The sequence below is a fragment of the Channa argus genome, chromosome 13 (genome assembly GCF_033026475.1).
Source record: "Channa argus isolate prfri chromosome 13, Channa argus male v1.0, whole genome shotgun sequence".
Taxonomy (NCBI): Eukaryota; Metazoa; Chordata; class Actinopteri; order Anabantiformes; family Channidae; genus Channa; species Channa argus.
This window is the reverse complement of record NC_090209.1, coordinates 12579022-12845218: the sequence shown is the minus strand read 5'-3', so window position 1 is coordinate 12845218 and position 266197 is coordinate 12579022. Positions and strand designations below refer to the sequence as shown.

General features: G+C 40.0%; 18 protein-coding genes and 3 non-coding genes across 49 annotated transcripts; 10 read left to right on the top strand and 11 right to left on the bottom strand.

Annotated features, from left to right (window-relative positions):
* Positions 1–9424: 9424 nt before the first annotated feature.
* Positions 9425–24696, bottom strand: LOC137140075 (protein Wnt-2b). Of its 3 annotated transcripts, XM_067528161.1 has the most exons (7): positions 24634–24696; positions 21135–21224; positions 19611–19823; positions 16572–16792; positions 14463–14740; positions 13661–13925; positions 9425–12211 (listed from the first exon to the last, which is right to left on the bottom strand). In XM_067528161.1, the coding sequence occupies exons 3-7, from the start codon at positions 19787–19789 to the stop codon at positions 11982–11984; spliced, it is 1173 nt and encodes a 390-aa protein (XP_067384262.1). In that variant the 5' UTR covers positions 19790–19823; positions 21135–21224; positions 24634–24696; the 3' UTR covers positions 9425–11981. The 3 variants fall into 3 exon arrangements, with proteins under 3 accessions (XP_067384262.1, XP_067384264.1, XP_067384263.1); XM_067528163.1 differs by lacking the exon at positions 19611–19823; XM_067528162.1 differs by lacking the exons at positions 21135–21224; positions 24634–24696 and having other exon boundaries at positions 19611–20519.
* A 16378-nt stretch (positions 24697–41074) lies between these two features.
* Positions 41075–44236, top strand: fkbpl (FKBP prolyl isomerase like). The gene is made up of 4 exons (XM_067528422.1): positions 41075–41193; positions 42291–42458; positions 42569–42846; positions 43091–44236. Exons 2-4 carry the CDS (start codon positions 42293–42295, stop codon positions 43739–43741), a joined length of 1095 nt encoding a protein of 364 aa, XP_067384523.1. The 5' UTR covers positions 41075–41193; positions 42291–42292; the 3' UTR covers positions 43742–44236.
* Positions 44237–45261: 1025 nt separating this feature from the next.
* On the bottom strand, positions 45262–45334 carry trnaf-gaa (transfer RNA phenylalanine (anticodon GAA)). The gene has a single exon. It is a non-coding gene; the product is annotated as a tRNA-Phe (tRNA).
* A 287-nt stretch (positions 45335–45621) lies between these two features.
* Positions 45622–47638, bottom strand: ebp (EBP cholestenol delta-isomerase). Its single transcript, XM_067526961.1, has 5 exons — positions 47480–47638; positions 46955–47267; positions 46803–46839; positions 46572–46702; positions 45622–46381 (listed from the first exon to the last, which is right to left on the bottom strand). Exons 2-5 carry the CDS (start codon positions 47262–47264, stop codon positions 46170–46172), a joined length of 690 nt encoding a protein of 229 aa, XP_067383062.1. The 5' UTR covers positions 47265–47267; positions 47480–47638; the 3' UTR covers positions 45622–46169.
* Positions 47639–48319: 681 nt separating this feature from the next.
* trnah-gug (transfer RNA histidin (anticodon GUG)) lies at positions 48320–48391 on the bottom strand. Its single transcript has one exon. It is a non-coding gene; the product is annotated as a tRNA-His (tRNA).
* Positions 48392–48750: 359 nt separating this feature from the next.
* trnae-uuc (transfer RNA glutamic acid (anticodon UUC)) lies at positions 48751–48822 on the top strand. Its single transcript has one exon. It is a non-coding gene; the product is annotated as a tRNA-Glu (tRNA).
* Positions 48823–49169: 347 nt separating this feature from the next.
* On the top strand, positions 49170–51687 carry ccdc115 (coiled-coil domain containing 115). The gene is made up of 5 exons (XM_067526962.1): positions 49170–49427; positions 49969–50072; positions 50176–50282; positions 50365–50556; positions 51248–51687. The coding sequence occupies exons 1-5, from the start codon at positions 49308–49310 to the stop codon at positions 51385–51387; spliced, it is 663 nt and encodes a 220-aa protein (XP_067383063.1). The 5' UTR covers positions 49170–49307; the 3' UTR covers positions 51388–51687.
* Positions 51688–52200: 513 nt separating this feature from the next.
* Positions 52201–58160, top strand: si:dkey-109j17.5 (zinc finger BED domain-containing protein 4). 3 transcript variants are annotated; one of them, XM_067526958.1, is made up of 6 exons: positions 52202–52500; positions 52635–52729; positions 53017–53244; positions 53394–53653; positions 54467–55055; positions 55161–58160. In XM_067526958.1, exons 3-6 carry the CDS (start codon positions 53032–53034, stop codon positions 56001–56003), a joined length of 1905 nt encoding a protein of 634 aa, XP_067383059.1. In that variant the 5' UTR covers positions 52202–52500; positions 52635–52729; positions 53017–53031; the 3' UTR covers positions 56004–58160. The 3 variants fall into 3 exon arrangements, with proteins under 3 accessions (XP_067383058.1, XP_067383059.1, XP_067383060.1); XM_067526959.1 differs by having other exon boundaries at positions 52203–52500; positions 53100–53244; XM_067526957.1 differs by having other exon boundaries at positions 52201–52729.
* A 136-nt stretch (positions 58161–58296) lies between these two features.
* Positions 58297–60969, top strand: apobec2b (apolipoprotein B mRNA editing enzyme, catalytic polypeptide-like 2b). The gene is made up of 4 exons (XM_067526960.1): positions 58297–58721; positions 59928–60108; positions 60227–60570; positions 60690–60969. Exons 1-3 carry the CDS (start codon positions 58438–58440, stop codon positions 60566–60568), a joined length of 807 nt encoding a protein of 268 aa, XP_067383061.1. The 5' UTR covers positions 58297–58437; the 3' UTR covers positions 60569–60570; positions 60690–60969.
* Positions 60822–71120, bottom strand: LOC137139550 (basement membrane-specific heparan sulfate proteoglycan core protein-like). Of its 3 annotated transcripts, XM_067526953.1 has the most exons (19): positions 70999–71120; positions 70848–70886; positions 69091–69363; positions 68640–68909; positions 67676–67939; positions 66971–67246; positions 66070–66333; positions 65175–65465; positions 64766–65038; positions 64338–64604; positions 63909–64202; positions 63152–63424; positions 62949–63063; positions 62693–62847; positions 62500–62601; positions 62205–62273; positions 61982–62041; positions 61611–61679; positions 60822–61459 (listed from the first exon to the last, which is right to left on the bottom strand). In XM_067526953.1, the coding sequence occupies exons 1-19, from the start codon at positions 71027–71029 to the stop codon at positions 61395–61397; spliced, it is 3450 nt and encodes a 1149-aa protein (XP_067383054.1). In that variant the 5' UTR covers positions 71030–71120; the 3' UTR covers positions 60822–61394. The 3 variants fall into 3 exon arrangements, with proteins under 3 accessions (XP_067383054.1, XP_067383055.1, XP_067383056.1); XM_067526954.1 differs by lacking the exon at positions 63152–63424; XM_067526955.1 differs by lacking the exons at positions 66070–66333; positions 66971–67246.
* A 1140-nt stretch (positions 71121–72260) lies between these two features.
* Positions 72261–86824, bottom strand: mybpha (myosin binding protein Ha). 3 transcript variants are annotated; one of them, XM_067525979.1, is made up of 12 exons: positions 86526–86823; positions 85387–85452; positions 84875–85009; positions 84304–84471; positions 81953–82041; positions 81654–81849; positions 81346–81485; positions 80737–80896; positions 79810–79946; positions 76446–76632; positions 75748–75804; positions 72261–73514 (listed from the first exon to the last, which is right to left on the bottom strand). In XM_067525979.1, exons 1-11 carry the CDS (start codon positions 86734–86736, stop codon positions 75770–75772), a joined length of 1524 nt encoding a protein of 507 aa, XP_067382080.1. In that variant the 5' UTR covers positions 86737–86823; the 3' UTR covers positions 72261–73514; positions 75748–75769. The 3 variants fall into 3 exon arrangements, with proteins under 3 accessions (XP_067382080.1, XP_067382081.1, XP_067382079.1); XM_067525978.1 differs by having other exon boundaries at positions 72265–73557; positions 86526–86822; XM_067525980.1 differs by lacking the exon at positions 85387–85452 and having other exon boundaries at positions 72264–73557; positions 86526–86824.
* A 268-nt stretch (positions 86825–87092) lies between these two features.
* LOC137139143 (neuron navigator 1-like) lies at positions 87093–162418 on the bottom strand. Of its 13 annotated transcripts, none has more exons than XM_067525970.1 (33): positions 160574–160720; positions 159334–159517; positions 155039–155935; positions 154312–154403; positions 145674–146486; positions 134999–135101; positions 133104–133433; positions 107829–107967; positions 105236–105539; positions 100445–101273; positions 99812–100333; positions 98979–99020; positions 98368–98516; positions 98068–98247; positions 97871–97950; positions 97627–97650; positions 97346–97423; positions 95404–95487; positions 94246–94354; positions 94034–94155; positions 92856–93040; positions 92606–92768; positions 92326–92509; positions 92117–92205; positions 91924–92022; positions 91642–91813; positions 91134–91399; positions 90898–91049; positions 90734–90805; positions 90416–90621; positions 90208–90326; positions 89920–90108; positions 87093–89730 (listed from the first exon to the last, which is right to left on the bottom strand). In XM_067525970.1, the coding sequence occupies exons 3-33, from the start codon at positions 155926–155928 to the stop codon at positions 89635–89637; spliced, it is 6882 nt and encodes a 2293-aa protein (XP_067382071.1). In that variant the 5' UTR covers positions 155929–155935; positions 159334–159517; positions 160574–160720; the 3' UTR covers positions 87093–89634. The 13 variants fall into 13 exon arrangements, with proteins under 13 accessions (XP_067382071.1, XP_067382072.1, XP_067382066.1 ...); XM_067525971.1 differs by having other exon boundaries at positions 97898–97950; XM_067525965.1 differs by lacking the exon at positions 160574–160720 and adding an exon at positions 162299–162418 and having other exon boundaries at positions 94034–94354.
* Positions 162419–164029: 1611 nt separating this feature from the next.
* Positions 164030–170030, top strand: csrp1a (cysteine and glycine-rich protein 1a). Of its 2 annotated transcripts, none has more exons than XM_067526132.1 (6): positions 164030–164291; positions 166718–166827; positions 167482–167650; positions 167730–167859; positions 167947–168043; positions 169577–170030. In XM_067526132.1, the coding sequence occupies exons 2-6, from the start codon at positions 166719–166721 to the stop codon at positions 169651–169653; spliced, it is 582 nt and encodes a 193-aa protein (XP_067382233.1). In that variant the 5' UTR covers positions 164030–164291; position 166718; the 3' UTR covers positions 169654–170030. The 2 variants fall into 2 exon arrangements, with proteins under 2 accessions (XP_067382233.1, XP_067382231.1); XM_067526130.1 differs by having other exon boundaries at positions 164033–164291; positions 166710–166827.
* A 1001-nt stretch (positions 170031–171031) lies between these two features.
* On the top strand, positions 171032–173286 carry phlda3 (pleckstrin homology-like domain, family A, member 3). The gene is made up of 2 exons (XM_067526133.1): positions 171032–171752; positions 172667–173286. Exon 1 carries the CDS (start codon positions 171317–171319, stop codon positions 171740–171742), a length of 426 nt encoding a protein of 141 aa, XP_067382234.1. The 5' UTR covers positions 171032–171316; the 3' UTR covers positions 171743–171752; positions 172667–173286.
* A 4536-nt stretch (positions 173287–177822) lies between these two features.
* Positions 177823–180523, top strand: tnni1a (troponin I type 1a (skeletal, slow)). Its single transcript, XM_067526129.1, has 5 exons — positions 177823–177894; positions 178059–178190; positions 178342–178431; positions 178561–178737; positions 179301–180523. The coding sequence occupies exons 1-5, from the start codon at positions 177838–177840 to the stop codon at positions 179403–179405; spliced, it is 561 nt and encodes a 186-aa protein (XP_067382230.1). The 5' UTR covers positions 177823–177837; the 3' UTR covers positions 179406–180523.
* Positions 180524–181806: 1283 nt separating this feature from the next.
* On the top strand, positions 181807–188824 carry lad1 (ladinin). The gene is made up of 14 exons (XM_067526125.1): positions 181807–181968; positions 182772–182939; positions 183420–183702; positions 184838–184911; positions 185510–185681; positions 185970–186062; positions 186403–186446; positions 186528–186570; positions 186816–186859; positions 186981–187047; positions 187170–187304; positions 187523–187612; positions 188104–188200; positions 188299–188824. Exons 1-13 carry the CDS (start codon positions 181931–181933, stop codon positions 188185–188187), a joined length of 1335 nt encoding a protein of 444 aa, XP_067382226.1. The 5' UTR covers positions 181807–181930; the 3' UTR covers positions 188188–188200; positions 188299–188824.
* Positions 188825–189459: 635 nt separating this feature from the next.
* On the top strand, positions 189460–196790 carry tnnt2a (troponin T type 2a (cardiac)). Of its 3 annotated transcripts, XM_067526128.1 has the most exons (14): positions 189460–189527; positions 189723–189733; positions 190442–190495; positions 191229–191285; positions 192449–192478; positions 192745–192772; positions 194620–194683; positions 194916–195032; positions 195119–195196; positions 195272–195382; positions 195484–195593; positions 195723–195813; positions 195916–195956; positions 196520–196790. In XM_067526128.1, exons 1-14 carry the CDS (start codon positions 189490–189492, stop codon positions 196551–196553), a joined length of 864 nt encoding a protein of 287 aa, XP_067382229.1. In that variant the 5' UTR covers positions 189460–189489; the 3' UTR covers positions 196554–196790. The 3 variants fall into 3 exon arrangements, with proteins under 3 accessions (XP_067382229.1, XP_067382228.1, XP_067382227.1); XM_067526127.1 differs by lacking the exons at positions 189460–189527; positions 190442–190495 and having other exon boundaries at positions 189682–189733; positions 192748–192772; XM_067526126.1 differs by lacking the exons at positions 189460–189527; positions 190442–190495 and having other exon boundaries at positions 189682–189733.
* A 1503-nt stretch (positions 196791–198293) lies between these two features.
* Positions 198294–211681, bottom strand: LOC137139196 (plakophilin-1). The gene is made up of 15 exons (XM_067526124.1): positions 211383–211681; positions 209015–209127; positions 205699–205884; positions 205376–205572; positions 205114–205252; positions 204646–204853; positions 203845–204013; positions 203321–203438; positions 202350–202517; positions 202072–202248; positions 201666–201819; positions 201378–201564; positions 200858–200942; positions 200150–200264; positions 198294–200004 (listed from the first exon to the last, which is right to left on the bottom strand). Exons 1-14 carry the CDS (start codon positions 211564–211566, stop codon positions 200190–200192), a joined length of 2160 nt encoding a protein of 719 aa, XP_067382225.1. The 5' UTR covers positions 211567–211681; the 3' UTR covers positions 198294–200004; positions 200150–200189.
* A 4969-nt stretch (positions 211682–216650) lies between these two features.
* tead3a (TEA domain family member 3 a) lies at positions 216651–229450 on the bottom strand. Of its 6 annotated transcripts, XM_067527406.1 has the most exons (14): positions 229430–229450; positions 229038–229278; positions 223827–223891; positions 223571–223633; positions 223411–223473; positions 222067–222078; positions 221566–221676; positions 221416–221459; positions 221247–221305; positions 221032–221165; positions 220726–220896; positions 218927–219067; positions 218692–218844; positions 216651–218310 (listed from the first exon to the last, which is right to left on the bottom strand). In XM_067527406.1, the coding sequence occupies exons 1-14, from the start codon at positions 229433–229435 to the stop codon at positions 218197–218199; spliced, it is 1377 nt and encodes a 458-aa protein (XP_067383507.1). In that variant the 5' UTR covers positions 229436–229450; the 3' UTR covers positions 216651–218196. The 6 variants fall into 6 exon arrangements, with proteins under 6 accessions (XP_067383507.1, XP_067383508.1, XP_067383509.1 ...); XM_067527407.1 differs by lacking the exon at positions 222067–222078; XM_067527408.1 differs by lacking the exon at positions 223411–223473.
* A 17632-nt stretch (positions 229451–247082) lies between these two features.
* On the bottom strand, positions 247083–248563 carry LOC137139799 (adenosine receptor A3-like). Its single transcript, XM_067527553.1, has 3 exons — positions 248226–248563; positions 247655–248118; positions 247083–247504 (listed from the first exon to the last, which is right to left on the bottom strand). Exons 1-3 carry the CDS (start codon positions 248561–248563, stop codon positions 247263–247265), a joined length of 1044 nt encoding a protein of 347 aa, XP_067383654.1. The 3' UTR covers positions 247083–247262.
* Positions 248564–249521: 958 nt separating this feature from the next.
* Positions 249522–252454, bottom strand: LOC137139800 (transcription factor Spi-B). Its single transcript, XM_067527554.1, has 6 exons — positions 252252–252454; positions 252023–252057; positions 251011–251224; positions 250785–250903; positions 250519–250675; positions 249522–250282 (listed from the first exon to the last, which is right to left on the bottom strand). Exons 2-6 carry the CDS (start codon positions 252041–252043, stop codon positions 249984–249986), a joined length of 810 nt encoding a protein of 269 aa, XP_067383655.1. The 5' UTR covers positions 252044–252057; positions 252252–252454; the 3' UTR covers positions 249522–249983.
* Positions 252455–266197: the final 13743 nt, after the last annotated feature.

The window sequence follows — 266197 nt, the reverse complement described above, 5'->3', positions numbered from 1 at the left end:
GACAAATGATCCGCTGTGGCGACCCTGAACTCACGGGATAAGCTGAAAGGACAAAATAAATAAATAAATTGCTTGAGATAGAATACATGTACTTATTTTAATATTAATACTGAACTGAAATCACTATTATAATGAATCATTTAAAAGAACACCATTTGCCTGAAATTTCACCACTTGGGGGCAACATAAACTAATTTTTGCTTAATCCGTTTAAACGGACATGGATATCCTGGATGTCATATTTCTGATAAAGTTTGAGTCAGTCAGTTCTGATAAAGTCAGTTAGTCTACAATTCTTCAAAGTTGTACAATATATAGAAGTAGATTGTTTTTACTGCACCTTTTAATACTGCAAAGTTTAATTTGTTTTGTTTTCATTTGATATGTTTACTTCTAATCGAATTGTTATAACATAAAAACTTACAGTGAATAGGTTTTATGTTGTGAAATTAAACAATAAGTAAATGAGGAATTAGATAAGGAAGGATTATTATTATTATAGATGTTATGTTGTTATATTTGGCAACATATTAATATTAGAGCTGCTGTGCTTGGTAATTGATGAATGTATCAACAGCAAAACAATTGGCTTGTTTTATTAATCATTTAGGATGTTTTTCAATCAAAACTAGGGAAAGAAATTTTTGTTTACTACTACTGATAAATCTAAAACAAGTTTGGAAGTGGCCAAATGACGATTAGAGGGACAGGGGGTCAGGATTGTTTGACACAAAATCTTCAGAGCAGCCAGAGGTGTTTGTTTATCCTGATCAGTATTTGTTTGTACTGTATGTGCGTATGTGTGTATCTTTACATGTTAGAGTTCGAAGTTGTATTGTGTCAACCACATGATGACTTAGGTGTCCAGATTGTTTTACTGTACCACCTGTCATCTCTGCATCAACAGCAACTCACTGATTATTCCACTGTTCTGGCGGCCATGACCCCCCATCAGCCACAGTCGCAGGTAGACAGTAATGTCTGTATGTTTCTTCCTGTGTGTATGTGATGAAAACTGTGTGCATGTGTAACTGTTTATCAGACACGTCAATTCAGTGTGTGTGTGTGTGTGTGCTCGCACCCATAGAGACAGCAGAGCCAAGAAATGTCTTAAATGGCCGCAGCTGCATTTCCATGGCTACAGGGCGTTTTAATGGAGGGACATTATGGGCTAGAGAGCAGGGTAATGACCGCTCTGGCTGTCGGAATGCCTTGATCTTATCACCATGGCAAGAGGGGATGCTCCCACTTTCTGATGGTCTAATAACCCCCTACTCTAAAAGACAGGCAGCCTGGGCCACGGAGGTCAACCGGAAACGCAGAACCACCCTTTTCACACACACACACACGAACACACACACACACACATACATGGAAACTCAACTGTCTCCAGTTTTCTGCTGATGTTCTGTATTTCTGCTTCTGATCTATTATAACACTGCCTTGCTGACAAATAGATTGTGTATAGCAAGGGGGATTTGCAATGAAAATGTAATGAAAGAACATTTCTTTTAGTAGAGGAAGAAACAAGGGAATAGGTGAGGAGAGAGTAGAAGAGAGATAAGAGCTTCTTGAAAACCTGCTTGTGGAGGAATGGCCTGTCACTGTTTTGGCACCCTCACACAGTACTCGTATACCCTCCTGAATTTCACACAGCACTGCAGAGTGTATACATGGACAAATCCTGTAAGTCCATTTGAATACCACAACAGTCCTCCTCTAATCTGTTTGTTTGAAATTCTTGATGAATCGGCAATTTTCAACAGGACCTAACGCAGGCTTTATCCATGCCTATTTGTCGATGTTAAGAGTTGAGTTATTTCTCAACATGATTGGTTGGATGCAAGTGGAGGAGTGTGTGTGTCTGTATGCATATGTGTGTCAGTGTTCCTCTTTATCTTGCTCAATGAGTGAGTGCAGGGTGACTGTAATGCTATCTGTTCCTCTCGGACACCCAATCTGTCTCTGTCACTATGCTTACTGCATTCATACACACACACACACACACACACACACACACACACACACACACACACACACACACACAAAGACAGACCAGGCCCGGACCAACATTGGTAACATAGTGGGCACTGCACCAAAAATTACTGCATATCTCTCTGATCTAAGCACCAGCAGTCTGTGCTGGTAGACACAGTAATGTCTCTCTTTGAATCAGAAATTAGTTGCCACCCACTCAACTCTGATCTTGTGTCACAGAGATGTTTTTTGTCAGAAGTAAAAGCTTATTCTGTATTCAAAATACAATATTATGATTTCGTACAACAGGGGCATGTCGGCTAGTATGAATAGATCCAGTTAAACAGGTGCTAATAAAAATACTGATGAGACAGAAAGGGAGATCAGGGAGCAGTTAACAGACACTATGAGCAGAGAAAAACAAATGGGGACCAGCATAATCATGCTACAGTGATGTTAGCATTACTTTTATTGGAATGTGTAAATAACTGCTAAGTGTGTTGGGATAGGCAGTTATTTTAATGACTGTGGCTTTAGGTTTATATGTGCACTAGTATTAGATCAGTTACAACATTAAGTACACCTGTACAATTTAATGCAATCCAATACAGTGGCTCTGCCATGAATTCTACTATTACAAGGTTATACTTTTTCAGTTTTTAGGTTGGTTATTGGATTGCATTAAATTGCACAGGTGTACTTTATGTTGTGGCTGGTCAGTGTATGTACATCATGTGCATTCACTTGTTGTTGCTTAAGTAGCATTGGGAGTTGCCTGAATGTAAATTAGCCATGTGGTCTTGTTGCTTCATGTTAATTAAGGAGCAATGTGCAGCTGGTTTGATGCAGCTGCAACTGTGTAGCCTGTGGTTAAATTAGAGAAGAGAGGAGATGAAATAGCAATTATTTTGTTGACTAAGGGAAAAAAAGGCAAAAAGTGATAAACATATTGAAAAGTATTGGGATTTGACCTATGTCGTTTTCAACCTCCTGTGTACGCTATAGGCTACTGCTGTATGAATTATTTGATCTTTACGTTGTTTACAGCTGACTTGGCTTTTACAGGCCTTTATAAAGTTTAGGCAGGTAGACACTTGATTGGGAACAAATCTAGGGTCTCTGCATAAACATTTGTTGCTTTTTTATCACTTTAGCTCTAGGTTTTAGCTCTAACATTCTTGACGTCATTGTCATTGCTGCAACTGAAAATAGATTTTGTAAAGTAAAATCTGGACCTGATAAGGAGACAGTCCTGTAAAGTTCTACTGGCTCTCAGGCTAAATCTTTTCTAGATCTGTCACTTTCCCACCGTCAGCAGCTGCTTTAAGTCAAAATATAGTCTGTGAAATAACATTCTTGTTCACAATTTCCATGTTTCTCAAATGTTTCATCCCAGATGTGGACCTCTTTACTGCTTTAAACAAGTCAAAAGCTTTGATGGTACAAAATGAACATGTTATGTTAAAGCACTTAAAATAAATTTGTGCCCACAGTTAATATACATTTCTGCACTAAAATATACAGAGCCCATCAATAGAATTTCTCCAAAGCCATGGAACAAGCAACAAATGTTTGAATACATAAAACTATAAAGACAAAAATTAAAATGTATGAACGGAACCTTACCCCCCCTTACCTTCACCCCCAAGCAAGACAGGCTAGATCCAGCCCCGACACACACAAACACACACACACACACACACACACACACACACATTTAAACTTACATATACGTACATCAATGAACTGGTGAGAGAACTCATGGTGAGAGCTGCACATGCACTGAAGTGTCCCACTGAGATAGCTGGAGTGGACTTACCATCCCGTCTCCCATCTCACCCTCTTTTACTTCTAGATTGTACTGAACGGCACACTTGCCCTGATGTCTTAGCACCAGAGAGGCCTCTCTTCCAGGCTACATCCCACAATCAGGCCCCTTCAACCACACATCTTCTTTCAGTTGGAGTGCTGGCTGATGTTCAAGGTAATCATCTTTTGAGTGATGATGGATGTCTACAAAGTTAACAGTAAGGACGCAAATATAGGAAGCAATATAGATCCTGAATGTGTGTTACTACTGTGTAGCAACTAATCTTTGCATACTGCACACATTTAGGTCACCAGACAGAGAATAAATAGTTTGACTTTAAAAAAGACTAAACAAAAACATTGATGATACCAGGGTAACTTATGTAGTCTTGTGTTAAAAATTATTATGTTAGTGTAATATGATGGATAATTTAGTATCACAATGCAGTTGCTATGTGAGCATTGGTAACAACTTGTGTGGTGTTGATTAACAGGTATTTTAACTTGTCTGATAGGGCTGTAGGTGTACATGAGACAAAAAAGTTTAGTAAGAAATGTCTTTAGTTATTAATGTTGTAAAATGTTAGAGGTGCAACATAAAGAGTGGAAAATTGGACTTATTTACCATTTGGCATTCACAAATTTCACATTCCTGAGAGCAAGCAACACTTGGGCAGCTGTGGCATAGGAGTGGTTCAATCCCCAGCTTCTCCTGTGGGGTACTTGATTTTGAGTATTTTGAGTTAGTTAAATATATTGGGTTGTGTCACTAGGCAGTATATATAATATATACCCAATATATTATGACTCAATATATTGGGCACTAGGTTTGTGATGTATTCACATAGTTTGTCAAAAAGCAAAGATGCATATTATCCAAAAAAAGTTGTAATTTTTCTATAAATCTCTTAATTATTTTTAGAGATTGTGAAGGACAAGGATACATGAATTAAAAATTAATGTCTGTCATTGACAATTTAGATATATACATGTATATTTGACATGACACACAAGACACAACACACAAAAACAGGGTTGACAGAGAATATGTACCAAACAAAATAGTTCATGTTAGAGTCATCAGCATACTGCGTCAGAATACAATTGGTGATGCAAGTTGCAGTAAACAATTGTATCCTTTCATGTAGAATTATGATAGTTCTTTGTTTTTATAGCTTTTTCAGCATGTATAGTCCAGTATGTACTATAACTGTAATTTTGTAAGGTGTCGTATACTGTTATAAAGTGGAATCTTGTTTATTGATATGTTTATCAGGAGTGTGAGCCTTTTCAAGCATATACACTTTTTTCTTTCTTTTTCTCTCCCTCTCCCTCACTCTTGCCTTCTTAATCTAAACTATAGGGTTAGAGATATGTTGCACCAGGATATCCCAGAGTCAGGGTTATAATGTAATCAGATCTCCACAACACACCAAGACACACACCCCATTCAACATCACTTTCCCTTACACCCTGCAACTCCATCAGATTACATGTTCATTGTACTGTTGTTGGTGAATGTGGCTCAGGCCTCTGTGTGGTAAAGAGCTGTTGGTGTGTGCGTGATAAACAGATTAGACTGTTGTTTACTTTCCCCTAAACTATCCCAGTTCATGCACTTGATAGAGATGGAGCTCCAAGCCAATGATGAAGATAAGACTAGAGAATCATGCTGCGCATTCATATTTGTATACATCATCACATGTATAAATACATTTTTAAGTTTGGTACTTATTTGACATTTATATGTAGACAGTAAAGTTCTAGGTGTTTTATATAGTTTCACCTCTTAGAAACAAGATCTCTTGAGTTAGTTTTAGCGTTTGTATGTGTGGTAATAGTGATTTCATTAACTTTGAATTGACTTTTCCCTGGCCCTGCAAAATACAGTATCAGAGTTATTTATGTGTTCACAATATATATATATGATGACACATATTATGTACGTGCTTGTTTGTATCTTATCAAATATTTATACATAATGCACACCTAGAATAGTGAAATTTGTGCTGCTGTGTGTTCCTACACTCTGTATGAGACAAGGCAGTAGTTGGCTTTAATTACTAGAGGAGGATATAGACCCAGTAGCACATTGTCAAAACAAGGTGTTGTGCGTCCCTGTGTTTCTAGCTGACAGTGTGTATATTTAAAATGCTCTAGTGTTTTTAGGCATTGGGTCACTATTGTAATATGACTGCTTTCCTTCTCTTCTGAGCCTTAGGCTCCAAGGCCTGGATCCTGTAGAGGGTTAAACCTGTGTGAAAGCTCTATTATACGTGATTGAATTATCTTCTTATACAGAGGTGCAGGCAAAAGCATAAACAAAACACACTGCTGGTCAGCGTGTCTTGTTTATGCTGTCTTGTTTATGATGGGGGACAGATGCATTTCCTTCTGTTGTCTTTCTTACACCAGCACGTTATTGTAAAGCTGAAATGACATTGGTCACGTGGCAGCTCTGTGTAAATGTTTTGTATGCGGTATTCCTCCATTTCATGCCAAGCGCTTGCTCTGTTTACCGTTGTTTACTAAGTGACTGAGGCTACTGTACTGTGTCCTTGGTCCCGATGAGCTGTCTCAGCACTGGCAGATGTTGATGCCAAGTCAGAGAAAGAGTGGAGGCTGGTAAACTGCTGCACTTGGTTGCAGGCATCAGCATAATTATTATAAAGAAGATGCAGTGACAAGACAGTCACAGGTTTTCTATTATCTATATAAGTGCCAATGAAAATACAGATTTTAGCAAGATGAGCAATGATAACTGGAGAAAGCTGCACCTCAAAGCACAAACAAAACATTCTCCAACATTCCACATGGAGAGTGTTTGTTTGTGTGGTTTGGGATTTGTTGTATGAGGGAATTTGTGTGTATCTTTAGTGGTTTGTATTTTTAAAGGTGAGGAGTCTAGGAGACTGGGAGTAGGACATTGGTTACAGTAATTTGGTAAACACATCTACTCCACTTCAGGGAACAATAAACATACAGTTGTGAACATGTTTGCCTACAGGTACACACTCCACTTGATGATTTTACCTTTCACCCTCTGAGATTTGATGGCCTTAATATATATATTTTAAGTGGTGAGACCGTTTAAAATTGGATGTGATAAGCTGATGTCCAGTACATTTCTTTTGCTAATAGAAAATCATAGGGATGAGCAGAGTTTTGGTTTGTGTGTGCGTGCTTATGGCTATTTATCAGTGTCACTCAGGTAGCCATGATATCGCTGTGTGTGTCAGCTGGTATCACTCACTGGTATCTATGTCTGTGAGGTCTACACATTTTGACCCTGACCCTGTATCTATCCTGTTTCCCACATCTCTCTTTGTCTTTGTGTATCAATGTATATTGTCAGCCCAAACCCCAGATTCCCTGGTATGTTTTCGGAATTTCGACTATTTTTCCAGGTCACTGTTGTTTGTGCCTTACGAGGTATGTCTGTAAATTCGCACACAAGGAGGGAGATAAACACACTCACGCTGCAACATGCATATACAAACCTCATCACATTGCAGATTCCTCAGCTCTACATTAAACGTCCAACTCAGGCACAGCACCGACACATTTTGTGGCTGTCTATTAGCTGAACGTGCGGAATCTCTGCCAGTAAACACTAAGTTCCAGGTTGCACAAACCTTTTACTCATGAAAAATTATATGAGGTCAACATACATGTGGTTGTATGTGTCGGTAGTTTGAGCAATTACAAAAGTGCTGGTTTATGTGCAACAGTGAGTGATTGTTGAAATGCTGCACTGTAAGTGGAATTGTTAGGTTTTGTTTGTCAGCGACTTGCAGTACCAAATAATTAATTTGGCAAACAGTTCCCAGTGAGTGATCGTTGAAATGCTCCTCTCTCAACGGAATTGCTAGGTTCCTTTTGTCAGCGACTTGCCAGATCAAAGGATTCATTTGGCAAATAGTTGCCTGTAGGACCAATATTTTGAGAAAAGAGACTTGGACTTGTTGCTCCTGGTGGTACGATGGTTATTGAAATGTGTTGTCATTTAGTATTGTAGGACATTACATAGCAAAGGGACCAGATAGTGAAGTTGGACAGACTGGGGAAAATTAATTGGAATTGTGAACGGTGGACATTTCATGCTAAAGGTCTAAGCCCCTTAACCCAAACCTGTTCCCAAAAAGATGCACCACCTAATTCGAAGTGACTGACACATACCATGAAAATAGTGAGAGAGTAAAAGCGTGAAAGATGAATATAAGATGTGACCCTGTTGGCAGCTACAGAGTTGGACAGTTTTAGTCTGGCAGCACAGTTTTTCTTCTCAATAAGTCGGTCTTTTTTTCTAGGAAGCTAAATATGAGCTTAGCTACATGAGTAAGCTGTTAATGTTTAGAAGGTGTCAGCATTCGATGGATCAGGGGTGGTTGTTCATGACACTGAGGGTTTATGACCCTTGACCTCAATAGACTCCCCCTCCAACCCATGGGAAAAAAATGACCAGGCCCTGAGGCCTAAAGACATCCTACCATACACACACATACACATTCACTCTGGTCCCAAACAGTGAGTGACAGAGTATAAAGGGTCACTAACATACTAAGAGTTTTACCAGACAGGTGATGGGTGAACTCAGGAGATACTAAGGGGGTCCTGGCCTGGCCTGCAGGTATGTACATGTGAATATATGTGTGAAAAAGATCGCATGGCTGACACCTGGACCACCCCAAGGTAAATGATGTTGGGGGGTCTCTGGCTTGATTCCCAAGAAAGAAGCCTGTATCAAAGGATAGAAGCATGAGAGGGAGGGGGAGGTGGGCGGTTAGTGCGATGTGGCAGGTGGGGCAAGTAATGATGATGAATTGTGGGGAGTGCGGTTCTTTCTGCTCAGATTAAGATCTGCTGATAAACATGCCCGCCAGGTCTCTGAGTAATCCTATACGTTTCTCTCTCGCCATCATCCATCCGTTTGACTTGTTGTCTTCATTCTCTGTCTCCCACCTCTTCTCTTTTTTCTGCCTGTCAGTAGAATCTGGATTTCAGTTGATAAATCTTGCAGTCAACTCTCAGGGGTCTAGGTGGTGAGGCCTGTCCTTTCTCTCTCTCTCTCTGTTTTGGGTACATGCATGTGTATGTTTGTAACTGTAGTCAAGTTTATCCTCTGTTCCCAGGGGGGGTTTCATTTGGCAGCCAGAGCTCAGACTGATGTGTATCACAGCCTGGACATAAGGTTGATAAATCTATGTAACTGTCAATACTGAGACACAGGGGAGAAACAGAGAGAGATAATATAGAACACGTATTTAAAAACTAGGATGACACAGTTTAGAATAACTGTGAAGATGTTGAATAAATGATTGGGAGCATGTCTCCTGTCTGTATGTCTAATGACACAGCAGTGTGTGTCTGTGTACCAGTTTGTACACAGCTAGTCTTTACTTTACATCGGAAAATACTTACAACCCAGCTGGACAACGGTGAGCTACTTCTGCCTGTGATTTGGCCACCAGTCAGATTACAAGAATTAAAGGATCATTCTGGATTATTACAGTTTTGTAACTTGGCTGTTGTTTCTATTGGTTAGGATAACATTGAATTATTTATTTTAAATCTAACAACAGGATTCGTATAACTACAATTTGGCAACGAAAGTCAAGAAGGTCAGACATGTCATGAGCAATACAAAATTTCTCCCAGATTACCTAAACCATTTTATTTGGATGTAAAAACTTAAATTGAGGGTCCCCACACTGTCTGTAATTAACCTCAATACAAAGAAAAAGTGTGAGCACGCACAACTACGTCAATTACAGCAGGTCAAAGATGAACCAAAAAGCAAAATGTATTGGATGATTACAATGGTTGGTTTTGAAATATTTTTAGCTGACCTGAATTGTCACCTAACTGCTTGTGATTCTTGCCTGTTCTAACATCTATTATAAGTATTGCAGCATTACTGGACCTCAGCAGTTAATGTGGTGAGTTACCAAAACCAATAGAACTCATAGCCAAAGATACGAAAATGAGTTTCAACATTCTTGCCTGTCAACTATGAAGAATTATAGTTTGCTTATGATACTGTGCAACAGGAATGCTCTCAGCCTGGCATCCAGGACACAGATAGACGCTGCCACAGGACAGTGGCACTGGAATAGACTTGAATGATAATATTACCATGAGGGACAATAAAGCTTATCTTATCTTATGGTATGGGTCCCCTGTGGCTGTTAAAAGACCACCCCCTATGATGCTTAGAGCTCTTTTGGGGGCAGATAAGGTTGGAAGACTAAAACATGAATCATGAATGGCCTAATATTAGTCCACTAAAACAGTATCACAAGCATGTGCTAGCACTGATTGAGGAAACTCTGAAAAAGCAATTTCCTGTGTCATGGAAGCAATGCATCCAATCAAGTCTAAACATGGTTGCATTCTGTCCCGAGCCTGAGCAAGGAGAGGTGATCTTAGCACCGGTGAACACAGCATGGAGGGTTAGAGAGCCTTACAGTGTATTGCAGATTTGTTATAAGATAGCACTGGTTTGTTCAGTAAAAGTCTAGGAAACAAACACTGAATAATGCTATGTTCATTTACTTGCAAACTAATTTTGTCTTGATTTTATTCTTGTGTGCAATATCCTTTTGATTTCATGTTATCAGGAGTCTCTTGGCTCCAATATAACAGAGCCTGAACTGGACTGAGAGTCTGGGGAGCAAAGAAGATTGCTGGAAAGTATTCCCTTTGATAAGCCGGCCAAGAAGCCTTTGATTAAATGTGGTCCCAGCAGGAGCCCACACTAGGTCCTCTGTGGCACGACCATGCCCAATCACCAGCTATCAACAGCCCTGGGTAATTACAGTCATCTAGTCATTAGGCTGGGACCCACCTGGAATTCCATATAGCGAGGGGTGGGATAAAGCCAGCAGGGGTTGGGACTTAGGTTGGGCCTTTAATCAAACACTTCCCTCCCCCTGACTGATATAACACACCCCACCTCGATCCACATAGAATCAGCCTTTGTTACTGACACAGATTGTATTATTACTGCCCCAGTGTCTCTCAGCTCACACTGGTGAGGGGCACTGGGATAGTGTGTGTGGTGGGAATATCATGGTAGGTTATGACAGCAGTACAACAGAACTTAGTAGCCTGCTCATTCATGCTGATTAGTTTTGTGCTGTTGGCTCTATCTAGTCCATTGCGTCCAAGCTCCGTGTTTGTCCGGCTGAACAAAAAAAATACAAAGATTCCAGTGTCATACTAATGTACCATATATTTCATATGAACATCTGTTTAGATAAGGCAATATACACAATGTTACACGAGCAAGCTGGAGAGCAGAGAAGTGAAATGTGTCTAATGTCGTTGTTACACTGACTGAATGACTATCCAGGACCACTTCTCAGTGGCAGGCTAAAGTATGCTGTGTAGGGGTGCTCTTCTCTCTTCTCTTGTCAGCCGATGTAGTGCAGTCTCAATTTACAATTTAAATAAAGCACTTTTAAACAGCTTAATTTTTTTTTTTTTTTACTTTAAAGTTTCATTCAATGTTCCTAAAATGTATCCATTCATTTACTCATCTCCCTGTACTCTGGTAGTCCTGTACTGTCCTGGTACTCATTTAGGCCATCGAGAGACAGAGTTGGGTTAAGATATCCACTTCTCAAAGTGCACTTGTCAAGGTTCTTCCCAAAGTCCAACGAAGTAATTTTTTTTGGTAGATAAGTGTATTTACCCCCCCACCACCCAAAAAAAAACAAAACAATAAGGTTATGTAAGTACTGTATATGACGATGTCAAATAATACTGGATGAAGACTAAGTTAATGTAAAAAGGGGTCTTTAAAGCATCATGAAAGCAGCAAACCATTTAACCCAGAACCACACTCTGTAAAATACCCTGTCTGGACTGAATCTTTGATAAAGCCCAATCCATCCGAGTCTCAAAGTGTTCACTGGTTTCACTGTTCATCATCTGAATTCAGCGGTTCAGGTACAGGGCGATTCACAAACTGGAGCTAATTGCTAATAATTCATATTGATGGGTACTGAATTCTAGTGCTTTCACATAAACAGGTAGAAAAGCCATGCAATGATGAACTGAGATGGGGGCAGGGGAGGGCGGAGGCACAGAGCACTTTCGGACAAACTTTCCCAGAATGCCTTGTTGCACAGGAAGTCCTGCAAAGGGGAAAGGGGTGGGGTTGCGTTGCAGGGGCCAGAGGGGGTGTTTCCTCAGGTCTGGTCCAACCATTCGGCTCGTTTGGGGGCCTTGCATGTGTGTATGTCCACAGCCTCTTCACAGTCCTTACACTCCACAGCACAACACCATTTGAATTTGCACTCGCACTTGGTGATTTGTTTGACTCTTGTGGTGTCATAGCCTCGTCCACAGCACATGACCTCGCAGCCATCGGTGCCGCGTGAAGTCTTATTGCAGACGCGCCCAGCTGTGCCCAGGGAACCTACACAGAGTAGAAATGTGTTAAGAGCTAATTGTTTGAGCTGCTTTCTCAAACCTGCTTTTTTGAACTTCACAACAAAGCCACCTCTTTAGATGACCAAAATCCTAAAAAGAGCTGAAAAATAATTAAAAAAAAATAAGTACAAAAAAACCATAGTGCCTTAATTAGCACATCTAATGCAGATGAAGGTGGGAAATGGAGGGAATGAGAGAGAGAGAGAGAAAGAGAGGTATATGAGATTTTATTCAGATGTCATTACCAGTAATTGTGTATTGTCCAAAATTCTCAATATCTTAGTGTTGGGTTTTTACTTTGAGTACTTGTTGAAAAAAATTCGAATTATTAAATATTTGCAATCTCTGCATAGAGAAATGTAGTAAACCTCGGGATATGCTTTAAAATTGTTTATGTGGGCTGTAACTGTGTATTTTAGTATATGTTTTCAGTGAGGATTTCTTTATTCTGGAACATAACTGTGAAATTAGTTTGACTATACACTTGTTTAGCATATGATCTGCAATAACCTATACTAGTTGCTGGAGTTGACTGTACATACAACTTTTTAATGTTTATGTGAATGTCATCCCCACAGAGATTAGTGCTGGTGTTGGGTTTGAGAAGATCCCTGTTTGAACTGCTACCTATCACAACAAGCTGCCCATAGAACAACAGACCCACACACACAACTATGCAATGTTGGTAGAGTGGCCTATAGTTACACTGCTTTTCCCAAGCCACTGCTCCCTTTGAAGCCACTATGTGTGTGTGTGTGTTTCTGAGGGTTAAATGGACAGTGGAGCGTGACAGACAGACAGGCTCTCACACTCTGACGGTCCCTTTGCCCTTCAGCTATGCTTAGTTCAGACAGACAGAGAGTGAGAGAGACTGTGACAGACAGAAGTGATTCTTTTTCTTTTCTTTTCTTTTCTTTTCTTTTTTTTTTTTAATTAGCTGCTTGTGTCCCTAGGCTGTGGATTCCAATGGGAAGGTGAGAAAGAGGGCGAGGATAGATGAAGGGATGAAGGGTGAGATGGACAAAAGGAATTAGGAAGAGGGAGAAATTGAGTTTCTGAATGATGGAAATATTGACAAATATCCCAAATGATCATTTAAAAGTGTTACATCCGTCAACGCGCCCAACAGAAATAGCCATAACTGTTTGTGTAAAGGTTCATCAACCAATTCTCTGACCACACTATTGTGTATGTGTGTGTGTATATATGTCTATGTGTTGACAGAGACTGACAGAGGTCAGGTTGTCACAGAGTGAATATGTCCCCAGGCTAGAAGGATATTAGCTTCCACAGACATCACACGGAAGCACTGCTGTGTTATCTGACTACCATTGCACACACAAACACAGTAGTCATGCATGAACATACACACAACACATCTTTAAGAAGTTGTCTCTCTTCCCTTGAGTCCAATCGACCTTCTCTGCTGTCTTACCTGCTGCTTTGTCCTGCAGGCAATAATCCGGAGAGTTCTCAAAATAGACCAGGTCGTTCTTAGTAGCCTTCCTGAAAGCTCTGTTTGCTACGGCAAAACCTGTCCCATCCTGAGTCATTGTCACCTCGATGGCCCCGTTGTATTTCCTCCTCAGGTAGTCACCAGTCTTTCTGAAGTCTGACATGGCCATCCAACATGTCCGCAGTGTGCAAGAACCACTCACTCCATGACATTTACACTCCAGTTTCATGGACCGTTTCACTGCCTGAATATGAGGAGAGAAATTGTTTTAGTTATCATGATATGATATTAGGTTTTATGTTTTGTTTTTTAATGTTATGTTCTAAAAATGCAGGATTAAAGCACTGTTATATCTCAAGGGTTATCTAGTGATAAATATATGTTTTGTGTTTATTTGCCCAGGTTTTGACACGATCACTTTGTCTATGTGATGTGTAATTTTGGGTTGCACTTAAAATCTACAATTTGTATTCAAATATAATCTGTATATAAAAAACCTATCTGCTAAAATATCATCTTGCTATCATCTTTCAATTTGCTTCTTTGCATAGTATTTGATCAGATTGAACTCTGACATAAAAAATAAACACATATTTCTCCAATGTCCAGACCAAGCTCACAGCAACAGCACTAGGCTGTAGAGCTTTTTTTTTTTTCTTTGTGCAGTGGCCCAACTATTCCAGTTAACCTCTGGTGCCTTTGCTGCCTCATGATTGACAAGACAAGGTTTTAAGCAGTTGTGTTGTTGGAGTACGAGAAACTGCTGTAATCACACACTCACTGTTCTCCCACAGCGGTTGTTGTGTATGTTCATGAGTGCCCGTGCATCTCGGACAGTCCTTTCTGTGGCATCTATGAAGGCTTTTGCAAATTTGATCCCGTAGTTAATATTATCACTGCATCCGCCCCAATCGAACTCGCCTCTCTCATCACTAGATCGTCCACGCTTCTGTGGGTCACAGTTACATGTCTTCAGCTCTCCCTGGCTGCAGGCACGAGTAAGCGCATACACAACTCCCGCTGAGGAGATAGCGTAGACAAATGCTGCTTCACGACTGCCTGAGAAAGAGAAGGCACAAAATAAAAAAGGTTATACTTATCATGCAGGACAGGCAATTCTCAGCGACTTCAAGTTTTTCACCTTACATATTAACATGAATACATGTTACATGCATTGTGCCATGACCAGGCCTGGGTATGAGCCATCAGGACATGAAGGTGCAGCTGACGGGGGCATATCAGGACTGATGTGGAGTATAGGACAGCTCTGTTTAAATATTATCATGGAAATAATCCTAGCTGCGGGGCTCTCTTCTACTCACATAAATTGTTTAAATTCAGACACAGTGATACTCCATTTATCAATAGCAGGGTGATGTCATGACATTGCTGTGCTCATCTGTTCTTTCCTGATCTCTTTCCTCATCTGTGGTGTGGCCAAAGACACATAGAGAATTAGATGTAGTGTTTAGTCACAGTTGCTTTTGTAGGGCATGTAAGTGTGACTGCTCCAAAAAGCAACATGGTAGCAACAAGAATAAGATACACGAATGCAAAGAAACATTTGGTTTTCACTTGGTTTCTCTGTAATCAAACTTTTTGCATGAAACAAATTTTTTTAAAGAACATTACACAAGTGTAACAAAGTCTTCATCTGAAATGCTGATCAGAAAAATAAAGGTTTATGCAATCACAAAATGGCACATTTATGCCTGATCATACACTCAGTTCATGCTTGCTTTGCAAACCTGTATGAGCTAGTTATGGGCCAGATGAGTTTATGCTATTCAACCTGCTTGCATGTGTGGGCTGAGGAGAAGGAGGGAATGGGTGCTGAGGGGGTGTGTGGGGGAGGACAGAAGAGGGCATCATTCAAACCTGTGCTGTTGGTCTGACAGTGAGAATATCTCTCTAAATATTTACATCTGCATTACTGTTTATTCCTTTTCACCACACACACACAGTCATAGCTTGTATCTCCATATCTGCTACTTTTTTTTCGTGCACTGTCAGCCCCCACACATGCTTAGGAGGGCTGGAAGAGGGACAGTAACGAATATAGGGGAGGTGGTAACTTCAGACACCAGCTTTGTAGGGAAAAAAACACCTTGATTTGTGCACTGTATTGACATACAATATCATAAATTGCTGAGAATGAAGTGTTTCATGCTTTTGCTTTCCTTAAATGCAACAAAAGTATATTCCAAGACTATAACCCTAATGATGTACTAGCACAGAATACCTGTTTTTAGGAGCTGCACTGCCAAAGTGAATTGCAAGTTCATTACATCATCCAGGCTCTACATTAATGCAACAAGAAGCTACTGCAGATCATTGCAAATATAATCGCATCAAAGGTATTTTTTTAGTCTTTTGTGGTAAATTTTTCCAGCTTCAGTTCAACTTCAATGTCAAGTTTATTAACTGAAGACATCCTGTATCTGGCATATTTAATTATTGACCCGAGCTATTTACAAAAACTATTTTAACAGGGAGATATTTTACATCAACTGGCCACAAAGACAGGTATGAAATATATATTGCCATGCATTTGTGCCTGTGTGCATATGTGTGTAAGCATGAATCTGTTACAAAGCCAAGAGGTCTTGCTGGAGTGGAAAAACAAAATGACGACAAACCCACGTCTCGAAGCCTGCGTGTTTATTGACGAGGCGTAAGGCATTACAACAGTCCATTAGCAACTATAAACATGGAGCACCAGCATACGTGGGTGCAAGAAGGAAGGATCAGAGAAAGAACAGAGCAAGGGGAAAAGGGAGTGATAAGGTGGTAAAAGTGTAGGAGAGGGGTGATGATTCAATTACTCTTTGGCCACTCAGTCAGTTAGCAGACAGACATGTTGTAGATATAAACACACACATGGACTTACTCCGTAGCAGGACTCGACCAAAGACAGTATGGTCACGGTCCAGCGTGCTGCAGTTCCAGCGATGGTGTCTGAACTGGTGCTGACACTCTCTGATCCACTCCTTTGTGCCCTCGCCAATGGCCTGCATGATGTCTGGATGGCGCTGACACAGTTGCCGTTGCTTGTTCACCAAGCCTGGGATGTTGTCACAGATCACACGAGCCCCCAGTGCACCAATGTACCTGACAGTACCAAGAACAAGCTAGTTTTGAATTAATTCAACCATAAATTGGGCATAAGTATTCATAAGTATTTTTTTAATTGGACTGGAATATAGTGTGTTCCAGTGATTTATGGCATAGTGCAATTTATAAATACACATAGGTGTGGAAGTATACCTTTGTGGACACACACTGAAAGATGGTGAGTGCAATGAAGGAGTGTTGCAGTAACAGCCCTTTGTGAGTCAGAGTTCACTACACTTAACGGTTTAAGGTTTGTGAGTAGGAGGAGAGTGGAAACCATTTACTCCGCTCTCCAAATAAATAAGCACTTAACCTCTCCCCACAAGACCTACGTGTGTATGTGTGTTTAAATGTTTCCCAATGGGATAGTTGAAATCATGTTGTCACAAATCAGAGCAAGAAGTCTGGGGCCTCCCATAACCCTGTCAGACTAAAACCCCATTTACTCACTTTACTCCTCTCTGTCCTCTGCCCCATTGCTCATCTTACTCACAGTTTTCCTGCATGCTTCTTCCAATCTTTCTGCCTGAGCCAATAAAATAGACTTTTACAGCATCCTGTCAAGATAAATGCACTATCGAACTTGCCTAAAATAAACTCTAAGCCTAATCACAGCATCTTTCTATGTTTGCATGTACAGTAGGAGACTCTCTTGCAACTCAGTGGCTGTGGGGCTTTGGTGGGTCAGTGAGGTTAGGTCAGGGGACCGCGTAGCTGTGTGGTCGTTTTTACAAGGTCAGGTGAGAGAATTGAGACTGGAAGCTCTCTAGAGTGGGATTAAAGTAGGAATAAGAACAGAGTGCACATCAAAAGGAAGAGAAATTCACACTTGATTATCTCTTTCTATCTTTCTCTCTGAAAGTCAGGAGGTTTTGTGGATTTTATGGGATAATAAATCACTAATAACATGCTGTCGAAGCCTGCGATTGTACTGTGCAACATAGGAAAAACACACCATGAAGACAAATAAGGTCACTGTAGACTTCACTTGACTTCTGCTAATGCATAGCCACAACTCCTAAATACTACACGTGCCTTTCATCTTTCCAAGCCCTTTTGAATCCTACAAAAAATCACTCCTAAAAAACCGACCATAGTAATGAACATTTGCTTCGTCATTATCTGTAGGGAAATTTATTTTATACATTTCCTGCCAAATAACTCACTTTATGGACAACAACATCAAATCAGTACTGTGATGGTATGGATGAAGCCAAAAAAAAAAAAAAACAGTTGGCCACAACAAACATAGGGTTCTGCTATGAACACTCAAGATTATTACTGTCAGCATTTTTCCCCTGTTCAGACTTTGTATTATGCATTTATATTAAATTAGATGTTCTTTCTCACATTTCTCCAGTGACTGTACTATCCCGCAATCACTTTTGGGACCTCCTTGGTTGTTAAAGCCCAGATCTGCACATTTCATCACTTAGCTACTGTACACCCACAGATAAACAGTTAAATACTGGATCCTTCGACACTAAATTCCCCTCAATGCCAATAATGCCCAGCCAGAGCCTTTACACAGACTCACCCCTTTTACACCCCCTACTCCCCATTACTGCATGTAATCTACACAAACTAATATGCATTCCCTGACAGCCATGCACACACACACACACACACACACACACACACACACACACACACACACACACACACACACACACACACACACACACACACACAAATACCATTCTACTATAAACACACTCACACACATCAACAATTTTATGTATTATACCTACAGGCAATGAGATATTTTTCCCCTCACCTATGCGCTATATATGGTTTTGGGGTATTTTAGCGAAGTTTTGTGTGTGTGTATGTGTGCGTTTGTGCACGCGCGCGCGTGTGGTACGTGTTGAATTAATGACTGCTCTGCCTTGTCTAATGCAGGCTCCAGCTGAGCTGAACACTCACTCAGCCAACAGCGCCAACATAAATTACATTTATCGCTCTATTATTGCTCAATATGGCAGGCCAACAAAGTGACAACAAGAAAAAGCATTTTAGAAACCAAGTTCTAAAGAAGTCTGAATCAACTTTAAGAAGTCATAATTTAGTTAATTTCCACTATCCTGTTTTTTAACCTACCCTTTTCTCAGGTGCAAGTCGATTATGATTAAATTAAATTATGACAGAAAAAACACATTCAGAATTTGTTTTTGCTGTCATTACCTCATAAAAACGACAAGGCACTGCACTCATTCGTGAAAAATTATTTTTAACTAATAGCACGAAGAAGCACGAGAATAACGCTAATGTTTAAAATGCTGCAGCAGTGAGGAGAAAAGCACTTTATTGACTAAGACAGGAGACTTTCTCCGGGTTAGTAAACTGATAAAATCCTTCAACCTTAATGACGGCTTTGTCAGACTGCTGCTGGAAAAATTGCGGCTCTGAATTAATTGAAATCCAAATTTGTATTTGCGTTTGGAAAATTGTTATTTAAATAGTTAAATTCGTTGCCAGTTTGAATCCACAACTAACGAAATCCCCAAAGCCAGGCAACAGTCCCAGCCTCGTTTCAAATGTTTAAATGTTTATTCATAAATGTTCAAGTCGTGAGACATGTTCTTACCTTCTTTTACAGTTAAACATAATATGTAGGTAATATTAATATTTTTATTAAGAACAACAACAATAGTTATTATTATCATTATTATTTATAATTTTGTTGTTATTATATTCATATTACTATGCATTGATAACAACCGTTAATCGGCTACGTTTTCTAATCCAAAATCCTGCTCGTGTAAATCGTCAAAACACGCTGCCAGGCCTGTATGTGTGACACATGTGGACTCACCACCATGAGGAGTCCACTCGAGGCGTTACCAGCAACAGCAACAGACAGGCACAGTAAATCCTCGAACTGGCACCAGGGTTTTGGCACGCTGAAGATCTGGATGAGTGTCTGACTCCCGGCGAACCGCAAGTCCGAATCCGCTCTGCCCGCAGGCTCCCAATCCTGTTAAAACCCAGCATACCTCTGCGCTTTTTTAACCACCAAACGTCCAACCTTGCAAAACCAACCAGATAACAGTAGAAGATGCTAAACTTGAATGGATTATACTTGGTGTGATGTTCTCTATGTTAGGCACTCATTCAGCAGGCAGGCCTCATTATCCTGTGTGTGGCTCCATGTTGCGCGGCTGTCAGGAGTGAGAGTGCTGCGTTTTCGGTGCCATGTGCGCACCAGACGCATGTGAACCCTTCTGGTTCCAGTCAGTAGGTTTACCTGACGAGGCTAGCGACAAGTGTGGACAGTTTCACCTTTCTCCGCATGTATTTAAACACTTATCCTTGGTGTTTGCTAAGTTCATAAACAGAGAAAGGTCCAAATTAAAGCTGGAACCAAAGGTTACACGCGAAATTGATTGCGGTTCTTTCTGATGAGTGACTCTATGCCGGGTCGGATACTCGCGATGGACCTCTCCTTTATCAGTGCGCCGCGGACAGAGGGAGAGCCGAGAGAGAAGGAGAGAGAGAGAAATGAGGGAGGGTTTGCTGCTGGCAGTTCCTCTCGCTCATTGGGCAGATATAGGGGTTACAGAGTTTGACAAAGAAGGAGATATTAAAGAGGGAAGGATGGTGTGATGATGATGCGGTTGAAATGGTCCTTGTATGTGGAGTACATCTGTAACCACTGACAGAATTTCTTAGAATTAATAATGTTGCCTTAATTTTACAAACCAGCAAATAATTAAATGACAAGGAATGAATTTCATCTAAATCATGATGCATTTATTCATCTGTTGTGCAACTGTTAATAACATTATACACTAGTATATACTATAATAGGTGTGGTATATACTAATGTTTTATCTCAAATCTATTGTTACTAATGATTATTATTACTTACAGGATATGATTGCACTACTCCTCAAGCTGCTCTTCAGACTCACACACATCTTTTAAATATTTATTGGGTAACATAGACCTTGTGTAACATCAATCTGCCCAGGCACTATGGATCAAACAATTTGCCTTTTGGCTAACTTTGACACACTGAGTGTGTCCTGTTAAAGATATAAATGAAATTTAGTAAGTAAATCTCTGACAAAATTTATGTTGTTTTTAGTAACGCATTTTTATTTAAATATTTCTTATTTCTGTAGCCATGAACCATCTAAAGCGCAGCAGAAGTGAAAGTCAAAGAAAAAAGCAGGGAATGTGGGACTGGGAGAACTGAGCCAAATCGTCCAGTGGAACAGCACCATGGCTTAAATATGAACCACATGTGTAAGAAAGAGAGTGTTAAGACAGCGCTGGGATAAAACACACACACACACACACAGAGTAAATTGTCTTTTAGACTGACCGTCCCTACCTTTGTTCCCAAGCATTTGTTTGTGTGTCCTCATGTTGTCTTCATGCATGGCAGTGTGCTATCATCTGTTATCTGATATTTCCCTTCGTCCTTCAATTGGTCCGGAGAAAAAGAAAAAAAAAATCTTAGGAATAAAGACCTTTCACAAACTTATTTACAGGTACCAATTCATAGAAGTTCTCTCAGGACAGACTCCTCTAGAGAGGTTCTATGGACAGGTTGTAATATTGCCTCAGTTGATTCAGCTGATCCAATAATACTAATGAGCAAGTAAACAAATCAGGAAAATCCTTCTCGGAATTGAAACTATTAGAATTAGCTATTGATGTTGCAAACTGCTATTACATCAAAAGCTTAAGAAAACAGTTCTAGTGTTTATGCCAAAGCTGCTGTTAAAGCTAAGCTCCTTTTAGACACATTTTTTATTTCAGCTTGGAGCTCAGCAGGCAAGCTGCAGTTGGTGAGGCACACTTCTCAACATTTCCAGAGACATGCACAAACACACAGTAGAGTGTGTACAGGTTTGTGAAAGGCGGCGAGGTGAAGCAAAGAAGCTAAGCTCTGGTGAATATTTGTATGCCGCAGCTCAGCTCACAATTTTCTGCTAAATCAAAAGGAATTAGAGACGGACAAACATGGCTGAGTTATGCTCTCTTGTGGTACAGGAGCTGACACAGACTTTGTGTCTTGCTGTCTTTTTCTCGTTTCTCAGCCTGTGAACTTGACCCCAGCTTTCTCTTCATATGCAATAACAGAGTCAAGTGCCTTCTTGTCAGCTGGAGAAAAATTTTGCCCTGATGTGCAGGATTCAATGTGGCAACAATCTTGCTAGAGGAAAAGTACTGACATAGTTTATTATGTTTAAATGCTACATGGACCACAGAAGGGATAAAGGTGAGATTTACAGAGGCAAGGGTTTTGCACTAATCCAATTGATTTCTGTGTTGATACATTATAAGCACTCAGGATTATTTCTAAAAGGACAATTGCAGATAGAAAAGGAACAGGTTGAATGAGCCAAGGGCAAGCCGGAGGCATGCACTCTAGGTGGAAGAGTTGGACTAATGGCCCAGTAATGTGTCCCCTGTGGGGATTATGCTGGGGACTGTCACAAGCCAGACAGTCCAGGGATGAGCTCAGTGTTTATTCCTATCCCCTGGCAGCCTGACGCAGGGGGACAGCCTGTTGTCTGGCCTGGCCAAGTTCCCATACTAATGGTACACAATGGTGGGAAGTAAGTTAGTGAAGAATGTGTTAACATGTGAAAATGTATCATATCATCAAAACAACAAAAAGCTCATTTGTGACAAGTTGAGAATGACTTATGAGAAAAAGGCTATTACAAGACTACATGTTACAAGAGATCTGAACCTCAGCCCAGACCACACATGTGCCCCACTCAACCTCTGAAGCACGGCCGTGCCAAGGGTTCACCTTTACCCAACTGCGTCCATGGTGCAATTCACACTGATAAAAACAGAAGTGTCACCCTTGAAGTTTACAGGAAACACCTACACAGAAATCTGTATTCAATCTTTGGCTCTAACCTCTGGCGCAAAAACTGGGAGTGATCAGAATCCTACATCACCAGGCTGAGAATGTTCCTACAAGTGCAAAGGGAAGGGATAGGGAACACTAGCATATCAAGGAAGCAGTCAAAGCCTTTGTCCATCCAAATTTACAAACGGTATAGTGGAAACATTTACACAACAGACAGATAGAAATGCAAAACAAAGAGAATGACATATGTCTATAAGTCTGTGTTTTTGAGAAACTTGGAACAATCTTCCGCAAATACCACACCCCTGTAGATTTCTAACCCAGCAGCACACTCAGCCAAAAGCTTGTCCTCTCCGAGGATAAACATGCAGAGCAATGTTGTACGTGTAGTGCAATGCAGCAAGGAATGTGTATTAGACAAACAAAAGTACCACATCACAAACGCATAGCACAGACTCAGAAGTCTATCTGCAGCTAAAAGACAAGGGACACTCCTTTGAAGAAAGTCCAGTTACCACTGAACACCATCTTCTGGATCAACCTGACCTGGGTGACTGGAAATCTCCACACACACATTCATCTTCAAGAATAAAATTTTGTTTTTTATTCCCTCTATGACGATGGATAGAAACATTTTATGATCAGCTAGACAAAATAATTTTTCGGTGCCTTCCAAGATGGTTAACAATGATGCACATTTTAGGATGTTTGTTTCCTTATATGTTTGGAGTCTATGAATTATTTTGAATCATGCTATTTACTGCGTAGCTTGTGAATTCCACACCAGCGCCAATATGCTGTTTTTGAAATACTAAGTTCTGAAAAGTAACGAGTAACCAAATAAATGTAGATCGGTTAAAGTACAATTTAATTTATTTTATGTTTTTTTTTTTTTTTTGCATGTTTGTTTTTTCAGGGACAATACAACTCAGTAACTGATGGAGTGTATATGAGGCTTATAGAAAAAGGCAATTTGAAGCCCCACTAGGCTTTTCAGATGAAAACAGACAAATAAGCAATTAGGCTTCTTAAATATATTGAAGTCAAAGTAGTGTAAGTACCTGAAAGTATGCCTCATACTATAAAATAAGCATTTATTACTTATTTTCCACCACATTCCATTAGCATAAAAGGACCAGGTCTGGGTGGGTGTTTAGATCATAATCAACTGAAAATCCAGTGGCATTATTCATAAATCTAATGAAAGGTCAATTTAAAAATACACCACCTTCATGGGACAGACGAGCTCCAATGTGCATGTGAGCCAGCGAAACAGATCTATGATAATTTATTGTCTTGTAAATTTAGATTTGCCGACAGAGATGAACCGCTTTGAACAAACACAGCGGCACTGGAACTCCAGAAGCTTCTGAAAGTTTTGGCAAGCTCTTAGAGAAGGTGTTGGCGCCTGTTGTCAACCACTTTTCTTCTAGTGCAAAGAGTGCCATAAAAAACATGAATATTGAGAGAAGGTTTGCTGCTGCACAGATGCAAAAAATCAGTTCATACAGCATAATTGCTGCTACATTTCATACACATTTTATGATACATCATGTTTGGCTGTGCCCTTCATAATTGTGACCCTTTCCTTCTTCCAGGATAGCCCGGGGTTAACAGATTTTATAGCTCCCGTGACAGGATAAGTGTTCATAATGTTACGGTGATAATTCTATAGACTGTTTACTAAGTTGAAGACGATGCTGTCATGCGGGACAAATTTGGCGCATGCATACAGACTAGCGTGCGCACACAGTCATGGACACACAGTCATACTAGAGCAGGAGATACAGATGACATCAAAGGGATATCCATGGCAGCAAGTCCCATTGGTAATACATAAGCTGGGACAATGATACACAGACAAACCGTCTGGACAGAAACAATCAGAACATAAGTTTAAATGGCATAAACATAAAGCTGGCCATTTTTTATTCACACTTTAAATTAAAAGATTGCAGTTTTGCTAAAATGTTTTAAAATAATCTAAATTTAAACTTACCTTTATGGATGCTGGTCATATTTACTGCACAGTGTCTCCTTGCTTCCTCTGAGTGGAACTGACTTTGTGCTGAGTAGTTTCCTGTTTTAGTAGGGAACTGTCTGTGTGACATACACTGCAGGTCATAGGGGACTCGTCACATGGGGACCAGCTGAGGTGGCATAGTAAACTGTGATTCAGTGAATTGAACCTAAAACAGTAAAACTTCTATTTTTCCTTTTTATACAGGACAGGAAAGACACTATATGTCCTCGTCTGTAAAACAAAAAGAGAATCAGAAGAGCCACCCATGTTATTAAGGGTGAGAGGTTGTGTTAATATTGTTAAATGTAGAAAATTGTATCCTCAGTTTTGGAACATTACAGCAGTTTTTATCAATAATTCCATATTAACAATGATAATAAATTTAGAAATTTATGACCTCATTATTTTAATTTTTTGGCTTTAACATTATTGTTTTGGCTTAGTCCTAGTGTAGGCAACTGTTCTGAATAACAAAACCTCCAACAACCCTCCTCCCTAGTACCCAATGCAGACATACTGTGTGTTATCATCAGTTTAAAATGTGGTAAATTTGATCTGCTAAAGACCTAGAAATTAACATAAAGACCAAAAACAAAGGGACTATTGGAGTTATGTAATATTGCCCATATATTACCATTGTGGTTATTGGTCTCCTTTGTCCCACAGCCCAAAGTTGTCAAAATGTCAATTAGTGTAGGTTTGACCTAAAGTAATGGTATTATTAGGGTTAGGATCAGTACACACATGTACATTTTAAACAACATAATTTCAGGTATATTTTTGAATCAAGACAATGAGTAAAACCTAAATAGAAACAGAATCCAATGATTTGCAAATATCATCAACCCATATTTTATTCACAACAGAAGATAAACAACCTATCAGATGTTGAAATTGAGAAATATTAACATTTTGAATTTGATGTCAGCAACACATGTCAAAAATGTTGGAACAGGGGCAACAAAGGGTTGAAAAGTAATTGCCGCAAATCAAAAACAAATAGAGGAGGATTTGACAACTAATTAGGTTAATGAGCAACAGGTCAGTAACATGACCATTTCAGAGAGGCAGAGCCTCTCAAATGTAAAGATGGGCAGAGGTTCACGAATCTGCAACAAACTGTAGCTAGAAAATGTGAAACAATTTCAGAAAAATGTTCCTCAATGTAAAATTGCGAAGACTTTGAAGATCCCACCATCTACAGTATATTACATAATCAAAAGATTCAGAGACTCAGGAGGAATCTCTGTGCGCAAGGGACAAGGCCAAAGGTCAAAGCTGGATGTGTGTGATCTTTGGGCCCTCAGGTGGCACTGCGTTAAAAACAGGTATGATTCTGTACTGGAAATCACTGCATGGGCTGAGTAACACTTCCAGAAATCAATGTCTGTGAACACAGTTCAGTGTGTAATCCACAAATGTAAGTTAAATCTGTGTTAAATCATGCAAAGAATAAGCCATATTTGAACATGATGAATAAACGCTGTCATGTTCCTTGGGCCAAAGCTCATTTAAAACGGTCTGAGGAAAAATGGAGAACTATTCTGTGGTCAGATGAACAAAATTTATTATTATTTTTTTTTTTTACGCCATGTCCTGCGGACTAAAGGGGAGAGGGACCATCCAGCTTGTTATCAGCGGACGGTTCAAAAGTCTGCCTCTCTGATGGTGTGGGGTCGCATTAGTGCCTATGGTGTGGGCAGCTTACACAAAAGTACATGGAGGTTTTAGAGCAACATATTCTCCCGTTCAGACAATGTCTCTTTCAGGGAAGGCCTTTCATATATAAACCCAATGCTAAACCACTTGCTGCATCCATCACAACAGAATGGCTTCACAGGAGAAGAGTCCAGGTCTTCCTAGACATTTACCGACAGAAGAGGGGACACAAAGGTAAACATTGCCCTGTTACAACTTGTAACAGTGCAGAGTTTAATAGCTCATTCCACAGATGTGGGAACACTGAGCTAAAGAGATCTTTGGGATCTTTTACTGTGTGATGAAGGGACCACCAGATGCTGTTCATGGCAGAGTGCAGTGCGAGGGACAAAGGTTATACCAATTTTTGGAAAGAATACAGGCAGATTGATATTGAATAATTAATTTGGGGCGACTGTGGCACAGGAGTGGATCGTCCACCAATCCCCCCAGTTGCAGGTTCGATCCCCAGCTCCTCTGGTCACATTTTGAAGTGTCCTTAAGCAAGACACTGAACCTCCATCGGTGTGTGAGTGTGTGTGGAATTGTGAGGGCGAATGGGTGAATGAGAAGCAGTGAAGAGCACTTTGAATACCAATAGATAGAAAGGTGCTATATAAATGCAGACCATTTACCATTTACAAGCCCTACTGGCCACCCCCTAGAATGCAGACACAGTCTCTCTCTCTCTCTCTCTCTCTCTCTCTCTCTCTGTCTCTCTCTAAATTTGGGAGTAAATGTTCTACCTATAAGTGTCCTTGTCACATACTGTATTTATAATTTTAGAAATTAAAATTTAAACATTGGAACAGGACAGAATAGGGAACAAAATTCTTTCCTCTGAATAAATGTTATATATATTGGTCCATTAAATCTTAAAGTAAAGATCATATTGTTATACTGTGGGCAGTGAGAGTTTGTAACCCTGTACAATTTTCTCTGTTTCTGCAGAAATATGTTCTAAATCATGATTATATTTGTATTTAAGTCCCATAACTAGATTAAGCGAACACACAGAAGATTAGGCTACATTTTCAATTTGGCTTATCCATGTGGCCTGAATGGTGAGGTCTTCTTTCTTGCAACTCTGCCATGCCCACCATTTTTGTTCCATAAACACAGTTATTAGCATTTTGTTTCTTAGACTTTACCCTCAGGTTCCCTGTGACCTCCTGAACTTAACTAGCCTTGTTCTGGATGTGACCTTTGTTAGTGGACTAGTCCTGGGGAAGGTAACAGTGCAAACTTTTCAAGAACCTTTTCTGAGGTCTTTGGAAATCTCCTTAGTTTGAATCATAAACAATAATCTTCTGCAAACCTGTGTGTAAAGATCAGACTCTTCTTTAAATAAGGCAGGGCCCTCCCATACTCCTACCTGATTATCATTACACTGATTGAACATGACTCTAATAATTGATAATGCCAGGGGTACTTATGCTACACACAGTTATGTAAGAGTTGATCACTTTCCTTAGTAAATAAACAAATGTTTATTTTCAGTGTATTTATTTTATCTTGGTTTCATTTTATTAAGTTTTATAGCTTCTGTGACTCAAGTCATGTTTAAACACTCAATGCACTACGATGGAAGTGGCCGGAACTTTGTGGTTGAGGCTGAAAGAACCCTTAGTTCTGTAGCGAAAGTTGTATGGGCAACCTGTTGTTTTAGATTGAATTCTTGAGTGCAGGCCTTGGCAAAAGTTGCGTGGTGAGGGCTCTAGGAGAGGTCCCTCCACGCCCTGAGTGATGATAGCAGGGTTTAACCGGGTGCAGGTGCGCTTGAGACAGTCAGGCAGGGCCTTTGAAGTCAAAGCCAACTGGGACCCTGGCCCATCTTTAACCAGCAGCCAGCACAGACACATTCGCTTTCAGTTAACAGGCTATTTTCCTTCTCGATTGCTGTTCTTTTGCTTTTGTGAACTCTTTCAGTATTTGTCTTTGTATATCTGCAAAAGTGAACTATTCAGCCTGAAATCTGTAGTGCGATAACGTAAATATCCTATCTGCCATTGTAAGTGTAGTCATGAAGCAATTATTACTTTTCTGAAGGTTTTTGACCATTTTCCTTTGCGTGTGTTTATTGTTCCACCTCACACTCAATGAATCTTCTTGTGTTTCACTGTCATGTTAAGCATCCAGGGGATTGAGTCCTCAGGCAATCTGATCTACTGTTTTTCATTTAGCTTTATGTGATGAAATCGTGGATTTCCTCATTCTGCCATTCCATCATCTGGACAGGACACGTCCTTGTTTGGCACTGCTCAATAAGCAAGCAAAGTCCTTCCAGTTTAGTTCTCATAGACCATGTTTACTTTAACATACAGTGAATATTCCCATACAGGTATGTATGTATGTATGTATTTATGTATGCATGTAAGCTCACATCTCATTAAAGAGAGTGAAAAAGAGAAATAAATGGCTGTTTCGATAGAAAGCTCTATATAGGCAGCTACATCTGGCTCCTGTTAACCACAAGCGTATAAAAGTCCAATGCGGTTTAGTCCCAGGCATTCTGTAAAACAGGCATACATACACATACTGGGAGGTAGCACTCCAGCCCGGTGGTCACCCTCGCCAGTCCAAGTCTCTCCACGACTAACTCTAAGTTAACTCAGCAGATATCAAAGTGGAGACAGGGATTGATTTTCCTGGCACAAACAATATGCACTTTTGGGCAACTTTGCGGTAGATCCTCTAACTATGGCTGAAAGTTCCCCTTTTTGTGTGTGTCTAGACTGCAGGAATTATTAACCATTAAAAGTTCTTAGAAAACTGTTTGACGCAACATTTTTAGTTCCTGCTTCAGAGTAGCTGAATGTTCACACTGTATGCTGATCTCTCGAACAATGAGCCAAAGCAGCGCAGAGAAGAGCTTTAAAGCTGTTGTAATTGTTGTCCTAGGAATGCTGCTTTGTTAAATTGATATTTTTTCATGCTAGAATGTACTGTTTAGATTTAGAAGATGTGTTCATGAGTTTGTCCCAATTTATAAATTTGATCCAGATGTCATAATGTGGATTTCAGCAGTGATATCCCCTGTGCCACTCTAGACAGTGCTGATCTCAGCAGCCGATGTCCCACCTCCTAAGGTCAACTGACTGGTGTCTGCCTTCATTCCTGGGAAGTCAAACAGCCGTATTTCAACAAACCCTGTGTTAATTTACTGCTGGTTGGTGTTCATAGTTGATTTGAAGATAAAACCTGGTGTCAGAGTTAAATTATGCCATATATTACTGTCATTTATCTTATGGGATGGTAAAAAAAAACATTTTACAGGTTTTATTAAAGTCATCGAATAATATGAAACTGTCATAAAACTAAACCCATCCACTAATTAAACCAAAGTATCAAATAAATTAAAGATTAGGCCACATGTACTCACTAAAGTGATTACAATTTATCTTGAGAGCATCAGTGTATGAAATTTCACAGCAATCCCTCCAATTATGACATTTTTCCTAAAACCAAGAGTGTTGGCCTCATGGTGACATTGGAGGAAGGGTCTGGGTCAGTTAGGATCAATGTGGTGGACTTGCCAAAAGATCTGACCAACATGATGAAAAATGTACAAAGCTTTGTTTCATTTCAACACTGTAAGAAACTGATGCTTTTCATTGTCATATATGAACCTGAATTTGTAACCCATTTCTCTGTCAAAACTAACAATAATTATATTTAAATAATTTATTGTGTCAATGAGTCATTTCCATTTTATCCAAAACATCAACAATGACTTCTATACCCACTGATCAACAGCCACCTCAGACTATTCTGTTTGTAGTGTATTGTTGGATCAGGCATGAGTCTACGACAAAAATTAAAAACTGATGAAAGCCGTCACTGTACAAAACAAGTATGCTAGGATGAGTTAACCAACAGGATGTAAGGCATAGTTTATCCAATATAAACAAGCATTCACAGACATGCAAGTGACCAGATATCTCAGATGTCCAAACTAATCTGTGTATACTCGGTGACACATGGCTGTGCAATGCTTCAATAAAATAATGACTCATTGATACAACAGTCATCATTATTGTTTTATAATAGTGAAATTTTTGACTTGCATGCATGTGCCCCAGTGCGTCTGGTGAGTGTAACTGGTGTGTTTCAATTGCAGTGGTTGACAGCATCATTAGCAAAGGCTTTTTAGAAATTAATCTCAAGCAATAAACAAGCTAACCACATTTGTGATTAAGCCTGTGAAGATTCATTTGGATTCAACTGGAAGTTGAGTCATGGCAACTGGATTCTGAACCATTTTACTGCTCATCCAAATGCTTCCTTAGTCTGGGGAAAGTTTGGAGAAGCTTAGGAAGCCCCTCATTTATCATCCAGGGTGGCTTCTCAAGGTGGACAATAAAAAAAGGCTGTAAGTAGCAAACAGTCCTTAGGACAACCCTTAACACCCCTAAATGGTTGGCCTCTCTGGTGAATATACATACATGAACTCAGAGTATTAACTTAGTGGTGCTGAAGGCTGCACAATGTCTTTTAATTTGCCAGTTAGTGAACGTGATTGATTACAGCTGGTGGCTTGTTTGAGCATTTGACAGCACTCATTTTATTGACTAACACATAGCAGAGTAGTAAAGCTCAGGTCAGATCAAAGAATAGTGATGGTAAATTTACTCAAGTCAGGAATGTATCTTTGGGCCGTTTCTACACAACTGCAGATTCCAAGATTATTAGTTTGAACAGTTGTAGATGTGAACAAGGTATTGGGAAGTGTTGATAATTTCCAAAGTCTAAAGGAATACCCAACCTTTCTTCTTCAGATGAAAGGAAACTGGTTGAGATGGAAAAGAACAACCCATGAACCATCATAGCACAGACCTGCCATAAACTTGAAGCTGCTGGAACATCAGAGTCACTGTCTAAAGTCAAGTTTACATCACCATGGACTGAAAGGCTGCCGCCCTAGAAAGGACACCCTGCTCCAAATCAGTCAGCCTAAAACTTTGCAAAAGTTTTTGGCTGACCTCATGGATAAGGAAAAAGCTTTCAGGAGGAAGGTTTTTTTGGTTATATGAGACCAGTATTAAGTTGCTTGGCCACAGTGACATGAGGTATTATCGGAGAAAATCCCTGTGCAATAAATTCTTATGGTTTTCTCTATTAAAGATGTACTGTACGTTGTACATACAATTCTGCCTCAGCACAAAAACACTTCAAAGAAATAATTGAAATAATAATTTCAAGATGGGCATGACATGTCTGTGTTATGTCCATAATAAGAATATGTAAACTTCTGTAAACTGTATGTAAACTTATAAAGCATGTCTTTCCCACAGGTACCCCACAGGATCATTGTTATGCATGTTGCAAGGCTTTTACAATGTTCTCAGTTGCAAGGTAAATAAAAAGGGATTGGTTGAATTCATTTTCAGATAATGGATTAGTCGTGAAAAGTTTCTAACTAACAAGAAAGAACTCGAGCTGACACAACTCAACTTCCAGACTCATGCATGTTTTGATCTGATGAAAGTTTAACACCACTCCTAACCCTTATTGTTTTCTGGTTGTGTCTTGATGTCACTGAGGTCAAAGGCAGCTGATCCTGTGTGTGCTACTAAGCCCAGAAGGTATATCTGATACATTTTGAAACCATGTCAGCCTGCCTCTCAAAGCCTGCCTCTCAAAGCTAAAACCATGGACAAAGCAACTATCTTGATTTTGGCTTCAGTGTAATGCACATCATTTTAATAATTTTTGTATTACAACTTTTTGCATGTAATTATTGAGCAATATCACCAGTATGCAAACATTATATTTTAGAACATACAGCTTGTACTCAGTCACCCAAAAGTCTATGTATTTTTATTCTGAATGTGTGAGTACTGGCTTTTTCATCCACTTTAAAGCCTTTGTTTTACACCAGTTCCATATATGAGCCTTTGTATCTGCCAGGCTGATGTCAGAAAACTGCAAGAGACTGTCGGTATCAGAATGAAATCATTTTCTTGGTGAAGAACATCAGATTTCATGCCATATTTAAACAATAGTTTTGTTGTGGCCGGCTAAAGCAGTCCAGTAAAAGCTGGCATAAATTTAGCAGCTGGCTGGCACTTGTCCTGGACTGTCAGAGTGAAATGTTGCCCTTATGTCAGCTCTCAGTAAACTCTGCTATCTCTGACTGTGATGGACGGGCCTTCTCATGGTCTCTTGAGATCTAACACACAGCGAGATACACCAAGGCTTAGACCAGCTTTTGGACTGCTTCAAGGGCCTGGAAACATCTCCCGGTTTGTTGCTGCCAGCTTTCAGTTGATGGTGAGGATCAGAGAGCTTGATCACTGTTGCAGTGCATGGCTGGCAGCGATGGAAATATTCACATCATGTACATGATACAAAGTGGTAATACAACAACGCCTTCACTGAAGTCACTGGATATATCTGAAGGGTTTTAAGATGATTATTGGGACACGGGAAAAGAAAAGCGTTGCTATTTTCAAATCTGTTTTCTTTTTTGTGGACTTGTCTTTTTGGTGAAAACTTGAGAATCGTTCGATACTGGACTTGGAACACTTACTCAAGTAAAACCATCTGAGATATTTAGAGGAGAAATCTTTGATGGAACTGCTGACAGCTCATTGACATGTGAAATGTGTTAACTTTAGTACTCAAGTTAATGTAGTCACAAGCCAGAAAATGTTGTGAACCATTTGTTTAGCGTGTAACCATGCAGTAAAAGCTTATTGTTTGCTTTATATGTCAAATGTGGCAGAGTTCTTATATTTCACCCTTAAATGTACTTTAAAAAAATCCAGTTAACTGTATATCCAAGGTACCTCTGTTGGTGTATTTGTACCTGACTTGCTCAAATTGTGAAATTGGCCCTTTCCATGTCATTTCAGCAGATGCTGTACAGAAGCTTAACGTCCCCTGAGAGAGTCCCCTAATGTACAATAAGTCTACATGTGTGTTCAACAAACCCACTGAAATGGTAAATAACCGAAATTTCTCACCACATGCTGCTAAACCAACTCCAAGTCCTCTTTGGTGGTCTTCTGTCTGTCTCTTCTCCTATACTGAGCACTTTCACATTCCGTGTGCTGTGATACAAAGCTAACAACTTGATTTCCAACTCACTGTCCAAGAGTAAACTGAGATAAAAGAATTCTTGATTTCAAATTGAAGCATACAAAATATGCAGATGAGTAATTGTTGGAATGTATTTAAATTAGCACTTAACTACCTAAAGTTAATCTTATTTTTTAAAGTTATGTCAATCAGATTAAACATGAGGAGAAGAGATTCTGCGCTACAAGTGACAGACTGAAACTGAGTTTACATGGCGTTGCATGAGCGACACTTTAAAAGTCTTGTAAATCCTGCAGACTGTCTTATCAGCCTGCTCTCTGTGTGATTTGAAACAGATGCTCCTTTCCTCGATCGGTGTGCATGTATGCCCTGTAGCAGACTGTTAGCAGGGGAAACACATGTCCACATTAAGTGGTTTAACTGATCAGGTTGATATGACCGAAGATGAAAGAGCAGAACGGGAACTCGTCTCGCCCCCAGTGCTGCTGCTGTGAGCTGTCAGCAACAATACCCACAGAATCTGCTCGGATATTCCCTAAAACAATATATCAATTTAACACTGATGCTTATAAGTCAGAATAAAATACCAGATCAAAATGATCAGAGTAGATATCATTAAATTGTACACTGTTGTTTGTGAAGCAAAATATTATATTTTTTTTTTCAGAAGGAACTGCACAAACATTTGAAATGTAAGTAGAATGAGAGCAATGAATGAGAAAGGAAGGGAAGGAGAAGAGCAGAGGAGTGACAGATTAAAGGACATTGGACCAAATGGGAACCAGAGACTGTGAGATGTCATAACTGCTATAGATTTATACTTTACCTGTTCCCCTGAGATCTGCCACACATACACCCACTGTGAGAGGAACAAAAGCAGGGTGAGAACTGTGAAAAACTATGGGCACCAAGTTATAGGTCAAACAGTGCACAAGGATTAGTAAAAGACGTCTACAAAGGTGAGTGAGAGATGGAAGACCAGAGAGCAAGAGGGTTTGGTCTCAAAAGAACACAGCAACATCAGCCGGGTCTTATTTAGATCAACCTTTTGTAAGCTCGCCTATACATCTGCCCTCCGCATGTTCATGTTCATGCAATGGGTGGGCTGCCCTTTCCTGCCTTTGCCCCTCTTTTAAACTGCCTTATAGCTTTCCCTAGGGTACTAGGCTTGTCAGACCATTTTGAAAAGGGATTAACTCTTTCAGGCAAGATAATCATTCTGATGCTTCCTTTTCTTTAGTTAATGATAGTTTCCATCAAAATATTATTAGTTAACACCAACAGTGAAGGCCCTTCTAATGGAAATATTAAAAAAGATTCATTTTCCCAACTCAGAAGAGGGGCTGCAGCATCCTCCATATTTTCTCAAATGGATATTCTCCCCACACATATGAAGCAGAGATTAGACAACCTATGGGAGGCACATCAGATCTCTGTAATACTATCCAAGAGATTTCTGAAAAAAAAAGGGCAAAACAATATACTTTGAATGCCATCCCATCCTCAACAGACTTCATGATCTTTGACACTACATGCAAGACAGTCCCGTGTTGGTTTGCTATTTCCTCAAGCCAACAGCTTGCTATCACCCTCCAGGAAGAAGACACTGACCCTGTCCAACTCACTGGGGTGTCCCACTACAGACAGCTTGTTCCGAGCACTATGTAAAACCACCTAGTGTAACTGAAAGACATGACAGGACATGCTGCAGTCTGCCAGCTAACAAACCCCAGATCTGCTAACTGTTACTTTGAAGGCTGGTCTGAATTAGAGCCCCTTACCCCCCTTGCAGATTTGAGACCCTAATCCAAACCTAACTCCTATATAAATCACAGTTGGCCAGGTGATTTCTGACTCCTGACATGTGTTTCTTTTAAATGGCCATCTTTGCTTATCGCTGGCTCTCTAGCTCTATCTCTTCTGCTCACTCTCAACCTACGATGGTTACGCTGAGCAGCTGATACAGTGCTAATTTAATCCTCCAGCACTCAGACAAGGGGGCGGCTGTAGCTCAGTTGGTAAGACATTGAACCCCAAGTTGCTCCCAGTGAGTCAGAGAGCACCTTGCATGGCAGCCACTGCCATTAGCATGTGAGTGTGTGTGTGTGTGTGTGTGTGTGTGTGTGTGTGTGTGTGTGTGTGTGTGTGTGTGTGTGTGTGTGTGTGTGTGTGTGTGTGTGTGTGTGTGTGAATGGGTAATTGAGAAGCAACATTGTAAAGCACTTTGGATAAAAGCGCTTTATAAGTGACCATTTACCATTTTAACCTTTACAAGGTCTCACCTCAAAACACATCTCTATTTTAGATCATCATCATAGATATTGTTTCTACTGATTACTATGTCTAATATACCAGCTGTACAAAGATGAAGAATGAAGAACCATCTGCAGATGTCTGACATGAGTGAGCACATCAATATATCATATACAAGAACATAGTAGTTTGCACACATTTTGATATGATATGAGCAGGTGGCAGGTGTCTAACTGTGTAGTTATAGTGATCGTAATTTGTACCCAGCTACAAAGTCTAACCGGTATTATCAGAAAGTTCTTAGATAAAATTAGAAGGTCACATGGACTGCCAGGCTGTATGTAGGTATGACTGTTTGAGGAGAAGCATATCCAGATGTCTGCTAGTGTGCATGCGTGCAGAGGTCTAATGGCCCACAGGGATTTTCTCTAATCACACAACAAAGACAATACACACATCACAAAAAAACAATAAAAAAATAAAAAAACACATAAAAGCCCTGTCTAAAAGACTTCTTAGGCCCCTCACAGGAAGACCCCATTACAGCTTGTGCATCGATAGAAACGGTCCCCCCATCTGCCCTGTGGCTCCTGATAGCCATCTCTTCCCATCAGTGGGTTCCCACTCAGGCTGTGCAGGTCCAACTGTATAACTTGCCCCCAGAGAAACAACATAATGGAGTTAAGGACCCTGTTTATGCTCCAGATAAAACAAATGTACCCTTACTTAATGCCAGATCCACCATATTGCTGGTGGTTCTGGCGCACACACATATTAGCATGCAATTTTTAAATGTGTTCCGTATTTCCAAAATAGTGGCACACTTGGTGCTTACGTGTGGTTGTGTGTATGTGGGAGGTACCAGATTTAATCCCTTCACTTGGTCACAAGAACAGTAGAATATACAGCCAAGTCTGATTTGTATGTCTTAAGCATGACATGTGAAGTTACTATTCTCTGTTAATCTATCCTATGAAAGACACATTGATATGATGTCTTGTGATTGGATCTGATTCTTCACAACGGAACACACATATGTAAGGACCGCACATCTTTCGTGTATGCAAGGTCTGCTTTTGCATTCAATATGTATGCAAAGATGTGAATGTTTTTCATCACAATAACAATAGTAGTTCCCAAAATGACATAATGATGTCCAGCATTAGTACAATAAATATTTATGGTACATAATAAAAATCAAATCCATATACAGCTCATACATTCTGCATACAGAATTAAAAGAGGTTCAAACTGCATATAAAAAGTGTGACATATAGAGTTTATCCATCAGAAAATAATGAAAAATGTCTTTATTTCCTTTGTAAGTCTACTTATTTATTGATAGAATAAAGGGTTTAGGGGGATATAGTGTATGTGCAGCACTAAAATATCATTAACATTCCCTCTTTATTGAAAAGGCAGAAAAAAGGCATGAATCATATAATTTTAATGCCATTTGGTTTATATTTTGCAGTCACCAGTAGACTTAATATTTTACTTTACTATAAACTTATACATTATGTGCATGTAACCCGGCATCTGCTATATAAGGAGGCAGTGTTATGATGTCTTGTTACCCTAGGAATTGACCGGCAAGCCTGTTTTTCCTTTGCAGTTGCATCAATCTCATCATGACATTATAATATAGATAAATAGCCCTGATTTGGCAGGTGCTGCTCCATCGTTCCTAATGGAAAATTCATATTTCACTTCTTGTGCAATTCTGTTGGAAATCTTTCTAAATTACAAGGCTGTGCATTGCGTGCACACAGGGTTTGTTTTATACTGATCAGTTTAAAAGCAATACTTACAGGACAGTAAAAGAAACTGTATGCCATATCAACTATATCAGCTGGCAGTATATTTGGTACACTTAGTTAAAACTAATGTAGAGTAATACAACAGTAAAGATATAAATGCTTAATGAGGGTCATAATATTAAATCTCTGAAGGAAGTTTTATAGAGGCAGTGAAGATTTTGGAAGATGTACTTTGTCATGCTGATAAATTGTATTACATTTTATTAACAGGTGTTTCTATTATTTTGTGCACCATTCTTGCATCAGTAAGCCTATGTTAAGAAAAGAAACACCTTCCTTTGTAATGCAGTTCAACTGCAGCACAAACTACAGCTTCCAGAATGATCATCCAGTTGATTTATTGCTAGACTGTTGTATCAGACTGTAGTAGTTTTATGTAGGTATATCTAATAAACTGCCAAGATGTGGTAGAGTAATAATACATTATGCAGTCCATATGTTTCTCTTGATGCTCAAATCAGTCTCATTGGTCTCAGATCAGCTTCGGGATCTGGCTTGATCCCCACTTGACCCAGAAACCCCTGTAAATTAAACTCCTTTTGACTGGCAGCACACGGAAACAGTATGGAATTCTCCCCAAACACTTCGCAATTCAAGAAGAAATGCTGATGTAATGTCTGTGAATCCAATGTCCATTTTTTCTCAAAATTGCGATTAGGCTGTTTAAAAGATTGGCTTGATCTTCTTTGGCTCACATTTTGGTGTCTAATTTTGTCTTTACTTGGTATAAAGATCTTTTAGTTTATCTAGTTTTCTAACCTACTAATGCTGAGTGTGGGAACCACTTGGAATAAAGCTTCTCCCTAAACGCTGAGTTTACATAGTGTAGTCTGAGCCTTTTGTTAGTGTCTCTCACTATAAACAACAAACAGCCCTGAGGGAGTAAAACTAGCTGCAGTTAAAGTGCTCAACACACTCACTCATACAGTACATGCAGTAACAACATAATGTGCGGGCCTCCCTCTCACTCTGAGGGATAAACACCCTGTCGTGTGGCCCGATCTGTTTACGAATTAGCCTTTGGCCAGCCAAGGTCGTGGAGGCTGAGTGTGTGTATGTGTGTGTTAGTGTCTGAGAGTGTTAGGGAATGCGTGATAGCGGGATTACAGGCAAATTGGCCACAAGTTTCATGAGGAAAAAACAAACACAAATGTTAGACATGCTCAATGTTTAGAGTTTTTGGTAGAGGTAGTAAGTTTTTCTTCAAAGTATCCTGCTGTCTATCTATCTGCCTGTCCATCAGTCTAAAAAGAATACAGCATTTCCTTTGTTCTCATTTATCCCTTTTATCCCCTCTTCTTCTATCTGGCTCTTTTCTCTTTTTTGTTCACCTGTCATCTTCCACCTTTTCCCAGAATGACGCATGTTGAACTCCTCAGAGCGGCTATCAGAGGCCGTACCAACCCTCCTAGTAGTGCAAAACCCTGGCTACTGAGGTTGCAGCTGTTCCCTGGACCCAACTACTGGCAGGTTGCAACGCCATTCTGGCGAACGTAGTCCATGAGCCCTGGGATACATGCTTCTGAACTTGCCCACTGGGATGTTTCACAAGAAGCCATCTGGGAAGTCGGTGGAAGCCATGAGGAAGGTGAGGAGGTTAACGTAAAGAGTAGATAGGAGAAGAAGAAGAGGAGACAGAGGTAAATGTTAAAAAAGTTCAAAGTTATATTTTTTTTCAGTGCTGGCTTATAATTAATCTTTAAAGCATTAGACAATTAAACCACCAAATACAGCACAGAAAACTTTGATTTACCAGACAGTGGTAACAGAAGTTTTGATTTAGTTCAGAGTTGGTACTTACACTGTTCAGTTCTCACTAAATGAAATAAAAGCAAAGTTCTGTATTTACTGACTGGAATTGAAGCTCCATGAACCTTTTTGCAAATGCCTGGAAATGTGAAACCTTCCAAAATGTGCATGTGATCCAGTGGTGCAATGTCATTCGTGTAACAAGTTTATTACCTCAACTCATTCTCATCAAGGGTCAGAACGGCCCCTTATAAGAGGATAGATTGCATCTAAGATGACCTTCTTCCTCTCAGTCTCTCTCCCTGTCATACAGGAACATGTTGGTTGGTTGATGAGGCGTTCCTCTGTTAGACCTAATGGCTTCTAGTGTTCAAAAGATAGAACCCTAACTCACAGGGGTGACAGGACAGGGTAACAAACAGGACTTAAACATGAGTGGTAAAAGTCAAAGGTCAATACACAGAGACATAAACAACTTGTTTGAGTGTGTCAGTGTCTTAAAGAGTCAAATACCTACCAATGTTCATAAATCTTATGTTTCTGTCCAACATAAAGTAAAATACTGTAAAAGAAGCAAAGCCAAAGCACCAATTACTTGTAATACTGTAGTACTGTATTTTGCAAACCCCGATCTAATCCACCAGACTCACACACACTGCATTCACATGATGTATTATAAAAATAAACCCATTTTTTTACATTTGTGAGTAGACAGAATATGTGCCACAGAAAATGTATTCTGTATCACCTTTACTTGATATAAGATCATTAAGTTAAACACCCTACTTCCATATTTCTGATCCCACTCTGACCTTTTTTTGTGTATGTTCTGTAGGCTGGTTTTTCATTTTGTGTTGTCACCTTGGTCTTTTGTCTCCACCTGCTGTAAGATAAAACAAAACGTAACAGCTGTATTTTGCGTGTGTGTGTGTGTGTGTGTGTGTGTGTGTGTGTGTGTGTGTGTGTGTATGTGTGTTCCTGAGGAGACAGATGACAAGTGAAAACATTTAATATGAATACCGAGCTTCTATTCACACAATTTGTAGCACATTGTGTATTTGATGACTATGCAACCCTGGACATATTTTGTTCAGTTTTTAAACAATACCTGGGGCAACCAGATATTGAATATTGGTCTTTATTCAACTTTTTCATGAACTTAAAAATAAAAAAAAAGTTTTGTCATCCGTGTGGCATGTGTAGTTTTTGGCAACTACTAAGTCAGCACTTGATATCAAATATCACTAAGTGGTTCTGTTCTTGACTTAGGATTTTTCACCCACTGAAAATTATGAAATATTTCTAGGCTCCCTTTTATACACACCGTGTTTAAGATACCCACACATTTGTAATGTCAGGGGCTGTGAAGGAAATACAAAAACTTCCTCCTGTGTTTCTTGACATAGTTTATGGTGGATTTAGAGGTTTAGCTTTGAATCATCGTCCTGTTGTAGAAGCCATGCACCTTTGATTTACTTCACTTATTGTATCAAATTTGCATCAAGAATGTTTAATTTTTGGTGCATGTGTTGTATGTACTTCTGACTTAATATATCAACTCCGTGTCTTCTTTGCCCAGAGGTGCATATAACATTTAACTTTTTGCATATAACTGTACACAAGACTGGTCAAATTAAATGTGAAGTTGCTTTATGGATGCAGATTTAACATGTAACTTGTAACATGTAAAATCATTAACCAGCTGTCAGTAGTTTGTGGTTTGAAATCAGGTCTGTATTTACCAGCTCCTGCTTTTGTTCCAGACAAAGACGCTATACTAATATCCTGTGCAAAAAAGACCTGCTTACATTCCGGTTCGGTAGGTGGCAGTACAGCATTTTTAAACAACCAATATAGCAAGAAAAAGCTACATCAGCAGCAGCAGAAAAAGAAGAAGCGGATAAAGTGGATAACGTGCCTACAGTTTAAAAGTGTGATCGGAGAACTGTTGCTTAATGTTACTTGTAATCAGGTAAAATAGGTTCCTTAATTGAAGCTTCCGCTCGAAAGTAGAATAATGTCATTCCGGTGTTTCGCGATGAGATTCTATTTATCTAAAGCTATATTCGGCTAACGTCAGTGTTTCTGTTTAACTCTTAATTGTCCAGCTATTGTACGAATATTAATGCACCTGGTAAAATAATTTTCTATTACGGTTTTTTTTGGTACATGCAGTTCCACCCAAAAGCAGTCAGACACCTTCACGTTATGCTCACTTTCACGCTAATTCAAAATGCACCTACCAAGCAGTCATACACAAAGTGAAACATTGTTTTAATTGTTGTCGAGGTAACATTTGTTGCTAGGGTGCAATCAACTATTATTATTATTGTTGTTGTTGTTATTATTATTATTATCATCGAATAGGCTGGTAATTTAACTTGGCTTATAACGGTAAATGAAACACAGTAGTAAAAACGCCTCATACATTTTTGCTACCATCAAAATGTTGCTACAATCAGGACGATAGACTGTGGCAAACCAACACTGAATGCTAACCCACTGTGCTTATTGCCTATTTTTACCTTTAGTTGTTTAACAGTGAACATTATGTCTCACTAAGTTATTGGAGCCAAACTTGATATTAAAAGCTTTTTATTGTTGTATACGTGTTATTCAAATTATTACTTCCTCCAAGGTAACACTGTTTAGTGTCTGTTGAGGTTGTTACGCTGCTGCTCTTTGCTGGATGGTCATTCAGTGGGTTTGGTTTGCGGCTGCTGTTGAACTACATCATTTTGCAGAAAGATATTTGTGTTCTTTAGCTTAAACTCACTAACATATATAAAAGAAAAGAGACAAAACACGCAGAGTGCTGAGAGGAAAAGATACTAAACGTATTCTCACTTTTAGTGTTTCTGTTTGCTTCTGTCTTTTTTGACTTTTATTAGGCCAATGAACATGACAAGGTTTCCACTCTCGACATAGGACTATTATACTTTAGGTTGGGCAACCGGTTGGTTTGCAGCATCGTTGTATTATTACATGCACATTTCTTGGTGTGGATTAAAGTTGATGTCTGAAGTAAAGATGTAATTATCTTTATGTACTAATTTCTTTTGCACTCAGTGATGGATCCAGTTCACCCTTTGGAAACACTGCGTGGTACTGGTGATCACGATAGCATTGATGTCATCTCCTGGGTGTCAGTATGTCCCAGAGGACTCTACAGTGTCCAGCAAAAGAAGACCTACAGTGCAAGTCAACATACTGTTAGAAATTCTGGAGTTGTTACATGTATGGTTATCAACATTACTATATTTTTAAATACTCAATTTTCAGTCTACAATTTAAAACAGAAATGTAGAAAGCATCTTCAAATCCATCTCATATTTTCTGTTTTACAGCATGTTCATCTGGTTGCCGTCCGAAGTTAGGTTCACTATGTCAAGTACGTGTGCAGATCAACTCTAACATGGATGAAACAGAGAGTTTAGTATCTAGCGAAAATGAGAAGCCGTCAGTCACTGAAGTCGCAGAAGCAGTGGAAACGGCCTTTCCAAGGTGTCAGCACTCTGTGCTGCAGGTCCCATTAGGTGACTGGACAACACTGAGACTAGGGGTAGGACAGTGCGACATTACAGAAGCCTGTTTGGAGCGAATGAGAGCTGGAGAGAAATGTGTGGTAAGAGTAAAAAAATAACTTCACAGCAGTACATGAATCTTAAGTCAACTTCTTTTTTTATATTATCATATTATAGTATGTGATATTTGTACAATGTCACTTGTATTTAAAAGCCTTCTCATTGATATCCAGTTAAAGATTTAAACCTCAGAGTCCATTCATAGAAATAAGTGAAGAACTTTGAAACATCTATAAAGGAGATGGTTAAAGTGAATTTGTCCAACTAGTCTCTTTTGCTATTTAGGTATTTCTTTCTCCAGTGGTAGATGAAACAGATCAACCTGCAGAGGAAGACCTGCCTTTATGTGCCACTGTTGAACTGCAAGCTTTCACACCAGGCAAAGACTCATGGGAAATGTCTCCTGATGAAAAATGGGAGTGGGTGAGGTCACACAAACAGAGGGGTGGTGAAAGATTCAGGAATATGGATTTGTTTGGAGCTTTGGACAGCTACAGCCGAGCCCTCAAACTTCTCATTCCTCTCCATTGTTATGTCCGAGAGCTGGAGAAAAAAGAGCAGGAAGTAGATGAGGAGCAGCGAGATGATTGTTATAAAACACAGCACCTTCCAACAGCTAATGAATTCAGAACCATTAAAGCAGAGCTACACTCAAACCTGTCGTTATGCCAGCTCAAACTGAACCAACCAGAGCGGGCTAAAGCCAATGCAGCTAAAGCTGCAGAGCTGGAACCCGGTGGGACTAAAGCTTGGTACAGACTAGGACAGGCCTGCCAGATGGTGAATGAGCTTGAGGAGGCCAAGCAGGCGTTTAGGAAACTGCTGGAGTTGCAACCAGACTCACCTGTTGCTATTAAGGCACTAAGGGACATAACAAGTAGACAGAAAGCATCAAATGCACAATTGGGACTAAGACTCAGCAAAATGTTTAGCTAAAGGATAAACTTTATCATCACCTGTTATCAATAGAGCGGTATAATTTTTCTCACCATTTAACCTTAACTGGAAGTGAATAAGCAGCTTCAGCCTTAGACTAAAGATTAGAGTAAAATTCATAAATGCCACATTTCAACAATATTTTTGAGTAATTTGTAAACTCATCTGGACTGTGTGCACTTCATGGGATGCATTTTACTTCTTACTGAAGATGTAAATGTAACATTTATACAGTTTTCCCCCTTTTAACCGGTTTGATTTAGTAAATAGAATTTGTGTCTGTGGACCTTTTCGTCTTTTGCAGATAACTCTCCTTCTTGAATATTGCTGTACAAATCAGGATTTTACACTACAGAATAAAATCTGAAAAATAATCACTTATCAGAAACTCAAATTGAACCTCTTGTATAGAAGGACTTTACTGATTGCTTCTGGTTTGTCTAATGTATGTATGTATGTATGTTAAGAGTATTAAACTTCCCTCCCCTGAATATAGTTTTTCTCAATAGCTTTGGCTTTATTCTTAAAACACCACTAATATTCTCAAAGCTTTTTATTCATTTGTCAGTTTCCACATACAGCACAACATCATAGTTTATCAACTATAGCACATATGTTTGAAAAGTAAATCAATCAATATATCAGTAACCTCAAAAGAAAATGTTCCATTAGCTTTGTGTAAGTCAAGGATCTAGAAGTGTTTAGCTGTTTTCTGAGCAGGACATTGGAGCATTAACCCGGTATATGGAAAATATAGAACACTACCACAGCACAGTAAATTTAGAGTAATTTTTCTCAAAACTCAAATCTTCTAATTAGAGACAGAGAGAGATTTTAATTTAGGGAAGGAAAAGAGAAGTTTGGGACCACACGTCCTCCACAAACTATCCAGAGCGAATTGAACTCGCTGAAGTTTAAAAGCTGCACCTTCTCAAATTTGATGATTTGGTTCCTTTTCCTAAGGATTATTTTTATAATTTTAAATTATAAAAATGACTGCGATATACCTCTCTTAGCATTTTCAAAAATTATTAGTTATTTAGCAACATTAATTTTAGAGCATGAAAATGCATCAGTACACGAGCAAAAAAATAAAAATTCCGACAGTACATAAGGATATAACAGTACTTTTAATTCTAGAACTTGTACTTTAGTATGTTAGCGAAAGTTCTTCAAGGACCAGTTGTAAGTACCTTAAAGTTGGGTCATGCCAAATGCACTTATTTCGTCCAAGTTTGAAACGTTTCTCTACTCATCTAAACAGCTTCTCCTTATACTTCACTGAAAGTCTCGGTGTGTAACGGGCCGTTTTCCTCAGTAGTCAAACTTATTTGTACATCCTCCATGAGTGCTAGCGGTTCCTGTGTGTGTGTGTGTGTGTGTGCGTGCATAAAATAAGTAAAGACAGATTCACACTAGGGAGTTGTCGCTGTCGGCCACTAGGTGTCAGTCTTTAACCAGTCACTTAGCCAGTCAGGTGGTCTTTCAACACAAACACATTCTGCTGTGCTGAAGCAAAATGCCGAAACCCGGGATCGAACCAGGGACCTTTAGATCTTCAGTCTAACGCTCTCCCAACTGAGCTATTTCGGCTGGATGTTCAAAACTCCATCACAGTCACTCTTAACTGTAATTGTTGGTTTCTTGAACTCGTAAAAAACGATTGCATCCCAATGATGGAGTTACATTGTCTTTCTATAGCTTCCGTTTCATGGCCACCATAAATGTATTAGAAAATGTTAAACTTTTATTACTTACTTACTTTTATTAGTGGTGTAGACTGAAATGGTTGACACCATGCTGAAGTACACTTTGGTACTTTGGAAACAGCAAGACATTAGTGTATGTTTATCTAAAAAAATAATCCCAAAACACAAACATGTGTTATTGAATTTAATCAGCAAGTAAACCCTCCACAACTTCAAAGATTACCTTTTACAAAACAACTACCATTTTCTATTAAATTGGGGTTACACTTGAAGGCTTGCAAGAGTTTGCTGTGTGTTCTTCCTGAAATTCAATTACAGATGCTCTTATATCAGGGTACAAGGAACAAAAACTAATAGTTCAAGACAACTATTTAAATAGGCAATCAATAAAACCCAGAGGCAATTTTCAGCTTAATCGTGAAATTGTGAAATAAACAAACTAAAGATGCTTTTTAAAAAAAAAGGAAAAGTGGATTGTGTCTCCCTGAGATTCCACCAAAACAGAAAAAAAATTTCAAGTAAGAACTTGACTTGCAATTCTTCTGAATTCTGATTATTACTAGGATTAAAATCAAAAGACACACAAGACATATTAAAACAAGTATTCATTTCCCTCAACATATTTTTTAGCAATACAATGTGTGTGTGTAATTCCCCAGTCTTCTCTTTTATATTTCCTGTAGCCAGTGTCCTTCAGTCCATCAGTCAGCTATTGGTCCTCAGTTCCTCTTAGACTTTGTGTTGTCTGTGTGTTTCTGGGCTGCTAACAGCTGACTCCAAGCATCCAGGATCAGCACCAGTGGTATGACAATCCACAGTACATTCATGAACACAAAGTAGAACCAGAAGTAGACTGGGTGGCCAAACTCACTGTGAGCATAGCCATCTCTGTGCTCTGTGAAGAAGTAAAGCACCGCTCCATACAGCTGACCTGGAATCACATGGTTTATATCACACAGATATACAGCAATAGGAAATAATACTTTGCACACTGACATTCATTTTCATCTGTTTAAATATGGTTTAACAAACAAACAAATTTGGTTTGTAACTCTCTTACACAAGAGTAATTATCTGTATATTACATTTGACGAAACTCATTAGTACTTGCACCTTCTCACCTAATGAAATGATGAGTTGTAGAACAAATCTGTAGGGTTTATTTGTTAAGAAAGCAAACACAGCCCAAAAGCTGAATGGTCCCCATAACCAAGCAGTCACTGTCTCCATACAGACAGTGAAGTTATCTGCTCTATATAGAAAGGAAATATGCAAGGTACAGTTAGTTACAGCTTTTTTTATATTTATTGTTATCAGTGGTTAAAGACAATTTAGAATAAAGACAAACTCACATTACATATCGACTGTCTCCTTTGGAATACTCTTTCCCTGTCAACAAGAAATACAAATCATACTGTACTGACCAAAAAAACACTTCGTACATGCAGCACAATATATGGTGGTTATTCCTTTTTATTTTAAATGTGTTTTTGTTTGTACTCACACAGCTGTGACAGAAAGCTCTGGTCTCCTGGAATAATGTCATAATACAGTGAAAACCAGCCCTCAATGATGCCATGGATGAAACCACAGACAGCAAACCAGCAAACAGTCAGACGCCTCCATGCTCCTAAACTGCCCGGAGCCCCCTTTCGACCAGTGAGCAGCCAGGTCACAAACAGAAACACCCCGGACACAGAAAACAGAAACACCAGAATCTCTGACATTGATCGGTCATTGGCAACGTAGGTGGGAATCAAAAGGTCCCTTGGCCAGTATGGATGAAGAACTCCAGCTGCTGAAGGGGAATACATAGTCTGTTGAAAGAAAGAATGATCAGCACTTTTCAAAGACATCCACAATTTGCTTAAAAGTGTTCAGTTTCAACAATGTAATATTATAAAATAATATGCATAAGTCATTTATATTGATGACAAATATTATTTGTTAGAAACTAAGGTAGGAGAAGCAAGGATTTGTTCAAGAAGCTGAATAGCATACAAAAGCAAGAATAGTTTTTTTTTCTTACCAACAATGTCCAGCTGCACAGTCTTTGACCTGTGTCCTGAACGTGGTAATACTTTAAAGAAGGAAATGGACCACTGCTGTCTATAATAAACTTAAACACGGAACTCACTAGAGTAGTCAGCGGTTATTTGTTAATCAAAGACCAATCAGACAACAGTATCCGAGGAGCTGGTGGCACATGCGATCTGCTGGCGCTTTGATTGGCTCCTTAACTCGGAACATTGACGTTGTCGTCAGCAGCCACCAATAAACTATGGTTCTCACTCCAAAGCACCACCCCTTTCCTCGTGGGCAAAAGTAAAAGAAAAAAAGCATTTATCGATATATGAGTCACTTTATTTTTGTAGTTTTTAGAAGTAAGATGCCAAAATGTACAAGAATGGAGTCATTAAAAATGAGAGGAACTACATAATACCATCACAATACCATTAATAATAATCAGACGAGAAAACATTTACCCCCACAATTGTTAGTCTGTGTCACGGCTCTTGTGCAAGCGGTGGTCGTGCAAAGTACCCGGGAATATGTGACAGGGAAGAAGCGAAAGCAGAAGAAGGGCCAGGGGCAATGCAAGGGTAATCCATGAACTGAAAATTAGTGTCACTAGTGAAAATCCATATTATCCTACGATAACATGGCAGGAATAGCCTGAAAACACACTCTACAAACCAGCGAAGTTTAAAATGAAAGGACGACAAACTGTTGGCTAAAACGACACAGATGAAACCGGCAATAATCCGGTGTAAAAAGTATGTTTGGAAAAAATGGGACATTTAAAAAAAAAACATAGACATAGGAAAAAAAAAAAACATGCTCCCAAGCCGTGTCAGGGATTTATCCCTGCCGTGACCCGGATTCGAACCGGGGTTGCTGCGGCCACAACGCAGAGTACTAACCACTATACGATCACGGCGAGCTACTGGGAGTGATGATGCAAAGAGCTTCGAATGGCTTTATGAAATTTACATCTCGCGGAATTGGTTGCTTTTGTTTGGAGATATTGTGATGTAGTACTATCGTACAAAAGTAATGATACTCTTTCCTCAAAACACATCACTTGACACTTTTCTCCACCGTGTCCAACCTGCTTGCGACTCCAGACTCCAGACTACCCGAGCTCCTCTCTCTGCACCCTGTCATAGGCTCTAAATCTATGAAAGCACAATACAACATATATAGTATATATAGAGTATATATACACCGTATACACATACTATATACCGTGTATATGCATGGATATATTGATATATGTTGGACGTAATACGTAATTGTTCCCATATGGTCTAGCGGTTAGGATTCCTGGTTTTCACCCAGGCGGCCCGGGTTCGACTCCCGGTATGGGAACTAATCCTTTATGTTTTTCTTAGGTATTTCTATTTTCTATACTATATTATTTTATATAATTGTCTTGAAAATGCAAGAATTGTCTTATCGTCTAGAAAATACTAACAACAAAAAGCTTGCAGCATAGACTGAACGCTTAACTTATAGGTTATATTTACAGAGAGCATCTGGCTTTGTTAGTTTTTGTTGTTGGTTTTTTACACTTAGAAATGACTTTAGATCATGTAACCTTACACTGACAAAACTGTAGCCTAATATTCAACAATATTGTTGTCTTTAATTCACTGTATTTGGCATTGAATGCGCATGGTATGTAAGTCATGTGACGAAATGTGTCACATCACATGATGTTACACGGAAGTGAGGTTGCCCTCTATTCTCCCTGTGCGGGTTATTCTAGCGTTTAATGACTGATTTATTGTAGAAACAAACGACGGAAAAGACTATATTGGAGAGACGCTCTGAGTAACTCCAGTTAGTACAACATGGGTGCGGCAGACTTGGAGGAATTTTCTCTATTATTGGATGAAAAGCTGCTCAGGTTCATGGACCAGCTGGAGTTACTGGAAGAGAAACGAGCCACTCTCAACTCTCTCATAGAGCAGGTAAGGTTAGCAATCTATGTGATTTAATATCACCAAGCTCACCGCCCCCACCCCCCTCAGACGTTTATTTTTTATTTTTTCATTAGTGTTTGTGAATATATAGCATACTTGCAATATAATTTGAAGTTGTAGTCCTTTTGAAAAGGAGCTTAACTCGGTTGGTTGAACAAATTTCAAAATCCATTGGTTCCAGCTCTCAGATGTGAAGATTTGAGCTATTGGCATTTGTCAGGTTGGAATCAAGGGAATTGTATTTTTTTTCTATTACTTTTCTTGGTAATTGGCAAAAGCATCTTGAGTCAGTTCTGTTGTGAATTACGCGGTCTCAATTTTATTTGCTTCTTCATGCAAACCCAGTCTGACTGCAGCTTTTTTCTGACTTGTAACAATAAACTTCAACATGTCTTCTCTTTTAGCAATATACTCTTCCTTATCTATCATTTTTTTTAAAAGATCGAATTGGTTGTGTTTTATGTATGTATGTATGTCTGTATGTTCTTAACCCACTTTAATCCATGCTTACTCTTTGTTTTCTACACAGGGATGGTTTTCCATGTCCAAGGCACGGTATTCCATGGGAAACAAACAAGTCTCTCCACTTCAGTATGCAAGCGATATTGAGCCACTAATCTGTGTTCATGCTAGGTAGGGAATCAGACACGTTTTATGGAAATGTTGCTCCGCTGTGAATCAGTAAGCCTGTCAGTTTTAAAAGGTTTTTTATTACTTTTTTGTTTGTGTGTTACAGAACACTGGACAATGGTAAGGAGGAATTCTGCACAGAAAGAGTCAAACAGATTAACGAGTCTAGTAAAGATGTGACATCCATTGAGGATGTTGGACCTCAAGAAGAAGGTGAGTCTACAATGGTCCAAGAGCCATTAACATTTGCATGGTTTCCTTTATATCCAATAATTGTATTTATTTAAATTTACAGGCATTAGGAGAAGAAACAAACCAAAAAAGAATATGGCAGAAAAAGAGAAAGACGATAAAGCAAATAATAAGAAAGGTCCCAAAGAAACTTTAGTAGTAAAATGTGACCAGAATCCTCAACAAGACCCACTGAAATGGTTTGGGATTCTGGTGCCACAGTCTCTTAAACAAGCGCAGACATCATTCAAGCAAGGTATGACATTTATTATGTATTTACTAGAAATGTCTCATCATAGACACAGTGTTCTTTCACAAATGTATAACTGTACCAAAATGTACCAAAACAACATTTCAGCAGTTGTAGACATTACACTTCCGAATTACCTCAGCTTATTTTTTACTGAAGCAGTATGTTACAGAATAAGAAAACACATGCAAATACACAAATAAAATGAAGTGGGACAACACATATCTGTATTTAGTAATTATTTTTTATTTTTGCCTATTTTAATCTGAAAGTGCATGTTTTTTGTATGTTTGCATCATATTTTGTCCTATGTTGTGTTCTATTTACAGTTTTCTTTAGATAGCAAATTAAGATAGATAGGCCCATATTTGCTAGTTGTGTGTATACTGTCATCCATTAACTTATTCTAACTTATATTTAATAGATTTATTAAATATTACAAATATGTGAAAGATATTACTGTCTGCAGACACCAATAATGAAGTCAATTCAAAGTCTAAATTGGACTACTTGACGGGATCCAAAAAGACACTACTATGGTGCAAAAATAAATATCTAACATGGATATTTATCAGTTATATAAGAACACTGTACTATTACCCAGAATAATAGTATTTTTATTTATGTGTGCAACATGAAATCTCTGACACAGTTCGTGCTGTACAGTTAGTAAATCATTTCCTCTGTCACATTGCAGTTATAGAGCTGTCTGCTGAGATTGCAACACTACAGGCTGCAGTTTTGAACACCAGACAGGAGCTAAAGAACAGCATGAAATACAAACTCATTCTCCAGGAGAAAGCCTCAGCACCTCAGACCGATAATGCTTCGGACTAAATAACACTACTGAGTGTTATTAACACAAGAAGACAATTTCGTTGGTTATCCTTCGAGGCCCAGGGAACTTATTATTGATCTACTGTTGGATTTGAAGTTACGAGTGCAGTTGCAGCCGCACAGCTGCTTATTTTCTTGGTAATTCACTGTTTGATCTTGTGACTTCTTGTCTCTCTGACCGAAATAATGTTTCTATTTTACATGGATGTGTTGTAATTTTGTCAGATTCAGTTAAGTCTATGTGTCTGTAAAAACGATTACTTAATAAAAACAGAACTGCTTGAACATGCTCAAAAATGACTAGCTCTAGTTCAAGGCACCAAAAGGTTTATATTTTGCAATGGCTTTGTTATTATTAATACATATTTCACTGAAGCTTAATGAAACACGTCATTATTATCTTGTGTTTACGTTATTTTGTTTTTAATTATTTATGCAATTAACTCATGAAGAGCCATTTGTGGTAATGTTTCGAATGAAGATGTTTATACTCATTATATGGTCAGTGAGGATCTTTTTACGCGATTTTCTTTCTACGATTACTAGCTGTTACTAATAACTTCTGAACTCTTCACAAAGGCTTACTTCTATACCCATTAACTTTATTCATATTTTGTTCTTGTAATGTCTTGTGGTATATGAAAGAAAAACTGTCTCCTCTCATTATGGCCGCACGAGCATAATTAAAAACAGTGGACCGAGCGCCACCACCCTCAGACCCAAGCAGCTTGACTGGTGTCGGCCGAACGCTACCGGGAACTGTCGAAATGAAGACGAAACTCCCGTTTATTGTGGGTACTTCCTGGTCCAATTATAACACTGGCTACATGGATCCGTGAAACACGCCGCTCTGTCTCCCTTGCACTTGCGTCCGATCGACAGATGGGAACGTAGAAACAACGGATGTAGCCTCACTATTATATTATTGATGTTTCCAGACATCCGCCGCAGCGTGTGCATCCTCATTGTGGCCGAATTTGGACGTGCAATCGACGCTACTACTGCTTGAAATTCAATTTTCTTTTGTCTGCGGGACTCGCAGTAACATTTGTTGATGTGTGATCAGGCATTGGGAAGTAAACACGTTGGCCTGCGCTCATGATTAGAGGCGAGGTGAGATTGATCCATCAGACTCAGATTGCCCTTGATAATAAGTTGATTTTACTCCCGAGCACGGGAACTGCTGGCTCCAATGGCGTCAGTTTCGAAGGTGTCTATTCTGGATTACTTTAATATTGTGTTTGAAGGTGAAAATGGCAAAATCGAGTCCAACTGCAAAGCTTGTGGCACCAGAATCCAGGCGAAGCGGAGTGTCACGTCCAACTTCGTAACGCATCTCAAGGTAATGATTTCAAAATAAAACCCTTAGGGCTGCTGGTAATAAAGGGACACATCTTTTACCTTTTCTGTGTTACATAGTCTGTCGCCAGCAGCTGGCCTGATGTATGCTACACACTGTCAGCAATATAAACCTACTAACCTGGGGACTGTTGCTTCTCGTCAAGGGAGGATTTACTTACTAGTCTAAGTCACTTCTACAGACATTCAAACAAAATGGCATGTTGTAGATACATATACCATTAAACAGGTGAATGACATTGTCGCCCCCTCTCTGTCTCTTTCAATCAGAGGAAGCACCAAGCTATGTATGATGACTTTGTGAAAAGGAAGGATATGAAGAGAGAGGGTTACTCCTCTGGTTCCCTCCACAGTTTCTCCACCAATGGAGGGAATAGCCGCTACACCCTTCCCATCAGTACTGGAGTGGGGGGAAGAGGAGGTGCCGGAGGAATGGGAACTCCAGAGGGAGGAGTAGGAGGAGGGGTGACCAAGTTTGACAGACATGACCCACGTCAGGTGTGCATTGTACTCCATCACCACTTGAGATGCAAATAACTGCCCTGCTTTTTTTGCGTTCCTACAAGTGTTACATCTTTGGTTGTGGCTCTGCCAAAAGAATAATCTGTTATAACCAGGAGAATTTACATTTGTTTTTGTCATGATAGGTTTTGATCTCTGAGGCTATAGCCAAGATGATTGTGAGAGATCTACAGCCAGTGTCCATGGTGGAAAATCAAGGTTTCAGAGAGCTGCTTCAGCTCCTGGAGCCGCGTTACACTCCAGAGCCCCAGCACTACATCCACAGCCAGCTCCTCCCAGCCTATGCCTATCAGGCTCAGTTGGCTACCCGTCAGGCCCTGGCCTCAGCTCACGCCCTCAGTCTCAGCTTGGATCTCTGGAGGGGTATGTCTGGAGCCACTTCTGGGTAAGGAGGTAAACTCGATAGTGGCCCTGAGACCTCAGTGCACCGTAACTTATGAAAACACACACAAATAGACAAAACGCTAGCAAATTAAGAAAATAACATAGGTGACAACATTCAGAAAACGCTGCAGATAGAGAAAGCACGACAATACCAGGATTGTCCTGCACATATACAAACACAACCATACACTGCTAATATTACACATGACAATGGAAATGTTTCTGGGAAGCAACACTAGGAAAGAAACTCAGAATTATGCCATTAGAACCTTATAACAAGCAATTAAAAATCTTCAATTGTAGCTCCTTTCTCATCTTTCACACTTTGCAGTTATCTGCAGTTTACACAAGTTATGGTTTTTCCAGTGAGACAGTGAACACTGTCACACACATCTGGCACATGTTTGTTGTTGATACGGTGATTCATTTGACTGGTGTTGGAAAAGGAACTAAGATGAAAGTTTTCTAATAGTTTTTAACACCTTTAGTTATGCTTTCTGTATTTGCTTCTCAGAGACATTTTCAGCACAGGCCCAGGTGACACCTGTGCTGTTAGCTGAGTTTTTGTATTTGTTGGTCTACGTGCAGGGAACTCACTCACTATGTATTTGGCTGTGTTTTCCCTATTTCGTGCCTGTATTGTCAAATTTGTGGAGTAGTTTTCTTCATTTGCTGGTCTTTTGTCCAGTTACATATGTGTTCTTGGGTGCTGAGCCTCCAGGACCTCTGTAAAGATCAGCTAAAAACTCCATGATTCCCATTTATTTTGGTTCCCTCACTGATTCCATTTTGCACTCGCTCTCTCTCTCTGCAGGTACCTTGGTGTCACTTGTCATTTTCTTACATCTGACTGGCAAATGCGTTCAGCTCTCCTCGCATGCCTTCCTCTGACCGCTGGCAGCTCTGGGAATCGTGTGCTGTCAGATTTTGATGAAGTATGTCAGTCTCACAGCATATCAGGGAGAGCATTTTGTGTTGTTGCTGACCCTTTCCTGGCAACAACTGTAAAGCCATGCTGCCTACCTGGTTTCCTGGTGTCAAATCCTCTCACTAAAATGCAAGAAGAAGAAGAGGTGGGAAATGGTAACACTGTGGAGGGAGGAATTAGGAATGGCCTTAGTGATGGTGGAGATGAAGGAGAATGGGAGGACTCGTGGGAACAAGGTCTGGGTGTTTGTCGGGTGGACTGTTTCTCTCGGTCTCTTGAACAGTGTGTCAGAGAGGGGCTAAGCTCCTGTCCACAGCTCTCCTCCACGCTGGCCAAGGCTGCATGTTTCTACAACTACATTACCTCTGCTGTTCCACCTGAGAAACTCAACCAGGTGTTTGATGGCCCTGGGTTGATGACGGGGGCAGCAGGAAATACCCCTTCAGCAGCAAGAGACTGGGCTGCTCAGCTTAAGGTATGCGACATTACAAATTCCCTCACTTTAGATAGAAACTAAAAAACTTTGTTAAATTAATTGAACCAAATTTAAAAAAAATAAAATAATTTCGTTCTGATGCAGGTGCTTCGGCGGCTCCTGGACTCAGTGGAGTTCTTAGAGGAGATGAGTGGTCCAGGGGAGTTGGCGCTGGGTGGTTCAGAGAGAGCTCTGCTGAGGGAGCTCACTGATGCATTAGAGCCCTTCACTGAGGCCTGGGACATGGTGCACGGGGATAGACAGGGCGACGCACAGACAGACAGACATGTATCCATCAGCCTGGCTCTACCTTGTGTTTTGGGCCTTCGCAAGCATCTCTCTGAGATGTCCACCCCTCACTGTCCCTCTCTCCTTGTGGGGCTCAGCCAGGCAGTAGAGCGTCAGCTGGCCCCTATCCTGGAGGACCCACTCTACATAACTGCCACCACCCTGGACCCCCAGTTCAAGCTCACTTGGAGCAGCAACCCTGACTGGCACAGACAAGTTCTCATGGAGGAATTATCCAAACATTCCACATTTTCCGGCCCCACAGACCCCAACACAGATCTACATCCTCAATCGCAGACTCCTTCTGCTGCAGCTCCATCACCTGTCTCTTCATTTCCTCGGCCCTGTAAGTTGTTCTCTTTCATCAAGCAGAGACCTACAACACAGGCCAAAAGTCTGGAACAGGAGTTGGCCGTTTACCTACGAGAGGAACCCACAGATGAGGAAGCTTTGCATTACTGGCAGCGTAAAGCAATTGACTTTCCTCTGCTTGCCCAAGTGGCCAAGAGGGCATTCACCATACCTGCTTGTGGCACTGTGGTGGCGAGTATTTTTACTAATGCTGGGCGTTACCTGTGGCCAGAGAGAGGCTACACCTTACCAAAGAATCTGGAGACGCTCATCTACCTCAAAGCCAACTACACATTATTATGGACTTAGTGCTAAGATTTAGACATTTCTTTTAGGCTTTGTACCTGCAGTAATGGTATTTCTTGGATACTCACATCTTTTCCTCTTGAGCTAGCAGAATAAAATAGACTTCCCAATGCAGGTTATTTGATATGAATGAATTACCCAGTATAGGCTCAGTTTGCAGGTTATTTTATTTTTACCATGTAGCCTGCATTCAGATTCTCACACCACATGCTGTGGACCAAGGGGACCAAAAGCAGATCAATACTAAAGCATTTACGTTGATTTTGTTTGCCCGATCAAGGTCTCTTGACAACCACAGGACCACAAAGCTCCCGCTGTCTTGTGTCTGTACAAGCCAGAAGTGATATACCAACAATAACCAAATGATTAATAACTGCATACTGTAGCATATGACTTATTTTCACTGCTATACAATAGAGGTTGTGACTAAGTCATTTGATGTTGTTTTGAAGGAAGACATCAGCTGCTATACAATATGGCATCCACGTACACGTATTCTGTTTTCTCTCTGTATGTATCCCTCGTCATTGGGACATTAAAATAAATGAGTGTCACTTCTTAACACGGGTTATACACCAGTTTTTGACAAAAGATTCCAAAATTTTGTTCATTTTTAACTTTAATTTACATTTCCCCTTCCCAGTCTTTAATAAGTCTATGTGTGCTGTGGCACAGTGGAGGTCAATTCCATTTAATTTTCATTACCTGCACAGTTGTATTTTTTCAATTTTATGTCTAATTCTATGTCTAAATGTTGAATGGAATAGGAATGGGTTTGACCCTGCATCTGCCCCATGAGACCAGAAGAGGATGAGTGTGCATGGCATAACGGAGCCTTTTACTTTGTCTGACCTCAAGGAAACATTTTAAAAACATTTTGCAAGGCATCACTTTGAGGAAAAATGGTGACTGTTGTAGTGTGTTCTTTATTCAGGGACTCTGTTAGCCCAGGCTATGCCAGTGGGGATGCAGGATAATTGCATGTAATTCCATTAAAGTTAAATTTGAGTCAGCAGGTAGGCAGAACTCAAAATCATTTTGCGAGCAGACAGCTAGTGCTGTGGAATAAATAGCAGAAACATTTATTTCACTGTACTCTGGTTCTCGATTGTTAGGCAACGTGATTAATAAAAATGTTAAGATGACAACTACTGTCAATTTTGTGTGTGAGGGTAAAGGAATTGCACAGCCTGTTTTGCCACAGCTTCATTCTAGTGTTGCTGTTTTTTGTTGCTGAAAACCCTTTTAGAGAAAGAGTGTGTGTCTGTGTAAGATTTTCCTCTTAGATCATAATAATCAAAGATTGCTCTCATCTTAATCATTACCACCACATGATGTCTCTGCAGATTTAGATGTGTTGTTAGATATCTGTGTAGGTGTGTCACTTTGTTTGTCTTTGAAAAGTGTATAATTTTTCTGCACTTCGTTGGGCGTGTTTTGTCGTTTAGTGTATGTGGAGCAGCTTGAAGCATCACCCTCCTCCCCCTGTATGACAGCTCATCCATTTGAGTTAGATGAGCAGGCCGGGCTGCAGTCCTATTGGTAATTGACTCTGAAATGAATTACTTGGCAGAGAGTGAGACCAAGGGAGAGGAGGAAATTGTAATTGAACTGCCCCCTCCCTCCCACCGTCTGCCTTATGCCTCAAGTTATTACATCTGCAGTGCAGAAAGCCATTTTTTGTTCACACATAGACACGTGCATATAAAAACACACACGCTTACAAAACTCATTTTCCCCTCCTCAATGCAGTGGCCTCAGTAGAGGGCCATATTGATGAAATATAATTTCATAGATTGATTCATCACGGGCACATGCACACTTGGCCACACCACACCCCTGCCTTCTTATTTGTATCATAGAGACAAATGCAATGTGTTTGTATTTGTTTGTGCTGCCCAGCTTCCAAAACCCCATTTGGGGTGTCCTTTAACTGGCCTTGGTGCTTAGCTAAGGCCTAATGCGCTGCACAGTATTAGAGTTGGCACAAACAAAAGTGGTGTTCAGTATCAAGAGAACCCTGGTCACCCCATACACACAGACACACACAGCCAAGTTATTAATAACCTGCCTGTTGCTGGTGTGTTGACAGTTAAAGCTTGAAGAATTCAATAGCTGGTTTGGGGTTGTTCTTTTTTTTTACAGAGAATATGGTATTTTCTTAATTTGGCATGAAGTGCGGTTGAAAGAAATATCAGTCCAGTCTGCTTTACTCCTCACACGGAAACTATAACTTGTGTTGTCCTCTGGCCTTTTAATAGCCGAGGTATGGAAAGTAGGGGAGTGAGTTAACTGAGCCACTTACCCCTGCCCCAGCCAGACATGCACATGTTGTGACTCCGACCACAGCACACAATAGGATCTATTTCTGTAAAAGCACTAGGGTTATCACTGCACTTATACTAACTCTCTCTTGCTCAGCCACTTGGACGAAATCATGGCGGACAGAAACAGCCAGTTCAGTGTTAAGAGGAAAGAGAAGAAGGTGGAAAATAAAACAAATGATGAGAAGAACAAAGAAAAGGAAAAAGTGAAGGAGAAAGTTGTGAAAAAGCCGGACAAAGTCGTGAAGAAGCCAGAGAAGACCCCCGAGCAGCCAAAACAGGATGAAGAGAAGAGGAATGGGGAAAGTGGAGGCGCAACAGGAGCAGAGGCAGTGAACAGTGAAGAAAATGGAGAGTTTCAGCCAGTGGAGCTTCCACCATTTGAAATCGTCACAGGGTGGGTAAGATTTATTACATACTTCACAAAAGTCAGCAACACAACTTACACATCTTTTTTTTTTTTGCTCTTTGACACACCCACCTTTTGGTTATTTGGTACTGTTGGGTTCAAACAACCACAACAGCGCTGATTACACCTGGAGAAACAGTTCAACAGCAGTGAAATAACATACAAGAGTCGGCTTTGCAGTTTTACTTGATCAAGGGGGGCCCAGCGGGGTCTTAGTGACTTAACACTTCACCCGAACTCAGCCAACACCACCAGGCTCTTCCTTGTTTACACTATTTATTGGAAACAGAGATCAGAGCAGAAAAAGCACTCCTTATAAGTATAGAACCATATGAAATGCAATTCAACACATAATGATAATATGTGATGGAAACAACAATGTTGCATTGTTTCCTTGACCACTGGTCAACAAACCTAAAGGCAAACTAGCAAAGGCAAACTATCAAAGCTACATGGTGTCACTAATGACATCATCAGTACATAGACACATCACAAATACACATTACATAAACAATTACATTACACACACATGCAAACATTACGCTTAATGTTGGAAACAATTACTAAATTATTTTGAACAAACCCTAACAGGTACATTGTTGGATATAAGTAGCTTTTCCTGCCTTTATCTAAGTAATATTATTCCAATGGATGTCCTGTACTTGGTTTCAGTAATGACTTGCACCTGCCATCCTTACTAACCCGGCAGTAACAATAGCGATGAGTCACACAACCAGCGCCAATGCCGGCCCCTGCTCACTCTGCATAGCATCTGTTCTCTGCAGCTCCCAGTCCTTAGAGTATTAGTTGTTTAATATCAAACTTATAAGATTTCTTTTGTGTAATTCATTTGGCTAATCATGTGTAACATAACACAAGATTAATGAAGAAAGCCAGGATTAGGGTTATGTGAGTTACACAGTGTGTGAATCACGAAGCCAATAATATTAAAGAAAAACCTCCTATCACTCCTACTGTGTGTTTTTTTACTTGGAAAAGTATTTTGGCTACATTGTCATGAATCATAATGATAGTGACAAATAATTTTGAAAGCTGGTGATCATTCATTATACAGATATACACATTTTGTTGCTTTATAGTCATCTAATATTTATGCAAAAATCTAAACAAAAGATACTAGATTTACTAGATCTAAATACTAGACTTACAGTGTATAAACTTTCACTTTCACAGGGAACAGATGAGCCCCTTCTACTTCAAGTTTCAGTTCAGGAATGTTGAGTACTCGTCTGGGAGGAACAAAACGCTACTGTGCTTCAGAGTGGATACAGCAGGAGGCAGCACAGAGCCTCTTAAGGGTTATATGGAAGATGAACATGCTACAGCTCATGCTGAGCAGGCATTCTTTCAGCAGGTAATGCTCTTACTCTGCTGTTTTTACTGTAGCAATATGTTACACATTTAAACCCTGTGGGGGTTTAGGGTTCCCTGTGGGGGTTCCTTACTCAAAATTCTGGCTCTTTCCTTTTCAGGTGCTCCCTAGCTCTTCCCAAGAGTATGATATCACATGGTATGTAACATCTAGTCCCTGTCTGGACTGTGCAACCAAACTGACTAGCATCCTCCAGCAGCAGAAAAAGTTCCGTCTTTGCATATTCTGCTCCCGTCTCTTCGAGTGGGAGCAGCCGGAGGTGGCAGACGGGCTCCGGGCCCTAGTGGGCTCCGGCTGCAAACTGCGGATGATGAAGCCATCTGACTTTGTGCATGTTTGGGAGACATATGTGGAAAAGGAAGAGCAGAGCTTTACACCCTGGGAGGATTGTCAGGAGAACTACGAGTATTATGTTGAAAAACTGGCAAATATCCTCAAGTAGATGTAAGTCAATAAGAGTCAATAAGTCCACATGCTTTTACTGCTAATTAAAAGCTTTCAAGATTTAAGCTCTGTCAGGTTAACACTGTTTTTTGTGTGTCTTCTGTCCCATCCTGTTACAGGTGCATGAGATCTACCCACTGAACTGACTGAACCACAAATTGTTCTTCTTGTGAAATTGTCACTGGTTAAATATTTGTTTTCTGCAGTCACATCTGATGGTGTATTTTAATATGAATTTGAACGGTAATGGCAACACTTTGTATTTTTTATTTCATAGGGAGAACAAAATGCTTGAAATACTACATAAATATATCACGCAATATCCAACTTGTCACTGTAGCTCAAGCAATATGAGTCAAAGCAACCATTTTCAACATTAAATAAGCTTCTTCTATGTTATATTTACTGACATCTGTTGTTTTTTCTAACAAAAATACAGAATCGCCTTAGTTACAGTGCAGACAATAAATGAAAGATAACAGTAGTTTTTGATTAAATGTATAATATGTACAATTCCTATAGTTTGATGACAAGATCAGACTCAAATAATGTTTTCTGTTTTTTTTCTATTTCATGAACTCCCATGAAATTTTGTACAGAGTCTGTAGAGGATGGACTTTATCTAGCTCTAAAGACAAAATCAAAATTTCCAACAGTCCACATGGTTTATGACATGGTATCCATAAAAAGATGACCTTTAAAACAATTCTAATGCTTCACTTTAACTCAGAGTATTAGCATTTACAGCTATGACTGACAAACAATGTAAAGCAGAGTCTGTTAATGATCATCTTCTAAAATGATGTGAACACATCTTCAGCGTCTCATTGTTTAAAGGAGACCAGTCCACCGTTGTTTTCTTCTTTGTCATTGTTCTCAGTTTTGACATCTAAAAACACATAAAAAGTGAAATGTAAAGTGAAAAAATGAAAATGAATAAAAAGAATCAGCAATATATTAAGTCACAACTGCAGAGAAACTCTGAACAGTGTAGTGATATTTTCTTAGAAAAATACATTTGTAACATCACTTGATATTACCTTGGTCCTCCTCCCTGGATATGGGTAGCGGTATTGTTTCACTGCAAATTGTGCCATTCTCCTCTTCTTCTGCAGGTCAGAAAAAAAGAGGGAACCTTCAGACAACTTGCTGTATCTAGTATAGCCTGTTATGTGTAACTGTTTGCTTTTTTAGTTCTAACGGTATCTAGGGATGTTGTTCAAACAAAAAAGACATTTGAATGTCACCTTTGGTTTTGCAGAACTGGGATGGAATTTTCACTATGTTCTGATATTTTACAACCCAAACAATTTACATGAGAAAATATTCAGCAGATCAACTATGAAAAAGAATGTTAGTCGCAGCCTGGATAGTATAAATAATCAGTTTTATTCATAGGTGGGCTGTGTACCTTTAGATGGGGCATTCAGTGCTTCCTCAGTGACATAGTCAACCAATGGACAGGGTGCATCTGCAGAAAGGAGGAAGAACTAAAGTAGTCAGACCCAAAGTTGAAAATGTCAACAAGCAGTTTCACAGAAAGTAATTTCAAAATTAGCTCTGAGATCAATCCTGGGTGTAGCATATGAGGAAATGGTGACTAAACCACACCCCATGAGGTGGTGTGAGCATACCAGCACAGTTCTTCAGCTGAGCCATGGTGAGAAACAGGTTGGCCTCATCTGGCTTGTACTCATCATTAGCTATGTGATCAAAAAAATGTGGTAAAGTTAGTAGGTCACTTCATTATGGCTTTCGATTGCTATTTCCTGAATAAATATACAATATGATGCATTCATAATTCTATGAAGGTTGATCACTTCATTTTCATTCTTATTTGAGACATTATTGTTAATATCATTGATTACAGCTAGTTTGAAGCGGATTTCTACAGTACATGCACTCAAAATGTTCAAACTGAAATAAGACCTGGTTTGCGCATGACTCTGAGGGCAATACACCCAAGGAAGACAGCGATGATGCCAAAGAAGATACAGCCAGAGATGGATAGAAGCACCCTCCTCTTCAAAACTGCAGATTAAGAGTAAATCGGACAATGAGCGAGTAAAGAGGATGTTTGCAGGGAAAAAACTCAAAATCTCCAGACTTCATTTGTACTCACGAAGGTTCTTGGTTTTGAAAGAATTACTGGGTTTTGAGTAAGATGGTCTTCCAGTACGAATGCCTTGGCAGGTGTACAGACTCTGTTCTGGGTCATTCTGGGGTGTGACAGCATGTTTCGCAGAGAGCAGACTGATTGGAGTTCCCGCTTTGAACCTGTTTAATTTAGGTATGTTTGAATTTTCAGATAAAAGACAACCCACATATCACGCATTCAAATACAGACAACATAACCTGGTGTCTTTGATGTGTATTACCATGTGTAGTTCCACACGTCATTATTGTTCTCCACCTCACATTTGAGAAGCAAGGTATCCGTGGAAAAGACTTCTGACCAGCCAGTTAACAGGGTTACTTTAGCCTGTGGGCGCTCTGCAGGAAACACAATCAAAACTGAGACACAGACATTCGACGTGTGAAAATAAAAGAAATGTAAAGGGGAAGTAAAGAAAAAATTAACCTTCAACTTTGAGTTTTAAAGCGTTACTCGACTCTGAGTGGAAGACTGTATTCTTTCCTCTTTTAACTTGACATTTATAGGATCCCCTGCTTGATATCGCAACAGAACTTATGGAAAAATTGTTTCCAGATCTTGTAAATTGGACATCATCTTTGTACCATACGTATTCCCATCCAGTAGAGACATTATTGTGACAATTAAAGTAGACTGAATCTCCTGTGTGCATCATCTCATGCTCAGGAGTCTGTGTCAGTCGGACATTGGGTTTTTTATCTGAGGATGGATAAAAAATATCACTTCTCTCAGTAGGACAGCATATTATTGTACATCACACTGCATAGTCCAACAAAAGACAAGCCGACCATTAAATGGATGCTTTGAACTAACATTTTGATTCACTCTAAAATTATACAGAATAAAACATTTTGACAAAAATCTCTTAACAGCATGTTTAAGGCTCACTAATTAACTTTATTTTTGCATAACAATTTCATCTTTGACCATGCAACCGGTAGTTAGCTGTTTGTCTCATTGCCCAGATTATGTGGAAAGCTAACCTAGTCTATCTCAGGCCCAACACAGAGAGACATACAGACACATTCACACCTACGGCCAATTTTGAGCCAGCAATTAAGGGAATGCAAAGTTGTGCCATGGCAGCACTAACCACTCCACTACCGTGCTGCCCAAGACACATAAAAATAATTTTACAATAACCTCTAAAGGGTTATTTTAAAATAAAGACACTAAACCTCACCATAAACATGCAGCTGTACTTTCGGACTGAGCCTGGTTAAGACAGGCCTGCTTTTGAATTTTCCTGAGCACTTGTAATCCCCACGGTGTGAAGCTGAAGCAGAATTGATGGTAAGAGTAGTTTTATCTGAGTCAAAAGTCACAGTATCATCAGCCTGGACTTCCTCTCCATCTCTGTACCATGTGTAGGTCCAGTCAGTTCTCTCAGATGATGTGGCGCAGGACAGCTTCACAGTCTCCGTGGGAAACACATCCAAATATTGAGAGCTTTGCTTCAAAATCGGAACAGGGATTTCTAAAAATGAACACATGCATCGGTCACTTTTAATATTCTAAGAACTATCTTGAGATATATGTTGATTGCAGTGAATGAAGACAGCAAAATTACACATACATCACAAAACATTAATTTAAAGTTTTTTTAACTCACCAGATATGTTTAATGTATTATTACCACTGAACTGAGTTTTGTACGTTTTATTTTGTCTTGTGGCCATACACTTGTAGTTTCCACCTGATATTGCACTGACGTTGAGGATTTTTAAATGACTGCTGTGACTGTGGATTTTATTATCTTTGTACCACTGATAATCCCAACCAGATGAGATTTCAACTTTGCATTCGTAGGACATCGACTCTCCGGTGTACAACCTGTCAGTGTCTGGCTGTCGCGTGATTGAGGGCTCAGGCTGTTCCGCTAAATACACAGAAGAAACAGAAGAAATGTATTTGTGTATAGTATGGGCAGTTTTTAACTGTCCATAAAACCACACACAGGTCTGACAACAGCATCAAAATTAACCACTGCACTGCAAAAACATATTCATGCTACAAATAGTTATTAAAGTGAACACTTACCCTTAATATCCAGGTCTTTTATTTCACTAAAATCAGTGAAGAAGGGTTGATCACTGCCTCTCTTTCCTCTGCATTTATACGATCCCGCATTTGATGTTTGAACAGGATTTATTTTATACATGTTTAGAGACACGTTGAGTGGCTTGTCATCCTTGTACCACAGGTATTCCCATCCAGAGAAGACTTTAATGTCACATTTAAAGGTAACTGACTCCCCCCGGAACATTGTTTGGTACTCTGGATCCTGTGTCAGTTTGACGTTGGGTTTATTATCTGAGAGCGTATTAGAAATAATTTAATTGTAGTTGCATTTTTTTTTTGTGCTCATAATTAAGAACCTATAACAAATTTTTGACTCAAAGTGTTTTTATTTTTCTGTAAGTATTATTTTAAAAAATAAAGAACTCACCATACACACTGATCTGAAGTCCAGAACTAAAGTTGGTAATGACAGACCTGTCCTGGATGTGTCCCCTACATATATACTGCCCTTTATGATCAGCCGAAGCAGAAGCGATTAAAAGAGTAGATCCATTCGATTCAAATGACAAAGTTTTATCAGCCTGAACCTTCTGTCCATCTTTTTGCCATGTATATGTCCAGTTAGAAACCTCCCCCAACCCACAGGTCAACTTTACACTCTCAGTTGGAAACACATCCAACCACTGGGTGATTTTCTTCAAAGATGGAGCAGGAATTTCTAAAGAAATAGAGAAGTGCCACTTTAAATATACTTATTGATATTGTCTTGATAACCAGAAATGACTGTATATCCATTATCAGTAAATCTTCAGATTAGTTTCTCTGTACATTTGTCATTAGTGCATTGATTGGTCGAATTATTAGTTGGACTAATTGGTCTAAACCATAGTTAAGTCTTCTTAAATTTGAACACAAATAAAGCAGGAATGAGTTTATCAACAAAGAAATTTTAAAAATACATTATTCTGTAAGCTGAGCTCATTGAGAGTAGGTCAGAGTGTGCTCTAAACACCGAGAACAAGTTTAAAATATCAAGTTTCACTAACATTCCACTGCTATATACAGACGCATGTACACTTGTGATCTATCCCTCCCTGCATTGTGCTAAACCACAACATCCTGTTTTAGCAGAAAATGAATAAAACCCCCGAAGCAAAATGATCTTAGAATGCTGTTTCATTCAATTCAAAGGGGCTTGGAGGGTTTTTAGGGTGTTAATGGCAACAGAAATAAATTATAAAATGACCTCATGAGCTTCATTTGACATAACTGATTGTCAGCAAAACATTTATGACTAATATTTCCTTAAACATAATACCTACCAAGAACATGTTGTACTATTTCTTTGCTGGAGTCTGTTAAAGTTTTTCCACCTCTGATAGCAGCACACGAGTATTTCCCCGCATTAGAGGTACCAAGAGTAATGCTGATGTTGCTGCCCTTGTCAGGTAACGGATTTTTATCTTTGAACCATTTATATTGCCAGTCAGACGCGACATCAACTGTGCAGGTGAAGTTCACCATCTCTCCAACATACATCAAGTCAAATCCATAATTCCTCGTCAGAGATGGTGTTGGTCTCTTCTCTAAAACAGAGAGACAGTTTATACAATGCTACTATGCACATCATATACACTTTGTGGCTTATAAAACCTAATGTAGTCCAATAGTTGTTTCAGTAAGTCAACATTTAGGATGCCTATAGTGTTCTTTCTCAACTCTGTCATTGTTCTAAATTTAATTATAGTTTTAAAGGTCACAGTTAGTAGTGGCATTGGACTGCAATGTTTTCAGATGTTTTTGTATAGATTTGTGTTGCTTTTGTGTGTCTAAATTATAAACAGTTTGTAAAGGTAAAAGTCAGAGCTGTTTGATGTTAAACTGTTATAGATTGTACATATCTCAACCTAGAAAGGCTCCTTGAAAAGTTCATTTGACCAGGATTATAAACAAGCAGTGCAGAAAGATGAGTGAGCCTCACTCTTCTAACCAATCAGAGAAAGCCAGTGTCAGGGTGAGCCCTCACAGCTGTCAGTCAACCCTCCCCTCACAGCAAACATAGTCCTCAACTTGATACAACTTGATTTCGAAAAGCCACCTCTTTCACATTGTTTCGTTGATTTATGTTATTTGATACATTTGTTATTTATACAGATTATACCTACTCAAAGATAGCTGAATTATTGAAGCATTTATGCAATGTTAAGATGCATGGAAGCTTACTATAAACTTTGACTTCAGCACTGTTGCTCATTCCAGAGGTGATGCTCCTGTATTTGTGATGAGCCTTGCAGGTATAGGTTCCTTCATCGGTTAGCATGACTGAATCTATCCTGTATGATGACTTATCTTTATCCCTGCCTTTCAAAAGTTCTTGATTGTTTCTGTACCAGGTAAATTTCCAATCAGAGCTGTCAAGACTACAGTTGAACTCCACAGTTTCATTTTCAAACACGTCCGACCAGGAAGACAGCCACTTCAGAGAAGGTGTAGGAGGGTCTGATGATAGACACCACAGAGAAAGATAAAACTTAATTAAAATGACTTATACCAACAGACAATTGTCAAACCGTCGGCTTAAAAAATCAATACTATTGTTAGCCAGCACATATACTCTCACAAAAATATAATTCTTTCTCTCCCTTCACTAACATTCCACGGCTACATGCAGACACATGCAAACTTGTGATCTATCCCTCCCTGCATTGTGCTAAACCACAACATCCTGTTTTAACAGAAAATGAATAAAACAGCCGAAGCAAAATGATCTTAGAATGCTGTTTCACTCAATTTAAAGGGGCTTGGAGGGTTTTTAGGGTGTTAATGGCAACAGAAATAAATTATAAAATGACCTCACGAGCTTCATTTGACATAACTGATTGTGAGCAAAACATTTACGACTAACATTTCCTTAAACATAATACCTACCAAGAACATGTTGTACTATTTCTTTGCTGGAGTCTGTTAATGTTTTTCCACCTCTGATAGCAGCACACGAGTATTTCCCCGCATTAGAGGTACCAAGAGTAATGCTGATGTTGCTGCCCTTGTCAGGTAACGGATTTTTATCTTTGAACCATTTATATTGCCAGTCAGACGCGACATCAACTGTGCAGGTGAAGTTCACCATCTCTCCAACATACATCAAGTCAAATCCATAATTCCTCGTCAGAGATGGTGTTGGTCTCTTCTCTAAAACAGAGAGACAGTTTATACAATGCTACTATGCACATCATATACACTTTGTGGCTTATAAAACCTAATGTAGTCCAATAGTTGTTTCAGTAAGTCAACATTTAGGATGCCTATAGTGTTCTTTCTCAACTCTGTCATTGTTCTAAATTTAATTATAGTTTTAAAGGTCACAGTTAGTAGTGGCATTGGACTGCAATGTTTTCAGATGCTTTGTATAGATTTGTGTTGCTTTTGTGTGTCTAAATTATAAACAGTTTGTAAAGGTAAAAGTCAGAGCTGTTTGATGTTAAACTGTTATAGATTGTAGAGATGTACCTCATAGTCTGATTATGTCTTAAAGTTTTTTTCCAAATAATTTAAAAAGAAATACACTCTAAAACATACCTCAACCTTGAAGGCTACTTCAAAAGTTAATTTGACCAGGATTATAAACAAGCAGTGCAGAAAGATGAGTGAGCCTCGAACCAATCAGAGAAAGCCAGTGTCAGGGTGAGCCCTCACAGCTGTCAGTCAACACTCCTCTCACAGCAACTTAGGCCTCAATTTGATACAACTTGATTTCGAAAAGCCACCTCTTTTACATTGTGTCCTTGATTTATGTTATTTGATACATTTGTTATTTATACAGATTATACCTACTCAAAGATAGCTGAATTATTGAAGCATTTATGCAATGTTAAGATGCATGGAAGCTTACTATAAACTTTGACTTCAGCACTGTTGCTCATTCCAGAGGTGATGCTCCTGTATTTGTGATGAGCCTTGCAGGTATAGGTTCCTTCATCGGTTAGCATGACTGAATCTATCCTGTATGATGACCCATCCTTGTCTTCCAGAAGCTTTTCATTGTTTCTGTACCAGGTAAATTTCCAATCAGAGCTGTCAAGACTACAGTTGAACTCCACAGTTTCATTTTCAAACACGTCCGACCAGGAAGACAGCCACTTCAGAGAAGGTGTAGGAGGGTCTGATGATAGACACCACAGAGAAAGATAAAACTTAATTAAAATGACTTATACCAACAGACAATTGTCAAACTGTCTGCTTTAAAATAAAATAAAAATATCATGTCAGATTACATGTCAGATTTAATTGTTCTGTGTAGACATGCAGTAAAAATATGGGTCATGGAACTTAATGAAGCTTACCATAAACTTTGACATAAATTTGGTTACTTCTTGAAGTATTCATTTGATCCGATTCCTTATTACCTATACAGGAATAATTCCCAGAATATTGTTTTTCTGCAGTGAGCGTAAACTCCGCCCAAGTCCCCATTGAACTTGATATCAGTATTAGCTCTTCATCTCTGTACCAGGAGATGTTCCAGTTAGAGTTGCTACTGAAGTTACATGTGAACTGCACCTTCTCAGAAGGGAACACTTCCAACCAGGCTGACTTCACATATAGTAGAGGACGCTCTGAAAGATTATTTAAAAATGTTATTGATCACATTCAAACTGTACAATTTGGAAAATAACACTATACTGAAATACTTTCAAAGACTTTGTTTCACTTCTTAGTGTCTGGATTTCTGGTCTTACAGTACTGATGCCTTCATTTAAAAACTAGAAGTAAAACATTACATAGTATAGTTCCATGTTATTTTGCACATTTTAACATATTTCTTTAAAAAGGGAGAGTGTGAAACAGTAGCGCGGATGTTATCCAGACAGCAACCGACAGATTTCTAACCCCTTTCATGTTGATTTCATTATGACTGTTACCAAAAAGAAGCATAAACCAATATATGATTTCATATATGCTTGTTGAAATACTAAAAATGAAGCTAATTAAACTGCCTGATCACTCTGACACGGTAAGAATCATTTTTACGGCACAAGAACTCAGAATGTCCGCCATTAGACTGGTTGAAGAAATGTGTCTTAACACGCGGGTGAATGAGTGAAGAGTGTGGAGAAGAGATTTTAGATGAGAGCGACCAGGATTTGTGCTCTAGAGGAGATTTAAATGGCAGCTGTTAATTTGAATGATAATCATTGTTAATCATTCTTTAAGCACAAATGCTAAATGCTAAATGCTTTCTGCATCTCAAACATGGAAATGTTTTGCTTTTTGTTGTCTTGCATGTTAGCCGTACTGGGTTTATATGGCTGGTAGAGTATAAAAAAAGCAACTTGAATACATTATAACAGAAATTTTACCACGACTTTTCAACATTTCACACGCCAAAACAATCTATCAGCTAGCTGAGAAAATAACCAACACATTCCATAAACAACTGTTATATGCAGCAAACTGCTGTTTTTATGTTTTTCTGACATTAGGCTCAAAATAGCCATTGCTCTACTGAGGGTGGACAAAACCCCAAGGACACCATAAACAAACAAACAAATAAATAAATAAATAAAATAGTGCAAACCAACTGCACACGGATGTGAAAACTTACTTAAACATACAGGAACCAATTACACAACTACAGAGCACCAACAGATATGACTTCACATGCAACATATAAAACCATTGCTATATAAACAGACAAAGTTTGCACTACACAGCAATGAAATATGAACTTGGCTAGGCTCTGTCAGACCCAGGGCAACAAAGTACTTCTTGTTCCTCATATTAACTTCAACCACATTCTACTTCCTAAACAATAATCTAAGTACAACACAGAAAAATATGTAATATATAAAAACGGATTGTGCATTTTAGTAATCACATAAAGGAAACATGTTATTTAATGATTTAATATGTATTTTAGATCAACAAGAAAATGCAATCATAATTTTTGTCCAACGACTAGCTAAGGTAAAAGCTTTTAATGATTAAAAAAATGCCAAACTACCCTTTATGCTAATGCTTTATGCTACCCTATAATGCTAATCCAAATCAGAACAGTGAGCGTATAAAACATGTTAATGTTCTGTCAAACATGTCTTACCATTTTGAGGATCCTGAGCTGCACAGAATGCAGTGAAACCTGCCAAATTTAGAAAGTGATGAACATTTTGTAAGAATCCCACATGAATGTACCTAACAATATCCATTCTTATACATTTAAAAAAAATTAATTCAGTTGCCTGAAAACTTACATATGGCACCGAAGAATCTGATAAGCAACATTTTCCATTAAGCTGCACATGTAGAAACTGTGCTACTGGGTTGAGTCATATATCTGCTAAGGTTTAACAGAGGAAACTGACAGCAGAATAAATGGGCGTGTGTGAAGTTCATTTCTAAACTCACCTCAGGACAGCAGCTTTCCTGTGTCTTTGACATCTGCTTTTTTTTTTAGTTTTTTTTTTTGAAGCAACAGGAAATGTGTTGGTCAACCACACTCAGATGTTTGAGTTCTCAACACGAATTTGAGGTGCTGATTTGTGCTAAAAATTGGCTGTGGACTGTTTAAGTATTTGAAACAACTTGCAAAAATGTAAATGTTTTCACTTTGCTATTGTGTTGTGCAGGAAAAGGGGGTTGTGTTTGTTGGAAAGCAGTCTTCCCTTTGGCAAGATGTCACCATTTTGAAGACAATAGTTGTGCTTAAAGTTAATAAACTCATTCAGCAGCAGCACAACTAAAAGCAGAACTAAAACTAAAACTCTTTTAAAAAAATTACACTTTTATTTTGTTTCATTTTGACATAGGATCATTTTAAATGAGACATGATTTTGGGAACATGAGAGGAACTAGTTTTTTTTTTCCCCACCCTTTCAAAAAAAATCCCTACTAAACAAAAATGTCAATGACATTCTTCAACCGTCAGCTCAAAGTCACTCCCTAGATATGCAAGAGAAGAGCAGTTTCCCCACTAAAAGTAAATACTTTTTAAAAATTCAAAATTTACCCATTACACTACCACTTAGCTTTTAAGTGTTACTACTGAAGCATAAGGTGTGTTTCCATGTGGCTGTGTGTCAAAATGTAATACATTTCTTTTTCAGTATGAGGGTTATGTCGCATCACACTCACCATGAGATGTCAGTATAGCACACAAAATCATTATCTCCAATCACACCTCAGGCCCTGGGCATTCTGCATACTGCACCTCTAGCAAAGCCCATTAAATTTACAGGTATTGGTGCTTTTGAAATGGATTTCTATAAACTCACGCTGTTGACATTGGCTGACAGACTTCCTCTAGTGTTTCTGAATGGGTCAACCCCTTACACCAAAGGTTTTAGGCTGTCTTTTATAAGCAAAAACATGAATTGACTTTTATGTAGAAAAAAAGAAGAAACGGCCTCACACCCATGAATCCAGTCTGTTTAAAGATAATGTCAGGTGTAGTCGGCCAAAAACAAGTAGCTAACAAAGGACAAAAGAAAAACTGACAAAGAATTCAGTACGCAAAAAAGCTGACAATTATAGTCTTTTGACCATAATGTTCACTTTAATATCAATGTATTCCCTCTGTATGACATTTTGCACATTATATAAATTTACTATTTTTATACTGCTGCACTGTTTAGTTGAGGTGTAAATCTGTATAAGTGAATGTAAAATAAAAGAGCACTAAAGCTCCATGTGACAATAATTTGATGATTTGAGACTGAAGCCCCCCCAAGGCACCTTTAAGACAAAAAAATATTCAGTTTTAACAAGATGTAACTTTATGCTTTATAGTTCAGCATCACATTACATCTTTGTAAGTCACAGTACACAATTATACACATTTTAAACCTCCTGTGAGGTGAAAACAGTCTTCTAGTGTAAAACTTTGCACAGTGAAAATCCAAGCATCCAGATGAAGAATAAGCAAAACACATTTTAGAGTGGAAAAAAGATTCAAAGTTGGCAGCGGTGGACATTTTTCATAATGACAAGCCAGAAACGTTTATCTAACAGTTGGTATGTATTTGATACAAAGAAGTGTTCAATTAAAGCAGGGGTATCCAACCTTTACAAGATAAAAGTGGATGAGCCCTAGAGCTATTCATGTTTTACATTAGTAGTTACAAATATAAACAGCTCACCTCAAAACCTGAATCTTGGCTTATCTAAATTCTAAAACTTTTATATAGCCTAAATCAATTTGTAGCATTTCATAGAAAGCACAGTATGTTGAAGTTTGTGTAGAAATCCACATAAGATACAATAAAATACAATTTTATCAACAACAGTCATTGCAATATCATGCAATGATTCACTTTTTTATTGACCAGTCCCTTCAGGAATTTGTGATGTAACAATTAATTCAACCAATCCCCCATGAATTCTGCTAACTTTATTTATAATACGTCATTTTAGAAATGATTTAAAACATCTAAAACATGGCAACATGCATCACGTTTTTTTATAAACCTGTTGCAAAATTAGGCATTTTAGGTCAAAACAAATGCAAAAAGGTCCACAAAATCCTGGAGGGACTAATACATTTATACGTTATACAGTGTAACAAACAGCTAATGGACACAGGCAGAAAAAAAAACATGGTAAATATAATCTTACCCATGTCATCATCTAAAATAACTTACATTTGGCAAAACTGATAGGTAGGGTGGCTCGGTCTTCCCTGCATACTAGGGAGAGTTGGGGGCGGTGGGTAGAAATAGATATTGAGATGTTGGTATGTAGTTCTGTCCCTTTCTTCATTACGTAGACATCACTGCTCAGCCAGCCACGACTTTTTCTTTCACTTCTCAAACACTCTGGACAAGATAAGAGAGTTGTACAGAGAGGATTAGAGGAATTTATTACATAAGGGTGTGCATGCACACACACTCTCACAAACAAGCATGCACACGCACGCACACACACACACACACACACACACACTCACAAACAAGCATGCACACACACACACACACACACACACACACTCACAAACAAGCATGCACACACACACACACACACACACACACACACACACACACACACACACACACACACACACAAGCTCGCCTTAAAACACAAACTAAACTTCTGCAAGTCCTTTTACAGGCACTGGTGGAAAGATAATTATAGAAAAATTATGCTTAAGTGGGCTCATCCAATCACTTGAGTCATTTGAATGTGTGTGTGTGTGCGTGCAGGGAGAGGCAATGGATTTATCTGAGGTCTTATATGTGTGTGTGAGATCTGCTGTGTATTTTCCATTAAGGATTATCTGGCTCAGTTTCTGACCTCTTAGCCCATCCTTCCTTCCTCTGACAGTACTCCACTGTGCCTGTTGACTCACGGAAATGTGAACAGTTTGGCAATGTGCCAGATCATCTGGAGTCATTTTTAGAAGCTGTTGAGTGCCATGCTGACATCACCCCTAGCCTCCCAACTAAAGGTGCAAACTGTAATCCCTTGTTTTTCCCTTGAGGGGCCTGCCTTTGTAGACTGTGCCTTATGGGAGCACAACCAATTACTCTGTACAGTTTCACAAGCATAATCACTTCATCTATAGGGCGCAGTTTACACTTGGCATGAAAACACTCCTTTGGGAATCTGATTACAAGTAGACATCTGTAAGTACAGGTGTGAATGCATCTAAACACATAGAGGATGCACTAAGATCGGATCACTCAAGCTCCACTGGGGAATGAGCAGGAAGTCATTTGATCCCATTTACAGTCTGGTATGAACACACAAGTCCCTGACGGCACTGAAGGTCAATTTTGTTGTGTGCATGTAGCACAACAATGGCATCCAGTCTGATTGCTAATGTCATGCAATTAAGATGAGGAATTAAGGCCTTTCATTCAAGGTCAGGCACTGCAGCCTATCTTTCACTTGCCTCTTAACCCACATTGAAAAACATTCTAGTGCCAGGTGTGAACTATTTGTGTGTCTGCTATCAGCTTATCTGATCATTTAAAAATAAATTATTCTCCACCTTTTGCAGTGGTCTAATTTCAGGAATGTAAACACCAATGGTTCATTTCATTTTTCAAATACCGGATTTAAGAATAATCAACTGCAATATTCCTTATACATGCTAATGATCATTTGGTTTTGCAAACCAATAAGTGCACGGAAGACAGCATAGTTGTTTTCAGAATAAGTTCATGATATAGAGTTAAATGGAAAGAGACTACAAGGATCTATGACATATAAAATATAAATACATCCTCATGAATAAGAGGACATGGAACATGATAGTGTTTCACAGTGCCATATAAATAACCTGTGGTATGTCCTTTACAGAAGGATAAAACCATTATTCAGTATTCTTTAGCTCTTTAAAACCTTCAGTTACCCTGTGCATCTATTCACAGCTTAATCATCAGCTTCCTCAATCTTCCATGATTAAAAGGTAAATTGTTCATCTCCACCTTCTTAATTTTTTCTTCTCTTGTCTCACCACATCATGCTGTTTTTAACACTTTATTGGGACTTCACTTGCCAGCAGTTAAAATGACACTGTGAGAAAATCCCCCAGACACTTGAAAGGCTACACCACTCACGTATTTCACGGCTTAAATGAAAGCGCCAGCACCAAAACAGAGTCGTAGCTGCCTAAGAGTGAGGGTATAAATAGAAAGTTAAAAGCTGTTAAAACATCAAATTTGGTATTTCTTTGGGAATGACTAATCTTTGCCACATTACCGCTTCCAAAAGCAGAACTCATAGTGCACAAGATGTACTGGGGAGCAAGGTGGAGAGGAGGGAGCAGCCAAAGATGTGGAGGAAAGAGGATATGAGAGCGGAGTTGTTTTTGGTTTTATTTAACTCTATTCGAGTTTATGTGTGAAAGATGGGATGTGCTTTATCATAGTGATGGCATAAGCATATGATTGAAGCATGTTTTCCTTTACAAGGAAATTGATATACAAAGAGATAAAGAAGTGTCAAAGTGTTTGTATCAAAAACACTGGACTACTAAACATTCTCATTCGCAAGTGTTTTACCTTTGGAGGTTTCTAAGTTGGTTTATTTGCGCTTTTCCCCATCTGGAAGTAAAACTTCTGTTGGGAAAGAAAAATAGTAATACATAAAAAAAAAAATAAATAAATAAATACTGATTTATTATTGAAACTGTTTTATGAGGGATCTGAAAAAACATGAATCAAGTTCTCATCAAATTTTTATAATTTGGATGAATTTATATAAAACCTTCTTCTATCTGCAAATGGATCTGCATTGTTCCTGAAATATATAAATGAGTCAGTTTCACACAGAGCGTCCAGTTTATTACAAATGTAGACACAGTGGATTCTTTTTAGTCAATACCACATGCACAATTCAGCTACTAGAAATAATACTGCACCAAATCTGCAGCTGAGAACAGGTACTGATACATACAGTGTTTCAGTATGAGTGATGTTTGCTAAAGCTTACAGTGTCGTAGGAATAAGTTAGCCTTAAAAACTGTATACACAGACACAGACACACAGACACACACACACAGACACACTTGTGTTTAATAGATGCTAAAATCGGAAAAATACCCTTAGGGCAGAGAGCCTCAGGCAGATTGTGGAAGTCAAACTGACACATTGTTGATTTTTGAATTTTCATACAATTAGTCGACAATAACAAAATTACAGAATAAACAGTCACAGCCATTAACCAGTATCTTGCCTGTTGATTGTTGGTGGATACATACGTTTGACCTCGAGCTTGCAGGAGACAGCGGCCTCTCCCTGGGCGTTCTTGGCTCTGCAGGTGTACACCCCGCCATCGAAGCTGCAGGGCTTACGGATCTCGAGGGAGCAAATGCCCTGGTTGGATATCTGACGAAACTTGGGGTCGTCACCAATGACCATCTGGTTTTTCAGCCACTCGATCTTGGGCTAAGAGGGAAAGACAAGACAAACTTACCTATACATTATAGACAAGCATGCTGATGTTTAAGTCAGTCTGGTCCAGACTGAAAAAAGTGCCAGTATGTTCACATCAGTATAGAATAAATATACCATAAACAAAAATAATGCTGAAGTCACCCTTAATCATCATATTCACTATAATCGGGACTATCCTTTGCAGTCAGTGATGGTATGAAGTTGTTTGCCCATAGATATCAGCAGATGGTTGACACCATGTTTGCTTTTTTTTGTGAATCCTTTGACATTATGGCCATGAAGCCATTTTTAAGTATTCTCCTGCTCACTAGCTTTTTTAAAACATTCCCAAATGTTTAGTGTGACAAACAAAGCTTTGATAGCTGTTTTTAGGGGTTTGCTTTTATCTTAACCTCATTATTACCTTCTTTAGCAAACTGATGACCTCTTATATTGACAGACACCTCCACCATCTGTTTAGCACATAAGTATCGGATTATTTATGAAATATGCAATTTGGGCACCATATGTTAGAAGGACTTTGAATACTGACATAAATCTACTGAAATCAAACACTTGACGCTTTAATGAAGTACCCATGAATTTACTTCAAATTGAATGTAGAGAAGCAGAGAGCCTAAAGAAAGAAATGCTTACAGTCTAAACTGTATCTCGTCACCTACTTGATGAAATGCCAATCATACAATGTTTTTATGAAATATTTGAGCCTCTAAAGTTTTAAAATGCAGTTTTGTTGTTTTAGTGAAACACAAAGGTTTCATATATTTCTTTCCACTGGATTTGAGCTGGTGTTTCTAAACTTATATCTATTTACCATTCCCACTGTGATTTGCAGTCTTTCCTATATTGAATTACTCATAACAATTAGTTAATGTGCGTATTTCTTTAATAAAATGATTGCTGGAAACCATCTGATGCGATTTGCTTTCTTTTACAATTTTTCACTTGAATAGACCTTTAATTTGTTGTCATCTTGTCTTCCACTGACCTCAGAAAGTCTGAGCTGAGTGTGACAGGTCAGTTGACCGGGAGGAACATAAACCTTTTCCAAGATATGTAATGCTTAGGGTTTCACTGATAAACCATCTTCCCTCATGCAAGGTGATTCTAGCTACTGAATTACATTAGCACTTCAACACTTCATTACTGATGTGTGAAACATATTTAGCTCTGTTTATTATTTAAGTTTTCTCAATAGATATGTCCTCTATTTCAAAATAGGGAATGTAATAGTTTAGTAAAGATGGACAAGTATTTACTGATTAGGCAGATTGCGTTATTGACTGAAAGATAACTAAAAGGATTTGATAAAATGTTCTAACAAAATTACCAGATTTTACTTGAATAAGGAATTCATTTAAAAGTTTAACTAAGCAAAAGTTTAACAGTAAGCTGGACTAAAAGTAAAAGTAAAGCGGTGCAAACAGCATGAGGTGAAATTTTGTGTCTTGACTAAATCTTCTCTATTTCCATTTCATAACCTTGAGTGATGGCGGATATAGAGGATGATAAAAATGAAGGACATGTTGTTGTCCTAGGCAGCACACCAAGTATATTTGAGCCTTTGGCAGTGGAAGAGCTGCTCCTTTTGATGCTGCTGCTGTTGTAAACAAATACCTTTAACACATGCTATTTCTGTTAGTGTGGTTTTCTTGGCAGACTTGCAGGTTTTATATGTTAGGAAGGGCTCGAAACCTCGTGCCATGAGATCATAGTTGGTTCTATTCGTCAGATGGAATCAAGAATCCATCTGGGTCAAAGATGTAACTTACCAAGGTGTAAACTAAAACTAGATTCTCATGAGCCTCAGCTATAATTCAAATGTAGTGGTAATTAGCATATATTAGTAAATAAACACACAATAAAGTTGTTTACAATATATTACTGACTTTAAGAGTTTTGTTAAACTGACACCAAGCTAAATAAAGAAGAAGTAATTCTAAAGTCCTGTCATGATTCTATGTTTGGGCATCCATGTGTGTGTGGTTGTTACTGGGAGAGTCAATCACACTGATAACAAACATGTGCTACTGGCAAAAAAGGTACCTTCTGCCATACTGCAACGTTTTTACTTAGCACATGAGAGGACAATAAGATACACCCCTTATCACTGTCTCTCCTGTTTTTTATCCTCTCAACATGCTCTCTGCCACTGCAGAAAACAGCTCTTTATCAGAGACAGCCGGACAACTTATCACAATTCATGTCTGTCTGCTGGACCTCCTCGACAGTTCCCGATTTGGTTCTGGACACTGAGGCGAATTAACATATGCTACAGCATGCTACAGCCCTTACTAGTGAGTGTAAACAGAGAGCGCAGTGTAAGATAAAATCAGTGTTTAAGTGAATTTTTATTTGCTGTACAGTAATTAATTTATTCAAATGTAATTGGTAACACTAAGGAATTAACCTATGGCAGCTGGTTCTTATGACTGGTGGTTCAACCATAAGATAAGTGCACATTCGGGATGAGATTCTCCACACCTATCTGGCTTTTGTGATCAAACATCAGGCATGTTTAGAGTAGCCTGATGCTGCACAAGTTCCTGTTTGTTTCTCTATACTACACCACCAAGTGCAGACTGCTCAGCCACTTCTGGACTTGCTAAAAAGCCAGGGACAGCGAAGACGTACCATATAATCAACAGTTTTTGCCGCTACTGCCTGACATCAAAGCAATCTGTGTCGGTCAGGCAACTGTAAACACGTTTAACATGCAAAGAACAGTGGCATACTTAAACTTCACAAAGGCATACCAGGGCAAGCCCTGTCCTATTTCTAAAGAGGATCTTTAGAGCAGTGACTTAATACCTTATCCGAAGCAGTAAACACACTCAAATGATTTACTGTGCATGTCTAGAAAAAGACAAAACAGGTCCAATTTAATACAACACATCTGTGACACAGAATTCAGCTTCGTAAAGTGAAAAATATTCAGGACACAGGCTTCATTTGTCCATATAACGGACACATGTTTCCGTGGGCACTCCTCGCTATGTTAAGTGAGCATGTGCTCCAAACATCCAGTCACAGATAAAAATACTAGCCAACTGGCAGCTGTCACTAGTGCACCAGTAAGCACACTCCTCATCTGCCTTGCTCCACATCTGGCTGCACTGCAAACTCTCTGTCTACAGAAGCTATGTACCAATGTGTACACCACCTGACCTTGGGACATCCACGAACAGAACACAGCAGCTTTGTGGTGTATCCCACTGTGGCAGCACGGTCATTGAGGGGTGTGGTGAACTTTGGTGCCTCGCTGAAATCATGCTCCGGGTACTCAGGAGGCTTGTAGATGATACCTGTGAACACAGAGCAAGGTGGTCATGAAATGACACCAGCCCGCATACAAGTGTTTTTAAAGGGTTGTTTTTAGAGCGTTGTCTTCATTTGACACAATGCTCATGTACAATTTCTTAGTCCAGACACAATCTATTACTTCTTATTTATGAGATAGTCATTACAGACAGAACTCATTTCTGCTACTGCTCTCACACAATTATGTGTATGTAACAATAACTTCGGCCCGAAATACTCTTTCTGTCCTCGCGGCTTTGACCTGCAGGGGACAGCTTAAACTTCATGACTGCATATTATTCAGGCTCACTGTTTAAGGTTCATATTTCCACAGGTTGACAGCTCAGATGAATGGACAGCCAGGTTTACATACAGTAGTTTAGCCAGCAGGAGTAATATGCATTACATTACATACATGTTGTCTCCTCTATTTAGGGTTTAGTCTACTGACCTACATCACTGACAAGTTTCCTTGCAGGAAGGCAGGCATAAGACACACACACGGACATGTGTGCGCGCACACACATTTGTCAGCTGTCTTTATCTTTTCAGAGCCTCTTAAAATTTATTTCAGTAGTAGCTGAACACTGGCCAAAAGAGCTTCCTTCTTATGACTAAAGCAGTGCCAAGGCCATTTCCACCCCTCAAGACTTCACTTTAAACACACACTACCAGACTTACTGCAGGTCATTAAACAGTAAGCACTCACTTGTACTTACAGCTCTTCTACCAAACTGCGATTGATATGAACACAGTGACCTCAGAAGAATTTAAGTATGCATGTAGAAAAGTCACCTGTTTTCTGGATGGTGGCCACCTCCTTGGTAACAGCGCTACTCTCACTGATGCCCACTTGGTTCTCTGCAAACACCCTGAAGGAGTAGGAGTTGCCCATGACGAGGTCAGAGATGGTAGCGCTGAGCCTGTGGTAGTGCTCCAGCACCATGAACCAGTCCTGTAAATTTAGATGCAACCTATGTATTTTAGTACAGCACGCACCTGAAACATGATGTGATCACAGTCAACGTGTTTTACTTCTATCCACTTCACTCTCTTTGCCCTGATTGTGATGTGCTGCCTCAGTGTTCTCCAACATGTTTTCGTTACCAGTTGAAAATGTAAAGGTCCATTGCAAGTTTAAAAAAACACTCAGTTTTCTTTGTTCAATGGGAGGAATCTCACTAATGTGAACCTGGTGGAATTACTTAATAATGTTGAGATAGGAGGCTCCAGCAGGGCCAGTGAGGTTAGTAATTGTAACTTGAACATATTAACATGTTTTAGGAAAGATTTATTAAGTTTTTTCCCCACTTCTGTTAATGCTAAAGTCCGGTAAAGATCTAGCTTGTGTCTGCAACACAAAACGTATTTGTGTGTATATTTGTATGTAAACATCTGCCATACTCCAGTCTTCCTGTCAGCTTTCTGGACGGTATATCCGGTAATGTCTGTGTTGCCGTTATCCTTGGGTGGAGACCACTCCAAAGCAGCGTTGAAGCCCCAGGTGTCCACCAGCTTCACACTGGCAGGAGGACCAGGGCGCTCTGAGGATACACACTACTGTCAGCTATAGAAGATTCAAATTACAACCAATGTTTTCCTCAAAGCATTAAAAGTGACTGCACCTCACCACATGAGTTTAAAACGGGCATGCATGTTTCCATTTAAATGCTTGTTTGCATGAAAATATGCAAACCATGTGTGCAACTCACCCACAATCTGAAGGGTGAGGGTGGTTTTGTCTTCAAAGCTGTCCACTTTTACGGTTATCTCATAAACACCAGAGTCGTCCCGCTGAGCGGTGCGAATGAACAAAATGCTGTCCTTGTCAGTGTTCCTGATGTTGACCCTCTTTGAATCCAAAGGCTGACCGTCCTTAAGCCAGGACACAGCAGGTTTGGGCTTTCCCTGAGGAAGGACACAGGAAGATGCTAGATTAAGGTTTCTTTGTCAAGAGTTTGTGTTTGTCATAAAGTCAGCTATTCAGTAGGTGTCAAGTCTGTTAGCTTACAAGAAAGGGGATGACCAGGTTGATCTGCTCCCCAACCTTCTTGACATAGCGGGATCTGAGGATGCGGGGCACGCGTATCTTGGGACGTTCTGAAAAACAAAAAGTCAAAAGAGTCAAGCATGTTTATTTTCTGCTTCGTCCATGATCTGTTAGACATTTTGGTTAACTGGAGGCATATTTGGAGTAAATAAAATCGCTTGGACAAACTAACCCATCATTTACATGACAGCATTAGCTATTACCAACATTGTATAATGTCAAAACTAAGTGATGAACACTTCCTATTTGTGACTTCAAAGGCAAATGACAGGTCATGAGACTTAAATAGACCAGCCAGGCTAGGCATAACTTTATGACTGTATGAGATAAATTAACTCCACAAGTCAGTAAACTATCCAAACCAAATAATAAAGAATAGTGTATTATTATATTTGGTTATAACCTTTATAATAATAATATAGTGGATTTATATATCTTTGGGTTTTTAATTAAAAAGGTTGTTTTTTTTTGGTTTTTCTTCTGTCACAAAACAATGTTATTGGCATCAACTGTGTGGCTGTGAAAGTCAAAAAAAGTTGATGTCCAAGTCTTATACTTATATATTTATTAATAAATAAATAAATACTGTAGCTGGACAAAATTCTTGAAGTGTCAGTATCAGGGCAGACAGATGCAAAAGCTAAATTAGCTTTGGGGAGTCTCTGATACGTGTTCTGTCATGTTGTGCACAAAGAAACAGCAGATTTAAGTTGTCAGCGCTGTGAACTGACTGTGGTCGTAACATCACAGTATCATCACATCTACAAACACTGAAGTACAACAGTCTGGAAAATGCACCCAGCTCAAATCATAAAGATGAAAGTGCAAGCTGTTACAGCCCAACATGTACCAAGTCACTACGCACTATGGTCAGGCTGGGTGTGAAGTATCAGCAACAGCATCCCTCACATGTTTCTGCATAAGCAGCAAATGTTTGAAAAGCTCCTTGGGCTTAAATGACACATAAAACCACCAGGCTGCTGCACTCCATCACCTCACTAGCCCTGCTGCAGCGTCTGTTTCTCCTCTTTCAGGCTAAATGCCCTCTTATCTCACTTGCCACATGTCTCCTGTCCCATCTTTTTCAAGCCAGATTCTGCTCCACAACCTGGGATCATTTCCCATGAAGATCAGGTCTGATCCCTGCTAATCATCACACTTCCCAGCACTGCACAGATGTATTGCTGGCTTTACAGCATGCAGCTTCAGCTTGTTCATGTAGGTACTATATGTGTCTGATCAGGACAGTGTGTGACATACCTACTAGAATCCATCAATTAGCCTCATGTTTCACTCTCCTTAATTGACAAGCAGTTGGTTATTTGCATGGCTGCATTTCTCTCCTAAAGTTTCATGTTTGTTCACAACACTTTGAACACTGAACAGCAAATATGCTCAGAGAAAGCGAGTAGTCTTTCTGAAAGTAGATAACTGAAGCATGTCAGCTCAGGTCCACACTATGTTAATGTGACACACTGTGCTTACAAATGGAAACTCACCACAAAACCAACTTTGGTTTATTAAAAAAGAGGCAGACGTCAACTGAGTAAGTGGTTGTGTTTTCATGCAAAACATTATACCAGGAACAGGAACTAAGATTTCTAATAATCTTAAAGTTAAATTAGGGAACTGTAAATAGGTGTAAACTGTGTTTTCCTATTTATTTTTTGCTCACTTCAACCTTTCTATTTGGTTTGAATGTGCCCATGTGCACGTCCAGGTTTTTTTATGTTTAGATTTTGCCAGTTCATATTTGTGGATGTTTAACCTTCTCCTTTGTGATGTCAGACTTACCAAAGAGGTGTGTACATACAAATGAAAGATTGATTAGAGCTAATGAAAGCACTTGTCAGCACCTGTGGGATTTACGTGCATCCATCTGTGCTGACTAGCAGTTAATACCACCACTGCCTCCGTTTTTGCAACATGAGTACTTTAAGGATAGGTCATAAGTTACAACTATCAGAGAGCTAAGAGAGGTAATTAGGACGGAGTCATTTTTTGTCTTCACACTGGTGAAAACTTAATTTTTCTTTCAAAAGTATTTTGTTTTGGACTGTAGGGGCCTTTGTAGAGAAAGCCAGAAATTCCCATGATACCATCACGACATGTAGCTCCTCTGATAGTTAATCTCATGAGAAAAAATATATACTGTATAGTTACAAAGGCTATGCAGACAAATTCTGTATGAATTGGAATAAAATTACATATTTTAATGGATGGTTCTAAAACATTAATTAAAGCACCTTATGACCATAATTCAAGGCTATTAATTAATTTCCCTTCGAGAAGAACTACTAGCTGCTACTCACCAAGAATCTCATGGATTGGCACAGGTTGAGCTAGAGTACCAGGTTCACTGCGACCACCAGGGTTTACAGCCACCACGCGCACATGCAACAGGTCACCAGTTGTCAGATTCTTGATGCAGTAGCGGTTGGCTGGGGTCAGCTCCTCATTAGCCACAATCCAGTCTGATGCTGCAGGAAAAAAACGTATTTGTCAGTATGTAGCTTCATGTGTTTCATGTGAAGTTTCACTTCGGTTGTACATTTTTCTTTCTTCTTATATTTTTCTTTTCCATTACTTTAAGTGTAAAACATCCTTTAAGTAGACATCGCAAGGGTTTATCTGCCAAGTTTACAAACAATCTGCCCATAAAAAGTACACTTTGTCCACCATGATGAAATCTCAGAAGGCAAACTGTCATCTGAGCAAACAAGCACTTCTAAAAGTGGAGTGAGGAGATACAGAGACAGCCGGTGACATGCTGCCTGCCGTATACGGCCAGGACGCAGCTATGAGTCTATCTGCCTGCCGACACTCTAGGGACAGGTGCAACTTCGCAGCCTCACATACATACACACACATAAACAGATTTACTTCCATCTTTGCAGTACTCTATGGTGTATCCAGCCAGGCTGGAATCTCCAATGTTCTCTGGCGTCTTCCATTTAACGGTCAGGCTGGAGTCGTTCACATCATCCACAGATACGTCCAGAGGGGCACTGGTGGGGACTGAAGGAGGTTCAAACAGAACACTTTATGTAGTGCTTGTAGTAAATAACAGAAAGATGACATTAAAAGACTATGAAAATACACACGCAATGGAATAATTACCTATATCATGGTTGCGATTATTTGTAAATCTGTCTTAGTTAATAACAATGTAAAAAATAGTGAAACATATCAATAACAATTTTAATAATAATTAATAATACAGTATTTTCCTATTTCCTATTTGTCCTATTAACCAACTAATCCTTTCCGCACATTTTAAATCATCCCATTTTGCAAGAGAACTTTATTCATTTAGTTCCTGTCATACCAGCTTTCATTAACTCTGGGTGTTTAAGGCAGTGCTAAGCTAACGGCAGAGCAAACGCTGGCGTTACCTGCAGGAGGTGGGGGGGTTGGGGCCTTGGGTGGCTCCTCAACTGCAACAGCTTCTGCAGGAGCTGCTATTGTAGCATTAAACAAGCAAAAGGTTAATGTTGATTTAAGGACACCAGCCACAAGGACCAGTTAAATATCCAGAACATCTTTTTCATTGGGTGAGATATTTCAAAACGTTCCCAAATTAGATGTAAAATTTGGATCTATTACACTGGAAAGTACATTATGTCAAGGAGTCCAATACTTTAATAATCCAAGTGTCCTCATAGGTGGGGAAAGGCATAATGGCTGGCACTTGATTGACGGCATTGAAAATAAGGCACCACAAAGTGTATTTGGTAGCTGAGCAGTAATGGTGTTGCTTGTGTGGCGGCAGGAGCATCTGAAGCAGGAGGAGCAGCTACAGCTACTAATTTTATTAAGAAAGCCAATTAGTGAGCTGCAGTATGACCTTACTGATGCTGGGTATCAATCATTGTCAAGATTTACTTCAAGCAAACAGTAGGACAGAGCTGTGTGTGTGTGTGTCTTCTTTATTCACAGTGACAAGAACACGTGGTTTTATAAGGCAAAAATTAAACCCACGTCAGAGACACTCTAAGACAGTTGCAGATAGTATAAGACATGTTTAGGAAAGAAATTAGAGAGAGAGACCCACTGAATTACTTCAGAGGCTGTAGCATCAGCTGAAGTTAGGGGTTATGTTTATGTTGAGCAGGAATGAAAAACCCAATACCACACACCTGCCACTTTGTGTGTTACTACAAGCTGTCGAAGGAAACAGACCCTCTACAGTAGGTGGAGGGGCAGTTTAGGAGGGGCAAATTACCACAATCCAGGTTAGTTTTAGAACTGAAGGCTTCCTGAATAAAAAACCCAATTTCCCAAACCCAATTGATTTCTAGTTTGATGACTCTAACGGATTTTTGTTTTATCTTTTGAATGTTTCATTATTGTAACCATAATTTTGAGGAAAACAGCTATAGAAAAACGGTTTTACCACCCGAAAAAACTGACTGAATATGACTGGATAGGTTAAAGGCATCCCAGCCTCCAAAACAGGTAGGATTGGTAACGTCCAGCTTTCGGGGGAAAATTTTCAAATTTATTACGGTGCCTTCACTTATTTCCCAGATACCTGGAGCAGCGGAGGTGTCCTCAGCTTGTCTCTCGGCAGGAGGAGTTCCCTCGGTCGGTGCCTCGAAGGCAGTAGCTTCCACAGGTGCAGCCTCCGCAGGTGTTTCCGCAAGCGGAGCCTCCGCGGGTTCAGGTTCCGGCACAGGCTCAGGGGTCTTCTCCGCAGCCTTCTTGGCTGGAGACTTCATGACGGGTGCAGGTTTTCCTGGCATCGCGCTAACAGAATGACAGTCTTCTGGATGAAGGAGCCCGTGTCTTGGGTAATATATATAACATGAGGCTTGGTGGGCTTGCAATCCACTCCACCCATTTCCCAACTTTGTTGCCCCCTCCCCTCTTCAGTCATAGCCTCATCACTTTACATCACTCTACACAGGCAGGCAAAACCCAATCTGTGCTTTAATGCAAATAACTTTTTTTTTTAAACTTTTATACGTTTATACCTGAAAGAAGGGTCAAATACAGTTTTAAGTGCATAATTAAAATGACCATACATCCTCATTAATCATCACAAACAGTATTAGCGCCCCTCACTGGACAAGAGGAAGCAAGCAACAAAGACAAGTGGTGATGTGGAGAATGGCATGACTTTATTGAGTCCAGTGCTCAGTGTTAGACATATGGGATTTGATGTGTTTATAGATACATGCCATACAACCATTGTTAGGCCCACGTTTTAAGCCAAGTGCTCCTTCCTGCTGGAGTATGATATTAAACCAATTTGGACATCCATTTTCTGCATAAACAGGCCACGCTGTCTCTTAGATCGCTGCACTTTTAGTGATTGTTGTCGCAGATGCAAGGACTATTTACACTGTTTACAATATTGATGTCATGTACAAAAGAGAAAGAAAACTTTACAAATATTTGCATAAGAAAAACAAACATATGCACTTAAAAATGCAAACAAACAAAAAAAAAGAAGATATCCAGTTATTTAAAATCCCTCCCATGATAAGGTTTAAGTGTGGTAGGTCCAATAAAACAACACTTTGGGAACACAACAGGGCTTTGTATAAACCTTACGTCTCCAGGCTAATATGGGTTCTTACACTGCTTCAAAGTCTCAGGCAAATCTTCAAAGGTCACACACATGCCGCCCAGTCGTGATACACATTCTTATCTGCTGCAAAGTTAACTTACGCACACGTCATCTGAACTATCAGCCAGAGGCCCAAATTGATAACTCACTCTCCACCAAAATCTGGACATCAAGGTGATGAAATCTAAGTGAGACGATATCAGAGTAGGTGAGAGGAAGTGATGACATTTCCTCTAAATCGAGGCGTCCGTGTGGTAGATTTAAGCAGCTAAAAAGCAGCTTTAGGCCAAACTGTGTTTCAGGCACAGATAAATGTAGGCATCATGCCTCTACTTTCCACCAGCAATTGGTTTGGAAAGTAGAAAAACATCTGGACAGAATATGGCAGTTTGAGGTACTTCAGGGTCATGAGGCGGCATAGCTCAGAGGTTTACAAAAATCTCTACTACCTGCACTTTCCTCCTTTCATATGTCAGTTTATGCATTCCACCTTCATCACAAGAACAGTCAAGATGCAAGCAATAAATACTCTGTATTCTAGTACTCTCTAAACCTATAGTATGTGCAAACCAGTGAAGGAAAGAAATGGAAGGAAGCCACTTAATCATGTAATTCAACCATTCATTCACATGGACTTAATCTTACTCTAACTTTTAAAATAACATGTAAATTTAAAAAAAAGTTTAAAAAAAGTTATAAAATATACAAAACGAAGGAGTTTGGGAACGTAAATGTGTTGTACATGTATTATCACTTGATGACAACATTCTTTACTGGGCTTCCTCGTAAACAAATAAAACATTGACAATGAAAGTACACCTGCAGATGCTGCCTGCAACCGTTGATAATGGCATTATTAGTATACATAATAGATGAGTTACTGTTTATTATGATCATTGAAGATGCCCTAGTATAAAATCTTACAAAAATCAAGATCCTCATCTATCACAAGTTTTTAAGTGTTTTAAAACCATTATCTAAATACAGAATATATGCAAGCATAGCCAGAATTGGCAGGCAGACTAGATAAACAAGCAGTTTTTGTTTTTTCTGTGTGTTTACAATACAGGTATGTTGAACATAGGACCATTGTCCATTTCTGTGTTTATACCATTAGCATGTTACTGTAATAAACCACTGGATTCTGAGTCCACAGAGGATGACATTTACTATAGAGCCGGAACCTAAAGCCGATTCATTATTCATTCCATTTTCACCCATGCATTTTTCTCTTACATCTTCACAGTTAAGGTAATTTGATCCACGATGAATATCTCCGAATGACACGAATGGCTGAAGTTAAATGTCATGAAAGACCAACATTCAAGGCTATTTTCATAGTTGTGTTATTGAGTGGGTAATACTACTGAGCACCTTTGATAAACAGAAAGGTCACAAGGAGAACACTGAGGCAGGAGTCAGTTGATGGTGCCATCCAGAGGAATTATCAATGAACTGCATAATCTAGCCAAACTGATGGTTTTCCATTTCATACACAGTCACGGATGCAGCCTCTTTAAATATAATTACCACAAGTAGAAAATAAAGTGCATTTTTGGTTGTTGTTGAGTGATGGTCCTACTTTTGGGATTTCAGACTCTTTTACTTCTTAAGTGATTTTATTTCTGAAAATAAGCAAAGAAAACCAGTAAGCACCAACAGTTGTGAGGGTTCAAACAAAAACAAGAGAAAGTGAGCAGGTGGATCGTGATCAGCAGGATTATAGGTAGTATTCTGCATCGTACTATTCCAGTTACCATGCATTTGCAAACTCAACAACAACCCACATCAGGCAGGGAAGAGACAAATCAGTCTCCTTCCCTGAAATGATCATCACAGCTTCCCATAAAAGCAGTTCATTTTCAATGTTCTAATACTAGGGCTGAACAATCCCTTTGTCCACAATCACTCTCTCTATAGATGCTTTACATTTAGCTTTGTAACTGCTCACTGAGCACACTGTAATATTTATTATCAAGTCTTTAAAGTCTCATTGGGACTGTGATTGCTGTTTCAGCCAAAATAAAGAGTTCAAAGTTCCATAAGCATTATTGAAGGTCACATGTTCTCAGAGTGTGGCCTGCAGAGTGGGATCCAGACAGCCTTCCCGCTCTGGAGACTCTATGTAGTTGGCTGACTCCTGCAGCTTCAGCAGCATTGCCATCTAAAGAAGACACATGTGGTCACATGGCACATTACTATTTTTGTAAAAGACAAAACATTTATTTTGTTAATTACTACGTATGTATCAGAGGTGCAAAAAATATATATCTATATTTCTCCGTATCCCTCTCACTATACATACATATATATTGTATGTGTATGTGTATATACAACACAAACATTTACTTACCAGTGGGTCTGACTCCAGTGTGCTGGGTGGAGGTGTATCTTTGGGGGGCTTCTTTTCCTCACTTAGTGGGCCTATGCTGGGAGGAGGTAGGTGAAAGAGCTTGGACTGATCCGGCTGTGCATTGGGCCACGGGAGAGTGCCTCTCACCCATTCGACTGGATCCTCCCATACTGCCTTCTGTCCATGGACCTGATAGATGCACAACACGAGGAGATAAAAACGCGTACTTATCCATTTTTGTACCTTTCGTATGTTAACCTTTGCAAGAGTGTCTGTGTGTGTATTTACCTTGATGCCATCTTTGGCTCCTTCCTGCAAATAGGGAATGATGGAGTGGTTCCACAGGTCAATGAACCATTGCCTGAACTCTGACACAGATACAGGGCATGACAGGAAGAAACAGGGACCTTGGGGAGGCAAAGATTCCTATTACTCACTTTAACAGATTCAGTGACTTTTCCTCTTTCATACATTAACTATGTAGACTGTGTCCCACCTATAAGGAAGTCCGAAGTACTGTGTTTCTCCAGGAAGGCATGGAGATGATACCAGAGCTGAGGGATCCAATCGAGTACATGAAGGAGAGACTGGCGATGGGCTGAGTCCTGTTGCTCTTCCTGGTAGGCCTCCACAGCTTTACGGTGCAGGTACCTCAGCAGAAACCCATTAGCTGGTTCCACGTTGTTGGAGAACATTATCATCCTGTGACCATAAGCAAGAAATCTTACTTTTACTAGGCACAAATAAATACATTTTTAATTTAATAATATATCAAATTAGGAAGATTGTAGAGATTTTATGGCTTTATGGTTACCTGAAGCTGAGGTGCAGTCCATGATTAGAAGTCATCTTCACCGGCTGATTGGTTGTTCCAATGATGTAAGGACTGAATCATCCACAGATGAAATTATGTTAAAATTTCTAAAAAATTCTGGATTTACTTCAGGCTAAAATAAAGTATTTTTGCAAGTCACTCACCATTTGTGATGTTTGCACGTGAGTGCTCCATTAACAAGCTCAGTGATGGCTGCTGAATCACTAATGTCATCTATGATGACAACCAGTGGCAATTCTCCTCCACTCTCTCTGTCAATCTGATTAGCTAGATTGGACAGATATAACTGCAACTCCTGTGAAATGAATGTGAATGTATAAATCTATTCTCATAATTGTCAATATTTAAAACTTCTAGACACTTGTGAGTTATGCTGCACCTTTGGTGACTGACGATGCATGTTGAAGGTAACAGCAGGGCTGCGACCGCGGAGACAGGGCTCAGGGTCAGCCTCTGATGAGTCTGTGCGGCTGTGTTGCAGGAGGTAGTGGGCCAGATGTTGAGCCAGATAGGTCTTTCCTGTCCCACTGGGCCCGGATAGAACCAGGCGCCTGTGTTTCAGCAGCAGGCTGATGTAGTGCAGCATCATGGGCTTTGGAATCAGAGTCTCAAACACAAGTGAGTCAACACATTTCTCTCTGAGACCTATAAAAGAGGCAGAGACAGGATAGAGAGAAACAGATAAGTTATACAACATTTACTATAGATTTATTATCAATACTGTGTATGGAAAACAGGTAAACGTAGTGTATGGAATCAATCCATCAAAATTAACATTTTGCTGCCGTTATTTCATCATCGCCACAATAGGTGATTGGTGGCAAATTGATCCAAATCACTAATACACATCGTGAATATACTATTATCAATGAAGCACGCTCTCTAACCCTTTAAGGTGACAAATATTCGAGCTGAACCACTGCTGAGACAACGATAGGGTGAGGCCTGAGGTGTTTCCCCTCCTATCACCCTCAGTCCTCCTTGGGTCAGCTGATACGTTTGCAGTGAATCACAGGACAGACCCAGGCTGGCCGTTGGGTCCACCTGAGTTAGGTAATCCTGGTGAAAAAGGAAAAGCATAATGCATAAGGACTTATCTGTAGTAGTAGCTATACTATTTATTCAAATAACTAACTTCTACGCAGTAAAATGGACAAGTTTTAAATTACCTTGAAGGTCTTTGCTATGAGAGAATCAAGACAGGCCCAGTCAGTCCTTGCACTGACCAGAACTGAGCCCACATAATACTCCTGCTGCTGGTTACTGTCCTACAGAAACAGAAAGGAAAGAGAGCTCAATTTCCAAGCTTCTCATCTTGAAGCTGTTAACTTTCAGTACTGTAGTGATTAAAAGTGTTTTTACCTCAGCTTGATCTCCTGTGCGAACAAGTACTTGTGCATTCACTGTATCCCGCTGAGAAGACATACTTAGTGTGTCAACTGGAGAAACATCTGAGAAAGAGTAAGGAAGGAGTGGAAAGAAGTTAAAGAATATAACTGTGAGCAATGATCTTTTTAGTGATACTGACATGTGAGCTGAACATCAGTGAATATTCTTTATAGGTCCCTTACCTGGATCTTTACAATCATTCAGACTGAGGCTGAAGGACTTGGTGAGGGACATGCTCATTGGATGTCTCAGTGACGGCCCCAGGAGAGAGGCCAGGCCTGAAGGCTGGGAGGTGGAAGAAGTGGGCCCAGAGCTTGTTCCTGTTTTCAAATGGTCATTCTCTGCTTTCAAGTTCTCCACCGTTGACTAGAATGCAGGCAGGTGAAAAGTTTAAATTTGTGCAATGTCACGCATCAGTTTGCTTTAAGTTAAATGAACGTGACCATACAGGCAAAAACAAACCTGCATGTTGTTCATGGCTTCTCTGATTTGCTCTAGCTGATGAGCAGAGTTTAAGGCCTCAAGTCGGATATCTGTCAGTTCCCTCTCTTTCTCCCAGAGCTCTGAGCGTAGGTCTGATACAGCTGTTTCCTCACCATATGGCTCCTCTGTAGTCTCCATGATGCTGGAGGGAAAGGGAACAGGGTGGACTCTAAAACCTGGCCTTTTTACTGCTGAGCTAAGAACCAGAGTAAGATGTTTAGGAACCTACACAGAGGAGGTGGCAGATGTCGAGGTTTTGAGAGATGAGGGCTGATTCTCTCCTCCTTCTCCCCCCTCGTGAAGCATCTTTGGGGAATTGGGAGCTGAGGAGTCGGGGGTGGCGATTTCTTCAATGTCTGAGTAGGTTTTGGAGCCTTTCTTAATACTGAATGCCTTGTTGAAAGAGCTCCTCAGCTACACAGAAACAGAGAAGCAGGGACAAGGAAAGAGGTAATGAACTAATATTTAAAAGACTGTATTTATTGCTAAAATTAAAATGAAGAGAGTATTAGGATTGTTAACACATGCTAAACATTACAGAAATAGTTTGTCATTTTTGTACATTACGTAACTTCCTGCAAAACCGCAATCTGTTTTAAAATCTGTTTTAAACAGTCTTTTTTTGTGTGTGAATTTAGCAAACAAGATATGACATCTTAGTTTGCTTTAGATGAGCTGAAATGGATGCCGTAACCTTTGGACAGAGTTCTTTGTCTCTGTTTCCAGTCTTTTTGTTGAGCTAAGCCAAGCTGCTGGTGGTTGGAAATTCATAATTTATAGACAAACTGTAATCTTTTGGCGGTAAAATAATTAATCATATTTTCTAAAATGACAAACTGTTCCTTTAAGCTTTAAGTCATTTTCTGCCAACAAGGCAAAGTTTATGTTGTTGCATGTGTATGCAGATTTAGTACCCAGCTGCTGGGTGAGTAAGGGTTATGTGGAAAAGCTGAATGTTGGTCACGATACTGACTGCAAATATATTTATTTTATAAATACACAATAAAACATGTAGTAAGTGAGGGAAGTTAAAACCACATTGAATAAAGTGATAATTAAGCTAAGAGGTCTGCATTTAATGGAATGTCATGTCTGCTGATTGCCACTCTAACTGAATTACAGCCATCCATTCAAATGAAATATTCACAGAACAGGCAGCCAATCAGAAGTTCAAGAGGTGAATCAGCAGAGATGGAGGGCATTTGAGGATTATCAGTAGTAGTTTCAGATGGTCCATCATGCTGTATGATACATAGGCTTTTTAAGGACACAATGACTTCACTCACCTCAAACACCTAAAACAGCAAAATGACACAACAGAGGAGGGAAACACCGGTCACATTTTACTATCCACACTGCTAGATGTAGACAAACACTGCTGCACAAGCAGAATGCATCCACTCTTACCCAGCTTTTTTTCTTCTTTTTCTTAGCATCTTGGTCCTTCAAGCTACCAACACTTGACATGCTGGTCAAACTGTTCAGACTAGAGATGCTCTCGCATGAGTTCTGACGTCGAATTCGCACGTCTGAAAAACAAGAAAGCTCAACATCAAAAGAGAGATAGACCTGCAGAGAGACATATGTAGAATGAAAGACCAAGTGGTTTGATTTCAAACCTTTCATGTTGTCTGGATTGTTTAGAGCGCCGTGTATAACAGCCTGGGCTTCTTCATTCCTGGCCCTCAAAGCCTCAATGGTCTCCCGCAGTTCGATCAGCTCTGAGTCCTGCACAAACATTTAGTTTTAGTTTTAGAGACTTGGGTCAAAATACCTCAAAGTGCATCTGTGAGCAAAAATCAGACAGATATTATTGTTTTAAATGTGTAATCATGAAAAGGTTATGAATTGTGTTTTTATTCACTGGAATAGTTAATGAGGTCGTTTAGGACAGTTCAGAAAACACTTCTGGTAATAATCAGTAAGAGACAAAACTAGGAAGAAAAATGAATTTACCTGCTGATCATTCCTTATAGTAATGAACAGGTCATCATCTCTTGACTCATGTATGATTATTCAATTTAATCATCATTTAAATATATTTAGTGTCGTTGAAAGTACATTTCTAGAACATACTGCACAGGTATCTGCAACTGGAAACCACAGTATGAGCTCATACACCTGAGGCTGGGCTTCATCAGTAATAAGGGTTGAAAAGGACAGAGCCTAGAGCAACAGAGCTTCTCTGTGCTGTTTATTGTGTGCTAAAGTCAATCCCACTCTGCAGTAAATTGAACTGCCCAGCCCATCTCCTTATGGTTAAAGAGGCGGTGCTTTACACTGAGCTGCACAGGTCAGTGCCCCAGCACAAACAACAAAGACTTCTTCTGGAGTGGTCTAGACGGGGCTTTCAGTGGGAGCACCAAAGCATGAAACACTGAGAGAGACTCCTCACTTTTACACACACACATGCACACACACACACACACACAGAATGCCAACTCAGGCACCGATTAGTTTACTTGCACCAAACAGATACAAAGGCAGAAGAATGCAGAACTGTGATGTCCATTGTGAGTGCATGTGCAATTTGCTTGCACTTTGAGCTTATTGAGCAGCCTTAAGTAAAGTTTCTTATTTTCAGTGTTCCTGTGTCCTCTTCTCACACAAGGTCCTGCTGTGGGACTGTTGCATGGGCCTCTAACGTTTATTTAGCTCCTCACCGCAGTCTGTGATCGAAGTCCCCTCCCTCCATGGCAGCTCTGCCTGCCTTTAGCTCACTTCTCGTAAAAGAGAGTGTGTGTGTTTAAAAGTGTGGATGTGATGGGTGCCGTTACCTTCTGCTCATGGCTTAGTGACAGACTCTGAAGCCGACTTGTCATCAATGCCAAACTTTGCTCAAAGGCGGCCACCAGATTCGCCTGTTTGGAAAAGAAGAAAATAAGTTACAGACCATAAATACAAGCAGCAATTCATTTCCCCTAGATCTTTATATAGTTTTATATTATTTACACCACAGATCTTTAAAATACAGTAACATCAGGAATACAGGAAGACTTTTTTACACTTAAAATTTTCTTTGACTGACAGATTTAACTAATATGCATTTAAGTTATTCACCAATTTTTTTCCTCTTTGATTTTTGCAGAAATGTAAATCAGAAGTGTCCAAGACCCACTGAACGTGTCATAAACAGACAACCTTATCCGGGGTTTATAAATACTCTTGTTTGACTTAACATTGTGGTTTCATCTAAATGAATTTGAGCTAAAACAAATGCATATAAAGTGCTAAACGAGTCATGGTTCGTTTTGCTATGGAAAGATGATTTTAGCATCTTACTGACCATCAGCAGTCCTTATTTTTGTTGCCCTCTACGTCAATGACAGAGGTATCATTATTAGCGGTATCCATAAAATTAACTGTGTTTATGTTTACTGATTTCAGACAGCAGACTAGAAATTTTAATGGCAGTCTTTTATAAAGATTTTAGGGTGGTTGGCTATGCCAATGATTAAATCTCGTGGATGTGCAGATCCCCATGTACATTTGGCACATTAGTCTGGAACAGGCAGACTCATGGAGAAACCATGAAGAAATGACAGGAAAATGAAAAAGGATTTGCATGAGGCCCAATGTCTCCTTTGGCAAATTCACGACTCCCTAATCTCTCTTTCACACGTACCCACTTTTGCTCATAGGCGGAAAAGAACACTTCTTTCTATTCTCACTTATAGCGCCCCATTAATAGAGCAAAATATCGGATACAGCACCGTCATTAATCCAACACATTATCATGCTCTGATTTGTGCATTGGGTTTGCCTATTCACTTCTCTCAAATTATAAGGTTAAATAAGGGAAGACACACACACACACACACACACGACTGATGTGTGCTTCATGATCTTGTGCACAATTCCTGTGCTGTACTGCTATACTGTACCAGTTAAAATGCTGATAGTTTGGTCATGTAGAAACTAACTTGTAGAATGGACCAGAAACAAGTGAGGCTGTGTGTGTCTGTGCGTGTATGCCTGCGTAAAAAAGCATTTCAAAGCTACTGTAAGTGGCTTGATGAGAGGTTCAGGAGGAGGTTAGCAATATTCAAACTGTATGTGTGCTTCAAATGTGCTGAGGCTGCACAGAAATGATCTATGACAGACATACCACAGCCTGGAATCTAAATCTCTCTGTGTGTGTGCAAATTCCTAGCCCTGTGAAGTAGTGCAGTGAGAAAATTGGATGGATGGATATAATCATGAGGGGCAAAGGTCTGAACCCACTGACTTGCAGGCAAAGAAACATGGCAGCAATAGGCTGCTACATAAAGATATGTGAAACATGTATGTGCAATGTACTATAGATGTTTTGTCTGTTTTTATATTGATTGTCAAAGGTTTAATATAATTAGCTAAATGAAGACATTAAAATAGATTTGTGTCTGGCTGCAGAATGATGTTTGCAATATAATTTCCTAACAGATACTTTTTTCTTATCTTGAGAAAATTAACCATTTACTGGCATTCTTCCTTCACTTTTGTATATTTAGTAATCTAAAACACTGCCAAAAGAGGTATTTTCGTCTCTTTTGCTACCAAAATATGAACAATTGATGATTGACTCTAAGGCATTCCTTTTAGAGTTGAAATGCATTTGTCTAGAAATTAGGTAACTGTTTACTTAGTAGAAACCTACTAAGAGAATAAATTCATAAAGGGACTTCAGGCACTTCAGGGCACTATCATATGAATATTTTTAAGTCAACAGACTGTACATACATTTGCTGTCAACTGTGTGGTCAGATTAGACACCTTCTCCTGGGATGATTCCAGCTCTCTCCTTAGCTTGCGGATTTGCTGTGATGAGAAACAGAAGCATGGCATTAGAAAAAACTAAGGCAATAAAGCTGACAATAGTTTAGATTACACAAGTGACTGGAGTGGATGGTTCATGAAATGAATGACTTATTCTCCCCTGAATAACAGTAACAAGAGTGGTAGATGAAAGGAAAGGAGATGACAAGACAAAGAAGAATGAGAGCAGGAAAGAGCACACTTACCTCTCCCTGAATCCTTTCCTCAGCCTTTGGATGCAGGGGGAATAAAAGTCAAGATGTTAGATGAAACATAAGGAAAGAGGAGAGGAGAGGAGAGGAGAGAAGAGGAGACTAATATGGTACAGGATAACAAGGGAAAAATCCTAGTCTTTAGTGTATGCTCATTAAAGTGTGATAGTAGAGGAAAACATCACGGTACGTGCAAACATCCACAGACACCCCACACCACATAATAAAATGTAGCTACCTGAGTCTGCATGCCGCCCACACTCACCGAGGAGTAGCTTGATGAGGCATTGGATGCTAGGGACAGAACAGACCCATGAACTGAAAAGAGAAAATAAAGAGCAACATTATAAGCTGATAAGAATCTGATTGAAAAACACATGGTATAGAATATTTTATATTCAGATATCAAAATAATAAATCATTCAATGAACTCACCTTCATCAGGCTCTTTGTCCCTGAAGGATCCAGAACGAACCATTCCCATGCTGTGAGGGCGTTCAGCTAACAATAGTGTACTGCCTAGCGGAGATGCTCCATACAGCTCCATAGACGCATCATGCGTCGGGATGCTGTTGGATCGAGTCATTCGCGGAGGTCCACCAACAGGGCTGGGTACTAGTAAGAAACCAGAAGGGTCGAAGGCACGAGAGTAATTATATATGAAAATTAAACTAATGCATTATTGGTGCAGAGCTACTCAAGTCAGTCTTCCTCTAGCTGTCTGAACACACTCACCCATACTGATCTTAGAGGTGCGGGGCAGCGAAGTGGGTGACGACAAGAGTGGAAGGGTTAGTGAGTCGGTTATACTAAGAATAGCATGAGAGTGTCTCCTCTCTCCTTTCTCCTTCACCTCATCCTCAGCCTGGGAGGCACCACTGAAACTAACAGAGGACAAAATCAGTGATGTTAGGGGTATTAGTTAGCATAGGAATTGCATGGCTCACTTATTGAAGAGGTGGCTATGCATTAACAATACATACATACAAACGTGCGTGGGCATTTGGGAACACACAGTGATGTGCCAGTCTGTGCCAGACTTCTGTATGGCACTAAAATTTACATTTATTTATCAGAATGTACCTTTAATGAAATTCTGCTCGATCGATATGTTTTAGAGAGGGGAAATGCATATAAAATGTTACCAGTAAGATACAATGAAATACAGTTTTGAAATACAGTCAATGGATTAAAACAGGGATTAGCACAATGCATCACTCAGAGCAAATTTTAACAAAGCGATCTCCACATGTCTGTTTGACATATGTCTGTGTTAAACTATCACTGACAATCTGTTGCATAATAATATGTATAAAGCCTGTAGCGGGATGTGTGTATCCGCTTACCTCAAACCTTTCTTCGGCAGTGTGTTTCTGTCTCTCTGAGAACTGTGGAGATTAAACAAAGTCATTGTTTCACCACTAGTGTGGGGAGTCATTAAACTCTCAAGAACAGGCAGCAGGCACAAAGAAGCACAGTAAGACTGGCAGCCAGCTGGTGTCAGCCAGTAATTATGACTTCAGTCACTTGGCCAGTATAACAATGATAATAGCTCTTTAGTAATAATAGCATAGCAACCCCTCAGTGGGTGAGTGTATGTGTGTGTGCATATGTGGCTCCATTTTTTTGCTGAATTAATAATATAAAAAAATACAAAAGTGGACCATAAGGTAGTTAAGCATTATTTGCACAATGTTTGCAGTAAGTAGCATTTTATATTGCATATTTTGTCTCTGGTTTTCTGCTCATAGATGAAAATGTACAGTACAATGACAACCGGAAATATTTATACTACTTCTGAAATAATATTTTAAAATACTTTCTCCAATATATCAGCTTTATTATCATATCTCATCTTTGTAGATGCAAATTGGTTTTGTTTCTACAATGTTTCTGCTATTCAAAACAGCATCTTCATACTGTTGTCAGTATAGAAAGCATTTTATCATAAAATGCCAACAGAATAAGGGGAAGAGAATGGGTGATTGTAGTACAAATTTATGTGAATAACATAACAAAGCATCTCCCTGACTACTTCTGACCTCGCAGCAAGGACAAGTGATTTTGTCGTAGTTTCTTTTGCTGATCAGTAGGTGGAGCTGCATGACAACAGTAGGACAACAAATGATTTAAAATGTATGCAGAGTTATAGACAGTCTGTCAGTGGATTTGAACCTACTTGTCTGTGAGTATCAGCGAGAGTTTACTTCCAGAGCTCCAGCTGCCAGGAGAGCCTCTGTCTTCCACTCTCTCTGTATCTCTGGACTCTGTGGTGGTGTAAACTCTCACTGAATTCTCCCTCTCCTGCTCCTTCTCCCTCTCTTGTGGATCTGGGGCCAGGCTCATCTGACGCGATAGTGACTCCATGCTCCGATGGATCCCAGAGAGACGGGGATAGAGCAAGGGAGAGGAGCTCCCACTGCTCCCATCAACCCCGAGAGAAGAGACCTGCCTGGGCCCCAACCCTATTACAGAGCTGGAGAAGCAGGCTGAAGAGTTCACATTGAGTAAAGGGGCAGGACTAGGGGTCAAGCAGGGGTTGGTGGAGCTGCCGGATGAGCTAGCAAGGTCCTGGAGCTTAGAGTAAGGAGGAATCTTTGGAGGCAGAGAGTCCTGGATGCCCACCTCCAGGCTATTGGAGTTCAGCTTGTCAAGCTGGGCCATGGATGGAGGTTTTGCCAGGCTGCGAACCCCCGATAATCTAAAGACGATACAAGACAATGTTGTAGCAAAGGCACACTCATACTGAAAACTACTGGCTAAAACAAATTTTGCATTTACATTTAATATTGTAGTGTATGAACCGTGATACCTGTGTGTGTTTGGTGAAGGCGAATCTATGGCTTTGCAACTGGTGGGAGGTCTCAGCCCCTGTATCTTCCCTCCATTTTCTGATGGGGTTTGAACAGGGCTGCTTTTAAGAGACCCCCCCCCACACTCTGAGTCAGATACTACAGCTTTAGCTTTAGCTCTCTCTTTCTCCTTTTCTCTGTCTGTCTGATTGACAGGACTGGGACTTGGGATCCCACGACCTCCTGTCTTACTCAACCCTGTCCCAGAACCAAACCCTGATGTGGGCTCTTTGAGCCTCAAGCCCTGGGGCGCTGTGGTGGAGGGTTTGATCAGTCCTGAGCCTGTGTCCATGGTTGTGCTCACTGGGCGAGCTGAGCTTGGGCGGGTTAGAGTCAGGGTGCTTGTTTTGGCTGGGCGAGGAAGAGAGCGGTACTGCAGAGATGTCCTAGCATTTGCAGACAGAAAACCACTCTGGTTGCTGCTTGAAACATCTAGACTTGTCTTACGCCCTGCACCACCACCCACCCCTGGTTTGACGGGAATACCAGATGTTTTGGGATTCTTCCCTACAGTTGCAGAGCCACTGGATATGGTGCTGCCACCCGTACTCATCACACTGGGTGTACTGGCATTGTTTGTCCCATTGTTGTTAACCGTGGTGGGTTTCTTGAAGCCAAAGTTTCCACCAGTTGAAGGCCTGACTAGGCCTGACGGAGGCTTACGCTGTTCACCCCCACTGGAGCCATTGCGGTGGTCTTTACCAGCATCAGAAGATGAGCGTTGAAGGCCAGAAGCCTTTACTGCTAATCGAGATTTATCCATGGGCTTCCCGTCAGACTTTACTGTACCTGGAGACGTAGAGGAGGATAAACAGAAAGAGATTACTGACGAGTGTGTGTAAACAGACCTAAATTGTGTCTTAAGGTTGGGAGTGTGACGAATCAAGTCATATTAAAACAAGATATCTTATCTTACACCTACATGGTCTGACTGTCTGCTGATAAAAACTAATTCCAGACAGTGTGTAGACCAGAGTCACAGCCATCTTCACTCTCACACATGCCGTTATCATGAAGTTACCAATCTTTTCCATCCTGATGAACTAAAATAGTCTTCTCTGTTTTTTCAGCAAGTTTGTGTGCTAAAAGTGTTGTGTGCTGAGATTAACAATTGTACACTTGAGTAGAAAACATCCCCTAACTTTAAAATGGAGTAAAACTAAAAAAATGTTTTTTTTATCAACATAGTATTTAATGCATATTCAGCTACTACAAATGTTCTTTCATCATTAGAAGTAACACATATGGTAAAGGACTGTATAAAAAGAAAGTTATATCATTACAAAAGTTTGCATCCTTTGTGAAATGTTCTCTGATACTTTGTACATCCTCCCCTTCCCTTCATAACCTCCTTCAGCCTCTTTGGGTACCTTCTGAGCAGCATTTGTATCCTTTCAGGTGTAATTTTAGCATAAGGTTGTTCATGGCATGATCTCGTGCCAAGCTCACCAGATTGTTTAATAGACTGCCATGTCTATCCTTCTTCTGATATTTAGGTCTGGAGAATGAGAAGACTTTAGATCATTGTCTCATTGATCCACTACCTCTTCATTTTTAGCTGTTTGATTGATTCCACTTTATGCAGAGCTCCAGTATCTCATGCAGATATACATCCATAAAACATATGCGAGCCTCCATCATGTTTGACCATGGGAGTAGTGTTCCTCTCCTCATAGTTAATTTGTTTCTCACCACACATACAGATGTGAATTATGACCAAATAATTTAACTTTGGACTCATCAGACCAAATCCTGTTGTTCCAAAAATCCTTTGGTTTTACATGCTCATTAGCATAGTCCAAGCATGCTGCATTATGTCTAGAAGTATTGTAAGCAATGAATTCCTGCATGCTGTGTGCAGACTGTGCTTGATTGTGAAGCTATGGACTTTTATTCCAGCTGCCTCTAAGGAGTTTGTCAGGTTTCCTGTGGTTTGTTTTTGATTCTTACGTAGCTTTTAAGCAAGTTTCCTAGCACCTCTTCGGGCTATTTCTCTTGGTCTTCAACTTTTTGGAAGAGTCTTAGTCTGTCCACATTTCTTCCATTTCTGATTATGGCCTTCACAGTAGGTACTGGTATCCTTAATATTTTAAAATGTTTTTATGTCTCACTCCAGCTTTATGAAGGTTTCTCAATTTCTTTTTGAGGTCTTCTAAAAGCTGTTATCCTGACCCCATTGTTTTTGTTGCTCTTAGAAAACAGGTTGAGACCACCACTGGAGATCTACCCACTAGCAAATTTAACACATGTAGTGCCACTCATCAAGCATTTAGTGTTGCCAGTCTTTTATAAAGATCAGACACCTGATGTTAAATATTAAAATTTCCTAGAGGGTTTGTTAAAAGTGTGATGCTATTTTCATTATTTTATTATATTTTTCTTTTTATACACTCCTTGATCCTTTTTGTTACTTTGGATCATGACGGAATATACACATATATTAGCTGACAGTGTAAAGGAGCAACTGTAGCTTGGAAAACTGTGGAAAACTTGGGTTCATATTAATGAAGCATGTCTGCGACCACAAAACTGCATGAAACATTGAGTGTAATTGAATTTCTCCAACCATTAAGATTCTTTGGGAAAATTGCAGAGGCAGGAAAAACTTAGTAGAATTTTTATTTATTTATGTTGTCCCCAGCTATTTATTTCTAAACTAGATAATTCATTTCACTTGTTTGGAAGTTATTAAGAGAAAAATGTCTATTAGACACATGTGCAATGTGTGCACCACCCACACAAGTGCCGGTCCTCACTACCCAAACTCTTAATTTGTATCTAATGGGAGTTGTTATGGGAGGTTAATATACAAGGCATTAACGGAGTCAAAGAAATGCTGTTGAATAAGACCCACCGGCGTGCTGCCTCAGGACATCTGGAGTCACTTAAGGGTATTTATAATCCCACAAAAGACACACACATAGTAAGAGACTTTTGCAGAATACCACACACACTGTCGGTTCTTAGTGATCAGATATTATAGCAATGTGATTCTGACAACACATCATTACTGGTGATAAACCAAGTGTGAAAGTTTGGCTTCCATGTTAAATCATAAACTTAATACACTGAATAAAGTCTGGTGGCACAAATCCAAAGTGTTAAAACCCATGTGTATGTAATATTTTGATATACAGTAGATAAAGAGTGATCATCAGACATCAAGTGTGGAGACAGTGGAGCTCACAGCCTGACACAGTGGTGTGTGTAGAAGAGACTGAATGTCTCAACATAAGAGGTCTGCAAGTCTAAGTAGATGGGAGATATGAACACACATGCAACCTCCTTAGCATGGAAGGAAAACGGCTAATTTATATTCCTCCTCTCTATGTCTTTTTCCTTTTAGGACCACTGTGGGAGAGGACAGTTAAAAGAAGACACTTTGGAAAACCAACGTATATATACTGATAACAGATATGAAACATGCAACAACATAATGCTCATAATTTCCAATAATGCACGGTGCCTCATTTCTAGACAGTATGATTTTGCTGACATTGTCTCCCATCACACACTCAACCTCTGTGTGCTTATTTAAAGGTGTTTCAGGATAAACCTATGTGACAGATGGGTAAAAACACTGGACACAAATGACTTTCAAGAGCCATTTGCTAAGCTCCGATGGTGTCCCACATCCAAATTACATGCCCTTTCTGAACAATATGGAGTATGTTCATACTAATACTAGTAAAATCTGTAAAAAAAAAAAATAATCCAAATGTTTATTAACTCTATTTGATATTTAATTGCACAATGCACAATCTGCACACACACATCATCCTGCTAAATACCAACAATGACTTCTCTAAGTGTATCTTTCCAATTATGAGGTTAAATTTATGGAATTCGTATCACTGATGGGCTACAACAAAAGATTCCTGTTGTCTGTTTTTACTAGACTTCATCATCTGACTAGTTAAGATTCTCAAACTTGATAGCAGACTGTGTAGACTCAAGAGTGCTGTTGACATCAATAACAATAAAAGAATTGCACATAGATCACAGACTGGTTTAACGCACTTGTTTGGCATATCTGTCATTTCAACAGCTGGCAATGCAAACACAGGACAGTCCCATAGAAATAGAGATGTATATACAGACACTAACTATCTAGACTGCACACAATAGTACAACTTATATCCTGTTGTTCTGACTGATTGACTGATTGTCTAAAATGTGTGTAAATGTGTGTGTGTGTGCGCGTGCACATGTAAACAGAACACAGATGGTGTGCTTAAAAGGCAGCTGTACAATCCCCACTATTGTGCTCTTTGTGTGTGTGTGTGTGTGTTAAGGAAAACGTATCACACTTTTTACGGCTGGCAAAAAAGACGTCTGCACTCACACACTTGCTATAACAAACACTCACACTGTCTCTGGTCCAGTTGTTTTGGGTACAAGGCTTTTATTTTAACGCTATAAATTCTCTCTGTCCACCACAAAAATAAAGCTGGATAGGAACGACTGGCCCAATAGGAAAAAAAACTGTTGGTCTGTGTGTGTGTGTGGCTGGCTAGCAGGAAGGGAGTGGGTGGTGATGGGTGTTTGATACATGGCACCACTTTCTATAGGCCCAGAGGGTGGGCTGCAGCTGTGGATGAATGTGTGGGACAAAGAGAGTGTGTCTGTGACTGTATGTGGGTGTGAGACTTGAGAGATGGCAGCCAGAGAAATGTGTCAGTCTGCTCAGGTTATAAAACCATTTCTAGTATGGCGCTATATATACATGTACACTCTATGTCTCCACTCACCTGCCACTTTCAGCCCACTCTGAGAAGTGTGTGTGATTGGGGATGTGATTCCCACTGGTGGATTTCTTCCTTTCTTCAACACATTTCCTTGACCCAGGGTCTGGGGCTTCTTCAGTTCACCTTTCCCGCCTTCCAGCCCATCCCCATGTGGTTGCGTCTTTTTCCATTTATTGGCTGATTCAGACTTGAGACTTCCTGTATCATACATGCTGCCTCCCTGGCTCTTGCGGCTGGGTTTGGTGTCAGTGCTATCCCAAGACAGGCCACTCTCCACCAGGGATCTCTTCTCTGCATCTGTACGCATCTACAGAGAAATAGACAGACACAAGCTTAAAGACAATAAGTGTGATCTTCTTGAACCTGGAGATTATTTGACAGAGCCTCATCTTGATACCTGCCGAGCAAAACAAAAAAACATGTCCAACCCAGTCAGCTTAAAAACTCACTGATGTCTTATCTCCACAGACACTACAAACACCTCAAGAGACCCACCACACAATACTACTCATGTACTAGACCAAATGCAAAAACCCACACACCTTGACCTTGAAAACCTATCAACCAAAACATGATAGACTAAGTAAGAGTGTCAAATGTTAAACTAAACAACATGTGAAATCAGGTCATTATATATGCCCGTGTGAATGTGTGTGACTGTGTATGGGAGGCTTGACAGAGGCTGATTATTCTCCCCCCATGCAGGGGGCAGTGTGTGCGTGTGCATGTCCGCCAGTTCAGGACATTGCACCCAACAGTTCTCATGAGGACTCATATGCTGAATTCCCTTTTTATTAAAACCAGTACACCCCATGGGTAGCTTCACATTACACAAGGATGAGGTGTATGAGTGTGTATAAGTGTGTATGAGTGTGTCTGTGTGTACGTGCCTCTGTGAGTGTGGGTTTCCTGTCTGAACAGACCTTGTAGATAAAACATTGTCATTTCCTAACACACATTCCCTGATTATTACAACTGAAGGGGCTGAGATACACATCAGGCCAGATTGCTTTGACAAAACACTGTTAAAAACACAAACATACAGATAGGCAGACACACACATTGTACAAACAAGGTGTACTAACTAGAATACTTGGTTCACCCTAGTGTGGAAATAAGGAAATCCATGTTTTTGTACAACCTACATTGTTTCTGTCTTTTCCCCAAGGCTCTTCTGACCTCCTGTAAAGGATTTTTCGATATGTAGAAAAAATTAAGAATGGATATTAAGTCAGTGGTGCCTTTGGATAAAAATTTAATTCAGGACCAAAAGGGAAGACAAGGCATAAAGAGGAGAAAACAGAGACAAAGACGATCAGCTGAGAATGGTGAGAGAACAACGAGTCATGTGTGTTAGAAAGTGTGGGGTGCATGATGATGTGATGCTTGGTTGCCATGGTAATTATGCCATGGGGGGGTAATGGTTGCTATGCCTCCCGCAACTAGGCATGGAGGGAGGCACCCCCGTTCTTCCGGCTCGCTGGCCTTAATGCAGACTGCAGATGGCCCTGCCTGTAGGTGTGTGTGCGTACGTGTGTGTGCAGATGGCTTTGTTAGAGACCTGTCCTTCAGTGTACAGAACAGGACTGGACAAAGGCCTGCACTCGCAGCATCCCTATGCATTAGTTGCCATAGTTACGCTGATTTCCATACACTCTCTACCTCCATCTCTATTTCGCTGTTTCTCCCACACAAAATCCCACTGTACCAGTTACTTAAACCACACTGCAGAGGAGTGACCTAAATCAGATACTCAGACACACTCACTGGGTGCACAAACCCACACACAGTTTGGGAAGCATACCATTATAGAAGGACCTTAAACATCGTCAAGCAGAGTTGTACACGTGGTTTAGGATGCACTGAGGTCAAGATTATGTTATTCCTATTACTGTTCCAATAGTAATTTGTAAGACATCAGTGTACACATATATTAGTGCACTTCCCTGTATTGTGAGAACAAACATGGACAGCTGTTTCTAACTACAGTTAAGTCAGGTTAATTATAGAGATGAAACAGGCTAAAACCACTGTCTCAGCTGAGCTGAACTGAGTAGGTAAAATCTGGCTAGAAAACCCTAAACGCCTTAAGTGGTAAAATAAGCCGTAAACCTCAAAAGCAGCACTGACAGACACACACACACATTATATTATATTATATTATATTATATATATATATATATATATATATATATATATATATATATATATATATATATATATATATTCACACACACACACACACACACACACACACACACCTGTGCTTTTAGCAGCATATTAACTATGATCACCATAGAAAACCAAAGAGAAACATGGGGAACAATGCAGCTGTCCAGCATGCTGTGTTTAGGAACAAGCATTGATTGCTGCAGATACAATAAATATTAGGGTTGTAATATTGGAATACTTAAGCAGGCTTCATCTCTGACTCCAGTGGGTCAGAATACAGTACGTGTGAGTGAGTGTCTCATCAATACCTCGATGGAATAAAAGTTTAATTGTTACTACTGTAAGCAACACAGACACAATGCTAATGCATCAGTGTCAGACAGCTGTGTGCATGTGCGAAAATGCTCATGTGTGCCTTACTTACCACTATGGCTGAGTTCCTGCGAGAGCCAATAGGAGTGGTGGGGAGGGAGTTTAGAGTGGGACTTGTGTTGAACTCTTCTGAGCTCAGGTTGTCTGACCCATCACTCAGCCCGCTGCTGATGGAACTGCTCTCGTCCCAACTGCAAAAAATAAAGAAAAGGAAGATATGTCAGATTTTTTTCTTTTGTTTAAGGCAGTGTGTACCAATGGGTACTTTCACATGTGGGAGCATCTCTGCAGTAAATTAAAGTGGAGCAGCTTAAACACAACTTTTCTGTAATGCATGCAGGACTTTTATTCTAAGATTATACTGTATCTAGTGTATTCTGGTTAAACTGAGACAGATGTGTGCTTTAAAGGCGTGCTCCTATTTTGGTGGTCTGATTTAGCCAGCGGCTGAAAGTCCCCTTCAACTGGTCAACCTGACTTTATTAATCCTAATGATATGTCCTTGATCAAGATATTAAACCCCTTCCAACTCAAAGGGCATATAGAAGTGAATTCACTTCTTTAAGGCCTACGGGATTAATCAAATATCACATACTGTACAACCATGTTTTCACATCAAAGAATATAACAACTCAGTCTGTGTGAGTTAACAAGTTCTCACTGCATGAATTACTAACGCTCCACCAGCTCAGTTACATCAGTGTTTGGCTCATGTCTTCCAGTTTGTCTTTTGATTAAATTTTCATAGACACAGACCTTATTTTGAAAGCTGCCTACTCTATCTACCTAACTTTCAGACCGCAAGGACTGGGCAAATTGAAATCCGGAGTGCTCTTGACATCACACCAACCCACACATACAAAAATAGCACTGAATAGCATGTACACTGATGAATGCGCCCACGAGTATGTAGCTGCTTTCCCCATGAAAATCCCAATATTAACAGGTTGTTGGTGCTACCATAGTGACTTCCTCTGTAAATCTAAAGCAATATAATCAATAGACATCTTACTTAAGGCAGAATTACACTCTTGTACTATGGTTCCAAACTTCCATGATCTCTAGGCTACTGATACAGTTGTGCTTAGCCTTTAGAAAGAATCTGCCTGTATCCAATACTGTACATTGTCTGCAGTAATGTGAAAGGTCAAATCATACAAACCTCAAGAAAAAAATCTTTTATCTGGCTCAAAACAGTGACGTAGGAATGAGAAATTGGGAGTTTGATGGAGAAGAGGTACATCTGATTGGTGTGGAGGCATCTGTTTATATACGCATACAAGTAGTTCCAGTAGAAAGCTGGGTGAATACATTATCCTGATATTATACTATACTGTAAAGTAAGTTAATGAGTTAATTTATAATGTAATACAGATGAGTAAAAAGGAGACAGAGTGATGTGGGGCATCCGGTTGGGTGACTGTATGGGTCACACTGTGCCCTGGGGGTCTTGATGGCGAGGATCATGGGGTGAGGGGTGAGGGGAAAGCCCTTCCTGTCTAGCCTGTGAATATCTTAGAGACAAAAAGGCAGACGAGATTTTACATCTGATGTGGTTGTCATGCTGCGTTGTCTGGGCTATATGGCATGGCTGCCTGTCTGTGTATGTGTCTCTGTGTTGGCCCTGTGATAGACTGGCGACCTGTCCTGACCGCGTGCCCAGTGGGTTTCAGCCCTCCGTGACCCTGAAAAGGATAAGTGGTTACAGATAATGGATAGAAGCATGAACTAAACATTATAAGGATGATCTTTTTTTTCTAATATATCCGATTTTGGATTTACAGTTTATGAGATTTTTATTTATCACTTAGTACAAAAATGCACAAAGGAACTAACTTTGAATTCAAAGAAAGGTAACTTATGTCTAGGTTTCCAAATTTATGAGCTTACAGTATGTCATTCATTTTCTATTGAACAAGGTCATTGCTAGGAGATAAACCTTTCTTTGGGGGAGGCAGCGGTGGTTTACTATCAGCACCTCTGTGAAGCAATACCGGTCTCTTCATATCCTGTTAGAGCAAATCCGCACATCAGCCTGGGCTTTGGTAAATGATAATGTCAACTCTGATGAATAATTCAAATGTGATAGGAAACAAGCTACAACCACACAGCCTCTGATGGGTTTGGCTGCCACTCAGCTGACCGATGTAAAAAAAAAAAAGAACCTACAAAAAGTAGAGAAAAGCTGAGGGGTCAAACGCCATGGACAGCACAAGCCATATGGGTGAATAAAATATGAAACAGGGGATTTAGACTGATATAGTGCATCTCTGAAAACATCTCATAGTGTATATAATAAAACAAAATCAGTTGTGTTCTCCGCTTGTTCTCAGAATTTCTAAGCAAATTATAAGTTGCTTAGATGAGACCATATAGCCTGTTTCAGACATGAACTCTAGAGAATGTCAGGAGGATCAGGTCCTGACACTGTCTGGAGTTTCCCCTTCCCACATGTAGCCAACATCAGGAGATAGTCCGTGTGAGATGCGTTCTTACTTTTGAAAAAATACCCAGTGTAATTGGGCAAGGGGTGGTGCTTGGGCACTTAGAGCCGTTGGAGATAATCCGGACTTTGCACTAGGGAGCTGGCGGGTAAAATCTGAGTAATGTCAGGGCCAACAGACTAGGGCGTTTGCGTTCACACCTACACCCCCTCTAGATAAAGTCTGGATAATGTCTGAATTCCAGTGCATGTCTGAAAGGGTCTTAAGACAACTCAGAGACATAAAAAGTTAACTGAGGAGCCAAGAAGAACAAAAGTCAGTGTTACAGTGTCAGTTTTGGCAGTAAGTTAGACAGCCTTTAGCTTTGATCCACCAAAATTATCTTCAATCAGACTTCACTTCTCAGTTCTGTAAGTAGGAAATCCAAAAGACCTTAGTCCTTAACCTTAATCCAGAAGATATGAGATGAAAGAATTAAGATTCATGTGAGTACATTTTTTTGAAACGCTGCCATTCCAAGGCTGTCAAAAGGTGTTTGACTGAGAAAGAATTTTCCGAATTCAAAACCTGATATCCTCACTCAGTGTCTTCACATCCACTGTCAACCAGCTCGTCTTTGCTTTCTGTAGTGCTCCATCAATTCTGCTGGGTGAGATAAAAGGAAGTCTGCGCTTGTAGAGGGGGTGATGAAACATGAGGATACTCAAGAGAAGAGGGTGAAGGGGTGTGTGCGTTGAACAAAAAGAACTGAAATGACGAGCTTGAAAAAGAGAGCTATAGTGAAAAGAGAAGTGGTGCTGAGGGCGCCGGGAACCTCCTCAACTTCTCAGGACATAATGTACTCTCTCAAAAGGATTGTCCCTCGTGTCTTCATCTGAACTTTCACCAATCTGCCTCTTCTCTCTCTTAGTGTGCTTCATTCCTCCTTCGATGAATGGCAGCTGTTGAAATCTCCAGTTATAATCTTTCCTCACTCCATCTCATCTTTTAATTCTTTGGCAGCAGCTGCAGAAATTGAAGGATAATATTAGCACCCAATTCATCTACCTCCTTCGCAGATTAGCTCATGTCTCACACTGAGACCAATTTTAGTTACTTCCCCATCGCTTTTATATTATTTAAATTAGCCCAACGTACAGTACATCTTACTTACAAAAGCAAAAGCAGTCAGCTACAGGAAGGCAACATTGGAATAATATTAACCTGTTGCCAACTTCATGAATGTTTTTAAAAACAACAATAACAAGGTTTTATGAAATTACATGAAACCTATAAATTACATGATACATCATGTAATTTCATTAAAGCCTAATTTCATTAAATTGTGTGTTCAGCATATGAGTGTTGATTTTCATGGTCTTATTGTAACTTTAGATCTGATCTCAAGCTAAATAAAACAATTACATGGAAAAGGATCAGGACAGTGAAACATGATACTCTTCGACTGTAATTTCATGAACAAAATGAATATCAATAGTGATTCAATTTAGATTGCAATAAATGTCAGTTAAGCTGATATGTGCTTGATTAAACTTTTTTTCAGCGCATGTGCAAAATGCCTCCAGCTGAGCAGAGCATATGCCACATGGACACGTATTCTGTCAACCCAAGCCAGCTGCACACAAGTGGTTTCCTACTCTGTCTTCACAAAATCCACAGTGAGACACGGTCCACAGTAAACTTGGATTTCATCATCTCCTAGAAAGCGAGACTGTTTCTAATGGCTGTAATTCCCCTTTCTCTTTTATTTACCAGAGTATTAACAGCCCTGGTGGTCAATTTAAACAATATCCTCCTTCACAGAGACATGATTTCTTTGTTCCTCATCGCCTGCAGAGCGCAATCACACAAACTGTCACATTGTCAAGAGAATCGTTGCATAGTCGCAATAGCTGCTGCTGAGCTAACCAGCCAGCTTTTATTAACAGGCTTCTGTGCTCCTCCACTACTTGCACTATGGAGCTAATTGCTCTGATATAAATGTGAATGGTCTTTTTTACTGCTCATTATGAAAGCTCTGTACTCTCCTCACCCCTTTGTTCTCCCCTCTCTTCATTCTAAACCGTCTGAGGTTGAGGGATGGGAACAAGAAAGTGATAAAGAAAATAGATGTAGAACGAAAGAAAAAAAACACTGCAAAAAAAAGGAGCTTTGCTTGTGGTTTGTGAGAGCTCAGTTTGTTAGGTGCTGGACTCCTGCTTAGACTTAAAATATATCCTGTTCCATCTAAACAAACATTATTAACACTATGGGGGTATGTCACACTGACGCACTTTAGAATGAATCAGACTATGCTGCATTATCTGATGGCAGTGATGGAGGATGGAGAAAGAGCCACATCCAACACCGACAGTCCATCCATCCCTTTTCTTAGTCTTATCTGGGGTCAGGCTATGATGACAGCACTTCAGCAAGGCAATCCAGACATCCCTCCCCTCTCATCTGGGGAGTCTAAGTGTTGCCAAGCCAGATGAGATACTGTATCTTTAAAGCATGCTCTGTGTCTATCCCAGCATCTCTTACCAGCTGAATGTGCCTAGCAGACCTGGTAAGATGCTCAAATTACTTCAACTGGTTGCTTTCAATTCACAAGAGCAGTGACTCCACACTAAGCTCCCTCTAGATGTCTCAATAATCAAAGGCTGAGCCCGACAAACTAACAGAAGAAAATAATTCCGCCTGCTTGTTTTTCCAATGTCATCCTTTTGGCCAGTATCCAAAGCTAATGACCATAGGGAGGGAATGTATGTAGACTGACTAGAAAATTGAGAGCTTTCCTTTCTGGTTTCATTTTAACCACAACAGTTTGGTACTACTTTCTACTACAGATGCTGCCAGATTAATCTGCCAGTCAATATTACATTTCTGCTTACCATGACAAATGAACAAAACGCAGAAATACTTAAACACTTTGACTTAGGGCAGCAACTCACATCCAACCCAAAGGGAGCCAACCCTGGTCTCAGACTTTGGGGTGCAAAGCACATTAGAGAAAACGTTTTCTATAACATAACTTTGCAGAAAACGATTTTATTGGGCAAGTAAGGTGAAATAATTACAAACGTGTAGTAATGTTGCCTTAAAGATATAGTATGCAACTGTTTATTTAATACTTAGAAATACGCTCTAAAACAACCATGACCCAGATCCTTCAAACTGCACTGGCACAAGTGGAGCTGCAACCAATTCTCTATGTAAAGTCATCAATTATGTGATCATAAGCAAGTCCAACTTGAACAAATAAAATACATGTGGAAAATCTGATAAGGAATTTGGCCTTTATGTTATTTCATACATTAATTCGAGGAAAGTTTCTTGCACATCTTAGCCAAATGTAAAAATCTTTTGTGTTATTTGAAGTCCTTTTTGAGTTTCAGAAATTTCCATTCAGTGTTCCCATACACACAATCAAAATATGCATAAAAACAGGTGTATGGAACCAGCAGCAGAAATAAAAACTAGGCCTTGTCAATGATATAGCAACATGATTATGGTTGATATGAGTAAATCAATAAATAAGTCATTGTTTCCTTATGGAGTTGAACATGTAATTTCCAGCGTGATTTTTGGACACAGTCTCTTTCAATTATAAATAGATGGAAAGTGTTTCTGCAGTCCTACAGTGTAGAGGAACTTTCCATTCCTATTAAAATCCACAGTGTCACATGGCAGAACCCAAAATGGCTAAATCAGATGGGTCCCTGGTTGTAGTGATGCTTTTTCAGGCAAATGGAAAGTAGGGCACTGTCAGACTGGCACTGGGAGGCCGACTTAGAAACCGGAGGGGGCACGGATGAAAAGACTGCTGAAATCATTTGACTGTCTAAAGACAAAATATGTGAGACTGTGATGGGTGCAAGAGATTAAAGTGCTTTGTCTGTGTTTTCTATCCATATATACACTTGATGCGTAGAAGTACGCATGAACCATCTTACAGTGAAATGCAAAAAAGAGGTGAAAGGAGGCATAAATTATATTATGTAAACCAAAAAAACAACAGTTCAACAGCAACAGCTGTCAACTTCAACATCCTCTACAGCTTTCAATGTGGACATATGAAACAGGATGTAAACCCAAAAGGGATGAGTTTTCTCAAATGTAAACAAAATGACTTTGGTGTAAACACACATTCAAATAAACTCTCACAAGACAAAATGACTCATTGCAAGGGAGAGCAGCATGGCGGGCCACACCCATCACCAGTGTTTCTTCTGTCCAAAACAGTCATGGCTACACTGACCATCTGGAAAATAGAATTTAAAGTGTATTTAAGAATGTTGTAAAGGGTTGAGTGCAAGAAATATTGTATTTAAAAAAAACCTGCTGTGTATGTGAACAACCTCTGATCAATTATGTGTGGTTAATCCATGGGATGATGAAACTGAAAGAGGGGGTGAGTGTGGTTAGTGTGCACAGATGGCTATCGCTACAGGTCCCTGGACCACTTCAGCAGCTTAGCACCAGAAAACACAAACGCACTCATACACACAGATCTGTAGAAGCACCTGGGTTATAAACATAGCAAATTGTCCCACTTCAGTCATTATTTCGAAAACCAAAAACAAGGTAAAAGGCAGGTTAAACAATATTCCTGACTGGAGTGTTTAAAACGTTTTGCAGGTGATGTTTTCCTGTGAAGGATTATCCATCACTACAGCGCCATGTAGGGCTATGCTGGCTTGGACTCTGCAGGCCAAGTCCATGTTATATCTTGAAAGCCTCAAACTCTGACACATAAAGCTGCTACAGACGAAACATAGCGCGATTATCAAGGTACTGCAGACTTTAGCTATGGTGACAATGATATGTTAACTTTATTATTATTATTCTACCTGTTGTATCTAAAATGCAGGTATCCTAATGACTTATGTCATTTTAGCTGTTAAGAATATCATCCATCTGCTGCTCTCTCGAACCACACTGTGACTGACTCCACCACTTTTTAATGATGACTTGTTGTGTGGACACTTGTAGAGTAATTAGTAGCAAATCTGTTATTAAATGTCTCTGTTAATTAGCTAGCTAATATACTAGATTCTTTGCTGAGTTGTATTGTTAAACACTTGCAGTAAATCATTTGCAAGACCCAATTAAAAACTAGATTGCACAGGCATTGTGCCTTTAGGTACACACTCCAGAAAAAAATTAATTTCTTCCGCTATGCTATTTATTGTTTCCTTTCTATGCTGTTTACCATGATGTGAACTGATATAGTGTGGTAAAGCTGCTGTACAATATTTGGTGCATACACACAAACACACACACAGCGGTATTTGAGTATTACAGTGGATTACAGATAAGGCTGTAGTTAATGAGCTCATAATTAATGCTAATTCCATCTGCCACCAGAATCACAGGCCAGATACCTCAGCTAGAGGTGCTGTGTATGTCTGAGTGTGAGTCCATGGTGGAAAATAGGCAGTCACATCCCTAAATGGCCATCACAGAAGAGAAAGCCTGCTGTGCCTTTGACAGACACAACCCTGACAGCAATGGCCTCAGGGTTTAGGACACAAACACAGTAGCTTCAGTAAAATGCTATTGTTCCCGAGTGTGAAGCTAGCACTGTCAGAAGTGTGAAGTGGTAGAAAATGGTGGTAATTACTTTACTGAAGTCGCCGTTCCTCTCAGCATAACACAAAGACAACCAAGTTGTGTATTACTGTCTTCAAGGTATGTGTCCATATGTGGAAGAGTATTGAAGTACAACAGTAAAATTAGAGGAAAAAGTCCTTCAAGGATATTCTCCACAGACAGCAAATTTATGTTTGAAGCTCTCCCCCTGACCTATTCAGAGTTCAACACAATTCAGAGTTCAACACAATGCGGCCATGATTCGACTTGGCTCTGAACTATTTCATCCATGCATAATGAAACAGGATAGCTGAAACAACTTTCATGTAAGGAATTATGAGTGGTAAAAAACTCTTGGAACCAAAAATTGTGTGGCTGTAGAACATGCTGACGCCTACTGGGTCATCCTGGTCTTCTCACACTTTGAGGCCCCAAAAAAGGAAAACTCTGGGAAAGGGTGGATTCCTAGATTCCTAGAGAGAAACCAGACACATATTCTTCTTCATTGTCTTCTCCATTTTCTTTGAGTTTGTCTTCTTACTGTTACCAGGGGTTCGTGGTCTTTCTGTTCCATTGCTTTAAATGCGGCGACAATACAAACAATCTCTTTAGCATCCATACATAAAATAAACCAATATTTGCTCAATACAAATGGGAGAACAGTGTGACGAGACAAAGAGTGTTTTACAAAACACATTTAATTGTCTGAGTATGTCAGGTGGTGACCAGCAGAGATTTGCTATGACCAGACTGCCCTTTGCCTTTAAGTCCCGCTCTTCTCTTTAAGACAGCAGGAAGCAGAAAAGGGGCCACACTACTGGGACAAGGTGGAATGGCTTTTGAATCACTTTAAGTAGTTCAGTCTGAGGTGCAGTGCAGAACTCTTCCCACCCTGCACCCCAGCCCAACTCAGGGGCTAAGAACCAGGGAGGAGTTCACAAGGGGAACCCCGGCATTCAGAGGCCCGAAACAGGGGTTGGATCCTGGGATAAAATTACCTCTGGCCTCCCTCCAGACATGTCAGCTGACTTAACGGCTGTGTGAATTAACAGGACACAGGGGATGTTTTGGTTTGAAAAAGCGGGGACCAGCAAAAGGAAGAAAGGAAGAGAAAGAGGGAGGTACCACTTTTGAATGAAGCACGCTTCACACAGGTTGCTGTTAAGTTGAAGCAGCTGTGCAAAAGATGGTGCCACACACATGTGGAAAAGAAAAAACACATACACAAACTCTTCCACTGACAGCTGCTTTTTTGTGAACAGAATAAAGAAAAGTAACAACGCCTGAGGCAAAATAAACTAAACAACAGACAGCTGTCTGGAGCACAGAGCTGAGAACAGTAATATCCTGCTAGAGTGCAAAATCACTGAAACACATTGGAACAAAACACAGGACAAAAACCCTGACAAAACAGTGAAATGTGATAAAGCTAACCTGCCGTGTTTTGGCACCGATAATATTTGAGAAATGTACCAGTGATTGTTTGGTGTTAATTTACATGAGATGAGGATGCTGACAATGCACCAAACTAAGGAACTATCCAAATATAACACACAGTCTTTCTCTCTCTCTCTCTCACACACACACACACACTCATGTGGAAATAGCATGATGTGAACTGTAGTTCGTGGGAAAAAAGGGCTATGGCTCAACATGACTACCAAATGCTTCAGTTGAAAACTTGCACAGGCATGAAAACGAGATATCAACAGGCTCCTCAGACAAAAGAACTGTAATATACGAATGGAAGATTAGTATTTTACTTTTCTATGCATTCAGCTCTATGGTCATATCTGTGTTTTCTGATGATGGCAGCTAATCAAATAATTCCACCACTTGATTGTGCGCTAATCTTCAAGATTAGTATATCAGTTTCCAGATGGCTCTGAGATGTTAAATGTGCTGACTGGAGTACATCTGTGAGCTGTGGACTGATGGTAAGCAATCTTTCTTAAAACTACAGTTCATGAAGTATTTAGGTTAGAAATATGCTCCAAATCTTATCTTAATGTGAGGAGGTGCTGCTAAGGCTTCAGTTACTTGGAGTCATTGAACAGCCATGCAGCAGAGCAGAGATATTCCCTCCTCTGTGTTTCTGAGCAAGGCTCACCTTTCTAACAAAACAAAATCTTATAGGGACTACTACCTGTAGGGTTGGGCAGAGAGTGGTTTGGTGCTATCTCCATTCTCAAAATACTGCTTTAAGTTAGTTTTGGTATAAGAAAAATTAAATATGTTTAGGAAGAAAGAGACAAAGAGAAGGAGAAAGCAGAATGTGACGATGTGATTACGTAGCTTTTTTGTTTAAAAAAATCCCAGTTACACAAAGAGACTACGGATCTGAGTAGAACACCACTGAGCACCTGCCAAAGGTTGTCCAAACACCACCTGAACAGAAAAGAATAAAAAGCCCATTGACTGGAGCAGAAATACTCTTTCACTTGTTCAGGCTGAGATAAAGCAGACGTCTATTAAAACACATGCACTGCTCACATGCTGTGGACGGAACAAACAGGTCAATGTTTGTCTGTATGTTGTTGAGTATATGCAAAGGTGAACACTAGGGGACCAGGAGCTCTTGGGATGCACCCTGCAGGAGCGTGTACCCATCATCTCCTGTCATTCGCAGCTTGTGCACACATATGCACAGACACACCCACACACTGGTCATGTCACTTAAAGTTGGCACAGTGAGTTTGGGAGACATTCCATGCACTCTGGCTGCTCAAAACACACACTTCACATTCCAGCTAGTGTATTCTGGGGTCCCACTCCCTAATGGTCCAACATATGCAGACACATACATGCATACCAACACATGAGCGTGCAGACACACTGAAATACAATGCGCAGATCCAGCGGTTCCATTAAATCCGGAATTCACAGCCTCAAGTTCACTGGTCCAATACAAACTGGAGGAATCGTCTCACTTTCCACTTAACTCAAAGAACACCCTGAAAGTTTCAATGCAAGACACTCTCTGTCGGTCAGGCTATTAGCCCGCTCCCTTGTCCCCAGCAAGCCTGTTAAAGTGCAGTGCTGTCTGGCTGTAGGTCCTTATTTGGCTTTGATGTAACAGCGAAACTAACTAAACCACAGGAGGCCTCACATCATGAAAATATGAGCTCTTGAACAGCTCCTTGTGAGCCTAAACTCCTGTGTGTACAGTAAGAGTACAGCATATGTGCATGTGTCTCACAAACACATTTTACAAGCATCTGTTGCTTCACTCGTGTCTCCCTAAATGCCTCACAGGCAGGGCAAGTGAACTTGTTCCCTTAATTACAAAACATCAAGAGTCAGGGGAAGCATGAAATGACTACAGCTATGCGTTTTTTTCCCCATCTTTTGGCCATCCATCTACACCATCCTGGGGATTTTAGCCACAGAAAATAAAACTATTTATGAATAATTCTGATATTGTTGCCAGTTTCACTGGTGAAAATAAAGCTTTTGAAAAAATATGATACATAAATATTATCATGTGGTGGCTTGGACATAACCAGTTAAGTACCAGTTTCTATGCAAAAAATAAGAAATTCCCTAAAACATGACTTCACTTTGTGTGTGTGTGTGTGTGTGAATCAAAAGATTTCAACACCTAATTTAAATATAAAATTTTATCTATACTTGTGTAGACAGGTTTGTGTGCAAAAGAGTTAAAAGTCCTATGCATGCATTGTGATTCATGTGGGTGTGATAAGGCTGCTGACCCTTCTAATTCACCTTGCCTAAGTCAGCAAAATGTGTTTCCAAAACAACTTAATCTATCTTTGATTCTGAGCCCCTAACGCTCACACAATAGACAAAATTATCTTGTGATGAAATGTACAGTTTGTAAGCACAGATGCACAGTTTTCTACATCTTCAAGCCTTAGTCAAGTTGTTAAAAGATTCCCAGAGTTGCACTTCTGGATGGTGTTTTTCCTAACTGGTCTTAAATAGCTGTGAACATTTTCACTAAGTAAAAATCAGTAATATCCAATAATCAGTGTTCCATTTTGCTGGAATAGTCCATATAGGTGAATAGAATCATGATGGAAGATTTCAACTTTAATTATTACAGCATCTTCAACGAGGCACTTGTTAACAGTCACCTGCTAAAGCTTCCAATCATACAGTGATTTTGTTGTACTAGTGACCAATACTTCCCATGCAGAGGTAAATGACATCAGCTATGACATGAGGCTGGTGTGCATCACAACCACTGATTATGAATTTTTCTTTAATTAAAATAAACTGAAGGGCTTTGGGTGTGACACATGTGAATGAGTGAGGTCACCAGCTAAAAAATGTGTTGTCTGGATGAGGTTGTGTGGGGTAGATCTAGATATGGGTGGACCATACTGAGTGGGCTTATTGTACAGGGTTTGGATCTCTCTCTCTCTCTCTCTCTCTCACACACACACACACACACACACACACACACACACACACACACACACACACACACACACACACACACACAGACAAAAAAAAGTTGATATTGGACTGTTTTCAATATGACTAACAGAGTTGATCAAAACTTTGTGTTAGCTGGAACTGGTTAGCTAATGATGCATGTTTTATGTTTGATTAAAACACACTCCAGCTGACACCCACACACTGGTTTACATGACACACCTCTGGTTTCACTCATAAAGTTTGATGACTGCCTGGTTGTGTGTGTGTGTGTGTGTGTGTGTGTGTTTGTGCGTGTTATGACAGATTTGATGTATTTTAACATTTATCAGTCTTTTGACAGCCAGTCTGTTTAAACACACATGTCCAAGCCAAACACACAGATAAAAACACCCTAGCTGGTCCTGTGGGACCCAAAACTGACAAAGGGTTAGATGGTGAAAGTGTTTCTGTCTGTTGGGTGTGTGTGTGTGTGTGTGTGAGCATCTAATGTCCTGATATTAGGCCACTCTAATGGGTTTACATAAAGGGTCGATCCTATAAGGGTCAGTCAACCAAAAAGAGCAAAGCTGACCCCCACCACCACCAAAACCACTTACCAAAAGCACACCCTAAATCAATATCCCAAGAGCATTTCTGGCAGTGCCGTATTAATATATATGTAAAACAAAACTAGACTAGGATTATTCTAAAAAATATGTTCAATATATTATTGTTCTTCTGACTCTTAAAGTCATACAATTAGATAATTCTCACAAGGCGTGGGCATAAAGATGATATGGGGGAGGCTTGCTGCTTTTCACCCAATCACAGCAGATATACCGGAAGAAAGCTTCAGAATGTAGGTCAGCCGTTCAGTACAATGCGGTCCGGTCCCGCAGCGGATCAATGCGAATACACCCACCCACTCACGTACATGCCCACCTCTGGCCAGACACCAAACACCAGCAAGGAGCTGTCTCGCATTCAACCTAAAACAACTGATGCGCCAGCAAACCTTAAAATACTGAAGCACTTCTTGCGCGCACGCACAGCATGCGCGTACACATGTACATGCTGCATTCAAAGCCACTGATACTCTACAAATCTCATAGATTATTTGTAACAATGTATTTCCTGGTATACAGGATATATATATTTATGGCAGGGTAGGAAATCAACCTGTGCTGTAGCTGCTGTCTGTTACAGTAGCACGTCAATGACCGACGCTGCTGATTCAACATATGGCTTTGGCGCATTGAGCTCTGTGCCTGTATATGCTCGAAACCATGTAGCCCATATTCTTACCGTGTGTACCGTGGACCCGTGTGTAGTCTGCATCTAGACTGAGATGGAATATCATACAACACACTAATCGGAGCGCAAGCCCGTCACAATAATGAAACGTGCCACCATGCAGCTGTTGGAGTTTTATCAATGAGACATGCTGATGATTTTTACGCACTGGCCCGGCGGAGCTTCTACAATCCAGTGTCCCCTTTCAGATACACCCTGATTAGCAATCAAAACTGTTGTCACAAGTTTGTCACTAAGCTTCTCATCGGCCACAGGCTTTCATCTCATCTACTACCTTGACAGAAAGTGCATTGTCCTCCCCGCGCGCTGCGGCGCCGGGAGCTGCAGCATTTTCCCGTTCAGCACGCGCCCGCTCATCGTACAACCGTCCAGCTTTCACGCCGCTTTGTTCCCGTTTGGCATTTCCCGCTGATATGACACCGAAGCGAAAGAGAGATAATCCACTCGTTGCCTTCCGCCTCTGATAATCGGGGAGCCGCCTGTAAGAGTCAGCAGCGTTGACAGACTGACCCACTCCCGCAGTGCTCAATCTCTCTCTCTCTTACACACATACACACACACATCCCTCGTGGAGGGAGGGAGGCAACGAGCAAGGAAGGGAAGCATGGATAGAAAGGCAACACCCCAAATTCCTCCTCCTCCGGCCCCCGTTTCACTGATCGCGACCAGCTGTGCCTTTTTTCAAAAAGCGCATAGAGGTTTAAACGCGCATTGAGCCGCAGGCTAAGTAAGCTGCAGTCATCACATTCTCTCCAGAGCCATATGTTAAAGGCATATTCACACACTTAAGACCCAAAGAATATTTCACTGCACTACTTTAACATGAATGTATGGTATGTAGTCTTTACTTATGTCATTATTCATGAGTTTTTGTTTTTAGTTGCATCTGTTCTTACTGATAAAAGAAATCCAGAGCTACTAGCCTAGCCTACCAGTATTGTAGGCGTACAATTATTGAGGATGGTCAGTGTTTTACTGCTATAGAGGGTTTATAAGGAATGCCTCACTGATTAATGAATAATTTACTAATCCTTATAATTCGATAAATCATGTGTAAGAACAGAGTTTGGGTTGACATATTGTGAATGATTCCTGTGGCCAAGATATGCCCTTCTTCAGCAAATTGAGCTTTAACTGATTAGAAGAATACTGAAACGGACACTTCTGGGTCCATAAATACAAAAAAACAAAAAAAAAAAAAGAGAGAGCTGCAGAGTATCAAGACAAAAATCTATTACAAATGCAGAATTTTCTGTAAGTCTTTTCAAGGTGGTGTTAATTTTTACTTCTTTTACTTCTAATCTACAATTTTATAGTAGGATTATAGGTTCTGAATGTACAACCAGCTATCAGATAAATGTAGTGAAATAAGAAGCACAACAGGTCCCTGTTTTACTTGAGTGCAGTACACCTTATTAAATGCGTTACACACAGGTCATACAAAAATTTGTTAAAATATCACCACAAATTTTTCAAAAAGACAGTGCTCTTAATGGCTGCCCAGCCAGATATATATCTCTTAAATGTATTTATTATTTTTTTTCTTTAAACATATTAACAGTCGCCTTGTGTCTAGATGAAATGCTGGCTAATCGCCAAACCACCAGTGTCATATATAAGCCTCAATCAGGATAAAATGAAGCGCAGAGGGTAAACGACTGTAGCGTTTCTATTGCCACAGTGTGTGTATTGGCTTTTGGAGACTTGCAGACGAATAGAGTGGATATCATGTATCCACTCCTCCAGAGCTCTGCCCCCTCGCAACATCCAGTGGTGTTTAAACACTTTTACAACAGAGTGGACCCCAGTGAATAGATCTGCCTGTCTGCTGGGTTTGTTCAATAAATGAATGAAAGGCGAGAAAGAGAGAGGGACAGACAGTCAAAGGGAGGGTGGTGGTGGAGATAATTAACACTGTCTTTTCAGTTAGGACCGAAGAAAAAATGGTGTGAGTGGTGGACAAAGAAAGAAAAGTGATAGAAATAAAGAGACTGGAAAACATACCAACAGAGAGAAAAAAGAGAGATCATTAACACACTCTTCTTAAGAGCAAAGGGAACAAAGACAGGATTCTTCAGGCTACTGCTCACCCATAACATGCAGGGCCAGGTGGGTACACAGTGTGTATGTGTGTGTGAGAGAGGGTCTGACTGGCACATTGGCATGCTGAACTGCAGGTGTGTGGAGCTGCTGCCATCGTTGTTGCCTAGCGTTACTAATAAAGAGAAAGCAAAACAGTTTCTATGTGCACACACACACAAACACTACCACACATACATACACACTTGCAATCTTCCTTAAGCCAGTGGGAGCTTTTAATTTATGTCAACTCTCATCTGAGTTTCTGGAAAGGGGAGCTGGACCGTGCTCAGTGTTTGTCTGGCCAGGTTTTACTTTGACCACTGACTCATGTCCAGACATGCCCTCTGTCTCTCTGCTTCTCTTCATCAAAGAGCAACGATACCCCTCTTTTCACTCATTTAAGACCACAGCACACTTGTTTTCTATGTGTGTGTGTGTGTGTGTGTGTGTTGGTGCGGTAGGCCAGTATAATTAGGAGGTGATGTAACTGTTTAATGACAGTATACAGACAGGGTCATCCACGTGACCCTGGGAACCTGTCGCTTCGCCACTGATGAAAGAGACAAGAGACCTGGGAAAGCTCACCCCCCTTATCAGACCAGGGTCACACACAAAGACACACAGATGCTTATGCTACATCACAAACTACATAAACAAACTGAAAACACCTCTCAGATGCATTTAACATTGTCACACATATTTTCTCTCTTTTAAACTTTTACTTTAACTCTCTGTGTAGCCTAAAATGAGCTTATGTTTGACCATTCACTCACATACACACTGCAACACTTGCTTGTCTCACTTTTCCCGTCGTCACACAACCTTGCAAGGTTGTTTTTCCTTCCAAAACTTAAGTTTACTTCTAAAATTTAAATTTTTTGTTTTGCTGTCATGACCTTCTTCAAATATTGAGTATTAAACGATGTTAACATCAATCACATCCTTTTTACTACACAATTACAAAACACTGTTTTATTTACTTTGTATAGGAGATTTCAGTTTTCTTTAAACTCCTCTTAACACTTTGAACAGTTCAAAGTTCTTTGGAAAAAGTAGATGTGTGTGCACCAATTTAGAATTTATCAACATTTGAATCAGAATCTGATGACTGTGGTTCCAACCATTTCTGACTTCAACTGGAAAAACTATCTAACCACATGCTCCATGTTGTAGTAGAACCTGTATCATAATTTCCACACGTGTACTCAGATAGTCTATGTGAAAATGTAAAAAAAACCAAAAACTGTCAGTCAACACAGGCAAACACACATTCCTTTATCTGATTTTTTGGCAAGCGGCCTCCTCCCCCAGAGGAAGACTCCAACCACGGTTTGTATACCAGCCTGCATGCTCAGTCTAGTAGCTCACCAACTACAGATCAAGGCTGAACATCAAAGTGCATGTCCCTTGCTGAAAAGGTGCACTTGTGGTTAAATGAGGGACCCTCCATGCCTGGACCACCAAAATCATTTAATTAGCTCCGCTATTTCCAAGGTCCAGTCTGCTGCAGACAATATGAAGTGGAACAGCTTAGAAGCTTGACTTCAAAAAGGCTTACTCTTTCAAGAGACAGAAAGGAAAGAACAACAAAACCAGAGTTCAACATGCTAGAGAGTTTAAATTTAACTCAACAGGTTTCCGCAGCCGGTTTAGCCTGTGTCCCCTGGGAATATAATGAGGATATGACTACTTTTAGTAGTGCATAGAGGGAAAAAATGAGATTAAAAGATGGTGTAATGAGGAGAACAGGAAAGGGGAGTGATGGCAGGAGGGCAGAAAGAAAAGTGTGTGACTAATGTCGAAACAGCCCCAGAGAATAACACGGTGGGAGTGAGACGGAGGGATGAAGGGTTAATTCTTATGCGCATTACAAACCTGTCACACCCCACTGTTAAACTTCCAATGCTGAGCTCCAGTGTGCATATTGTATATGAGTTTGTGTGCTTGTGAGTGTGTGCTTAGCACAGACTTGATGCAACCTCCACTTAAAGCTTCTCAATCTTGTTCTGAACCATGCAGTTTCATTTACCCCCTATAGAGGAACTAAGCATGCACGGTAAAACTTTCATAGACGTAGAGGCAAGTTAGGAAAGAGTGAGAGCAAGGTTAGTGTGAGTGTGTGTGCACATGTGTGGGAGGCCTGTCTTCTAGTGTGGGAACCAATCTTCTGAGAAATGAACCAGATCATTTCTTCAAATCCTTTCTTAATATCAGGAAAGCACTAATGTAACATGGGATAAAAGGTTCAACATAAAGATGATAGAAGAACTAAAGGTGCACACAATGGTCTGCAGCCATGCTAGTGGCTCTGTGGAGTTTCCTCTTACACTTGATAATTAACACAAAACACACAGTACATATGTGTGTAAAAACATATGTGTGTGGCTGTAGGTTTTGTTTAAAGAACTCAAAATGCTATAAATGGGGGACTGTGTGGCAGGAAGGTAGTTGACTGAATGATATGATTTTATATAGTTTATATTTATACTTATTAGTTTAGCATCAAGTTTTCAGGTCAGTTCCTCCTTTTCATGTGTTTTGTAGGTCATGTGTGATCATAGGAAAAGAAAATAACTTCACATTCAAAACATCTCCGGGAAGGATCTGTCTCTTTCCTCAAAGGAAATGGGGTGAGAGCCATGACATTTTGACCTCTGTAAATTGAGAAGCTCCACACACACACATTATTTATTTCCTTTGCACGCTCATATTGTTTGACATGCCTGTGAACTACGAGGTGGTCCCGCACATGAACACACACACACACACACACACACACACACACACACACACACACACACACACACAGGCCATCATGAACCCCCTGTCCTTGCCCTCTTGTCTTTGCATAGTGCCGTCAACTCCATAAGTTCTCTTATTCATTTCCACAACCTCGCCCTAAGAGGAGGCCAGGGATTAACAGGGATTATGCCACAGCTTCTCCATAGAGATTTATCAGGTCTCAGCAATGGGGGGATATCTAGGAAACAGTAGTCACAACAGTGGTTTTGGCGTTTGGTCATGTGGTGGGTGGGAGGCAGCTGAGCAACATGGCCTGAAGAGAGAGAACTGAGTATAGTCACACTTGGAATAGGAGGTAGGCACCGAAAAAGTTAAAGCAAGCAACAAAACAGAGAAAAGATCAACTTTCTAGAGTTTCCCAAACATTTCTTTCCATGCAAATCAGAATGTGGGAAAACTTGTACGAGGGATGGAAGTCTAGTTCCCAAGCTCTGATCCAGAACATGTGTTTGTTGCTCAACATCAGTGTTTCACAATAATGAAATGGCCTGTAGTCAAACTAAACATAACCATGTAGACTGACAGGAGTAGAAGTGAAACATTCTTGCAACAACAGACTGCACTCAACACCAGTTATTGCATGTAATTCCACATGAATGTGTGAGAGGACAAGTCAGAGATAGGGACAGAAAATAGGAGGGGTGAATAGAAGCAAACATTTTTAAGCCACAGGTAAAGTCACCACGTATAAGCTGACAAGTACGCAAAGATCTCTGTGTTTAATCTTAAAGGAAACTACATAGTGTAATGTAGTCCATTAGGGGGTTAATAATGAAACCACGTGGCTCAAACAGCCTCAGCAAACGTAAGAGTATAACACATGTGCATTAGGACATTGTTCTCACTGAAACAGGAGGCGTCAGGGGACTTCTAGGACCACAAATCCCTCTGTAGTCCCATATGTTACTCTGCCAAATTGTTTAATGTTGATGTATTTGTGTGTGCATGCATGTCTATGTGTATATGGGTGCAGAGATTGGGGGTGGGTATGCGTATGTGTCTCTTTAGCAGACACAAACACATTGTGTCATTATTGTTTGACAGTAGCGGCCTGCTGTTACAGCTTAAGACAGTTACAAAACACTTGATAAAAAAACTCAGGCTTATGAGCAATGTGCTTCAATACAAATACACGTATTAGATCACATATATCATATGAATATGGCTTTAATGCTTTGAATCAATAAGAAACTGAAAAACTATTCAAAACTGAATGACAAAATAGACGTGGTCAAATGCTGATGTGACCCTGGTGAATGGCTCTGATTAATGAAGTTGTGTGTGTGGGTGTGTGTGTGCGAGTGTGCTCTCCACGGGTGTCTGATCTAGTGTTTTGCCTGCACGTGCTGGAACATAGAAAGAGTGCTCTCCGCCACTCAGCCAAATTTCCTCTACAATGACAGAAAATGTAATTGATTACACGCCGCACTGAGCAGACAGAGCCACAGAAGCACTGAGAGAAGTCATAAAGACCGAGGGAATAGCAGGTAGTGGATGACAGGAACAACGCACACTGCACACACCTCAGACTGCCTCACATTAAGTTTTCAAGTGAATCGAACTCACACAATGTTATTTAGACAAAGACATGGTGAGTAAAACAGAGGCCTTGATGCAGAAAGTTAAATGTACTTATTTTTTAAATATATTAAATCTAAAAAAAATATATATATATTCAGAATTTGACACTACATTTAAATATCTGTATGATTCTAACAGGAAAATGCCTTAACATGACAGCATCTTGAAAAGATTTAGTTCAGATGATGTCATTTTGTTGCTCGTAATACAGTGGCTGTAGTACTGATTGACCTGCTGCTCAGGACTCCTTTAGATGACATCATCTGAACGGATTAAAAAAACCTTGTAAATTGTGTCCACACTCTTCAAAGTCTGATTTTACCTTAAATGTTGCGCATGCAATGTTCACTGGCTGCAATACAAAAAAGTGCTGAATTGGTGGAGATTGTGTGGCGTTAAAAATAGAAAAGTCACCGGTTTTGAAATGAAAAAGAAAAATCAAAACAAAACATCATCTAGTGGATTAGTGTGTCTGGCTGATATGTTTGCAATACTTTTTGGACAACAACATGTCTATGTTATAAATGAAGTGAGTCCATGCTGCTGGCTGATAACTAACCAAACGTAAGTAGAGAAGATTCAGTGTTCGCTTCAGTGTCTGTAGAGTGATTGTTTGAAAAAAAGTTTTAAAAATGACGACATTTATGTTATCTTTTAAAAGTTATTCAAAAGTTATATTCTGTAAGTGTTTTGATACATTTTCACCTCTTTAACTTATTGGAGATGTGAAGATGGCTTTACTGGCGAATGTTAATACACAGACGGTGTGATGGAGGCACTGAGATGGAGTGAGAGTGAGAAAATGAATGAGTGGATCCATCACCTATAACATAAATCAGATCCAGATGTGGTAAGAGAAATTCATGAATCAAATGTGTCACATTGAATTATCTTTGTACAGTATCTGTATCTTTGAATCTTTGTTTGTGTGCGTGAGGGGTTCTAGAGTTTGGCCAGTAGATGGGGACAGAGTAGCAGAATTGAGCTTAAAAGACTGATGACTACACTAAAACTGCACTTACACACACACACACACACACACACACACATATATGTACTAGTGTGACCACTCCTTAATGCCCTGTCACACTGTCACACTGGATATAAGGTTTAAAAGCAACTGTAAGCTCTATTAAGTTACAGCTATTTGGAGGGTGCAGGCATCAATATGGTCAAATAGGCATCAGATAAGAGCTTGATAATGATTTCCAGTGTTTTAATAAGGCCAAACATTGAGTAGCAGGAATGTGGTAAAAGCGACTGCTTATTCCAGGCATCATTTGTGTTCAAAACATATTACTTCTCTATTTAATAGTTCCACTTTCAGTTCCCTGTACTCTGCTGAACTGACACTAAGGGGAACCAGCTCACTTCTGCTTCTCTATAAAGCACACAGTGCTGAACCAAAACACTTAAACTGGCTCACTCTACAAAGCTTCAGGGGGCTTATTGCGTGAATGTGTGTGTGTGTGGGTGTGTGTGTGTGTGTGTGTCTGCCTTGCTCCAAAGCGAATGTTTTCATAATTCAGACGTTTAGTGCAGTGACCCAGCTCGTCTCCCAGCATAACCATGGAGACAGTCTGTTTACTAACAGAGTGTCGCTGAGGATGGGAGCTCTTTCACAAAAAAACAATTGTGCCTGTGCCCAGCAGGGCAGACAAGCCACACTTATCCAATCGTCAACATGTATGAATGTTCATAACCATAGCCGGATTGACAAAAAAAGTAATCATTACTGTTCCCAAACCCAGGTGAGGCACACACTGACTGTATGTTAAGTTGCCCATGTTTCTGTCAGGTTTGTCATACAGGTATACCCACTCTGCACTCTGTTATTGCAGTTGGGCATTTCAAGATGCTCAAAATGCATTTTAAACACTCAGAACTACTAAGACTTATATGTGTTGATGTCGAGTGAAACAAAGTAAGATGTTTGAAGAGCGCATCAACTTGCTTAATGCAGAAGTTCACACTGTTGTGGAGCAGAGGCATAAATATATACATGTGCACAAAGTAGTGTGCTGCTGGGCAGGTACTGTAGTATAATCACAGACTGCTTGTTGGAAACAGCTGCTAGCTGCTGGAAATGAGCAGATGAGACCTACCTATAGTTTTTTCACATTAATGACATTTAAGTCATAGTTAATATGAAATTACAGTTGTAAATACAATAAAAATCTAACAATTAAAATGGTCAGACTCCATAAGTGTACGGGGAATGACCTCCTCATGGTCCCCTGCCTGCTGAAGCCTGGTGTGAATGATATGTGTTTAAGTGAGATTGTAGGGAGATACTAGGAGGGGTCTGGTTCCAGATGTAAGTGGAACTCTTCAGAGAAGCAGAGGCCCAGGCTAGAAAAGCACAGGAAACAGATAACTGACATATGGGGTCCTGACTCAGTGCCTGTGTGTGTGTGTGTATGTGTGGGTCGGTTTGTCATGTTAGCCATGGTCGGTTACAGAAAACTTACCTTTAAAATGATTCATGCCTACACAATATGACTCAAATGAGTCACAGTGAGACCCAAGGTGAGTGAAATCCAGTCCATCCACATATGTTTATGACCAAGTTTGTGTTGTAAGACATTCCATGTGACAGAACAAAGAGATGTGGGCTGCATAGCCCAAACAAAGAACATGTGTGTTTGTGATGTATAATGTATGTGGGGAAATCCTATGTATAATATATGCTGGGGTTGACCTCTGTATGACAAGGACAGTGTGTGTATGTATAATGAATAAGTATGTGGAATAAATGATGAGATAAGGGAGAGAAATCCAGCATGGCATGGTGGAGAGCAGCCAAGCTAAAGGGAAACAGCAGCACCAGCCTGCCCTCTAGTGGTAAGACCACACCAACCTGCAGCAGCAGATGGCAAATTCCCAATGGTAGACAGACTCAAAATTTAATGTCTATTTTTGTTGATAATGGTGATAAGTTGATTACTTTGTTAATAGAATAAGTAATAACTAATACACAATAGCATAGGACATACCTTAAGATAAAGCTAAAATGGCAAATATGTGCACTGTGGAATGAACAACTTTAGGTTAAGAGTCTCTTGGAATTTAATATTTTATAATAAGTGATTTGAAAAAAGGAAAAGCGTGACTAGATGAGCCAGTATGGCAGATAATAGCTCACAGGAGATATGTCGGTATGGTAGGGTTAGGGTGTTGGCTAATAACTGACATGATAACAAAATACAGCAATGCCAAAAGGAGTTTTGAAACAGTGTCACAACTTACAGTTTGTCTACGAGAAAAATGTTTTGTAACATCATTTAGGGCAGTGTCACATCCAAAACAAACTTAACCCAACATTATTAAAAAGAATTATTATTCATGTTGTGTAAAGAACATTAATATTGAGCAACAGATCATTATCAGGCTTTGTTTTTAAAATTCTTGAATATCAACATCAGCATTAGCCTCAAAAATCATGTATCCGTTGGCCTTAAAATAATCATTTGTTTATTGTTTAGACTCCAAACTACATTTGATTCTTTAAATTAACCTTCTGCCAACTGGAATGTTGAATATTTTCAGGGAGAATGAAAGATGGACAAAATGAAAAAATTTGATCTAACGCAAAATGGAATAAAAATGTTTCTTTTTCTTTGTCGATCAGCAACTTTGGGAGTCTATTCAGCTGTTTACCTGCATATCAGTCTATCTGTCTATTATCTATTTCTCAATTTCTCTCTGGAGGCCCTTAGAAAAGGTTGGTTTTTGCAATGTGTCCTTAAACAAAGCACAAAACACCGTATACACACTAATTTGGGGCCATGACATGATACACAGTAAAACTGCAGGATCCCAAACTGTGTTGCAATTGGTTTCCTGGTGACTGGGGGGGGGTGGCATTTTTGTGGTTACCATGGAGATGTTAAACTGCGGCCAGAATCATAGCTTGCTATGAGATAATGTGTTTTTCTTAACTGTGCTTAGAGTTGGTCAGTGAAACACAATGCTTTGTGTGAGTTAAAACTGTTGTGTCACACCACCTCATATTGCGACAAGAGCTGTACATTTTCCAAAACTACCAAAGAAATTACAGGAAACAGAGCTTAGATCATTCTTCACTAGACTCCTTGACTGGTCATTGAGCCAAAAGAAAATGTGCTGTATTTTGGAGAACTGAGAACACAAACAACAGCTACATGTACCAGCATGCTCTTTCTTACGGCCTGTCCCTCTCATTCAAATCTAGAAAAAATGTATACACTGTGTTTTTGGGTCATCATGCTGTCATCAAAAATACCCTGACACACACCCACACACATTCCCATTATCTTGATTGTGATCTCTCCACATAGTCTGGATAACAAATGATGGTGACAGACAACAACACACTTCCTGTAAACTGCTTTGCCGCTACAGACATAAAGCTGTGATATGTTAATTGAACAGAAAGGTGTATGTGTGTGTCACATCAGGTGTGAAGATGTACCAATTATAGGATGGAGAAAAAGTTTGTTGTGTAACAACCACTACACAACACGACAGACATGAAGATGATGCAACTCCCTTATGCGATCTCTACCCAAGTTCTTTTGATCTTAGAAATCCATGGTTATTTTTTGATCCTTTTGACACTGACAGCTCTGACTGATCTCATCTCGGCCAGACAGAATGAGTTACCAAATTTTCAAAGACATCTGCATTCTAGCTCTGCCAAGGGGCTCTGGTGAGCCAACACTGCGAGGAATCCTCCACGTGGAAACCTGCTGGCAAAACTGGCAAGCTCTCAGCTAAATTTGACAGGATGATCTCTGCAAGGGAGCTTGATGATGGTGACATCATTCCTGAACTCTGCCAGAGGGCTGTTTTCTGACTGCAGCGGAGCCAGCTGCATCTGGTGGGGGGGCTACAGCTGCCAGTGTCAAGGCAGACGCTTTGAGGTGGGGGGGTTGTGATGCATTACAGAGTGTCTGATTAAGGCTTTGTTGTGCTGATAAATTACTAACTGCAAGGCTGACTGCGGCTGTAGGCTTTAACAGTTGGCAGGTGGCAGGATCCACCTCACCAGCAAGGTCATTAATGGGACACAAGTGTCCTGCAGACTGCAGCGTCATGAGGTCATTAAGTACGTATTCTTTAAGCTAAGTAAAACACATCGTTTTTAAACAAAAGAGGACACTTACCCATTCCCCAGGTCATCAATATCATCATCATCATCTTCCTCATCTTCGTTTGGGCTTTTCCCACCGAGGTCACTGTCACTGAGGTAATCTGCCTTCAATAGGGTCGGGTCTGAATCATCCAGTGTTTCGATGAGGTGGTTACGAGATGTGTGGCTTATCCGAAGAGGCACATCTGGCTGCGTGCTACCTGTGGATGGAGCATCACCGGCCTGCAGACGGGGGCTGGCTTGACCCTGGCGCCACGACAATGGAGAGGAGCGATTTGATAAGCTGGAAACGGAGAAGGCAGCAGCTTCATCGCTGTCGTAACAAATGGTCCCCTCCACACAGCTATAGAATAAAAACATGCACATTTTAAAGTTCTTTGGTGGTAGAAATAATGTTCACAGCACTGAGCTGCCTTTAAGAACTAAATAAATTCAGGCACGTGTAAACTGAATGTCTGTCTTTAATTTCCACTTTTTTTCTCAAAAAAGCTTGGAATTTGCTTTTTTCTACTTTCCTCCTCTCCCCATGCTGCATGCTTTTCTCTGAGAGGAACCTCACTGTAAAAAGCCTTATATCAATTTTAAAAGAGCTCAGGGATTAGTTGGTTTTCAGGTGGCTTTGTATGCGCTGCAGCTTTGACACTGGTGCACATGCATAAATAATATGTGTGTTTTCATGTTACCATCCTGTCAGCAAATTGTCTTCTATAATCTGTGTTTGAAACTGTCACTTTATCCCAGTGCACATTTGTGTGAATCTTCAAAAAATCAACACCACTAACGTCACAGTCGCATGCACACATACATCCCCTGTGCTAAAGCCGCAAGGCACGTCACTGCTTAGTGCCTGAGCTGAGAATGATGAGAATTATCATATTAAAAGTAGCTGGCTGTCAAAATGGCTGAAAATAAATTTTGTTCCCTGCTACATTAAACATTAATCTTGGCTGCATGATACTAAATCATCTTTACAAAAACAAAAAGACATTTTAACAATGATATGCTAACATAAAACAGGCTGGAGGGAAATGATGTGAGCTTTAGGGAGATACTACCTGTTTTGTAAAAACAGATTTTCACATTTCACCTTCTGCTTGTATGCATAAATAGTATATTAGGGATAATGTGTGCAGACAAAACAGTTTGCTTGCTCACAAGTCAATTTGTTTAGCTGCTACAAATATCTATAAACATTTGTTTTTCATAGGATATATGACATTTTGTTTCCACAGGAAACTTCTGCAGACACGTTGTAAGTATAATTTGCCTTTAGGGACAGTGGGGAGTGATTCAAGGTTACTACAGTACAATAAAAGTATGAATGGCGAAGGAAATGTATTCCAGCGGGGAACCATCTGCTGATTTGCTTTTCATGTGGGGAGCTCCCACTGAGGGACAGAGAGAGGATACATGGCAGGAGACCCACGAACAAGCAGACATAAGAGAAGCTCTCAAGGACAAAACCTAACGATGCACTGATAACATCCAAAGTCAGTCAGGGACAGTCGGGAAGCAAAGGAAGGGAGAGGACACACACACACGCACACACACACACATGCACACACACTGATACAAAATTAATCAGAGCATTATTGCATGTTTTGTTGTGTGCATGAATGTGAGATGTGACTGCATTGACAGGGTCGGCTTTGAAGTCAGCTTTGAGTTAATCCTGCTACAGTTCCGTATTAGCTAATGCATAGGGAGAGCAGGCAGCAAACAAACAGACTAAAAGCTACTGGTCTATCAGGAATACTGATATTGATTTATGAGCCCACAGGCAGTTAACCACCACACCCCTACACACTGTAAGCAAAGTCAATAAGAATTTGCCCATCTCAACTACTGTTTCTCGATTGTTGGCTTTCCTTTTGATCTGATTTATGTATCTGCATGTGTGTGGCTGACCTGTGGCTGAGCTGCACCCCTCTCAGGCTGGTCATGGTTTCCTCCAGGTTCTGTCGAAGGTCCAGAACATTTTGCACCGTTCTTTTCCTCTGTGACTCTGGATCTGCAGGGATGCAAGCAAACATGCCCCCCCCCCCCCCCCACACACACACACACACACACACACACACACACATTAAGGTATTTTTAGAAATGAGAAGTACCATGTTACCTAATTAGAGGGAAGCAAAAAAACACTTCCCATCTGTTCCAATGTACATGATCACCAAGTTAATAATTACAAATACACAATAAAATATGACAATATATTAGGTAATAATAAAGTAATGAATAATACTCATGGATGTTTCCTGTATGCTCAAAACTCATCATGCAGACTGAGAATCATATACTGCAATGGAAATCACATACTGCCAGTGGCCAAAATCTTGGATTACTCCTAATCATCTAAACAAAGCCTATAAAAAAAACCTAAATCCACAACAAATAAACAAAATGAAAACACAGCAGAGGTAATAGTGGCACTGTGGCACAGTTGTTTTTCCAGATGTCAGTGGATCAAAGTTAATTAAATATGATTCAGACTCTCACTGCAGTCACTCAGCCTCTCTAACCACGATGCCCTGGTGGCCGCTCATTGCACTGTGCTCTTTGGCTGTCGTCTGCTCCATTACAGAATAAACCAAAAGCCTTTTTCACTTAAACCCACGTGAGGACACATTGGCATGTGTTTCACCAATTTCTAATATGGACTAATCTGCAGCCTTGGCCACATAAATTCATGCTGCGTCACCAAGCCATGGTGCATTTTCATCTGGGTGTGTGTGTCTACTTGCTACATAGTGAGGACCAAAAAAGAATTTTCCTAACATTTTAAGTAAATTCTTGGAACTTGTCCGGCCCTTAAAACTTCAATGGGCCATTTCAGGCTTAAGATTTGGTTTTAGAGTTAGACTACCGTGCTAGGGAGTCCATCATGTCAATGGGTTTTCTCACAAAGAAAGCTGCACCAGTTTGTGCGTATGTGTGTGTGTGTTTTGACTGCTCTCCCGTGGCAATTGAAGATTGGATGCAATCAAAGACAATAAGATTTTCTAAATCATCTCAAAACACTTAAGCTACTGCAACATCAAAATGGTAGAACCACTTAGTGATATAGACACACTCCGGTATTAATGTGCAGGAAATGTCCTAATATTTTTCAATTTGCAGCTTTAATTTCAAAATATATCCACTACTCTCACTTTTGTTGTTGCCATCATGGAATTGTCTGGCTGTAAGTGCATTCTCAGTCAGCGGTAAGAGCTTTGACATTGATCTCAGTTTGAGAAGAGTGTGAAGAAGTGTGTGTGAAGAAAACTCTAAATATAATAATTTTTTTGTCTGTAAACACTAAGGTAACCGGGACACCTGAAGCTGAATTGCATGACCTTGACCTATGCTCTCTTCTACACTCGTATGTGTATGTGTGATAGGGGAATTGGTGATAAAAAAATAATAGTGATGGTAGGATATGGGACAGTCTTCACCCCTGCAGATTAGTTCAATAGACCATTAGAAGTCGCCAGCTGACTCCCAAATAAGCCAAGCGGGATATTTATAACAAAAAACATACCATAACCATGACTGTGGACTAAATCATATGTAAAAAACTACAAGGCAGAATGTTTACAAAAATTTACAGAACAAAAAGGTCCGGTTGTTTTTGATTACAACAGAATACATCTTCACAGAGCTGCTAGCTATAGGTAAAGTTAATTTCCCCTTTAAAGAGGTCCAATAGTATTAAACCTTAATAACTACATAGGATTCCATGTAGCAAATCACACATGGCCCTGAAAATTCACATAACATCCCCAAACACATACCTAATTTAAAATAAGTCAGTCCAGCTGGCAAGTGAGGAGTTGACGTGGGAATGGACATTTTAATGAGCAGGGAAGGCAAATCATGAGCTGCTGTTGTTGAGGTGTCAATCTCAACAACAGCTGTGGACTAAACACTGTTTTCCAATATACATCCACACACAGATACATATATATAATTATATGCATGGTGGGTCTATTTAGACAAGCACACACACAGACACAGTGAAACACTTACACCTGATCCAATTTATCAAGCTGGATCGATTTTGCCTAAACAAAACGACCACACAGACAATTGATTCGTCAACCCCGGGGACAGGCAGCTGAGTGGAGAGATGATGAAGCCATTGTGAAATAACCTTCTGCTGCTCACATTGATATACAGTACACAAACACATGTTCTTGCAGCTTAAATGCTTTAGAACAAAGAAAGAAATAAATGCATATAAAATAGGACTTCTTTGTTCTTCTGCAGGACGTGCTCATTTAAAGGACACAGTTGTACAGTGTGGAAACATGTCAGCTTTGTTAATCTAATCAAACAAAGGAACACGAACAGGAACAAAGAACCCCTAAAACATGTAAACACAGACAAAGTCTGAAACACACTCAGACACACACGCACACTTTAATTGAGCGATTTTAATTACCCTAAATGGGAGCTTTGTTTAACATTGGCGTCAAATTGATTAGATACGGTCTGTATGATTGTGATTGTGCTTGTGTGTGTGTGTGTGTGTGTGTGTGTGTGTGTGTGTGTGTGTGTGTGTGTGTGTGTGTGTGTGTGTGTAAAAGACTACCTGTCCCGCCTCTGCCCTGTTCCTGGTGGTCCCAGCTGGCATGGGGAGGGGGTGTAGTGGTGACGGTGGTGGGGAAATTAGGGATGCAAATATCCCTGTCAGCCCTGGCAGCTCCCCAGGGCTGCAGATGAATTACAATGATCTGGTTTAAACCAGGCATGTGTGTGTATGCAAGGGCTTCTGTGCATGTACGTATTGGGTTGGAAACCCCACCTGCTTCTCGATACACTGGTGAACACACACTCCAGCTCTGAAGCGGCTGTGAAAGCAGCCGAAGAGCCTTGCATAATGGCCTCACTCAGGCTCTTGAAATTAAGAGTCAGTGAGATAGAGTGAGTGTAAGTGCATGTACTGTATGTACTACACGTGCAGGACAAGCTCTGCATCTTGACACAAGTCTGCTCTCACACAACACAGCCAAAATACACTGACTTAAAGACACACTTCTAAGAGACCAAAGAAATGGAAAGTCTTTGTGTAAAAGAGGAAAGCAAAAGGGTATTGTGGTCTGGTATATACTGCCTACTCAAAAACAAGATTATAGATGGCAAGACAACATAAATGTCTATGAAGAGAAGTAAAAAATAATCTTTTTTTTTATTTGTAAAGTATTTAGTTTCAGCAAAGTTTGATTAAATATTGTAAATCTGTAACAAGGGTTTTGCCAAAGATGGACATGTTTTTGTGCAAGTCAGTTCTTTCATTCACTACAGAACAGTGCTGGGTTAAATAAAAACAGATTACAGTGATCATGTTCATTCATATTGAAGGAACATGTCATCCAGTGCAACAGTGCAACTAATTTGTGTTTTTAATACTTTTTAAGACAACAAGCTTTGCATACACAGGGAATAATTGGTAGTAACAAACAGCATTTCTGGTATTGGTCCTTTAATGGAAAATGTGGACAATACGAAAAATATAAAATATTACCAGCCCTTTTCTTTAGAATGAGGGGACTGTTTCTTGATGTGAATGTCTGATTGCAATGTGCACAAAAAGCCTATCAGAGTCAGGCAATGCTGTCCACTTGGCTTCCTCACTTAGGTCACTTGAATCTCCTTTCCATTAGAAAGAAACCTACTCCCAAAAGATACACTAATGGTTATGTCCTTGCACTAGCGGAGTGCAATTGTGTGTGTATGTGTGTGTAGGGTTAAATCACACCCTTCTTTATAAGTGTGTGTTGTGACATCAAATGCACATTTTTATATCTTACTGTACAGGAGTTTTTTTTTTTTTTGCAGAATGAGAATGATGATTTTTATTCATTCCTTTCTTTCCTCTGGAGTTCATCTGTTCCTGTCCTGTCCAAGTGTGTGCACATATGTTAGTGTCTCTGCAACCCTACCCTAGTAGTTCTTTAAGCCATGAAGGCTTACACAAAATGTAAAGGTGACACTAAAGTAAAGCATCTGATAAACCACATATACTGCACATGTGCATTATGAACCTGCTATGCTACAAATATAAATGACTTTTATATTGTTTGGCTTAAATTTAATAGTCTCATTCTTTGTCCTGTCTCATTCTCTTTCTTTTTCTGTCCCTTATCCTCATTCAGTATCGCAGCCCTCTACTGACCTCAGACAGTTGGAAAAACAGGAAGTATTACAACATGAAGCCATTCCTGCACATCTGGACAGACAAACACACACTGGTGCACCCAAATGTGTATCTACCATGCATGCACACACACGCATGCACAAACTAGTTCCTGTGCGTCACAACAGGATATTAGAATCCTTGAGGATCATTTCTGATATTCGACATGAATAGTTGATTAGCTTATCAGAGCACAATGCTGTATGCGTGTACATCAAACTTGAGCAGCTGTTGGTTAAAATTTTATGAATGATGCAGCAGTCTTCCCATGACAAAACAATTTGTGCATCAATATATACTGGTGAGAAAGAAAATATACTGAGAGAGTGAGAGGTGATTTGGTGCAGCTGACTGTAAAAATCAATTTCGAATTTGAAAACCCTTGTGCAAAAATATGTTCCATAATGGAGATAGAGAGGATGAGCAAAGCTGTCAGTCACTGACGGACTTAGAAACACAGCTGCAGATGTTTGATATATTACAATCATCTGTGCTGCATTTCTGACCAATTTAAAACCTTCAAATTCCACCAAGAGCTCAATCCCTACATAAAATCCTGGCGCCCTGAACACTGACCCAAACACAAGCATACACACAAACACACTCACATCTCCTTAGCCACAGCCATATCTGCTTAGACAACGCAGTGCTATCCTCTCAGAGGAGAAGATCAGAGAGATTTAGGTGACTAGTTTGCGTTCTCAGTAAAGAAATTCGAGACTGCCCTGAGATAGAAGTAAAGTACAGTTAAAGAGCATTCTCACCTCCGGCCCACCCGGTAAGACAGGTGTGTGTATGAGCTTATTCTGTGCTGAACTGCATTGGATGAGATTAGTATGTGTGGTGAGTAAAAAGGTAGGCATAGACTGAATAACAGACATGTAAACCACATGTAAACACACATATAGTATGTCAAAAAACGATCACCTAGAGGAATCAACTCAATCATCCAGTTTGATGAATTTCCTGTGTCTTTGGGAGGTGGATATCATGAGATATTTTAGTTGTATCTCTTCCTGTGCTTCCTGCGTACGCTTGTAAACTTTCAGCGCGAATCTAAATACAGAGTGCATCACAGTCTTGCAAGCTCACAGCCGATTCCTGCTGAACTGTATTTTATGACATGCGCTAACCGAACAGCAGCTCTGCTCTCACATGTCAGACAGGCAGTCTGCATGCTGCATGTACTGCCTCCCCTCGTAATAAGGTGATAGGTGAGACAGCAAAACTGATGACATTGAGCAAGACTCTGAAGTGAAATGTTACCAACTGCAGCAGAATAAAACACACAAACAGAATAACACAGTTTAAAGGGTTAAAATTAGTCTTTTAAAAGTGATCTTTTAAATGATGTGTTTACTTTGATACTATATGCAGTGTAACTAACAACTGTTTTCATTGCCCATTAATTTGTTGTCTACAAAATGTCAGAAATTCGATATCACAAATCTTCAAGCTCAAGCTAAGATCGTAAAATGTCTTCTATTGTTCGGCCATTGGTCCAAAACATAGATAGTCAGATATTCTAAAACTATGGAAGAGAAAAGAGCCTGCCGTCTGCCGTTTTTTCTGCAAACTGCAAAAACGTTTGTACTGACAATTAGTAATTCTAGTATATACATAAAAGTTTGTACAAAAACCAAATCACTGTGTGTTTTATCTTAAGCTCGAGCTAAGTTAGTGGCCTGTTTGTCTGCTATACTTCACAGTGATATTTCAACGAACTTGGATGTTGCACCCTGTAACCATTAAAATGCAAATCCCCTACCTACGTAGGTAAGTAAAACGTGAGTATGAGCGTCATCAACAAGCACTGTCAAACAACAATACAAACACAAAAATACAGCCCTACCAAAAAATAAATAATTATATGAAAAGACTTTTATAATAGTTTTTTTTTATAAAGAACAGGATGTGTGTGTTGCAAAGAGCTGATGAGACGAAAACTAATATGAGTACTAATATGATTTAGATAGAGTATGGCAGGAAGCAGACAGCACTAATGCAATGGCTCCTGCATTAAGTCCTTAGAGACTGACCACAGACCATTGTAAACACAGACACTCAACAATGTGCAAAAGTGCAAAATCATCTATGGATCCACATGTGCAAACACATTTTTTTTTATCTATGCATATTCCTAGTGACTAAATCCCCGTCACATTAAAAAGATGTCCTCTGTCCTCCTCCTGAACATTTGTACCAGAAATATCCTCTGTGCTGCCTGACTGGTGACAGAACACTGTTACACGTCAACCTACATCAGTGTTGAATGAAAAAAAGATGAAGACACGCAGGAGAAAGAGAGAGACAGAGAAGGGAGAGCGAATCAGAGGGATGCTTTTTTCCTCACTTTCCTTGGGGGTTTGTGTTTATTTGGCTTGTCACCACGTCCTCGACAGGAGGACGACTGCCCTGAATCATTCAGTCAGTAAAGCCCGGGGTAGAACCAGCCGTTCTGACCGCACCCGAATCACATTAGAGACTCAGCACCGTGATCACAATGCATGGATAGAGTATGAAAAAAACCCTGTCATGGCCCAAAGGATGAATACATAGGAGTTGAAAAAGGAGAGGATATCAGTCACTGAATGTTGCACACACTGAATGTGAGTGTGTGATCTGCAGTGCTTTGTTGTTATTTCCTGCAGCGCTGTTAAGTTCTTTTGAACAGAGTTGTGTGTGTGTGTCTCTGTGTGTGCTTGTGTTTGTGTCTTCTTTTTTAGACTTTGTCGATTCCTCTGTAGGGTGTATTGTTCCACAGAAAGCTGACGAGTATGCAAACTAACCATCAACCACACAAACATGCCCACACACACACACACAAACACAATGTGACACAAAAATAACAAGTACATTGGTTGTCAAGGCTGCCTTTATAAGCATTCATGTGTCACTTAGTTGGATTTAGTTATTTTCTGCTGAGACTTCATCATCACATGCAAGTGACACGGGCCCACAATTTGCACACTGAGTTCAGCCACCACCAAAACCCACACATCTCCAGTCTTCTCCATTAAATCTATATTCTCCATCAGAACCTTCATAGAGTGAAACAAAGTAACATCCCCCAAACACTCAAATCTCAATCCAAACAGATGTCTGTTAGGCTTTAATCTGTAATTCATTTTAGTCTTGGTGGCTGGCCTTTTCCAGGGTGAGAGATCTGTGGTTAATGGACTGGGGGCCGAATCTTCTCATTATCTTCATTTAAGTCCTAATCCGGATGCTTGTTGATGTCTTTAGGCTGGATCACCTCTAAACCGTGCCTACCCCATGCTGGGAAAGGCCACTGCTTCAGGGTGCTTACTCTCTAACCACACACCTCATTATGGGAGCTGGATGGTCCAGGGAGGTGTCATTGTTGGTAGACATCTGAGGTTCAGAGCTTTAGATTACCTTAGGAGCCTATGCAGCATGATTCTTTATGATTTTTTGCCAAAGAGAGTTCCACTTTTTCTTCTTCTAGGATGCTACTACAGTTAACAAGATATTTTTATTTATGTTTTAATACACGTGGCATTTGGGAGAAGTTTAGAACAGCTGGCCACGGACACAGAAGTCAAGTAATTCTCTAAATCCAATTAAGAAAAAGCTTTTCATCACTCCTTGCTTTAGCAAGTATGTCTGATTAAAGAAAAACAGATATTACTGACACTAATCCTAAATAACCTCACAAGATAAACATACAGGCCTAATCTTGAAATATCCTGGACTGGGATTATGTTTTTCTTTTCTCCTCTATGTGTGCGTGTGCGTGTGCATGTGTGTTTGTGTGTGTGTGTGTGTGTTTGAGCAGTTTGAGCAGAGTAAGAACCGGTTTGAATGTGAAGCGAGGACATTTTGACAGTGAGGACAATACTCACCCCTTCAACAGGCTTTTTGGGGGTTACGGTTTGGTTTTAGGGTTATAGTCAGGTATTTACTTGTGATAGGTGCTAGGAGATGCATCATGTCAATGAAAGTCCTTGCAAGTCTAGAAATACGAACGTGTGTGGTTGTTTGTGTGGAGGGTGGTTATGTACTTTTAGTGCACGGTCAAAAGACTTGAGTTTTACTTGCCCATTAGACCTCTTTAGAATTCTCTATGACCTTCTAGTACTAATGTAGAATAATCTCAATGGACAGTGTCATAGTACATGCTGGTAGCTGCCATGGCACATAACTAAACAAAACGCATGCATATAGCTAAAGCATAACATATAGCTTCCATAACAGTAGGCTGGGGCCAAGTTATGGTTGAGTCATCCTATTACTGTACAGTATTTGGACACATCCCTTGCATGTATCTCGGAAGTAGATGTAGGTGGAAGTGTGTATGTGTAGAGAATGAGTGGGAATGATCTACTGATCGTCCATAATCTATCTTTCTATGACAGTGCACACAAAGCAGAAACCAATTAGCTGCACGTCCCAACGGAAATGGCATAGCAGATACGATAAAGGATGAGTCCACTGCTGCAAGCTACAGGGCAAGTTACAATTAACCTCTCCCTAACACATAAACACATGTGTTTTTGTTCGCATAACTATTCTACGCATCAGCAGTGCTGTTTATGATAAAGCTCTGGCAGGTTGTAGTAGACTGTAATGGCCGAAAGCTATATTTGATCACTAGGGAAGCTTGATAATAATTTAGTTTAATGGCAATTGGCATTATTTTACTCCAGTGTCTCTGTCTTTCATTTATCTCCTATGAATGAAGTCCAGTCCTTTCACTTCCAACCCATAAATCTCATTTGATACCCTGTTCCTCTACTTACTTTCCGTCCATTTTCCCTTTTCTCTACCTGGCTGCCTGGTGGTAGTGTGGCTAACAACATCACAGCAAGGACTAGAACAAGGTCACACCACACACATTATCTACTGTACACAGACACACACACACACACAGACTATTTACACTCAAACACTTGACTGCATGGCCAAGCTGTAATTTTGAGCTGTGGTGCAGGAGGAAGGATGGGGAAGAGGAAAAGGAAATGGGGAGAGAGGATGACAGAAAGAGGGTTGATGATAGACAGAAATCTATTTCTTTATATCAAGCTACACTATTCTTTCCCCAACTCCCTTAGTCTCTAATGCTATCTGCTCCTGCAGGTAGGGCAGAATAGAAAGTGAGTGACAGAGCAGATAGAGAGAAAGAAACACAGATACACTGTCTATGTGTGTTGAATAAAAATACTAAGGATAGGAGCAGATTCCAACCCTAGTTTAAACTATTAATCACAAGCTCAGTCACCATTCTGAAAAAACTTATGTCCCACAGTATCCCAGTGCATTTCTGTGACAGTGTGTATTTGTGAAGCCATGTGGGAGCTGTCTATTTGTGTGTGCATGGTCAGCTCGCTACCTGCTCAAGCCATGACCCCCTCAGATTCTCCCATTTCCTCCACACGTTGCCCCCGGTAACGTGGGGATGAGGTGGGAGTGGGTGGGGATGGATAGTGACCATCTGTCAGTGGCCCAGAGATCAATGGAAAGGGGGGGGTCTTGCAAGGCTAAATAGGTGGCCCACTGTGACTGGAGCCTGGCTCAATATGCAGCCGTTTTATTTACCAACTGAAAACACACACCCCACTATTGCCAGTCACACGGTCTTTATTAACAAATGGCTGATTTTGGTGTGAACCTGGGGATGCTGAGACTGCAGTATCAATATGTATCACGCAATTTAGACTCTTGACATACGTTGACCGTTTTCAGTCGTATTTTAATATGTGCCATATGACATATGCCATATGACTGATAGTGACAGACAAAGAAAGGAAAAGATATGATGAGAGAAGCAATCGGGAAACATTTCATTTGATAGTATATACTGTATCTAGCTCACTGTGGCAGTAGGTCAGATGAGACTAGGACAAAACACTCTGGTGCTTGCTGGTAAATCAACAACAAAACAATGTCATCTCTCTGCAAATGCTTACTTCTGCTGCTTCATAGGAAACATACAATGCTAGTGCACACACACACACACACACATCCAAACAAATACATATAATAGAAATCCATTTTACACATGTAAACATAGCACATTTCACTGCTACAGAGATGTAAGCAGGGGGATTTTTTTGCCACTAAAGAGTGAGATCTCCTTCCACTGTATGGTGAAAAGCACTTGAAAAAACACACTGACATTACGCTCTGCTGCAATATAGGCTGAGCTCATTTAAAATTCACTCTTGATGCTGGAGCTAGAGCTGAAGGTGGAGGGAATGGTTTGGGTGTGGAAAAGAGAGGACAGCAGAGGGAAGGAGAGGATGTTTACGTTATTTGATGTCCAGTTAATTATATCTAAGAAAACATGATGACAAAATTGCAGCCTGTCCAAAATTATGTACATCAAGTCTTTGGTTTGAACCTATATGTTTTCATGCAAAATAGCAATAGTAGACTCACCAAGCATCTGGCTGAAGAGCAACTGCTCCAGGTCTCCCAGAACTGTCACCACCAACTCTGGGTCCACTTTCAGAAAGCTCTTATCATCCTCTCCCTCTATCCTCTTTCTCTCTTTCTTTTCCTCTGTTGATAGACTAGCAGATCTTCCCTTCTCCCCAGTTTTCTTCCCATTAGTCCCAGTACTCCAAGCTCCATTGGAGTTAATCTTAGTTGTGTTGTCACCAGGGTCTGTGTCCTCACTCTGGCCTGTGTCAGAGGCCTTGCTGATAGGCTTGACCTCAGCATAAGGTCCCCGTGGTTTACCGGGGGCAGGGATTCGACTAGGTTTGCCCACATTAGAAGTTAAAGCCATGGAGCTGAGAGGTTTGGGCTTCCCCTGGAAGAGAGACTGTTCTGACTTTGAAAGAGTCCGGGATAGCTGTGTTTTCCCACCACTAGGCTGACCTGGCTTACTTTGGCCTGCTTTGTTACTGCCAGGTCCACTCCGGCTTGTATCATCATTCCACTGAGGAGACTGGTACATGTGCAGCTTCTTCTCAGCATCAGTGAGCACAGACAAATTGCTAAGTGAGTGCTGCTTGCGAAGTCTAGATGTATTGGGGACTGGGATAGGGATAGATCCAGAGGTGGGCCGGTAGACCTTAAGCTCTGACCCAGAGGAACGTGAAGGTCCCTGGGGCTTGGCTGGAGGCTTCCTAGAGGCCATAGCCTGGGCTGAAGTTTCCTGACAGGAGACTGCAACGGACCTGAGGTCCAGCTCTCTTGGCTTAGCCGTCATGCTAATGTTAGCCACATTAGCCTCCAGCATCCCTCCTGCAGACAGCCAAGCAACAGCATCAGTGACACACTCTGAAATACACAAGCAGACTGAAAGAAATGAAAGTGGAAAAGGCAGGAAAAAAAGATGAAAATGCCTAAATTGTCCATGTGTCACCACTGGGTCTAGACTGAGCCCACCTCCCTGCTGTGGGACACTGGGTTCACCCTTCTGTTCAAAATGAGCAGTTGTTTAGTAGACTGGCAGTAGCAGTCATCCTTACTCACTGCTCGTAATCCACAGATCTGTAGATCTGTGTCCAGTGCCTAAATCCACTCCCGTGCAGCGTGCCTGCAGCTCCCTGCGTCTCACAGATGACAAAAGCGCCGCTTGAATAAAAAACAGCACTGACCAGTGTTCATCTCCTCTTCTGCTTCTCTCTTGCTCTGTATTCTTTCCTGCTTGCCAGGCAAGCAGCAGCCGACTGACAGGAGAAACAGTTGCAGCAGCAGCAGCAACATCCCCCTCCTCTCTATCCGTCTCTCCTCCCTCTCTCTCCCCCTCACTTGCTGGTTTGCTCACTCTACCATGTTTGCACACCCTCCCTTTCCTTCTTCCTCCTTCGTTCTGGTTGTGTGTTGCTTTCTCTCCTCCTACTGGTGGATTCACCCACTACTTCTGTCTCACCAGTGGGTGCGAACATAAGGGCTTGCTGATAAATTACCAACATGTTGTATAAACTCAGCTCTCCCCCATTTGTGTGTTGCAATAGCAGCTCTCTAGTTTTTATCTCATGTCCTTATAAAGATTCCCTTACTAAACTACCCTTCCCTTTTACTCTCAAATACACTTTCGAGCAGATAATCCTTTTGGCTTTTCATTTTTTATGAAGAGAAAGAAAGACAGAAAACAGAATATAAATTTGTATTAAGCGCAGCTGTGTGTGACTCAAATTATCCTGAACAAAGTCATAATAAAGACCCCCTGCATACACACACACACACACACACACATCGAATCTTTCATAATCACATTAGCTGCTCTATTCATCATTCACATTCAGATTTTCTTGTGTCCTAATCACCAGAGGCCCACCCATGATTAAGCTGATTCAAACATTCTGTAAAACAGCCATGACTGCATGATCAGCTTAAGGGCTGAGAACAGGACACACGTTTATCGGTTCCTAATACACAACCCAATAGGTCAGTCGCTAATTATGCTTCACTTAGCAGCAAACAGACCTCAAATGACCAAATCACACAACCCCCACCTACTTCAAATTACCTTTTAACTTAACTCCATTGCTCTTTTCTCATCTCCTCTCTTCCTCCCCCCCTCTTCCTCTCCACACACACCTAATATAGATGCACAGGCCATTAAGTTTTAAGGATATAGATTCATCACAATCTCATCCATCTGTCAGCACACCCATTATGATACTTCAATGGTTTAAGACAAGCGTGCAAGTGCGCATGTGGGTGTGTAAATGAGTGTTAGTATCTATATTTTTGTCTATCCTTTCCTGCATGTGTATGACTGTGTGTGAGGGGGTCTGTCTCTGTGAGTGTGTCACATTGATGAGACAGACCCAGAGAAGCTAAAGTTCCTATTGAGGGACTATGCTTAGAAGTAGCACATTCAGCCACGTCATCTCATCGCTCTGCACATCACATCTCAATCAACACAGGAGTAACTCAAGAGTTACCTCTTTAACCTCTTTACTTTCCATTTGTTTTACTGTCTCACCTAGTAGCTACTTACAGAATCTATTCTTGTACCCCCCCCAAACAACGGGGCTGGTTAGCTACATAAATTGAGAGAGAAAATAGCATAACCAAAAAGTCATAATTTCACATCTGTCTTTCATTTCCATTAAAGCTAATCACGCCAGGACTTGAAATGAACTTTAAGTCCATTATTAACAATCAATACTTGTTTTTGTGTATTAATGGATCATGCATACAGGTGTCACTTAACTGGTGGAGTGTTTATTGGGTTACTGGGCTCTTGGTGTATTACCATTAGTGCACTTTACCTTTTCTTTTATGCAAGCTGCAGTGCCCGCAGCTACGATGTTATCACGCCTCAAACCTTTAGGAGTAGTATTCAAACGACTAGGCCTTGGGCTAATGCTCATTTTCTGTTATATTTGCATAAATCTGTTGACACACTCAACCAGAGCTAAAACAAGGAATGTCCTGTTTGCCCATTGCAAACTCAGTATTAGAGAGGCTCAAACTGAAACCAGTTGAACTTAAAAATGACACACAAATGTACATGAACAGCAAGCTTTCAGTAAAATCCTTAAGGCCTTAAACTTTTGTAACACAGGAGCTAAATAGCAGACAAAAACAGAGACATACACTGGGTGCTTGAGTAAAGCCCAAAGCCATTAATTAGAAGCAGCGAGTTTTAATAAAAGGCCAATGTTGAGCTGGTTATGCCACACAGAGGCCACAGCACTGTGGTGACAGTTACGGGGGCTCTGGGGGCTGGTAGCAAGCCAAGAGGAGGGTAAGGGATGTAATTTAGGGCTAATAGGTGCCGTACGTCAACTCTTATGCCTCCCTGATGAGGGATTAAGGTTAGTCAAACACATCTAAAAAGGCAGGTCTGTGTGGCACACAGATTCACGAGGGGCAAAGACACGCGTCAGTGTTCTTGACAGAACACATACACACAGCTAAAGTGTATGTTGGCAGCACACAGCTGCTTGTTTGTTCCAGTACTCGTCTCTCTGGCTCCACATTCTAATCACTTTAATATATGGCTAATTTTAACCCTATATTCCCTCACTCTCCTTCTCCTTAGTCTCTTTTTGATGCTGCGCGCACACATACAGCATGGTGTCTGTGCAGGGTGTGTGACCCGAGCAATCTGGCCTGACATCACTGAAGCCAGCCCTTTCGGAGTGTTATGAGTGCTGCAGCTCAGTATTAATCTACACATTCAGCACACCGCAGCCTCAAACACTACGTGTGTGTTAATGCTTGTGGGGTGACCACATTGGCTATGTTGATGGGCAAACATTTCCAGAAATGCATAAAGACATTTCAGCAAAGGTGAGCAAGAGATATACTGTAGGTAGATATAGGGATGAATGGATAGATTGAAAACAGAGATTGAAATTAGGAGTGAGACAACTAGGGGGACACAAACAGTGTGTCTCAGTACTTGCCATGAGTTTATTTGCCCTAGCGCCCGTAAACAGTTTGGAACAGCGTAACCACTATATTTCTACTGGGCAATCATGTGAAGTACCCAGTAGGACAAACACACAGACACACTTTGTGGGACATTATGTGCATGTTTACAAGGTTATTCAAGGCCTCCAGCTTTAAAAGGAAAAGTACTGGCTCCTGCTTTGGGCATAAACAATTGTATCACAGCACCTTAAAGCTGTAAAATAAACCATTCCCATTCAACAAAGCAGATGGCATGTGCTCTCACTTTCACCCACTCCCCTTTGTCACTCACTCACTCACTCACTCACTCCTGGTTCCTATTTTTTTGCCTTTTTTGTTTGCAAGTACAAGCAAAGAAGTGGCTCTAAAGATGACACAAGCGAGAACAGGGTGGCAAAGTGAGACAAAAATAAGGAGAGTGAGTGTGACTGAGAATAGAAGATGAAAAAGGGAGTGAGTCAGAACTATAAATGTAGAGCAGACACCATGAGAGAAAACTATAGTGGGTTGTTACTGTTGAGAAATAATGGTAGAATGTAAAATTATAATGCAGAAAATAAGGCAATGAAGAAAGTGAGGGGAGGAGGAGGAGGATGCAGTGAGAAAGGATCTCTGTATGAGTGCCAGAGAAGCAGAGGAAGCCTTTAAGACAGAGAGGGGATATCCTGCCTCACTGCCTCACCACTCCTGCTATGCTTGCTAATGTCCACTAACACACTAGCACATGGGGTCCACAGGACACAGGAAAGAATACCACACAATGACACATGCATACACAAGGGAAGGCTCGCTCTAACACAGAAACACACACACACACACACACGCAGACAAACATACAGAAGCGCACTGAACCAGCACAATGTTGGCCACTAATGTCCTGTTTACACAGAATACTAAGAGGGCAACCTCACATAAACAGTGTGTGGCTTCCTAGTGTGAGTCAAAAATGTATGTGTGAATGAAAGAGGAAGTTTTTTCATGGCGACACCTCTTTCGTGGCCTTACTCAGTGCTGGTGATGCACAGCATGAGTCAGTGGTTTAAACATCTGAGTAATTCAGCCACTTAAAGGCTATCCATAACAATAGTGTGAGTGTATCAGTCATCTGAGCTCCAGATTCGAGAGTTGTAAATGTTAATCCGACAAAAACACCATTCTTTCCCAGTGCCTATGTCTCACTCACACACTCATCATGAATCATCTGCAGCTAAGAGCTGAAAACCATCTACTACCCTCCAGAGGATCTTAAAATATATGAAAAAAAAATTCTGTATTGGAGAGCGTGCGTTTAAAAATGTATTACTCTTTGTAGACGCTCCCTCACAAATGCCTCAGTGTTGACATTCTCAGCACACCTCCCAGGGTTATCCCATAATGCTGTGCTGCAGTGGCTGGTTGCCTAGTTACAGCTTGGTGTGCATGCAGCAGTGATGGATATCATGAGCGTGTGCAGTGTGTTAAAGTCATATAACAGTATGTGAATAAAACATAAAACAAACGTGTAATGAACATATACAAGGGGGAACACATCAGGATTCTGCAGCCTACATGTATGTGGTGTTATTGCCAAGAGAATGTGTTCTTCATGGGCTATTAATTTGATAGATAGATGTCTCTTTGACTCCGTTCCTGTGTGTTTGTGTGTGTGTGTGTGTGTGTGTGTGTGTGGTTGTGGTCCCACCGAGACACAGAGATGTTACACACATGACTGACTCCATAACTTGGCTCTCTGGATTGGGAGTCACCCCAGAGGTCAAAAAAGATCTTGAGTTTGCACTCATTCAGCCATTCCTCAATTCACCCTTCTCCCTCCTTTCTCTCCTTCTTGATCTCTCATGTGTGGCTACTGCAGCAGTTATTGCAGGCCTCCTACATTGGAAGGGAATGTCCTGGGGGAGAGGGGTTATGTGCATTCACATGTACTGTAAGTTTAATACACTGACTTTCCCCTCCCTCATCTGATGTTCTCCACGCCGACCAACATAAAGAAGTGGAACATCTCGTCCGTTTTCTTGACACTAAACTACAGACTCCGGTAGGGTGAAATATAGACTAGGGGATGACATTTAACTTTTAATAATAATCACTACATCGAACTCCTGGTGAGTGAGGACATTATTTAGTCCACGCTTACGTCTGATCATCTTCCTAAATCTACTAAACCACTCATCATGCACCAAATCGGCATATGTCTCTCTCTGATGAGATTGGTTAAAGAGGATTATGTGCTGTCTAAGAGTAGATGAAGCTCAGGGTTATCAAAATGCTATTCACTGCCCTGCCCAGGGGCATTAGGGGGATGGTAAGCATGAAATTTAAAAACTGCAAGCTGATTTCATATCTTCATTACCAAAGAGCTACTGTCTTCAAAGTGAATTCCACAAGGCAGCTTCTAATTTTGTTTTACAATAACTAGACTAATCTACTTCAATGGTATAACCACTGTTCATCACATACTAGTATAAATTGTACTTGCACTGAGTATTAAATATTTAGCTATCTGAATCACTTATTTGAAAAAATTTCACTGAATATATTACATACATATCTAACAATAAATACTGTGTTAAGTGTCTGGGACTGAATTCTGTTTCATATTTTTTTGTCAAACTGAGCAAAGTAAACATCTAGGATTTAAAGTTTTTTGATAAACTGCATTTTCAACTAAATTTATAAATATTATTTAAATAAACATTGTGCGTAACTGTAGTAAAGGAACACGCTTATATTTATTTCAAAACAATGTGTAAAATTTACACCCTGCCACCCTAAAAGTTTTTTTTATCTGTAAATGGCAAAATCAGATGGTTGGACTGTTTGTTTGTTTTTTTCAGTTTGAGTGCATTATTTAATATCCTTGTAAACAAGGTTATCAAACAAGACATAGATCATGTCCTCCTCTACACGAGCAGGTGCCTGCACCATTTGCATTTGTGTCTGAGAGAGAACTGACAGACTTTGAGAGTGTCCATGGGGGATATCAGGCCATACCCTCACTGGGAGATGAAAAATGATACTCAGTCCACATCACATTTATCTTTCAAACACCATCTGGGTACTGTCACACAGGCATACATCAACACACACACACACACACACACACACACACACATATACTCGGATATGAACACATACTCAAATGCACCTCTCCAGAGAGCAACAAGGTCAAGAGGTCCGTGGTCTAATTGAAAGACCACATGGTGCTACAGTGACATTAAATGTTCAGGTCTTCATTAAGGTTTCAGATAGAAGACACTGAAGCTGAATAAGTTACCCCTGATTCAATCTACATAAATGTAAGCATATGGAAAACACTTCATTTGGGGAAAACTACTCTTTTCCCATAGTAGCAAATGAGTAGCAAGGACAGCTATAGCCAAATCACTATATGATTTGACTATGTTCTGCATTTAATAAGCTCCTGAATTAGAAACATTTGACCAACTTTCAATCTGTCATTACATCTCTGTGCACACATTTTCTCTTTCCTCCTTACACAAAATGAAATCCATCAACCCACTGGCCTCATAGGCTTCCTTTTTAACCTCTCACCCCTCTAACTCTTTCTCTCGTCCCTTCCCTCCAAACTTTGCCTTTGCTTCCGCGGCTCCCCAAATTACAGTTATTACAGCGTCAGCTCACCCTCCAGGAGTTGAAGACACTTTAATTCTGTTTTTAATGCCTGCTAGGAACCACTTACAACACCATAACCAAAGTCCCAAGACAGCCAGAGGCCTTTAAAGAGTAGGGCTGGTCCACCACCAGTCCCCTCTTTCCACAACCAGCTGGCTAAAACCTAGAATCTCTTAAAATGCTTTCTTTGCTAAAGACATTTTGGCTATTAAGGCTTCATACACACCAAGTCTACACTACAAATTCCAGAGCTAGGCAGTCCATCCCTTTGTATTAAACGCCACATCAAAAACACTGATTCACTAAGCCACTGATAAGGTCATATCTCTGAAGCACATCCACAATGACCACAGTGATTCACGACAAAGGCTGTGGGGACTGAGCAACCCACCCATTACTCAAAAGGACTGGGAGGGGGTCCTACTGGGACTGTGGCTTTTTAGGTCAATAAAGCTAAAGAGGAAGAAGTGCAAGACAGCGGGATGGAAAGAAAGCGTGAGGGGAGGGAGAGTTCAAAGTCCTCGACTGCTCTTGGACGAGGCTGATATCTATGTGCATGTAATATTCTCTGACAGCAAATTGAGAAATGCCCCATTTCAGACTATTACTGGCCCACATCACCTCTGTCATCTTCCTTTATCTTAACCCCCAGAGCCTTTCTCTTTTCCATCTCCTCCTGAAGGAATGACTGCAGTCAGCAGAACCACAGGCTAAGAAGCACTCACGTACAACTGCACTACCTAACTTCAGATATGGCAGCTGAGGCCAGATGGTTGTGAAACATTTGGACGTAGATAAGGTTTTCCTTAGTCTTCCGTCTATTCAGGTTCCACAATGAGGCAAAGAGATTGGCCACATGACCTGCCATCAATGACTCTGTCAAAGTGAATGCATCTGGCTGCCAGAGAGTAGGCTTCTTTACCTGCCAAAACAGCTTTTGGGTGGTTGGCACCCTGATACTAAAGTAGCAGCCAGCACCACACATCAAGTTTTGTTCAGCTAAGGAAATGAGAATGGAGGATCATGGCTAAAAACACAAGCTCATGTGAGTGTACCAAACCTGTTGTTAGATCATCACAGCAGACATCTATGGATTCAGATGAGCAGTCACTCAGTTCATCCACAGAGAAATCACTCTCTTGCATCCGGAGCCTATCAACACATCATGAACAGAGCCATCGTAAATCATTTATTGTATTGTGCATGCAAATTGCTTAATACAATCAAAAAGCAGAAAACCAGAAAAGTCAGTGAAAATGCACAATATGCTGCAAATAAGTCCACCATTATTAACGAAACACATGTGAAAAGAGGCTTGAGAATTTGGGTCCTTGTCCTGATTGTTTTTACAATATTTGTATCTTATAAGTGTATTTAGTGACAGTTATTTTATGTTTTCACTGGGGGCGGCTGCAGCTCAGTTGGTAAGGCAGTTGTCCACGGAAAACAGGGTCAGTGGTTGATCCCCGGTCCCGGCTATATGTCGAAGTGTCTCTGGGCAAGACACTGAACCCCCAACAGCAGTGCAGTGCCAGTTCCAAGCCTGGGCATCTGGCGTAATAACTGTGCCAAATCAACATGCGGACAATGATCCGCTGTGGCGACCCTGAACTCACAGGATAAATGATAGAAATGGCCAGAGAAAAAAGACGATTTTATAAGGGGGTCAGCTAATGAAAGCTCAAGTCCTGTGTGTGTGTGTGTGTGTGTGTGTGTGTGTGTGTGTGTGTGTGTGTGTGTGTGTGTGTGTGTGTGTGTGTGTGTGTGTGTGAATGCAGATTACTCACTTGTAGCTGAAGGGAGCGACGGCAGCCATGTTGACTCTGGGTGCGTTTGTCTCTGTAAACGCAGCCTCGTTTTCTAGGGTTTGATCCTGCACAACAACAGCTTTATTGGACAAACATGGCATTGTAAATGTAATAGGAGGCAGGGACAAGGTACCAGGAGTGGAGGCCGGACTGCTGTCCTCAGGAGTCCCCATTTCCTCGTCTGATTGGCTGGTGGAGTCACTCTGCCCTCTGACGGTGTGCTTACAACTTGTTTGTCTGAGAGACGATTGGAGGTCACTATTATTTATAGTAGACTGGGAGGAAAAGCTTTCTAGAGGCTCTTCCTTTCTTCCTTGTGTGTTTTTACTTATTATCTGGGATAAAATGTTGGAGTTTTCACCTCTCCCGACCTGGAGCAGTGGCTGCAGGTTGGTGACTCCCCATGCTTGGTTATTATTGGTAAAGGTTTCTCTGTTGTGATTGGAATGATGTAGAAACTGTGTTGAGTTGTGAGCAAAGGCAGGTTTTTCCAGATCCAGAGTGTCTTTAGAGTGTGTTGGTGGAACCCGGCGCTGGGTCAGAGGGCTGCTGCAGGCAGAACGGGATACCTGGGGAACAGGTAGTGTCCGCTGGAAGAGCTGAGTTTTCAGGCTAGAATCTCTTAGCCGCTCCCTAGAGGAAGGCCCAGGGATGCCGGAGCTCCGTGGCAAAAGCGAAGGAGAGTGCATGGGTGTGTGTGTAGGAGTGTGTGTAGGTGTGTGTTTAGGGGTCTGAGCTGAGGCCCTGGGCAGCTCACTAGCCCTGTGGCGGAGGTCTGCTTTAGGAGAGGAGGGCAAAAGACTGCGTGGAAGCGGTATTCCTGATGAGGGTGGCCCACGGGGGGCCTTCACATTGACTCCACCACTCATTATTAATCTATATGGAGAAATAAAAAGAGACAGTTCTAATGAGTCAAAAAAGGTCGACAGTCCAAATTTCTTAGCAAGAATATGAGGGAATTATGTCACATCCCCAAAAAAATTTCACGAGTTGAAAAACCACGAGTTGAGCTTATTTTCAGCAAAGCATGGAGCCTCTGTGCAATTTGCCTGCTGGGTCCTTAAAAAGTGAAAACAGCTTCCCAGAGAGACAAGCACCCAGCAACATCTACCAGCTGCTTGTTGAGCCTTTAATTCTCACATAACAGTTTCTTTTCTTTATAATGAATTAAAACACACAATCACAAAATCTCTCACACACGTACACTGTGCTCATACATAACCGCTTCTATTGGATCATCCTCACCTGATTCCAGATTTTCAGTCTGTGTCTCCTTCTTTACTGTCCAATTCAAATTAGATACTGACCCTCCACAAATAGGCTTGATAATATTTGTTTCCTTCTCTTCTTTGCAAACTGTAGTGAGTGTGAGAGGTTTCACGTAATATCAATGAATTTAACTACCTCGTGCTGCTCTGCTGGTGCGAGAGAGGGCTGAAGGCTAAGAGAAAGGCGGGGGGGGGGGGGGGGGAGGAAACACTGTGAGCATTGTAGAACGAGAAGGATCAGAGCATCTAGGAAAGGAACAGATACATTTGCTTCATTTGCACCTTCTCCATATAAAGTCTAAGAACTAGTACATGTATATACACATGAACATAGTGTACATTTTTACTTTTTGCTTCTAAACCCTGTACAAACCTTTGGCATTGGTACAGTGAAGTACAAATACATTGCAATATTACAATAATTAAGCACACTCACAAGTACTCAGATTTAATGCTTAACCCTACTTGCTATTTCTTAACTAGAAGAAAGTTTGCTGCCAGTAGACATCTAGGGAAGCCCTCTTCAGTAAAGAAGGGATGTGTGAAATTAAGCTGCCAAAGTCACAGCAAAAAAACATTGGATTATAAGACAGTGAATCTAATCACAGCATTGCAGTGTAATGTGGATCACAAAAGCACACACACATTTTCCTAGCTGTGAGGAAAAATCCAATTTCAAAAGCTCAAAAACCCCAAACATTCATTTTGTTATAAAGGAATCGACAAAGTCTCTATAGGGAGACCTTCCTTTCATCTATACGGTATCAGACATACTGACATAGAATATGGAGATTTGGGTATTATAACAAGGCCTGTTGCTCTATCACAGTTGTTTCAAAGCCAAGAACGACCTGCACAGCAGCAAACAGCAGCAGTGATGCAGCACAAGGTAAACAGAGACAGATGTGATCATCCATTCTCCTTTCCCCTCATTTCTCTCCCTAAATTCGTTGTCCTCTCTTCCATAACCCCTATTTTCTGTCTTCCTCTGTCTCTCTCTCTTTCTCTTGGGAGGCTGAGTCACTAATAACCATCAAGACACAGATGCAGTCTGTCTGTGTGTCTATCTGTATGGAAATAGAGTTCTCTATGGGGACACATGGTGCTTTACTGTAGATCAAGATATTTAAAGACATGTACAATAAGATGAATTCAAGTGATTCAAATTACAAAGGGCCTTCTTCTTTTCCTTTCAGCTGTTCCCTTTCAGGGGTCGCCACAGCAAATCATCTGCTTCCATCTAACCCTGTCCTCTGCATCCTCTTCTCTCATGCCAACTAAATTCATGTCCTCTCTCACTACATCCATAAATCTCCTCTTTGGTCTTCCTCCAGACCTAAGTACTTAAAGTCCTGCACCTTCTTCACTTCTGCTCCCTGTAACCTCACCGTTCCACTTGGGTCTCTCTCATTTACACACATGTATTCTTTCTTTCTGCAGCTCTGCTTCCCAGAGCAGACCTCCACCTCTCTAGATTTTCCTCCACCTGCTCCCTGCTCTCACTACAAATCACAGTGTCATCTGTACATAATAGTCCAAGGAGATTCCTGTCTAACCTCATCTGTCAGCCTGTCCATCACCAGAGCAAACAAGAAGGGGCTCAGAGCCGATCCTTGATGCAGACCCACCTCCACCTTGAACTCCTCTGTCACACCTACAGCACACCTCACCACGGTCTTACAGCTCTCATACATGTCCTGCACCACTCTAACATACTTCTCTGCCACTGCAGACTTCCTCATATAATACCACAGCTCCTCTCTCGGCACCCTGTCAGACGCTTTCTCTAAATCTAAGAAGTCACAGTCCAACTCCCTATGACCTTCTCTGTACTTCTCCATCAGCATCATCAAAGCAAATAATGCATTGTTGTACTCTTTCTAGGCATGAAACCTAATAATTACTAACAACATTGAACATCACGCCTTCAATTTCCAGTTTCACTCATCAACCTATCTTATACTCTTTCACTTCGAGAACATTCCTCACAAACTCCTCTTTCAGGATAACTCCTATTTATCGAGACCTGGGACTGGCACAAAAAGACACTGGCTTGTGCCCCCTTGTGGTAAGATGTTGCTGATACTGCAAGCTTCAGGTCAGGCCAGCAGTCAAGAGCTCAGGGGCTCAGAACGCAAAAGCATAGTTAACTTTCATTTGAGCCTAGTTGAAGCTGCAGCTCTGCACCATAATTACCCTGCTAGAGTATTACTTTTGTATACTAACACAGAAATAATAACAAAAAATCATTTATTTAATTTTGCTGCAAGTGATGACATTGGGAAATGTATCATATAGTATTTGATACATTGTTACACAGTCAGTGTCATTCTGCAAGGATGGTACTGATCTCTGCTGGTTATTGTTTGTAACTGCACAAGGCACCATGATGCCTCCTCTACTATGTTTAATTTTATACCCATCTTCTTTAATCAGCTGATAAAAAACATATACACTCGTTTTAATAACAAATAATTAGATGTGCTTGTTGGACGGTCAGAAAAAGAGGGATAGCATAATAGCCAGTTAGTTAGCTTCTAAGTTCATATTCATTTTACACAATTCTAATATTTCAGTCCTATGAGACCCAATAAACTGAGTTCGATCTGATAAATCATACGTGCATTCCCTCTTTTTCCCCTCACACACAAACTCTCTGCCTTGTGTTGAACACCTTCTGACTCATCACAAAATCAATAAATGAGGTAGTAACACAAGCCTCTCTGTCTGCGAACAGTAACAGTGTCTGTGCATTTGTGTGACACCCCACCTAGAGAGTCTACAGCAAATGAATGCAATAACTTCCATGATGACAACAACAAAAACAACAACAGCAGCAGCCATAATGTGCTGTCCTAAAGTATGTCACAGTACCACTGGTGTGAAAAACACTAAAATGGGATGGTAGTATTCCCAGAAAGTTCCAGACTTTTTAGAAGTATGTCACAACAGAAAAAGTAACCTCGTAAACTGCTTATGATGAAATGTCATATGTTGGTATCTTACCTCTCACTGGGGCAATGACTTCTTCAGTGTGCTGTTAGGTTGAGCAGCCAGAGCCGGCGGGAGGGATGTCACACTTCTTCAACGTCCCAGGAACAATGGGCTGGTTTTTCCTGGATCACTGCTGCATCCTCACTGGTGGCCTCCTATTGGTCCACAAGGCCTCACCATTCAGTGAGACAGGAAGCTGTGACAAACAGGAACATTTTCAGCCAACCAGGGGCCCTCACACTGGGGTGACTCATTATCAAAGTCACTTTCTTTTTACCAAAAGATGAGAGCCTCACACACACGCACAAACACTAAAAAAAAAAACGCTAGTTTGAACAATAAACTGTTTATGTTACTATGAGTCAGAAACCCAAATGGAAAGTTACTTGGCTTACAATGATCCTTAATGACACATATTCTGTCATCACAAATTCCACAGCAAAACATATAAGTCATGTACAAATCTCATATGTCCAGACTGCCACGAAGCTGTGGATGTTTAAAAATACTTTTGTTGTTAACTTGGACGTTGTACACTGGCTTTTGTAACCATTTGCTATCATTTGCTGTATTGAAGTCAAAACATTAAAAATACCCCAACTTGTTTAACAACGTTTTCAGTGCAGTCACATGAATATTTCATCAGTGGTGCAGTCTCAAGAGTTCTATAAAGGTAGTATGAATCACTTACAGAAAGAGAAAGGATGTATGCTGAACACACACGTGTCCAGTCCAGATGTCAGTATAACAGCTAGTATAGTGTGGGACAATTGGGACCGAAGACAGAACAGAGCATAACAACTACCAAGAACATAAACATCACCATATGTAAACAAGCTGTGTCCTCTTTCTTACTGTACTACAGTATGTATGCTATGCATGAATGAGTCACACAGCCCCTATAATGCTGACTCAAGCTGATTGCATCGTGTCACCCCTAGTTACAGGATCCCTCCTCTCTCATCCCATCTCCCCTCTTTTCATCCCACTTAAGCTCTGCCTTTATTCCTCTTTGCCTCTCTCTTTCACTCAACCACAATCTCTCCCTGATTCCACCGATTGTGATATCACCGTCAGCATGGTTGTAGTTCAAATTTAGAGTTCGTATTATCTTCTCATAGAATCAACAGGAAAGAGACACTATAACATTCAGAGTTGATTTTCCAGAAATAACTAAATGCAGATTCCCACTGAAAGCAGCCACATTAACATATGTAAACAGACAAAATAAACTCTAACAGCATGCACTCACCTTCTGTGGGCATCAACAAACAAAGCATCAACTGCGTTTGTCTCCAATCCATATGCTGCTGAGCGTGTCCGGCTTACTCCCTGCCTTTGCTTCTACTTTTGCCTGGCAGCCCCTGAGCTTTCAGCATCATGTACTTGTGTGTGTGTTTCTGTCATTTTACTTCTCTATCACGTCATGCCGCTCTGCTGCTGCCGCAGTACGCCTGCAGACATATCCCCGCCCCTCTCCTCCGCCCCGATCACTCTCTCTTTCTCTCAGTAATGGACCTGTTGGCTCTGCTCCCTCCCTCTCTGAGGTGAAATCCAAGCCCAGCTGAGGCAAAGACAGGCTGGTCCATTAGCCAGATGAGTGTGTGTGTGTGTGTGTGTGTGTGTGTGTGTGTGTGTGTGTGTGTGTGTGTGTGTGTGTATACTCACACATAGCTGCCTATGTAAAGTGAACAACACACTGTAATTAAGCAGATGTAACTACACATGCAAAAAGCCAGCTTTCAACGTCAAATTAGTGGATGAAAGCAGGATGAAAGAAAACATAGGGTATGTTAATGATAGATCTTCTGAAGACAAATCAACATGTGCGCACACACAATCACAAACATACATGTTATGACTGTATCTGTGTTTGTACTCCGTGCGCATGCCTACATGAACAAGCATCCTGAGGTAGGAACGAGCCATCCATCACTCCTCTAATATGTCCCACACCTCTAATAAAAAGGGATGAGACAGTGAAAGAGGAAAAGTGGAGATACAAATGAGGAGAGAGGCTGAAAACAGGAGGCAGTGATAGAGAATTTAATATATGTAGAGAAAACCCTCTACTGACATCTTTCTCAGGAGACAAATAGAGAAGTACCAGTATACAACCCAGATCTGACCTTGAACTCAGCTTCTGTCTTTCCGTCCTCATAAATCGCAGGCTGTAAAATTCTCATCTCATGTAGCCAGTGCAATATTAGATTCAGTTTACAGACAGAGGAAAATGTTCAAATGAAACCCCAGTGATGCACAGTGCTGCTGTGTATGATGCCAGCGTGTCTCTGATGGAAATGTGAAACTGTGAAGGCTCATGGATGTTTTGGTTTGCTGTTGTGGGCACTGAACAGATTTGTTACATGCTTGTGGGGATTTCAATAAAAAAGGAACCTGTTTATTGTCTGTTTCATTTCAGTTGTTGTTCTCTACGCACTTCTGTTTGACACTGCGTCACTTAGTCTCTATCCAGCCTATTCTTCCCTCTTCTCACATTTCTGCTGTGTTGGCTTACAGCTGAACACACTCACATAAGGGACAGTGCTGAATATTTAATGAAGATCGTGACACACAACAAAGTCCTAATGCCCTAATTTTACAACGAGCTGTATATGCTAATTACTTGTGTCATGTCTGACTAAAAGGTCGGTAAGTGTGCTTACAGAACATTCTGAGAGCTCTCTGGCTGATCAAGCATGTGCCAACACTTGACTTGGTCTGCAAGTGTCAGCTGTAAAGATGCATAAAGAATTTAACATTTGCTTAATAAAACTGCAGTATGCTAATAAATACATCAAACATTTAACTAACCATGATGAATTGATAAATTCTATTAGAATACAGCCCAAAAAGCACCGCACATCCTCCTCCTTCAGAACGCATACATATACTATATATATAGCCCCCATACAGAAACATGCACGCTGTCCAGCAATTTTATTAGGCTATAGATCACAGTCACATAGTTGCTCACCTCCGAATACTCCAATACATTTATGCCAAGGCCCCAACTGTTGTTCCATCGTCCAATCATGCATTTAAATGTATGACAGTCATGCACAGTGAACACTCAAAAGTCAGTCATAAGCACAACACACTCACATGATGTGGTGCTTTGTCTCCGTGGCTCATGAGACGGGAAGTAACAGTGTAACAGTGGGATTATGGGTAGGAGCTTTCAAGCGTCTGTAATGTGTTTGTGTGTGTGTGTGTTAAGGGGTGGTGGGGTTAATGTCATAGATAATCTTCTAATGTCACCCAAAGCATGTCCACTCCCCCGAGAGACAGACCATGGCAGACGCTCTGTGACAATGGGACACTTGTGTCACTGTGACCCTGAGTAGAATCTGAAGGGATGGAGCAGGAGTGGGAGGTGGGGCTCTAACATGCTGACCTGGGCCTCAGATACAGTATTTAGTTTCACTATGATTAAACATGACACACAAAAGACAAAACAAGTAATGATCCACAACAAACAGTAAATACAGGTTATTCAGTGAAGGGGAAGTCAACAGTTCCCTGTAAAAATCGAATTACCGCAGTACTTTATCTAAAGTGTGTCAGCACATCATGTGACTGCACTGTTAACAGTAGATGGTGTTGGAGTGCCTCATCAAATACTGCAGTGAAGCACTACAAATAATTTGATAAATGCTAGAAAATATTTGTAAGGACTTATTCAAATAGAGATGAGTCTTTAAATGTAATTAAACTCATTTGAGAAATTACAGATTATATAGGAGTTTTCAAGTGCTGGTCAGATGAAAGAAGAAATATCTGACCCTCAAAATTTTATAATTGAATTATAAAATATTATTCAATATTTTTAAACAATTAAGGTATAAACAATTTTAATTGATGGAATCCTTTGCTTATTATTGATTAACAATAATAGCAAGTGTTACCTGCAGGCCTACATTCAAATATCATGTAGTTAAGTATTGGCACCATTAAATGGACATTCACTCATAGCCTCTTTTGCGGTATTGGGGTTCATTACCTACAATAACCACAAGATGGTATCAGAGTTCAATCAGAGCTGAAGGGAATTCAGCCACTCTGCTTTCTCCATTTATCAAGTAGCTGTATAGTCCATTTCCATCAATGTTTTCTCGTCAATTTAACCTTTCTACATGACCTTTCACAGCTATTCTCTAAAGGTCATTTAAGGCTGTGTTAATAAAGTACGAAGGGTGCAATGACACTGCACCCTATTTCCTCTGTAAGAGGGAAATCAGCTGATTTGTTTAATGCTTCAAATTGATTACGTGTTAAAGGTTAATCTCTTAGCAGAGGAATTCACTGACTCATAAGATAAAAGAAAGATAATTATCCACGGTGTAACAAATACAGAAAAATATTAACAATAGCTCAAACACACTCTCTGCTCTGTGGCTTTTTCTCTCAAACATCTACAGTAGTATGACACAATGTGAAAAGGAAGCAAGAAACATGTAGAAATTTCTGTACTTCCCACTGTACTTTAACTTTTGCTCTTCACACCCTCTCACTTTTATTTTCCTGTTTCTGCCTTTGTGCTACATAGTATTTACAGGTTTATTTTCCCCTTCATTGAGTTTCTAGCTCTATTGTTTGACAATGCACAACCTCTCGAGTAAGACCCACCCACCCCGGTTTGGCAGGTCATTCAGAAACTCCCCTATTCCTCAACACGCAACAACTTTGCCGACTGAAGGAGCAACAGCAGAGGCTCCTCCTCTTGTACACATCTGGAATAGTGGTAGAGTGGGGAGGCACATAGCGACAGTCTGTCTGGGTCTACGCGTGTCACTGGACTAATCAGGATAAAGTCATACAGCTGGGTCAGGACAAAAGCTACCTTTTGCTTGCAGGCTGAAAACACAACTCTTCCAGACCTGCTTTGGTGAACATACTGCAGTGCAACAACACTACTCCAATCTCCCAACTGTTCGTCATCACTGTGTGACAGCACCTATTTACTGCAGGTAAGTAATGTTATTATATATATACGTATTCATATAAACACAATGCTTACAGTTCCTGGTTTAATTTTGCTTTTAACAGTATCTCATTTCCTACTTTTTCTGAAAGTGCATGGTGGGAAAAATACCTAATATGTTAATCTCTGTTGCAAGTCAGGCCGAGACTTCTTTGTTTGAACACGTATCACACTAGCTAAGAGCTATCACATGCTTGTTAGGCTGTTAAACAACAACACAGTGTAGAACACAGACATTGCTATTATTGTTCTGCTTTCTAATTTGGGCAAGAAACTATGGAAGATTAGCAGGCAAGTCATAATAATTTCAGCCTAAATGAACCATATATCATGCGGATATCATCCATTTCTTGAGCGGACTTCCTGATTCACACTCCTTACTTTGAGTTATTTGAGCATTCCTGTGCAGCTGTCTGTGTCACCACATGTCGAAACATGCTGAGCCACCATTGGCAACATGTGACACAATTCACCTTAAATTTTACTTTGCTATTAGACTTAGAGAAATCTTAGTTATTCCCACTAAAAAAAACAAGTCAATGTAAAATATAACCTTTTGTCTGTCAAGGGAGCCTGCTTTTTATAATCTCTGTCACACTTGTGCTTTAGCCTCTGTCATCAGAATGACAGCTATCGATCTTGTCAGTCTTGTCCATCACATCCTAACTAGTCATGGCAAGTCAGCACAGTCTTTATCTGCACAAGTCTAAATCCATCCATCTTCCTGAGATAAAATGTTTCTTCATGTCAACTTGACCGTCCTGTCCCATTTCCACTTTCTGCACTGCTCATGTTAAAATCTTGTACCTATCTCTGTCAATACTTTTATTGCACGGTATTGCATGGTTGTTACCTAGACTCCAGAAAATAAGCCCTTAACAAAAATTAATCCTGACAATGGTAGATGCTTTCTGTGCCACTGTTACTATCAATTCTCTCCAGAATAATGATGAAGGCTTTCTCTTTTGTTCCATGTTTCCTATCCTGTTATACTAGTGTTCCTGAATATAATTCATCTGTGGCTGCATTAGTTGTGTTTAGGAGGTGCATCTGTGTCACTAATTGAGCCTGAACTCAAAGATACAAGAGCAAAGCTGAAGCAAGAATAACAAACTGATATAGCTCTTTTTCTTAAGCTCTTAGTTTACTGTAATGCATAATTATATGTATCAATCTGTCTATTATAAATATAATACTGAATGTATGGCCTGGGATGATATTCATCTACAATTTAAATTCCGTAAAAACTGCATAAATTTTCCCTTATTGTCACTTATTACCATATTTCTTGTAAAATAAACTGAAACAGTCAGTGCTTGCAGTGAGCTGCTGCAGCCAGATACAAACTGCTCCACCAATGACTTCAATATGAAATATTGTCACACAGTGAGCTAATTTCATATTAATACTCATTCTGCAATGAATAGTTTATGTTTAACTGTGGGGTATTGCATTGCCTTGAAAAAAAAAAAAAAAATATATATATATATATATATATATATATATATATATATATATATACTGCAAAGTATATTCCGACATAAAAAAACAGGAAGTGTGTCCAGTGGTGAAAGGAAATGACCTAATATGATTATTCTTTGCTCTAAGAGCTGAGCTTCACCCACTGGCCACTACAAAAATGAGCTGAAGCAGGTAGTCATAGCTTCCTCCTCAACATATTTCCTGCCCAATAAAACAATTGTAAAACTCAGATTGAGAGTCACAGTCTGCAGTTGTGACACAGACGGGCAGGGATAACGTGGCTTGCGTCACGGGTGGAGAGGTGGGAGACTGTTTTCACATTCAGGAATGTGACTGTGGATACACGGGAATGAACTGGGAGGGTCTTGCTGGGAAATGCACAGGGTAGAAACGGGGAGGGTGCCAGAAACGTTTATATAACTGAAAGTCCAAGACTTCTCAAAATGTCAAATATCACATTATTTCCACGCTGGCAACTCTAGTCTCTTGCCCTTTAACAAAAAAAGGAATTCTTCTTGTTTTTGTTCCACTGCTGACTTGCTCGTCTTCTACAGAAGCCACAAAAAACTGGCAGGAGTGAAATTACAGGGTCTGGATAAAATTCCAGATGACAAATGCAGACATTTCAAAGTGTTTACCAAAAACTGTTGGTAATGTGTTTGTTTGATGGTTGTCTAAAAGAATTTATCAGTTCATTAATTCAATTACTGGCCAGGTCAACACAGCAACATTCAAACTGTATACAAGATGAAGAGACTGTGAATGCCACTGTGCCTTTACAATTTTCTCTCCTTCATCCACTATTCCACCACTGAAATGCAGATAAACCCAACACAATGGTAACTTCTGGACAAAATAAAAAGTTTTATACACATCAGAGTAATGAAAGTGTGCATTTTTTCTTTTTATATATAAAATTTAGTCCTTAAGGATGCCACTGGGTGGAGGAAACAAATGCGGCCGCTGTCAGAAGACGGTTTACTTTGCAGAAGAGGTACTCTGTGATGGGCGGAGCTTCCACAGGTCCTGCTTCCTGTGCAGTGAGTAAACTCTTTGCCGCTTCCTGTGACTGTCAGCGTGATAGTCACTTAACTTGTTGCTTGTTATTGCAGCCACAAGTACTGTAGCTGAACTAATGGACTCATCTTTTCTTGTAGTAGAGGTGGTCTGTAGGTGTCAAAAGCTATGGCTTACTGTATCATTAGATGGTGCCACGCATGGTTGGTCAGAATCGACAGTGCTGTAGCATTCACACACTGTAATAATCACAAAGATGGTTAAAACGTGGTTGAATGCATCCTGGTCTATCACTCAAAGTTTGTCAATTTTTCTCTATTCAATCGTAACATTGGTGTGAATGTGTGCATCATGTAACAGACCCTCACACTTTGATTTTTAGAAGCTTAAACCTGACATTTACTCTTACTGTTATATAGAAAATTATTTTAAGTCTTTTTCCCTACATCTTAAACATGGGTCCCCTGTGTGTGTAAAAATGTAACCAAGAATGTAATACCATTTAAAGAAATGTATTGAGTTGGTTATTTGTTTTCCCGAGCTGCAATCGAACATTCCTGTGATGGAATTTGGATGAGAACATGCTTCTTCCACAGAACTGTTCCATAAAAGGAAACTGTTAAATCTTGCCCAAACACATGGACAATTATGTGCTGCATGTATGTGTGTTTGCGCAGTGGTGTGTGGTAAGAACTTGGACAGCACAACGGTAGCTGCTCATATGGAGGAAATCTACTGCAAGGCGTGCTACGGAAAGAAATATGGGCCAAAAGGTTATGGTTACGGCCAGGGAGCCGGGACCCTCAGCATGGACAAGGGAGAGTCTCTGGGGATTACACATGAAGAGTAAGTAACAAAGTGACACACTGCCAGATGCCCCTTTGTAGCCCATTATGCATGAGTTTTCCCTCTCCCTCTCTCTCAGACCTGCTCATCATCGTCCTACTACCAATCCAAACCCATCCAAGCTGGCTCAGAGGTTTGGGGGGTCAGACAAGTGCCCTCGCTGTGGGAAGGCAGTCTACGCTGCTGAAAAAGTCATTGGAGCTGGAAGTGTAAGGCAAAAAACACACACCCACAATCACGCGTGTACATGCAAATACAGTACATTCGGCTTTATAAATGCATCTGTCTATTTACAGGCGTGGCATAAGGTTGGATGTTTCACCTGTGCCACATGTGGGAAGAGCCTTGAGTCAACCACACTAGCTGATAAGGATGGCGAAATCTACTGCAAAGGTAAAACTTCGCCTTCGGCAAACGGCTCAATACAGATCTAATGTCATGGGTCGAGGTCTTGTTATCACAGTTACCACAACCCTTAGATCTGCAGCTGTTCAAATATACCAAAAGTAATTAACACTGTTTAATATGGTTTTCTTTGCACAAAAATCACAACCTACATTTGCATTAAGAGGTGCAGCCAATATCTATTATGAGTTGCAATTTGCTCTTTACTGTATATAACAATCCTCTAGTAAACTTGTGTCAGACCTGTGTTCAGTGCTGGATCAGAGTGGTGAAGCCACTGCAGGATGAGGCATGTTGTTCCATTCAGGCTGCATTTGTCTGAAAGAGAGAAAACATAAAAACGGTGATGTATCACAACTTAAAAACATACAGTAACATGCCCAGCGTGACCACTAACAGCACTAACCTGTCAATGTGGAAGGGGAAATGAGTGGGCACAGTACGGAGATTTCGGGTCTTATATAAACTTAAACAAACTGCTAGGTTTAGTTTCTGGTCAGGGAATGGGCGACTCAGAATATGGCTTAGGGTTCACTACAGAAAAGTTTCAAGTACACAGTAAAATTGTGGTGAATAACAAAATATCTTTGTTTGTTTTTTTAAAGCCTCTTCTCTTTAAGTGTTTGTCTTGAAATGAGAATGAAAAGTCTTTATACATATGCTAATGTAATCAATAAACCCTTTTCATTACAGCTATTGTAATTGTCATGGAAGGTAAAACACACGTGAAATCCATGAAATGAAGGCGGCTGTAATGTAGTGAGAGCCAATAAACTCACTGAGAGGTTTACTGGGGTCAGATTCATGGAGCCATCGTTGGTGGAGGTGTTGTCTGTGCTGCCCTGCTTTGACAAGTCCACTTTTCTTACGTTACCTTCTATAGAGTCAGTAGCGCCTTTGTGAATATGACCACTTGGATTTGATCTGACAGATTACTAGCATATCCCCGGAACGATAAATTGCGCTTTTGTGGCAAAACAAGTAAATCCAATATTTTCCACAGACTCTTTTCTTCCATCAGGGGCAGATTCCTGTTCGGCCTGTGTGAAACTAGCCAGCTGGTTAATGTTAATGCTAAATTTGTCTTTCGCAAAGCCTAAAGCGACTAGCTAACACTGTTTATAAAAAATCGCGGGATTTTTATTTATTTTTATTTTTTTGAGGGGGGGGTTGCGCTCATTGTTTCCTCAAGCGGCCTTAAAGGAAAAGAACCAGCGGCAGTAACGAGCCCGTTACAGAAGTGAGTGCTGCATTTACAGGAGACGAAGAAGACGCACCAGCAATTTACGTGGATATGTTGTTAAGGAGCTCTGCTAATACATCCACGAGCAGATATTTTGGCATTCCTGGCCAAGGCTGTATGTTGCATCACGGAACTCACGTCCAAATGGCGCTGATGTAAATTTAGCTGCCTTGACTGCCTTTTAATTATTTAAAAAAAGTGTATCATCAGCTGAGGTTATCTGTATAATGTGATGCTTGGGGTTCCTTCTTAGTCATATCTTTGTTTCCTCCCTCCAGGGTGTTATGGCAAAAACTTTGGACCCAAGGGATTTGGTTACGGACTGGGTGCTGGGGCTCTGGCGCACACCCAGTAGGGACCTCTGGGATCTTCACCGAGTATTCAGAAAACCGCAGTTCTTTCTTCTTGCTGCAGGGGGCAGACTGCTACCGGAGAACATGCACCTGATCAACACGCTTAAATAAAAAGCTGCATTAGGACTTCTACGGTAGATAACTTGATCTTAGTCTCATAAGGCACCAAATATAGCTAAAAATAATAGCTACTGTATCTAGTAAAAACTGCATTTGTAATTTGCACTATCTGCTCTATCGTCCTCTTCCTTTTGTTTCTGCAAATTAACTCCCAGCACTCACACAGGAGTCTAAGCCTATGTACCACACTAAATACAGCCTGTTGTTACATGTTCTGCTTTCTAACAGCAATATAACAAATAAAGTGAAAAAAATATTATTTCAGAGCAATGTTTTCCTTATTGGTGCAAAACTACAGTACACAACATCGTGATTGAAATCGTGGCTGCCTCGGTAAGTCATAGGGAAGTTGGACTGGATGTTCTGTGTATAGTTTCAAGCAATGACATATGTTCATTTTATCCATTCCATTGCTGTGACACATCACGCTGCTGCTGCTGTATTAGATAAGTCCTGTATGTTTTAAAAGTGGGGGAATTACGGTTTCACTCCACCCTTAAAGTATATCTGTCACATTTAAATCAATGTTACCACCCATCAAGGATGTGAAGAATGTCAAAAAGAATTTCATCATGTGGTTAGATACAGTTGATAATGATCTGGTCCTTCAGAGGAATCAGCAGGGCCTTGAAGTTAATATTTACCGTTTTTTTTAGCAATACGTTAGTCTTATTTTCATTATACCCTCCCCAGTTTCAACCGTCCCAACTGTTATTTCAGGACGTGTAAATGTTGTTTGACATAATTAATAAAAGTCAAACGATTTCAGAACTGGAAATGCTTGCACCCAGTAACCCCTCACAAGTGAAATAGTTTCCATAAAGTAATTATAGTAATCGACCGATCGGTGATGCCCTCAGCTCAATAGAAAAACTCCTTCCCTTCTCACATTCCCTCACATTAAAGCATGTAACTTCTTCATCCACCCTTAGCCTCCCACTCACATTCCAGCCCTCAAAGACACACCGTGCAGCTTGTCATAATCACCAAACTTCAAATATTTTTTGTTTGTATATACTGACACTAGGGTGAACGTTTGTTTCTAAACATCCTTAACAGTGACCTAAGTGGGACGTGGCCAAATCCACCTGTAGCTGCATACAAACAGCACTCATTCTGCTTATTTACTGACTTACACCACGCGCGCGCGCGCGCACACACACACACACACACACACACACACACACACAAAGAGAGAGAGAGCCACGGGAATTTCAGAAACATCCCGGAGCTCCTTAGGTGCGTCACTCGGAGGAGGCGGGGTGCTACTTGACTGGAGAGAAGGTCCAGAGAGGAGCCGGGCATGTTCAAACATATCCAGGCAGACCAGCCTACCAACATCTACGGCGTGCTGTCATTACGCGTGCTTTAGACAGCGAGTGCTGTTGTATAGTTGTCACTCATGTCACAGATCAAACAAGGATTGTTGACGAACAGAACAACGCATAACGTAGCCTTTTGAAATGCTTGTTTAATGTTTTCATCTGGAGACCCACCGCTGTTGAAGACTTTTTGGGGCTTGGCACCGTTTGCATCAGCGTGGCCATGTCTCTCCCTCTCAAAGTAACGAGAGACGGGCAACTGGAGAAGCGCAGCAGCGGGCTCCTCCAGCTGTGGAAGAAGAAGCGCTGTGTGCTTACAGATGACGGCGTGCGCCTGCACAACTGCAAAGGTCGTGGCGGTGGTGAAGGACCAGGTTCGGCTTGGAGTTCCAAAGCCAAGGAGCTCCGCTTTGAGCGCATGGCCAACGTGGACTGCGTGGAGTACAAGCGAGGGCTTGTGTACTTCACCGTGGTGATGGAGACCGGGAAGGAAATTGACTTTCGGTGTCCGCAGGAGGGCACGGCGTGGAACGCGGAGATCGCCTTGGCACTGGTACGCTATAAGAACCTGCAGGCCGTGCAGACCGGGAGGAACCGACACCTATCCAAAGCACATCTGGGTAGTACCGGAGAGGATGAGGAACTCTGACTCCATGAAAGTAAGTGTCTCTGGATGTAAACCTGTCCTCAAAATGAAGCCTACAGGTTTGAACAGTCTCTGCTGAATTTTTTTTATTCTTCACTCCTCATATGAGCTCGTGTATCTGACAAATCCAGGCCAATTCATCAGTGAAACACCTCAAGGCAACATATATAAATACCATTAATTGCTCTCACTCATTTGCCACCAAACAGTCAGGAGTGCTAATCTTTCACCTCCGTAGTGGAAGAGGTGCTAATAAATGAAACAAGCTGGTGCAGTGATTGGAAGGTATGAAAACCTCCAGACTCTGGGGGGGATGAGCTGCCACAAGCCCGAGAAGCACTATGGTATGGTACTTGTTCACCACAGTGTTTAGATGTTCCACGGTAGAAACAGCGTCATGCCAGTGTTTCCTATCGTCACCTGCTTTAATTACACCACAGTCTTCTTAGGACACACTCTCACTTGAGGACATAATTACGATGCTATGTGAGCCTCTAAAATAACATCTGCCTGCCTCTCCCTCACTAGGCAGTCAAGTATTTTTAAACACAGACACACAAGCGCACACACACACAGTTTATGCCTATGTATTTAACCAACATAAAAACGATTGAATTTTAGGATTAAGTGTCTCAAATTTTCAACATACATTTTTCAGCTAATGCCATCATATGAAACTGGGCCATGAACTTTGAAAAGTTCCTAAACTGAGTTTGTAGGTCTGAACTATGAGCTCACAGTCCAGGAATCTACAGTGATGGCTCCTTAAGAGAGCTGCAGTAGTCAAATGCCCAAATTAACTTTGTAGCTGTGGTAACAGCGTAATATAACTCACCACAAATCGACTTTTTACATCACCATCATCAGCACCAGTGCCCTTTATATTAAATGACACTGCATATTCAAAATCTGCCTTTCTTTCTCCAGCCTACTTTCCTGAAAGTGAACTAGTCAGAATGAAGAGGGGCAGCCGACACCAGATCCATGGACTTGATACTGTGGTGCACGACATGAGGGGATCATACACACCAGCTATTAGTGCATGTGGATTAAAGGACTCAAAAGACGTATTGCTGGCACTCGTCTTAACCTCCTGTGAGATCACACATTTATGATCAAACAAAGCTGAGGAAACCAATGTACTATAAGCATGGATACAAATATCTTTTTCTGTGATTACCTCATTGCTTGAGGTCAGCGCGGAGCTCACTGCATAAGGAAAAGATGGTGACATTTTGGCAGAAACTGGGGCGCAGACAACTTGCTCACCACTTGTGCCTTGATGTTACAAAAATGTCTTCTGATCTGGACATAATTTTAAAACAGCTCTTAATATTGCTTAAACACAGTTTTTAATGGAAACCATTCACCATTTTGTTTCAAACTTATTTTTATGGACTGAAAGGATCTACATGTTTTTCTTAAGTTGAACATGAAAAATTAGTATTTTGCTCATATTCATGGCGCTCTGTAGTCTATATATTTGATGAAACCATGTACAGTATTACACTCTTAAACAGATACAATAAAAGATTTTTTTCAGTAAACCCAACATGTTGACTTATTTCACTTGTGTTTCTCATTTTGAACAATGCTCCACAACAATATTTCCGCACTGGAACACAGAATTCTCTTAAACAGTCAGCTGCTATTTATTTTAGATTCAGACCATTAATTGCTACGCTCATCTGTTTCCAGCTGTGTTGCAAGCTTGCTGTCATACCCTCTGGAAAACACACACACACACACACAACCCAGAAACATAGACACATTAGCTTGCTCTTGCGTGTGTTCTGAAGTCAAGAGACCTTTTGTTTGGAGCAGCGTGGAGGACTAATGAGAAGCACAGTGAGCCCGAGGCATGTGCGCACAAACATCCACCCACACACACTCACCTACAGTGCACACACCCATTAGAAATTCAGTAAGTTCTTCGCATCACCAGACTGTTATTAGATAGACCCAACATATATTGTTCATTTAAGCATGTTTTCTGTGTGTGTGTGTGTGTGTGTGTACGTCAAGAATATAAGAGTCTGTGTGTGAGCTTTGTGTGCTGTGGAGCTCAGTACAGGTCAAGGATAAAGGGTTGATTGTGTAGTGACTTCTCTTGTTACTGTGGAAAACCCCAAAGCTATAGCCACACCGCATGAGTCAGCAAGGCTGCAGGAGCAATGCCAGTATGTGTATGTGTGTGTTTGTGTACACACAGGCTTAAATGCACAGAATGTTATACAGTATGTAGTGAGTGTGCGCCTAGTGGTTATGTGCAATATGTCCTAAAACTCCAGGCCTCCAGGAGTGTGTAAGCTCAAACAAGACAGTGGAATGCCCTACCTAAACACTATAACGCCTGTCAAGAGCATCTGGTTTACACAGCATATAAACACAGACCTGCAATTTCATAAACCGAATCTTCCGAGATCCGAACAGGACCAACAGTGTTAGTGTTATCTTGAAAGTGATGTTACAACATATAGGGTAGTTATCAGACTGCTGAGTGCTTATAGAAAGAGAAAGTATGTGTGTGCATGCTTCTCTGGCCAGAACTCGAGATTATCCTAGAAAATGTTTTATGTACATGTATATGACAAAATTCTCAGGCCTCTGCACATGGAGCTGCTGTCTGTTGTGTGAGTGTTAAACCACTAGAGGTCTGTCTTGCTTTGTGTAAAGTTAAATGAGCCCAGTAGTAGCAGCGCAGTAGCTGTGTGTGTGTGTTTACCTCTGCATTCTGCGATACCCCCTCCCAAATACATACAATAAAACAATAAAAACAAACATTGTGAATTGACTCTTTGAACATTGTTGTAAAGTACTAACAGCTGCTGAGGGTTGGAAGTCCTTTAGAGAAGCCATAGGTGTCTTGGTGGACTCCTTTACTAGTCTCTTTGCATGATCTAGGATTTATGTATATGCCATATTCCTTTCACTTCTTAATGACAGATTTACCAAGATAACATATTTAAGATATTTTTTGACTTTGTTTTGTATCCACCCACTGATGAATTGCACCAGGGTGCTTTGACCGGGGTAATACTTGCCCTCAAGTTCTCAGCAAACTAGGCATCTTTTTGTAAATTTCTGCCTCCAACTGGTCTAGTAGTGTCATTGCTTCTTGTTGCTAATGTACATGATTGTATTAAATTTACCTTGTTAAAAAAGTAGGTAAATTAGTTTTTTCTCCCTGCAATTATCTATAACCTGATGACATTAGTAAGAAGTGCATATTGTTGATAAATGAGTAAAATAAAGTTAATGATAGTAAGTTAAACTTGTATTTTATCTTTCGGATACAGTTGCAGTTTATACCACAATACTTCAAACACATTTACTGTACTCAGGAGATCTCAGTTTAACAGAGTGGCTCCTAAAACCAATTGGCTGGACCAGTGACAAAGGTAAAGTTTTTATTAATTTATATTACTTTGCACAGATGTTTTTACATGCTTTACATTTTAATTTTTGTCAAAAAATCTACATTTTATTGACAATGATCCAATGTTGTAAAAAAAATACAAGTTTGATTGATTGATTACATACTCATTGTGTTACAGATGATGCCCTCAGCTTTCATTTTGTCCGTCAAGATGTTTCGTGACGAGAGGCTTAAGATGAGGGGAAATACATTCCCCAGGGGACTCTGTGTAATCGTATCTAGCATTTTGATCAGCCTTTTGAGGTTTAGGAGTGATAAACAAGAATGAGTCTACAGCAATGCTGACAGAGCTGTAAAGCTGTGTTTATACTCAACAACGCTTTGAGCTCAATGCTAATTCCAGCAGTCTGAAGTTTGTCATGTTGTCATTTGCAATTTAGCAATTAATATAAATGATGGTTGAAGCCGTTGCGATTCATTTAGCATGAACATAGAAAGTCCTGCCTGCAGTTCATCTGCTGAGTTGCCTTCATCCTGCTGGGTTTTGCAAAGAGAAATATCCAGTCTCTAACAGCTGCCCTCTGGTTTTGTAATGAATCTGCAAGAGACAAATCACAGTGCAAGATTAGGGACTAAGAGAGATGGTGAAGACTAATAATAGCCTCCACTAACAAAAGAGAAAGAGGGAGAGAGACAATGGGTGGTGCATTTAAATAGAGGAATATTGAATCTCTGGCTTCATCTCTGATCCATTCATCCTGCCTCTGCCTTTGTCTCATCTTTCTCCTGCTCCTGACGCTGGTAAGGTCCCTTCATAGTGTGTTATGTGAAGCTTTTCGTGTCTGGTGTTTTTCCTTCGGTATGTAAATGGTACCCAAACTGATTAGATGCCATTTTAGACAATACATTGAATTAAAAAAGTTCCTAAGACTTTAACCAAGTTCTTTTACATTCTGGACCTGATGGTTTAAACAAGGGCAATGCAGTTACCTTTGAACAAATCCAGCAGAAATTATGATTTCATGTCTTTAAAGTAGCTTGTTATTAAGTATATGTTGTCAATCCATATGGACAGGACTGCAAAGCATTTAAATATAATTGTGCTAGTATAGCCTGATTTGGTATGTAACTGTACCTGATCCATAACTGTATTGGCCCAAACATTGTGCAGCATGTTTAACTGAAAAGAAATATAATAATAGTTATAATATAAGAAAATAATTATCCTGTTAAAATCTGTGGCCAAAGCAGGCTCTGTTTAAATCCAAGGCTGACGTGAACTGTGGGCTGTTTTTTTTACATTGCCAAGTTGGCTGCACCACATACACTCATAACCATCCATGAGTTGCTGGTGATAAACCCCTGATCCAGACTGGGCAACCCAGAGCACCATCACCCTCCACAGTTGTCTATCAGATGTCCCCTGATCTATTTGGGGAGACAGACCATTCTAAATTCCTCTCCCTGAGATAATCCACAGTAGAAAGATGGGGACGATGAATGAGGGATGGCTATTGGTCAGGAATTTTTCTAATCCACTGGAGCAGCTTGTAGCCTCTGTCATGAAGGAGGTCTTAAGTGCGCCATTCTCAGCTCGAACTAACACGTAAAATGAGATTGCGACACAAAGAGAGAAAGGGTGTGAAAAAGTGTGAGAGGGTGAGTGCTGTAAATCACTTGTTTATTTGATAAAGGTCAGAAGAGCACGAGACAAAGGGAGAGGAGGTGGTGGTGACAGAGTGAAAACAAAATATAGGGATGAGTTGACGAGATGAATTAAATGACTCTTAAACATGGACTCATTTCACCTTAAATGAATTTTAAATCTAATGGTATTTTAAATTTGCTATCGTTTCCTAAGAAAAACTGTCCACAGACAGTGGTAAAACATGCACATAAATATGGACAATACACGTTTCTGTTCAGTTTCTCCACTGTTAATTTTTAATAGACCTTAAATAATTCTATTCACCTCCTTTATAATTAGGTGCATTCAAGTCTTAGAAGAGATCTCAAATTCCTCAGTATCCTTAACACGAGACCTAAAGCTTCCGTTAACGTTCCCAGTCATTAAGTCAGATCAAGTAAGATGAACGTAACTTGGTATAAAACTATGATTTTTTTGTTATATGCTTATAACAAGAATGTTTTTTAGGAAAGTCATATAGTTACAATGCAGAAAAGATGAAGGGGTTTGTCAAATAAAAAGTGGAGCTCCGACTAAAATATCAATCAAGAGTCAAGAGGATAGGAGGCAGAGTGTAAACAGCTTACAAACACTGAAATTGACTCATTGTTATGGAGGAGTGTGGAAAGATGATCTGACCTGCCAAAAGCTGATAAACAAACACTGACAACTGTTCACTGTGTGTGTGAGTGTGTGTTTCTAATCTCCCCTGTCTCTCCTCCAGTGAGATCTCATCAGCAAAATGCCTGAGCATGTGTGAGTGATCAGGCTTTGTGTTCCTATTATAGACCATCTACTCTTTCACACACATAGACACACAAACAGAGCTGCAAAACAAATATGTCTAATATTTGTTTGGCACAGTTTCAACCTGTTGTTCATCTTTCTTTCACAGGCAAGAGGTGAGGCCGACTGACCCCAGCTGTAACAGAACATCTTGTTATTTCCCAAAATAAGTGACAGAAGTTAAATGTGTTTAAAGAGATGCTGTTGCCATTGTATATGCTAAGTATGTTAATACTTTTCTGAACCATGTTCTTCATGCAGACGAAACCAAAGATCTCAGCTTCAAGGAAGCTGATGCTCAAGGTAAGCCTATAATGTAATCCACACGAGGGCAGTAGAGATAGGCAAATACCAAAACATCGACTATCCAGCCTTGGCGTTGTGAGAACAGGATGTTTATAGATTTAATCTTTGCTTTACCAGCGAAGTGTAACCTGTATTGCATGAATATCCTATTTGGTGTACAGAGTCTGATGGTGTCAAAAGCCAAGGAAGAACTAGAGCAGGAGATTCTAGTTAAAGAGGAAGAGAAACAGAAGTACCTGGCAGAGAAAGCTCCTCCTTTAAACACCATTGGCCTGAGCCTAGCACAGCTGCAGGTAACCTGTCTGCTAATTCCCAGAATTACCCGATTCCTCCTACACCCCTTTCTATCTCCCCAGTGAAAGCTACTATACACATTTTTCCCAAAAAGTATCACTGCCAATGGCATACAAACAATCTTTTTAACTTGGGTTTGTATATTTATAGGACCTCTGCAGGGAGCTCCATGCCAAAATAGATGTGGTTGATGAGGAACGATATGACATTGAAGCCAAAGTCATGCTCAACAAACGTGAGGTAGATACATGATGAATACTGTACAGACAGAACTTGAAATGTTAACTTTTGAGATGCAGCTGAACTCTTACGAAAAGAGAAAAAGTCCTGTAGGACTTTTGGCAAATACTTCTCAAATCTCTGGCTCAGATTAAAGACCTGAATATTAAGGTGTTGGACCTCAGGGGGAAATTCAAGAGGCCTAATCTTAGACGTGTTCGAGTATCTGCTGACGCCATTCTCCGCTCGCTGCTGGGCTCCAAGCACAAAGTCTCGATGGATCTCAGAGCCAACCTCAAATCAGTGAAGAAAGAAGACACTGAAAAGGTGTGTGCAGAAGTTATAACGCACAATCCACACAGTACATATAAACACAGAAAAAAGTCAAAACAGCCCAAACAAGATGCCTCAGGGGAAGGATGCAAGGTGCCGTGAAGTTTCAGATATACGCATGACGTCAACACCTAATGTGCCACGGAACACAAGAAAGTGTGTACCTGTGTCTGGATGGTGTGCTTGAAATACTGAGGCCAATGCAGGGGGGCAATCATATGTGACAGGAAGTACTGCACAGAAGACAAAGATTCTTTTGTAGACTTTTGTGACCAGCTTTTGTGACTGGTTCTGCACATTGGTCAGTGTGTTTGTATGAGTGTGTATATACATGTGCAGCTGGTGCTGGTGTGTATCAGTTTGTATTAGGTGCTGTAAACCAGTTATACTAGTACGGTTATGCCGCATTCTCATTACCGAGTGACACTATGGGTCTTAAAGGATTAGAATCAACAATAATGATAATAACTTCTGAACCTGCTCTACCTCACAGTCTCTTTACAAAGACTGTTTTCATTCTTTTATACCTTTTATCTGTCTACCGAACCAATCTGCAGAAGAGACCAGTAGAAGACAGTGACTGGAGGAAGAATGTGGAGGCCATGTCAGGGATGGAGGGAAGGAAGAAGATGTTCGATGCTGCTAAGGGTCCCACCCAGTGAACAGGGAAGACTGACTGCCCTCCTGCATTTTAATCAGTTTTGTTTTGCTATGGATGTTTTGCATTTTCTTTTCTGTGTCATGTTTTGAAAAGTGCAGTGAAAGAATCTTAGTATGTTTTCTCCTCTTCTGTTTGCCCTTCACAGATAAAGTGTTAAGAGTGAAATGCCATCTACAATTATTTGTATTGTGCTCATGATTCATATTTCACCTTAAACACGAACACATGATGTAGCCAGACTAAATTTGATATTCCTGATCTTTGCTTTGTGAAATGTAGCACAATGATTTACATCATCATCATGCTTATTAAACAAGTAAAGACTTTGACAATTTGTGTCTGATACAGTTTGAATGTTCAAGTGAAAAGTGAACAAACAAGTTGCCTTATTGTAATTATATTTACCCCTTTTCCCCTGATTAAAACTTGAGCATGTTTACATTTTCAACCACAATTGGCCACCATAACATTACACTTAAAGGTTAGGGCTTTATACTGAACTTTTCAGAAAACTGATGTTTTTGAGTAGAGGGGGAAAGAATTATATTTCTAAAAGGGAACTATTTTCTCATTATAGCCACCTTTGCATTAGTGCAAGGTGTAAACGTTGCACGGCAATATAACATATTGATAAAAAGGATTAACGACTACTGTAAAATAAATAGTATTTTTTCATTTTTTGGGACTCTATAATCGTGGGCGTAAAGAGTGTGCACCTTATTGTGATTTGGTTCGCAACATGCCTCTGGGGATGGAAGTGTTTTCTTTTCAGTCTAAAATAATTGAGCAGCTATTGAACACTGAACTACTGAAAGTGTTGTGAAAGTTTTTATAGATATTTAGGGTCACCGAGGGATAAGATGACCCTCTGACTGTCATCACATTGAGGCTGACATTTTTTATCTTTGGAGAAATGACTCAATAGCCACTGATTGTCAGAAAGCTTGGTGAAGACAATCATGTCCACTTTTAACAATGCAGTAATCCCCTGATCTGTTTCATCTGCTTTTAACAAGTCAAGCTTTTAATTTCTCCAAAAGCTTCTACAAAAAGTAGCTGCAGTACTGAATAATCTGCATTTAACTAACTGAATATCTAAACTCTTCCAAATAAATATTTTTGTGTTATTTGTGAATAGCAAACGCAAACCTGATTTTTTTCTTCAAATATCGACATGTCTTTAAACCATACTCCTAATTCCAGTTTTGTCATTCGCCTAGAGGTTTGCATTCTTTTTATAACCAACAATACAAATGTCAGAATTAAGTATTTAAATGATTTTTATTTGGTCATTAGTGGCCATTTCTAGGAAAGAAATATAAATAAATGCATGTAATTCCAAAAGGGCTTACTAACTACTGTACACAGCTGTTAAACACTCCTCTGTTTTGCATGCTCATAAAACTCCCTCTGTAAAAGGCTTTCATAATGGTAATGGTGATTATTATCACTTTATTCAGATCGATGTAAAGAACCTGAACAGCCATTTGTGAGGGAAATGTCAGTTTCAGTTCCATTGTCAGGTCTTCCCTAAAGATTTTGGGTAAACTTAGGTTCAGGCACAGTAGGATGGTCAACACTGCAAGGACATGGACATACTAAAGCATATAAACTTCAGTCTTCAGTGCATTGGATGGAAGTGATCATGGATGTGTTCATTGCCTTCTTGGTCAGGGAGTGACATGCAAATACATGTAGGTCAGTCAGATAGCATCTTAGTGGTACAGTGTGTGCTATCAGCCAACCTCCTCCAAATGTCAGTCAGGTTGATGTTTGCACATGCACAAAATAGAAGAAAGACTTGGAGAATAAAGTGCTCACTTTACAAGTTAGCTGTCATTGTTTAGCGTGGCCTCATGGTCTGGACAGCAGTTATAGGTGTGGTACAAAACCAGGTGAGGTGGAAGGTGTATGTGTTTGTGTGTGTGCGCGTGTGTGTCTGTGTGTGTACATGTGTGTTGGACTGAGCCTGACGCTGGGTCAGAGTCCGACACCTGGAGCTACAAGGAAAAGGCTTGGCCTCACACAGCAAAGCAAATAATCTGACACACGCTGTAAAGACTCACTTCCCAATGCATCAAAACACTGGACACAGAAAAACAGTTCCATGCATTAACATTTAATAGAAGATAACCCCCTTCAGTTATATTTTTTAAACTGTTATGTTTGCTGATATGTTTATTGTAACATATGAATTTTAATTCTATTTGGCTAAAGGTGCTAAGGTGTATGCAATTGTAATATTAAACATCAGCAGTGATTATAAGTTTATAATTATAACAGTCCTTATAAATGCAGGAGCTCCACCATAAAAGGAGAAAAACTCTCTCTCTCTCCGTCTCTCTCTCCCTCTATCAGGAGGGCAGCTTACCTTTGTGGTCATGTGACACCTCTGTGAGCAGCAGGGTAAAGGTGCACTGCTTTGTTGCCGCACTAACTGTAACTTGACAGTGCCAGTCAGTCGACTTTTTCTGGACACCAATTGAAGTGCAGCTGCTAACTGGGATTGTTGTTTTTCTTTCCAAAATGTCCCTCAGTCGGAAAAACTGGTCGGCTTTGTCCAGGTAAGATTAATATGGCAGTGAGTTTTCTGAAGAGAACATGAAACCTGTGTGTGTGTCTATGTGTATGTGTATGGGTGTATGTCTACACACCACTTGAAGCTGCGGTTTTTTGACAGCTGATGTTATAGACTCCATTCACTGAATTAGAATTAAAAAAACAGCTCCTTGGCTTCACTTCTGCAGCCAAACAGCCTAAGCCGAACAACATTTATTATCTTCAGTATTGTTTTATGATACCTGTAGTCAGGATGAGCCTCTAGTAACTCTTTGACACACTGTGCCATTTTTGGTCTTCGTTGTTATGTGACACGTCTGCCTTTCATGAGGTACTTGAACAGTAGCTATAAAGTCACAGCCAGTTTTTAGGGATTGAATAAAACAAACAAAGCAAAATGAATGTGTTTTTGGAGGGAACATCAGCCTCTGTCTGTACCAACAGACCAGACCGACGCGTGCTGTGTTTTATGCACACATTCTGCGCAATACTAGCCTGAACAATTGATTTAAATTTGCTTAGATCAACACTGACTTTACTTGTAAAACTGGTAAGCAAGCAAAGCAAGTTATGTGTAACGGTTACTGTAACTGTAATCTTTCTTTCCAATAACCAAAACAAGCTCACTTTATGGTTGTAAAATTCATAACAAATAGACTAAATTACTGTTTCAACTCTGTTTTTCAATTTTTATCTTAATTTCTTGTGTGGCCTCTGTGTGTCTCTGCCTTTGTTTCATTTTCTGTTTTACGTCCACGTTTGCTGATTTATCATGTCTCCTGATGTGACTCTGTGACTCTGCCCTCAGCCTTGCGCGCCAGTGGACGATGGAGGATGAGGAGGAGGTGGAGCGGGAGAAGAGGAGGAGGGTGAAGAGCTCAAGCGGCAGCAACGACCCTGATGCTGATCTCAGCCAAACACCCAGAGACACACCCACCAGTGATACTGGTGGTGAGACATTTCAGGGCCTCAGCAGGTTATTCTCACCATTTAATCAAACAGTATTTCTTCATTTGTGCAGATTGTCTGACCAAGTCGGTTGCTGTTGGTGTGTGCTCACCTCTACTTCTCTACTGCTATTTGTGCAACCATTCAGTCCTATTTCACTCTCTCCATCTTTCTTTTGTATGTAAGACTGCTACAGGAATGTTCCTTTGATGTTACGTGTTTAGTGGATGGATTTCAAAAGCATTGAAATATTATTCTTACACCTTTGCCTTGTGGGCTGGTGTCATCTATGTACCAAGCCTGACACCACATATAGAAATCATACAAATGCTGTCAAAAACACCAGCAGCTGAGTACCAGGAGCAGAAGCATTCTTCAAGGAGAGTGGGGAACTGTAGAGCCTTATATTAGAGAAACTTGACCAACATAGGTCTGACAGGTCCTTTCCACTCTCTCTTCAGGCTATCCATCATACAGTACATATTCACAACTTTGCATTTATTTCCAGTGTGGAGCAGATCCAGTTGGACTTTGTGGAGATGCTGCGTGCCCGTGATGAAAAGCGAAGGATGAGGCACGTGGAAACGTTGAGGAGGCAGAAGGAGGAAGGGGAGGATGAGACAGAATCTAACAGAGGAGAAGGCAGGGTGGAGCTGCTGGGGGACCTCGATGAAGAGCAAGGCAATGGGTCGGCCTCTGAGAAGGCCACATCCAAACCACAGCCGCCCTTAAAAACAGCCTCCCACAATCATAGCAGCAGCAACAGCAGCACTAACATCACAAACAGACAAGTAAGACCTGGAGGAATGTTTGCTAATCAGCACAAACTGAGGCAGACAAGACTGTAATTACCTTTGCGGCTATTCATAAACCAAAGTACAGTGGAGGCTTGTTGAGTTTTTAACCTGATGGTGTTGTTAGATGAAGTGTTAAAGTCATTAGGACACACTGCCGTGAAACCATTGGTCAGTACCAAATTTGGTGCCAATTGATGTAACTGATTTTGCGATATTCTGTGAGACAAACTATGAGTAAAAACTTTGATATGCTGATAACACAGAAATAAGAGGAACACCAACGTTTTTGGTGTTCATGCTTTGGGCATCGCCAGTGTCTGCATCAAATATCATGGCAGGGCATCCTGTAGTTATTAACGTGTTTTGTTCAGGACTGCAGTGGTGGGCTGACCAACAATAAAACAAACGTTACCATCTCTAGTCCCTGGACAACACAAAATGATGTATCTGCTGTCTTCACTGACAAGACAGTAGAGGGGATATGAGTAGAGCTCCCACATCCAAGCTATTAATGCGTCACTAAGTCACAGTGCTACCAATAGTGGCACCCTGCAGTGTGGTTAATCACAGTCAAGTGTTACCCCACACAGAGCTAGAGTCAAGTTAATCATTTTCTATACTCCACAACAACAACACCTGGCCAACCTTTTTCTCTACGAGTCAAGATATTAGTATGCTTTGGTACTGTAAAAATGGACATTACTGACAATATTTAGGTGAACGGACGTGGACATTATGTCATGCTATCACACATGCATATTATATATTCTAGTTATATGCTTTACAGATATTTGGTATATTTTCTTTTAGCATACAAACATATAAGTTCAGATTATCTCTGGGGAACCAGAGAAAATGTATATTCACCTCCAGTCTTAGGACTGTACCTGTACTGTGAATCAAATGCAAATAATCCATAAAACATAGATAAGGTGTGCTTAAGGGCACAATTTGAACTGTATCTTTTATTACACTTGCCGGTGGCTTTAACTCAGTGCATCTGCAAATGAGGCCATAACTGTACAGTGTTGTGTAATGCAAGGTGTGTCTCAGCTGTGGCTGGATCTGCACAAAAGCGTGCATTCTGTGTGATTATGTTGATTGTCTCCACTGTTTGTTTTTTTGTCAGCATGAGAACAGAGAGTCATCGACTAAAGACCCTGATCCCACGCCACCGGCCAACCCAGCTCGCAAGTTTGTCAGGTTAACAAGTGCTTTCTTCTTTGTCCGTTGTTCTTACTTGTTGGTTAGTCACTGGGATAGATCAAGTGGAGATTAAATATCTTTTTTTTATTAAGATAAGATAAGGCTACTAAATCCAAACAAGGAAATTAAAGTGCAGTAGCAGACAGCAGTATACTTGAGCAGTGAAGCAGGAAACACAAACAAGATCATGTGAAACTTATTGTAATGTATCAGCTATGTCAATGTTTCAATCCATACAAAGACAACCATATATACAGTACTTAGAACTATCGACAGGTGCATTTATCTGCAAATACAGTAAATGGCAGTTGGAATTGGTTTGAAACATATAACTATGATGATACAGTATATACAGTTAACAGGGCAGACTGTATTCATGATTGTCAGTTTGAAGGTGTTGCCAGCCTGTTATTCTGTCATATGATACACATTGTCTTATTTGTTTAAGGGGTTTTGACATGGTAGACACATGTTAGATCATTTTATTATCGCTGGGAGTGTGAAAAAACAAACCTCAATATGGTGGTGATGGATCACAGCTTATATGCAGATCTGTATCTGACCTTTCGGTTCACTTGCATTTCTGCTGTTGCAGTTCTGTCTCCATCTCATTTGACAAGAGTCCGTCTGCCAGTGGGCGCACAACTCCCATGAGCCCTTGCTCTCCAACATCCCCCGTGTCCCCTCGACAGCATTGTTCCTCGCCATTCCAAAGTCCCTCTCCTCGCAAGGCAAAAAGCCCGATTCAGAACGGACACACACAGGAGGTATACGAAAGCAGCCTATAAAATGATATAATTTAATCTGTGCTTCCTGTTTTGCTTTTCAAATGGATGCAAATTGCTGATGCCACTGCTCATTGGTTCAGTCACACAACAGTACCCTCTAGTGTAAAAAGAGTAAAACACATTATTTGTGTAAATCATAAATTACTTTACATTTATCCCTGCAGCTGACACACAGTAACAGTCTCGAAGGACTGAATAAATGCTCACAGGAGCTCATCACCATCTGATGAGGAATAGTTTTATCTAAGTTGTTTTACTTTACCTCAGGCCAGTGAGAATGGCACTTCTTCTGGTGGCAACTTTGAACAGACGACCAAACCAGCCTTTGTCAGACAGAGCTCTAGGACTTTATCTTTCAGGGTAAACGCATCAACCCACACACACACACACACACACACAAACATGCATATTCTCACAGGCAAAGGCTGACATTGACTTTTGCCAATTTGACTGTTAAATTATGATTTAATCATGATTTAATCTTGCATCACCTGACTCTCACAACAATTTGCTTGTGCCACTTAAGCTTTTGGCCTATGCTAATAGCTAAAGCAAAATTTACCAGCCCTAACAGCTGAACGCTTGCTTTGCTGACACCCACATCACAAGAGGATGATTGTGCTTGTCATAAGTTGCTGACATTCAGATAACCGTAAAGGTCTGCTAACAACGCACCTGTCTTACTCTTGGCCATCCACAGATGATGAAGAAGAAAGAAGAGGATACTTCGCCACTGCAGAGGAGGTAAGGAAACATCCATGACTTTATTTTGAGTCACTTTCTGTCAGCCCTAATGTAAATGCAAACTGTTCCATTTTATTCTAGTGCGAGTGTGAGAATGGCCACCAAGAAGTTTGAATCTACTACAGTAAGATAATAATTTACTTTAAGCTGATGTAGATACTTTTTTAACAAAAATAAAGCAACAAAATTAAATATTAGTGAAGAGGAACTGTGCTAGATTCTTGGCTTAGTGCACCTACACCTTTTCAGCTGAGCAGAAAGATCACAGATGCTAACTCAAATTGGGGATCATAGTGCTGCTATTAAGTTGTACTGTACATAAATGATTTACACTGTGTGTAATATCAACTTTCTTTGGGTTTGGACAAGAACCAAAATGAAGATGAAGACAATCAGTCAGTTTTCACGAGAAAGTGAGTTGGTTTTTTGTACCACATCTAAATTGTTATATTATATTCATTTGATTTTAATATATCCTAGTCCAAGTGATGAATAAAGCTTTACAGGTGTACATGTGCATGCTTTTGTCTCCAGCTCTAGGCAGAGGATTTCATCCAGATCCATCAAGGAGAAGATGGAAAAACTTGCTCAGGCAGCACAGGTCAGACTCTCAGTAAACAAAAACATGATAACTTAGGCCTCTAATGTAAAAAAACAAAACAATCATGTCCTCACTTTAGTCTACATGCCCTCTCAGTAATTGTGTTTCCTATATGTGTGTAGAAGTCAGAAATAATTCGATCACCAGATGTGACCCAGAGGACATTGTTCCTGATGGAGGAGGTATCCAGAAAGAGAGGCCTGTTTGAAAAGGAGCAGCAGCCAGTGACCCCCACCAGCCCAGGAATTTCCAGACAGGTACGTTCATTAGTCACAGTTTTGTACTGCATTAGATGCATATGTGTAATGTAAGCAGGAGACACTTTTTTAATGAATATTTTATTAGATTTATCTAAGTTTAAAAAGCTCACAGTGTTTTGTTTTTAAAAAAAAAATAAACTTAGATTAATAAGGAAATGCATAATAATAATCGTAATACACAAAGATTTTAACCATTTCACATTATTCGTGTTCAGGAATTTAGGAGCTTTGCATCGGGAATGTCAGACCGGATCAACCGCTGGCTCAACAAGCCTAACCAATCTGGGTCTTTGCACAATCCTACTGTAAGGTCACCTGTTAACCAGGCTATTTCTATGGTTACTGTATGTGTTTAAAATGCTTTATGTAAAAGTTACACAGAAGCAGCCACTGACAGCTAGAGGGCAGTAGTACTCTTGTTGTTCTAATTGATTGTATTCGGGACAGAGGAGACAAACTGCTGACCAAACAACTTACAGTCACTCTTTTAGAAACTTTATTATTCTCTTTTGTTATTGTTTGATGTTTGGCTTGGGATGTTCAGTGGCTTCAGAGTTTAACTAGATATCTGTTTAAGCCCAGCTTCTGTTTGTTGGGTTGGTTCATATTTCATCTCAGCTGTCTTTCAGTATAAATGGCACTTTTCAGTAGAATTTAATCTGGTGCATATTAGATAATACAGATTATTTGAAAGATTATGAGAAGGATTATATTTCATTTTTCTCTGCATGCCTGTATAATTTCAGTTCCAACTCAATTGCCTTTTAGAAATAACTGTGATAATTGTGCCATTTAGGACTTGAGACATGTGGACATCAGCAGTAAGAGAAGCCTATTTGAAAGCAGAGGGGAGGACAGCCCTGGAAAAATAAACAAGTAGAGGATGCCAACAGGTAAGGTTATTGTTCCACAATTACAGTTTGATGTAACAATATCTAGTCACATTTGTTACATAAATAGAAATTTTCCATGTCTGTGCCTTTATTTGTAGGATTTGTAGGAACACAACAGGGTGAGTGGAAAAAGAGACCTGGAAGATTAATGGATGCCATGACTGATGTATTGTTTCTTCAAGCTTTTGTATGTTTTTTCACTGCCAGAGCACACACGAGAAAGAGACAGGGGAAACTACAAAAAGTGATTTGAGTTGTAGCTTTACGAAACTGAAAAGAAAAAAATTCTGCTTATTGTTAGGATGCACCTATCATACACTTTTGCATTTGCCTCTTAAAGCATAAAACGATTGTTTTTAAATGTATTTAATGGATTAAGAAAGTGCTACAGTAGAAAGCACAGTGAGAAAAGCCTCTTGTATTAGTTTTACAATTTTCAGCTGTTTGACTTTGTGTAATTTTTTTAAGCACTTTAAACTGGTGAAGGTCTTGAGGTTAATAATTACAATAAGGGGATTCTGGCATTGTAATTGTATGTTTAATCTAATCTGCCAAATTATTTTTGTTCTGTGAGTTCCTGTGGACAAGATACTGCTTGTCCAAGAAATAAAACGTTTTACTACATACATATGTCTGCTAAAGATTTATTGGTATTTTTCGAACACAAACAACACAGAAGTGTCTGAAATGCATACATACCTTTTCAACATTATTTATCTTTGGCAAGACAGGATTTAGATAAGAGTTGTATGTATGTGTTTTGTCACTGGCAGGGTGCCATACAAGTTAGAGAGAATGTGTGTGTGTGTGTGTGTGTGTGTGTGTGTGTGTGTGTGTGTGTGTGTGTGTGTGTATGCAACTGTGCCATTATCTGGATTTGCTTGGCACTGCAACCCACCGTCGTGCAGACAGCGGCCTTATTTGGGAATGGTGATAATGGAGAGTACATGCTATCTAAGAAGTTATTAATAACACAACAAGGGGTCCTGAAGCCTCTTCCCCACTGCACAGTCTGTCCCTTTGCCCTCTGAGACTCACGTTCGTCTCAGAGAAAGTAAGGAGCTCTCCTCTACTCCACATTGAGTCTGTCCGTCACTCCATCTGATCCTCAGGTAAGTTTCACTACTTGTGTGTGGAACAGGAGAAAACTAGACCATGTGCACACTAAAATATTACACGGATGCCATTAGTAAAGCAAGAGTTTGAAAGGGAACATGACTTCTGGGCGAATTTATGGAATTTGTATTTACTGTTCAGATTCACTGCGGCACACCTGAACTCTCATTGCCATGTCAGACAACGAGGAAGTGGTGGACGAGTATGAGGAGTAGGTTGAAGCTACTTTCCATTTTCATGTATCATAAAACTATGTTTATAGTTAAATATACCAAAAATGTCCTCTTTGCATGCAAAAATATTCCTTTTCTTTGTTATTACAGCTTTTGTGTAATGGGATGTAAGATTATGATGTATTTGCAATTTGGATCAGAGCGGTAATGTCCTTGTTTTTTTCATTTCACAGGGAAGTGGAAGGTAAGATCTCTTATCATGATTCACCTTATACATTAGCATTACACTTGTGACAGACAGGATCCACTGTTGAACCTGAAGCTGTGCTGTTTAGACAAATGTCTTCTATCTGTAATCCAGGGAGTTTAAAATAATTACTTTACACCATTATACTGTTTACAGCATATGTACATGGATTTTAAAGTGATCCAAAGGAATTTGTTTAATTATATTTCCTGTGAATATAAACGTCAACTTGAGTTTAAATTCAAAATAAATGTCGGGCCTGTTTTTCAACTCATCATGCAGCTTACCTGACTATCAGGTTCTGATCTATAGGGGACATAAATGTGCCGTACTCTTCAAGTGAAAGGGCGCTTCTCAGGGTGCGATTCTTATGTTTTAGGCTTTTGCAGTGTATCACAAAGCAGGTTTATACCCAGAGACTTCCTTCATGGCCATGATTCAGCATCATCAAATGTCATTAACGGGAGCAAGAGGTGGAATGATGATCATTGTTTTTTTCTGGTAGTCAGGGAGCTTGTGGTTAAACTGAGAAAGCTGTGAATGAATGAAGGATTGCATTTGAGTTAGTCATGCAAACTCTTATCTTGCTTTGAAAGGCATGTTTGTTTCTATCTTCCTTTGTTTTTGCGTGTCTGGATGTTGCTGCTTGCTTTGTTGCAGTCTGACTGCACTAACCTGCTCTGTGCTCTGTGCTTTGCTAAGCAGAGGAGGAGGTGGTAGAGCAGGAGGAGGTGGAGCAAGAGGAGGAAGAAGGTACTGGTTGAGCTTTGGGCTGAAAATCTGTTTTCAATATATTCCATGGACACTAAGTGTCTGATGTCAGCGACATGGAGCATATACCAAGAGCTGATATATCCCTTCAGATCTAGTTGGTATTATGAGGTTCACGCACATGTACGGTACATAAGCATGAAAATGTGGTCCAACATTTAATTTAAATAACTAAATAAATGTAGCAGAATATCCTGGGTTACAATATTAAAGTCTATCTGTAATCTTTAAATTGAATGGTTTGATACAGTGAGAAGCCCCAGCTATCAGGTCAGAGATGTGATGCACCCACCACATCTTTACTTGTCAGCTGGTGTCAAACGAATTATTATAGTAAAGTCTCCACAAAGTGATTTGATTTTACAGTATTTGTGTGCTTATTAACATAATTTGCTAGATCAGAGTTAAGAATATCAAGTGTCATGTCATCTACAGCATTTGACCCCAGACACACACATACAAAAACACACACCACTTCAACAGCTCTTGAGAGCTGTTTGCTTTAAATAGCACACACCATCATGGTTTAACAAACTCTTGTCTACAGTATCTTAGAACACTATGAGCACATCTTAAAAAAGGGCAGCTGAGTTTTGTATCTGTTCTTTGTAAGTGACAAGCTAAAGAGGCGCATTGAGTGATTATTCGTATATCATACAATGTTACTGTCAAGGTTTTGCATAAATGTCATTGTTTGCTGTACTACATTGTTCTCTGCCAGAGGTCATACAGGAAGAAGACAAACCTGCTGCAGAGGAGTGGATCAGTGAAGAACAAGGTGAGGGCTTCTAAATAGAAAAAGGTTGCTGACTGATTGAACACAGATATCAAGTCTGAGTTGTTATTGTCTCAGTAGTTACCTGGCAAGACAACATCTGCGTCACTTTAATGTTAGGTAGGTGTTGGCAGCAAAGTGATGATGATTAATTTATCGCATCTGTATTTATCAGAAGAACAGATGCGAAAATGTTTCCCATTGTGAGTCACACTTCACTTTGGTATGTGATAAGTCAGTTCCTTGATAGCTTCAAACCTTTTCTTCACCTCTCTGTCTCTCTTTTTCATACCAGACACATCCACTGGGTGAGAGTAATCCTCAGGCCTCCCAGCCTTAAGGCTGCTGCTCATTAGTCAAAATTTGGCAATTCCTGTTATTCTTAGTCAGCACGGTTTAGGCGTTTCTCTCTCTTGTTGCCAATCACATGAAATGGGAGGAAAGTTAATCAGAATACATCTCACTCATAACCTTTAAATCAGCAAACACTTGTGAACTGTCCCCTGATTTGTCACAGAAAATAGGCAGCAGAAAGTAATGATAAGACTTGACCAAAAGGCCTGTGATAACAGCCTCTGGCTGACTTTGGCAAATATCTGGATTAGCATTTAGATCCATACCAGAGGTGGTCATTTAGTTTTTTAGGAACTATCTTATTAACTTTTTTATGGATTGCTATGAAATTTGGCACCGGTACATTGAAAGCAGCCAGAGGAATTTTTCTTATTACTTTGATGACTTTTCTTCTGCTGCCATACTGTGACTACATACCTGAGAAATTAACGACATTCCCACCAACCTGAGCTCTACATTGTCTTTTGTGTTAACTAGTCCTGTTATAAAAATATCAGATCTTTCCTCTGAAAAGTGAAAGACTAATTTTAGAGTCTATGGTCTTTGTTTAAAATGTTTGGTTGGGTTCATAGATGGCATACCTTTCTTTTGTAAGAGACTGCTTATGTAGCCTCTTCAGAGGTCATCTCTCACCTCTCCATGGTGCTATTTTCGATATGTGACACACAGGGCAGCCCTAACACACACAGCAAACACTGTCCAACTTTCTCAGCGCCCTATTTTCGCTCATCTAATATGTCTATTAGCCCAATAGGGATATTTTCCCATAATGACCACACACAAACTTATCAGGCATTTTGTCTTGGTTTTAGGTGGAGAAGGGGAAGAAGAAGATGGAGAAGGTAATATTGTCGTTCTGAATTGCATCGTTATATCAGCATCCTTGTCAATATGTTTTTGTTTGATGTGTGAAGCTCAGCCTTAATCACACCAGAACTGAATTTTCAGAAAGCAAATTTCATAAACACAACACTGGATCTATTGTCATAACTTGCTAGTGTTTCCTGGAGGATCATTCTGAAATGTTTTGGTGTGATTTTGGTTGCAGCGTTTGTGCCCTCTGGACAAGCTCATGTGTGTCTTCTCTTTATATTGTTTTCATTATTAGCAGAGGAGGAAGCCAAACCAAAATTCAAGTGAGTAACATTCGCATGTGCCAACACGTTTGCTCTTTGCCTGCACTTCTATCAAAGTTTTATGTTTGAGCCCATTTTATTTACTGCATTTAAAGCTCTTACATTAAAAGTAAAAAAGCTTTTTGTAAGTCATTTATTATTATGCAAATACAACCTCAGATGAACAACAACATAAAACTTCTTTCAACATGCCATTATTTATTTAGAAAAAATGAAGCCAAAAAGTAACCCCTTACTGTTTCTGTAGAATTAAAGAGGGTAAGTTAAAGCTGGCTGCTGCTGATCATCAGCCCTTCATTGCTTGATCACCAGCAGTCATGGAGACCTCTATAAAGGGTTTAGGCAGATTGCTGGGCTGGAGCATTCAGGTGTGTGTTAACACAATGCATATAGGGAAATAAATATGCGATGGACTTAGAGAACCAGAGTTCCACATTCCACAGTGAGAAAGACCACTTATCCTCCCAGGAGGACGTCACAACACATTCACCCCAAGGTCAGACTGTGGAATGAGCCACATCTCAGACCGTACAGCCCTCACTGAGCATGTTAAATGTTAAAGTCCATGACTGCACACAAAGAAGACTGAACAAGTGCAGTTTGTTTGGAAGGACTGCCAGGACAAAGCCTCTTCTGTCTAAAAGGAAGAAAAGCTTGACTCAGGTTTGTAAAACTGCATCTGAATAAATCACATGTCTTCTGGAACAATGTCCTGTGGACAGATGAGACCTAAGTGCAGCAGGTTGAGTTAAATGCCCAGGATCATGTTCTGGGGAGAAAACAAAGTATTTTAGCAGAAACACCTCATACCCTCTGTCAAGCACACCAGTGAAGGGGTGATGATTTGGGCCTGTTTGGCAGCCACGGGACCCTGGCACCTTGCTGTCTTTAAGTTGACTATGAACTCCTCCCTATACCAGATTACTGTATTCTAGAAGCAAGTGTGAGGCCAAATGTTCAACAGCTAAAGCCTAATGACTGTATTTTGGTATCTGTTAAAAAAAAAAACATCATATGAAGATAATACTGCCATAGAAATGCAACGGCCCCCATCAGATTTGTTGGTTTATCAGTGCCATGCTGACCTTTATGTTTATTTCACAGTCTATTATAACACAATTAGAAAATATAAGACACAGAAATATCATATCTATGAGATAAAAATGATTTGACAACCAAGTGCTCTTTTCTCACTGGGCCATGTGATGTCATGTGACATTACAATATGATCATATGACTAAAATCTCTCCCACAGTGTAGAGAGCTGAGCAGCAGCAGGGGGTCAGGGCGAGAACCCCTGCTTCAGACAAAACAGGCCCTAGTTACAGTCTCTGGCTTTGTGTTACACAACAGTGATATCACATCATAAGTGTGACATCACAGTGAGCTAAACCAACAGCTGCTGGCCGGTGCTGTAGCTTCCTATTTACTGTGCAAGAAAACAGATGGCTACAAGTGTATCTCTCAAAAAGTAGAACATAGTGACTTGTTTCAGCTTAAACTAAATCTGGTATCAACTACCTAAACTAAACCTAAACTCACCTATGCCAAATTATTTTGCCTAATTTTGACACGTAACCATTTAAATCCATTCACGACGTAGCTAAATAAGATTACACCCATATGCTTCCCTGTATTTGGTTCAGCAGATCCATTAACAATGCAGAATATGCATATGAAACCTCTGATTTGATAGACAACTACCTCTTCTCATCTCCGCCTAATGACATTGTCATGGAAAGTAATACAATCTATTCCCAACTAAAGAAAATACAGACATATAGATCCTGCTTCTACTTGTTGAACCTGTTATTTTATTCATTTTTGTTCCTGTTTCTTTTCTCCAGGCCATTCGTCATGCCAAACCTTATCCCTCCTAAGATTCCTGATGGAGAAAAAGTGGATTTTGATGTAAGTGACAGACCCAAGGGATAGCACTTTCTTTATAGTACAGTAACGGTGCACACTGTTCAGTTCTGCCCTAGGTCTGAGCCTTACGGTATATAATTTTAGGAATCACCAGAGGTTAGGTTGGGATAGATCTATCAATATTAAAATTATCCTCAATTATCCTATTTCAGATATTTTATGTGTCTATAATATGTGTCTTGGGATACATTAACCTGCTTCCCTTTTTCTGTAGGATATACATCGTAAAAGGATGGAAAAAGACCTAATGGAGCTTCAGACTTTGATCGAGGTTCATTTTGAGAGCAGAAAGAAGGAAGAGGAGGAGCTCATTAATCTCATGGACAGGATTGTGAGTGCTTCTATGGCCATAGTTATAATTATATATTTAAGCATCTTTTTCAAAAGTCTGTAAAGATGGTTTAATTTGATGTGCAGGAGAAGCGCCGGTCTGAGCGAGCAGAGCAGCACAGAATCCGCAGCGACAGAGAGAAAGAGCGACAGAAGCGTCTTGAGGTACAGTTTATCCAATTTATGCCTTACAACTGGTTGCACTTCTCTCCTGCCTTCTCACTCTCTGAATCTCTCTAGGACGAGAGAGCTCGTAAAGAGGAGGAAGAGGCCAAGAGGAGAGCAGAAGATGATGCCAAGAAGAAGAAAACCCTCACCAGCCTCCACTTTGGAGGCTACATGCAGAAGTTGGTGAGCGAGTTGATTGTTTGTTTGGGCTGTTTCCTTGATATCAAAGTAGAAAGACGTAAATAAAATAGACCATAGTCATGAATAATTTAACTTTTCAACAGACAGAGAAACGGAGTGGTAAGAGGCAAACTGAGAGAGAGAAAAAGAAGAAGATCCTGAGTGATAGACGCAAACCTTTGGACATCGAAAACTTGAGCCAAGAACAACTAAAGTAAGGGAAATATTAGTATGCCTGACATAAGAGAAAACATCGTTTGTTAGTTAACATTTTTTGTTTGTTAAAATAATCTCTAAACATAACAAAAACTAACGTAGAGTCTCATTTGTCTTTGTCCAAAAGGGCGAAAACTAAGGAGCTATGGGAGTGGATGTACCAACTGGAGGCAGAGAAATTTGAACTGCAGTATCAGTTCTCCAAACAGAAATATGAGGTTTGTGTGTGAGCGTGTAAATACATATTACTGAAGATACAGTAAACACAGGAGCTAATGAACCTAATTAGAGTAACATTTACATGTTCTTCTTTGTTCCAGATTAATGTGCTGAGGAACCGTGTCAGCGACCATCAGAAAACGTAAGAAAACAGTCTAAATGGATTTCTTTTCCCTTTTTCTGATGCCACACACACTTTCCACACAAATGGACCCCCCTTCAGTGATGACTAGGAATTATGACCATCCTGAACAGTTTCTCTTAACGTCTCTAACAAGGCTACAATCAGCCTTGTCTAAGTCTCTTACTCTTTGAGTACCTTTATCTTTCTTTTGCATTTTGCTTTGCCTTATGCAGTAGACATGTAATAGAGTCACATACACTACATTTGTCAAACTACTAAACTATAATTTGAGCACCTGATTACAGTGGTGTTAAGAGAAGACCACCCCTGGGTATATGCTCATTTATTGCAGCAGTAGATTGCAGCTTTTTAAGGTCTCCTCACTGACTTACTGAAAACCTGAGGACAGAGAGCCTGCCCTTTCCCCTTACTGTCACAGGTCAGCACTTCTTTTGCACGTCTTTGACAGGTCCCAAGCTCCCCAGGGTTAGTCTGGTCCCACCCTTCACAGATACTTATCTTTAGAATTGATGTTGTCAGCTAAATGTACATTTTTTGTGAACCTTCATTGTTTTCAATAGATCTAAGAGAACCAAGAGAGGCCTCAGGAAATAGATGCCAATGTCCTGAGTGAACAGCGACTCCATCAGTCCTGCAGCTCCAGCCTCAAACCAAACCCTGGCTCTCCTGCCACACCCAGGTCCCACCCATTCCCCTCGTAAAAACACTTACAATAGTACCACTTGTAACCACTTTTCCAGTTCCTTCTCACTCTATTGTTTTCCATTTATTCCCATCCTCTGAATGAGTTGTTCTGCATTTAAAAGTGTAAATAAATCAGTCTCTGTTCAATCACTTGTTTCTTGAGTTATATCTTTTTAACTTGGCTGGATATGTTCTTTAACTGGCACCTGAAACTCTACTGAAAGTAACAGGACTCTGCAGCCTAAGGCAAAGACAGAAAGACTTCCTGGTACAGGAACAGGCTCTGACATGACTGAGGCTGACATGATGCTCCTTGGGCTTACACCCAGACCTCCACCCACACACACACACACACACACACACACACATAAAAAAGAATGAATCATGTCCATTTAGCCTAATGCAGGTGGGAAAATCTTCTTTATGAAAGTTCCTCCTCCAACTGCTTTTTTAAAAATTTCTTTTCAAAGTGTATCCAAAACTAATTTCAAAGTGAATTTACATAACAACATTCTTAGTTTTGATCCGACATGCAGATGCAAAGCTCAACACTAATTAAGTCATTAGTTTGGATGTGATGTGGCACCAAATATGCTGAAAAGGTTACAGCTTGTAATCAAACAAGTGTTTCATTCAGAAACCTGCCTGGAGTAACTGCATCTATGATAATGAAGAATATCACTTCATCTTTCCAAGTGATATTCATTAAAGAATGCAAAAATCACAACGTCCTCATTAAAACTACCAAGAGTCATTGAGATTTTTTTTTTTTTCAATGTTGTACATAATTTGTCAACAGACCATGCCGACAGTGGTAAGTGAGTCAGCACAATATTGGCTGTTGTTTTCAATGCTTTTCACGATTGAATTGTGGATGAAAAGACAACAGTTGACAGTGATTTAGTAGGGGTTATATTAATAATTATAAGATAGAGTTGACAGAAACCTTTATGGGTTTCCAAGTCAATGATAATACATAAATAAATATCTTATCTTATAATCACTAAAGCACAAATCTGCAGGTTCCAGGCAACCTGTCAACAGGCAATCGATTTAAATAGGATCCCATAGGGGCCAAAAATACCCTAAACTAAATGATGTGGAAAACTAAATTCAGTTTCAGTGTATGTGTCAAAAAAAAAACACATTCAAATAATAAAAAAAAAAGCTTCTCTGAGACCCTCACACGCAACATAAAAAACTGAGCTGAGCCTCTCATTTTGTTTTCATAGCTGTGCTCTTAGTCAGAGAACGGCATGCACACACCATAAAACCCCTGCTGGTTTGAAAGATTGAAGCCTAATTGGTTCAAGAGCTCTGAAAGAAATCGTAGACAAATACCTTGCTCTCACTTTTTTAACATCATTATGTAGCCTCTGTTATTAAGCTGAATTTTAAATTACTAATTATTGTAAAAGAACACCAGAGTATTTATCTGTTATTTATTCTATATACAGTTTGAGTAATTATATGCAATAAACACACACACACACACACACACATTTCTCCAGAAATACATTCTAAGCAATACTGACATCAAACTTCCTTGAGGCATATAAACCTCAGCATGAACACGTGTCTCAAGCATAAAACAATCCACTGCACCATCTCATAACTTTCCGTGGACGCTCTGGTTTTCAGTTATGTTGGTTTAAAAAAAAAAAAAAAAAAAAAAAAAAGGTTTAATTTAAAATAGATTTAAAACCTGTTGTCAGTTAACATTTTTGTTATGAGAGCAGATGAGCTGACAAATTACTTTTTTCCTTTCAACGTATAACATTTTAATCAAAGGCGTACCTCACACCTGAGCTGGTTTAAATTTACTAATTTATGCCACATGTATACTAATACTGTATTAATGTAATATATTACTGATATATGGCACATTCTCTTTACCATCTTATTGGTGTTGTATTAAGTATGTCAATAGTTAAAAATATATAGTTTAAAGACTTTCTGGGTGGATATGTCAAGGTTTCAGAAATTTAAATTTTGACTAATAATATTTTTCTAAGGGCTGAATATGTACATTGTTCCAAATGTGTGTACAGAGTTAGTCAAAATAAATAGGAACCAGCTGTGGCCAGGTGTTACATTATATTCCACTCCAGCTTCTCAGTATATGCAAAAAAATAAAAAACAAAAAAACCTGAAAAAGCATTAAACAACGAAATACATACATCTCAATAGGCAAGTTTTTGAAAAAGCAACATGTCAGAACAAGGCACTTTTGCACTTTAGATAAACTGTTTGACATCTTATTTACTGTCTTGATAAAACATGTGAAGACTGATACTGAATGTGATGCTACTATCAGCAGTTAGCTTAGCTTAGCACAAAGAGAGGTAGCCTGTCTTTGGCCAATGTGTTTTCATTTATCAACAGATTAGATCTTGTTTGCTCAAGCAACATGAATAAAAGTGCATAAAAACATGGTTTTATTAACCAAAACAATCCTTGTAAACAGACAAAGCTTTGTTTTAACACTTCAGTTCTTGTCCAGGTTAAACAAACGTGACAGAACATTTTACTTTTGTTGCACAGAAGCAGCAGTTTCCCCATTGTTTTCAGGTGCTATGCTAAGCTAACCAGTTGCAGCATATTTCTATTTACTGTACAGAGATGAAAGCAATATCAATTTTGTCATCTAACTCCTGGCAAGGAGTCAGATAAGCTTGTTTACCCAAATTTCAACTACCCCTTTAACCATTAAGGCACTCTTATTGAAAGCTGTTACTGTAAGCTTTATAAACACAATTCTGACACACAGGATGAACAAGTGAGAATAGTATAAAGTAACAAAGCAACTCAAATAAATTGTATTAAACGTGAGTGTTTTTTTTTTCAAACTTTCCTTTGTGTTTGACTCCATCCATCTTATATACCGAAGGTATGTTCATAATAATCCTATTAACTTAAATGCAAACCAATTTTCTTGTATTACTTTCATTTTTGGCTGCTCAGTTCTTAAGGCCATATCAGATATTTTAAGTCACTGCTGAAAGATATGTTTGACAGTAACACATCCATGGATCTAAAAAAGTTCCTGTGTGACTCAACAGCAACATTTTACTCTTTCCACATTCATTATCTAGTTTGTGGCTTGTAGGCAAGAACTAGCTCTCTAGCTTTCACATGCACACTTAAACTACATGCTCACCTGTTTATACAGACATAAACATTGGTACATAAATACATAAAACAGCGCAGGATTATTTATGAAATGAAAAGCTCTCCTCTCTATAAAACAACATATGTGACTGATAATTGATAGGCTCTTACAACAAGGTTATAAGTTGAAGTTTGAGCTCCATGTTTCAAGGGTGTGGCCACAGCACTGTCTAAACTTGTTGGTTTCCATCTGCAAGCAAACACACAATCACATGCGAGAGAAGTTTTTTTTTTTTTTTTTTAAAGAGAGGCAAAGAGAAAAAGGTTTTAAACTTTTTAATGTGTATTGTGCTCAATTTTTCTGAATACATGCAACTACTACAAGCAAATCTTACCAGTCAGGCTAATTAGTGCTGTTCCAGTTGTTTGTCACACTCATTCAACTTGCTTGCCTGACTTTTGCATTGCTGTGGTGAAGTCATTGACAAATGTAGATTTTGGGAAACCCAGCTGTGCAGAAAGAGTTAAAGAGAAATCAGTTAACGATGTCACATGCATGCAACACACACATCCTTGCACTAATTCTTGGAGAAAATGTTGTGTGTCAGTAACAACAACTGAAGCATGTCTTTTTTCCGGGGAATTACATTTCTATCACCTTTTTGTAAACTGCTTTACATTTGACAAGAACACTAATTTAACCTCACACCTCATATACACATAATTCATGAGCATGCTTCATGTATCCTGTTTAGGCTCCACCCTGACTCTCACTCTCTTGACCTTGTCTTCATCTCTTTTCCCAATTTCAACATATTACTCCTCCCTTATTAGACAGTGAGCATAAAAACCAGTCAGCCTGGATTCCTGTGCGACTGTTTCTGTATTCCCTGAAGTCTTGGGTGTGGCAGGAGAGAAGAGAAAGTGACTGTGTGAGTCAGTGGCGTAATAATAAACACCCAACCATTTCAGCTGGAGCCTCCCGCTGCTTTAACAAGATTCACCGAGCATGTGCTAAGCTTTAGGTCACCACACAAATACGAAAGGTTTGTGCTGTGTCTAGTAGTACGTAGTACGTGTAAGTTACACTCAGCCACATTTACCTTTTTAAAAACTCCTTGCAAATTCTTCTCATTCCATAAGCTGTAAAGCAGCAGTGATGCTGCTCTGCAACTTTTGGGGAAAGACCTACACAGAAGGGTAGAAGGGTATTAAAAACAGCACAAGTGAAAAGCAGTAGGCAACAAATTGAAAACACACAAAATTTAAGGTAATATAGTGTTAGTGTTTATAAGAAAACATAAATCTAATGACTGTGAGAAAAAGAAGCAGCATAGGCACTGAAGATAGTACCTGCACTACTATTATTCTTCATTGGTTTAATCTGAGAAGCCAATGTTGACTGAGAGCAAAATCCAATTCACGAAAACTATGTTACATTAGAGGCCAAAACTGACATCAAGAAACAGTTAGATAAAGCTCAAAACTATGTGCAGGAATAAAGGCCACGTAAGACAATTCGGGCAATGGAAGACACCTTTCATACACAAAGTAAAAGAAATACATTTCACATTGTCTGTCACAGCAATGAAATTTCCCACATAGATGATTTAAAAAACTCACCGATTCTCACTGAGGTCAGCCAGCACTGACACCAGCTCATTATTAATCACCTTCTTGCTGACGTCAGTGTTGGACAACATCAGAGTCTGCACTGTGTTGCAAACTGATGCTACAGTTTCATCCGAGTTTCCCATTTCACGTGGGCCATCTTTGAGCAGACTCATGAGCTCAGGCAGAATCTGCTTTGCTGCAAAGAAAACATTAAATCAGGTTTGTGTGAACAGAAACTACATTCATGCACCTGCAATTAAACTGGTATGAATTTCAGCATCTCGTTCTTCTTCTTACCCATGGTACTCTGCACACTGCTGGTCCGAGACATGTTACTCAGCATGGAAACAGCAGCCTTCTTCAAGGATAAGTTAGATGACTTTAGTAAAGGGGGCATGTGCATCAGAGCGCCCATCTTCTGAACCAGAATCTGGCTCATGGCAGAAGCTCCCTGAACAACAACAACAACAACATCACAACACAGAGGAAAAAACATTAGCTGCACTGTTCGTAACACACAATACAGTATGTGCCCCATATATTTGCACTGTGACATTCGAAAAACAGTCGAATGCCTCTTATTTCCCTAATCCAGCCATTCATCACAAAGCCAGAGAGTTTTACTTGTGCAGTCGGTGTCTTTACCCTGTCTTAAATAAATCCCATATATGGGAAACCTCATAATTATCCTCTTTGCACTCACCGCCTCCTTGCTGGCAGTGAGGTTCTGCAGGGCACCACAGCAGGCCTCAAGGGTGTGATCTTTCTTGGACATGCTCAGCAGAGACAGGTAGGTCTGCATAGCTTTTGGATGGCACAGCCACTCCACACCTGAAGCTGGACTGTCCTCTGACAGCGGTTGAGCTGCACTGAACAAAGACTAGGAAGAGAGGGAAGACAGGAAAAGAGGAGGTGGGCTTGGATCAAAGGTCTGTCATAATTTAGCTAAAAAAATACTGATGTGTGGTAATTTATGCCCACCTGCTTTTTAACCTTGCTGCTCTTTGGGCTGAAGCATCCAATCGTGGGGCTTTTATTTTGGTTCTGGCTCTCGCTGGCTTCAGGAACAAACTTCTTGAAACATTCAGGGGACTCAGCCTGCAGTTTGTACGTCAGGTTATGGAGGATGCATGTACAATTCTCCACAGACTAGACGAAAGGAGAGGATGGGTAACAACCCACACAATTTATCTTCTCACTGCCATTTTCACAAAAAAGTAGCGTACATTGAAGTTCTTATTCTAGCAGAGGAACCCCTGTGACTTACCTGCCGGCGCTATATGCGTTTGTCAGCATTTTCAAAGGGAATTAGAAGCAAACACCTCACAAATTTTGAATAGGATGGCCAAAACTTTAGAACCACCCCTTCTTATAATGCACTCCAGCATGTCTCCACTACTCGCTTTGACCTCAATAATAAACACATAGTAGAATAATCACCTTTCTGACAGTTTCAACCTAAAAAACTGAGAAATTATAACCTAGTAAAAACAGAATTAATAGCAGAGCCACTGCATTGGATTACATTGCACAGGTGGTCATAATGTTATGCCTGATCGGTGGTCAGCTGTTAATGTTACTAAAGTAATCATTTTCTGTTTACTTTCTTCTCCCTCTGTCTCTCAGACAACACCACCACAAATCACTAGTGATACTCTACTTAAACAAAAGCAGCGTGTGTAAACAGCTTTAGCGCAGAAATAGAATTATGCATACGTCCACACCCAAAAACTTCCACAAATTAGTGCATACAGATAAAACCACCCGCTAAATATATACACACACACACACACACGATTCCACAGTATTATCCAGTAAATACAAAAGAATTGTTCTTTGCAGGATAGTTAATAATCTATCAATTAATTCTGATGCCTTCTGAATGTGTGCAAGGTCATGTTGATGGTGGGTAAAGGCTTTGCTATGTACTGTAACTGTGTTCAGAGGGTTACCGTGTCATCAGGATTTTCCTCTGCCACACAGGACTGGATATAGCTCAAGAGGGAGTCGATGAGGCCAGGGCACTCTCTCATTGCCTTCCTCTCACTTTCTTTTGAGCAGCTCAGGTTCCTACATACATCATTCGTTCAATTAATTTAAAACCCCTTGGAAACAGCAAGATGTCTACTTACACATGTATGTACTGTAAACATGCATGTATTGGTTTATTTTAGATGAAGCATTCATATCACATAAAATACTTGAAGGAGCTACTAAATGTAATAATATGAACCAGTACATTTAATCATTCAAAAGAGCAATATTTTGATAAGGCCAGCTACTAGTACTTATTTTCATTTTTGAATAACATCTTTTTTATTATCTATTATCATTACTCATTCTCTTAGTGATGTGTTCAAATATCTTATATTTTTTCTGACCTATACTTGGAAGCCCAAATATTTGTCTGCCCAAAACATGAAGATCAAGCATATACATAATGGTGCTGATTCAAGGCATAATTAAATGTTCTTACCGCAGGCAGCCTGTGGCATTGTAGAAGACATCAGGGTGTATGTTGTTGCTAGGGATGTTTTCTGCCCAGGTGGTGAATGGCACCACCACATTTTTAGTCAGGACGGGTAGCGCTGTCATTGTAAGTTCTCGCTTAAGCTCGTCAGCAGATGACAGGTTCCACAGCAAGCCTAAATACCACAACAAGAATACAGTTAAAACCTTTTTTTTTTTTTTTTAATCGCCATCTACTGCGAACTACTTATATAATATGGAAAATACGTATTAATTTTTTAGAGCTTCTTTAATGATAGATTTGTGAAGTGTAGCACAAAATGGTTGTTTGGTTGTCCATACAATTATGGAACAGGAAGTACAAAGCACTTGCTTTATTTTAACATGTATGAACGTGCTTCACATTAACTACTATTTTTTCCCCAATTCTCATGAGGCCTCTTGAAAACGGTTTACATTACAGCATTTCTTGATTACCTTCCTCCTTCTCTACTGCAGAAATAGCCTAATTTAACCACCACATCCACTGCCATTGTTTTTCTTTTTGAGCAAATATGTAAGTCTTGAAATTCAATTTATTAATAACAACTACATCTGAGTAGAAAGGTAAAGGAAGGCCTATTTTCAGAGTTGTGTGTGTGTAGCTCTGCATGTTTCACCAAAACCAGTAAAAATTAATTTTATTAATTTTGCATTGCATTGGTCTGTGGTCTTGGTTCAGTCTCATAGTTTTAGGGTCAAAGCATATTCTTGGGTTTAAAAATTGTATTAAAGCCCCACTGAGGAAGCCTAAGGTCCTGTATCATACCAGTGATTTGCTTTTGAGTCTCAGTAGAATCGGTCTCCTTCAGTAGTTGCAGGGCCTTACATATACCCTCATAATGCTGAACCTCGAGCTTGACGTCACGATTCTTAAACGCCAGGTTTCTCAGAGCTCCAGCAGCAGCCTGGCACACATCAGGGTTAGAACTTCCCAGCAGGGTCACCAGAGTTGGGATACCCTTTAGCTGGTAAACCTGCAAAACATGGAGGGAACAGGTGAAGACAACGTGAGATCTAAAGGTGTGGCATCAGACTGTAGCAGCCAAGATAGGTGATTATTGCTTTCTCCTCCACTTCCCTCAAGGAAGGTTAGACAAAGGTCTCTGCACAGAGCTTGTATCATTATAGTATAAGACAGTCCTCACACAAATCTGATATGAAAATAATGCTGCATGTTTCAAAGGTTTTTTCTGTAGAAAAAGTGTTATAGTATTTGCATGTGGGGTGTTCAGACCTCCTGTTTGGCGTCCTCCTCTTTGTAAGTGGCGTGTTGGATGAAGGTGGCTCCACAATGCTTAAAACTGTTGTCGTGGTGAGACAGGAACTCCACAGCTCTCTTCACGGTCAGGTCTGATATGTCAAAAGAGTTATTGCTGCAAAAACAAAAATCAGATCATTGGTACAGCATAAATTTAGGTTTATGTAGGAAATTGTTATACAGTGCCTTTCAAAGATATTATGGTACATTTGAAAGCTAAGGAGCCAGGCTTACTCACCCTGATTGTTGCAGCTCTGTCTTTGATGTTTTCATGGTACCCATCTTGCCATCAGTGGCAAACTGGCCAGAGGGTGGACGGACCATTCGTGTCTGGCTGTTGGTCATCTGAGTGCCGTTGGACATGGAATGGGTGCTTTGTCTATTTATGCGAGTCTGGATGGTTTGCTGGCTCTGTATAGTCTGCCCTTTGGTTCTCTAGGAAAGAGCAGAGTTACTGTAAGTTGGTACTGTGGAATACTTACAATTAGTTTACACACATCTGCATTGAATAAAGATAATGTATCAGTGATACTGCATTTTCATATTAAAAGAAGTGATCACCATAGTTGGTGCAGGAGCAGGAGGAAATGGAGGAACCAAGGCAGGGTCACTGCGACTGGTTTTCAGGCCATTGTGACTATGGGCCCATTTGGAAGCGTTCATTTGCTGTTCCAGTGTGCCTGAGGTGCTGAAATGTCTTCCTCCCATGTGTCTAGCGGACAGAGTGCGACTCTTCTGAGCAGTCATCTAAAAAAAAGGAAGGTGTGACTTTAGATTTACTCACATTCAAAGTTCTTTAGAAGTTAAACAACACTTTGTTAAGTTTAGGCTGAAAAATACAAATTTGACAAAGAGAGAAGTAAGAAGTCAACACCAGCCATTAGTTTAGCTGACGGCTACACATTGACAAGACATAAAATTATTTCCTACAACAATGCATAACCTTAAGGCTTCTCTGTTGCAACAATTTAGACTAAAAACAGTAAGTGACCCGTTTTCCACAAGACCACTTTTCAAAGACACACTCTCTAAATCCAGCCAGAGGAATCTGACCAGACACAAAGCCTGCCTGCCTCTTCTTTTCCATCTTTCCAGGGGCAGCAAAACGCACCAAACTATCACACAAACCAAGGTAACATGATAACTTGTCATTTGAGACCAACTCAAGTTCTTCGCATTATACGATTGCTTGTAAAGAAGAGCAGTTTCTCACAGAGGAGCCTTGTCTACAACACAGCCACAGCACTCGTTGAACCTGTCTTTAATATTCTGCTGTCACTAAACAGCTTAATCTCTCATAATTAGATACTGTTAATCTATTAATTCAGTTTGCCTTTGCTTTTTTGGCTTTGTATAGACACGCCAATGACAGAACAAGTCTGAGGATTTAATGATTAGTCATTTTCTAAATTAAAACCCTGTTTAAGAAATTACACTAAAATCTAAATTTTGGCAGAGGAAAGACATTAGCATTGATCTTTGAACAAACTGTATGTTAGTAAGGGCGGGTGTGAGACAATAAAAGAGAAAATGTATCCTTTCTCATCACGCAACAGAGCTCAAAGCTACAGCAGGCAAAAATGTTATGCTCCACAATTTATCTTAACGTGAAGAGGTGCTGTTGACACCTTCTGACTAATCAGAGAAGAGCAACGTTTTCTGCTTGATTAGTACATTTTGCAGCTTTTCATACATTTTTTTCATAATGAGGATTTCTTAGGAAGCGTTTTTGACCAATTAGGAAGTAGGTGAAATGAGGCCCACAGTAGTTTTTAGCCCTCACCATGCTGTGTCTGTTTACTGGCATTTTTCCCGTTTCCCGCTTTATGTATGTTGTGTTGCTTAGCAGCCGAAGTGTGTTTGATAAGAACTGACAGAATGTTTTCACCAAAACAGAAGTGGCTTCCAACTGTATTAACTACTTTGACATTATATGTTAGGGGATGATATATGGATCATTCATCCTATCATTCTACCATTACAAAGTATTTAAAGTTCAGGTTTGGTGACATCTGTCAGAATTTTCTACATTTATTTATTGAGCTCATTATGATGGTGGTAGTGTTTGAAACTGTGGGTGCTGTACATCAATATTGAAAAAAGAGAAGGGAGAAATGTCAGGATCAATGACTACTTAATTTGCATTGCATCTTTTGCCAAACAACTCATTAATTTTGCTCCTGGAATTTTGATGACGTGACAGAATTGACAAAGCGACAAAGAAACAAAGTGCAAGGGATGATTATGTGCACATCACCACACTGCCTAGACATGTCTCAAGTCACTGCCATTAGGTCAGGTCAACTTAGAGTGAGTCCCGTAACTATTCACACACAAACACACACACACAAACACAAGAAGTAATCATTACTCATCTGTGTAATTTTGATTAGTCCACTATTGCAAATGAGTTGAACTCAGCCTGACTCTTAGCAAGAACACTGAAATTGAGAATGACACCTAAACAATGGTGTTTACACAGACACTGTACAACGCACACACGGCACATAAAAACATACACAATGCACATACATAGCATTCCTGGAAATGTAGTTGAAGCAAATAGAAGATCCACAAATTAACCAGTTCAGGGTTTGTGCTGCATCACAGACATGTGGCAACACCACAGGATCAACAGCCACATTTTAGATATAATGTTTCACTAAACAATTTAATTACTCACCCATGTATGAGCAGGCCCTCCCGCTTGGTGTTAACATTGATTTACAGACTTACTCATACAACCCAGGATTCTGTTACACCCTCAAAAACAAAATGTCTTGCAGCACAATTCTGGCCTGTGTCATAAGGTAGCACTAAGCTGCATCATGTTGCCTAAAGTGATAATTTCTCCCCACGATAAATTTTATATTGCAATATTGGCTATTACATGTAAACAATGTAATGTAGATATCTGACACAAAAACACAATAAGCATTGTGAAAGGCCCAGCTGGCACCCTGAAGACTCAACACGCTACTTCACATTTTCTGCATATATATCGCCTGTAGACAGACACGTACAGGGGAGCGAACAGGCAACTATTAATGCTACAATTGGGGGACACAGACATTTTCCACCCATGCTTATTCAAAAACAGAATAGCTATTCTGGAATGTTTTAACAACAAGAAGAAATGCTCTGTGCATGTGTTTAATTGAGCAATGTGCGAAAATGAAAGAAGGATGTTAAAATATACATTACAAATCTTTGGCATTGGAAAGTAGCAACTGGTTTACTTTGCTGGCACATGCACAGGTAGTGCTATGTCATGGATATGGACATTTGGGCACAGACCGTATAATGTTGCCTTGAGAAAGAGTTAACTGAAAAAAAAAGCCTCATCTTTTGTTGGAGATGGTCCAGAATGTGTCCAGGGGTAAATTCCCCCTGTGTAAATGCCATGCTATTTCTTGGCTTCTTGGGCCTTGTTGTTAGACTAGAAAATCTCCCACACGTAACTCTTTGTGAAACCACAACTTTACACATCGATTAAGGGATTGCTGAAGAAATAAACAGTGCTTATTGGTTAGCTTTAGACGTGCTGGTAGTTGTTACTTCTGGACAGAGCCAGACTTCTTGTTCCTCTATTTTCAGTATACTAACAACAACAACAACAACAATTTACAGCATGTTATTCATTTAAATTGTTCAATGCAAAAAAAAAAAGACATGGTTTTCATTATGCAGATGTAAAATTTATGATGCATTCACTGCAATTGATAATGGTAAAGAACTTCATAAAATCAACTGAATATATTAAGGAAATCATTCAAAATAACTGCAGTAATGTGAAGTACTGTGATACAAAAAAACATTCATTTGATACTGTGGGCGAGAAAAGGATTCGTGTTTTGGAAATCTCTAAAACAATTACCACTTTGTTGTAGCCTGTTGATATAGTGGAGCTGTTGCGGCTGAAGGTGCCGTTTGTTTTGGATGGAGAAAACCTGAACGATCCAAACTCAGAAGTTGTCTGTGGAGTCACACCTGTTAAAAGAGGAGACATTACGATACTTACGTTAATTTGTAAAGAATCAATCATACTTATGTTATTCGAGGTGACATAAAAATCTGTCAGGTAAGTCTTCTGTATCACTATTTTGCCTAGCTCCACAAAACCTTTACAGGTTTGAAAGTTGTGCACGCTAATCCTTTCACCAGACAGAAAAACAGATATGACATCATGCCAGTCACATTCAACAGACTTTGGATTGCAATTTGTGTCTAAGCGCCCAACCTTAGAGAAACCGTGCCTTCACACGTAGCCACCATGTTTTAATACCTGTGCCTGTCTGCTTTGTGGGATTTGTGGGATGATTCATCGAAAACACAAGGATCACTGCCATATTGTACCAGATGTAAGGCTGTGACTTCATCAGTACAGGAGTGTGGCGGCAAAAGCAATGGCACAATCTTGTGCATAAACATACACAAACACCACGGCAGGAACGGAAGGCGGATGACCCCCAAAATGACTAAAGGACAATTTTGATGAATCATAGGGGTCAGCTCACCTATATAATAAAAAAAGTACACTTTCTTTATCAGCCCTATGGTCTAGTTCACTTTATACACTGACATTTTCAGATAGCTGACTCTAAAGTGTTCTGTTGCCACTCCAGTACAACAGAGATTAAATATGTATTTCAATTGACAACAGAATTATTCACAGTCTACACTGTGGGCAGTTTTATTGAGACATCTGTACTGTAAGGTAGATTTGGTTGTACTGCGAACTGTGGAAGCCATAGTCAAGATATTTAACTGAAATGTGACTGATTTGGATGAGTAAACTCTTCTTGTCCACTTTATTGATATACAGTTACATGCATACACACCAACTATGTTTGTATGTGGTTGAGATCAATGACTCCAAACAGAAACCCCCCCTCACCTGGAATGTCAGTAGCAGGTATCTCAAAACCGCACCCATAAACAGACATAAGGCTGCAGGGCTTAACAGCACTCGGAATAAATGAGAAAAATGTATGTTTTTGTAATTTGGTTTATCTGCCCCCTAAAATCTCACAGTACATAGTTGATACTAGTTGTTAACAGAAAAATTCCCAGAGGCGAGCGGACAAAAAAATGGGCCGACAACTTTGTTGCCACAACACTAAGTGAACAACTCCTTCAGGACAAAATAATTACTTCAATTAGTGTACAAAACATAAATCCTAACCATTTAAATCCATAACGTTTCACTGCTTATGTTGCGACCCCCGTATTAATGCCTGACAACCTTCAGGATGTATGAAACTTGAACTTGAGGCTATTTTCCTTACTATTCAGTATTTCCCCTGAGTGTTCTCAGACTAATGTTTAGCTGACTTTCTCTTACTGTAAACAATGACTACAGAGCAAAATACAGAATGACAAATAAGGCCTTGAAGGGGCAAGTTAAAAGTTTCATTGTAGCAAGTTGATTTTGAAGCCGTAACATTTAAGAATTTATTATTCAGGTACAGTATTTGACATTTCAAGTATTTGTTTTCTGGAATAAGGTTTGGCTGTACGCCTTCTATGGGCCACAAGTAGCAACTGTGTGACGAAGGTCATTTTAACAGGTCAGAGGGGTCATTATCATATAAGCCACCAATTGTGTGTCAGTAAAACATTATATAAATAGAGTATTTTAATCACAAGGAACATTGATCGATCTCTGTGGTGCCTTTAAATAACCAGGCAGTACATCATGACTGCAAGAGGACTTGAGCATATTTCATAACATACAAATAAATTGTTTCTCAATATTGGTGTATCTTTATAATTCCTCTTGCAACAATGCCAAATACCAGACTTATTTTGAAAGACTTGTGTCTGTGGTAGAGTATGGCTGCATTCCCAGAGAAAACCCCTCCTAGTGTGTGACAGCGTTTCCCAGAACTCACACCAACAGAAAAGCTCAACAACAACCGGGATCACGTTTCCTGGCCCTTTGCTTCTAATCCTGACACCAATGAGTGCTTAACAGACTTCTGATCTGCCCTCCTGCCTCTTGTTAAACCGGCTGAAACAACACAGAACTCATATAGGAGCGTTTCCCCGGGTTAGTTGGCAGCATCCTGTTTGGAGGCTGCAACCTCCACCCGTGGGAAAGTTTGACTCATGTGGTTCAAAGAAACCAGAAAAACCTCGATGTCAGCCTATCAGAAAACAAACGTCAACTTTATGCACATGAAATATCTTTTTTGGTGTTTTTATTATTCTTAACTTTTACTCTATACATGCTTTTTCCATACTTGTAGGTGAGGGAGACGGCGAGCTGGTCCTCCCGTGTAGGGACTTGCCCCTTTTGATGGTGTGCACTTGATCCAGCACGCGCTGTTGGCCCGTGCGCAGCTTGTGGTCTGAGGGCAGCGCAAGCGACGTGTCCTCTGCGCCCCCGACGGCCATCGCTGATCGCAGCGGCTCCGGAGCCATCATCTTCCCAGATAGGTGCCCTTAACTCCCGTTTAAAGCAGTTTCCAAACAAGCGCAGGCCCGGAGGAGGAGTGCGGTTCCACTCGGAGCAACGATTATCTGCGTAGTGTGCAGATTGGCCGAGTGTTACCAGAGCAGCGGCGGTAAACTCCACCCTCGGAACGCGCCCCGTGAGCTGGAGGTGGGTGGGCGTTCACATGCAGGTGTCGAGGGAAGGGAGGAGGTGCGAGATGAGACCGACACCCAGCGCGTGTGAAATGCATCTGCACAGCTGCGGTGTACAGAGAGTTAGTACAAGTACTGCGTAAAGAAAGTAAAACCTTTACTGCTTCATATCAGAATGGGGTTTTCTTCTATTTAATTCAATCTTGTGCTGTACAAATTGTAACGTCCCTGGAGGAGAATTTGTGATTTGTGTTACTGACAAGGCTTAAATTCAATGTGACTTAACCAGAGCTGACATCTTGACAATGCTTGTTTTAGTCCAACTAACGAGGGCCCAGTTCTTAGATAAAAGATAAAATGCAAAATTCTGCAAAAGACACCATTTCAGATAAAACTAGAACCTACAATGAATAAAGAAAATACAATATAATGAAAATAAAACATTTTTTATAGTGGAGTATAAAGTATTATGAAACTGAAATACTTCAGCACCTCAAAATTTACTTTGTTACTTAAAGCAGCCCATGCAAAAACCTACAAGCAAGTACACACATGCATTACCACACACATTCACACACAATCATACAGTATATATTATATTAAACAATATCTAAATATTAGCATTTGTTTTAGAGTTTTTCCAAATCTACATGGATAAAATCTAATTTATATCATAGATCATTCTATTTCTACAGCATTGTATTTCATTCACACTATTGTTTTAATAGTTTGAAATTCTGAACATTCCCAGGGCTGGATTAGTATGGACCACATTTTACTCTTTTGCATGCAGGCAAATTGTTGATCGCAGGGATTAGACGGGTAAAGAGCTAGCAGGGATAAGTCTATTTGAGAAAACAGAGAAGAGGAAGGAATGAGAAGGAGAAGGGGAAAGGGGTGAACAAGGTGAGGGAAAGTCTGAGAGAACAGAGTGGGGAAAGAGATAATAGATAATGCAAGCAACATGCTCTCTGCATAACCGGATTGGTTTGGATACACTTTCCCACCACACCCTTCACCTTTTCCACTGCCAAAGTAATAAACACATGTCATGTGGGTACTATACCTGTGATATGTGTATTTGTACTTATGGCAATGTAAGTCCAAGTAGCTGCTGATAAAACTCAGCCCCTCTTGGAGTATGTGGAGACGAGTCAGTTTGATCCACTTACAGTGTCAATCCACCCAAACAGGTGAGATTATAGGCTCATGACAAATCAGAGAATTATGTTTGATTGGTTTGACTAATGTTTGATTGGATTAAACAGCTGATGACTGCAATGAAACAAGTCAAATCCCTACTAATCCAAAGGTAATGTTAAAGCCAGATTTATCCATTTTGGAATTGACTGTCACTTGAGACTAAATCTCAGCACCCATCAATGACTCAGTAATTTACAGAATTAAAAAGAAATACAGCCATTACAAACCTGTTAACCATGTTAGTTCTACTCTCATAGCGCTGCAGTGCTGGGAGGCTTAAGTACCACACCCTGCCTGAGGGGTTTGTGTGTGTATGTATGTGTGTGTGTCACTGTTCACCACAGCAGTTTTGGTTGTATGGCGTAGGTAAGTGGAGCCTTCTCAGACACATGACACTGTGACTAATGTCTCCTAACAAAACAGCCAAATGAGTGTGTGCTTGTGGAAAACTACAAATGAGGAATTGTACAGGTTGTTCATAACCATGACAACGTTACCAAAGTCACAAAGCCAAATGTCACATTTTGCAATGTTGCCATTTTGATTCGCCCCATTTTCTGCAGTTGGTGGTGCAAACACCAAGAGCCTTATGTGGTCTATGTGGGAGTGCTCATTTGGGATTGTACTGATCTTACTGAAAATACCTGAAAACCAAAGAGAAAGGTCATATTGTCACCATTGCTTCACAGCGTTGAAAGGTTGCCAACCACTTCTACAATATGGAATTTAATGAAAGGCTGGGCCATTGTTTGTGGAGGCTTTAAAAAGGAAGTGTGAAAACTCATTAAATATACACGGGGTGCTTGAAATTTTGTAAACCTTTTACAATTGTCTCTTTCTGCTTAAATATGGTGGTCAGATTTTCCTAAGTCCAAAAAATAGAGGAAAACACAACAGGTTTTTAGGCACACTGTGTACAAATGGAGAACATTCAACAGCAGTTACCATGCCCAGGAGTAGTTGGCCAACAAAGATCACACTAAGAGTGATACATGCCTAGGACACTAAGGCCTAGCTGTCTAGGGAACATTGAACAACAACACGCATGGCAGACTGGCAAAGAGGAAGCATTTGCTCTCCAAAAATAACATTGCAGTCCATCTGCATGTGTCTTTAATGCTATGTGGATAAGTCAGAAGTCTATTGCCCAAAAATCCCATTAAGCTGATGTACAGAGCTGATAAACAGAAATATTTAATGGAAGTTATTACTGTAAAAATGGTTTCACACCATTACTGACAGCATCTGATTTGCATACTTCTTCCATTCACAATTATTTAATATGATAGTTTTCTACAGTTAATAAATAAATAAAAACTAAGTGTAATGTTTTGTTTAACTGGGTTTGATTTATCTAGTTTTATGACTTAGATTACATTTTAGGTCATATAGATGTTGAAAAAGAAGATGCTAAGGGGTTCACAAATGTTCAAGTCCCACTGTACGTCAGATCATAAGCACTTCGTAAAGTAATCAATCCCTACTCTTTTTGCACACAACTGCCATTTTCCTGTCAGTCTGTACTCAAAAACACATTATTACAGTTAATCATCTGAGTGAAAACATGTTTTTTGAATCAATTGCAAATGTTTTAAAAATATACGGATATGCAGACTGTCGAAAACATGGTTGGAAAGCATGTTGATTGCATGTGACCGCCCCTTTGTGGCTAAAGTGTGCAGATGCACTGTTGAGCACAGAAAGGAAACTAATAAATGGCATATCAGGAAAAAAAGTAAAAGTGACCTTACACTGATCAGCCACATAATAAAAATCAGGGGTGGTAAGACGCCAAGTACATTTACTCAAATACAATTTAAGTACAATTTTTCAGTACTTTTTAGACTACTTTTAAGCCAATACAATTTAGAGGAAAACTTTCAATCTAATGCATTTGTTTTACTTTACAAAACAAATGCATTTGCTTTTAAGCTTTTTGCTTTAGTTTCAAGATACATTTTGAAAATGAAGCTTACCCACCTGACAGCACTTAAATTAGTTATAATCTGTTTAGGCTATATCAGGTATGCTTATTTCCACCCAGGTGGAACGGTGAGGTTACAAGGAGCAGAGGTGAAGAGGGTACAGGACTTTGAGGAATCAGGGTCAACATTTCAAAGCAACAGAGTGTGGGGAAAAGAGGTGAAGAGGCGAGTGCAAGCAGGTTGGAACGGGTGGAGAAAAGTGTCAGATGTGTTGTGTGATAAAAGAGTATTTGCGAGAATTAAAGGAAAAGTGTTAAAGACGGTAATGAGAACATCGATGTTGTTCGGCTTAGAGACAGTGGCACTGAAGAAAAGACAGGAGGCAGAGCTGGAGGAAGCAGAGCTTAAGATGTTGAGGTTCTCTTTGGGAGTGACGAGGATGGACAGGATCAGGAATGAGGACATCAAAGGGACAGCTCATCTTAGATGTTTTGGAGATAAAGTCAGAGAGGCCAGATTGAGGTGGTTTGGACACGTTCAGAGGAGAGACTGTGAATATATCGGTAGAAGGATGCTGAGGTTGGAGCTGCCAGGCAGGAGGTTCTAGAGGAAGACCAAAGAGGAGTTTTATGGATGTAATGAGAGGACATGAAGTTACTTGGTGGAAGAGAAGAGGATGTCTGAGGACAGGGTAAGATGGAGGCACATGATTCGCTGTGGTGACCCCTGAAAGGGAACAGCTGAAAGGAAAAGAAGAAGCTATGCTTATTTTTTCGAGCGAGTATGTCGCTAAATTTGGCACTAAATTACACTTCGCCATAATTTTCACTTAACAGTTTGTTGAATTAATCTGAAAAAGTTTATTTATCCAAATCCAGCTGTATCAAAAAATACAGTGTTTTCTTATTTATATATACTTGTACTTTTTTATTCTGAGCACTTAATGTTTAAAGTAATTAAAGTGGTTTAACGTTAAGGTAAATGGGTTATATCTGCATGAGATTTAATGGTGGCTATGATCCATTATCTGTAACAGCTCATCCTGTTTAAAGGTCACTGGGGGTTACAACCTGGACAGGTTGCCAGTCTATCTCAGGGCCAACACAGAGAGACATACACAAATATTCATGCTCACATTCACACCAATGGGCGATTTGGAGCCACCAATCACAAACCCATGTATGTACAGGGGGAACAACCCCACTCACGACTCCACCATCATGCTTCCTGGGATTGTTGACACTGGTGTTAAAATTGGGCAAGAGTTATGAGGATACTAAAAGTTAAACATTTTAACAATTTTAGGAAATACGTTTTTTTGCCACTTTTCTACACAAGTCTGTCCATGCATGAGCACCTGTAAAATAATTCTGGTCTTTTCACAGCAAAATTATGAATATAATCTAATAAGATTAAAAATGTAGGTAAGTAGTTGATTGCCAACCCAACAGAATACAAATTTAATCTTCGTTGGAATATCAATGAACTTAGCGTTTAGCAGTTATAACTGAAGAGCATTTCCTGTTTTTCTGTTTACATGACTAAACCATCAAGACTCTAAAAAGCTTCATAATTCTGCAGACACCATGTGATTTTATTGTTCAGCATAAAGGCATGGATTTATTTCAATGAGCAGACTTGGTCAATGGAGTGATGAGGCACAACCAACCAGAGCACACAGACAGGAAAGAAATAAGTTCTGGCTGACCACACAGTGAGTATTAACAGATGTTCCTATTTAAAACTGAACCAAATGGCTCTTACTTTCATGATATAAAGTGAATAGACAAATCATTCCCGTCAACATGTTTAGATACGGTCTTGACAGGACAGGGTTTGACAAAGTCATGAAATACTATAAAAATGCTGGTAGTCATGTGTACCAGAATTTCAAAACATTATTTACAAAAACATTTAAAAAAAAAAAAAGAGAGAACAAAAAAAGAAAAAAAAGCAAGTGAGAGCAGGACAGTTTAGTGTTAACAGGCGAAAACCTAGCCCAGTGCACTATGGATGACCTACAGGAGGTCTGTACCATACATCACTTTGTATACATCAAAAAAGAAAAAAACGGATACACCCATCATTTATGCTTAGTGTAACACATTTCATTGTGTTGGTAAAATACAAAAAGATTACAAAATTTACGTCTATATACCTTGTTTTGGCTTATAAACAGTACCATTACAAGTGTAGTGTACATATCCTATACATCAGTGCTCTTCAGGTTAAGGCTTTAATGAACCAAAGCACATTCTTGTCCCAACTCATGTGGAGGTAGAAATACTGCAGCAAGCCCACACAGTCGGTGTAAAAACAGTATCATGTTCACGAACAGTAAGATGACTCATTCAATCAAAATGTTGCTGACACCCAAATGTGAATTAAAACTGAACTTTTTTTTTTTTTTTTTTTTTTTTCCAAAAGTCACGCATGAAAACATTTTATTTGATCACAATCTTTCCCTGTGCACTGTCTACCTTTAAAACAGTGTGGGGGGGAAAAATAATAAAAAGACAACACAAAACATAATGGCTCTCTACACTTCGACACTGTGTTTCATATATAAATACAACTTATAAACCTTTACTGTAGTGTATTGCAGTCTAGCAAGAGGCATATTCATACTGTCTGTGATGATAGTTTTGATTCAACCAACTGAAAAATCATGGTTCCACACTAAAATACATCATGACAGGTTCAATCCATGCCTACCTTACAGAAATAATACAAACCGGAGAAGAAATAGTCACTGTGGCAGAGTTACATCAACACTGAATAAATGAGTTGTTTGGCAACCTATATTCAAACTCGTCTCACATAAATCACACCTGTGCTTTAGCCCGATCAGGTCTACTTTAGCGTATCACAGCTAAATCTCCTATTGCGTGACGGAACATCACATCTTGAACCTGTCTGGTTAATTACACTGACAAGAATGATCTTGAAAGGTTAATATACAATGTAGTCTGAAGATTCTCAGTCATCCAGGTTTGGTTATCCAAAGATCGAATCATGTCAACTGGACTTCTTTTTCCTAGTTAGAAACACTTAGACAACTTTTCAGTTTCAGTCCTGATATTAAGTAGCTGCTTGGATCCAGTTGACTTGATTCAATCTTTGAATATACAATGTAGTGTTTACATCATGGCATGTTGTGTGATATGTGCATAGTTTGCAGCAGTGGGGATAATTACGCATTAAACATCAGGTGTGACTAGAGTGTGACTGTTGGTCTATTAAAACAAGAGTGGGGATTCTGTGTGCTTGGGCTGGAAAAAGTATTAATGCTATATGTTTTAAAATGTCTCTGGAGTCTCTGCATGCACCTCACATGCTGCTAATCGTTGACTAGTCGATAAACATGGTACTGTGCTCCATGTTCGCTAGTGGACACTTCAAAAACAAAGGCGATGCACAGCAGCGTCTCCTGGGTTTCTCTATTAGACACCACCTAGCAAGAGACAGAAAGAGATGACAACAAGTGGATTAATTACAAATCATGTACAGTAAACAAACGAGTTCAGAGATACAGATGAAGGAATAACTGGTGAGTAAACTTACAAGATAGAGGTACTAAATGAAGCACATTTAGTTGAGAATATGAATTTCTTTCCTCTAAATTCAATTTGATTAGGTTAAAAAGAAACAAACAAAAAAGTACATTTCACTGCTTAGAGATTTATTTTGTTCTTTTCACCCAATGGTCCAGTTTTACCCATTTACACACCATTATTCTCTGTTTGGTTTGGTATCCTGGCTGCAACTAAAATAAAGCTGAACACTGAATCTAAAATGACATGCTGCTGTAAAAACGAATGAAACACACACACACCTGTAGGATAGTAAAGTTCTCCAATACACTGTTCATCATGTATTTCTCTGGCAGGTGTTTGAGCTTGTGGATGAAGTTGATCATATATTCGCACATGGGTGAACGTTGGATGTGGAACACATACTTTCCACCTTCCATACGTGCATATTCTGTCTGAATGGGGATGCGCAAAAATTTTAAAAAACATATGAAAATAAGCAATTTCTATGCATCTCTAGTTGGTTAATTTTCTCACCTCAACCTTCTCCACCACCTGTTTACCAAAGGAGCAGACCTTTGTGGAGACACTGATAGTGATGTTTTCTGTTCCAATGTACTCGCTGCTCACACCATAGAATGCACCAGAACCCTCCTCAACGTCGCTGCTCAGGTCCGCCTGGGTCACGCACATTGTGGATTCGGAGAGAGAAATTAATACAGGAAAATGTACAAAATACTATTATTCTTATTACAAAAAATAAATATAATCTTGTGTAGATTTGAATAATATGCATCTGTGTTAGTAAAATGTTTTAATGTTTCACATGCGCAAATCAAATTTATTTGTTTCTAAACAACGTCAAAGTTAACCTGCTACTTTTCCTATCCAAAAATGTAGAGGACTTAATGAATCACAGCATAACAAACATCTCCTAATAAAAAGTTTTTTTCTGATTTTAACCTAAGCCTCATCATCCCAGTGGCATTGCTTCCCCCTTGTGGTGTAGGAGGTTTGAACCTAAAACTGTATGACATGATTTGTCAGATACTTTTAATTCTGTAATTATTCCATGCTAAATCACCAATCAATATGGAATAACTGCAAAGGACGTGTTTGTTTAATGACATATTTTCAAAAAAAAATAAAGTTTCAGTGGTGCCCTGAAGTTTTACTTAGACGTAATTCAGTTAATTTAGTTAATAGATAAAGGAAACTGACAGGTAGTGGTTATTCCTTACTGTGTTCAGTAATCACTTGTTAGCACAACATACTGAGCTTTCTGCAGCATGCTCTTTTTCAGCGCTCTATTACCATACAAAGTCTCTACTGTGGAAATAATTGTGGTTCTCCTGGGGAGCAATATGGTTAGATGGATCCCACAATGAAACTTGTCCACTAATGTGTTAGCACTTCTTAGCCAACAAGAACAAGACAACCCAAAGGGCTCTACTACTTTGTTTGGATAACTGGCCACTGCGAGTACCCCACTGTAGAGAAGATGGCGGGCGGATTGTTCCTCGCGTCTCACCAGAAGCACTTCTCAGGTGATACTTGAAAGATATCGAAAGCCCCTTTCACACATGCACTGGAATTCTGACATTCTCCTGACTTTGTCTGGAGGGGGTGTATGTGAGAACACAAATGTTAGGGTGAGGTGCTCTCGACATTATCCGGACTTTGTCCTTCCAGCCCCCCAGTGCAATGTCCATATTATGTACGTGGGAGGATTTAAAGCCAGCGAACAGGAGCGTTCATTACATTTCTCTCATTTGACCTCAGTTGTAACAAGTGATAGGATGTTTTGTTTTATTAGATGCATGGCTCCAAAGTGCTGTAAAAAACAAAACAAAACACAGTTTCCCACAGCCTATGTTTTTCATCATATTGTGCCTCCTGTGGACGCTGTACGTGCACTGAAACAGAGTTTCACATGCAAACACGCCTCTTTCTCACTCCCGCTGTGTGTTACATGCGTGAAACTCAAACAATGTCTCTGTTTCTCCAAACCATGTTCGGACTTCATATGTGAAAAAGACTTTACCTTGGTGATAATGCATGTCTTTCTTTGCAATTTGTGCATATTATTCCCACCCAATATTTAAAAGTATCTTCTTCACAATTTCTGCATTAAGCTTCCCAGTCCTATTTTTACCCATTGAACCCTTTAACTTAATAATTAACACATTTATTTAACCATTTAAAAAAATATTTTAATTTAAAATTAACGTGGGTGTTAATGTTTTTCAAACATCACATTTTTCAAACATCCCTCTTAAAATTTCTGAAAATAAATATATCTTATCTCAGTGGGAACCCTGATTTCATGTACAGACCCAGAACTTGACGAGGAAGAATGCGTTGTGTGGCCCCTTCTCATAAAGCTCCTTCAGACCTCCCTTCTTCTCAGAGAACTTGTCGTAAATCTGCCTCACATCGATGGACTCAAGCACAGGGTCACTGTAGACTGGGTTTGATGGGCCAATGTGTACAAAAAGGTGTTTATACTGTTGGTAAAAAAAAAGAAAGGGTAAGAAAGATGAAAAAGGAGAAAAGACGTCAAATTTCACATTGACGACTTATCAAAAACATCTACATGTAAGATATTGTAAATCCAGATTTTTTTGAAAGGGTTTTTATACCGTCTCCGTGTCTCTTTGGGTCTCCATAAAAGCAGAGTACTCTATTAGCCGTAGTTTTGCTGATGCGATGGTTCTGTCTTGCCATACAGGTGCTGCTATGGCTGCAGGTCGAGGGGGAGGTAAGGGCTCATAACCTGCCAAACATTTAAACCAGGAAAATCACAATTAGCACAACAATATCACAGTCACTAATCAAATTTTATGGTCACACTTACTGATCGGTGCAGGGACAGGAGCTGGTAGTGTGTACAATGGCTGTGCAAATGGCTTAATGCTGTTAAAAAAACAAAAAAAGGGTGTTGAAATCTGTGCGACTGCACCAGCCTAATCATGACGTTTTTCGGTGTGTTAAACTAAACCAACCAATCTGCCAGTGATACTTACTCCTGAGAATGTCCAGGCTGTCCTGGCACAGTGCTGGGCCAAAACTAAACAAAGGAAAGAAGGGAAATGGTGGTGATAGTGTTACTAAACCTTTACCTAAAAGGTAGAAAAGAACAGATGTCCATGTGTGTTCGCGTGTTTGTGTCTCACTCTGACTGGCGGGGGGAAGGGAGTCTGGGGTTTCATTACACTTGCAGACACAATCTGAGCCGATGAGAGGTTGGCTACTGTCTGCAGCGCCTTGTCTTTGGATACCTGATCCTGAATGGGAAAGTGATAAATGATAATGGTCTGTGTTGGAAAACCTAGTAAAAACTTAGATTATAAAAGTTAGCAAAACATCAAAGCCAGTTTAGACAGAAGGGCAGACAGCCTCCTTTAACATGATGCAGTAACTATAAGGGAAGACAGGACAGAATGCAAAGCAGATGAAAGGGGAGGCCAAAGCAGGAGGTGTACCAAGCTAAATATCTAGGTGAACTAACTTAAGCCATCACCAGCATTTAACTAAAGCCACTAAAAACAAAAGAGCAATGAGCACAAATTTTGAGTCTGGCAGTAAAATGGCATTGTGGACTAGCAGTAATGTGATGCCAACCACAAAGCAAAAAGCCTTAAGCAGAACACTGTAGTTATATAACCAAAACTTACCAAGTTCATGGCCTATGGCAAAAAAGACATGTTATTAATTAACTTCAGTACATTCAAAACAAAAGCAGGTTACACAATCACCAAGCTAAAAACACTTTACTCGCTACAAATAACTCTGAAGTAAATTCACCTCAAACATACCTGGTCAAAACACTCCTTCACTAAGCTCAAAATCATTCATCATAAATTAATAGAACAAGCTACTTTCAATTGATGTGTGCAGGTTGCAAGCCAATTGCTGTCATTAATACCATGAAATAGACTGATTCGGAAATCTTAACAGTTAACCTTCTTCAAATGTGTACAGAGAGCAGCAAGTCTGTCAGTTATTGTCTGTGAGTTAAAATGATGTCACAAAGCGCCTTTATTACAGGACATGGAAAAACCACAAGTACTTGAATAGAAAAGATAAAAAAGGGGTAGGGAAGTGTTCAAGAGTGAGAACATGAAGATCAGTATCAAAACAGAAAACTGAAATTCATTTTGTGTTCTTGGATGAAGGCTACGTTAAAAACTCAGTACATGTCCGTGTGTATGAAGGCCTTCATATGCATTACTAAAGCCATGCACATGCTAAGGTCAACCAAGATAGCTACTGAATCTCATGCAATCATTTGTCTAAAGCCACAAACCTCTTAAACTCTGTAAATCGGTCGTTGCCATGCATTGTAACAAAAACACTTTTCCCACAAAGATATTTAGATAAATGCTAGACAAACAACATACAAACACCCTATTTTACATCACAAAATAACCACATAGCTTAAAATAGGCCCAGAAAGGAGTACGTGTTAGGCCCTACAAGCACACAAACAATAGTAAAATGCATGAATACATAAGTTTGCAAAGCCCAAGCACACCACCCCCATCCTCGCCTCGACCAGCACCATCTCAGTGCCCCTCTTTGTAAGCTGAACGTAATTCTCGTGTTATACATTGTGGCATCATGACAATTCTAAATAGATAGGTCATGCATTTTGGGATAAAATTTAATTCATAATCCAACACTAATTAATCTCTCATGAAACCTTTACGATTAATGGAAAACATATTGTGTGTAGAAGGTTTCTCTTTTTTTGCCAATTGGGATCACATAAAATGACATTCACCAATAATAACAAGTAAATCATTAAATCATGTTTATTCCTTAATGGCTTAAAACCTGTTCAGCCAAAAGTTGTTTGTGTAAAAGACAATCTGTTATACCGCTAGACAACCAAGCAGATGGTGAGTGACAGTTGCTTCTCTTCGCACTGACATCTAAACATCTAAGCTGGTTTAATGGGTTAAGTTGGACATGCAGAGCAAAGCAGCCAGCGTAGCATTAGCAGTGAGCATGTGTACCTTGAGCTTAGACTGAATCTCACGAGACTTTCTCTTGGCCAAGACTTGCAGGTGACTAGAGACCTGAAGAAAGCCAGGATGAAGACGATGGGAGGAAAAAGGGAAAGAAGAGGGGGTATGACTACAGAAGAAAGGGAGAGTCGATTCAGCAGGCACCCACCTTGATGCTTGCCTGGTATTCTCGTACCCTCTTACGTGCCAAAACCTGAATGTGACTAGAGACCTAAGAGGCCAGTGTGACCCCCATTAAAACACACACATTCAGAGAATTATGTAGCAATTTAAAACAGCCACAGTCCATGAATAATACTTTAACAAATTTAATGGGTGGATTAAAAATTAAAAAATAAAGAACAGGAGGTACATATGCTACTACTATTAGAAAGAAACAAGTGTAAATTGTAGTCTTCAAATACCTGCTTGCGTGTGCGTGTCTTTCCTGTTCGGAGCTTGATGTAGCGAGCTATCAGCTCATTCCGACCTTCAACAGAAAAAAATCCGTTAACATATTGGCCATACTAACACCCTACACACAGGGTAATATGTGTTAGTATGACAGAGAATAAGGCACTGATAGGATTATAAGGGATGGTGATCTATTTTAATAACTTCAATCACCATGCCCATAAATTATCATTACACATTTTAATTACCTATGTGGCAGAAAAAAGGTGGCCCTTCTTGGTAGCAGACTTCCAGTAGAGTCAGGCTTTTACTTTTACCGTTCCCTGCCCCCCCCCAATACAAGCAGAAAACATCTGTGTTTGTGTTGTCTCGAAATTTAGTATAATAAGCTCTACCAACTGAAGCTGTATAGTCCACGCCCAACGGTGAATGGGCCAAAAGTTGCTACTTTATCGCTCTCATGGTGCGCTCAATTAAATCCGCAATCACACCATAAGAAAGCGGCGACTGTAGGACTTCTTCCCTCTTTTTCCTTCAGCCTTGTGCCAACTAGAGCAATTCCTTCCTAAAGAGCAAATATCAGCTCACTCAGTCATGCGGCTGCTGGGTATGATAGCTGCGGCTCTCACGGTGGTTCTCCTCGCCCTCTACACATCAGATGACTGCAGCACCGGTTTTCTCACCTGCAGATCGATCCTGTGCGTCATTGCAGACGATTGTTCATGACCCCCCTACTGGTGGGTCCAGATCTGGGTTACTTATGTGTCTCCACAAAAATGCGCTGGACTTTCTTCAGGACTTTACTCCGGTGCTCTCGGATCGCCACGTCCTCGTTCATATGGGCAATACGACGAGGGCTTCCTAAATCATCTGTGCCTGGTGCTGCAGTCATCTGAACACAGCCACGGACACTATGCCCCGGGGAATGAGTGCTGCACACAGAGCTGGTCCAAGAGGTTTGGTGCAGGTTTGGCAGAGCCGAGGTGGACCTTTTTGCAGCCAAAGGCGATGCCCAGTGCCCCCTTTGGTTCTCCCTCACAGCTCGAGATCCTCGGGTCAAGCCCTGGGAGCTCCCATGGCGTGTGGACGTGCTGTCTCAGGCCAAAGGAATGATCTGCAGCCCCCAGTTCTGCGCCAAGCCTGTGGGTCTGGCCCCTGAGAGGGAGCGCCTAGCCGACCAGGGGTTTTCGCCCGGTTGGTGGCCACCATTCCGGGGGCAAGGGCTAGCTAGATCCACCACTTCCTCCTATGTAGCAAAGTGATAATCTTTTCAGCGCTGGTGCGTGGAGAGGGGCGTGTCTGCCCCTTCATGACTTCTTCCTCAGGTTCTGTCTTTTCTTCAGACCCTCTGGGACAGAGGCTTATTCCTAACCACTGTAAAGCCATATGCTGCCACGATCTCCTACCAATACCTATCCTCTGACCCCAGCCACCAGAGGGCCTGGCGGCATCATGGCCCCCCACCTGCTCTGTCATCCGGTTTTATCTTCAAGGCGTTTCACACCCCTCACTCTCCAGTTCAGTGCTTTCCTACCCCCAGAGTGCACACTGATGACGGTTAGTTTGTCTTGTCTCTCTAGCTCAGTCCCCAGGTCCTCTGTGGGCTCATCGAGTGGTGGGCACCCCCCTTTTTTTCCATCTGCTCTCCCTCTGCCTGCCGGTGAATTCACAGCTGTGACCCCCCCCGCCCCTTTCGCTTTTCATGGTTCGGTCCAGCTGTGAGGCAGGGTTCTGCTCCTAGCTGCTGTATGGCACTAGTGGGGCGTGAACTACATCCTGCTGTAGCATTTGGTTCATTATGCTACAGCCAGAGGGCAAGCAACACACGAAATACAACGATGGTTACGTATGGTAACCCCAGATTCTATGACTATGTTGCGCAGCTCTCTGGCTTTTTGGGTCCCACCAGTACCTCTTGCTGGCTGAAAGAAAAAGGTCTGTTAGAGGGAAGAAGTGCTACAGTCGCCGCTCTCTTATGGTGCGATTGCGGATATAATTGAACACACCATGAGAACTTTTGGCCCACTAACTGGTGGGTGTGGACTATACAGCTTCAGCTGGCACGAGCGCGCAGGGATTGATTCATTATGCTACAGCCAGAGGGCTGCGCAACATAGTCATAGAATCTGGGCTTACAATACGTAACCATTGATGCCTTTATTTTGATTTGTATCTTAACATTAATCTTTTTAAATTAAATGAAAATGTTTACAATGGGCACACATCTGTATGTATAAGTTGTTCAGAACTGACTGTATGTAATATCAGGCATCTCCAGGATAATGAGACTCATTACTGCACTGCATTCTCACACACACACACACACACACACACACACACACACACACACACACACACACACACACACACACACACACACACACACACGGAGGGTCAAGCTAGCAGTTTCAGTTGCTGTATGACATTCACATTAAGGACAGCCTGTGTTCATTTAGTCAGATTTGGCCATGCTCACTGGCAGAACTCCTAAACAGACAGACAACTTGTGGGAATGGAGGGAAAAACAGTGGAGAGGCCCATGTATAGTTAACTGATTTCCAGAATGTGGTCACTACAGACTGCTTGGTCAGCTCTTTCTTTCTCTGCCTCCCCCAACCCCAACCCAAACCCACACCTGATGATCTACTTGTGTCTAATCGTAACTGGTGAGCTGCTCACTATTTAATCTGCTGGAGTTGTTAGAAATCCGAAAAGGTTAAAGATAAAAGGTATTTAAAATAAACCTTAAAGACGGATTGTGCTGCTGTAATTGTTGATCATATATAGACATGAACTGACATCACCAGCCTTCATTCTGGGAAGTGATGCGATTCTTTAGGGACTGAGGTTACATCAGGCTGAGTCACATCAGCTCTGTGAAGTCACCAGAACATAGAATTCCCCAAAATCAAAAAAAGAGGCTGACTCAGACAGAGCAATGGGCTCCATTTCCCAAAACAGGACAGATACTTTCCTGCAGCCCTCCACTCCTCCATATAAAGTCACATTTGTTTATTTCATCTTTAATAATCAGAACTCAAAAATGTTAAATTTACACTTTAACATGAGGACAAAACAAGGCACATTGGCAGATTAGTTAGGAATTATGGTATGACATTAGAAGATGAATGATTAATTAAAATTTTTGACACACTAATTTATAGTTTATTAAGTAATTTAACACATGCTTTTATCCAAAGCAACCTACAAGTTACACTTTTACACACCAGAAGTCAAATTAGGGTTCATCATGTTGCCCAGGTAGTCAGACGCATAGACCAAAGGAGCCAGGGCTCGAGCCGCAACCCTGTGGTTATTGGACAGCCTACTCTCTTTGAACCCAAAGCTGCTGTAACACTGACATTTTTTTTTTACACAGATATATAAAATAAATACTTATCGGGTGTAAGTGTTTGGAAGTTAAATTTTTGTGACTTCAGTTCCTTAATATGTAAAAGATAAACTGCCATCAGGCTGCCAATTTAGGACATTTTTAGGACTTTTTCTACAAAACGTTTTATGAATAAGAGCAGTCACTACTACAGGACAGATACAAGATTTAAAATGCACATTTAAGTCTCACAGATATTTATACTCAACTTGATAAACTTTGAATTCTTAGTAGATTTTAGGGGGTTGGATGGAAATGGTTTAAAACAAGGTGAACATATATTAGGATCCTTTATAGATGGTTTTTGGGGTGAAATTTTGATTAAAGATGGCCAACTAACAAACTGATGAAAGTACAATTATATTACAATGTTTACTGTTTAATCATGAACCTAAAAAAATATATTTTCTTTGTTCATTTGTAAATAAATTTCAACAAATTAGGAAAAAAATAGTAAAAACAGTTTTTTGCAGTATTGTGTTTGAGAGGCAACGACCCTACAGTTGGGGGAGTTGTGCTTTACACAACTGAAAGTTGTGAAAATGAGAGACTGGTGGGTAATACTCAAAGTGTCAGTGTAACTTTTCAGTAAGAGCATGTGTGTACATTCGGGACTACCCTTGTTTATTGAGGAAAAGTGGGGCTGGTGAACACCATGAGCCCACATTTTCACAAAAGGAGAAAATGCCTTAATTCCAAAAAGAAATGTTCCTTTCTGTTGCATTGGCTTGCATATCGCATTTCCATCACAACAAAGTCACACTCAGGCAGCATCCTAAAATCACCTTAATAACAAATTATTTTTCATGCTTTCATAAACTATAACACTGCAGTTCTATAGACCAATAATAAAAAAAAAACCTTTAAGAAATTAGCATCTCAGTGAATTGAGCAATCAAGCAACCTCTTCGTATATGAATTAACGTGACCTTAGATGTCAAACTGCTCTTTCTTTTTGTCAAGTCAATGCTGGCTGCCTTTTAACCTCAAAGCTAAATAACCTTGTCGCAAAATAAATGCTAGCTAATAACCTACGTACAAACAAAGACACCTTCACACATGTACCAAGAAAAGCTGAAGAAAGAAGGGGTGGAATGTTTCGCATTTAAGTAACACTGTGGTAACATGACTTCCTTTCTATGGTTTAATTCTGTTGACACCTGCTGCAGACACCATTACTCCAGCTTGTTGACTAGCAAGGCAAACACATGTGCAGGCATCTCCGAGACAATGGCATCATCTGACATTACTTTCGGACCTTCAGAAAACTGTTTGCATGGGTGTTTAAGTGACAGCCGAGGAAGCACTAATCTCAATTTAGGAATATTTATAGGACAAAAACAAAAATTCAAGTTAATTTGATACATCACCCAGCCCTCATAACTAGCGACACCACTTTTCTTCCACTCACACTCACTCCCTTCCTTATGTGGAGCCTGAGGGTATTATTGCACAATTGTTCAGTATCATTTAAAAAACAACAACAACATTATTTAAATCACAGCCAAGCAGGTTTAACATTACTCTCAGACAGACAGCTACAGGCAGAACTGCAGGCACAACAGTTGGTTATTATTGCAAATTACTTTGGACACTGATATTTTTCTTTCAAATAAATGCTGGACTGATGCTACTGTCTTGTAAGGGCCATTGTAAAATTGTGTCTTTTGTGCAAAATCTATATTGTGGAAACATTGCTATTACGCCTGCAATAAATGTCTGGTCAAAAGCCATCTATGTAAGCAAGACAGTCTCATCACTTTACATTCTGTTGTTCTGTATGCTAACAATTTCTGAAGACATCTAACACATGCAAAAAATTTTTCCTCACCATACATCTTCCCCTCATCTGAAAGTATGATCTTCCTCCGGCCGCAGGGAGGGTAGATGGCCAGAGCTTCTTGAAAGCTCTGCTCAATGTCTGGACTCCACACTCCCTCAGGGTCGCCATCCAATCCACGGTCTGCCCCGTCCCCCAGTCCCTCTCCACTGCCACCATCCTCCTGCGCCCCATCAGGGCTGCCACGGCAACTCCACTCTGACGCAATGATGACGGCTCGGCCCCAACACACCTTTAACAAGCAGAAAAAAAAACATCCTTCTGTTGTTTTAGGTTATGATGGAATGACCACGAGGGGGAAAAAAAAATCAGACATGGAACAGGTCATGTGAGGGATTTGACATGACACATCTTGTATTATAATTAATTTGATAGATTATTACCTGCATGTAATAACCAATCCTCTATTGAAATCTATAAAACAACAAGTATACAGTCTGAGAACATCTAGTTGTTAAGACTTTTCTGCATTTATAGACATTTACTTAGCAAGGAAAGGTTAGCAAAGAAAAAATAACAGATTCATAAAAGCAAAGAAATTGTTAACAGAAAACTAAACAAAAATAAAAATCCCTTGATTTTTATATGGTAACAAGAATTTTTAGTTGGTTTATTCTTAAACTGAAATTCAATTAAATTAAATACTACTAGGTTATTAGTAGGTGCGTAAAGTGGAGAAATTGCCTTTCTGTAGCATAGAACACGGGAGGATGACGCTGCATCAGCAGTAAGTTATAAAATGTGTTTAATGTATTATAAACTACAAGTAACAGATCTGAAGATTAGGGAAGGGTGTTTTCCAAAGTAAAACGGCAGAATTGGTCTCGTAATTGGCCAGACTTAGTGAGGTTGGGCAATACAGGGCCTTCAAATGGTTTTAATCAGATTATGGGGCAGGGATACGAAACAATTTCTAAAGCTTTGACTTTTCCCAGAAGAACACTGGAATCAATAATTGCGCAATGGAGAAGCGGTGGATCAAAAGGAGTAAAATGAACAACAATATAACAAAAAAAATGTAAATGCTTACTCAAGCAGCGCTTCAGAGGTTCCTGGGAAAACCTGCTGGAGGGATGAACTTTCAACATAACTTTTATAGTAATATGTCCAGATCAATGGCACCTTAAGTGAAATAAATTTGGTAAACTTCTTGAAAAGAGCGAAACTATGCACTGTGGCACAATAGTTTGTGATTCAAAAATGTCACTATGCATTGGATTGCAATATTAAGTCGATTCAACTGTAGCTCCCAGGACATGTAGCTGTAATTTATCTTAACACTACAGAACATTGGTTGAATCTCCTTTCTTTGCCTTAACAGACGTCCAACCTCTTCCACCTTGTCTCTTCTCCAAACATTTAGCATGTGTTAGCATTTAGCATTTCAGCATGGAGGCAAGAAATGGGGACACATCTCTACTTCAAACAAAGACTATTTGCAGACTCCATCAATGCACTGTGGTTTAGTTAGTGACAGCTAGCCCCACCAACATGCCAACTGTTACATTATCTAACACATCATTGTAATGAACCATTCCAATCAATTCAACTTTATTTATACAGCACCAATTCACAACAAAGTCATCTCAAGGCACTTTACAGAATAAAGTCAATCATTCCAATCATGATCACCGCTTCCTCGAGTGGCATCAGTGGCATTGTGATGTAGATTTATTCCCTATTTGTTTTAGGAAGGCAGAGATCTGTTGGCTTTAAAAAAGCTGAATAAGACTAACATTTGATTGTAAGATTTATAGTCTCCATAAAAAAGGGAAATCAAACTCATTGGTTAATTTACACACCCAAGAAGGACTAAATTTCTTATCATTCTTACTTTGCTAACTGTATTGTGAGTGCATTCAACCATTATAATCCTGCAACTTGTATCCAACCGAATCATTAGCTTGCTAAATCGTTAACAACCCTACTGCTTGGAGTATGCAAAACATAATTTCTAAAAAAAAAAAAAAAAAAAAAATAATAATCAGACACGAAGAAAAAAAAAGTCTGATGAAAAAAACTCTCTGGGTAGAACTTCAAACACTTTGGTAAACAACAGGCACTGCTTACCACATGGATCTTACCAACTCTAGTTCTGAATTAGAAATCTGAATCATTTTGTTTATACTTTTAATTAACTTGGAATGGAAATCTGTTGTCAGTTATATAGATTATAGTAAATATGAATTCAACATTTACAGATTAATTAAATTCACTTAGGGATTATGCAACCAAATTACCTCTGTGGCAAAACTTTTCCATCAACTCCTTCTATATGTGTGTGTGTAATTTTTTATATATATATATCATAATATAATCTCTCTCTCGAGGGGTTAAATTTTTTTAAATTTATCCATTAGCTAAACAACAAAAGATAAACTTAGTTTATTAATCAATGCATTAATAATTTTGAGAATCGAGTTTCTTATATGAAGGATTTCATGACTGTTTCTCATAATCAATATTAACATGTGTTGAGTTTGATTGATGATGATTGTATATAAACAGAGTAAAAGATCCACTTTGGCAAATGGAAAATTCTAAAGGAGAAAAATCATACTGTTATAGTGCATAGTGTTAGGAGGCCTGGTGGCTCAGTGATAGAGCATTGGGTTGTGATGCAAATGGCAGCGGGTTCCACCAAAAATTAAATAAATAAATAAATAAAAATAAATAAATCGAGAGCAGGTCTTTGCGTTACTAATCTAGATGATACAGACTGGACCAGGATTAACTGCCTAGAATGGCGACAGATTTTTTGGACTCTAAATGTCCAAGAAATTGTCTGCAGTTGTTTGTAGGTTCCATGGGTAAGGGTTTATCAATAGCCCAATTTAAAGATGTGACAAGCAAAATCAGAAAACATGAAAGACAATGAAAACATTGCCATTTACTTTTAATATCAAGGTTATAAATGGAAGATGATAGAAACTGACTAAAAGCTAATTATTCATTACCCCCCACCTTATCATTTTAGAAATACAATACAAGAGCCATGCAAACTTCAGAAAACCATGTAACCTTGTAGTCATGGGCCACACGAGGAAACTGCCCATTCTATTGTTATTGTTGAGGACATTCCAAGTCTCCTAAAACACAGGAACACATGTGCAACATGGATGCTGCCCGGTGTGCAAAGTTTTCCAGAGTGTGGCTAACATGGTCCCTGCCACTGAAAAACCACAGAGGATCAGAGTGGTCACTGAGCTTCCCCTGGTGTGGTGGGCTTATTGGATGCAACTCTGCTAAAGACCTTCCAGGTTTCAATCTCTGCTGACACAGCCATTCTGTTGCCATAGAGATCAGACAGGCCCTGTTGAGGCAATTAGGAAGCAGAAAAGCCTAAAAGAATGTTTTGATATTCAACGGAGGGGAGATGTGAGTGTTTTGAAAGTTTTACTGTGAGAAGTCCTTCTCAGCGGTATGAAAATGCCTTTTGATTATTTTACCTTATGGTTACCATAATCAATAGCACAATCTCAGTTGTAAAAAAATTAATAAAATAATAATTTTATTAAATAAAATAATTACATAAATAAATAATTCTTCACCACAGTGATCAACAAACACTGATGCAATTGATACACAACAACGTACTGACACTAAATACTGCACTACATTACATTCAGTGGGCACATGTCAACATAAAGAAATAAAACCGATACAACTTTATAACCAACTATGACCTCTAACAAATAAAGTTAATATCTAAATGTAAAATCCAGTGGCCAGTGAATGAATGTAAAGTTACAGCGAAGTTGGCTCTGATTTGGGAAACCTTGCAACTAATGGTAATTGGGGACCCACAGACTTCATCCTTTTCCAGAGTAAGGGTGATGCAAAATTAGGACATATTTCACTGAAGTCACATGCAACTCTGCCATTTTCAATATAGCTCCCACTTGCTGTAAGAGCAGGTGTTTGGTGCAGTGAGGAGCTAAATAAAGCTATGAGCTCAACAAACACTGACAGGACACATGCACATTATGAGCTGCCTTCAGCTCCTGTGGGAACAGCAGTGACATTAAAAGTTCAAGCTTGATGTCACTAAAGCACATCATGGATTTCACACTGACTACTACCAAAGTTACTGCTACTAATAATACAGCTCTTTGATTTTGCCCATCAAATGATCAAGCATTGAGTGCTCGTGTATCAACCTAAACTAATGAGAATTTGTGTCCGGGAGACGAAGTTCGATGTGATTTCTGCTGCAGCTTCTGTTGAACCCGAAAAACCAGTCTCACATGCTGGTGAAACTTTTACACTGACATGAAATGAATCCCATCTGCTATAGTTAGCCTGTAGAGGGAAAAAAACCAAATCACAGTCAGCGGTAGGAAGACGTTTAGCCAAGTGTGAGTTGGCAAAATCTGCCTCTCGTCCCAAGAGGAAAAAACTCCATCTCAACTTTGACCGAGCCTGATTGTTTTTTTAAACTTGTAAGAAAGTATGTAAAGTACAAATATATGTTTTATTAAATATCTTTCGATGGATATACTGCATACAAACCACTGCTAACACACTTGAGCTGGCATGCTAGCTCGTTAGCTTGCGGGCTAATAATACCTCAACAAACTCCAAACTGACTCCGAGCGACACTGAAAAAGTGTTCTCGATTACACGCGTAGTAGCCGGGCACACAAAGGAGGAACTCCCCGCTAAACACACGAGGCTCTGATTTAGCAAAGCGGCAGCGGGAAAATGCGAAATATGTCAAATATCCCAAAACTTCAGGGGCACACGACGCGAAGCAGCTGTAACAGCATGAAAGTTGCTGCACACAACAAAGAAGTAAGTGAGCGCGCACCCACCGTACAATGGCTTTGCTGCTCCGCTCGTACAGGCACAGACTCCTCTCGCTGTGTTTTCGTCCTTTACGGCAGGTTTCCGTTCTAAATGCTGAGGATTTTCACGCAAAAATAATCGCGTTTGACAGAAAAAAAGGCGGAATGCCAAGTATGAAATCAACGCGCGGAGGAAAACGCACAGAGGCGTGGCGTTATCAAACACGCACGCACGCACGCACGCAAAAGTTTTGTGTTTTGTAGCGCAAACTCCTCCCCTGACATCCGACTCCCGGTGGGAGAACAGGGGGAGAGAGGAAGAGTGGTGATGGTGGATTGTTGTTAGATACGGAGAATTTGGAGTTTGGGATTATTTATACTCATGTAAATTATCATAAGTGCACGTTTTTGATGTCTGTTATAAAACAATACTCAGGTGCCCATTTAAGCGTTTCAACAGGTTTTGCTGGCTGCAATCTCCGCCCTCGGTTCATACTGGCAATGAGGATCCCTTCCTAATGCACTTCTATTGTGATGCAGGACAAAACTCACAGTCCTCAATCTGTGTACAGTTACTTTGGATGGAAGACTTGCTGAGTTAGACTGATCAAGTGGACAGCTTCCAATGATACGGCCATTTTAGCACAAATGTTTCTATTTGCACTGGTAGCATTGCCTGTCTCCGACAGTGGTTGTAGAAGTATTCAGATCTTTAGAGTAAACTACTACATTGCAAGGCGAATGCCTGCAATACTGTAGTTACTTAAGTACATGTGAAGTATTATCAGGAGAGGCACATTTAACAAAGGTAGCACCCACCTGTAATGTAAGTATATAAAATTGTATGTTGGTACCTACATTTGTAAGTCCTTATACTATTTACTCCATACATTTGTGGGTCGTTCAACTGCTAAACAGTTGACAGGTACAGGGGCAATTTTTATTGATAATTATGAAAACATGTGTTGAAGAATCCAGAAAGACTATGAAATGGTCAAAGTTGGCAGCTGGGTCTCTACCACTGAAGATTCATTTTACTGTGGTTCATTTTTAAAGAGCCTCTATATCAAAAATTCATGCTCACATGTTGCATATATACAAAGTACTGTACTAAATACCCAGTGGGAGGTTCATCGGGGGCAAGCAACAGATTTATGACCTCGAGATGCATACAAAGCTAATCTACATAGGTGAAATCATCTTTAATGTTTCACAAAATATGGTGAAACTAAACAAATAAACAACAATCTACAATCAGCAATAAGCCCTTGTCAATGCAACGGCATCTATTACTGTCGCATTAGAGGAAAAGACCCTGATTATGTAGCCAATACAAGTAAAATACAGTGATTTTATTTTAAAATATCAAAGGGCAGACAAAAACACTTCTTCTCAACAGCTGGAATCAGTGAGATTTGATGTGAAACTCTGATTAAAATGCGATGACATGGCGGCTTGGGAATGAAGAAAAAACATCAGATGTAACAAAAAATATGTCACCTCCGTAACCTCTTATTCAACTGAGGCTATCCTTGCATGTTGCCATTGGGGGGCAGTATTACCTTAATCATCACGGGACTAGTATTGACATGGAAGTGACTGATGAAAAGCATAAGTAACATTTGCAGCCTCTTAGAAGCAGTTTTTTTGTTTTCATTTACAATCCTGTAAGTTATTGAAAACGATTCAGAATATAAAGGGCCACTTTCCCTTTTAGTTAATTCACATGCGCGCGCACGCATATCTGTGTTTTACACAAGTAATTTTACGGGTTAACACCAAGAGCAAAACCATAAAAGATTAAGATATTTAAACTGTCATTGACGCCTTATTTACTGTGATGACAATATGTACCTGAGGGTGAACTATATTGTACTGCAGATTACAAATTTCCCTGCTTTCTTTTTGATGTACATGCATGTACAGACATGTCTAAAGCTCAGCCTGTCTGTACAAAGGTCTTTCTCTTTGCCAGTGAGGTCTGTGGCATCAGTAGAGATCACATAGTTTCAAGTGTCTTTACTGCTCATGAAAAGGGGATTTTATCCAAAAAGCGTGGCTTTTTAAATTTTTTATCTTGGTTAAGGATATTTGATAAATGATGAAAACATTTATCTCTATTTCTTATCCATTGTTTCCACTTCTATCTCACTCTAAATTAGAGTGGAGCGTGCCCAAAGTGGTGACATACTCCTATATGTCTGTGTTAACTGTAGTCTTTTCCTTCCTTCTCAGTTCACTGGGTCATGTTTAAAATGTATGAAAAGTTTAGAAATTAAGAGATGCAATGATGCAATGATGCTGATAAATTATATTCCAATTCCAATTACTGAAAGAAAAACACACCAATTTTATTGTGAAAATATTTTATTTAATCCCAGCATGGTTATGTGTAAAATTGGAACTTGTTCACTTAAAATGCCTTTTGCTTTTGTACTATTAGCTTCTTAAGGAAAGTGTTTGCTCCACACATTTCACACAGTGCAAGTCAAAACGTGTTATCAGTGACTGAAAACAGTAAATACAAACTAATGAGCCATTAATACGCTTTTAAAACTCTTTCCGATGCCTCTTCATAAAGTGATGTCAGAGGGGAGAAATTATTTAGGGCTCAAAACTGCATTTACTAAAGGTGACCACTAGATGGGGCACCTCAACTTTCTACAGTGAAAATCGAACAAGATGGTCGTCCAACCAGAGCCTGTGAAAGTGGAATCATCCTAAAATGTATACAATTAGCCGATCTGTGACAGGGGTTGCCAGCACTGGGCCTCACGACTCACTGTCTTCCAACTAACTCTGCCCCACTGATGACCTGGATTAGGTATGTTCTTTCAGTCAGAAGCAGGAAGTCACTCCTTCACTTTGTCCTTCCCAACTCCACCCTCATCTAAGATGGTATCTTCCACCTTCTGATTGACCGAACACGCCTGGTACAGGTAGTCAACAGGGCAGGGATGGTTAACTTTCTATAGAGTAGCCTACTATTTCTGATGCTGTAAGTGTTATAGTGAATGGGTTTGTTAACAGTTAAGATATGGTGTTGTAGATATCACTTACAATCAAACAAAAATACAACTTGAGTTGTCAGATTGTGTCAGCAACATCTTGACTTTTCAGTCTAATGTTCAATTAAGTGTTGGGAAAGGGACGCAGGAGATCTGGACAAAAACAACAACAACAACATTTATAGACTTTATTACATGAACTTTCCACTTTTGACAGGTTATACAAGGCTGTGCCTTCAGTGCCACATAGCTTCAGACAGGCGCAGACACTTTAGCTCTGTTAAATGTTTGCTTGAGGGATTTTGCATTTGAAGTAAAAAGTTTTCTTAGAATATTCTATAAACTGGATAAGCCTGTAGCTTTTAGCTAGTGCTAGTAGTTTTTAGCTACTAGGATAGCTTACTTTATATGAAGGTTTTTACACTATTTAGAGACATATTTCAGTTTTTAAAAATGGTATGTCAGTAATCATCATAAACAGATTTATATTTAAATTACATTTATGTGCTAATAAGCTATAACATTACTTACTCAGAATATTTGACATTTTTATATTTAATCAATAGCCTATAATAACTTTGTGATTAGGTTATTAAAGCCAATTGTGTTTCATACAATTTTACAACATAATACTTCTGTGGGGGGTCTTGCATTATTGTAGCATTAGCTTATAATAACAAATTGGATAATTACTGTATCTATAAAGACTGCACGTAGGAACAGAAGTTTAATGTGCAATGGAGATATTAATCGTTGTAGCATTACTTTATAGATAAGTAAGAAATTACAATGAGAAGCATTAATTATTTACTCTTTTAAAAGATTATGTTGTAATAAGTAACATTGTATGGCGGGTATATTGAAAAAGACAGTTTAGGGAAAATAACTGATTAGGACACTTTATTAACCATCTCAAAATGACAGTATGCCAGTAAATCAGCAACAGCATATCTTCGTCTTTATGTGCATGTGTGTGCATGTAAGTTGTATTATTAAGTTAAGTAATGTAAATATTTGTTGTTTTGAATAATACATTCGACATATATCTCTATAGCTACCAAAATCAGTGTGTCCTTGTGTGACCTAGGTGTGGGCACAAAAACTCACTTTTATCAGATTCAGCTGTGACACTCAGACTAACCTCCCAACTGTGACTTTTAACACTCATGAGAATTGACTAAATGATTAGCTTGGATTTGACATATTATCCACAGCTTGATGCTTAATTCAAACTCACCGACTCAATAGCGTTGTATGAAAACTAACTGCTCTCTTCCTGTGTGAGCCAGTATGAAGTCTGTCTTTAAAACAGTACAGTACAGTACGCTCTAGCTGTGACTATATTTGTCCTCCCCTCCTTTTCTCTCTTGCAAGGGGACAGAAGAGTCAAGAGTTGGACAGCTGCCAAAAGAGGCTGGGCCACTATGCAGCTGAAACTTTTACAAGCCAAGCAGGAAGAGACACGGGCAGCGATCGAAGAAGAAAAGGAGGAAAACAAAAAGTGAGAGACAACTCGGCTCTTTTCTCTCTCTCTACTTGTATTTATCATCTCTGTCTTTTTGTTTCTTTTTCTTATCTTATTCTTTGTTAAAGCAATATTGTATTTGCTCGTCTTCATTGGCAAGGGATAAGTGTAGGGCTGGAGGAGGGGGGGGGACTTTGGGTTCAGAGAGTTCAACTGAGGAGAGAAATAAATTCATAAACAACAAAGGAGACGTGACGTAAGCTTGAGGGGCTGTCCAATCTGCTGGCTGAATCTGAGCCTCCATGGAAGAACCGAATTGTTTGCACCACACGTGTGTCTGTGTGTGCCTGTGTACAGTATAAATATGTATGTGTGCGTGTGTGTGTATATGTGTGTCTCTATTTTTCTGTGTTCGAGACAAGACTTGTGGAGTTTAAACAGAGAAGCTGGACTACTGGGGTCTGTTTTGTCTCTGCTATGAGTGTTTGAGGAGTGGAAGAACCCTTCCAAAATGTGTGTGTGAGATTGTGTGTTTGGTCAGTTTGAGGACTTAATAACTCAGGTATTACAGCTGCTGCAACAGGAATTGAGCTGTTTCTTTTGCTGCAGACAGAACAAGCTTTGTTTTTTCTTTATGTTTTAGTTAAATGGTGAAAAATTACTCCTGTTTCTTTTTTTTTTTTTAGAACTACACCCACAATTTTCAAAGTGACATCAGCTCAGATATGAACTGTGATTGGTTGGCACTGTTTGGGATACCCGCTCAAATGCCAGGGATTGGTCTGTATTGGTCTATAGAAATGTTCGGCCATTTATGAACAGATGAAATTATGTTTTCTTTCCTAATGATTGAGGTCATCTAGAAGCGACAGCTCACTCATCTGCATTGGTGTTCAACTCTTGCTGGTGTGAGACAGCAAAGGGAGACCTGGGAAGGATGCCAATGGCTGAAAAAAATGAATTTTTCTGAAATATCCACCCTCCTCGCTCATTGATTCATTTAGCTGAATTCCCTCAAACCACCCCCATTGAGGGGGACTGATGTTATTCCCGATGGAGGGAGAGGACGAATTGAAAGAAGGATGGAGAGAGATGCAGAGAAAAGCAGGTAGAATTAAGGTGCAGAAAAAAAGACAGTAAGTCTGCATGGAGACTGTAACAACAAATGTACAGTTTAATTTTCAAGCCAGTTTAGTTTATTTTTGTTTGGTTTTTTTATGGTCTATTGATTGTAAAAATGCGAGATGGAACAATATGGAAGAAGTGCTAGGATCTACTTGTGTCTCTCACCATCTGTCTGTTGCTGCAGGATGGTATAAGTACAAGGCGAGAGGTGTGTTTTGGATGTTAGATGATTAACAAATTGTCAGAATGTTCCCCGCTGGTGTCCCACTCTTTTGTTACCGTCTCTGCTCACGATAGTTTACGATTCTTCTCCTTCTTGTCTCTGTCTCACTCTCTTTCCGAACTCTTTTTCTCTGACTCCTCCTCTTTCTGTCCCCCCTCTCTTGCTACAGCGTGTCCCTCCCTTCCTCTTTCTCTGTATCTACACCCCCCTCCTCCCCTCCTTTTTCTCTCCTTCCCTCTTGGCAGCAGTGCCAAAGTGGGCAGGCGGACCGAGGCAAACACAGCACAGGGCAGAGCAGAGGGTGATCCAAAAGCTGGCGAATTGATAATGTGTATGTTTGTGTTTTGAACTGTCCTGTGTGTCTTTGTTTGCTAATTTGTCTCCGTTTTGGTCATATGCGACCGCAAGTAATGTGAGTCTGTTGTGAGTCTAAGCATTTCTCTTTTTGTTGTGGACAGTGTGTTCGATACTGTGGCTTGTGTGTGTTTTGTGTGTCTGTTATAGAGCTGTGTGTGAGCAGACGTCTCTGTCACCCAGTGTGCGGACAGACGCACTCACGCCAGTAGGAGGGGATTGTGGGAAGGGGGTGTAGCTCCCAGAGGGTGTGCTCTACTCCTCTCTTTTCCCTTCTTCCCGCCATCACGGCCCTCTTCTCCTCCAGTCCTTCGGCCCAGCCCGCCGTTCACATACAGACTCCAGGTATTTTCCTTTTTTATCATGCGACACAATTTCCTTGTCTTTTTATACTATAATCTTTCTCCTCCAGTTCTTCTCGCTCTCTTCTCTGTCCTTCATCATGATCTCCCTCCTGTAAATGTGCCTTTCGTCGTCGGGTGCCACGCCGCACTCCGCTCACCGCCATTTTGGCTCGGTGGACATAACAGGAGAAACTTTTTAGTGCTCTCCGGGACTCCTCGACTTCCTGCTGACCATCTTCTTTGTCCTGCTTCCCTCATCTCTTTCTGTCTTTCTCGGTCCCCCTCTTCCTCTCCTCTCCCAGCTCTAGGATCTCAGCCTCTGACAGAGTGGTAAACAGTATTTCTGTGGCTTTCTGTACTGAACAGGTGTCTCTTTGTAAACTGGCAGGAGGAAGGCCAGGCCTCCTTGATTACTGTCTGATCTCAGAGGGTCAACTGAGCCAGAGAGCTGTTGTGTTCATATAAGTATAAGTTTAGCTCCAGACCAGTGTTGAAAAGCTGCACCCACAGGACAAGTGAGACGCTTGGCAGGTCTCTTATCATCCAGAGCTGTTATGATAGATAATACGAAGGCTCTGTTTACTCTGCTTCTCATTCCCTTCAGGGACTCTTCGCACTTTCTAACACTATAAAAACTTGTCTATGTGGCAGTTGTTTCACAAGAACGTTTGTTTGTGCATTTTATCTTTCTGAAATCTAGAGGTGTGACAGATTGTTACAAGACGGCAACTGCAATGTTTGTCCTGACACACACTGCATCATAGACTACTGTGTATGATACTTTACACTTCAGGTGAAAACTCGGCAGAAGTGAAACCAAGTTCAAACAATTCACAGCGCTGTAAGGGAAAGACTGTTAAAACAAAAATTGTTTTTTTCACTAAAGCTGCTGCTGGTTTATCACTAAAGTGAACTGTCGTTAAAAAAAAATGCTAACGATAGCATTTATTTGATGTTTATCTTAGTTACTTGCAACAAAATTATCCAATTATTCTTATTACGCTGGACTTATTATTGTACCCACATGTTTCAGGCCTTGAATACCATAGAACTAAAACAAAATATCAATGTTTCACTCGTAGAATTAGAATATATATTGACCTCCATTGGATCAATTTGTTTATCTTACATATAAAGGGCAAATACTGATAATAGTGACTGACAAGTATGCATCTACCAGGAATGCTTATTGTCAGTACTGTATCTTGATCCAAATAGGGGTTGTTGTTAAAATGGCGCCTTCATGCCACGTGTTTAAGAAACAGTGACTAAGGGCAGACCCTTTCAACATACCCCTCACAATTCGTGGTCAAACTACTCCCAGTTCATCCGGATCAGCTTCTGTTCTTTTAAATCGCTCAGCTTTGGCATTAAGCTGCAAATTACTTTATTAAAAAAACTAACTAAGACCTTTTTTTTGTATATAGACATGGGAGTAATGATGGGAAAATAAGAAAGAAGAAGCTGTAGAAAAATAGAGAGAACAAGGGTTACAGAGACAGAAAGAGAGGTAGGAGTGGGAGAGCTCTTTCCCCGCCCTCTCTCTTATCCTCAGATGAACTTATCGTGTTGCCTCATAATGTTTCTGAGTTTTTCTCCTAGAGGCAGTCAGGCTAACTTCCTGCATTCAGCCTCAGCTTAGCTGATTGGTTGATATCTTGGCTGACCGGCTGTGGTTTACAGCGAAGCAACAGGAAGTTTCTCTTCTTATGCAGGAAACTGCAGCTGTTTCGACCTGACATACACCACTTTGCACCTTTGCACACATACTTTGTATACTGTACATACACACAAATATGCACGCACACCCTCTTTGAAAGGGCATATCTCTATATGCTGTAAATTAGAATGTATGCATGTGCATGTGCGTATGGCCTGTTCCGTGTGGCATTAGTGAATGTATAACATGTGGGCGTGTAGCAACATGCCAGACGAGGGATTTGAGCTATCAGAAACATTTGTAACCATAGTAACGAAACATCTCATCAGGGCATTAGCAAAACTGTAGACAATTGGAAAAGAGGAGATGGGACAGAGAGAGTAGATGACAGAGGAAAGACACCTAATATAACCTTATACCTTATAGACAAGTAATAAAATGGTCTTTCTGTCAACCAATAACCCTCATTGTTTTGATGGAATCAATTCATGCACATTTATTAAAAACGCACAGCTATTGTTACAAATGGCCTGAGATGACATAGTGTAAATCTAAAAATTGGCATTTATAAATGTGGATTTAATGCATGCATATGGTTATTCACCTTAGCTCAAGATCTGCATGTAATTCTGTGATTAAAATGATTGTTAGACATTGTGATAGTCAACACAATGGCTTCCTTATAATCCTGCCTTATCTCGGTCATACTATCGTTTCATCAAACACGTTGCCCAACATGTTTACCTAGCTCTTATGCCTATGAGTCCAACATTTGTGTGCGCAGCCTGCTATCTCTTAAAACTGAGAAGTTGATGGCAAAAGACTAGAAGTATTTTCTTTTAATTAGCATTGTGTAAATCGGAATCGGATAGGCTGAGCTTCTTCCATGTACACGGGTCAAGCAACTGTGCTGTGTTGCATCTGCCACTGTGCAGTTGTATGTAAGTACATGCATATGGCAGCGAATATCTGTGTATATCTATACATGTGAGCATTAGCCCTGTGTGTTTGTGGCTGCTTAATGAGGATATGCAGAACATCAGAGCGGGCACTGTGCCAAGTGGGCGCGGAAGAAGCTCAGTTCTCCCTTCCTTCGTCTTTTAATGTAGGAATCCGGCATTCTTTAGGGAGGGGGGGAGATGAAAAAGCAGGTATCATAAAATAACCTCTGTCTCAGATCTGCCAGATGCCTGGACACAATTTTCCTCTGGAGTAAGACTGGACACGAGTAAGACATTTGTTTAGCTTTTTTACTGTGGGAATTCTTCATCCTGCCATTTATTGTGTGGCATACTTCCTGTGCCAAGTCCAACTCCCCCACTTCTCCTCCTCTTTGCCCACCATCGCCACCTCCTTCCTCCCTCCCTCCCTCATTGAAATTCTGCCTGGCACACAGACACTGCCCATTCTTGGCACAAAGCTCTGAGAGAGAGAGAAAGAGAGAAAGAAAGAGCGAGAGAAACGCACAATAACCTGTACCAATCGTCTGGTGCCCCCTCCGTTGTGACTGTGCCAAGCATTCATTCCGTCTCACGGAGCTAGAGACCAGGAAATCCAATAGGTATTTTCCTGCCTTTGCTTCCTGTGAAAATCTGCTCAAATTCTGAGTGTGTTTGGGAATTTGCTAATTAATGTGTTTACATCATTTGCATTGGTTAAGGAATAAATAAGATGTAAGGCCAAAAAACCTTTTTGTTTCCAAGATGTATTTCAAATTAACTTTAACGTGGCTTTCAGTTGTTTGTGTAAGCTTTTAAATAATGCAGCATGACCTTTTTCTGACTTTTTCAGGTGGTTTTTGGTAATACAGCAAATGTATGTTGATGGAAGTTCGTAAAACCTGTTCAATTAACACAGTAGTCAGTTTAACAGCTGTTTTGATTTTTTATTTCAAACGAATCCACAAAAGAACTGAATTATTAGCTAGTTTCCCCAACACAAGTGTTTATTTCTAGGTTTCATTTTAATCTTCTTAAAAAAGCCTTTCCTTTTTTAAAATTGTAGTTCTATAAAAATAACTTTATTTAAAAGAGACAGTATAGATAATAGATGAATGGGTGGATTTGATGTTAATATTTTAAACAGAATAAAATGTAAAACATCTGTTAAGATAAAAGATAAAATTACCCTGTGCTACAACTGACAGAACGTTTTGGGAAACCCAAAAGAAACTCATGTAACTGTCACCCAAAGAAAGATTAACAAATGAGAGGAGGAAATTGTCTCCAGAAAAACACATCCTGGTTGGTCACAGCAGAGCAGTGTTATCAGAGGGCAAGAGAGGACAAGGTCCGTGTTTCTTGGCTTACGCAGAATACAGCTAATGTGAATTTACTAGCGTTTAAACATAATTCTGCTGTGACAGATGCACAGACAGACTGTCTGATAGGCACAACATTAACTCAATAGGCCTCATTTCTACCCTCGCTTTTCTTCAAGATCCTCTCGGCTGCTCCAGAGACTTGAGGCACATTTATTTTGGAGCTGCTGACAGAGAAAATGATTGCTCCAGATGAGCCATGTGTGCCCCTTTTATGTGCCATAGACAAAGTCCATGACCACAGACAAGAGCGCCCAGTCGAGCTCACATGACTGACCGAGTGTTTCCAAAACAGTCAGCAGTTGTACAGGGAATGGGACACCAATTTTTGCAATTAACCCAGAAGCCCATAATTTCCCACAAGCATTAATGATTATTATAATTTTTTTGGAAATGTAATGCTTTGCTCAGATGTTTTGTTGAATTGTCATTAATGTGACCATTTTACCCCAGTACACTGTGTCATATCACTATTAGTCTGTTCCCCCTTGTCCTCCAAATACAGCCCCAGTCAGGGGATGTTTCTTGGCGACGAAACAGAGCTCATAGATCTGTCCCTGGCATGGTGTTGGGCATCATGCCAACACCCCCCCCCCCCCCCCCCCCCCCCCCCCCAGCCCCTTCTGTCTGTCTGGTCTTCTGTAATCAGTCTAGCAGGGCCTACTGCATGCTAACTATCGGCTTGTCTGGACCAAGCCTCAGGGGTTGTGGCTGTATGCTAATTTATGCAAGTAGTGTACCTCCTAACCTCTTCTCTGTCTATCTGAGGCCCAGGTCTGGCATTTAGTCTGGCACTCATTAACCCTTCAGTTTCTGCCATGTCAACCTACTTGCCCATCCCAACCTTTACCCCCTAGAGTTTACCAGTTAGTAGTTTAAGGATAAGTCTATTTCATAGTGTAAACAAAAAAGGTTGAAGACACCAAAACACTGACACTGCTATAGTTAGTGACTTTTGATTGGCCCAAAGCTGAAATGTTAACAGGAAAATCGCTGGGACATGGGCATGCTGTATGTGATAATGTATTTTCTCTGTGAACTTTGCAGCTGTCTGATAAGAAATGTTAGAGTTACTCTCTTAGTCAGTACCCGTGATAGATTGTGTCGTCTGGGTCTGTTGGCTTCGTCTCAGTGCTTGGCACTAGATTGATCATCTATCGCTCTCAATAGAACAGCAACTCTTTCTTCATCATGAGACAGCGGGGTCGGGAAATAAAAACCTGAACGGTAGACCTTTTAGTTTTTATGGGCAGACCTAAAATGGCCGATGTGCGAGACGCCATTTTGTGTTTCCTTGTTGTGTTTTGGGGGGCAGAATCCCAGCTTGTATTCAATCAGAGGCAGCTGGTGGGAGCCATATTTGCAGGCATCTGTGTGTCTACCTCCGTCTGAGAAGCAGCAGCCAGCCTACATGGGGATAGCCCACTGGATTGAGCTCAGTTTTTGGCAAAAACGGAAACGAATTCCTGGCACAGATTCGAGCAGCTCTTTTTTTTTTTCTTTTTCGATCACATGCCAGAGTCTCAGGAAGCCAGTGAGTTGTTTGTTGGCATTTCACACATTAGTGCTCACTTTCCGATGTCTGCTTAGCATTAAATTATTTGTCTTTGATTTATTTTAATGCAACAGATTTCTTAAAGACATTCCGCTCTGCAACTACAAAGCTCGGTTGATCGGTGAGGATGAACCAACATGCAAAATCTCTGAGGGTCTTCTTTTGTTAAAAAATGATAAATGTTTATCTAAATCGTGCCAGTGGAGACTTGTTGTCTTGAAGCACAAGCAGTTTTCCATTCACCACAAGTCGGGATTTTGAACTGTGTCCAGGAACTGATTAAAACAAAAGGGACTGATTTGGAACACATTAATTGAAAATGTTACAAATGTGCACACATTCTAAGGGACACTCCTATCAAGTTTAATCCTGCATGATTTTTTCCTGAAAAGAGTAGTTATTTAAGATAACCCCTGTCTCTTTTGTTTGTGCCATTGCAGGAGTTTTACCTTTTGAGGATCATTGATGCTGAAGCAGCGTGGATGCTGTCCTTGGGGCTGAGGTAGTAGATTGAATAGTTGTGGGGTTGCATGACCTCTTTTTGAGATAACTATACAATCTACTGTCTTTCCCAAGGAGACAGCTGAGTCAGCCACTCGCCTGTCATCTCCAGCCAATCGTGCTGTCCAATCAAAGCTCACGATATGCAGCAAATTAACATAAATCACTGTGACAAGGACTTTTTCTTGCTAGAGTATGTAAATTAGGCTCCGTGTTCTCAGACAGGTGAACATGTGGTGTGTTTGATTTGGACTCTGTCAGGGTGAGGTAGTAGGTTGTATAGTTTGGTGGGTGGGATTGCACCCTGCTCAGGTGATAACTATACAGTCTATTGCCTTCCGTGAGGAGCTCCGTGAACACTTGTGAATATTTAACACATGGTTATGGCAAAGTGTCACATTTATTCTTAGATATCAGAAAAAGATTAAGTACACACTTGAAGGATTAGTCCGGAATTGATTCAAAGTTTTACATGGCTTGCTTAAATATATGTACATACTAATAAAGTTATATTTATCTCAAAATCAGGTGTCTAAAAATCAGTGAATTAAGTCCTACTGTGTTCTGATTATTTTATAGTATGTGTACAACAGTTGCTTTTGAGTTTGTTAGTGTGGATCACCCCCTAGTGGAGGCACAAGAGATAGCTTTAACTAGAATACAGGAAGAGGTGAAAACCAGGGGTAGGCCATGGTGGACTGGAGCATAGAGGGTTTTATTCAAACCAGGCAGTACAAGTAAGGAATTTACAGATTCAAACAATCATTGACAACCTGCATTGTTTTCTGTAATAATGCCTTAAATGATTGTTGGACCCAGACTTTCTAGTGTGAGTGGGTAAAAACCTCCTGAGGAAGTTCCGTGAACTGAAATCTCAAACATACTGAACTTGATGACCTTGTGGTTCTTTGCTAGGGGTGTGGTCTTCCCTCCTGATCTGCACATCTCTGTGTGATTGGCTTGGCTGCCTGTTATTGATTTGCTTCTCCCTGTGGCAACAGTTTAGCCTCATGGAGAAGCGGCTCCATACTTGACTGTAGGCCTGCTGGATCTTTGGGATGCGGTAGGCATAGACAACTGGGTTGACAGCTGAGTTAGCATGAGAAAGCAAAATACCTGTAAAAAAAAAAGTTTTTTTTTTTCGGTAAGTATTATGATTACACAATATCTTAATTCAATTATTTCAATTACAACAATGAGATCTGAACAAAAAGGACCTGTGCAACCAAACCTCTAAATATGGAAACCCAAAAATGTGACACATGCCTGTATAAAGGGTTCCCTGTGTGACGGCTTGAGGGCCGTAAAACAGCAGCAGGCAGTTCATCAGGTGCAGTGGAATCCAGCAGATGGTAAACAAAATGAGGACTAGAGCCAGGGAGCAGGCCAACCGCTTCTCTCTGAGCAGAGAGGCCTGGGCCTGGGGACAGCTCTTTTTTAGACGACCCTGCAGGCTCCAAAAGATTCGAGCATAGAGAAGCAGCATGACCAGCAGGGGAGCCATGATACTTCCTAGGAAGTTAAAGTAGACCATAAAGGGGAGCGAGATGACAGAGAGGAAGGTACATGGAAGGGTGATGGTGGAAGAGGAAGATGTATTGGTGAAGTCAGATAGTAGACAGGAGTTGTTGTTCCAGCCAAACAAAGGAGTGAACCCCAGTAGACAGGAAACTAACCAGCACAAAGACACGGCCAACCATGTGTGCTTCTGTGTGGCCAGGGCTTTGTATCTGGGAGCAAACATAAAACAGAAGGGACAGAAAAAAGAAAAAAATCAGGAAAGCAAGTTAACTATGTAGCTCTTCACCTAAGCAGTGATTCAGAATGCTTAACTCACCTGAGTGGTGTATGTAAACGCAGGTATCTGTCAACTGCAATAGCAAGCAATGACAGCACAGAGGCCTGTGTCAGCACAAGCACAACACAGCTGAGAAGCAGGCACAAGACAGGGGGCAGGCTCACCCATCCATCCAATAGTACAGCCAGAGGCACAGCAGCCACACCCACAAGGAAGTCAGCCACTGCCAAGGAAACCAAGAAGCAGAAGGTTGGCTCCTGAAGGGAATCCCGGATACCAACACATACTGCACTCACCACCAACACATTACCAAGGCAACAGGCCACAGCAATCAGCGCTTCTAGTACTGTGTATACTATCCAGCTCCATTCAGCCATCACTTAAGATGGAGAGCAGGGAAATACAGAGACGCTATGAAGCTTAATAAAAGAAATGTCCTTGCAGGCTGTGGACACGTGAGATGAATATCACAGCAAGAAAAAAATCCTACATAATCCAGAGTTTGCTGTTCAGATAGTCCATTGCTACTGTCAGAGCTCAACTGTGAAACACCAAGAAAGCATTAAGGAGTTGCTATTTATATGCTAACATTCATGCGCTCTGTGCACTCAATAAAAGGCGTGCAGTCCATAGAGACGGCATCTGTATTTCATCAGTGAGTGGAAAATAAAAACTTTTCCCACTAATAAATGTACCTCAGCAGCCTTAGTGGAGATGACTTGCCAGCATTTTTCACACAGGTGCACTTGGAATTGCTGGTAATTTTTTTTTTTTAGCAAAGATAAATTAGATATACAACAACTTAAAAGTACTGAATATGAAACCTACATTCAGAAATAGTAAAATGTTTGTATCGAATGAAAAAAGAAATTATGCAAAATGGTCTTATCCAAAGTGTTAAATCTAAAGAGCTATATTCATTTTATAACTGTATAAAGATTTTTATTATAACCAGCATTTGCACTAATCATTTGATTTTCATGATATTTACAGTACATATCATATGATTGAACATTACATTTATTTACTTTGGTCACCTCAGAAAATAAATATCACACTCAAATGTGTTCAGCGTGTGTGTGTTCTATTCCTGCGTGTGAGGGGACTTTTTAAATGTTACTGATTAACAAGTCTGTTTGTACTGGCTGCTCTCCAATGCATACTTACTTTGCATACAGTTTTGGCTATGAGTGTCTGTCTGTGTGTGTGTGTGTGTGTGTGTGTGTGTGTGTGTGTGTGTGTCTTTGCTTCAGTTTATAGGCACATCTGTGTTTGCCTGACTGATATTGAACAGACAGTATGTATTTGTTCATATGAGGAGACAGACAAAATACATCAGGTAATCCCGATTTATTTAAGGTTAAAAAAGATAATTTAACATAAACAGATCACGTTAAAACAACCATATTTTATCAAGCTCTTCCATCTACCATATATCTGGAATACACAATTGTTAAAAAACAAAATTCACAATTTTTACTTTGAGAAAGATTTTAGTTCTACTTATAAAGTAGATACCATGCAACAACCTTTGAGATTTAGACAGTTTTCAACGTCAACGCCAACTTCACACATCAAAAGTACCAACTCTAATATACTTCTGTATGCATGGAAACTCTGACCTACAATGATTCTTCTGGCTTTTAAAATACTCAGTATTCATTTGTTTCCACAGGACATAGAATTAGAAACAGCAGAAAGGACATTAATGGACATCCATAATTCTGCCTAAACATCCATTGTGCTTGTTCTTTTTCTATGCTTCTATACATGTGACATCATGCTTCCTACAATGTATTAAGAGTCTCCCTGTAACCCTCTCAGGGTCTTCTCATCAAATCGATAGGTGAGCTTTCGCTTCACTTTCTGAATCTCGCCGGTGCGGGAGTAGTTCCTTAGTGCTCGTGCCATCTTCTGGTAGGTCATGGTCTTGCGATTTCCCTTACGTCGTCCCCAAAGCTGCGCCAGACGCTCTTTGTTTTGGGAGGAGAACTGAAAGGTGCCTGAGGAGGAATGGACCCACCAGATGCAGTTCCGCATCGATGGTGTTTGAAGCATCTCAAACAGGAACTGGAACAATCGCTCCTTCCTCTTTCCTACCAAGGAGGAAGGGGATGTAAATAGAAATATGAGCTGACAGTGATTCATACATGTATTTGTGTGAAAATGCATGTTTTTTCCCAAAGCAGAAGGCTTCACACTAAATACATAGAAGATTGGTGTTTGTTAATTTGTTGAAATAAAGGACTGCTGGGGGCGTCGGTCCTCAGAAGCATATGTAAATGTGTGTGTGTGATTCTGTGTTTGTGTGTGTATTTTTATGTATTTATACCTGACAATGGGACAAGAGGTAGTGAGTGTCTGTCCTCCCTGCCTCCTCTGTCAGATAATGGTGATGGTGAATCTTGGTATTCCTGATACTGGGAGCTGCTGGACTGGGAGTCTGAGTCGATGTATGCAGGTGTCTCACAGGAATAGCCAATGTGGTCCTGAATAAATCCAATCAAATTTGTCCTGTTAGTCTGAATTCATAGATACACACATAGAAAGAAGTGTTAGCTAATTAAACCTCAACAGGATCAAAGTCCTTTAACTGACCCATTGGTTGTCATGGGGACTAGGCCACGCTGAAGGGGGCGCATGCGCTTCATACTCCTCACTTGGAGTGTGGGAGCCACAGTGCCACTCATATGCATGCTGACCTGACCAGCTATTCTCTATACAGAAAAAGGCAAAAGATACAGTCAAATAAAAGCCAAACAAACATACACCTACATCATCACTATTGTCACTCTTCACTCATCATTGACATCATCATACTGACCTATAATCCTGGTGCTCTGTCGTGAGTGTGTGTGTATTGGTTGTCCCACTGTGGTCGGAGGTGATGCAGGTATGTGTGCAGGTTGGACCTCCAGTGAATGCTCTTGCAGATACTCCTCAATAACCTCCAGATCCACCTCGGGGCAGGAGGAGGGAGCGACTCCACTCCAGGCCCCCCGACCTCCACTCAGTCTGATCTCATTCACATAAGATATCTAAGAGACACAGAGCAGTAAAGCGAGTTTCAGAAGTCATATACACTCAGTTTAGACCTTGGCATGTTTGTTGTATAATGCATGCAGTGAGAAACATTTTGCATGATGGTTGGTTTATCTCTTGTCAGTCATAGCCTGAAGTGTTGTTCCTATCAGACCACACACCTGCTCTTTCATTTCATGACCAAACGTTGTCTTGTTATGGTACGCCATTGGCGCTGTGATGCACCATACAGCGCATAATTTTGATCAGAGATGTAAAGATCAGGGATGCACTCATTCATTACTTTTAAATAAGCTTCCACTTCGTTTTCCTCATTGTTTTTTTTTTGTTTGTTTTTTTTGTCTTAAATAATATTAAACAGATTATTCTTGTATTATCAATAATTTTACCCATTGACTACAAAATAGTTCTTTAAAGACAACACACACTAATGATTTGTACCTGCAGCAGTGCAACTGTATGAAATTTAAGAGTGTTGTTGTGTTTTTGTTTTGGAAATGAGCCAGGTGAAAACACTGTGACCATGTGTATTTTAGTTTGACTGGCAAATGTATGCAAGTGTTTTTACCCACACAGGTAACAATCAGGTAACAGTGTTGTGTGGTTTGGATGCTTTTACAAATAACTTTATACCCTTAGCCTATACCCATAGGTTACAGTTGAAATAATGCTACAGGACATTACTGCAACACCCAGGTTTAAAAATATAAGCACTTCTCTTTGGTATTTGAGGTGTGACTCAAATATATGAGAAAAACTTTAAATAATTATTTTAAAAAATATCAGAGACTTACCGTCTCCATTTCTGCCAACATCCTCCAGGGACAATCTGGAATTAAATAACATGCTCGTAAAAGATCAGAATCAAAGCACATAATTTACAACAGAGAAATGAAAGAAGCTATTTTCTTTCTACTTCTCTAATTTATCTGAGGATGATGGAAAGTCATACAATGACAGGAACATAACAACAAACCTAACCAGAATGTGAATGAATAACCATGAGGAGGAGGATTGCCGTACCTTGTTAAGTCCTGTGTCTGACAGGTAGTATCCTCAGGCAGTAGAGGGTGGAGAAATGTGAGTTTGAAAGCTCACCTGTATGATTCTTCACCTGGATGCTCACCCCACTTATGTAGCCCTTGCAAACCTCATGGCCAAACCCCTGAGTGGGAGTGGTTTAAAATGTGTAGCTATTGTTTTTTTTTGTTTGTTTTTTTACTGATCTTTACTGCCTCCATCTCTCTGATTGTTACAGAAACACATACATTTGTTCAGTAACAGGAGTTTAGGCAAAGTTTCTGCAAGTTTAGGCGAAACTTGCAGAGTGTTATTTCACGTGAGTCAAAACCTGTGGTGTATCCGTGGTTTCTTATCATCACATGTGCCACAGCAGAGGTCCAGCACTATGGACAAGACTCATTTTGACTTTACTTTGGTGTTGAAATCAAACATGAAACACTTTTGCATAAAAGTCAAGCAGTGGGAAAGATGGGACAGGGAAGGAATGGAAAAAGATATGGTAGATATGTGTACTCCTATGTACTGTGTGTGGATAGAACTAGATGGATGTAAATAATAAAAACAATACTGTTTTAATCTAGACATTCTCATATTAATTTACCATAGAGATTTTCGTGTGTGGGGAAGGTTTCTGTATATTATATTGGTGTTTAACACCTGGCAAAAGTATAACTTAATGACGATTTGTTTGTGTTTATGGTAGCAAAACACTATTCAGTATTCAACAACTATAATTTAACCCATCAAGATAATTATATAACATTTGTGGTTGACGACAAACTTTTTAACATTTACATATTAAATACATTACACTTACATTAAAAGTGTTAAATAAATGTTTATATATTGCTTATAAAGGTCACATATTAAAATAATGTTAATCACAAAATTGTAGACCCACATGACTGGATTATTGACTAGAATTGTAGAATAGTGACTTGTAAAATAACTTAACCCCCCAAACCCCATAGCAGCCACACACCCACACACACAAATGTTCCCAGGCTCAGCTCTATGCACTCAGGTGTACTGTACATTTTCAAAAGCTTCCTAATTCAACCGACGGTTGCTGCATAAAAATGGCATTGTTCTTCATAAACCATTGTGGTAAAACAAATCACAGCTATTGCATCACACTCCAGGTTAGAAACACATGACACCATTTATACTTCACTTTCAATATACGATGGGAGTGTGTCTCGCAAGTAAGCAAGTTCCTTTTTGGCTGTTACACGTGCTATTATTTTAGACGTAGATTCCAGTACACTACTGGCAGTGCAACATCTTTTTATCTGGGTGTGTAAAGCTGATGGTTTACAGGTTCAAGACATGGATACTAACCATGAAGAAGCCAAGATAATAAAATGTAATACTAAACATGTACCTTCTTGGGGCTAGTCGAAAAAAACATTTTATTGTATGCTGTCAATGAGTTGTGAGCTATATAAATAACATTTACATGACTTGCCTGTGTTTGACTATTGGAATTACCAATCAATATATAACCCTGAAGATAAAAGACACATTAAACCATTTTGAAGCCTGTATAACAATCCACTGCCTCAGGGATCAAATAGCAATAAATTGCTACAGACTTGGAATCTGGAGGTGAAGCTTTGTCAACAGTTACATTTACTTTTCATACAACTAAACAAACCTCTTAAGTATTTTCACAGAAGAGTCAAGTAAAATTGTAAAAGCTGATGGCTTGAACTGTTTGTGTTTTGTACGTAGGTGCCTTAAGTTACTCTGTCCAATCTGTGGTCCAAACACATATAATTTTTCATATGTGTGAACATAAAGATCCGGAGTTCTTTGTGTAAGTGTGTGCTCTGTCACTAACTGGTGGCCTCCCTAGAGTGTTTGCCTGCAATACATGCCAACATTCTAATAAACTATATGCAACTTAAGGACACAAACCCAAAGCAATTCATTTTATTAAAAACGCAGTTGGCACAGGCATTTAAGGTCTGACAAGCAGTGTTATAATAAATCCCCATGCAGTGCCTGTAGCCTGTGACCTTCTTGGACAGATGATATATGGAGTGTAAGCATTGGGATAGGCAGCAAGTATTTATACCCTGCGTTTTATCCCTGGGCTATCATCACCACACGATAAAAACCCAATCCAGTACTTACAGAGATGGCATCAGTGAATTTACGGCTTGTCAAAGTTAAGTGCAGAAATCTATCACACTGAAATATTACTTTGGGTCCCATACACTGTAACCTACCAGAGGACTCAAAGGAATAATACAGGGTCAATGTATGTCATGATACAACAAATAGATGCCTGTTTTCAAGACTTTTGGACATGACAAAGTGGTACAGAACAATTCTGTACCACTTAAGTATTCAGTATTTTTTTTCTTTCTTGATCTAGATTGTATAAACAAATTGTCTATGTGGGTTCATGTACATATGGGTTTGCCCTATCGTACAACTTGTGTGAAACTATGTTTGAAACATAGAAAAATGATTGAAACAGCACAGCAGCTGAGCTCACAGTGACAGTGATTTTTCCTGGTGTAACAGGCTGACCATCTGCAATATTGCAGTTTTTCTGAATCCGCCTTTTTCTCTCTCTTACTACTAGTTACTAACAATTTAATTCTAGTTTGATTATCTGATTTAATAAATCTGATAAAGAATTGTCTGTGTCTGATAAAGACACTACCCATTTGTTTATGTCATTTTACAGTACAGTAGTTAGTGGTTTTAATGGTTAAGTAGCACAGAGGGAAACCTGTTCAGCCAGGTGGAGAAATAGCTTCCGTGAAGGATCAGAAGAGTTTCCCGTACTTGACACACATGACGTCAAGCAGACTTTTTTAACCCTCAGGATGCTAACTGTAGATGCACGACAGATGAAAACAAATCCACAATCCACAATTATCCACAATTCACAATTAACAAATCTAACTGCAGAGTATGCCATAATCTTTTATAGTGAGTGTAACAAATATCTGCGAATTCTGTGAAAGTAACAAATACCATTCCTAGAAGGGTGGATATCCTCCATCCACTCCCACGTCATGCATCATAATTGTCTTTTATTAGCTCTTGCTGTCAAAACTCAGGAAGTCCTGATGATGCAAACACCAGAGTAAATAAAAAATTTGGATGATTTCGACATCACGTCAAATACGTGGTATTGTAGGTTTATGTTTCTTAACATAAGTATTCACATGTTTTGGATATGTTACAAGAAAACATCTTTGAATTTGAAATTATATATCTTCGTGTGGATCGTACTATAATATTACATTACCAATACCAGCAATTGCTAATATCAATTAAAATACAAATATTAATTGGAAAATTTATAAAAAAGCAGCCAGTTAGCTTAACTGGAAAGTGGGAGAGACAGATTTTCTGGCTCAGTCCAATGGTAATAAATATTCACTTACCAGCACAGTTGTTCGATGTGCAAAAACTGTGTTTGTGGCATATTATGGGTTTATCAGAGGTTTTGTGGCAGAATATCCTTGGTTAGCTACTTTATGTAGCTCTTGGCAGCCTTAAATTTACCATATATATATAAAAGATATCAATCTCTGAATCAATTGAGTAGGCATACTTCCATAGCAGCAGTAACTAAGTTAACTATATCTTTAAGAAGTGGCCAAAATCCTGGGAATCCACTCTCTGTCCATAACAATGTATAGGCTGAAGATAATTAAAAACAGTGAAAGCAGTGGCTGTAGGGGGGAAGCCAGAAACAGACTTGAGGCAACAGATGAAATCTCTGGAAGTTGTGGTAATGATAACAACAGAGCAAACAGTACAAATAGTTGTAAGAGTTGTTACAGTAGCACTACTAGTATTTGTAGGATTAGTTTGGCCAGTAGTAGGTATACAGCATGTATTACAGTAACAGTAGCAGCCGTAGAAGCATCAGTAGAGTAGGAATTATTAGTTGCCAAAACATAAAGAGATTTCACAAGAGCAAGAGGTTAAGGGAACGACCTGATAAACATGTTCGGAAAACCCCTTATCGTCCAATGACAGTTGGATTCCTATAACCCAGCTTGCACCTGTAGGATTCCAACAAGTTCATTATGATCAGAGAACCAATGGACCCTGTTAGTCAGAAACGCAGAAACCAAGTCAGGCAGGTGGAACCTGAGAACTAAGGCATTCCAGTGTTACACTTATCAGATTTGTATTTTTAAAATGTCTTAGAAATGTTGTCAAACCTCTTTTTAAGAGTGAGTGGGGAAGTTAGAGCTAAAAATAAGAGTTTGCATCTAAAAATAAACTCAAGGTATTGAAGAGGCAGAGGGGAGGGACAGATATTTTAACTGAGGCTAATTTAAGAAATGTGTGGCAATAAAAACCAAAAGGCAAAGGCAAAATGTCACACTCCTTCTAAGGTGACATAATGACATAACAGATGTCTTTACTGAAACCAAAGGATGATATCTGAGTGTCCACAATGAAGTAACTAGTATTTTGATGCAGTTACATTGCTTTTTAATTAGTTTTGAAAGTTTCTGTTGATGAGCCTTTCTAACAGTCTCTGTGTGTAATAGAGAGTGAGAGAGATTTGATCAGCTGTCAGCTTGTATTGCGTCTGAATCACTTGTGATGTTTAACGGTCACAGAGTGGCAGGTGAACTGAAAAACAGACTACGCATGTGCAGTAGTCCGTTGAGTTAAACAATGCTGACCATCAGTTTGTGAAGTGTCAAAGCACTTAAAGTTTTTAGTGGGCTTATCAACATGGTCATCGGTTGCTGGTGAGATAGGTGTTGTGTGTGTGTGTTTGTATTTGTGTGTCCAGGTGTAGTGGGTTTACAGTTATAGCCAAACCCCCTAGATTAGAGAACATACGCAAATCACCTGTACACAGGCAGGTTACTGGGAATTCCCCTAACGCTTAAACAAAAAGCTGTGTGTGTGTTGGATTTAGTCTGCATTTGTGTGTGTGTGTGGGGTGGTGACAAGTGATGAGTAAATCCCCTCATGATGTACTATATATTGTATGATGACTGAATCACACTGACTAATACTGAATAATATTGCACATAGTTTTTATACTATTCCATCACATTTAGCATAAAAGTGTTTGTTATGCATGTTACTTAGGTTAATGTATGCATTTGTGAGGTAGAGCAGATAATTATTTTAAGGATCTGTGTGGAGCAACAATTTTTAAAAACTTCTGTTTGATGATCACACCACTGTGAAGGCCAGGTGAGTTAGGTGAACAGTGTTGCAGGTGAAGAGGCAGTTGGGCATGTCATGGTGTTGGCATATATATTGTGCAGCCGAGACACTGACAAGTATGCAAAACCTGAGGTTGACCCCCCAAACATCACTACCTCCACCGCCTTTCTTTCATCCTCACTCAATAAGGCTTCTTTCTTTTTTCTGTATTTTTTAATGTCTCTGCATTTCCACTGCAAAAATCAATCTATTTCACTGCAAAAATCAATCTATTTATTTCATAGATTTAATGTTAAGTTTTCATATTTATTTTACACCCACACTTTAATTTTACTATTATTATGTAAGAACAAGTTGCAATGTATTATATTTTTAAGGACATTATTGAGCTATTCAAAAACTTTTGGTCACTAGCTACAGAGGCTAAATAGCTCTGGTTCAGGAAGATGATACACCTTACAATTATTAAGCATATTTATCATGGACCATGTGAAATAGGCTCCAGCAACTCTCTAGCAACAACATACCGACCCTGACCATAATAAGCTGTTCAGGTAATGGATGGATGTTCAAGAACAATAATGCAATAAGAAGATGCATTGTATCCAGTTTTAGCTGATAGCTCATTTCCATCTGCAACATCACTCATATGGGAATGCTGGAGATAAGGAATGGGATTGGGAACTGGTGGGACTTTGCATTCCCACGGAAGATTGTTTGTATCTTCATATAGGCAGTCGTACAATCTGTGGTCTCAATAAACACTCATAAACCTCACAGACACAGACATGCACACAAACCCACCAGCCTTATCAGAATAACACATACTCGAGTGCGAAGATGGTACATAAATCATGTTTTCACAGTGCGATAAGCACAAAGAAAGCAAAGCTACAGTGAAATTTTATCTGAGCTCTAAGGATAAAATAAAACATCTCTTTGGGAGTTTCCAATTCTCTTCCAAAGAATACAATAAGGGGCCTGAGGGTCTTTGATGATCTATTTTGAAACCAGTCCCTGTTGCACAGAGGAAAGCCCACACACGCCACACTCTGTGATGCCGTGCATATTTGTGTAGAAGCACAGCTCGACCAGATCACTGTGTATCCTCCTGCTGGAAGGCCCACACCTCCACTCCACAGCTGTTGTCATGAAGGGAGAGCAGACGAAAACAATAGCTGTCTTTTCTGTCAACCTCCCACATCTAAACTCATCACCCTATTGACAACAGACTCTCATGGAACATCTGTCTGTTTACATGCTCTTTGCTTTACAAACCTACATATATGAATCTTACAGAAGGCCTGATCTTCTGATAATGTTAACATTACTGAACAAAACATTCTTCTGTCCTCTGCCCTCTTCTGTCATAAGTGATACTGCAACACGACAAATAAAATTTGTTACATGTTTTACCACTGTGTGAAGTCATACAATAGACACAAATTAAATCAAACGGTCAGGTTCCAACAGAGGAAAACTGTAGCTATTATGGTTTCAAATTTTGCCTACTGCAATGCTGGGACAGCCTTAAAAGCGAAACTACAGAACAACAAAAAAGCTGTTATGCAGTTAAACATAGCATGGAATTTGAATGAGTTCGAATTTAACAACAAACAAGATTTCAGCCATGGCAGCGGTTTTATCAGGCATTACCTAGATACAGCATTATTTACAAGCTAAATGCTCATTTCAGGCTCCAGGTAAGCTCGCGGAGTAAAATGCAAATGTTAGCAGATGTTTTCGACATTTATAAATTAAGTTTTGCTTCTTAGCATCTTGCACAAGATTTCTTCGCAAACCACTCAGTAGCTGTAAGAATTTTTCACCCTCTACCACAACTAGAAAAAAATAAAAAAAATACAGGTATCACAAAAACGTCTGTATTCAAAATGTCGATGTTAAGGAGATGTAATGTTTACTATGAATGTTGTTAGTTTTGTAAATCAAAGAACTGAATGAATTGTTGTTCAAGTTGCACATTACCAGAGCAGTATGGACTCATCATCTGGGAAACATGAATGTCTGTGGCAGTCCGTCCAATAGTTGTTGGAAAAACTTGCACTGGCAACAGAGCTATGCTGCAAACTAATGTACTAATCAAATATAAAACATATGCAAACATGGGGGTATTATTTTAAACTAATGCCACTATACTTTTCCCCCCCACTCTTCTTTCCAATACAAAGTCCATCCATCCATTTTCTGCAACAGCTTCTCCTGTGTAGGGTTGCGGGGGTGCTGGAGGGGGCTTGTCCACACTCCCATGTCCACACTTGGGCATCTCTGGATCAGCTGTAGCATGTCTTTGGTCTTACCTATGGGACAAACCATCAAGGTGTGCGGGCGGGGCTGCAGAGTTCAGTTCTTGGTGCTCTTCTTTTTTCTGTCTATACTTCGTCCCTGATTTCTGTCATCCACTCAAATAGGCTTTCCTATCACTGCTATGCTGATGACACACAGCCCTTCCTGTCCGTTCCACTGGACGACTCCACTGTCTCATCAAGCATTTCTGCCTGTCTCTCAGACATCTCTGACTGGTTGAGAGGGAGACATCTTCAGCTCAACCTCTCCAAGACCGAAGTCCTTATCTTTCCAGCCAGACCTTAGATGCAGCACAACATCAGCACTAACATTGGATCTACAGTGATTGTCCCCACTAAGTCGGCCACAAATCTGGGGGTCATCGTCGACGACCAACGGAGCTTTAAGGACCACACCTCCTCAGTCTCTAGAGCATGCAGATTTGCCCTCTACAACATCAGAAAGATCAGACCCTACTTCACGGAATATACAACCCAACTCATTGTACAGGCGCTGGTCGTATCTTGTCATAGGTTGAAAGGCAGAGTTTACCTTGGACAGTTACAATTCCTCTATAAGGACTTTAATAAAAGTGCCACTGACCTTCAATTAGGCCTCAAATACTAATGACTGCTTTGGTCCTAAATATAGTCATAATAAAAGATTAGTTAGGATATGAGGTCTTTTATATCAAGTCTAAGTTGCAATTTCAAGTCATGCAGAATTCTCATAACATATGCTTTAGTCAAAATGTCTTATAGTTTCTGGTGTGAAGAGTCTTTGTAAAAAACATAAAAGACAAATTACATCTTGAGAAACATCATCAAAAGAGAAGAAAAAAAAATCCAAAATAGCATATCACAACAATGTTCTCAACTGTTTTGTTGATGCTGAAGCCATGGAAACTACATTCATTTGGGGTTTTTGATCTGTGATTTCTACACCTTTAGGGATGTCCAGTGAAGTCAGGATAGCTGTATCAGCCTGCGTATTATGGTTAGCCTCACTGGGCTAAAGAACGTGTGTAATGTCATGGCAGAGGACTGGGTTCCTCTTTCCAATGAAAACCATGTCATTGTCTGAATGGCTATTGGATATTTATCACTTCTCCATTGCAGAACCCTTCAAAGACCAGAGTGTGGTCAGCAGATCCAATGACAAGGCAGTTTGTGTTTATGGGGCTGTGATTTCCTGTGGGTTTGAGTTTTTTGTGCTGAAATTGACAGAAAAAAATTGTGTCAAAGCTACAGTATAAGCTAGAAGAGTAACTACTGTTACTGTCAACCTCCTACATTTTGTTCATTTAGAACACTGAATCACAGTGATTTAGAATGATTTGATGTATTATTATCAATCCAATATGGACACCAAAACACCAAAGAGGATATTTTTTAACTAATATTACTTTTTAAATATTAATTTGGTTGTGTTACTGCTGATGTCCCTATGTAAAATATGTACAATAGTTAATGAACTTAAGTCAGTGACTGTACTTTGTTTTTTTCGTGAGAAAAGTCCATGATCACACTACACATTAAAATGCCTCCTCAGCAAAAAGAGAAAACCTTCAGACCTATTGGGAGGGGAATCCCAACCAGAACTAAATCACAGCTACAATAAAAAGGACCAAAGGAAAAGGAGAAATGATGTTGTATGTTAAGAAGCTGTAATCTGGATTTCTTTCTGTGGGCAGCTTACTGCAGTGGTGTTTGCAAAAGGAACAAATAGTGTATATTCCCTTCTGTTCTCAAAACCTGTCACAGTCATAAACATCAGCAAGTTTTGTTCAAGACTTTATTAAACATTAATGAATGAATAGCATAGCCTGCCTGAATCTCGAATTTTGAGGCTCACTATCTTTGCAATGATTTTTAAGAGAAAAGAAATATGATTAAAATATACAGACTTATAACTTATGTTAACTTATGTTTACATGAATAAATTAAATTAATTTTACAAAGATCACTCAGATGTGTTTTTACAGATTTGTGACCACAATCTGCACTTAATTGTTTGAAAACTGTTACTGTTTTACTATGTATCAGGGTTCTAACTGACATAGATTCTACTATTTTTGGCGTTTCTGTAGGGTAATGATAAATCTGCTAAAAGCCAAAGTGATATCGGCTGTAACAATCACTGTAATTAACACTTATTTAATGCTGTAACTTGTTAAATTGAGACAAGGCAAACTATTTATATTATTACAACAATATTCACCCTTTACACTTACTGTACAGCCAGCTAATCATGGCAGATGATGACAGGCCTTTCGGTAGCAGACCCTGTTGGGCCAATACCAAATCTATCATCAACAGATTTGATGGAAATGTTTTAGTTAAGCCACAGAAGAGATTGAAATCATTTTGGTTGATAATACCTCTTCCTAGCCACGAACAGACTGAATCTGAATACCACATCCATAACTTGACCATTAGCTGTATTGTGTGCAAAAAATGTGATCATTTATCACAACATCACCACTTACTGTCTATCATGAAAGTAAGTTTTTGAAAGGCAATTAATTACAATGTATGCACAGTTATATATGTTCTTCTTCAATATATGTTCAATTATGGATTACATCTGTTTTCAATAAAGTCATACCAATCATAAACTCTAACAAGTAAGTACCTGCCACAACATTAAAACCACTGAGCGGTGATTGAATAAAATTAAATATCTTATTACAATGGCACCTGCCAGGAGTGGAATATATTACAGAGCAATTGAACAGTCAGTTCCTGAGGTTGATGTTTGAGAAGCAGGAAAAATGGGCAAGTGTAAGGGCCAAATTGTGAAGGCTAGAAACCTGGAAGGTGTTTCTGGTGTGCAGTCCTCCGGATGCCAACAGAGTCATGGGTGCTTGAGGCTTACTGATGTGTGTGGGGAATAAAAGATTAGCCCACCTAACCCACTCCCACGTAAGAGCTACAGTAGCACAAATTGGTAACAAATATAATGTTTGGTTATAATTGAAAGTTGTCAGATCACACAGTGCCACAGACCATTGCACACACACACACACACACACACACACACACACACACACACACACACACACACACACACACACACACACACACACACACACACACACACACACACACACACACACTGCTACAGAAATGGAATGGCAATTGTATCCTTGCTGGAAGTGGCTGTTTCCAGCAGAAAAAATATCCCTGCCAAAGTGGCAATATTGATCAAGAATGGTTTGTGACAAATGACAAATAGGTAAAGATGTGGCCTTGGTCTCCAGATTCCCAAGAATAAGTCTGATCATCCACCTGTGGGATGTGCTTGAAAAAGATGGAAGCCCCACCTCCGATCTTACATGATTCAAGGGACATGTTCTGACATCTTGGTTTGACATCTTGGTCTGACAGAGGAACCTACACAATAGTAAACATGTGATTTTAAGGTTATGGCAGGTTGACAGTGTATGTGTATATGTCACAAGAGTTATTCAGAAAAATTGTAACTGGTGCCAAAACCAAACATTAAGGGCTCTTCACCAGTTTAGTGGATCTTGCAGACAAGCATGTTGTCGCCATCAGCTGGTTGTTTAGTCCCTGATTTGCTACAGTGATGTTGTTCTGTCTTTTGGCTGAAGATGGCACCATTTGACCACCTAATTTAAAATTCAACTAAGGCTGTAAGAGGTGCTTACAAAATATAATGGTCTGATTTAATAGGATTATTGTAATCACACTCTCATTAATAAGTTTCATAGTTCCCAGGTGCCTATTTAGTGTTTTAAAAGCAGTAATCTCTTTGCTGCTGCCATGCACTTTTCAGTTGGCTGGAATTATCTGATTCATGTGTAAAACCTATAATAAGGCTCATCTCTGCATCTCTGGCAAAAATGTGCTGAGTCTCCCTATAGTTCTTTCCTTTAGGCTCTGCATACATGAAAATATGCGGAGATAGTCCAATACTTTCAGTCACCGGTAAAAGTTTGCATTTCGCCTGACATTTACGCAGCTGACGGTCATGCAGAATGAATTACTTGTGATGTTGACAATCACACACACATATGCATGCATCAGTGAACACACACAGACACAATGCTGCAGAAATGAACGCACACACGCACACACACACACACACACACACACACACACACACACACACACACACACACACACACACACTTGATTAAGCAGTCCTTGCTACAGTAACCACTACTTTATTTCTACCTCAATTAAATTTTTTGTGCCGATGTAACAGTCACACAGACAAACACACTAAGCATTTCACTTAAAAACACCCGTGCCCCTAATTGCACCTCGATTAACTTTATTCAGAATAGCATCAAACAGAGTGCCACTGTACAGGTGCAGACCTGTCTCCTTCAGTCTCTGTCTTTTTCACCACATTAACCCTTGCATATCGCACTGTGACAGGGTAGAGATCAAAACACAAGAAAGCTTTGTCAGGGTACAACTCTAAGAGCTGCATCAGAGAAATGTGGACAAATTAAGATCAAAAGCATTTCAAAATGTTTTATTTAGGCAACAAGACGTTTAATGGAAGCCATTGGTTAGCTTAACACACAGATACATTGTTTGCTCTTAGTGAAAAAGTTAGCTGATAAAATCTGCACTATGTTATCTTAATAATTTGAATATTATAAGATGCTGTATGTAAATATTGATGTCAAAGTTTGCGGTCACAGATGGGTGTGCTCCTTTGCTGATCTTTCGTCAGTAGCTTTTTTATGAATAACACCATAATTCATACGGATTAAATCATCACTGATTGGAGAAATAAGCCAATATTGTGTTAATTTTTACTTGACCTGTGGGCAGATCACAATATATTTTGTAGGAGCGGCTCCCTCTGATGTTCGCTGTAAGTTATTGCATGGGAACAACACTATGATAATTTCTATTTCTTTTTAACTTTTCTTTTAGAAATTTGTCCAGTGTTCTACTAAAACACATGGGGTTTTAAACCCTTGGGATACTGATAGGGTATCTCAATATATTTTACTTACAATAAGTTTAAAATTGTCTATCCATCTATAACCTTAACCACTTATCCTGTTTCGGGTCACAGGGGGCCTGGAGACTATCCTATCCTAGCTATCACTGGGAGAGAGGCGGGGTACATGCCTGTCTATCCCAGGGCCAACACAGAGAAACATACACAGACACTCAATGTAAATAGTCTGCTCTTACGTATATGGTGCGCACACACACACACACATACACACACACACACACACACACACACACACACACACACACACACACACACACACACACACACACAGCCTGCACTCACTGGGAGGAAATACGTTGGTCCACTGTCTTACTCAAGGACACTTTGAAATGTGACATTAGGAGCCTGGAACTGAACAATCCAGGAAATGGTGGATGACAGCTCTACCTCCAGAGTCATAGTCACCAAAAACATCCATTCACAATCACACATACAGGCAATTTAGAGTCACCAATTAATCTACTGTAACGTGCATGTTTTTGGACTGTGGGAAGAAACTGAATTACCTGGAGGAAAACCACACAAGCAGGGGGAGGACATGCAAACTGCAAACTCTTTCACTGACTCTACACACAAGAATGCTGTGAGTTATAAAACTCTCTAAATAAATATAATGTTCTAACCTTTGAAAATAATAGATCATATTTAGAGAATATATTGTAGTATAGTTGTATATAATATCCAGCAGCAGACACTGTTTACTTGTCACTATAAAATGCTCAAGACTTGCTCAAGTCTTGAATTAAAAAGTGTCACATTGCATTGGGTCAACATTCTCTGTAAAAGCCACAAATCAGTGGGGCAGATTTCAAAAACAGTAATAATTCTATTAGCTATTCTATTCTATTAGCTTTGAAGCTAATATTCATTTTCATTTGTCTTAAAAGCACATAGGGATGACATGTTGAATGCAAAATACATTTTAAGATCTAGTGCTGAAATGACTACTGCCAATCTGGCATCATGATTTTGTCATTTATTTGAAAGGTTATGTATGGAACTCTGGTGTCACTCTGGTATGACAAAGTAGCAAGCAATAAAGCAATAAATCGCTCTGTTTCTATGTAACAGAAAATGGTAAATGGTTTCTACCTCACTGCTACCCAAAACAGTTCTCATTCATCCATTCACGCTCACACTTAGACACAAATGAAGGCGCAATTGTGCAGATGCCCTGCACCCAACATGATCAACAAACTTGGAGGTTCAATGTCTTGCTTAAAGACACTTTGTCTTGTGACAGGAAAAGCTAGGAATTAAACCGACAGCCGTGGGATTAGTGGACAAATGCTCTGCATCCACAGTTCAACAAGGTAATAGAGTTTTGAAATATACATTTAAAATTAGGCATTAGAATGCAAACGCTTAATGAATTAGATTTTTTTTTAATCCATTCATGCATGCTTTATGTATTAAGTTTGTCCTTAGGGAAGGCTGGAGCCAATCCTATCTATCACTGG

What these genes read in the sequence shown, in the direction of transcription:
- LOC137140075 (XM_067528161.1), bottom strand. Translation starts at nt 19,789, where the DNA reads ATGCTGGGTTTTAACAGGATTGGGAGCCTGCGGGCAGAGCGGATTCGG. An exon ending in ACAACCGCTGTGGGAGAACA is followed by an intron (nt 13,926 to 14,462) that starts GTGAGTGTGTGA and finishes CCTCATATTCAG; the next exon opens with GCAGTGAAACGGTCCATGAA. An exon ending in CCTGCAGGACAAAGCAGCAG is followed by an intron (nt 12,212 to 13,660) that starts GTAAGACAGCAG and finishes TACTCTGTGTAG; the next exon opens with GTTCCCTGGGCACAGCTGGG.
- fkbpl (XM_067528422.1), top strand. Translation starts at nt 42,293, where the DNA reads ATGGATCCAGTTCACCCTTTGGAAACACTGCGTGGTACTGGTGATCAC. An exon ending in AAATTCTGGAGTTGTTACAT is followed by an intron (nt 42,459 to 42,568) that starts GTATGGTTATCA and finishes TCTGTTTTACAG; the next exon opens with CATGTTCATCTGGTTGCCGT. An exon ending in GAGCTGGAGAGAAATGTGTG is followed by an intron (nt 42,847 to 43,090) that starts GTAAGAGTAAAA and finishes TTTGCTATTTAG; the next exon opens with GTATTTCTTTCTCCAGTGGT.
- ebp (XM_067526961.1), bottom strand. Translation starts at nt 47,264, where the DNA reads ATGTATTCCCCTTCAGCAGCTGGAGTTCTTCATCCATACTGGCCAAGG. An exon ending in GAGCTTTCTGTCACAGCTGT is followed by an intron (nt 46,840 to 46,954) that starts GTGAGTACAAAC and finishes TCTTGTTGACAG; the next exon opens with GGAAAGAGTATTCCAAAGGA. An exon ending in ACAACTCATCATTTCATTAG is followed by an intron (nt 46,382 to 46,571) that starts GTGAGAAGGTGC and finishes ATGTGATTCCAG; the next exon opens with GTCAGCTGTATGGAGCGGTG.
- ccdc115 (XM_067526962.1), top strand. Translation starts at nt 49,308, where the DNA reads ATGGGTGCGGCAGACTTGGAGGAATTTTCTCTATTATTGGATGAAAAG. An exon ending in CTAATCTGTGTTCATGCTAG is followed by an intron (nt 50,073 to 50,175) that starts GTAGGGAATCAG and finishes TGTGTGTTACAG; the next exon opens with AACACTGGACAATGGTAAGG. An exon ending in TGTTGGACCTCAAGAAGAAG is followed by an intron (nt 50,283 to 50,364) that starts GTGAGTCTACAA and finishes TTAAATTTACAG; the next exon opens with GCATTAGGAGAAGAAACAAA.
- si:dkey-109j17.5 (XM_067526957.1), top strand. Translation starts at nt 52,580, where the DNA reads ATGGCGTCAGTTTCGAAGGTGTCTATTCTGGATTACTTTAATATTGTG. An exon ending in ACAGACATGACCCACGTCAG is followed by an intron (nt 53,245 to 53,393) that starts GTGTGCATTGTA and finishes TTGTCATGATAG; the next exon opens with GTTTTGATCTCTGAGGCTAT. An exon ending in ATGTCTGGAGCCACTTCTGG is followed by an intron (nt 53,654 to 54,466) that starts GTAAGGAGGTAA and finishes CTCTCTCTGCAG; the next exon opens with GTACCTTGGTGTCACTTGTC.
- apobec2b (XM_067526960.1), top strand. Translation starts at nt 58,438, where the DNA reads ATGGCGGACAGAAACAGCCAGTTCAGTGTTAAGAGGAAAGAGAAGAAG. An exon ending in CCATTTGAAATCGTCACAGG is followed by an intron (nt 58,722 to 59,927) that starts GTGGGTAAGATT and finishes TCACTTTCACAG; the next exon opens with GGAACAGATGAGCCCCTTCT. An exon ending in AGCAGGCATTCTTTCAGCAG is followed by an intron (nt 60,109 to 60,226) that starts GTAATGCTCTTA and finishes TTTCCTTTTCAG; the next exon opens with GTGCTCCCTAGCTCTTCCCA.
- LOC137139550 (XM_067526953.1), bottom strand. Translation starts at nt 71,029, where the DNA reads ATGTTGCTTATCAGATTCTTCGGTGCCATAT. An exon ending in TGCTGAAGTCAAAGTTTATA is followed by an intron (nt 66,334 to 66,970) that starts GTAAGCTTCCAT and finishes TCTCTGTTTTAG; the next exon opens with AGAAGAGACCAACACCATCT. An exon ending in TTTCAAAACCAAGAACCTTC is followed by an intron (nt 62,602 to 62,692) that starts GTGAGTACAAAT and finishes CTTAATCTGCAG; the next exon opens with TTTTGAAGAGGAGGGTGCTT.
- mybpha (XM_067525979.1), bottom strand. Translation starts at nt 86,736, where the DNA reads ATGCCAGGAAAACCTGCACCCGTCATGAAGTCTCCAGCCAAGAAGGCT. An exon ending in GCCAATCCATGAGATTCTTG is followed by an intron (nt 82,042 to 84,303) that starts GTGAGTAGCAGC and finishes TTTGTTTTTCAG; the next exon opens with AACGTCCCAAGATACGCGTG. An exon ending in AAGCTGACAGGAAGACTGGA is followed by an intron (nt 80,897 to 81,345) that starts GTATGGCAGATG and finishes CTAAATTTACAG; the next exon opens with GACTGGTTCATGGTGCTGGA.
- LOC137139143 (XM_067525965.1), bottom strand. Translation starts at nt 155,928, where the DNA reads ATGAGTGGTGGAGTCAATGTGAAGGCCCCCCGTGGGCCACCCTCATCA. An exon ending in GTCGCTCCCTTCAGCTACAA is followed by an intron (nt 154,404 to 155,038) that starts GTGAGTAATCTG and finishes ATGTGTTGATAG; the next exon opens with GCTCCGGATGCAAGAGAGTG. An exon ending in GCACAGGAGATCAAGCTGAG is followed by an intron (nt 92,023 to 92,116) that starts GTAAAAACACTT and finishes CTGTTTCTGTAG; the next exon opens with GACAGTAACCAGCAGCAGGA.
- csrp1a (XM_067526132.1), top strand. Translation starts at nt 166,719, where the DNA reads ATGCCACTGGGTGGAGGAAACAAATGCGGCCGCTGTCAGAAGACGGTT. An exon ending in CAGGTCCTGCTTCCTGTGCA is followed by an intron (nt 166,828 to 167,481) that starts GTGAGTAAACTC and finishes GTGTTTGCGCAG; the next exon opens with TGGTGTGTGGTAAGAACTTG. An exon ending in CTGGGGATTACACATGAAGA is followed by an intron (nt 167,651 to 167,729) that starts GTAAGTAACAAA and finishes CCTCTCTCTCAG; the next exon opens with ACCTGCTCATCATCGTCCTA.
- phlda3 (XM_067526133.1), top strand. Translation starts at nt 171,317, where the DNA reads ATGTCTCTCCCTCTCAAAGTAACGAGAGACGGGCAACTGGAGAAGCGC.
- tnni1a (XM_067526129.1), top strand. Translation starts at nt 177,838, where the DNA reads ATGTTCTTCATGCAGACGAAACCAAAGATCTCAGCTTCAAGGAAGCTG. An exon ending in CAAGGAAGCTGATGCTCAAG is followed by an intron (nt 177,895 to 178,058) that starts GTAAGCCTATAA and finishes TTTGGTGTACAG; the next exon opens with AGTCTGATGGTGTCAAAAGC. An exon ending in AGAAAGAAGACACTGAAAAG is followed by an intron (nt 178,738 to 179,300) that starts GTGTGTGCAGAA and finishes ACCAATCTGCAG; the next exon opens with AAGAGACCAGTAGAAGACAG.
- lad1 (XM_067526125.1), top strand. Translation starts at nt 181,931, where the DNA reads ATGTCCCTCAGTCGGAAAAACTGGTCGGCTTTGTCCAG. An exon ending in CTAACATCACAAACAGACAA is followed by an intron (nt 183,703 to 184,837) that starts GTAAGACCTGGA and finishes TTTTTTTGTCAG; the next exon opens with CATGAGAACAGAGAGTCATC. An exon ending in GGTCTTTGCACAATCCTACT is followed by an intron (nt 187,613 to 188,103) that starts GTAAGGTCACCT and finishes TGTGCCATTTAG; the next exon opens with GACTTGAGACATGTGGACAT.
- tnnt2a (XM_067526128.1), top strand. Translation starts at nt 189,490, where the DNA reads ATGTCAGACAACGAGGAAGTGGTGGACGAGTATGAGGA. An exon ending in GTGGATCAGTGAAGAACAAG is followed by an intron (nt 191,286 to 192,448) that starts GTGAGGGCTTCT and finishes TCTTGGTTTTAG; the next exon opens with GTGGAGAAGGGGAAGAAGAA. An exon ending in GAGGCTACATGCAGAAGTTG is followed by an intron (nt 195,383 to 195,483) that starts GTGAGCGAGTTG and finishes ACTTTTCAACAG; the next exon opens with ACAGAGAAACGGAGTGGTAA.
- LOC137139196 (XM_067526124.1), bottom strand. Translation starts at nt 211,566, where the DNA reads ATGATGGCTCCGGAGCCGCTGCGATCAGCGATGGCCGTCGGGGGCGCA. An exon ending in ACAGAGCTGCAACAATCAGG is followed by an intron (nt 205,253 to 205,375) that starts GTGAGTAAGCCT and finishes TTGTTTTTGCAG; the next exon opens with CAATAACTCTTTTGACATAT. An exon ending in TGCAAGGAGTTTTTAAAAAG is followed by an intron (nt 200,265 to 200,857) that starts GTAAATGTGGCT and finishes CTTTCTGCACAG; the next exon opens with CTGGGTTTCCCAAAATCTAC.
- tead3a (XM_067527406.1), bottom strand. An exon ending in CCTTCCCCCCGCCAGTCAGA is followed by an intron (nt 221,460 to 221,565) that starts GTGAGACACAAA and finishes TCCTTTGTTTAG; the next exon opens with TTTTGGCCCAGCACTGTGCC. An exon ending in CAGCCTGGACATTCTCAGGA is followed by an intron (nt 221,306 to 221,415) that starts GTAAGTATCACT and finishes TTTTTTTAACAG; the next exon opens with CATTAAGCCATTTGCACAGC.
- LOC137139799 (XM_067527553.1), bottom strand. Translation starts at nt 248,563, where the DNA reads ATGGCTGAATGGAGCTGGATAGTATACACAGTACTAGAAGCGCTGATT. An exon ending in CGTTTACATACACCACTCAG is followed by an intron (nt 248,119 to 248,225) that starts GTGAGTTAAGCA and finishes GTTTGCTCCCAG; the next exon opens with ATACAAAGCCCTGGCCACAC. An exon ending in ACAGGGAACCCTTTATACAG is followed by an intron (nt 247,505 to 247,654) that starts GCATGTGTCACA and finishes TTTTTTTTACAG; the next exon opens with GTATTTTGCTTTCTCATGCT.
- LOC137139800 (XM_067527554.1), bottom strand. Translation starts at nt 252,043, where the DNA reads ATGTTGGCAGAAATGGAGACG. An exon ending in TGTTGGCAGAAATGGAGACG is followed by an intron (nt 251,225 to 252,022) that starts GTAAGTCTCTGA and finishes TGTGTCTCTTAG; the next exon opens with ATATCTTATGTGAATGAGAT. An exon ending in GTCCCCATGACAACCAATGG is followed by an intron (nt 250,676 to 250,784) that starts GTCAGTTAAAGG and finishes GGATTTATTCAG; the next exon opens with GACCACATTGGCTATTCCTG.